The 288,358-nt window shown below is 40.5% G+C and overlaps 5 protein-coding genes, 2 non-coding genes and 2 pseudogenes across 15 annotated transcripts; 3 read left to right on the top strand and 6 right to left on the bottom strand.

Annotated features, from left to right (window-relative positions):
- Positions 1–1,023, bottom strand: part of LOC117066069 — a 1,903-nt pseudogene extending 880 nt beyond the window's left edge.
- A 71,644-nt stretch (positions 1,024–72,667) lies between these two features.
- Positions 72,668–74,440, bottom strand: LOC117065267 (CDK5 and ABL1 enzyme substrate 1-like). Its single transcript, XM_033179879.1, has 2 exons — positions 73,289–74,440; positions 72,668–73,186 (listed from the first exon to the last, which is right to left on the bottom strand). Exon 1 carries the CDS (start codon positions 74,043–74,045, stop codon positions 73,563–73,565), a length of 483 nt encoding a protein of 160 aa, XP_033035770.1. The 5' UTR covers positions 74,046–74,440; the 3' UTR covers positions 72,668–73,186; positions 73,289–73,562.
- FAM169A (family with sequence similarity 169 member A) lies at positions 73,121–162,705 on the top strand. 4 transcript variants are annotated; one of them, XM_033179875.1, is made up of 13 exons: positions 73,121–73,273; positions 100,680–100,814; positions 101,859–101,958; positions 102,971–103,056; positions 107,398–107,569; positions 129,500–129,679; positions 140,259–140,387; positions 140,942–141,054; positions 143,910–143,949; positions 144,500–144,650; positions 149,542–149,698; positions 160,921–161,124; positions 162,067–162,705. In XM_033179875.1, exons 2-13 carry the CDS (start codon positions 100,683–100,685, stop codon positions 162,613–162,615), a joined length of 2,013 nt encoding a protein of 670 aa, XP_033035766.1. In that variant the 5' UTR covers positions 73,121–73,273; positions 100,680–100,682; the 3' UTR covers positions 162,616–162,705. The 4 variants fall into 4 exon arrangements, with proteins under 4 accessions (XP_033035766.1, XP_033035769.1, XP_033035767.1 ...); XM_033179876.1 differs by lacking the exon at positions 73,121–73,273 and adding an exon at positions 73,658–73,779 and having other exon boundaries at positions 140,945–141,054; XM_033179877.1 differs by lacking the exon at positions 73,121–73,273 and adding an exon at positions 73,658–73,779.
- Positions 144,746–146,399, bottom strand: LOC117065266 (annotated as a pseudogene).
- A 2,232-nt stretch (positions 162,706–164,937) lies between the features above and the next one.
- LOC117066149 lies at positions 164,938–165,044 on the bottom strand. Its single transcript, XR_004430150.1, has one exon. It is a non-coding gene; the product is annotated as a U6 spliceosomal RNA (small nuclear RNA).
- Positions 165,045–167,498: 2,454 nt separating this feature from the next.
- On the bottom strand, positions 167,499–177,186 carry NSA2 (NSA2 ribosome biogenesis factor). The gene is made up of 6 exons (XM_033179874.1): positions 177,050–177,186; positions 175,005–175,192; positions 174,759–174,909; positions 173,302–173,481; positions 170,104–170,296; positions 167,499–167,717 (listed from the first exon to the last, which is right to left on the bottom strand). The coding sequence occupies exons 1-6, from the start codon at positions 177,050–177,052 to the stop codon at positions 167,650–167,652; spliced, it is 783 nt and encodes a 260-aa protein (XP_033035765.1). The 5' UTR covers positions 177,053–177,186; the 3' UTR covers positions 167,499–167,649.
- On the top strand, positions 177,042–226,279 carry GFM2 (GTP dependent ribosome recycling factor mitochondrial 2). 6 transcript variants are annotated; one of them, XR_004429867.1, is made up of 21 exons: positions 177,042–177,476; positions 180,637–180,723; positions 183,350–183,434; positions 184,914–184,971; positions 185,394–185,491; positions 194,332–194,457; positions 195,155–195,243; positions 198,102–198,190; positions 199,723–199,783; positions 200,033–200,212; positions 204,907–204,987; positions 206,384–206,532; positions 207,877–208,017; positions 208,102–208,201; positions 210,132–210,321; positions 214,281–214,357; positions 216,958–217,096; positions 221,479–221,658; positions 221,842–221,957; positions 222,074–222,224; positions 224,953–225,063. XR_004429867.1 is itself a non-coding variant. In XM_033179868.1 (21 exons), the coding sequence occupies exons 2-21, from the start codon at positions 180,661–180,663 to the stop codon at positions 225,898–225,900; spliced, it is 2,334 nt and encodes a 777-aa protein (XP_033035759.1). In that variant the 5' UTR covers positions 177,042–177,476; positions 180,637–180,660; the 3' UTR covers positions 225,901–226,279. The 6 variants fall into 6 exon arrangements, 4 of the variants coding, with proteins under 4 accessions (XP_033035759.1, XP_033035761.1, XP_033035760.1 ...); XM_033179868.1 differs by lacking the exon at positions 222,074–222,224 and adding an exon at positions 225,772–226,279 and having other exon boundaries at positions 224,953–225,135; XM_033179870.1 differs by lacking the exon at positions 222,074–222,224 and adding an exon at positions 225,772–226,279 and having other exon boundaries at positions 177,338–177,476; positions 185,394–185,627; positions 224,953–225,135.
- LOC117066159 lies at positions 222,348–222,453 on the top strand. Its single transcript, XR_004430159.1, has one exon. It is a non-coding gene; the product is annotated as a U6 spliceosomal RNA (small nuclear RNA).
- Positions 226,251–255,327, bottom strand: HEXB (hexosaminidase subunit beta). Its single transcript, XM_033179872.1, has 14 exons — positions 254,913–255,327; positions 251,231–251,376; positions 246,511–246,576; positions 243,770–243,816; positions 243,376–243,486; positions 235,870–235,971; positions 233,762–233,891; positions 231,734–231,914; positions 230,774–230,860; positions 229,149–229,221; positions 228,542–228,716; positions 227,003–227,093; positions 226,777–226,881; positions 226,251–226,415 (listed from the first exon to the last, which is right to left on the bottom strand). Exons 1-14 carry the CDS (start codon positions 255,209–255,211, stop codon positions 226,358–226,360), a joined length of 1,671 nt encoding a protein of 556 aa, XP_033035763.1. The 5' UTR covers positions 255,212–255,327; the 3' UTR covers positions 226,251–226,357.
- Positions 255,328–288,358: the final 33,031 nt, after the last annotated feature.

Here is a 288,358-nt window from a genome sequence, read left to right as displayed (position 1 = left end):
AACCTTGCCACATTCATTACACTTGCAAGGTTTCTCTCCAGTATGAATTGCCTTGTGAACTAAGAGGGCTGAATTGTGACCAAAGGTCTTGCCACACTTACTACACTTGTAAGGTTTCTTACCAGTGTGACATCTATGGCATGCAAGGTATTGCTTCTGATTAAAGACCTTGCCACATACATCACATTTATATTGTTTCTCTCCTAAGTGGATTTTCTGATTTTTTTAAAAAGTGAGCTACAATTAAAGGCTTTGCCACTCTCATTACATTGGAAAGATTTTTCTCTCATGTGTACTTCCCATTTTTTTGTGAGTAATGAAGAATGGAGGGAATTATTCCCATACTTATTCAAAATCTGGGTTTGGGGACTACAAGAAATTCTTTGGGATGCTGCAACTGAGAAAGCATCGTTGATAGACTTCTCAACTTGATTACCAATTTTCCCTTTGGGCTGAAATAGGTGCAGTACAGTCAGATGTGAATGAAAGCTTGATCCAAGCTGATCTTTAATAAGCTTGTTTCCAGCATGCCTTTGATCATATCGGTCTGTACTACCATCAACATTTTTATTTCTGTCATGGGTGCTTCATGGCCATTTCTTTTATCTTCTTGCCACTGAAACACAGTCATGAATATCTTTCTCAATTTCCTGAAAGCAAAAATCTCCAATGTGATGACTTGCATGTCTTTGCACTGCGCCTGTGTGGAGCACTTCTGTGTTGCCTTGCCCTGTTGATGACAACTTCTTCATCCTGCATTTGGAAGAGATATCCAGGGAGATCAAGTTCCTATAATTCTCCAACATCACGTCTCTGTATAAAGTCCTCTGAGCAGGGTTCAGGCATTTCCACTCCTCCTGAGAGAATTCTATGGCCACATCCCTGAATGTCAATAGACCCTGAGGAAGAGCCATCCCTGACCCCTTTGCTTTCCTCTTCCTCTTCCGGGTTTCTTCCTCATTTACCAAGAGTCTTTAGAAGTCAGTCCGCTGTGGTGTGACCTTCACTCCATGGAATTCGCTTCCTGGTCCAATTTAACTTTAATCTTTACATGCTTTGTATTTTTAATGAAGAAAGTGAGGAATTATTATTATTATTATTTATTGATATAGAGTCTCACTCTGTCACTCAGGCTGGAGTGCAGTGGTGTGATCTCTACTCACTGCAATTTCTACCTCTCAGGTTCAAGCAATTCCTGTGCCTCGGCCTCTTGAGTAGCTGAGACTACAGGCATGTGCTATCATGCCCAGCTAAGTTTTGCACTTTTAGTAGAGAGATGGGGTTTTGCCATGTTGGCCAGGCTGGTCTTGAACTCCTGACCTCAAGTGATCTGCCCACTTTGGCCTCCCAAAGTGCTGGGATTACAGGTGTGAGCCACCGTGCCCAGCCTGAAAGTGAGGAATTTAGAATAAGCTCTGACTCCTGTAGAACCATAGTACCTTAAATCCTAAAGATGAAAACTCAAAGAGTAGAAATAATAATAAATTATCCTGATTCTTGTGATTTAGGTTTTTGTGTGTCACTTGCTTGGGCAGTTAACCCATCATCTTCAAGAAAACTGATAGCAAATGTCCATATAATGTTGAAGGTCTAAACCCTGAAACAAATGAAAAACAAACAGCAATGACAATGAACCTGGCGTCAAGAAAGATGCTGGGCCCAGTGAGATGGCCCATGCCTGTAATCCCAGCACTTTGGGAGACTGAGACAGGAGGATTGCTTGAGCCCAGGAGTTTGAGATCAGCCTGTGCTACATGGCAAAATCTCAAATCTAAAATGATAATAATAATATATTTTATATAATATTTATATAATAACTATATATAATTATATACATCTATATGGAGAACCCACCCCCAATATTTCAACATAGGTTCTTTCTATTTTTCATAAGTGTTGGCTGGCTGAGAAATAAAGAGAGACAGTATAAAGAGAGGAATTCTACAGCTGGGCCGCCAGGGTGACATCACATATTGGTAGGACTGTGATGCCCACCTGAGTCTCAGACGAGCAAGTTTTTATTAAGGGTTTCAAAAGGGGAGGGGGTGTAAGAACAGAGAGTAGGTACAAAGATCACATGCTTCAAAGAGCAAAAAGCAGAATCACTGATAAGGGTCTAACAAAGATCACATGCTTCTGAGGGAACAGGGCAAAGCAAAAGCACAACCACTGATAAGGGTCCAACAAAGATCACAGGGCAAAGGGCAAAAGCAGAACCACTGATAAGGGTCTATGTTCAGTGGTGCACATATTGTCTTGATAAACATCTTAAACAACAGAAAACAGGGTTCAAGAGCAGAGAACGAGTGTGACCACAAATTTACCAGGGTTGAGTTTTCCCAGCCCTAGTAAGCCTGAGGGTTCTACAGGAGACCAGGGCGTATCTCAGTCCTTATCTCAACAGCACAAGACAGACATTCCCAGAGCAGCTGTTCATAGACCTCCCCCTAGGAACGCATTCTTTTCCCAGGGTACTAATATTAATATTCCTTGCTAGGAAAAGAAGTTAGCGATATGTTTCCTACTTGCACGTCCATTTATAGGCCTTCTGCAAGAAGAAAAATATGGCTCTTTTTGCCCGACCCTGCAGGCAGTCAGACCTTATGGCTGTCTTCCCTTGTTCAATAAAAATCACTATTATTCTGTTCTTTTTCAAGGTGCACTGATTTCATATTGTTCAAACACACGTTTTACAATCAATTTTTACAGTTAACACAATTATCACAGTGATCCTGAGGTGACGTACAACCTCAGCTTATGAAGACAACAGGATTAAGAGATTAAAGACAGGCATAAGAAATTATAAAAGTATTATTTGAGAACTGATAAATGTCCATATTAAGATGAAATCTTCACTATTTATGTTCCTCTGCCATGGCTCCAACCAGTCCCACCATTCAGGGTCCCTTACTTCCCATAACAAAAAAATACAAAAATTAGCCTGGTGTGGTAGCATGCACCTGTAGTCCCAGCTACTGGGGAGGCTGAGGTGGTAGGTTTGCATGAGCCCAGGAGGTCAAGACTGCAGTGAGCCATGATTGCACCACTGCACTGTAGCCTGGGAGACAGAGCTAGACCCTGTCAAGAAAAAAAAAGGGAAGGAAAGGGAAGGGGAAGGGGAAGGGGAAGAGGAAGGGGAAGGGGAAAAGGAAAGGAAAGAAAAGAGAAGGAAAGGAAAGGAGAAAAGAGAAAACAGAAAAAGAAAAAGAAAGAGGGAGGGAGGAAGGAAGGGAGGGAGGGAAGGAGCAGGGGAGGGAGGGAAGGAAAGAAAGAAAAGGAGGAGGAGGAGAAGGAGGAGGAAGAAGAAGAAGGAAGAAGGAGAAGCAGAAGAAGTGAAGCCACAACTGTGAAGGCCTCCTAACATTATAACTGAAGGGACCCTTTGTGAACCAAAGAAATAGGCAAAGACAAAACAGAATATACAGAAAGGAAAGAAAACAAACAAGAGAAAAAGACAGTTAAGAAAATAGCTTCTAACTGATTATATGCTACATGCTAAACAAACATTCCTAACATCATCTTTAGAAACGATCTGACTTCAAGCCAGCCACAAAGTGCCAATGTTGTTTAGTAAGAATGTCATCCATTAGCTCAGATGGGAGGATGAGGTACTAAAGCTTTGATAGCTACAGATGAAGTTTATGTATTACCTTATCACCAACATACCAAGAATGCTGTCAAGCAAACAAAAGTTGATTAGACTAGAAAACATCAACAAATGGCTTAAATACATTTTTTAAATGTTTTTTATTTTATTTATTTATTTATGAGATGGAGTCTCACTCTGTCGCCCAGGCTGGAGTGCGGTGGCAGGATCTCAGCTCACTGCAAGCTCCGCCTCCCAGGTTCATGCCATTCTCCTGCCTCAGCCTCCCAAGTACCTGGGACTACAGACACCCGCCACCACGCCCGGCTGATTTTTTTTTTTTTGTATTTTTTTAGTAGAGACAGGGTTTCACCATCTTCCACATGTTTCTACAAAGAAGGAAGACAATTGCTATAGAACCAATAATAACAACCAATCCTAGATGTCACAAGTCTATCTTTCGAAACTTGAGAAAATTTTGTTGCTTCATATAGAAGCATGCTCTAGCTTCTTTAGCAGAAGCTACACTCTATTTCATCTAATTCCTCCAGGATTTATATGGACAGCAAAGCAACTTGGGTACTGTGGTTCAGGAAGATGCCATCACATTTTGTTTATGAATTCTCAAGCCTCACAATGTTAGGAATGACAGTTGGAGAGGTAATTTCCATGAGTTAGAGCTTCCAGTGCACAAACCATTTCAGTGGATGTGAGTGCAGTGTTTATCTGCCTTTTCTCATAAAGTCATATAAATGTAAATTTCATGGTTTCCTGTATTTCCCCTGCATCAAGTCAAGTAGTGCATATTAACTACTTGATGAGTTCCTCCCTTCACCAGAGAAAAAAACAAAACCTTTGCTCATTTCCCTAGTGAACCCTGGCTCACAGTATTTAGGCCTATAGTCTGGGACTACCCAGAGCAACTCTAATCACATGTAGCGCTTCATAAAAGCAACATGCTGCCACCCTCAGGTCTGTCTGAGTCAGCAGTCTAAAGAGACTTCAGGCCTCTCAGAGCACCTCTGTTAATTAAAAGGATTAACAGAGGTTTCAGCACCTCACTTGGTTACCCAGGGAAGAAAGAATGTTGGAGGAGAAATGCCTTGTAGGACAGGAATCTCCTCCTGGACACATGGTGGTAGTGTAAACACACACCCCCTCAGGAGATGAGACACTTGGGCCCACCTGACTCGTCCAGGTGGTGCAGGGTTCTAGCCTCCTGGAGGGCCCCACCTTTCCCACAGCCCTATGCCCCCTCTTCTGAGGGAGTAGGAGAAAAAGAACAATTTCCTCTCCCTCCCTTTTTCTGTCTCTCTCTGTCTTCCTCCTCTTCTTTTTTTTTTTTTCTCTCTCTATGCGCACACACACACACCAGATTGTGAATTAAGACACTGATGGCCTCCTCCAGGCTATACACATTTTGAGGCTCTGTAAAAGCTGGTTAAGAGGAGACCCAATAGAAATGAATCCAGAGATGTGCGAGTGGGAAATCAATTGACCTGCAAGTAATAAGCTACAATTCACTTACATGTTCACACTGCTGAGCATGGAAAGTGAAGTATCTGGGATAATGAATGCCCCTTATCCTGTCCATATAATTCTGTACCAACACTGGTATCATTTTGGCAACACTCAGTGTTAGATTTTTATTCATGATGGTTTTCATCCCCAGTAATATACACAGCTCTTATTTTATCTTAGAGTTTCAAAAGAAAACATACTGAGACAAGCTTCTTCATGGCTAGTCATCTAACATGCTCTCCTTTATTTCTAAGGGAACAAAGTACATATTTTCTCCAATGCAACTGAAATTTCAACTCCTGCTTTTTTCTTTTAGGGCTTTGGGGAGTCAGTGTTAGTCAAATACTAATGATAGTCAAAAGAGCTAGAATTTGTTATATAATTTTCCATTTACAGAAATGCAAATGATATTTAAAATCAGAATAATTTCAGAACTAGTACATTGCTTTCTTGAAATAATCTGTTCAAAATCTCATAGTTCAAATCATACACAAATGCAAATTTATTGGCATATATGAGTATCTAACATTAAATTTTTTAAATGTTGGAACCTTCAGATTCCAGAGAGAGAAAATATTTTGTAAAATGCTCAACCTCTTGGAATTGTCTTCAGTCAGGTCTGTGGTTCACATATATAAACTCACTCAGTTGGGATGGCATAGATATTATTGTCTTAGTTGGCCCAGACAATATGATCCCAATGTACTTTGAGGGTCTTTAGAGCTTGTCCCCAGAATATTGTTTTTAAGACCTTATTTCAGTTGGCTAACAACTGAAAAATAGAATTTGTGGAATGGCTTGTTGTCAAAATCACATCAATTTCTCCTTAATTTTTGTCCTAGACCAAAGTGTTATACAGATACGAATTTCCTAGGGAAATGCTTATAGTAGGCATTAGTTGGTTAAGATTTCAAACTCTGAGCTATCTCATCATTTTACAACATATGCTCAAAGTGGAAAATATGGCCCATTACTTCTTCACATTTAGAAGTGATACTTTGAATTATGTAGAAGATAAACTGATGGCATTCCATATGCTCTGAGAGAGAGTTCAGGGTCAGTCAGCAGTTACTAAGTTGCCACTGAAGGACAAACATTGCCCTCAGGAAAGCAGAGACAACTCCATGGATGAGAGATACTGGCTGTGTTAGGCCATTCTTGCATTGCTAGAAATGCCTGAGACTGGGCCAGGCGCGGTGGTTCACACCTAAAATCCCAGAACTTTGAGAGGCCAAGGCAGGCGGATCACGAGGTGAGGAGCTCAAGATCAGCCTGACCAACATGGTGAAACCCCGTCTCCAGTGCACAGGTTGCAGTGAGCCAAGATTGCACCACTGCCCTCCAGCCTGGGCGACAGAGACAGACTCCATCTAAAAAAAAAAAAAAACAAAAAAAGTGACAATTAGGAGCATTTAGTAAATTGGTCTTCAATATTTACTAAGACTTCTATAGGTCATAGGTAAGTGTATTCATAAATAAACTAAGTAAACTGTGATAAATAAGGCCAGGAATGCCTTTTATATAGTTACACAGGAAAAGTAAACCTAAAGGTATTAGGAATCATCTCTCATAGCTAAACCCTGACAAACAGAAATTACTTTTAGTGTGCACCATCTAGAGGTGAAAAAAAGAATTCCCAATTTACCCTGCAAAGCTTTCAGATCTTTCATTTTTTTGTTCATGAGGTTGCTAGCTGTCTTACAAATATTTGATTTTTTTTTTAAATCTTAGAAGAGTAGAAATTCAGTATATCACCTTAGCCACTTGATGTCTACTTTTTGTCTGTTAAAAAGGGTTGGGGACAAAGTTGCACTCAATGACAACAAAACACTACCATCAACGTAAATACCTCAAAATGAACTTCGGATTAGAAGGATTTTTTGGCTGGGAGTGGTAGCTCAGGCCTAGAATCCCAGCAGCACTTTGGGAGGCCGAGGTGGGAGGATTGCTGAGGCCAGGAGTTGGAGACTAGCCTGGCTAACAGAGAGAGACCTCACCTGTACAAAAATTACAAAATTAGGCCGGGCGCGGCGGCTCAAGCCTGTAATCCCAGCACTTTGGGAGGCCGAGACGGGCGGATCACGAGGTCAGGAGATCGAGACCATCCTGGCTAACACAGTGAAACCCCGTCTCTACTAAAAATACAAAAAACTGGGGGCCGGGCATGGTGGCTCAAGCCTGTAATCCTAGCACTTTGGGAGGCCGAGACGGGCAGATCACAAGGTCAGGAGATCGAGACCATCCTGGCTAACATGGTGAAACCCCGTCTCTACTAAAAATACAAAAACTAGCCGGGCGAGGTGGAGGGCGCCTGTAGTCCCAGCTACTTGGGAGGCTGAGGCAGGAGAATGGCGTAAACCCGGGAGGCGGAGCTTGCAGTGAGCTGAGATCCGGCCACTGCACTCCAGCCTGGGCGACAGAGCGAGACTCCGCCTCAAAAAAAAAAAAAAAATACAAAAAACTAGCTGGGCGAGGTGGCGGGTGCCTGTAGTCCCAGCTACTCTGGAGGCTGAGGCAGGAGAATGGCATAAACCCGGGAGGCGGAGCTTGCAGTGAGCTGAGATCCGGCCACTGTATTCCAGCCTGGGTGACAGAGCGAGACTCCGTCTCAAAATAAATAATAATAAATAAATAAATAAATAAATAAATAATTAGCTGAGCATAGTGGCACACTCCTGTAATCCTAGCTACTTGGGAGGCTGAGATAGGAGAATTGCCTGTGCCCAGAAGTTCAAAGTTGCAGTGAGCCATGATCACACCACTGCACTCCAGCCTGGGTAACAAAGTGACAGCCTGCCTCAAAAAAAAAAAAAAAAAAAAAAAAAAAAAAAAATTCTAGCATGGTCCTCGTGGTGCTTAGATTGTAGTTGTAATGCTTCTGTCATTATTAGTCATTTTATTATGTAATTTTTAGTTAAAATAATTTTTCCCCTAAATTATTTTGGCTCACTCTGAAAGAATTGAAGCTTATACATTTTGAGCATTCTTGTGTATATGTGTTTGAACATCCTTGTCTAAGCAAGCACTGTTATTGTAGGTTGTGGGGAAAAGAAAGATATCAGACTGTTACCGTGTCTATACAGAAAGAAGTAGACATAAGAGACTCCATTTTGTTCTGTATTTGAGATGCTGTTAATCTGTGACCCTACCCCCAACCCTGTCCTTGCAAGAGACATGTGCTGTGGTGACTCAAGGTTTAATGGATTTTGGGCTGTGCAGGGTGTGCTTTGGTAAACAAGTGTCTGAAGGCAGGATGCTTGTGAAAAGTCATCACCATTCTCTTAATCTCAAGTACCCAGGGACACGTACACTGCCAAAGGTTGCAGGGACCTCTGCCTAGGAAAGCTAGGTATTGTCCAAGGTTTCTCCCCCCATGTGATAGTCTGAAATATGGCCTCGTGGGAAGGGAAAGACCTGATCGTCCCCCAGCCTGACATCCGTGAAGGGTCTGTGCTGAGGAGGATTAGTATAAGAGAAAAGAAGGCCTCTTGGCAGTTGAGATAGAGAAAAGCATCTGTCTCCTACCCGTCCCTGGGCAATGGAACATCTCGGTATAAAATCGGATTGTGTGTTCTGTTTACTGAGAAAGGAGAAAACCGCCTTAGGGCGAAAGGTGGGACATGCTGCTCTTTATGCACTAAAAAGGTTTATGGAGATGTTTACACACGCATATTAAGGCACAGCACTTTTCCTTAAACTTATGTCACAGAGATCTTTATTCATATGTCTTACTGCTGACCTCCCTACAATGATCCTATTATCCTGCCACTTCCCTTTTTCCAAGATGGTAAAGATTATGATCAATAAATACTGAGGGAACTCAGAGACCAGTGCTGGCGTGGGTCCCCTGGGCCCACTTTTTCTTTCTCTATACTTTGTCTCTGTGTCTCATTTCTTTTCTCAAGTCTCTCGCTCCACCTAATGAGAAACGCTCACAGGTGTGGAGGGGCAGGCCATCCCTTCAGTAAGTAAAATTTTCACTATAGTAGTTTTTTTGTTGGTTGGTTGGTTGGATTTTTTGAGATGGAGTCTTGCTCTTGTCACCTAGGCTGGAGTGCAATGGTGTGATCTCGTTCACTGCAACCTCTGCCTCCTGTGTTCAAGTGATTCTCCTGCCTCAGCCTCCCAAGTAGCTGGGATTACAGGGGCCCACCACTATGCCCAGCTAATTTTATTGTATTTTTAGTAGAGATGGGGTTTCACCATGTTGGCCAGGCTGGTCTCAAACTCCTGACCTCAGCTGATCCGCCCACCTCAGCCTCCCAAAGTGCTGGGATTAGAGGTGTGAGCCACCGTGCTCAGGCATTGTAGGGTTTTAATTATAACCTATGTATGCATCCTCCAAGTTATTTTGTACAAGATCTAACTGTGTGCTGTCTACAACAGACTCATTTTGGATCTAAGGGGCACACATAGGCTAAAAGTGAAACGATGAAAAAATGATATTTCATGCAAACAGGAACCTAAAGAGAGTAGGGTGGCCATAATTTTATCAGACTAAATAGACTTTAAAACAAAAACTTGCCTATTTCCGTGGAGTATCTTTATCCACCCTTAAAAAAAAAAAAAATCCATTCAGCCAATCCATGTCTTTTAATAGGAATGTTTAATCTGTTAAAGTAATTACTGAGCCAGGCACAGTGGCTCATACCTATAGTGCCAGCCACTTGGGAGGCTGAGACATGAGGATCACTTAAGCCCAGAAGTTTAAGGATGCAGTGTGCTATGATCTGCACTCCAGCCTGGGCAGCAGAGCAAGACTCGTTTCAAAAATTAAGTAATAACAAAAGTATCCATAGACAGATGAACAGATAAGCAACATGTGGTATATTCACACAATAAAGTATTGTTTAGCCATATCAAGATTGACGTTGTGATATACACTACAACATGAACCTTGAAAACATTATGCTAAGTATAATACGCCAGACAAAATGGCAAGGACTGTATGATTCCACTTCTATAAGGTATCTAGAACAAGTGAATTCATAGAAAAAGAAAATAGAATAGTAGTTTCCAGGGGCGGGGTGGGGACAGGGAGATGGGGATTACTGCTTAATGGTTACAGAGTTTCTGTTTCAGGAAATAAAGTTTCAGAAATAGTGGTGATAGTTACACACATGGTGAATGTACTTAATGCCACTGAATTGGACACTTAAAAATGGTTAAAATGGTAAGCCTTATGTTCTGTATAATTTACCACAAATTTATTTATTTATTTATGTATTTATTTATTTATTCATAGATGGAGTCTCACTCTGTCACCCAGGCTGGAGTGAGTAGCATGATCTCCGCTCACGGCAACCTCCGCCTCCCGGGTTCAAGCAATTCTCCTGCCTCAGCCTCCTGAGTAGCTGGGAATACAGGTGTGTGCCATCACTCCCAGTTAATTTTTGTATTTTTAGTAGAAACGAGGTTTCACCATGTTGGTCAGGCTGGTCTCAAACTCCTGACCTCCTGATCCGCCCACCTTGGCTTCCCAAAGTGCTGGGATTACAGGCGTGAGCCATCGCACCCGACCAATTTACCACAATTTTAACAAGACAGCAGGAACTCAAGATGGCTCAGAGAGGAGCTGATGCCCTCGGGAGAGCTGACATCTTCAGCCCTCACTCCACAGTTCTCTGGGCTCCTACCCTTGTTTCATTTCCCTCACTTTTACCGACTCAGCCACATGTGTTTTTAAAAATTGTATTTTATGTAGCATTTATATTTTTACAGCAGAAATAGTTTTCAAAATATTTATCATATTGCCAGAAATGTAAATATTCCCAACTTTTTTTTTAGTTCTGCTGAAGTCTCATTATGTGTGTGTGTTTTTTTAAAGTCTACTAGATATACTGTTATATTTTGTTAAAATCCCATGGCATTAGAGAGTATGTATATGGTACATTCCCACTTGTGTTTTAGTAAAGGGGGTCAGCGACAGATTTGGACTCACTATTTTTATGCAAAGAATATACTAGTGGAGTATATCAGTAGCTAACAGTTTCTTCTGGAGGGAGAGAAAAGAGACCTAGGGAGCAGTGTTTTTTGGATTGCTTTCATATTTTACTCTGTGTGTGTGTGTGTGTGTGTGTTGTGTGTGTGTGTGTGTGTGTGTGTGTAGTTTTCACTTAAAAAAAAAAAAAAAACTAATTTTGGCCAGGCACAGTGGCTCACCCCTGTAATCCCGGCACTTTGGGAGGCTGAGCTGAACAGATCACCTGAGGTCAGGAGTTCAAGACCAGCCTGACCAACATGGTGAAACCCCAGCTCTACTAAAAATACAAAAATTAGCTGGGCATGGTGGTGAGCCTCTGCTAAGCTACTCAGGAGGCTGAGTCAGGTGAATCACTTGAAACCAGGAGGCAGAGGTTGCAGTAAGCAGAGATCACACCATTACACTCCAGCCTGGGCAACAGAGTGAGACTCCGTCTCAAAAAAAGAAAAAGAAAAAGAAAACTAATCTTTTGAAAAGGACTCCAGGCCGGGCGCAGTGGCTCAAGCCTGTAATCCCAGCACTTTGGGAGGCCGAGGCGGGCGGATCATGAGGTCAGGAGATCGAGACCATCCTGGCTAACATGGTGAAACCCCGTCTCTACTAAAAAAATACAAAAAACTAGCCGGGTGAGGTGGCGGGCACCTATAGTCCCAGCTACTCGGGAGGCTGAGGCAGGAGAATGGCGTAAACCCAGGAGACGGAGCTTGCAGTGAGCTGAGATTCGGCCACTGCACTCCAGCCCGGGCGACAGAGTGAGACTCCGTCTCAAAAAAAAAAAAAAAAGAAAAGAAAAGGACTCCAACTTCCAGTTTTCCACAGAAAATACATTAAATACTGTACATTTTATGTGAGCTTTTGAGATTGCTTTTAAAAAAGAGAAAAAAACGTACATTTTGTTACAAGTTACATTTTGTTATAAGTTACAACAAAAATTTACATTTTGTTACAACCATGTAGTTGTTACAAGTTACAACTAAAATGTACATTTTGTTACAACCATGCTGCTTTAGGTTTATACAACTTTCTCTTTTAAGGAACTCATTAACCTGCTGAATTCTAACCTGCAAGCCTCAGGGAGGTGAGCTTGAACGAGGGTTACTAAATCATGGGCAAAGGTGGCCATGAGCACCCTGCACTGGACGCCTTCATCTCCAATTCTCCCTCAGCAGGGTAGCTTTTTCTAAGAGATAAGCTTGCATCCTCATGAGAGAGGAAATGGCTGACCTCATCACACTTCTCTTATCCTCTTTGGTGGAAATAAGGTATTTCCCCTGAAAGGATATATCTGAAACTAAACTGATAGCAACAAATACATTTTCAGTTTAAAATAATGATCTTTTTTTCTAAATAAAAATTAATACGCCGGGCGAGGTGGCTCACGCCTGTAATCTCAGCACTTTGGGAGGCCAACGCAGGTGGATTGCTTTGAGCTCAGGAGTTGGAGACCAGCCTGGGCAACATGGCAAAACCCAGTCTCTACAGAAAAAATACAAAAGTTAGCCAGGCATTGGTGGCTCAAGTCTGTAGCCCCAGCTACTTGGGAGGCTGAGGGAGGAGGTTTGCTTGAGCCCAGGAGGCCAGAGGTTGCAATGAGCCGAGATTCCGCCACTGCATTCCAGCCTGGACGACAGAGTGAGACTCTCTCAAAACAAAACAAAACAAAACAGAAACAAATGAAAGTTTATCAGAATGAAAAAAATAATAGTATTTATTTGAGTGAGTCTGAACTGTAAAGCCTGAGATAGAACTATCTCCAAAAGATACAATGAGAAAAGCTAGTTTTAGAATAATATCTATATATAGTAGGGCTCTAAGTTTAAAAACATAAAATCCAAACTAATGTTTTATAATAAGACTATGTCTATATTACTTGTTTAATTTTTTGACGGAATATTTATTGTCTAAATTTTGGTAAATGCAGAGAAGTTGAAGGAAGGAAATTGAAAATGGCTCAATACATTTCCCCACAAAAATAATACCTGTTAACATTCTGGTAGATTTCCTTCCAGCTTCTTCTTTCTTTCTTCTTTCATATCTTTCCTCCTTCCTTCCCTTTCTTCCTTCCAACCTTGCTTCCTTATCTTTCTTTCCTTTCTTCCACCTGTCATGTATATATATAAATTACAGTTGTAATTGATCTATGTTCTGCTTTACTCCCTTTGCATATAAGTATTCTGCCATGTCAGGCGGGCATGGTGGCTCACACCTGTAATCCCAGCACTTTGGGAGGCCAAAGAGGGCAGATCACAAGGTCAGGAGTTCGAGACCAGCCTGGCCAACATAGTGAAACCCTGTCTCTACTAAAAATACAAAAAATTAGCTGGGTGAGTTGGCGGGTGCCTGTAATTCCAGCTACTCAGGAGGCTGAGGCAGGAGAATCACTTGAACCTGAGAGGCGGAGGTTGCAGTGAGCCAAGATGCCACTGTTGCACTCCAGCCATGGCAACAAGAATGAAACTCCATCTCAAAAAAAAAAAAAAGTATTTTCCCTGTCAATAAATAATAATTGAAACCATAATTTTAAGTAATATCAGTTTATATGAATATACAATTTACTGAACTATCTTTTTTTTTTTTTGCTTGTTTTTTCTACTATATAACTTGATGAAAATCCTAATATGTGAAACCTATCTGTATTTTCCATCTTTCCTACCGGAAAATTTCCTCGAAGTGGAATTACTGGGTCAGGAAATGTGAACGTTTTAAAGAAAGTGTAAGGCCTAATTTTTTCCCAAAAGTGATTGTAGTAATTGTTGTGTCCATATCGACTCCCATGAAACATACAGGAATGCCTGTTTTCCTCATCTTGACGCTGGGAATAGTCCTTTTTAAAATTCTTTAACACACGCACACCCTTTAATTTAAATTTATTTTTCTTTTCGAGAGAGATGAGGTCTTGCCCTGTTGCCCAGGCTGGAGTGCAGTGGCATGATCATAGCTCACTGCAACCTCAAACTCCTGGGCTTGAGCAATCCTCCTGCCTCATCCTTCAAAGTAGCTGAGACCACAGATGCATACCACCACCACCACACCAGGTTTATTTTGTGTTTTCTTCATTTGTTTGTTTGTACAGACAGGGTCTCACTTTGTTGCCCAGGCTGGTGTTAAATCCCTGGTCTTGGATCTTCCTGCTTTGGCCTCCCTAAGTACTGGGATTAGAGCCATCATGCCCCACCTAAATCTCTTTACAAGAGATATTGAAAAATTTTAGACATTTATCAAATATTTGTATTTTTACATTTTTAACATTTAACATGTTAAAAATATTTCCAAATAGGGCCAGGCGCGATGGCTCAGGCCTGTAATCCCAGCACTTTGGGAGGCCAAGGTGGGCGGATCACAAGGTCAGGAGATCGAGACCATCCTGGCTAACATGGTGAAACCCCGTCTCTACTAAAAATACAACAAATTAGCCTGGTGTGGTGGCGGGCGCCTGTAGTCCCAGCCACTCAGGAGGCTGAGACAGGAGAATGGCGTGAACCTGGGAGGCGGAGTTTGCAGTGAGCTGAGATCGCACCACTGCACTCCAGCCTGGGCGACAGAGCGAGACTCCGTCTCAAAAAAAAAAAAAAAAAATTATATATATATATATATTTAATCTCCAAATAATAATAATTCTTTCACTTTGAAGTGTATGTGTGTGTGTGTGTGTGCGCGTGTGTGTGTGTGTGTGCGCGTGTGTGTGTGCGTGCATGCATGCGTGTGTGTCTATTTCTAGGTGCTGAGAAAATGAAGTATACAGAGTTACCACAAGAGGTCCCTAGCACACAAATTATATTGAAATCTTAAGGCTTCTTGAACTTAATTCCCAACAAGCCAGGATCTCCATAACTGGATAGGTTCATTAATTCTGAATTTTAAGGGCTCCCAACAAGTGCCAACAATGTGCTGAAGAGAACAAGGGACAGTAGCTGAGCAATTCAGAAAGTGAGGTTTAAGCAGTGGTTTATTCCTCTGCACGCCACCTGGCCCTCCTTCATTTCCCCACCACGACCTCCTGTTACTTGATTCTTGTCAGATATACTCACTCTGAAATTTCAAAAGAAATATTATGTCTGGGATACCCTTCAGTCATTCATTTGATTGTTCATCAAATGTTTATTACTCTACATAGTTAATCATTGAATGATGGTTTTTATTTTCTTTTAACTATCAAAAAAAAAAATTAGCTGCTATGTGCCACTGTCTTAGGTACTGAGAATATAATGATAAGCAAAACCAGACACTGTCCCTAGCCTTACAGAGCTCACACCTGTGACATCCATCCTAGCACATATAAGCAGACTTTCAGAAAATTCACTCTAACAGACGGCTTTGCCTTGGTAGGAGACATCATGCGCAGCCCGCAAGGGATGTGTCTGCTGCTCTAAGGTCCAGAACATTGTCTCTGTGACCCATGACTACATCCTACTGTGCTGTGAGTATTAAGCCATCTAGCTATGTATGATATAAGGCTTTTAAAATTGCTTTCTAAAAAACTTTACAGTGTAATATACCTACACTGTAAAGAGTTCAGATCATATGGAAAAGGAAGTAACCAAATGAAAATCACCCACAGTCACAATCTTCAGAGATAGTTATTTTTAACAGAACTCTTTTTTATAAACAAATCATTATATATCTACATATTCGACATGTATTGACTACTCACTATGTAGAAAGCATATCCCAAAGCTATGTCTTATTTTACTTAGGTTGCCAATAACAAAAATCATAGGCTGGGTGGCTAAAACAGTAGCAAGTTATTTTTTCATTGTTCTGCAGGCTAGAAGTCCGAGGTCAAGGTTCTGGTCAATTTGGCTTCTGCTGATGGGTCTTTTCCTGCCACCTTCTCACTATGTCCTCATACGGCCTTTCCTCGGTATGTGAATGGAGAGAGCCAGAGAAAAAGTTCTTCTTAGTGTCTCTTTTTATAAAGACACTAAGCCTATTGAATCAGAGCCCTCCCTTAAGACCTCACTTAACCTAAATTATTTTGTTACTCTAAATCCTGAAAGTTAGGCTTCAGTATATGAATTTGGGGGTAGGGGGACACAAACATTCAGTTCATAACAGGCTGCAAAGTCTCTGCAAATGAACAAGGCACAATCTTTGCCCACTTCTCACTTATGCAAGAGTCCATGGTGCAAACTATATTTCTGCCTCTTTGTGTTTTGTTTACCTTATTATCTTTTGCAATTTCCACCAGTGCTAGATAGACAAGGTTAGGAAAGGAAGGGAGAATCAAGAAAATTTTACTTTTCTCTCAGTTTGGAAAATATTCTCTAGAAAAGGAAGCTGATGCTCTCAGCTACTCCAAAGATTCTTAAAAGGTAACGGTGAAGCATTTGCCATGTCTCCTTCTCCAGTGTCCTGGCTGTCCTCTGGGGCTTCCCACAAGGGTTGGGGTTGTTCAGTACATGTCATGGGCCCCTCTTTACACTGATCTACTCTAGAAAGGAGCAATAATTCCAAATTCCCCTACTTTAGGGCAAGGTCAGGACTTGGAATGAGTTTCCCAGTGGAGCCTGCCACTCACTGGCTCCTTTGTGGGAATCAGCACAATGGAGAAAACTAAGTTTTATGGACTGAATTGTGCCCCTCCCCCCAAAAAATCATGCTGGAGTCCTAACCCACAGTATATCAGGATAGGACTATACTGAAGATATGATGATTAAATTAAAACAAGGTGATTAAATTAGGATGAGGTCATATGGGTGGGCCCTAATCCAAAGTGCATGTGTCCTTATAAAAAGAGGACATCTGGACACATAAGGAGACACCAAGGATGTGTGCATACAGAGGAAAGGTCACACGAGAACACAACAAGAAGGCAGTCATCTGCAAGCCAAGGAGAGAGACAGAAGAAACCAACCCTGCCGACACTTTGACATTGTATTTCCAGTCTCCAGAACTATGAGAAAATGAATTTCTGTTGTTTAAGCCACCCAGTCGGTGGTACTTTGTTATGGCAGCTCTAGAAAACCAACGCCCCAAGCCATAGTGAGGAGTCAAAAACCTTCCTGTCTCATCTATGTAACTTCATGTCTAATTTGCAGTGAGTGAAAGTAAAGGTGAGAAAGATAGATGTGACTAGGTCACTGTCTTAGTCCATTTTTGCTACTATAACAGAATACCACAAACTACATAATTTATAAATGGTAGAACTTTATTTGGTTCATGATTCTAAGGCCTGGGAAGTCCAATATCAAGGGGCTGCATTTGGTGAGGGCCTTCTTACTGCATCATCCCATTAGCAGGAAGTGGAAGGGCAAGAGAGCATGTGCTAGAGACAGCAAGCAAGTAAGATTGCTGAACTCACTTTTATAACAAACCCACTCTTATCATGACTCACCCACTCCTGAGATGGCAACATTAATCCATACATGAGGCCAGAAGGCCTCAAGATCTAATCACCCCTTAGGAAGGCCCCGATACTACTGCATTGGAGCTTATATTTTATGTTCTCAACACATGGACTTTACAGGACACGTTCCAATCACAGAAGCCGCTAATGAAACTGAACATAGGGCGGATTTATTCATTCAGAAAACTTTTACTAATGACTCACACTGCTGTGAGTAACATTGAGTGAAATATAGTCTCTACTCTTGAGCAGCTCGTGACCCAGAAAACCAATTATCAGAATGTGGCATGAGAAGTGCCACCTAAGATAGAGATAAACTGGAGAAACTATAGGAGAAGAGAAGAGGAGACCAGAAAGACTTGTGAGAAGAAATTACACTGCGGTTGAAGTCAAAGAAAACTAGGATCTAGTTTGGAAGGAAAGAGAAACAGCAATCCAGGAAAAAACAAACAAACAAATATGCACAGAGCTGTGTGGACTTGTGACAGCATCATAAATTTAGAGACTTGCAGGTATGTCTGGATCAATGGGCCTGAAGGAGAGAGAAGGGGGATAGTTTTAGAAAGTGTCAGGGGCCAAATCCTGAAGGGCCTTGTGTGCAGATACTATCATTGACCTAGCCCTTATTCATTCTCCCCGTCTTCCTCGTAGTAAAAAACAAAACAACCACTAGAAAAAAATCCACTGCTTAGTATTTATATTTCCTATGTTCCCTTGCTGTTCCTATGTTCCCTTGCTATGTTCCCTATGTTCCTAGGTTCCACAGGTAGCTGTGACAACAGTCCTGGCAAAAGTGCAAGTCTACTGGGAATTTCTAGGAATGTTCTACTTTCCTAATCAGAAACCACCTTCCCTTCTCACCTCATCTTCCTACCTGGAATGCAGTTGCTACTGTGTTTGGGTTTTTCTGTTACCTGCAGCCAAACACAATCCTGATATGACTGGTTTTACAGAAATTCAGGTAAGGAAGCTGTGAGAATGTGATCACCCACTCTGGACAGAGGTGGTGCGATGAAGTCTTCACAGCTAGAAGTCAGGAAACTTCCTGTCTTGTCTGTATAACTTCATGCAGTGAAACTAGAGGTGACAGAGTCAATTCACAAATTATGAAGAAATTCACAGATTATTAAGAAAGCAGAATCAATAGGATTTGGTGATTAATTAGATGTGACCTATTGGGAATTATCATCAAGAGATGACTTTTCTCTCCTTCTAAGTTCCTGAACTACAAATTCCACCATCCTCCTACTTATTTTTTCCAACCCAATGTTTTTTCTTTCTCCCAGCATTTTCCATTCCCCATTTCAAGAAGCTGACCAATTTTTAATGTGTCTTTGTTCACATTACAAAGTTGTGTGATTGGATCTGAAAGAGATGTTGCACAAGACAGCCCCCTCTCCTGGATTTTATTTTGAAAAATCTGTATTTGTTTTGGGAGTGTGCTGGTCATTTTCTAGGGACAGGAGACTGACCTGACCACTCACTGCCTTCAAGCAAGGAAACAAACCCAGTGAGAGAAGCTAGAGGGATTTGCTGAGACTAAAACAGGGAATGAGGGAATATAGCCTCCTCTGGTGTTCCCAGCCTTAGTGAGAGGCCCCACCGGGTGATTCAAGCTGCTAACCTATGACTCACCCCTCTCCAGTATTTCCTCCCACATTTAGCCCATCACCTACTCCTTTCTATTTTATTCTCTGAATATCTCCTGTGTCCCTCCATTTCTTCCAAACTCCACTGCCACAATCACCCAACCATACTCCATAAAATGATCTTTTCAAATTTGGAGTACTTTAAAAAGTATACCAATATTTTAATGGCCTCCTTTTGCTCTTAAAATAGACCAAACTGTGGCTCATGCCTGTAATCCCAGCACTTTGGGAGGCCGAGGTGGGTGGATCACCTATGGTCAGGAGTTTGAGACCAGCCTGGCCAACATGGCAAAACCCCATCTCTACTAAAAATACAAAAATTAGCCAGGCGTGGTGGCGGGCGCCTGTAGTCCCAGCTACTCGGGAGGCTGAGGTGGGAGAATTGCTTGAACCCGGGAGGCGAAGGTTGCAGTGAGCTGAGATTTGCCATTGCACTCCAGCCTGGGAGACAGAGTAAGACTCTGTCTCAAAAAAAAAAAAAAAAAACCACAGTGCTTAACATGTCGTCCGGTGACTGACCTCTGTCTAGTTCTCCAGCCTTGCCTCTCTACTCTCTGCCCGAACTTCAGCCGTGGTGACCTTGCAGCAACCGGAATGCTCTTTCCCTCCTCACAGAATTTCCCCTAGCTGCCCTTCCCCCACCTGGTCAGATCTACTTAACTGCCACACCCCTTCTGTGCATACACCACACACATACACACACCTTGGCCACCTTCATTCGTTCTTCAGGTTCCAGCCCAAACGTCATTTCTTTAGAGAAGCCCTCCCTGACCCCTGACCCTACTCCCCTAAATCAGGGACCCTGCTTTAAGTCATGGGTTTCTTTTCCTTTTTCTTTTTTTCTTTTTTTTTTTTTTTCTGAGACAGGGTGGGTCTCACTTTGTTGCCCAGGATGGAGTACAGTGGCACAATCACTGCTCAATGCAACCTCAACCTCCTGGGCTCAAGCAGTCCTCCCACCTCAGCCTCCTGAGTAGCTGGGACTATAGGCACACACCACCATGCCTGGCTAATTTTTGTATTTTTTGTAGAGGGGTTTTGCCTTGTTGCCTAGGCTGATCTCAAACTCCTGTGCTCAAGCAGTCCGCCCGCCTTGGCCTCCTAATGTGCTAGGATTTACAGGCATGAACCACCAAACCCGACCTATGGGTATCTTTTACAGTATGTTTTCATGATATCTTTGTGTGATTATGTGATTGTTCTATCCCCTACTATCTATCATAAACTCCACATGAGTAGGACTGCATGCATTATTTTCTCTCCAGGGTCTGGTAGTGCAGACCTCACTGCACAGGTTAGGTACCTGGGCAGTAAGTCCCTGATGGAGATTTGTTGAATACGCAAAAATAAGAGAAGGAAAAGAGAGAGTCTAGAATGATTACAGGCTTCTGGTGCAAGCAATCAGGTGAATTATGAAATTAGATCCAGTTCAATTCATTTTAATTCTTTTATGAAATAAAGCACAAGAATATGTGCATGCATGATACAGAGAGTTGAAAGAGGTACATCCCCCTCTGGCTCTCTAAGGATTCCCACTGGCTTCTCTGTGGATGGAAATGGCCATTCTATTATAACATGCAGCACACCCAGGCAGAAATAAACTGCGAAGGCAGAATTCTGAAAGGGCAGGCTGAATTTGCTCATTTGGGGAGCTTAATCTAGACTATATCTAGATAGAATGATTCCTAGAAAGGTTACCTTGAGATTTTATGAAGATGACAAAAAACTTATTAATACTTAAAAACATGATATGGACTTTGGGTAACAATGATGTGTCAGTGTAAGCACATCAATTCTAATAAATTGTAACAAATTGTAAAACTCCGGTGCCAGATGTCAGTAGTGGGGATAGCTGAAGAGGGGTTGCAGGGGGTTATAGGGGCTCTCTGTCTTTTTTGCTCAATTTTGCTGTGAACCTAAAACTGCTCTTTTTTAAAAAAATTAAAAAACAATGTGTTAAAAAATTTACACAAAAAGACAAAAATCATGATTCTTATTCAGAAAAAAAAAAAATGAACATGTTAAAGATTTTGCTTTACTCAGAATTTAGGCATCAGTCTAGTATTAAAACTGGTTCATGCTGGCTGGGCGCGGTGGCTCACGCCTGTAATCCCAGCACTTTGGGAGGCCAAGGCAGGCGGATCATGAGGTCAGGAGTTCAAGACCAGCCTGACCAATACGGTGAAACCCCATCTCTACTAAAAAAAAAAAAATACAAAAATTAGCTGGGCATGGTGGTGCACACCTTTAATCCGAGCTACTCAGGAGGCTGAGGCAGGAGAATCACTTGAACCTGGGAGGCAGAGGTTGCAGTGACCCGAGATCATGCCATTGCACTACAGCCTGGGCAGCAGAGTGAGACTCTGTCTCAAAAAAAAAGAAAAAAGAAAAAACTGGTTCATGTGCTCACTTCGGCAGCACAGAAACTAAAATTAAAATCGGTTCAAAGGAGAAGTCAGGCTGGGTGCTGTGGCTCACACCTGTAGTCCCAGCACTTTAGGATGCAGCAGTAGAAGAATCACTTGAGGCCAGGAGTTTCAGTCCAGCCTGGGCAACATAGTGAGACCCTATCTCTTCTAATAAAAAATAAAAAGGCCAGGTGCAGTGGCTCACACCTGTAATCCCAGCACTTTGGGAGGCTAAGGTGGGCTGATCACAGGGTCAGGAGTTCGAGACTAGTAGAAATTAGATCCAGTTCAATTCATTTTAATTCTTTTATGAAATAAAGCACAAGAATATGTGCATGCATGATACAACATCAACAAAAAGGATGTCCACTCAGAGACCCCATCCGAAGGTCACCAACATCAAAGACCAAAGGTAGATAAATCCACGAAGATGGGGAGAAACCAGTGCAAGAAGGCTGAAAATTCCAAAAGCCAGAACGCCTCTTCTCCTCCAAAGAATCACAACCCCTTTCCAGCAAGGGAACAAAACTGTATGGAGAATGAGTTTGATGAATTGACAGAAGTCGCCTTCAGAAGGTGGGTAATAACAAACTCCTTTGAGCTAAAGGAGCATGTTCTAACCCAATGCAAGAAAGCTAAGAACCTTGAAAAAAGGTTAGATGTATTGCTAACTAGAATACCCAGGTTAGAGAAGAACATAAATGACCTGACAGAGCTGAAAAACACAGCACGAGAACTTCATGAAGCATTCACAAGTATCAAGAGCCAAATCAATCAAGTGGAAGAAAGAATCTCAGACATTGAAGATTAGCTCAATGAAATAAAGTGAGAAGACAAGATTAGAGAAGAAAGAGTGAAAAGAAACACACAAAGCCTCCAAAAATATGGGACTATGTGAAAAGACCAAATCTACATTTGATTGGTGTACCTGAAAGTGACGAGGAGAATGGAAACAAGTTAGAAAACACTCTTGGCCGGGCGCGGTGGCTCAAGCCTGTAATCCCAGCACTTTGGGAGGCCGAGACGGGCGGATCATGAGGTCAGGAGATCGAGACCATCCTGACTAACACGGTGAAACCCCGTCTCTACTAAAAAATACAAAAAACTAGCCGGGCGAGGTGGCGGGCGCCTGTAGTCCCAGCTACTCAGGAGGCTGAGGCAGGAGAATGGCGTGAACCCGGGAGGCGGAGCTTGCAGTGAGCTGAGATCCGGCCACTGCACTCCAGCCTGGGTGACAGAGCGAGACTCCGTCTCAAAAAAAAAAAAAAAAAAAAAAAAAAACACTCTTGAGGATATTATCCAGGAGAACTTCCCCAACCTAGCAAGGCAGGCCAACATTCAAGTTCAGAAAATACAGAGGATACCACAAAGATACTCCTAGAGAAGAGCAACTCCAAGACAAATAATCATCAGATTCACTAAGGTTGAAATGAAGGAAAAAATGTTAAGGGCAGCCAGAGAGTAAAGTCGGGTTACCCACAAAGGGAAGCCCATCGGACTAACAGCGGATCTCTAGACAGAAACCCTGCAAAGCCAGAAGAGAGTGGGGGCCAATATTCAACATCGTTAAAGAAAAGAATTTTCTGGCCGGGCACGGTGGCTCAAGCCTGTAATCCCAGCACTTTGGGAGGCCGAGATGGGCGGATCACGAGGTCAGGAGATCGAGACCATCCTGGCTAACACAGTGAAACCCCGTCTCTACTAAAAAATACAAAAAACTAGCCAGGCGAGGTGGCGGGCACCTGTAGTCCCAGCTACTCCGGAGGCTGAGGCAGGAGAATGGCATAAACCCGGGAGGCGGAGCTTGCAGTGAGCTGAGAGCCGGCCACTGCACTCCAGCCTAGGCGACAGAGCCAGACTCCGTCTCAAAAAAAAAAAAAAAAAAAAAAGAAAAGAATTTTCAACCCAGAATTTCATATCCAGCCAAAATAACCTTCATAAGCAAAGGAGAAATAAAATCCTTTACAGATAAGCAAATGCAGAGAGATTTTGTCACCACCAGGCCTGCCTTACAAGAGCTCCTGAAGGAAGCACTAAACATGGAAAGGAACAACTGGTACTAGCTACTGCAAAAACATGCCAAATTGGAAAGACCATCGATGCTATGAAGAAACTACATCAACTAACGGGGAAAATAACTAGCTAATATCAAAATGATAGGATCAAATTCACACATAACAATATTAACCTTAAATGTAAATGGGTTAATGCCTCAATTAAAAGACACAGACTGGCAAATTGGATAAAGAGTCAAGACCCGCTAGGCGTGGTGGCTCACTTCTGTAATCCCAGCACTTTAGGAGGCCGAGGCAGGTGGATCACCTGAGGTTGAGAGTTCAAGACCAGCCTGATCAACATGGAGAAACCCCGTCTCTACTAAAAATACAAACTTAGCTGGGGTGGTGGCGCATGCCTGTAATCCCAGCTACTTGGGAGGCTGAGGCAGGAGAATCGTTTGAACCTGGGAGGCGGAGGTTGCGGTGAGCCGAGATTGTGCCATTGCACTCCAGCCTGGGCAAAAAGAGCAAAACTCCGTCTCAAAAAAAAAAAAAAAACAGTCAAGACCCATCGGTGTGCTGTATCCAGGAGAACCATCTCACATGCAAAAATACACACTATTCAAAATAAAGGTATGGAGGAATATTTACCAAGCAAATGGGAAGCAAAAAAAAGCAGGGGTTACAATCCTAGTCTCTGATAAAACAGACTTTAAACCAACAAGGATCAAAAGAGACAAAGAAGGGCATTACATAATGGTAAAGGTATCAATGCAACAAGAAGAGCTAACTATCCTAAATATATATTCGCCCAGTACAGGAGCACCCAGATTCATAAAGCAAATTCTGACTTAGACTGCCACACAGTAATAGTGGGAGATTTTAACACACCATTGTCAATATTAGACAGATCAATGAAACAGAAAATGAACAAGGATATCCAGGACTTGAACTCAGCTCTGGACCAAGCGGACCTAATAGATATCTACAGAACTCTCCATTCCAAACCAACAGAATATACATTCTTCTCAGTACCACATCACACTTATTCTAAAATTGACTTTATAACTGGAAGTAAAATGCTCCTCAGCAAATGCAAAAGAAGGGAAATCATAACAAACAGTCTCTCAAACCACAGTGCCATCAAAATAGAACTCAGGATTAAGAAATTCACTCAGGGCTGGGCACAGTGGCTCACGCCTGTAATCCCAGCACTTTGGTTGGCTGAGGCGGGCGGATCACAAGGTCAGGAGATCGAGATCATCCTAGCTAACATGGTGAAACCCTATCTCTACTAAAAATACAAAAATTAGCCGGGCGTGGTGGCGGGCACCTGTAGTCCCAGCTACCTTGGGAGGCTGAGGCAGGAGAATGGCGTGAACCCGGGAGGCAGAGCTTGCAATGAATCGCACCACTGCACTCCAGCCTGGGCCACAGAGGCAGACTCCGTCTCGAAAAAAAAAAAAAGAAATCAATGACATCAAAGACACAATGTACCAGAATCTCTGGAACACATTTAAAGCAGTGTGTAGAAGGAAATTTATAGCACTAAATGCCCACAAGAGAAAGTATGAAAGATCTAAAATCAGCACCATAACATCACAATTAAAAGAACTAGAGAAGCAAGAGCAAACAAATTCAAAAGCTAGCAGAAGACAAGAAATAACTAAGATCAGAGCAGAAATGAAGGAGACAGCGACATGAAAAACCCTTCAAAAAAATCAATGAATCCAGGAGCTGGTTTTTCAAAAAGATCAACAAAATAGATAGATCGTTAGACTATTAAGAAAACAGAGAAGAATCAAATAGACGCAATAAAAAATGATAAAGAGGATGTCACCACTGATTCCACAGAAATACAAACTACCATCAGAGAATACTATAAACACCTCTACGCAAATAAACTAGAAAATCTAGAAAAAATAGACAAATTCCTGGACACATACACCCTCCCAAGTCTAAACCAGGAAGAAATCGAATCCCTGAATAAACTGATAACAAGTTCTAAAATTGAGGCAGTAATTAATAGCCTACCAACAAAAAAAGTCCAGAACCAGACAGATTCACAACATAAATTCTACCAGATACAAAGAGGAGCTGGTACCATTCCTTCTGAAACTATTCCAAACAATACAAAAAGGGGGAGTCCTCCTTAACTCATTTTATGAGGCCAGCATCATACTGATACCAAAACCTGGCAGAGACACAACAAAAAAAGAAAATTTCAGGCCAATATCCCTGATGAACATCGATGCAGACATCCTCAAAAAATTACTAGCAAACCAAATCCAGGAGCACATCAAAAAGCTTATCCACTATGATCAAGTTGGCTTTGTATCTGGGATGCAAGTCTGGTTCAACATACGCAAATCAATAAATGTAATCCATCACATAAACAGAACCAATGACAAAAACCACATGATTATCTCAATAGATTAAGAAAAGGCCTTCAACAAAATTCAACAGCCCTTCATGCTAAAAACTCTCAATAAACTAGGTATTGATGGAAGGTATCTCAAAATAATAAGGGCTATTTGTGACAAACCCACAACCAATATCATGCTGAATGGACAAAAACTGAAAGCATTCCCTTTGAAAACTGGCACAAGACAAGGATGCCCTCTGTCACCACTCCTATTCAACATAATGTTGGAAGTTCTGGCCAGGACAATCAGGCAAGAGAAAGAAATAAAGGGGATTCAATTAGGAAAGAGGAAGTCAAATTATCTCTGTTTGCAGATGACATGATTGTATATTTAGAAAACCCCATCATCTCAGCCCAAATCTCCTTAAGCTGATAAGCAACTTCAGCAAAGTCTCAGGATACAAAATTAATGTGCAAAAATCACAAGAGTTCCTATACACCAATAACAGAGAGCCAAATTATGAGTGAACTCCCATTCACAATTGCTACAAAGAGAATAAAATACCTAGGAATACAACTTACAAGGGATGTAATTCTTCCCTTGTAAGATGTGAAGCAACTCTTCAAGGAGAATTACAAACCACTGCTCAAGGAAATAAGAGAGGACACAAACAAATGGAAAAACCTTCCATGCTCATGGATAGGAAGAATCAATATCATGAAAATGGCCATACTGCCCAACGTAATTTATAGATTAATGCTATCCCCAACAAGCTACCAATGACTTTCTTCACAGAATTAGAGAAAACTACTTTAAACTTCATATGGAACTAAAAAAGAGCCTGCATAGCCAAGATAACTCTAAGCAAAAAGAACAAAGCTAGAGGCATCATGCTACCTGACTTCAAACTATACTACAAGGCTACAGTAACAAAAACAGCATGGTATTGGTACCAAAACAGATATCTAGACCAATGCAATGGAAGAGAGGCCTCAGAAAAAACACCACACATCTACAACCATCTGATCTTTGACAAACCCGACAAAACTAAGCAATAGGGAAAGGATTCCCTATCTAATAAATGGTGTTGGGAAAACAGCCTAGCCATATGCAGAAACCTGAAACTGGATCCCTTCCTTACACCTCATACAAAAATTAACTCAGGACGGATTAGAGACTTAAACGTAAGGCCTAAAACCATAAAAACCCTAGAAGAAAACCTGGGCGATACCATTCAGGACATAGGCATGGGCAAGAACTTCGTGACTAAAACACCAAAAGCAATGGCAACAAAAGCCAAAATTGACAAATGGGTTCTAATTAAAGAACTTCTGCACAGCAAAAGAAACTATCATCAGAGTGAACAGGCAGCCTACAGAATGGGAGAAAATTTTTGCAATCTATCCATCTGATAAAGGGCTAATATCCAGAATCAACAAAGAACTTAAACAAATTTACAAGAAGAAAACAACCCCATCAAAAAGTGAGCGAAGGATATGAACAGACACTTCTCTAAAGAAGACATTTATGCAGCCAACAAATATATGAAAAAAAGCTCATCATCACTGGTCATTAGAGAAATGCAAATCAAAACCACAATGAGATACCATCTCACTTCAGTTAGAATGGTGATCATTAAAAAGTCAGGAAACAACAAATGCTGGAGAGGATGTGGAGAAATAGGAATGCTTTTACACTGTTGGTGGGAGTGTAAATTAGTTCAACCATTGTAGAAGACAGTGTGGTGATTCCTCAAGGATCTAGAACTAGAAATACCACTTCACCCAGCAATCCTATTACTGGGTATATACCCAAAGGATTATAAATTATTCTATAAAGACACATGCACACATATGTTTATTGCGGCACTGTTCATAATAGCAAAGACTTGGAATCAACCCAAATGCCTATCAATGATAGACTGGATAAAGAAAATATGGCACATACACACCATGGAATACTATGCAGCCATAAAAAAGGATCAGTTCATGTCCTTTGCAGGGACACGGATGAAGGTGGAAACCATTATTCTCAGCAAACTGACACAAGAACAGAAAACCAAACACCACATGTTCTCACTCATAAGTGAGAGTTGAGCAGTGAGAACACATGGACACGGGGGCGGGCATAACACACAGAGGACTGCTGAGGATGGGGGGCTAGGGGGTGGATAGTGTTAGGATAAATGCCTAATGTAGATGATGGGTTGATGGGTGCAGCAAACCACCATGGCACGTGTATAGCTATGTAACAAACCTGCACGTTCTGCACAGGTACCCCAGAACTTAAAGTATAATTTTAAAAAAAATTCTAGGCCGGGCGCGGTGGCTCAAGCCTGTAATCCCAGCACTTTGGGAGGCCGAGACGGGTGGATCACGAGGTCAGGAGATCGAGACAATCCTGGTCTACACGGTGAAACCCCGTCTCTACTAAAAAATACAAAAAACTAGCCGGGCGAGATGGCGGGCGCCTGTAGTCCCAGCTACTCGGGAGGCTGAGGCAGGAGAATGGCGGGAACCCGGGAGGCGGAGCTTGCAGTGAGCCGAGATCGCACCACTGCACTCCAGCCTGGGCTACAGAGCGAGACTCCGTCTCAAAAAAAAAAAAAAAAAATTCTAAAAAAAAGAAACTCACGTGTTTTAAGTGTACAATTCAATGATGGTTAACAAACTTACAGACTCTGTTCATCACTGCAATCCAGTTTTAGAATATTTAGGAATATTTGTATAATCCTAAAGAGAACAATCATGCCCATTTGCAGTCAACCCCTGTTCCCACTGCAGCCCCAAGGCCAACACAAATGTACTCTTTTTTCTCCATAGATTTGTCTTTTCTGAACATTTCTGTAAAAGTGATCATACAGGGTGTGGTCTTTTGTGCCTGGTTCCTTTCACTCATAATTATTTTCAGGTTCATCTATGTTTTAGCATTTATAAATAGTTCCGTCCTTTCGTTCCTGAATAAGTGTTCCATTGTGTGGGTAGAACACATTCTGCTTCTCTATTCATCATTGGATGGATATGTAGGCGGTTTCCACTTTGTAGTTATTACGTATAATGCTGCTATGAACATTCATGTACAGATTTTTGTGTAGAAATATGTTTTCATTTCACTGGGGTAAATACCTAAGAATGAAATTGCTGGATCATATGGTAAACATATTGCTTGAAAATGTTGGTTTTATTTTTATCCAGGTATAGGGAGGCTGACAGATCAGGAGATGACTGCTCTTGAAAAGGTAGACTGAAACAGTTCCCAGACAGGAGAGGGTGTGCTCCACCATGCCAGGCCACATGGGGGAGCAGCAGCATCAGTTGGGGCAGCGCGAGCAAGAGCCCTTATTCTGGTTTCCCCAGGAACAGGTGAGGCCAGGTAAGCAGGTTTAGGACTGGCCAGTTTGAACTGAACTCTGGGGCATAGGGAATGTTTGCAATTATCTGGCACCCAGTCCTGAGGTGATTAGGGCAGGGGAATAATGGCAAGATGTGTGAGAGCTCAATTGAGGAGGTAATTAGGAAATAAGCTTAGGATTCATTGGTTTGCACACGGAATGTGAGTTGTTTGCTATTTCCAGGTGTTGGCTAGCCCTGGGAGGTACAGTCTCCACAGGGTCTATAAGGCCCCCAATGTCAAAACATCAGAATAAAAAGCCATGCTTGGTACACATGTTTAACTTTTTGAGAAACTGGCAAACTGTTATCCAAAGTAGCTACAACATTTTACTTTGTCTCAACCATGAAGGAACGGTCCATTTTCTCTACATCTTCACAAACATTAGTTATTGTCTGTCTTTTCAACGAAAGCCATTCTAGTAGGTTTGAAATGGTAGCTCATTGTGGTTTTAATTTGCAAATTTGTATTTCCCTAATAACTGATGATGTTAAGCATCTTTTCTTTTTTTTTTTTGAGATGGAGTCTCACTCTGTTGCCCAGGCTGGCGTGCAGCAGCGCGATCTCAGCTCACTGCAACCTCCATCTTCCGGGTTCAAGCAATTCTGCCTCAGCCTCCTGAGTAGCTGGGATTACAGACATGCACCACTAGGCCTGGCCAAGCATCTTTTCATATGCTTTTTAGCCATTCCTATATCTTCTTCAGTAATGTCTGCTGAAAAATTTGCCCATTTTTTTTTAACCAGGTTGTTTGTCTTCTTGTTATTGAGTTTTAAGAATTCATTATATGGCTGGGTGTGGTGGCTCATGTCTGTAATCCCAACACTTGGGAGGTTGAGGCGGGCAGATTACTTGAGGTCAGGAGTTCAAGACCAGTATGGCCAACATGGTGAAACCCTGCCTCTACTAAAAGCACAAAAATTAGCCGAGCGTCCTGGCATGGGCCTGTAGTTCCAGCTACTCAGGAGGCTGAGCCAGGAGAATCACTTGAACCCAGGAGGCAGAGGTTGCAGTGAGCCAAGATCACACCACTGCACTCCAGCTTGGGTGACAGAGCGAGACTCTGTCTCGAAAAAAAAAAGAGTTCATTATATATCCTGTGATCAGGTATATGATTTATTTTCTCACGGCATAACAGCTAGGTTCCAAGAAAGAGCATTGTAAGAGGCAGAAAGTAGAAGTTATCAGTCCTTGCAGGGCCTGGGTTTAATGACCAGAATGTCCCTTCTGTCACATTCTCTTGATCAGGGCCAGTTACAAGGTCAGCCCAGAGGAGAGAGGAGGAGAAGGAAACTCCTTTTCTTGTTATCAGGAGCAGAATGCACATACAGGAAGAACATGCGTTGATGGTGGCCATGTTTGGATACTGGCTGCTGCTACCCTTTCAAGTACTTAAAAATTCTAATATTTGTAAGACAGTAAACATATAAGTATGATGGATGTTAAGTTGTTTTAAATGGTCCAATATGGCCGGGCGCGGTGGCTCAAGCCTGTAATCCCAGCACTTTGGGAGGCCAAGATGGGCGGATCACGAGGTCAGGAGATCGAGACCATCCTGGCTAACACGGTGAAACTCCGTCTCTACTAAAAACACAAAAACTAGCCGGGTGAGGTGGCGGGCGCCTGTAGTCCCAGCTACTCGGGAGGCTGAGGCAGGAGAATGGCGTAAACCCGGGAGGCGGAGCTTGCAGTGAGCTGAGATCCGGCCACTGCACTCCAGTCCGGGCGACAGAGCGAGACTCCGCCTCAAAAAAAAAAAAAAAAAAAAAAAAGATCCAATATAAGTTTTAAACTTCTTTTTTTTTTTTTTTTTTTTTGAGACAGAGCGTTGCTCTGCCTCCCAGGCTGGAGTGCAATGGTGCAATCTTGGCTGCAACCTCCACCTCCCGGGTTCAAGCGATTCTCCTGCCTCAGCCTCCCATGTAGCTGGATTACAAGTGTGCACTAGCATGCCCAGCTAATTTTTGTATTTTTAGTAGAGACGGGGTTTCACCCTGTTGGTCAGGCTGGTCTTGAACTCCTGACCTAAGGTGATCTGCCTGCCTCGGCCTCCCAAAGTGCTGAGATTACAGGCGCCAGCCACCACGCCCAGCTCCAAACGTATTAAAACTCTCTTACAACTCAACTCAAAATTCCAAATCTAAATCAATTATTCACTCATTCTAAATTGGAACCACAAAGCTGGTCTCTTAGATTCTCCAATTTGCCACATTTTCTTAAACACTACAGGGATTTTAAATACCAAACATATACAGATCATTCTTTATAGCGGACAGACTGTAAGGGAAGTGCCCGTGATTCCTCATCTCTTGGTATTCATGCTTTGCCACACTTCCTGCCCTTGAGTGTTGTCAGGACTGGTGATGGGATGTCACTCCCTTGATCAGGTTGTGTTATATGGAAAAGATGATGGGATGTCACTCCCTTGATCAGGTTGTGTTATATGGAAAAGATAATGGGATGTCACTCCTGTGATTATGTTATGTTATATGAGACTGTTTCAGCAGACAGCAGTGAAATGCTCTTTGCGGACCTGATGGAATAAGCAGGCATGTTGGAGAAGCCTGTGTGGTAAGGAACTGCAGACTCTTCTAGGAACCTGTGGATGCCTCTAGAACCTGATACAGGCCTCCAGCCAACAGCTAGCAAAAAGCCAGGGTCCTCAGCTGCACAACAGCAAGGAATTGATTTCTGCTAACAATCTGGATAAGGTGGGAAGTGGATTTTCCCTCAGTTGAGCATCTAGATCAAAATATAATCGGTACCTCCAGCACAGCTTTATAAGGGCCTGAGCAGAAGACCCGGCCTAGACTCCTCATCCACAGTAACTATGCGATAATACACAGATGCTGTCTTAAGCCACTGGGTTTGTGGTAATTAGTTATACAACAATAAAAAACTAATAATGTATTTTTAATCTTAACATAAGAATATTAATGTTATAGATGTAATATACTTTTTTTTTTTTGAGACGGAGTCTAGCTCTGTCCCAGGCTGGAGTACAGTGGCAGGATCTTGGCTCACTGCAAGCTCCGCCTCCCGGGTTCAAGCTATTCTCCTGCCTCAGTCTCCCAAATAGCTGGGATTACAGGCGTGCGCCACCATGCCTGGCTAATTTTTGTATTTTTAGTAGAGACGGCGTTTCACCATGTTGGCCAGGCTGGTCTCAAACACCTGACCTCGTGATCCACCCACCTCAGCCTCCCAAAGTGCTGGGATTACAGGTATGAGCCACCGTGCCTGGCAATATACTTTATTTTTTGATGCTAAATTATGACTTTTCCAGAGTCAAATGATATCCATAAAACAATTATACCTGGCTGAGAGCAGTGGCTCATGCCTGTAATCCTGGCACTTTGGGAGGCTGAGGTAGGTGGATCCAGTCAGGAGTTCGAGACCAGTCTTACCAATATGGTGAAACCCTGTCTCTACTAAAACTACAAAAATTAGCCAGGCGTGGTGGCATGTGCTGGTAGTCCCAGCTACTCAGGAGGCTGAGACAGGAGAATGGCTTGAATCTGGGAAGCAGAATTTGCAGTGAGCTGAGATCACGCCACTGCACTCCAACCTGGGCGACAGAGTGAGAGTCTATCTCAAATAATAATAATAAAATTTTAAAAAATTAAAAAAATAAACACAGTTATACCTAAGCACACTGAGGTCCTTATCTCAGCCTACTGCAGTTATATATCAACCAGAGAGATTTTTTTTAGCTGAGACTCAGAATTTGATTTTTTCAGAAATCACTACTGAGACATTACGAGCCCTATAAATAGGGCTTTCTACTTTAAAAGGACTAGTCGTGGGCTTACACATTCTCTGGATTAAAGTCACACATTAGCTCTTCTTCTGTGTGATTTGAATCTGCTATTTCATCTTAACTTGACTTCACATAGGTTTTAACTTGTTATTTGCTCCTTGTTTAGATGTTACATTTGTGGCTTCCTTAAGATACTGTAATTGTCTTTCTGCATGACTCAAAAGTTATTTTAATGACATTGCATAGGATTCTTCCCACATGTATATTATTCTTATTACACCTCTTTGAACTTGATCATTCAGTATCTTTTCTTTTTTTTCTTCCTATTTTTTAGGTCACAATTCATATTAACATTTAAATGGCATCTGGATGCTGCATATTGCATATTAGAAACAAAAAAAAATTGATTAAAAAAATCCCAACAATGAAGAAATAGGACAAAACAAGCAGAAAAATTAACTTGATGGAAGCAAATAAGAACAAAAGAAAACAAAACCTACAAGCAAATAATACCATTGAGAAAATAACAGAAGTTTTTGCATCCATAAACGAAGGATATGGTGCCTTATGCCTGTAATCCCAGCACTTTAGGAGGGCAAGGCAGCCAGATCACCTGAAGCCAGGAGTTTGAGAGCAGTCTGGCCATCTTGGTGAAACACCGTCTCTACTAAAAATACAAAAATTAGCCGGGCATAGTGGCAGGTGCTTGTAGTCCCAGCTACTCAGGAGGCTGAGGCAGGAGAATCACTTGAACCCAGGAGGCAGAGGTTGCAGTGAGCCGAGATCACACCACTGCACTCCAGCCTTGGTGACAGAGTGAGACTCGGTCTAAAAAAAAATAAATAAATAAAGCCAAGAAAGAACACTTGGAAATTTAAAATTAGGGAAGCTGAAATTGAACATTTTAGTCAAAGAGCTGGGAAGCCATTTATCTTCCAGTAAATGGGGTAAAAAAATAGAGAAAAAGAAACAGAACAGGGTTGGGCACAGTGGCTCATGCCTGTAATCCTAGCACTTTGGGAGGCCGAGATGGGCAGATTGCTTGAGTTCAGGAGTTCGAGACCAGCCTGGCCAGCATGGTGAAACCCTGTCTCTACTAAAAATACAAAAATTAGCCAGGCATGGTTGCACACATATGTGATCCCAGCTACTCGGTAAGCTGAGGCAGGAGAATCACTTGAACCTGGGAGGCGGAGGTTGTAGTAAGCCAAGATCATGCCACTGCACTCTGGCCTGGGCAACAGAGCGAGACTCTGTATCCAAAGAATAAAAAATAAAAAACAGAACAGAAAGGAGATGGATGGAGAGGATCAATCCAGAAGATCAAGAATTATAGAAAGAGAAAAGAAAAAAGGGAGGCCGGGCACGGTGGCTCAAGCCTGTAATCCTAGCACTTTGGGAGGCCGAGACGGGTGGATCATGAGGTCAGGAGATCAAGACCATCCTGGCTAACACGGTGAAACCCCGTCTCTACTAAAAAATACAAAAAGGTAGCCAGGCGAGGTGGCAGGCACCTGTAGTCCCAGCTACTCGGGAGGCTGAGGCAGGAGAATGGCGTAAACCCGGGAGGCGGAGCTTGCAGTGAGCTGAGATCCGGCCACTGCACTCCAGCCTGGGTGACAGAGAGAGACTCTGTCTCAAAAAAAGAAAAAAAAAAGAAAAAAGAAAAAAGGGAAAGACAGAAATATTTTCAAGGCAAAATGCAAGAAAATTTCCCAGAAGGATGCAGAGTCTTCCATTGAAAGGCCCTTCTAAGTGTCTAACATCGTGAATATTTCAGGACATCAGGGATAAAAAGGCAATTGTAAAACTCTTCAGAGTAACCAATCATATTATCGTTATTTTTTCCCAAAGAACAGGCCTTTTTACAGTGAGATATCATGATAGATTTTATTCAAAACAACAGGATGGGACAGAGCTTGTCTGCAGGAGTTTAAGTGATGCAAGATTGACCATGTATTCATGTTTGAACCTGTGTGATCAGAACATAGGAATTCATTAAACTATTCTATATCTGTATATGTTTGAAATTTGCCATAATAAAAAGTAAAACAAAAGGAAATAAAAAACGCAAGTGCTGTTAGTATTTTAGTCTACATACATAACACTGGAGAACGTTTGGGAATTATGCCTGGAGGACAGAATTTAGAGTCCTGGCTCTGTCCCGTCCTAACCACAACTTTAGACAAGGCGCATCACTTCTCTGGATGTCAGGTACCTTCTTTGTATTACAGGGATATTAAAGTAGGGGACATTGAAGGTCCCTCCCAGCTCCACTCGTCCGTAATACAGTCAATTTGAATACTGTCAACTGAGACTACCATTATTTTCTAAGAAAGTGCTCTCACCTCTAAAATAACAAAATAACACGAAGCAGAGTGCCATAAGACTTCTCAACACTACTGGATAGTGGAAGATAGTGGAATAATGACCTTAAAATTACCCAGCAAAACCATGAATCAAGTATGTGGGTTAACCAAACCAAAGAAAAGAATTCACTGGATCCAGAAAATGGAGCCCCAGCAGAAGAGAAACAGTTTGGTAAAGAAGATCTCAGGGTGACAGCTTGTGCACTAGGGCTTTGTAGCACCCCGTCCAGGCTGCAGCAATGGAGAGGCATGGTGGGAGGGAGGACTCCAAGAAAATATGGAAACAATCAATTACCTAATATGCTTCAGCATGGTGGGGGGGAAAAACCCTCAAAATTTGACAGAGCAGATGGACCACTTCAAGAAACCTTAAAGATAGGTACACGGAATACACAATGTCTTAAATTATTAATTCCAGAAAAAATAAAAATTTGTACAAGATAAAATATACAACGAATAGGATCATCACCAAACCATAGTTACATTGACATTACATATTTATGTATTACACGGACTACTGATTTATCCAGGATTTTTTTAAACTGTGGGAAAAGAGGAGGAGAAGTAGAGGGTATTATTATAATAGACAAAGTGATCCATCCACCTAATAGGAAATTAGTAGTTTCAAGTTGATAAGTCTAGAAATAATATAAGTATACTACTTAGAAATATGAAAGTAAATGTTAGGGTTTTGGGGTTTTTTTTTTTTTTTTTTAAGCCAAGTTAGTTCAAAATAGTTGCCTCCAGGAATAGAGGACAGATATTTTCATTAAGGCCTCTCAGCACTATTTTGAGCACCTAGCATATGCCAGGCATATAACTCCCTTTCCCCAGGACCCCACTCATCAGAGCCAGCCCTCTCCCAAGGAGACATATGGCGATCCTTTTGATCGCTTCCCCCAGGACCCTGCCCCATCCATTAGTGCTTCTTTCAGTTTCATCATCAGTCAATCTCTCCCTCTCTACTGGCTTCTTTCCCTTTGCTTATAACTGTGTCCAAGAACTTCCAGCTTGGCAGCTGACTAGCCAAATTTGGCTTCATTCCCTGGATTCTGATCTCATTTCTTGGCACAGAGTATTGTTGGAATGCTATCTACCGCTAATGAGCCCTCTTTGGGCACAGCTCCAGGACCTCCCACATATGGGTACTTGTTGGGTACTCTGTATACCACAGCTTAGGGCATATAAAGCCAGCCCTACCTGCAGCAATGGGCATTAGGAGTCAGAAGTACAATAACTGTGAAAATAACTTGAAACAATAGAGAAAGAAGAAGGAAGAGTCAAGCGTAACACCAAAGGATGGCAGGGCCATTATTGACATTGGAATCTCAGGAGCAGAGGCATTTGGTGAGGGAGGTAAGTAAGATGATACATTTAGCTTTAAACCAATTGCATGTGAAGCTTATAGAAATGGTAGTAATCAGGACAAAGTGGGCAAATTAATCACAAACCAGGAACAGTGAAATACAATAGGAAAGGGGTTAATGGATACTAGATTCATATTCTGGCTCTGCCAGTTACTAACTGAATGACTACTGGCAAGTTACTTAACTTCTCTGTGCCTCAGTTTTCTCATCTACATAATGGGGATTGTATACTGAATAGAAAGCAGGCATGATAAATTTGAGGTATCACCAGGGAAAAGCCACTTCGATCAGAAAGAACAATCTGACTACAGTGTGAAGAGTACATTAGAGATATCAAAAGTGCAGTTCAGTATCCTGGTTGCAATAGGGCAGAAGACCAAGGATGATGGGCTCAAGGGGTACTTGAGGGAGGGACAACTAGAAAATAGAGAAAAACGGATGATTTAAGAAGTGTATGGGCAATAGAGCTAGTAGGATAATGTGATTTATGGGATTGGGATTTGTGTAACAGAAGTGTATTAGTGTTCCATTTTTGTGCTTTCAGATCTCTTTACCAATTTCATGCCATGTTTTCACTTCTGACAGCCAATATCTGCAAGGAGATCCAGAAATGCCTGGGGTTTACACCTCCCTGGCAAGGGCCCTCACATGACTCCTGGTTCAGAAGTTTAAAGTCTCCAGCTTCCTTGCCCCAGTCCAGACTGCTCTGAGGTCTGACTGTCTCCAGAATTCCTCTGTGGGATTGAGCCTACCTTACCCTCTATGGGACTTTGTTTGCTATTGAACACTTGCTTGGCTTCCTTCCTTCCTTGTATCTCTTCCCTGATTCTTTATCGTTTTTTTTTCCTCGAAACACTTCCTAATAAATTGCTTTCACATGAATCTTCATCTTAGGGTCTGCTTCTGGGGAGTCCATCCTGAGTGTAGTCATCAATAATGCTGCTTATTAATTTTTCTATTGGGCACCTGGTAGTGTTATACTTCCTGACCTCCTGTGGTTGGGTGGTTGAGCCAGTTATTAACAGCTCTATCAGAGGTAATATGTGTCACTTCTAGGCTAAGCATCTAATTGCCAAGATGAAACCCTTTGGGATTCTTTTCTGACTCTTGTGGTAACCCAAAATGTTGCAGATTGTGACTGCTCTGTCATCCTGGATCCTAGAGTTGGTTTGAGAGTGGAGCAGAGCACCTGCTCTAACTCAGTAGTTAGGATGAGAAATAAACTTCTGTTGTGTTAAGCCATTGAGAGTAGGGGCTGTTTGTTACTGCAGCATAACCTGGCAAATCCTGACAGACACAGAGAGTGAGAAAAAGAGAAGGATTAAGGATGACTAAGAATTCTTGGCTGGGTGTCATGGCTCACACCTGTAATCCCAGCATTTTGGGAGGCTGAGGTGGGTGGATCACCTGAGGTCAGGAATTTGAGACCAGCCTGGCCAACATGGTGAAACCCCATCTCTACTAAAAGTACAAAAATTAGCCAGGCATGGTGGCAGGTGCCTGTAATCCCACCTACTCAGGAGGCTGAGGCAGGAGAATCACTTGAATCTGGGAGGCAGAGGTTGCAGTGAGCCGAGATCGCGCCATTGCACTCACTCCAGACTGAGGGACAAGAGCGAGATTTTGTCTCAAAAAAAAAAAAAAAAAAAATTCTGACTTGGACTATCAGATGTATGGTATTAACACTCTCTGGGGTTGGGAAAAGCAGAGGAAGAAGAGAGATGGGTTTTGTTTCTTCATTTGTTTTTAGGTGGGGAATTAGGTGCAGTTTTAGACATTTTGAGTTTGAGATTCTTGTAGACATCCTAATTGAGATGTTGAGAGGATAGTAAGTGATTCTGAATCTCTGAAGAGTGATCAGGTCTGGTGATCACTCAGATCACCCAGACAGACATCTGGGACATAACGTAAGACAGAAAAATAGGGATAGAAAATCAGGACCAAGGGGAAAGTAGAACCCATATGTGCTAATGACAAACATTAACACAGAAGCTCTGATTGAAATTGAAATTGGGAGATGAGCTTCCTGGCCAGGGAAACAGGGTAAGTGCATTCTATTATATGGGTCTCACTATTGGAAGGAAATAAATATATCAGTTACTTTAAAAAACTTTTCAGGGGCCAGGCACCGTGGCTCACGCCTGTAATCCCAGCACTTTGGGAGGCCAAGGCGAGTGGATCATCTGAGGTCAGGAATTCGAGACCGGCCTGGCCAACATGGTGAAACCCTGTCTCTACTAAAAATACAAAAATTAACTGGGCGTGGTGGCATGCGCCTGTAATCCCAGCTACTTGGGAGGCTGAGGCAGGAATAGCTTGAACCCAGGAGGCGGAGGTTGCAGTGAGCTAGGTTTGTACCACTGCACTCCAGCCTGGATGACAGAGCGAGACTCCATCACAAAAAGAAAAAAGAAAAAAATTGTAATCCCCAGTATTTGAGGTGGGCCTGGTGGAAGAGGTGATCCCCAGCGTTGGAGGTAGGGCCTGGTGGGAGGTGATTGGATCATGGGGGGGGAAATTTTGCATGAATGGCTTAGCACCGTTCCCTTGGTACTGTCCTTGCAACAGTGAGTGAGTTCTTGTGAGATGTGGTTGTTTAAAAGTGTGTAGCACCTCCCCCTTTACTCTCTTGGTTCTGCTTCTGCCATGTAAGATGCCTGCTCTTGTTTTGTTTTCTGCCAGGAGTAAAAGTTCCCTGAGGCCTCTTCAGAAGTGGATGTTGCGTCCTTCTTGCACAGCCTGCCGAACCATGAGCCAATTAATCCTCTTTTCTTTATAAATTCCTCAGTCTCAGATTCTCTTTATAGCAATGTGAGAATGGACTAATACAGTAATCTTCCTGGAATATAAATTATTTGGGCTAGATTTCTGATATAAATTTAATGACAGAAAATTCCATATATATTCTCTGAGGAGGGTTTGGCGTGCAAGCATTTTTCTTCGTAAATCCCAAGAAGGTGGCAAAGTAGACAACTAATCATGAAAACTAAAATTCTTAACATTTATGGCTGAGCAGAAACCACTGGAGCACTGGAGACAAATCCCAGGGGTATCTAGGCAAAGCAGGACTTCTCTTCAGGAAGGAGCTTTGGAACTTCCACAGCATTTATTTCAGGTATCAAAGTTGTCCTGTGAAGTTTTGTGGCTTATAGCCCACCTTGATCTCTCTGTGTTTGGACAGGGTTGCTCTGTATCTGCCAACAGTTCCACTGAATAGTGACTGCTATCACTTTGTAGCCATGAAACTTTCCCAACAAGTATTATAATGTCTTCAATAGAGCAGAAGGAAATAATCCACCACTGAGGGTTCTGGAAGTGATTTTCATCACTAAGAGTGACATTGCAAGTTGACTATGATACATAGCTAATGTGATGTGTAAGGTTTTATTTCACAGAACAGCAAATCAACTCAGCTCACTGAACAGACATGGTCTTTGTTAAAGTATTTATATATTTGTTGAAGTCTAGTGAGATTTACAGGAGTAAGAGAAGAATAATTCTGGTATGTATGTAAAATATCAGCATTTGAAAAGATGGGGGCATTTGCAATGCTGGGAAAAAAATGGGGGAAAAAATCACACAAATAAAAAGGTGGGGCATGGTGGCCCAGCTACCCAGGAGGTCAAGGCAGGTGGTATCACGTGAGCCCAGGGATTCAAGCCCAGCCTGGGGAACATAGCAAAACCCTGTCTCTATAAAAACATTTTTTAAAATTAGCCAAGTGTGGTGGTGTGTGCCTGTAGTCCTACCTAAGTAGAAGGCTAAGGCAGGGAGGTCACTTGAGCCAAAGAGTTAGAGGCTGCTATGAGCTATAACTGTACCACTGCACTTCAATCTGGGTGACAGAGCAAGACCCTGTCTCTGAGAGAAAAAGCACATACAGATATAGAAATTTAGAATTTGAATACCATACAAGAACCACCAGTATGTGTTCAACAAGACATCATGATTTTAAAAACCCTTGTTTTAGGGAGTTAAACTCAGTGAACAAAAGCATGGCTTTGGTATTCATGATGATATCTAGAAAAGCAATCATCCTTTAAAACACAGAGGAAATGATTTAGGTATTCTCCATCGTCTCCCAATTATAATAGGTTCTAGAATGTTTTTTTTTTTTTTTTGAGACGGAGTCTCACTCTGTCGCAGGGGCTGGAGTGCAGTGGCCGGATCTCAGCTCACTGCAAGCTCCGCCTCCCGGGTTCACGCCATTCTCCTGCCTCAGCCTCCCGAGTAGCTGGGACTACAGGCGCCCGCCACCTCGCCCAGCTAGTTTTTTGTATTTTTTAGTAGAGACGGGGTTTCACCGTGTTAGCCAGGATGGTCTCGATCTCCTGACCTCGTGATCCGCCTGTCTAGGCCTCCCAAAGTGCTGGGATTACAGGCTTGAGCCACCGCGCCCGGCCGGTTCTAGAATGTTTGATGGGAAAGTTTTCAATTAGTGAAAATACTTCAAGAATGGGCAAAGCATTGGCCGGGCAGTGGCTCACGCATGTAATTCCAGCACTGTAGGAGGTTGAGGCGAGCGGATCACCTGAGGTCAGGAGTTTGAGACCAGCCTGGCCAACATGATGAAACCCCGTCTCTACTAAAACTACAAAAATTAGCCAAGCGTGGTGGCAGGTGCCTGTAATCCCAGCTACTCAGGAGGCTGAGGCAGGAGAATCGCTTGAACCCGGGAGGCAGAGGTTGCAGTGAGCAGAGATCGTGCCATTGCACTCCAGCCTGGGGGAAAAGAGTGAGACTTCATCTCAAAAAAAAAAAAAAAAAAAAAAAGAGAATGGTCAAAGCGTAGAGTAAATAGAAAAAGCCAGAGTTAGCTATAAAAAGCATAAGCTATAGAGGAAAATATTTATAAATGTAGGCATTACAATTTTAATTTTTCTATTTATTAAAAGATACTTTAAAAATAATTAAAACTTTTCATCCAAAGATGCTGATAATAATACAAACAAATATTTATATTGTGTTTTCTAATATGCTAGGTACTGTTATAGGATATTACATATATTAACTTGCTTAATAATGTATATAATTTACATACACACTCATTTACAGATGAGAAAATTGAGGAACAAGAGGTTTTCTTTCTTTTCTTTTTTTTTTGAGACAGAGTCTTGCTCTGTTGCCCAGGCTGGAATGCCGTGGTGCGATCTCGGCTCACTGCCAGCTCCACCTCCCACATTCATGCCATTCTCCTGCCTCAGTCTCCGGAGTAGCTGGGACTACAGGGGCCTGCCACCATGCACGGCTAATTTTTTTTGTATTTTTAGTAGAGATAGGGTTTCACCGTGTTAGCCAGGATGGTCTCGATCTGACCTCGTGATCCTCCTGCCTCAGCCTCCCAAAGTGCTGGGATTATAGGCATGAGCCACCCCACCTGGCCCAGAGAAGATTTTTAAAAATGAATAAACAAGCTATGAACTAGGAGAATAAACCCAACATACACACACACACACACACACACAGACTCTCTCTCTCTCTCACAATACATACATAGACATATGGAATTACCATACAACAATAAATAGAATAAAAATAACCCAAAACAAAAGTGGACAAAGGATATGAAAAGAAGAGGAAATTCAAGTGGCCATAGCCATATAGAAAGATGTGAAATCTCAGTATTAACCAAAGAAATGCAAAGTAGAACAGTAATGAGATAGCATTTCCATTGCATCCAATCATCAAACATTTAAGTCTGACAATACCAAGTATTGGTAAGAATACAGAACAACACTATTACACTGTTGAGCCCAGGAGGTTAAGGCTGCAATGAGCCATGATCACCCCACTGTACTTCAGCCTGGGAGACAGAGCAAGACCCTGTCTTGATTTTAAAGAAGAGAAAAAAAGAAAATATGAGGCTGGGCACAGTGGCTCATGCCTCAAATCCCAGCACTTTACGAGGCCGAGGAAGATGGATCACCTGAGGTCAGAAGTTTGAGACCAACCTGGCCAACATGGTGAAACTCCATCTCTATTAAAAATATAAAACTTAGCTGCGTGTGGTGACACTCCTGTAATCCCAGCTACTTGGGAGGCTGAGATAGTACAGTCACTTGAACCGGGGAGGTAGAAGTTGCAGTGAGCCGAGATCGTGCCATTGCACTCCAGCCTGGGCAACAAGAGTAAAACTCCATCTCAAGAAAGAAAATATGAGCTCATGAGCACAAGGAGACACGAATGAAATGCTCATTGAGCATTGTTTATTATGGCTAACTATTGAAAACCATCTTAATTTCTACCTGTAGAAGATAAATTATAATTGATGTCATATGCTAGGCTAATATATAGCAGTGGAAATTAATGATGTATACCTATCTACCCCCATCCCTAACTCTGTGTTTCCTGGGTTTACTTGTCTTCACATGATCTTGCTGTAATCAAGGCAAATACAATTAATTAATGGTTTTCTGTTTATTACATTGGAGTTCTTTCCATATTCTGTCCTTGAGAGTATACAACACCACTTTCTCCTTTTTTCTTTTTGAAATTAGAGGATTTCTAAATTCTTTACCTATTTATACACAATTGCTTGGTTTTCTCCTCCAGAGGGCTAATCACATTTATGATGTATGTGGTTTGCTTGTGTTATTTTGTGGCAATCTTATTTCTAAACCACTGGGTGGGGAATAGCTCACTGTGGTCTCCATGTGGAAAAAAACAATGTTGCATGAGCTGAGTTTTGAAAGATGATTAGAGTTTGCCTAGCAGACCATGCTAGGTAAGGGCATTCAAGCTTGAGGGAAGAAAATGAGTACAATCACAGAGATGTGAAACAGCTGGGCTTGTTCAAGGATCTAAGGGCAGTTTATAAAGTTCTCAATGTGACTACAGCAGCATCAAAGCCAAGTCCAAACATGGGGAAGTCAGTCTGGGAGGAGGTGACTCTGTCTCTGGGTAGTGGGGGAGGGAGCCCATAAAGCAGGCATTGCCCTTTGGCTCCTTCTCTGCATGGTCACAGTCTTGCTTTCACGCTGCTTCCCCTAAGGTCTTTTGGTTATCCCTGTAACAGTAGTCATGTTGACATATTAATCTTGAAAACAACTGCTGAAAGGACTCCACTTTGGAAGAAAGTGCTCAGGAGGAGCATTCTTTCTTTCGTTCCCCCACTGTAGATCCCTCTGAAAAGTGGCCAGAGTGACTTCAGAGAAGGCTGGAGACAGAGGCAAACAGAGCCCTGACCACATAGGCTTGGCGCAACAGGCAAAGAGCTTGCACTTAACCTGGTAAGTGATGGGAAGTCTGCAAAAGGTTTCAGGCAGGGGAGCACTGCAGTTTTTGAATAAAAACAACACACATTAGAGAGTAAACATGACTGGGTACAGCTCTTGCCTGGAATTTCAGCACTTTGGGAGGCTGAGTTGGAAGGAGATGATCACTTGAGCTCAGGAGTTTGAGAACAGGCTGGGCAACATGGCAAAACCCCATCTCTCTAAAAAAAAAAAAACAGAAGAAGAAGAAGAAACAAAATAGCAAAATCAGCCAGATGTACTGGTTCTCGCCTGTAGTCCCAGCAACTTTGGGAGGCTGAGGCAGAAGGATCACCTGAACCTGGGAAGGCTGAGGCTGCAGTGAGCTGCAATGGTGCCACTGCACTCCAGACAGAGTGAGACTGTCTCAGAAAGGGGGGAAAAAAAGAGTAAACATACCCCACACCTCCCCAACACACAAACATATATGTGAATGTATAAATAAATAGACACAGTATATTACAGACATTAGATAGGTCATCCATAAATATATCAAATATATATGTAATTATACACCCAAACAATTGCTTAGTTTATTCCTATGTGATGTGTATATACATATATATATATACATAACCCATACATATATGTATAAACCAAAAAGTGACTGAGGCAAATAATCCATTTAAAGGTTTATTTTGTCAAGGTTGAGAACACACCCAGGAAGAAGAAACACAAGTCACAGTAAGATCTGTGTCCTGTGCTTTGTCTCACAAAACAATAAATAAAAATAACCCAATAGAAAAATGGGCAAAGGAAGGCTGGGCACGGCGGCTCATGCCTGTAATCCCAGCACTTTGGGAGGCTGAGACGGGCGGATCGCAAGGTCAGGAGATCGAGACCATCCTGGCTAACATGGTGAAACCCTGTCTCTACTAAAAATACAAAAAATTAGCCGGGCAAGGTGGCGTGTGCCTGTCGTCCCAGCTACTCGGGAGGCTGAGCCAGGAGAATGGCGTGAATCCGGGAGGCGGAGCTTGCAGTGAGCCGAGATCGCGCCACTGCACTCCAGCCTGGGCAACAGAGCGAGACTCCGTCTCAAAAAGAAAAGAAAAGGCCGGGCGCGGTGGCTCAAGCCTGTAATCCCAGCACTTTGGGAGGCCGAGACGGGCGGATCACGAGGTCAGGAGATCGAGACCATCCTGGCTAACACAGTGAAACCCCGTCTCTACTAAAAATACAAAAACTAGCCGGGCAAGGTGGCGGGCGTCTGTAGTCCCAGCTACTCGGGAGGCTGAGGCAGGAGAATGGCGTAAAACCCGGGAGGCGGAGCTTGCAGTGAGCTGAGATCCGGCCACTGCACTCCAGTCCCGGCGACAGAGCAAGACTCCGCCTCAAAAAAAGAAAAAAAAAAAGAAAAGAAAAGAAAAGAAAAATGGGCAAATGATATGAAAAGAAGAGGAAACCCTCAAAAGAGGATTTGGAGGACTTCAACATTTAAAAGGGAAATAGCGAGCAGGAAGGGAACGAGGAAAGGGGGAAAAGCGGCAGAGGGTAGGTAATGAGGCAAGCAGTCATATTCTTGTGAGGCTTTTTTTTTTAGCGCCCAGTGAGTCTACATTTTACATGTGAAAGAAAAGGAGTCAGGGAAAAGGCAATTACGCATTTGACTTGTACTCAGATCTACAGTTTACATAAGACAAAGTAAGCATGTGAAATTACAGCTATCTGGGAACTAAAGGAAAGCAGTTTTTGTGTGACTCAGGTCCCAAGCTTAACTTTCCCTTTGGCATGGTGAGCTGGGGGGGGGTCCCAAGATTTTATTTTATGCATACATATATGTAACATGTATTATATACGTATGTATATAATTTACTTACACACTGTATATAGAGAGGAACAGAGAGAGACAGACAGAGACAGCGAGGTGGATAGATTGGATGGATACCTCTCCAAGTATCAACAGTGGCTCCTACTGTTCCCCGGACTGGGACTCTGCCCCCTCCCAAATTTCCACCTTCTGGAATGCTGCTCATTCTTCAAAGCTGCGTTCAAATCCTGGTTTCTCCATGAAGCCTCCCCATTCCCACCCTCCTCGCCAGTGTTAATCTCCTCAGTGTTTCCATACACTTTGTTTCTTCCACTTTGTCATTTCTTTCTGCCCTGTTTTATCTCTAATTCTTTGTATCTCTTAACTAGACTGAAACAACTTTGAGGGTAAGAGCCATTTCCCAGCCATTTAAAAGAAAATCCCAGGCCGGGCGCGGTGGCTCAAGCCTGTAATCCCAGCACTTTGGGAGGCCGAGACGGGCGGATCACGAGGTCAGGAGATCGAGACCATCCTGGCTAACACGGTGAAACCCCGTCTCTACTAAAAAAATACAAAAATCTAGCTGGGCGAGGTGGCGGGCGCCTGTAGTCCCAGCTACTCCGGAGGCTGAGGCAGGAGAATGGCGTAAACCCGGGAGGCGGAGCTTGCAGTGAGCTGAGATCCGGCCACTGCACTCCAGCCCGGGCGACAGAGCGAGACTCCGTCTCAAAAAAAAAAAAAAAAAAAAAAAAATAATAATAATAATAAAATCCCACAGCTCTAGCACAAGGCTTTGCATGTCATTGATTCTCAATAAATAATCACTGAATGAAAGTCATTCAAAAAAACTTTAAGATAGAAACCTTTTTTAAGCTATAATTTCCTTTTACCCTCTGTTGATGTCACCTAACAGAAATCTACAACTTTTTCCTAATTTCATTATACTTAAAATTTTAAAACCTCAGAATAACTGCATGCCAAAAAAAAATTTTTTTTATTTTCCCAAACAGTGTTGTTTGATGTCTTACATATTGGCATCTACATTGTGGAATTTCAACCTTGTCTGCCCATAGTAATCACCTGGACAGTTTTTTTTTTAAATACCCTTCCCAGAGCCACCACTTCCGCAAAATCTCAATTAAGATTTTGGATCACTCCAGGTGTGGTGGCTCATGCCTGTAATCCCAGCTCTTTGGGGAGCCAAGGCATCACCTAAGGTCATGAGTTCGAGACCAGCCTGGCCAACATGGTGAAATCCCATCTCTACTAAAAATACAAAATTAGGGCCGAGTACAGGGGCTCACACCTGTAATCCTAGCACTTTGAGAGGTTGAGGCAGGAGGATCACGAGGTCACGAGTTTGAGACCAGCCTGGCCAACATGGTGAAACTCCATCTCTACTAAAACTACAAAAATTAGCTGAGCGTGGTGGTGGATGCCTGTAATCCCAGCTATCCAGGAGGCTGAGGCGGGAGAATTGCTTGAACCCGGAGGCAGAGGTTGCAGTGAGCTGAGATCTTGCCACTGCACTCCAGCCTTGGGGACAGAGCAAGACTCTGTCTTGGGGGAAAAAAAAATTAGCCAGGCATGGTGGCACACGCCAGTAACCCCAGCTACTCGGGAGACTAAGGAGAATTGCTTCAACTTGAGAGGTGGAGGTTGCAGTGAGCCAAGATTGCACCATTGCACTCCAGCCCGGGCAACAAGAGTGAAACTCCATCTCAAAATAATAATAATAATAATAATGGATCAATTATTCTGAGGTACAGCCTAGGCTTTTTTTCCAAAACAGAGTCTCACTCTTATCGCCCAGGCTGGAGTACAATGGCACGATCTTGGCTCACTGCAACCTGTGCCTACCGGGTTCAAACTATTCTCCTGACTTAGCCTCCTGGGTAGCTGAGATTATAGGCACCTGCCACCAAGCTCAGCCAATTTTTTTTGAGATGGAGTCTCAATCTGTCACCTATGCTAGAGTGCAGTGGTGCAATCTCAGTTCACTGCAACCTCTGCCCTGCCAAACTGGTTTCAAGCAATTTTCCTGCTAAGCTTCCCAAGTAGCTGGGATTATAGGCATCCACCACCATGCTCGGCTACTTTCTGTATTTTTAGTAGAGACAAGGTTTCGCCATGTTGGCCAGGCTGTACTCGAACTCCTGACATAAGGTGATCTACCCGCCTCAGCCTCCCAAAGTGCTAGGGTTACAGGCGTAAGCCACCACACCAGGCCAATCTTCTTTTATTTTTAGTAGAGATGGCTTTCACCATGTTGACCAGGCTGGTCTTGAACTCCCGACCTCAGGTGATATGCCTGCCTCAGCCTCCCAAAGTGCTAGGGTTACAAGAGTGAGCCACCTTGTCCGGCCAAGATATTTATTTGTTTATTTGAGATAGGGTATTCCTCTGTCACCCAAGCTGCAGTGCAGTGGTGCGATCAGAGCTCACTGCAGCCTCAAAGTCTTGGGGTCATGCCATCTTCCTGCCTCAGCCTCCTGAGTGCTGGGACTACAGGCATATGCCACCAAACCTGGCTATTTTTTTTTCTGGTAGAGACGGGGGTCTCACTGTGTTGCCAAGGATGGTCTCAAACTCCTTGGCTCAAACAATCCTTCTGCCTTGGCCTCCCAAAGTGCTGGGGTTACAGGCATGAGGAACTGCACCCTGCCCTACATCCTTACTTTAAAAGTTTCTCAGGTAATATTAGCATGCAGCAGGGTTGAAGTTTTACTGATCTAGTTCATTGACTTATGCTTCATGGGCAATTAATCCTTTACCACAGAGAGATCAAAGACTTTGCAGGAGTTCCCTTGAGATCCAATCTCACTTGGCCATCTGGCTGACTCTCTGGGTCCTACTCATTTCCACCAAAATTCAAGCAATGTAAGCATCTCCCCACACCCACATCAGGAACATTATTCTTACTTTACTTTTGCACCCCCTTTTTTTTTTTTAAAACAACTTACAAGCTTTGTCAGTTTGCTTTTACAGTTTACTACAAATGTCTTTTAATAATTCTTCAACTTTATTGTTTTTTGTTTTTTGGTTTTTTTTTTTTGAGACGGAGTCTCGCTCTGTCGCCCAGGCTGGAGTGCAGTGGCGCGATCTCGGCTCACTGCAAGCTCCGCCTCCCGGGTTCACGCCATTCTCCTGCCTCAGCCTCCCGAGTAGCTGGGACTACAGGCGCCTGCCACCGCGCCCAGCTAATTTTTTGTATTTTTAGTAGAGACGGGGTTTCACTGTGGTCTGGATCTCCTGACCTTGTGATCCGCCCGCCTCGGCCTCCCAAAGTGCTGGGATTACAGGCGTGAGCCACCGCGCCCGGCCAACTTTATTGTTTAATTTAAAAAAATAGTGGGACGGGCACGATGGCTCATTCCTGTAATCCTAGCACTTTGGGAGGCCGAGGCGGGTGGATCACAAGGTCAGGAGTTCAGTACTAGCCTGGCCAAGATGTTGAAACGCCTTCTCTACTAAAAATACAAAAAAATTAGCCGGGCATGGTGGTGGGCACCTGTAATCCCAGCCACTCGGGAGGCTGAGGTAGAGAATTGCTTGAACCTGGGAGGCGGAGGTTGCAGTGAGCCGAGATTGCGCCACTGCACTCCAGCCTGGGCGACAGAGCAAGACTCCTCTCAAAAGAAAAAAAAAAAAAAGTTAATCAATGGAAGGCACCAAATTAACAGAGTAAAAGAAAACAAGAAAATCTTGATTGACACAGAAAAAAAATTTGACAAAAACCAATACCCTTTAATAAAAAAAACACCAAAAAATAAGACAGAAGGGAACTTTCTCAGCCTAATAAAGGGCATCTGTGAAAAACCCACATCCAACATCATACTTAATGATTAAAGACTGAAAGCTTTTCCCCTAAGATCAGGAACAAAACAAGGATGTTTTCTCTCATCATTTCTATTCAACATTGTACTGGATGTTCTAGCCAGGGCAATTAGGCAAGCAAAAGAAATAAAAGCAATCAAGATTGGAAAGGAGAAAGTAAATTTCTATTTGAGGTGTCATGATCTTGTACACAGAAAACTCTAAAGAATCTGCAAACAAATTATGAGAGCTGATAAACAATTTAATCAACGTTTCCTCTCTATGCCATAGACATACTACGTTTTGTTGTCTCAGTTTCTCACCAGCGATAAAGAGTTTTGATAAAGATAGACCTGTATTGCTTATTTTAAAATTCTTTGGTCCCATTTCTGATTTCCTGGATTGGAATCTCATTACCAATTATGATATGCAATATATAAAAATGTTAACACCAAAAGTTGGAAATGGATTAGAATGAGGCAAGACTGGGTAGTGGAATTATTGGATGGGTGGTTTGTATTTTGTTGATTATATTTTTCTCATTTTCCATGCTGAACATGTAGTCCTTTTACACTAAGGAAAATCTTAATAGGTTTTTAGTTAAGAGGCTTATGACACATAACACATAAAATGCAGTGAATACATTTTTGTTTTGATTTGTTTTTTGAGACAGGGTCTTACTCTGTCACCCAGGCTAGAGTGCAGTGGCACAATCACAGCCCACTGCAGCCTTGACCTCCCGGGCTCAAGCTAACCTCCCACCTCAGCCTCCTGAGCAGCTGGGACCACAGGCATGTACCACCATGCCCGACTAATATTTTTAAAATTTTTTTGTAGAGACAGGGTCTCCCTGTGTTGCCCAGGCGTGAGAGAGAAGACCTAAGTCTCTGCATTTTTGATACTGAAGCTTGAGAACCTGGGCAAACTGGAGAGACCAAGGAAGCCTGCCCCACACTGATGGCCTGGTTCCACTCCATCCCTACCCCAGCACTAATCCATTCCACTGTAGCATTTTCAGATCAAGGCCAGGATGAAAAATTGAGAGACATTGTGTATTGTTTCAGCCTTGATATAGAGGAAGCAAAAGAGTCCCTTCTCTAAGCCTTGGCAGAACATGCCTTTCCCAGTGGGTTGTGTCTTTGTTTGAGCTGAAAGTTCATCTTTGTTCCTGTCTCTCATTTTGGCTCCTTTCCAATATAAAAGAATTCAAATGTTTTGTTTGATCTTTTTTTAAGTCATCCTTGTCAAGTTGGAGTATTCAGTTTCACAGGTTTCGTTTTTTTGTTTGATTTTTGTTTTCTGAAGTTGGAGTAGTCTTTGCTTTATATATATTTTTTCTCCAACATCGATTGCTCCCATTGAATGCTTCCATATGCAAATTTTTACTTTGAAAGCATTTTTAGTTCCAGCATTATCTACAGTATAGAATTTAGCTGTTAATCAAATTCCTCATTTGGGCAACTAAACTGACGAAAAGAAAGCCAAGCAGTAATGTTGCTACTTTCTGCTTTGCAATATTTTTCCAAATTAGTAAATGAAGCTGGTGGTAGAGGAGTGGGGGAATGGGAGGGGCAGGAAGATGAATGGCGGTAGGCAGGTGGGATGATAATGGCTCTCTACCTTTAGCAAACACTTACAGGTATAAATACTACATATGTTTTGACTAACTGAGTGTATAACAATGCCACCGAAAAACAAAATAATGTACTGAAATTAATTTTCAATTATAATGAGTTATGTCTTGTTATGGGGCCCTATAAAAGATGATCCCACTTGATCTTGAATCTGCCTGCCAGTGTCAAACCTAATGCAGTTAGGGTCACATTAGCATAGAAAGACACTTTGTTTCGATTGGAAAAGGTACTTCCTCTGGGCAGGCAGATTAGAAAATGGCACCTCTTCCTCCGGGTGATGAAGCCTAAGAGTTAGGGCACTTGGCTTGGCATGCAGAACCTGGGCAGGTTTTCAGCCTTTTCTGGTGCTCTCTCCGGTGTGTGTGTGACCTTGTGTGAGGCCCTGCTGTGTGTGGAGGCCTCAGAACAAGGACAACATGGCATGTGTTCCCAGGATGTCCCTTCATCCATGAACTGACTCTGTGGGGGGCACAGGGCAAGCATTGAAGCCCAGAGACTAATTTATTCCATGATTAACAGGGCAGAGGCCTTTACCCAGCTGGGCAGGAAAAGGACCTACTCTGCCTGTCTTGGATCTGTCCCCACCATTTGATCACGGATACCTTAGCTCTTGAGAACTGCATATTTGGCACAAACATCTCCATCTAAACTCCTGCTCTAAGAGACTTGACCAAATGTTGACATTGTTTTAGCATTCTAAGGCTGTGTGCCTGGGATGACCTGGTCCACCTTGAGTTCCAGTCTGGCAAAGCTCAAGGCTGCCAAAAGAATTTACCATTTGTTCCAGCAACACCTGGTCTTGGGTCCTTCACATCCCTTCCTCAGAGTATTTGAAAAAACTTCCTTTGTCACGGATGTGTATCTTCTACAGCTCAGGAGTGTCTTTGTCAAGGACCTGAAAGCCCATTCCTTTGAATGTTATGAAGAAGGATAAGGCCTCTGTCTCCCAGTCTCTGAGGGAGGGTAGAAACCTAACTTAGGTAAATGCCAGTTGGCAGACCCAGACGGCCTAATTACATGGATATTGACCCTATCTCACTTCCCCACTTTTTGTAACGTTTCACTTCTGTGACGCTACAGGGGCCAGACTCACTCCTCTTCCCTACTCCCGCATTTTCTAAGACACCTCTGTGCAACTCACAGTTGAACTTAGCTGTTTCCCCTTCCACAGTTAATTACTGAAGAAAATGTCTTTGCTGTCTTCAACTAGTATCCAGCTTTATCTTTTTTTTGAGATGAAGTTTTGCTCTTGTTGCCCAGGCTGGAGTGCAATGGTGCAATCTCGGCTCACTGCAACCTCTGCCTCCCAGGTTCAAGCGATTCTCCCGCCTCAGCCTCCTGAGTAGCTGGGATTATAGGCGTGAGCCGCCATGCCCAGCTAATTTTTTATATTTTTAGTAGAAACTGGGTTTCACCATGTTGGCCAGGCTAGTCTTGAACTCCTGACCTCAGGTGATCCACCCACCTTGGCCTGCCAAAGTTCTGGGATTCCAGGCGTGAGCCACTGCAACCGGCCCCAGGTTTATCTTTGACAGTTCTTCTACCAAGTCCTTAGCCTGCATCTTTCTATAAAGTAACATAACCTGCTATAACTTAATGTTATAGCACACATACTGTACCATGTTGGTACCTAGTTTCTCCAAGTATAATATTTGATCACTGGGCTGGGCATGGTGGCTCACACCTGTAATCCCAGCACTTTGGGAGGCTGAAGTGAGAGGATCCCTTGAGCCTAGGAGTTTCAGACTAGCCTGGGCAACACAGGGAGACCCTGTCTCTACAAAAAAAAAAAAAAAAAAATTAGCCGGGCATGGTGGTACATGCCTGTAGTCCCAGCTGCTCAGAGGCTGAGGTGGGAGGATAGCTTGAGCCCAGGAGGTCAAGGTTGTAGTGGGCTGTGATCGTGCCACTGCACTCTAGCCTGGGTGACAGAGTTAGACCCTGTCTCAAAAAAACAAACCAAAACAAAAATTTAATCACTGCATATTATGTGTTATAAATTTCTTAACCAAAAACCTATTAAGATTTTTCTTAGTGTAAAAGGACTGTATGTTCAGCATGGAAAATGAGAAAAATATAATCAACAAAATACAAACCACCCATCCAATAATTCCACTACCCAGTCTTGCCTCTTTCTAATCCATTTCCAACTTTTGGTGTTAACATTTTTATATATTGCATATCATTATGGTCTAAATATTCTGTGAATATATCTGTATGATTAAGCATAATTTTAAAAGCAAAAGTGGGATCATAATTTTTAAACAGATGCTTTTTCTACTTAACATTTTCCCATGTCATTAAATATTCTTCAGAAATGTGATTTAAAGATTATACAACAGGCCGGGCGCGGTGGCTCAAGCCTGTAATCCTAGCACTTTGGGAGGCCGAGACGGGCGGATCACGAGGTCAGGAGATCGAGACCATCCTGACTAACACGGTGAAACCCCGTCTCTACTAAAAACTACAAAAAACTAGCCGGGCGAGGTGGCGGCGCCTGTAGTCCCAGCTACTCGGGAGGCTGAGGCAGGAGAATGGCGTGAACCCGGGAGGCGGAGCTTGCAGTGAGCTGAGATCCGGCCACAGCACTCCAGCCTGGGTGACAGCGCGAGACTCCGTCTCAAAAAAAAAAAAAAAAAAAAAAAAAAAAAAAAAAAAAAAAAAAGATTATACAACATTCCATTGTATGGATTTACCAACATTTATTTAACAACTCTATTACTGTTGGATTCCCCCTTCCTTTCCCCACTAACAATATTTTCCCATTACAGACAGTACAGTACTGAAATAGTCTTGTAAGCAAATCTTTGGACTTATCCTTAGTTATTTATTTGGATGAATTCAGAAGGGAGCATTTAACTCCACTGATGACTCACCTTGGTCTCTTGGCTTCTGTGCTATCACACTCTCCCTTGTCTCTCTGGCCATGCTCTTTCTCCTGCAGGATCTTCTGTGGTCCCTATAAGATTTTGGCTGGACCTGTGTTTTTTTCCCCCCATTCTCTCTAAGCAAGCTCACTCATTCCAAGGCTTCACTTACCATGCCTATGCTGATATCTCCTGATCTATATACCTTAAGTCTACATATTTCCCCTGAAGTCCTGAAGATCTCACTATTTTAGATGTCCCCACTTGGATGTCTTATAAGCACATAAAAACTCAACATAGACAAAATGGAACTCTAATTTTACTCTCCAAATCCTTATCTGCAGTGATTGCTATTTGAGTAAATAACACCATTATTTATCCAGTGGCTCAAGTCAGGAACCTGATAGTCTTGCTTGCCTTCTCCATTATATTGCTTGTTTTGCCAGACCCTGTTGATTCTACTTTCCACCTTTGAGCTCTAGAATCTATTTACTTCTCTTCATCCTCACTGTCACCTCTAGATCAGACTGTCATCTCTTTACTAATGCAAATGTAGTCCTGTCCTCTGAAATTTAAACTCCTTAAATGGTGATATGGTTTGGCTGTGTCCCCACCCAAATCTCATTTGAATTGTAACTCCCACAATTCCCATATGTTGTGGGAGAAACCAGGTGGGAAGTGATTAACTTAGTGATTAGGAAACACCTGCACTGTTCTTGTGATAGTGAATGAGTCTCAGGAGATCTGATGGTTTTAAAAATGAGAGTTTCGGCCGGGCGCGGTGGCTCAAGCCTGTAATCCTAGCACTTTGGGAGGCCGAGACGGGCGGATCGCGAGGTCAGGAGATCGAGACCATTCTGGCTAACACGGTGAAACCCCGTCTCTACTAAAAACTACAAAAAACTAGCCGGGCGAGGTGGCGGCGCCTGTAGTCCCAGCTACCTGGGAGGCTGAGGCAGGAGAATGGCATGAACACGGAGGCGGAGCTTGCAGTGAGCTGAGATCCGGCCACTGCACTCCAGCCTGGGCGATAGAGCTAGACTCCGTCTCAAAAAAAAAAAAAAAAAAAAAAAAAAAAAAAAAAAAAAATGAGAGTTTCTCTGCACAAGCTCTCTCTTTGCCTGCTGCCATCCATGTAAGACATGACTTGCTCCTCCTTGCCTTCCACCATGATTGTGAGGTCTCCCCAGCCACGTGGAAATGTAAGTCCATTAAACCTCTTTCTTTCATAAAATGCCCAGTCCTGGGTATGTTTTTATTAGCAGTGTGAAAACAAACTAATACAAATGGCTTCCCATTACCTTTGGGCCTGGGTCCATACTCCTTATCATGGCTGAACAGGAGTTTTTTTAAGAATAACAGGTCCTGCCTATTTCTGCAGCTTCATTTCTTGATACCCAACACTCTACTATAAGCCATTGTTTCATAGGTCAATTTCTTGTTGGCTCTGCCTGTTCCATTGTTACATGACCACATCACAGGGTATATCTAGTATGGTGTCTGGCATAACAGACATTTCAAAGGATGTGTTAATAAATGCATAAATATTGGGTGAGAGAGTGTTAATATATTTTCTAGAAGCTACATGTATAGTGATTGAAAAACAGTATAGTTAAGTCTAGAGTCTAGTCTCCAAAATCTAGACTACTTCAGAAGAGTCCAATTCCTGTTCCACAGCCTTGGATTAATTTCTTTACTTCTCTAAGCTTCAGTTTCCTCATGTGTTAAATGAGGATCATAGTATCTACATCAAGCAGATATTGTGGACATTAAATAAGATAACTTAAGTATGGTATTTAGTACAATGTCTAGCATATAAATGTTTGATAAATGAAATCCAGCAACAATGGCAATGATGATCATGATACATTACATCCAGACAGGTGTTCCACTTTCTGCCAAACTGTTACAGTGTATACATGTTCCAATATGCTTTGCAAGTGGCTATTAGTAATTTTTATAAAATGTCCCCTGTTGTCTGCAATGATATAGGTGAAAATTTTATATTTCTTTGATGAATAGCTGTGGGGAAAAGAGAGATCAGACTGTTACTGTGTCTATATAGAAAGAAGTAGACATAAGAGACTCCATTTTGTTCTGTATTTGAGATGGTGTTAATCTGTAACCCTACCCCCAACCCTGTCCTTGCAAGAGACATGTGCTGTGGTGACTCAAGGTTTAATGGATTTGGGGCTGTGCAGGGTGTGCTTTGTTAAACAAGTGCCTGAAGGCAGTATGCTTGTGAAAATTCATCACCATTCTCTTAATCTCAAGTACCCAGGGACACATACACTGCGGAAGGTCGGAAGGTCGCAGGGACCTCTGCCTAGGAAAGCTAGGTATTGTCCAAGGTTTCTCCCCATGTGATAGTCTGAAATATGGCCTCGTGGGAAGGGAAAGACCTGATCGTCCCCCAGCCTGACATCCGTGAAGGGTCTGTGCTGAGGAGGATTAGTATAAGAGGAAAGAAGGCCTCTTGGCAGTTGAGACAGAGAAAGGCATCTGTCTCCTGCCCATCCCTGGGCCAGGGAACGTCTAGGTGTAAAACCCGATTGTATGTTTGTTTACTGAGATGAGAGAAAACTGCCTTAGGGCTGAGGGTGGGACTTGCTAGCAGCAATACTGCTCTATGTGCACTAAAAAGGTTTATGGAGATATCAAGGCACAGCACTTTTCCTTAAATTTATGTTACAGAGATCTTTATTCATATGTCTTACTGCTGACCTTCTCCCTACTATGATCCTATTATCCTGCCACTTCCCTTTTTCCAAGATGGTACAGATAATGATCAATAAATACTGAGGGAACTCAGAGACCAGTGCTGGCGCGGGTCCTCTGTATGCTGAGTGCCGGTCCGCTGGGCCCACTTTTTCTTTCTCTATACTTCGTCTCTGTGTCTCATTTCTTTTCTCAAGTCTCTCATTCCACCTAACGAGAAACGCCCACAGGTGTGGACGGGCAGGCCACCCCTTCAAATAGCAATATACCTATTATTAAATATCCTTTTTTTTTGAGAGAGAGAGAGAGAGAGTCTCACTCTGTTGATGAGGCTGGAGTGCAGTGGCATGATCTCAGCTCACTGCAACCTCTGCCTACTGGGCACAAGTGATTCTCCTGCCTCAGCCTCCTGAGTATCTGAGATTACAGGTGCCCACCACCACACCCAGCTAATTTTTGTATTTTTAGCAGAGACGGGGTTTCACCCTGTTGGCCAGGATGGTCTCAAACTCCTGACCTCAAGTGATCTACCCGCCTTGGCCTCCCAAAGTGCTGGATTACAGGTGTGAGTCGCTGCACTGAGCCTAGACATTCTTGTATTTGTACATTTTGGCTTTCTTTTAAAAAAATGTTTCAGTGACATCATTCAGTAACATGCACATAACTTTTTTTTTCTTAAGTATTTCTTTGGATAAGTTTCCAGGAGTGGGCCGGGCGTGGTGGCTCAAGCCTGTAATCCCAGCACTTTGGGAGGCCGAGACGGGCGGATCACGAGGTCAGGAGATCGAGACCATCCTGGCGAACACTGTGAAACCCCGTCTCTACTAAAAAATACAAAAAAAAAACTAGCCGGGCGAGGTGGCGGGCGCCTGTAGTCCCAGCTACTCGGGAGGCTGAGGCAGGAGAATGGCGTGAACCCGGGAGGCGGAGCTTGCAGTGAGCTGAGATCCGGCCACTGCACTCCAGCCCCGGCGACAGAGCAAGACTCCGTCTCAAAAAAAAAAAAAAAAAGTTTCCAGGAGTGGTATTATAGGAATTTATCCATATTTTCATTACTTTTGATACATATGCCAGGTTGCTGCCTATAAAACACGGACTAAATTTTTAATTTTAGAGTCCTCTACATCCTGATTCTTCTACTTGTTTTAAGTAAAAATGCAAAATTTAATTATGTTTTTCTGTGTATTTGTTTTTCTTTTTCAAATTTTATTTTAGATTCAGAGGGTATATGTGCAGGTTCATTACATGGGTAAATTGCATGATACTGAAGTATGGGGTACAAATGATTCTGTCACCCAGGTACTGAGTATTGTACCCAATATTTAGTTTTTCAACCTTTGCTCCCTCTCTCTCTCCCCTCAGAAGTCCCCAGTTTCTATTGTTGCCATTTTTATGTCCATGAGTACCTAATGGTTAGCTTCCACTTATAAGTGAGAATATGTGGTATTCTTTTCTTTTTTCTTTCCTTTTTTTTTTTTTTTTGAGACTGAGTCTCGCTCTATTGCCCAGGCTGGAGTGCAGTGGCATAGTCTCGGCTCACTGCAACCTCCACCTCCCAGATTCAAGCAATTCTCCTGCCTCAGCCTCCCAAGGAGCTGGAATTACAGGAGCCTGCCACCATGCCCAGTTAATTTTTGTATTTTTGGTAGAGACAGGGTTTCACTATATTGGCCAAGCTGGTCTCAAACTCCTGACCTCAAATGATCCGCCCACCTCAGCCTCCCAAAGTGCTGGGATTACAGGCGTGAGCCACCACAGCCGGCCAAAGGATGGCAAATATATATGGTATAGTAAACATACTCTAGAAGTATTCTTTTTTTCTAGCTATATGAAAGTGACAGTGTTTAACTTTAAGAATTAGTTAGGATTGCCTTTGTTGGTAAGTAACAGAGAAGACTGGAGGTGAGGAGCCTGGAATTGGTGTAGCAGCCACATAACATCACCGTTGTCCTAGGTTCCCATCTCTTGGCTCGAGCATATTAATACATGGATTTCATTCTCACGATCAGCTCATGGTTCCAATGTGGCTGCTCTGCTCCCAGACTTAAGTCTTCCTTCCAGACAGGAAGAAGGAAAAAGTACAAATGCTTGACAAAAGATAAAGGTACATGCCAATTGAGTCTGCCCTCTTTTACCAGAAAATAATAGCTTTCTTGGAAGCCATATCTAATAATCTTTTGCTTACATTTTGTTGGTCAAAATGACCATATGGCTATCCCAGCTACTAGAGGAGTCTGAGGGAGGAAAAAAGTTTTAGTGGGGCACATTGCCACCACGAACAAAATTGGGTTTGTTCTAAAGAAAGAAGAGAATGTATATTAATTAAGCAACTTGCAGTACCTACCATGGATGTAAATATGTATGTGATTTTTCATTAATAATATGAAAAATTGCACATTTTATTTCTTTTAAATCCAAACTAAACTTACCAAATTCTCTGCCCTTCTACCACATATTAAAGCAAATCAAGCCGCAAAACAAATGCAACTGAGCTTCTCAAACTTATTTCCCTTTTCTTCAGGTTCTTTTTTCCCCCCAGGGCACAGTATCACTCAGGAATTTGAAATCTGCAGTCATAGCAGTGTTTGACCAATAAAACTCAGTCAAGGCCGGGCGCGGTGGCTCAAGCCTGTAATCCCAGCACTTAGGGAGGCTGAGGCGGGCGGATCACAAGGTCAGGAGATTGAGAACATCCTGGCTAACACGGTGAAACCCCGTCTCTACTAAAAAGTACAAAAAACTAGCCGGGCGAGGTGGCGGGCGCCTGTAGTCCCAGCTACTCGGGAGGCTGAGGCAGGAGAATGGCGTGAACCCAGGAGGCGGAGCTTGCAGTGAGCTGAGATCCCGCCACTGCACTCCAGCTTGGGCCACAGAGCGAGACTCTGTCTCAAAAACAAACAAACAAAAAAAAACTCAGTCAAAACACTGCTGTTAATTCTGAAAGCATTCCTGTGACATGTTTTCTTACATACCAAAGGAAGAAATCAAGCATTCTAGGATAGGTGTCCCTTTTTGTCTTTTAGTGCCTGCAGGGAAGATTGTCTTTCTCCGTTGCCATGGCTGATATTATTAGCTAACTAGTTAACTGATTGGCTAATAGTTTCAATCTAGAAATCCCTGGGCTACTTCAGTTATTAAAATGTTCTCCTATGGCTCACGCTTGTAATCCCAGCACTTTGGGAGGCCGAGGTGGGTGAATCACAAGGTCAGGAGTTTGAGACCAGCCTGACCAACATGGTGAAACCCCATCTCTACTAAAATTACAAAAAATTAGCCGGGCATAGTGGTGCGTGCCTGTAATCCCAGCTACTCAGGAGGCTGAGGCAGGAGAATTGCTTGAACCTAAGAGGCGGAGATTGCAGTGAGCAGAGATCACGCCACTGCACTCCAGCCTGGGTGATAGAGTGGGACTCTGTCTCAAAAAAAAAAAAAAGGTTCTCCCTGTGACTTTACGTATTTAAAACATATGATGCATTCCAAATCTTCCCATTTATGCCGAGACCAGCTCAGTCAGGGAGACCCTAGCCCCAGGGCGCTAGAGGAATTAAAGACACACACACAGAAATATAGAGGTGTACAGTGGTAAATCAGGGGCCTCACAGCCTTCAGAGCTGAGAGCTTCGAACAGAGATTTACCCACACATTTATTGACAGCAAGCCAGTGATAAGCATTGTTTCTATAGATTAACTAAAAGTATTCCTTACGGGAAACAAAGGGATGGGCCGAAATAAAGGGGTAGGCTCTGGTTAGTTATCTGTAGCAGGAGCATGTCCAGGCACAGGTCGCTCATGCTGTCGTTTGTGTTTTAAGAATGCCTTTAAGCAGTTTTCTGCCCTGGGCGGGCCAGGTGTTCCTTGCCCTCATTCCGGTAAACCCACAACCTTCCAGCATGGGCGTCACAGCCATCACAAACATGTCACAGTGCTGCAGAGATTTTGTTTATGGCCAGTTTTGGGGCCAGTTTATGGCCAGATTTTGGCGGGGGGGCCTGTTCCCAACACATTTATGTCTTATTGGAGAATCAAAGATGATGATGAATCTTTCTGAGGAAATGTGTCTTTTCCACGCACTAAATAAACAGAACGAAAACTGGTAATTATGCCCTGGAACCGGGTGGGGGGGGGGAGGACTTGGAGAGCAATTACACTTAAATGATGTAAAAATGAAAAATGTGCTTTTCAAAAACTAACAGATTATAAAATTTTGCTTAGTATATACTAGAGGAAGTTTTTACAAGTTTTATTGCCAACGAAGGGTTTAATTCCTCCTTCCTGTCTGGGAAAATACTAGATGTAAGAAATTATTTAAACGTGAAAGTATAGGATATTTGGTATGTTTTAGGGCTTCAAAAGCAAAATCTATCCATATGGCATAGGATTTTGTGCACATTTAAGGCAGTATGGAATTCTGGTTAAGGGAGTATGCTCTTGAGCCAACATGCTAGGATTACTATCTGTGTGACCATGGGCAAATTGCTTAGCTTCTCTGTGTGCCTCAAGGCTCCTCTTAGGTAAACTGGGGTTAACAGTGTATACCTGGAAGGATGGTAAGAGGACTAAGTGAATTAATTTCCATAAAGAAGTCTGTAGAGTGCCTGGCAATTTGTTAGCTGTCAAAAATATCAGTTATGATTTTAGCTATTAAGAATTCCTCTTCCCCAGTGCAACTAAAGAGCTCTTTTGTGGGTCATGTGTATTAGTAACCTCTAAAATCCAGGGTTGTGGCAAGCTTTTTTTACTTAAGATGGTTCCACTCTTCTTTAAACATAGAGGAAAAATGCAATGAGAACGAACTCTTAACATGTTTCCTTTGCTAATAACAAAGTAATAATTAAAGCAAGCATTGCAACAACAAAAACCAAAGCAATAATCCTTTTACTCTAAAAACCATTCAGGCAAAAGCCTCAAAGTGTATTTCAAAATATTGTGGTCACAATTTTCAGCATATACTAATCTGATAAAAGCTCATTTTTTTAGTTGTTGTTCTTTGCCTGTAACAGGACTAGCCACAGACAAAATCCCTCAGACACCGAGATAGTGAAGGGAGTGGCTTTAATCAGCTGGGAGCATCGGCAGGCTAGTGTCTTAAAATCCGAGCTTCAGATGCTCAACTTCTGTCCCTTTTAAGGGCTCACAACTCTAAGGGGGTCCACGTGAGAGGGTCATGATCGACTGAGCAAGCCAGGGGATATGTGACAGGGACTGTGAGCACCGGTGGTCAGAGTGAAACAGAACAGAACGGGAGGTTTCACAATGTCTTTCCATAGAATGTCTGGAATCTATAGATAACAACAGTTGCTAGGTCAGGGGTCCAATTTTTACTACTAGGCTTAGGTCAGGCAGGCCCAGGCCTGGTTTTGGGTCTGGTTCCTAGGTGCTGGACTACCTGTCTTTAGTTTCACTTCTCTTTCCTTTTCTGAGTATAGAACAATATAAAACAATATGAGAGGGTCTCTCTCTTCCCTCATTTGCCCCCTGTGAGACTCTCACTTTTTATTAGTGGGAGTTCTCACTCTCATTTTTGCTACTTATGTCTTCTTGTGCAATATATTAATAGTGATTCATATAGTACACTTGTGCTGAAGCATTCCGGTGAACGAAGGTAGTGATGAGGCTTTTTATCATTTGAAGAAGTACAGGTAGCAAACAAGGGAGCAGTAAGCAGGTTCCTATTACTATTATAACTCTTATTATAAGAGTTTTAAATCCTCCTAGTGCTGGGAACTGCCTTCTAAACATAGCTTCAGGATCGAATCCATGCTACACTTGTATGGGTACATGTGCCAGTTTTGTCATATTTCTAACTATGTCTTTAACTACTTGCCTTTGATTATCTATGTGAAGACAGTAATTAGTAAGGTTAAATTTCTTATAGACCTCTCTTTCAGCTGCTAGCAAGTAGTCGAGAGCCAATCTATTTTGATAGCTAGCATTTCTTATCTGAGTTTCTTGCTGGGTCAGAATAGTCAAGGCTTGACCGGTTTTATTAGTGATGATTTCTAAAACAGCTTGCAACCATATGATTCGGCTGAGCATGTAAATGGGGGTCTGGTATCCCCATGAGCCGTCTTGTGTCTAAGCGTCAGGCCTATAGTATTGTATAATTTTCTTGGAGGCTATTCATTATTTTTCAGTTTGTTTATAGCTATGCTTTTCTTTTTGTGAGAAGCATAGACAGGGAAGCCAAGGAGTTTACATGTTTTTTATGGGCAGTAGGAAGAAAGATGGTTTAATAGTGCCAATAACACAACTACCTGTCCACTGGTCAGGCAGCTTAGCGTAGGTTCTACGTCCACATATCCAGTATAGCCCAGTGGGGCCGTCTAGTCCCAGTGGGATTCTGGGTGGGCCTAAATGGTCTGCAATTTTGGAAATTTACTGAATGGATTTTTATCTGTATGTTTTGAACTCCACCATGTATTTGTTTTTGTGGTACTATTATACAGTTTTTGTCCTAGGCAACTAAGTCATTCTACAGAATGAGTGAATTCTTCCCTTTTTCTAGCCATGCAATATTGTTCAATAATTGAGACTTTTAGAACCTAGAAATGATCAGGGTGATTCTTTTTTTTTTTTTTTTTTTTTTTTGAGACGGAGTCTCGCTCTGTCACCCAGGCTGGAGTGCAGTGGCTGGATTTCAGCTCACTGCAAGCTCCGCCTCCCGGGTTCCCGCCATTCTCCTGCCTCAGCCTCCCGAGTAGCTGGGAGTACAGGCGCCCGCCACCTCGCCCGGCTAGTTTTTTTTTGTATTTTTTAGTAGAGACGGGGTTTCACCGTGTTAGCCAGGATGGTCTCGATCTCCTGACCTTGTGATCCGCCCGTCTCAGCCTCCCTAAGTGCTGGGATTACAGGCTTGAGCCACCGCACCCGGCCAAGGGTGATTCTTTAGGGCCGGGAATTCATCAGGAACTGGGTCAGGAGGCACTAATTCTTGGGCTTCTTATGACCATTGATCTCCTATTACAGTTCTTTCACAAACATAACATTTAGAGACTGGCATACATACCTTGAATAGAATAGCATTATACAAACAAGTTTCTTTTAGAGTCCTGGTACACTTATAATAACCATAAAATAATAGGACTGTAGCACTCTTTTGTCCTACCTCAGTGACTTGATGTGTATACTGGGAACAGTCCTCAATCTGAGGAAGGTCAGTTGAGGTCCTTACTGTACAAGTCCACATTTTAAGGAAAATGAGTCCTGTGATGAGTTTCCTCATGCTTCGGCCGTGTGTGGACCAGTCACCTTCCGGGTGTGACTGGAGCAGGGCTTGTCATCTTTTTCAGAGTCACTTTGCAGGGGTTCGTGAAGCTGCTCCCATCCATATGTAGCTCCTAGTCTACTGATGTTTAAGGATGGTCTCAGAGGTTGGACCCACTAGAATAAACTGAGTCTAATACCTCTACCCAGTTATGTTTAACTGGGCTCTCTCATACCAGGAGTAAGGTGACAGGGTTTAGGGTGAGGCAAACTTTAATGGTTATGCAGGAATTTTCACAGAGCAAGTTTTGGTATCTAGTTAGTCTAGCATTCATTAGCTAATGATGTCCTTTGGTATTTATTAAAGTCACCACAGCATGGGGGGACTTTATGTTTAGGTTTGGCCTAAGAGTTAGCTTATCTGCTTCTTGTGCTAACAGGGCTGTTGCTGCCAGGGCCCTTAGATATAGGGGCCAGCCTTTGGAAGCCTTGTCTAGTTGTTTTGAGAGATAGGCCACTGGTCTTGGCCAGGGCGCTACAGTCTGGGTTAAAACTCCAACTGCCATTTTTTTTTTGACACATAAGAGTGTAAAAAGTTTTGTCAGGTCAGGTAGCCCCAGGGCTAGGGCCGACCTGAGTTTTTCTTTTAAGTCATGAAAAGCCTGTTGCTATTGGTTGTAATAGATGTAGTTTATCTAATTTATATTTTTATTGACTGTCATCTACCAAAATACTGACTTAAATCCCATAACTATTTGATTTCAAGCTTTAAATTGATCTGGTATTCCTGTGAGACTCCAATTGCATCTAAATAGATGTGAGAGTCAGAAGACCCATAAGGAGCTTCTCTCGCTTTACGCTGTCTTATTTTCTTCTTTCTCTGGTTGATGAAATGCCAGGGTGAAAGGGATAGCCAAATGGACTAAAGCACAAGTGCCACTCTAGTTATTCGGCAGAGTGCCCAGTAAAGGTCCACCACAATACCAGCACACATCTGCGCAGGGATGAACAAGGGCTGACAGATTGATAAGCTCTTAAAAATTCTTAAGTCACTGCATCCCTTCAGGTCTCCAAGGAATGCTAAGTTTCCTCCCTGTTGTGAGAGACATGAAGTGAACTTAGTGTTGGGACACGGAAGCTGGATGGCCCTTGGGGGCTGACCTGCGGGGTGCTGGACTTTGGGATATAGCAGAGATGGAGCTTGGCATGACTTATTACTCCAGGCTGTAGAATCCTGGAGAAGAGCTACCATGGAACCCATGTTTAGTCGATTGGAGGACCGTCTTAGTGCAAAGGGGACAATCTGGGCCTCTGGCCTGCCATGTGCACAAGCATAATAATTGTTTTTCTTTAACGTGCAGATGGAATATTTGATCCATTTCAGCTAGGCATTTGCATCTTGATATGCTGTCTTTTTTTTTTATTATTATACTTTAAGTTCTAGGGTACACATGCACAACGTGCAGGTTTGTTACATATGTATATGATTTGTTTTTTTCTAAAGACCACCAGAGTGGGCACAAAAGAACCAGCGGGCAGGCAAGGCTAGGAGCAAAACTGCAAATTTATTTTTGGTCACCTAGCTTCAGGGGAAGAAGGTGGGTAGGGAGAGGTCTGTCGGCCTCCGGCAAAGGAGGCCAACAGAGTCCCCCGGTGGGGCTTTTGGGCGGGGTTCCTGATACAGTCCCGACATCCCGACAGGAGTGGGGCTGGGAAGTCCGTGCGTGGCGTCCGTCGGGAGCGGCTTTTCTAGGAGTGGGAGGGCAATAGGCGGGACACGGGCATGTCGGAGGGGGGCGTTCTGCAGGTGCGACCAGGTAAATCTTAGTCTCTTCGGATTGACGTCACCTGGCGCATGCCCGGTTGGTCTGCACCTTCCCAGGCGCGGGCTGCATTTTCGCATGCGCGGGAAAAGTTGGTGAAGAAGAACCCGGAAGTGCACCATCTTGCCTCCGTTCGTCCAAACAGTATACATGTGCCATGATGGTGTGCTGTACCCATTAACTCGTCATTTACATTAGGTATATCTCCTAACTCTATCCCTTGCCCCTCCCCTCTCCTCACAATAGGCCCTGGTATGCTGTCTTAATTGCCAAACTTTGTTTTAAGTTTTTAACTTCTATGATCCTCTAGTAAAATGAAAGTTTCCTTTAGCACCTATTTTTATTTTTTTTATTTTTTTTATTTTTTTTATTTTTATTTTTTATTTTATTTTATTTTATTTTTTGAGGCGGAGTCTTGCTCTGTCGCCCGGCTGGAGTGCAGTGGCCAGATCTCAGCTCACTGCAAGCTCGCCTCCCGGGTTTACGCCATTCTTCTGCCTCAGCCTCCTGAGTAGCTGGGACTACAGGCGCCCGCCACCTCGCCCGGCTCATTTTTGTATTTTTAGTAGAGACGGGGTTTCACCGTGTTAGCCAGGATGGTCTCGATCTCCTGACCTCGTGATCCGCCCATCTCGGCCTCCCAAAGTGCTGGGATTACAGGCTTGAGCCACCGCGCCCGGCCTATTTTTTTTATTTTTTATTTTTTTTTTGAGATGGAGTCTGCTCTGTCGCCCAGGCTGGAGTGCAGTGGCCAGATCTCAGCTCACTGCAAGCTCCGCCTCCTGGGTTTACGCCATTCTCCTGCCTCAGCCTCCCGAGTAGCTAGGACTACAGGCGCCCGCCACCTCGCCCGGCTAGCTTTTTGTATTTTTTATAGTAGAGACGGGGTTTCACCATTCTTCTGCCTCAGCCTCCTGAGTAGCTGGGACTACAGGCGCCCGCCACCTCGCCCGGCTCATTTTTGTATTTTTAGTAGAGACGGGGTTTCACCGTGTTAGCCAGGATGGTCTCGATCTCCTGACCTCGTGATCCGCCCATCTCGGCCTCCCAAAGTGCTGGGATTACAGGCTTGAGCCACCGCGCCCGGCCTATTTTTTTTATTTTTTATTTTTTTTTTGAGATGGAGTCTGCTCTGTCGCCCAGGCTGGAGTGCAGTGGCCAGATCTCAGCTCACTGCAAGCTCCGCCTCCTGGGTTTACGCCATTCTCCTGCCTCAGCCTCCCGAGTAGCTAGGACTACAGGCGCCCGCCACCTCGCCCGGCTAGCTTTTTGTATTTTTTATAGTAGAGACGGGGTTTCACCGTGTTAGCCAGGATGGTCTCGATCTCCTGACCTCGTGATCCGCCCGTCTCGGCCTCCCAAAATGCTGGGATTACAGGCTTGAGTCACCGCGCCCGGCATAGCACCTATTTTTATTAGTTTTTAGACCAAAGAAAGCTAAACACCATTTTATATTTAATAACGCTTCTTGTATGATTTTTATACTAGATAAGCTAAATTTTACCTTTATATTAGTGTGTTATTAATGTTAAACTTAATTTTAATAAAGCCTTATAGACATATTTATCTAATTTTTAATGTTTGACCATAAGGTAAGATTTTATAGACTCTTTTTAACCTTTTATAATTTTTGTTAAAGAGCAGGTTGGTGCTTTAAGAAAAATCTGTTGCATTTTTACTTTAATGTCCAGTTCACAGAAAAACTGGATGATACCTTTTTAACTTTAGCTAATATGTTTACACACAGAATTTTCCTTACAATTAACCTTTTAAAACTTGCTGAAACTTTCAAAACAATAATTATTTTTAACCTTTTAGTGTAGGTAAAAATCCATATTCTTATGCCTCCTTATAAACTTTTTACCAAAGGTATATTTTACTTTTCTTATACAGCTTGAACATAAACTGTTTCTTCAATAGTACTCAGGAGACCTTATTACTTTTAAATTATACAACATTTTTTGCATAAATTTCCTTATGACTTTTTTTTTCACAACTTTTGCAGACAATTCTTCAACATGTCTCAACTTTCTGACTTATTACAAACATTTCTTTCTTTATTTTTTATTTATTTATTTTTTGAGGCGGAGTCTCGCTCTGTCGCCCAGGCTGGAGTGCAGTGGCCGGATCTCAGCTCACTGCAAGCTCCGCCTCCTGGGTTCCCGCCATTCTCCTGCCTCAGCCTCCCAAGTAGCAGGGACTACAGGCGCCCGCCACCTCGCCCGGCTAGTTTTTTGTGTTTTTAGTAGAGACGGGGTTTCACCGTGTTAGCCAGGATGGTCTCGATCTCCTGACCTTGTGATCCGCCCGTCTCGGCCTCCCAAAGTGCTGGGATTACAGGCTTGAGCCACCGCGCCCGGCAACATTTCTTTCTTTAAACAACCAGTTAATTTATTTCAGGACAAGAATTTACCATATAACACTCTTATTACATAAGTTCTGCCTCCCCGCTTTTTTTTCCTTTTTTTTTTTTTTTTTTTAAAGAGAACTTTCTTTATGTCTGTGGATTAGATTGTCTAAGGCCACAAGATTAGAAGTTACTGTAATACATGTTACACTGTTAACTTTTAGCAAACTTTGTTGAAAATCTTGTAAGTTTGGTATTTCAATTATCCTTTCTTATTAATAAGACGTTGTTTAGTCTAAATTAACTTAGAATTGGTATAGATGGCTTTTAAAGGAATAGGATAGAGTGTTTTTTTCTTAACTATTTGTATATTTCTCTCTTTCTCTTTTTCTTTCTCTCTTTGACTTTCTGTCTCTCTCTCTCTGACTTTCCTTTTGCCTTTGTCTCTTTCTCTTTCTGCCTCTCTCTTTGTCTCTCTCTTTTCTTGACTCCTTCTTTGTCTCTCTGTCTCTTCCTCTCTGTCTCTTCCTCTCTGTCTTTTCCTCTCTCTCTCTCTGCTGGTCTTTCCTTGCCTCTGCCAGCTGCTTATGCTGCTGTTCTCTTAACTACTGCGGCGGGGAAGGGGGTGTAAAATCAGCTGTAACTGTCTATGTACGGAAACTGGTCTGGGTGCTTTGGCTTACAGGTTACCTTGTGCCATACCTTTGAAACAAGGGACCGGTCTAGGCTTCCTTCTGATGGCCAATCCACCTCTCATGCTGGCCAGTCTATTTCACACAAAGTTCTAAGTTTTCCTGGTGTCATAGTAATACCGTAATCTCCCTTAAATCCTTTCTTGAAATTTTTCAACATAGTTCCTAGTGGGGTGGGCTTACTTTGTGCCTGACCCATGTCTCCTCGAGATAAAACACCCCCCCCCACACACTACAAAACAAAGAATGGGTAAAAAGGGCACACACACTGTTACAGTTTACGTCAAACCAGAATCAAAACCAAAATCAGAGTATCAGGAAATCCAAGCCAGGTCAAAACCAAAACCAAAGTATCAAGCAACCCAAGTCAAGTCAAAAACAAAAACCAAAGTGCCGGTAAAGGCACACCGTGGGTGATCAGGCCATGCTTCCACTCAAATGGAGTAGGCAAGTTCCCAAGACCAGTCCTATCAAGCAATTCAAACCAAGTCAAAACCAAAACCAAAGCGCTGATAAAGGCACGCCATGGGTGATCAGGCCACGCTTCCACTCGAGTGGGCAAGTTCCAAAGACCAGTCCTGTCAAACAATTCAAACCAAGTCAAAACCAAAACCAAAATGCTGATAAAGGCGCGCCATGGTTGATCAGGCCACACTTCCACTCAAATGGAGTGGGTAAGTTCCAAAGACTAGTCTTACCAAGTTTCAGAAGTCCAGACTCCAAGTGCCAGTTCCTTCCCGGTGTTCAGTCACTGCATTTGTTAAGCCCAGACCGTTTATTCCCCGAAGAAGACCACCAGAGTCCAGAGTCAAAGCCAAGCGGCAAGGATCTTTACTGCAAGTTCGAACTTGGTCCCTCTGCTCCACAGCATACAAGAGGGCCCCGAACGATGCATGTGCTCGCTTTTTATAGCCCGATGTAAACAGGATATGTAAGGTTACAGAGAAACAAGGGAATTCTTTTGGTTACAGCATTACAATTGGTTAACATTTTAAGTTATACATTTAGCAGTTTTTTTATTGGTTCTCGCGCTTTCAGTAAAACCACTCCACAAACGGTTGTGACCTTATCGGGGACTCTCCAGGTGGTGTTTTTCTAAAGTTGAGACAAATGGAGGAATGTTTGTACTGGGCCCAGGACTGAGATATATGGAGGAATGCGTTTGTACTGGGCCCAGGACTGAGATATATGAAGCAATGTGTTTGTACTGGGCCCAGGACTGAGATATATGTTTGATTTCTTACACATTGATCCTCCACGGGGACCTGCCATACACTGCTCCGGCGAGGTGTCCCACCGGGGCAAATGCCTACCCAGGAGCACTCTCAGGATCTGCGTCGCTCTGGCTGGTTGGAGTCCCCAGCAGGGATGTTCCACAGGGCAGGCTAAAGCCGCCTAAGGAGCTGCCTTGACCATCCGCTAATCACCTCGATTCCCAGTCAGGGAACCAAGAAATGTAGTGAGATGAGCCGCAGACAAAACCCCTCAGACACCCATAGTGAAGGGAGTGGCTTTAATCAGCTGGGAGCATCGGCAGGCTAGCGTCTTAAAATCCGAGCTTGTCAGGTGCTCAACTTCTGTTCCTTTTAACGGCTCACAACTCTAAGGGGGTCTGTGAGAGAGGGTCGTGATTGATTGAGCAAGCCAGGGGGTACATCACAGGGGATGCGAGCACCAGTGGTCAGAGTGAAACAGAACAGAACGGGAGGTTTCACAATGTCTTTCCATACAGTGTCTGGAATCTATAGGTAACAATAGTTGCTAGGTCAGGGGTCGAATTTTAACTACTAGGCTTAGGTCAGGCAGGCCGAGGCCTGGTTTTGGGTCTGGTTCCTAGGTGCCGGGCTACCTGCCTTTAGTTTCTCTTCTCTTTCCTTTTCTGAGTATAAAACAATATAAAACAATACGAGAGGGTCTCTCTCTTCCCTCATGCCCACTAACATAAGCAAAATTTATCTCAGCCAAAGAGAGAAGTCAATGGTTGAAGGGGTGGCCTGCCCCTCCACACTTGTGGGTGTTTCTCGTTAGGTGGAACGAGAGACTTGAGAAAAGGAATAAGACACAGAGACAAAGTATAGAGAAAGAAAAGCGGGGCCCAGGGGACCGGCGCTCAGCTTACAGAGGACCCACACCGGCACCGGCCTCTGAGTTCCCTTAGTATTTATTGATAATTATCTTTACCATCAAAAAGATAAGGGAGTGGCTGGACAATAGGATCATTGTAGGGAGGAAATCAGCAGTATGACATATGAACAAAAATCCTTGTAACATGAATAAGTTTAAAGGAAAATGCTCTGCCTTGAGAAGCATATGCAAACATCTCCATAAGCCTTTTGGCAATATTGCTCCAGCAAGCCCCACCTTATTCCTAAAGGCGGTTTTCTCCTTGCTCAGTAAACAAAGCACACAATGGGTTCCATTGCCCAGGGACGGGCAGGATTTTTAACCAGCAAGCTGCCTTCAGGTACTTGTTTAACAAAGACACATCCTGCACAGCCCAATATCCATGAAACCTTGAGTCATCACAGCGCATATTTCTTGCAAGGACAAGGTTGGGGGTAGGGTCACAGATTAACAGCATTTCAAATACAGAACTAAATGGAGTCTCTTATGTCTACTTCCTTCTATATAGACACAGTAACAGTCTGATCTCTCTTTTCCCCACAAATGGTGATTTAAAAAGAAAAGAAAACTCTCAAAAATAGTGTCATGTTGCAAGTAGGGAAAAGAATCAGGCTGGGCCTGGTGGCTCACATCTGTAATCCTAGCACTTTGGCAGGCCTAGGCAAGCGGATCACTTGAGCTCAGGAGTTCAGGACCAGCCTGGGCAGCATGGCGAAACTCTTTCTCTACAAAATTTAGTGGGGTGCGTTGGTGTGCACCTGTAGTCCCAGCTACTCCGGAGGCTGACGTGGGAAAATAGCTTGAGCTTGGGAGGCAGAGGTTGCAGAGATCGCAGGTTGTAGAGGTGGAGGTTGTAGAGATCGCGCCATTGCATTCCAGCCTGCCTAGGCTGTGGGAGTGAAACCCTGTCTCAAAAAAAAAAAAAAAAATAAATAAATAAAATAAAATAAAATAAAATAAAATAAAGGGACTTCTATTTTTTTATAGGGCTGGGTGAATGTAGTTCTGTCTCCTACCAGAGTAGCCACACATTTGGGAGCCAGGCCTCCCTAATTCAGGTACAAATACCCGCACACTTCTAAGACAATAGCTAAGAGTTAATCACACCCAGGCATTTCAAATATTATAAACAAGTTGTATTGGTTAGCTTTACAGTAAGGCCTGAGGCTTCAACATCTGTAGGGCATAGTCTGGTAGCCAAAAAAAGCTTCCCCAAATGGCAATTGTTTGCGATTACCCTGGGGAGTCCTACTTACATATAGCTCTAGAAATGTAAATACAAGTCATATAATTTCATTCATCGCTGGCTATAGGTAGAACCCAACTATCCAAAATTTCTGCTCTATTAAATCTAATTCATTACGTTTCATTAAAATGGTAAATGATGTGTAATCGTCAAGATTTTGGCTAATTAAATATTATACAAATGAAACAATATATTCTTACATGGCAGAAAAACCTATTTTTTTTTTTTTAAATCAGGGTCAAATATATCTGTATCAACAAGTATTCTTTGAAGTATTTTTTGATCTTGCTAATATTGCTAATCATTAGGAAATTCGTGAAAGTTGGTATTGTGATTGTTAAATATTTCCCGGGAATGAAAGAAGCAATTTCCAACTTTTCTGGATGAGCTGAACATAAGGCTACGGTTCTTGGATAATGAGTAAAAGAAAGTCTTGACATTAATACATACAATATTGTTTCTCAATACATTTATTAAATACGTTAGACTACAATATGCATTACCTTAAAGACAATGTATCATGTTTTAAACGCAGGAGGGCTAATTTTTTCAGTAGGAACGTGTAATTAGCAAAGGTGCGAGAGGCCATACGACGGTAGAATAGAGCTGGCAGAGGCAGGGGAGGAAAGCCGGATGGAACCCTGCTGTCTTTCTGGGTCAGGGTTAGTCTGTACCGGTTAAACGGTGAAAGAGAAAAGGTCAGCGCAGGAATTTGGTATTTTCCTGACATCTCCAGATGAAAGTCCGGACTCTAGGACTTCTCTAGACTGTGAAAGCAGACCACATTCTTCCTTGCACGCACCTAAGTGGCAGTAGGTTTAGGATGAAGGTGGCGGGGCGGAGGCCGGCGGTCCTCGCCCGTGCCCTCTGCACCCCTGTCCCGAGGTCGGGATGGCCGCGCCCACTCTGGGTAAATTTCAGGAGGGCCTGCGCAGGGCTGGAGAACTCCGCCGGGATATGCGAACAGAATCCTGCGAAGGTTGGCATTAAAGGAATACGCAGAATCAGCGTTGTAGCCCCCGCGGCTTAACTGCATCTATTTTTATATCTAAGCCAAGGTGACTCTTTAATACCAGGCCATCGCCCTGAGCTGGGCGTCGCGCTGCCGGGTGACGGCGGCCGGGGCGGAGAGAGGGGGCGCGGGTGGCTAGGCTGGGGCCGCGTGGCACGCCCGGGCTGGCCAAGGCCGCACCTGCCGGCCAGCGCCTGAGAGCCTGGGCTGGAGGGAGGCAGGGCGGCGTCGCCGGCTCCGAGGAGGGGCCGCTCTGCGCGGGCGGGTGGGGGGATTCGCGGTGGGCGCGGGCGCGGAGCGGAAGCGAAGGCTGGAGGCGCTGCGGCGCTAGTGCGTCACGTCGTCGGAGGGCACGGTGGGCCGCGGCCGACCCGCGACGAGGAGCCGGGCGTCTGGGGCGAGCGGGAGGCGGCCGCACCAGCCCTGGCAGCCGCGAGTGGTGCGGCCCGGGACCGGCCGGAGGTCGCCAGCGAACAGCCGCCGGCTCCATTCATTCGTGCGGCTCCGCCTCCTTTCCCGTGCCCTTCCAGCGGCTCCCGGGGCGCGTCTGAGGTGAGTGCGCTCCCTATCCCCGGCGCGGACTGGGGGTGAGGCCGAGGCGGTCGCGCCAGGCCCTCGCCCCCGCCGGCATCAGTCCCGCGGACACCAAGCGGCGACGCGGGCCACCGGCTGTGAATGGCCTCTTCGGGCTGGGCCTGGCGCAGACCGGTGCGGGCCGCCTGGACCCGGGGCTCGCGTCCAGCTGGCGGCGGTCTGCGGGAATCCCGTAGGGCGTGTGGCGCCCCCAGGTGCGCCGGCCTCCGCCTTGGCGCCACCATTTTGTGTGAGGGAATGCTGGTCTTCTCTCCTCGCCTCCGCCGCGGGCCGGTTCGCAGCTGCGGCTGGCCGCCCCCTCCCCTCGTCCTCTCCCCACCTGGATGCTTGGCGTGCGCGCTGATTGCTTTGGCTTGGGGAGACGCGGACTCGGGGAGGTGTGGAACTTCAGCGTTTAGACTCGGTTCACGGGACCAGGTGGCCTCCAGAGATGCTCTGACCGCCTTCCCTTACCTGTAACTACTTTTGGAATAGATACTGTATGATTCTCTCTCCTCTAGAATGCAGGTCGTTGCAGTTTTGTCGTAATTGTGTTCTCAGTTCTCCATTATGCCATTTTTTCCAAGAGGCCTATGCCTCGGGAGGTGAAACCTTGAACCCTGGGTGGTTTATGGCTCGGGGGTCTGGATTACACCGACTCCCATGACTGTCCTTGGGGAGAAAGCATGAAGCATCTCGCTGGCTTTTCAGCGTCTGGGAAGCGGCGTGGGTATCGTATCGGGGTGGATTCGAAAATAACCACCTGATGCAGGTCACCTTTCCCCTCTGGGAGAGCAGTTCCTAACGTAAATTAAAACGGTGTGTACGGATTTTTTGGGGGGTTGGAACCGGAGGGACATATTTCTAAAAAATTTCCAGAAGGGAAAGTTTTCATTGTGATTCTCACAGAACTGTGACACAATTTGTCATTTTCAAGGTTCCTGAGAATTTGGGAAATATTTTAATTCGTTGGCTCCTCGCGAATTACTCTACTTATGAACTGAGCAGATTATACCCAAGCCATTTGTATTTTGTCATTGCATCACAGACAGGGATTACAATCGGGAATGCTGGCTGTTGCATAATGAACACATTTGGGCCCTGGAGGGAATTCACCGAAGTGGATCTGGGTTTGGTGTGCCATGCTATTTTATTTTTTACACGGGATGTACAGATAATCTTTGCAAACTACGTCCCTTATGCTACTATGAAGTGTTGACAAGAGGAAAGATTTTTAGTGACTAGTATGGACCAGACTAAAATTTTTAGTATTTTAGTTTTGCTTGTTTTGGAGGAAAGGCAAGGCATGAGATGGCGAGAGGCACCTGGGAAAAGTCCTTTTTTTTTTTTTTGAGACGGAGTCTCGCTCTGTCGCCCAGGCTGGAGTGCAGTGGCCAGATCTCAGCTCACTGCAAGCTCCGCCTCCCGGGTTTACGCCATTCTCCTGCCTCAGCCTCCCGAGTAGCTGGGACTACAGGCGCCCGCCACCTCGCCCGGCTAATTTTTTGTATTTTTTAGTAGAGACGGGGTTTCACCGTGTTAGTCAGGATGGTCTCGATCTCCTGACCTCGTGATCAGCCCATCTCGGCCTCCCAAAGTGCTGGGATTACAGGCTTGAGCCACCGCGCCCGGCCGGAAAAGTCCGTTTGTACTAACACTCGAAGCGCAAACAAAGATAAAACATGATCGTCATAGTGGACTTTTCTCCTTAAATTAATGATGAGGATCTGTTTGGGGAACTTAGAATTAGCTTATGTGAATAGCAACGTTGACCTTCCACGTGAGTGACCGTAAATTAAGATGTTTTACCTGTGGATTTTAGGTTCTACAAGGCTTCAAATTAGTCTGACCTTTGAGATAGTATTCAAGTCATTACAAATGCTATCATTTATTTAATAAAGATGGAATGTATATCCAACAAAGGATTTTGATTTGGAGAAAACAAATTAATTAAGTGTTTTTGAGGAAAGATTTCCATGTCACCCTCCTTATTAAATTAAACTTTTCATTTTCTGTTTTGTTGAAAACTCCCACTAATTTTGTCTTCAAACAAGTGATTCCATATCGTGTGCCACCCCTGGCAGAAATACCATGCTTCCCATTAAAGATATGTTCGTTCTATAGGGAGAATTATGGAGGCGAAAAGAACCTTAGACATTTAGAGATGAGTCTTGGTTTAGGGAATTGAAGCAAAGCTTGCCTGCTAGGGATTGCGGGTGACCTGTCTGGACCTATCCTAGGCCTATGGGGGATGAGATTTTTCTTTTTTCTAGCAAGTAACAGCGCTGAGTTAAACACAACTCTTACACTTTTACATTGATTCTGTTATTATACAAGTCAGAGAAGTTCACTGAATTGGTAAGATTGTATTTAATTGACTCCAGTTTGGAAGTGATCTTGGTGTGCTTTTGTCTTTGAGGTTGCTTGAGATTTTGAACATTATTTTACCAATGGTTGAGAAATTGAAAGCAAAAACCTAATATTTTTCTCTATTAGCTCCTGCCTGAATACTCCGTTTTAAGTCTTAAGCATATTATGTTCAGTCGTCTGCCTAAAAATTCAGTAAGATTTACTTTTTAAAGGTAAGTACAACATAAGAGAGTTGAGTATTCATGTAGAGGTTCCAGCAGTATCTGTCTGGCTCACGCCTGTAATCCCAGCACTTTGGGAGGCCCAGGCGGGCGGATCACGAGGTCAGGAGATCGAGACCATCCTGGCTGACAGGGTGAAACCCCGTCTCTACTAAAAATACAAAAAATTAGGCGGGCGTGGTGGTGCGCGCCTGTAGTTCCAGCTACTCGGAGGCTGAGGCAGGATAATGGCGTGAACCCGGGAGGCGGAGCTTGCGGTCAGCTGAGATCAGGCCACTGCACTCCAGCCTGGGCCACAAAGCGAGACTCCGTCTCAAAACAAACAAACAAACAAAACAAAACAAAACAGTATCTGTCAAGGATTCTGTATAAAGGATTGTTGGTTGGGTAGGAAGTTAAACAAAACTTGTATGTTCCTTCCACTGAGATTTTGTGATTCTAAGTGGAAAAAAGAAATTGTGTGATTATCGTATTTAGGATGATAGTCTCCTCCCATGCCATTATTTTTTGTATATTTAGCCCTGAAATTTAAGTTCTAAATTTGGTATGCCTCAGTGGTGGTAGGAATATTTCACAATTGTTTCAATGATAACAATAAAATCACTCAAGGTAGAATTATTAAGGAAAAGGTGTGATGATTTAAAGATAGTGAAGGAAAAACAAATAATTTATCAGATATCCTAGAATACTTATTAGACTCTTGGAGTTTTAGAGTTGGTATATGATACCTTAACATTTACGTGCTCTGTATAGGGGACTACTCATCTGTGCTAACCTGTTTTTTAGGCTAGAATTGTGACTTGCCTGGATTCCTTCCACCCCCACCTGTGTTTTTTTTTTTTGTTTGTTTTAAGAATACAGGTTTGGTTACTAACTGTTCCAATAAAATGCTAGTTTAGGCTAAACAAAGATAGCTTTCTTTTTTTCCACAAACATTGAGTATCTGTTGTGTGTTGTAGGGCACAAACAGGCCCTACTGTCATGGGGGCTATAGTTCAGTGAAGTATTGTGAATTACAATGTTAACAATTCCTGGCCGGGCGCGGTGGCTCAAGCCTGTAATCCCAGCACTTTGGGAGGCCGAGACGGGCGGATCACGAGGTCAGGAGATCGAGACCATCCTGGCTAACATGGTGAAACCCCGTCTCTACTAAAAAAATACAAAAAACTAGCCGGGCGACATGGCGGGCGCCTGTAGTCCCAGCTGCTTGGAGGCTGAGGCAGGAGAATGGCGTAAACCCAGGAGGCGGAGCTTGCAGTGAGCTGAGACCCGGCCACTGCACTCCAGCCTGGGCGGCAGAGCGAGACTCCGTCTCAAAAAAAAAAAAAACAAAAAAAAAAAAAACAATTCCTTAAGGTCTAACTACAAAGATTTTTGAAAATACAAGTTGGGGACAAATTTAGCAAATTGCATATTTCAAAAAGTGCCAAGTTGCATGTTGTCACACTTTATTTGTAACTTCTCAGGTATAGGATTAATTTGGAAAATTCATTCCAGTAGTCCTTGTAATGTGTACTGTTAGGCTGGGTACAAAAACATGAATGTACAAAGTAATCTAGAAATTCAGTCTTAAAGATGAGACAGACATTAAGCAGATAATCCTGTGAGTGAACTGAACAAAGTAATATGGGGCTTGCAGAGGAGGGCTGCATTAATTCTGTCTGAATGACTCTGGAAGGGCTTTACAGAGGCGGTGACAGTTGAACTTGGTCTTGAACAATGGATAAGTGAGAACTTGTCAGAAGTTTTTGGGGATGTGGGATACGATGAGAGACAGTCCCAGCAAATGCTAAAGCGTAGAGTTATAACCGGTCCTGTTCTGAAAACAGGGAAGTCAGTTGATCTGGCCCAGGTCCCATGGTGGATTGGGACCTGATTGTGAATGGATGTGTATGAGTTTTGCTCCATGGTGATGGGGAACCAATAATGGGTTTTTGAAGAAAGGAATGAACAGAATGGGGTTCTCTCTCTCTCTTTTTAGGAAGATCATTCCAATAGCAGTTTAAACACTGGATTGGAGAAAAGATATGAGCCTTTATGATAATCTTGGCAAAGCCTTGAAGCAAAGCTGTGGCTGTGGAGGTGACAGAGGAGGGGCTAGAGTTGAGACACATCTGCTGAAGTAGAAAGGCAGTATTTGAGGTGGAAGGAGATGTGCTTTGGTGTCACACAGACTGGATTTAAGTCAGGGCACCAGGACTCTGCTGCCATGGTTGTGTAAATGAGGGATAGTTACTTAGGCTTGGCTTCTTTAGCTGTAAAATGAGTATGAGACATACTTTGCAAGCTTATTGAAATGACCAGAAGTAGCGTATAAAGCTTACTGACGTGTGATATGTGCATAATGATAGTATCACCCAATTTTGTTAATGATGACAATGAAGAGTTGTGTTAAGGGAAAGGAATGACTGAGTGGAGGATGACTTCAACAGGTTGTAGCATACAACTGGGTAGGTGGTTGCTTTGTTAATATAGAATGTGAGGAGAGGAAGAAGAGGATTGTAGAGGGAGAGAAGTTAACATTTTTTTTTTTGTGGAAGATGGAGTCCCGTTTTTTTGTTTTTTTGTTTTTTTTTTTCTTTTTTTTGGAAGATGGAGTCTCGCTCTATTGCCCAGGTTAGAGTGCAGTGGTGCGATCTTGGTTCACTGCAACTTCTGCCTCCTAGGTTCAAGTGATTCTCCTTCCTCAGCCTCCTAAGTAGCTGGGATTACAGGTGTCCACCACCACGCCTGGCTGAGTTTTGTATTTTTAGTAGAAACAGGGTTTTACCATGTTGTCCAGGCTGGTCTTGAACTCCTGACCTCAAGTGATCTGCCTGCCTTGGCCTCCCAAAATGCTGGGAGCCACCATGCCTGGTTAACTTTGGATATACTTTATTTAGGTTTGGGTTTCCTGAGGGAGAATCCAGGTAGAGGTATTGCGTGAACTGTTGCAAATATGAACCAGAAATCTAGGCAGATAATAGATAGTAGGGAGCTACCAGTGTATATATTTGGTAAATGGAGCCTCTAGATGGGATAAGGTTTCTAAGTAAGAGCAAGTGGAATAACCGAGGCTTATAGTTAGGTGAAATATTTGGGAGGCCGAGACGGGTGGATCACGAGGTCAGGAGATCGAGACCATCCTGGCTAACACGGTGAAACCCCGTCTCTACTAAAAAAATACAAAAAAATTAGCCGGGCGAGGTGGCGGGCGCCTGTAGTCCCAGCTACTCGGGAGGCTGAGGCAGGAGAATGGCGTGAACCCGGGAGGCGGAGCTTGCAGTGAGCTGAGATCTGGCCACAGCACTCCAGCCTGGGCGGCAGAGCGAGACTCCGTCTCAAAAAAAAAAAAAAAAAAAAAATGTGAAAAGGTTCCTTAAGTCCAAATGCACACAATTTTTGAAAATATGAATTGGCAACAAATCCATTTATTAGACTGTTTTTATTTTTGAAACGGAGCCTCACTCTGTCACCTAGGATGGAGTGAGTGGTGCAATCTCAGCTCACCACAGCCTCTGCCTCTGGGTTCAAGTGATTTTTAGTAGAGACGGGGTTTCACCCTGTTAGCCAGGATGGTCTCAATCTCCTGACTTTGTGATCCGCCCGCCTCGGCCTCCCAAAGTGCTGGGATTACAGGTGTGAGCCACTGGCCCCCGGCCTTATTTAGAAATCTTATCCTGTCTAGTGGTTCCATTTACCAAATATATACACTGGTAGCTCCCATATCTGTATTATCTGCCTAGATCCCTCTCCAGAAAGTCGGATTGTCTTGAGTGTCAAGGAAAGACAGAAACTTTTAAGTGACAGAAGGTGGTCAGTTTGGTGTAGTCTGTCATAAGGTCAAGAGGAATAAGAATGAAAATAATCAGTTGAATTTGGAACTTGGAGGGTTATTATAGATCTTATGAGTAGTAGCATTAATATAGTGATGAGGACAGAAGCCAATTTAGTAATTTATAGAAGTGGAGAGAAAGTCAGTGAGTTTGACTTACTGTTATACAATGAAAGATAAAGTACTAAACCATACTAATAAAGAATTTTGTAGTCTGAAAGCTTTTATACATGTATACCCGTGCTTTCAAGTTTGGATTGGCTTGTGATATACCTGATTAATTTATTCTGATACTTCCATCAACAGTAGTTGCTACTCAGTGCAGTTCTACAGTTTAAGCCTATAGGCATAGGTTTGAATCCTGACTTTGCTGTTTCTGGCTGCCTGACTTTTATTAAGATACTGAATCTCTCCTGGCCTCAGTTTCCTCATCTGTAAGAGTGGTTATTACAGAATTTATCTCAAAATGTTGTTGACGGAATTACCTAAATGTGCTAATGTATTAATGGTGAGCTACTAATATTATCAGCGGAATTAGGATAGCTTTTAGTATCTAGTTCAGTGATCCTCATCTTCTTATCTTTTCTCCCTTTTATTATCTCTCTACACCCACCCCATGTACCATGTATGACACTTCGTTGAGGTTCTTTTCTTTTCTTTTCTAATAGTGATGGGGTCTTGCTTTGTTGCCCAGGCTGGTCTTGAGCTCCTGGCCTTAAGCAGTCCTTTCACCTCAGCTTCCGCAAGTGCTGGGATTATAGGCATGAGCTACCATGCTCAGTTGAGGTACATTTCAAAGCAGTAATTTATTTCCTTATTTTAAAAAAATCGTGATGTATCTATCAATCAGAGCTTTTGATTTATGTGAGACAGAACCACAAGTTGAGTTGATAGAAATGTTAAAAATTAAGAAAACCATCATTTTTTGTTAGTTTGTGTATTAATGTGAAGGAAATGTATGTTTTTTGGTTTTTGTTTTTTTGAGATGGAGTCTTGCTCTGTCACCCAGGCTGGAGTGCAATGGCGCGATAGCTCACTGTACTCTCCGTCTCCCAGGTTCAAGCAATTCTCCTGCCTCAGCCTCTTGAGTAGCTGAGACTACAGGCGTGTACTACCATGCCTGGCTAATTTTTTATGTTTTTAGTAGAGACGGGTTTCGCCATGTTGGCCAGGCCGATCTCGAACTCCTGTTCTCAGATGATCCACATGCCTCGGCCTCCCAAAGTGTTGGGATTACAGGTGTGAGCCACCATGTCCAGCCTTGTTTTGTTTTTAAAAACTGAAAATAGGCCGGGCGCAGTGGCTCAAGCCTGTAATCCCAGCACTTTGGGAGGCTGAGATGGGCGGATCACGAGGTCAGGAGATTGAGACCATCCTGGCTAACATGGTGAAACCCCGTCTCTACTAAAAAATACAAAAAAACTAGCCGGGCGAGGTGGCAGGCGCCTGTAGTCCCAGCTACTCGGGAGGCTGAGGCAGGAGAATGGCATAAACCTGGGAGGCAGAGCTTGCAGTGAGCTGAGATCCGGCCACTGCACTCCAGCCCGGGCGACAGAGCAAGACTCCGTCTCAAAAAAAAAAAAAAAAAAAAAAAAACTGAAAATAATTCATGTTAGCCACCCCCTATAGTTTTTATGGGTCCCAAACTAAGAGGCTGTCTTCTAATTTTAGATATGGTGTTGTTCTCTATTAATTATTTATACTCATGAGTGGAAAATATAGCTAAATTTAGCAAAAAAGTACCCCAATTTTTTTTTACTTTTAAATTTTTCAACTTTTATTTTAGGCTCAGGAGTACATGTGTAGATTTGTTAAATGGGTGAATTGCATGTTGCTGGGGTTTGGTGTACAAAATGATTAGTCACTGAGGTAGTGTGCATAGTACCTGATAGGTAGCTTTTTGGCCCTTACACTCCTCCCACCCTCTACCCTCAAGTAAGCCCTGGTGTCTGTCGTTCCCTTCGTCGTGTCCATGTGTACTCAGCGTTTAGCTCCCATTTATAAGTGAGAATATGTGGTGTTTGGTTTCTCTTCCTTTGTTAATTCCTTTAGGATAATAGCCTCCATCTGCATGCATCCATGTTGCAGCAAAGGACATGATGTTTTTGTTTAGTTGTTTGTTTGTATTTTTGAGACAGAGTCTCGCACTGTCACCCAGGCTGTAGTGTAGTGGCGCGATCTGGGCTCACTGCAACCTCTGCCTCCCAGCTTCAAGCGATTCTCCTACCTCAGCCTCCCAAGTAGCTGAGATTACAGGTGCCTGCCACCAAGCCCCCCTAATTTTTTTGTATTTTTGATAGAGATGGGGTTTCATTATGTTGGTCAGGCTGGTCTCAAACTCCTGATCTCATGATCTGCCCTCCTTGGCCTCCCAAAGTACTGGGATTACAGGCATGAACTGCCTGGCCTTGTTCTCTTTTTTTTTTGGACTATGTAGTATTCCATGAAATACCCAAATTGTAGACATCTTGTTATTTGGCTTTGGAATATAATACATATCTAAAAATACTTGAAATTAATTTCAAACCATGAAAGAAGAAATAGAAGTGATTCAGAATAAATTTTGTTCGGAGAATACTAATTTTTTTGTATCTGAGTAGTGTCCATGGATGGAAAAAAATGGCATACTGGCTTGGATAGACTCAAGGGAAGTTCTTGTGCCTGTGACAGTACTTACAATGGGCAGAGAGAAGTTTCTCCTGTCTCTAGCTGGAAACATACCAACTGTAACTAACAGTATTCTTTGACTAGTTTGTTGGCTGGTCATGTTTTCATGCACTATAATTAATTCATTTTTTGGGTAGAATTCATTGTTGGAAAGTCCCAGTTCTTTTACCCTTTAAAGATATGCAGAATAAGTCTAAACTTCTAAACTTTTCATCAGCATACTGATTCTTCAAATATTTTAAGGGTAGATTTTTTTTTTTTCTTTTTTTGAGACAAGGTCTGGCTCTATCACCCAGGCTGGAGTGCAGTGGTGCAGTCTAGTCTTGACTCACTGCAGCCTCTACCTCCCTGCAACCTCTGCCTCCCGGACTCAAGCCATTCTCTCTCAGCCCCCTGAGTAACTGGGACTACAGGTGCATGCCACCACAGCCGGTAATTTTTTGTAGAGACGGGGTTTTGCCATGTTGCCCAGGCTGGTCTTGAACTTGTGAGCTCATTGGCTCTGCCCACCTTGGCTTCCCAAACTGTTAGGATTACAGGTGTGAGCCACCATGCTCAGCCAAGGGTAGCTTTCTTGCCTCCCTTCCCCAGTGGGAATTTTTTTCTCCCAATTTCAGTTCCTTATCTGGTATACCATGGTTTCGAGATCTTTTGCCCTCTTGGCTTTCTCCGTTGGAGGCATTCCAGTTTTGCACTGTGATTTTTTTTTTTTTTTTTTTTTTGAGGTAGAGTCTTACTCTGTTGCCCAGGTTGGAGTTCTGTGGACGCCATCTCGGCTCACTGCAACCCTCGCCTCCAGGGTTCAAGCGATTCTCCTGCCTCAGTTTCCCAAGTAGCTGGGATTACAGGCACGTGCCACCATGCCAGGCTAATTTTTTTTTTTTTTTTGAGACGGAATTTCGCTCTGTCACTGAGACTGAAGTGCAGTGGTGCAATCTCAGCTCACTGCACACTCCGCCTCCCGGGTTCATGCCATTCTCCTGCCTCAGCCTCCCAAGTATCTGGGATTACAGGTGTCTGTCATCACACTCGGCTAATTTTTTTTTTTATTTTTTATTTTTAGTAGAGACGGGGTTTTACCATGTTAGCCAGGATGGTCTCGATCTCCTGACCTCGTGATCCGCCTGCCTCGGCCTCCCAGAGTGCTGGGATTACAGGCGTGAGCCACCGCGCCTGGCCCTTTTTTCCTTAAGATGTGCCCCTTGGAAGGGAATAAAACACTGCAGATACTGTCTGATCCATGAAAAATGGGATATTTTTCCATCCCTGGATGGAAAATTTATTTCACCTTAAAAAAAACCTTGGTTATGGTTCATATTTAATCTAGTATCATCTGAATCTCAAGGTCTTCTTATTTGTCTCTGTCCTGCAATGAATAATTAAAAAACTATAGTGCAATGTAGTGAATTTTATTTTTCCCCTAGCTCTACTTTGGAGTAACTCATTAAAGAAATATTTGGACAAATAAAATAAAATACCTAGGAATAAACTTAACCAAGGAAGTAAAAGATCTCTACAATGAAAACTGTAAAACATTGATGTAAGAAATTGAAGAGGACATAAAAAATGGAAAGATATTTCATGTCCATATATTGGAAGAATCAATATTGTTGAAATGTTCATATTACCCAAAGCAATCTACAAATTCAATGCAATTTCTATCAAAATACCAATGACATTCTTCACAGAAATAGAAAAAAAAAAAATCCTAAAATGTATATGGAACCACAAAAGACCCAGAATAGCCAAAGCTATCCTGAGTAAAAAGAACACAACTGGGGAAATCATATTATCTGACCTCAAATAATACTACAGAGCTGTAGTAATCAAAACAGCATGGTACCAGCGTAAAAACAGACATGTAGATCAATGGAACAGAATAGAGAACCCAGAAATAAATCTATACATCTACAGTGAACTCATTTTTGACAAAGGTAACAAGAACATATATTGGGGAAAGGAAAACCTCTTCAATAAATGGTGCTGGGAATACTGGATATCCATATGCAGAAGAATGAAACTAGACCTGTATCTCTTGCCATATAAAAAAACCAAATCAAGAAGGACTAAAAACTGAATCTAAGACCTCAAACTATGAAACTATTAACATAAAACATTGGGAAAACTCTCCAGGGCATAGGAGTGGGCAAAGATTGCATGAGCAGTACTCCACAAGACAGGCAACCAAAGCAGAAATGGATAAGTGGGATCTTGTGAAGTTAAAAAGCTTCTGCATAGCAAAGGAAAGCAACAAGGTGAAGGGACAACCCACAGAATGGGAGAAAATATTTGCAAACTGTCTATCTGACAGAGAATTAATAACCAGAATATATAAGGAACTCAGACAACTCAGTAGTTGAAAACGCATAATATTCTGATTAAAAAATGAGCCAAAGATCTGAGTAGATATTTCCTAAAAAAAGACATACAAATGGCAAACTGGTATATGAAAAGGTACTCAAAATCATTGATCATCAGCAGAATGGAAATCAAAACTACAATGAGGCCAGGCACCGTGGCTCATGCCTACAGGATGGCTGAGGTGGACAGATTGCTTGAGCTCAGGAATTCGAGACCAGCCTGGGCAACATGGTGAAACCTCATCCCTACAAAAAATTAGCTGAACATGGTGGTGCATACCTGTGGTGTGGTGGTGCAGTCACTGCAACCCCCACCTCCCAGGTTCAAGCAGTTCTTCTGCCTCAGCCTCTTGAGTAGTTAAGACTACAGGCATCCGCCACCATACCTGGCTAATTTTTTGTATTTTTAGTAGAGATGAGGTTTCACCATGTTAGCCAAGCTGGTCTTGAACTCCTAACCTCAGGTGATCTGCCCATCGTGGCCTTCCAAAGTGCTGGGATTAAAGGTGTGAGCCACTGCGCCTGACCTTATGTGATTATTTACCCTGATGTGATTATTATGCATTGTATACTGGATCGAAATATCTCATGTACCCCGTAAATATATACACTGTTATGTACCCACAAAAATTAAAAATAAAGGATATACTGGGTAGGCATTTTACTTCGTCAGTGTGGGGAAAAGAAAGAGAGATCAATCAGCCTGTTACCGTGTCTATATAGAAAGAAGTAGACATAAGAGACTCCGTTTTGTTCTGTATTTGAGATGCTGTTAATCTGTGACCCTACCCCCAACCTTTTCCTTCAAGAGACATGTGCTGTGGTGACTCAAGGTTTAATGGATTTTGGGCTGTGCAGGATGTGTCTTTGTTAAACAAGTACCTGAAGGCAGCTTGCTGGTTAAAAATCCTGCCCGCGGGCCGGGCGCGGTGGCTCAAGCCTGTAATCCCAGCACTTTGGGAGGCCAAGATGGGCGGATCACGAGGTCAGGAGATCGAGACCATCCTGGCTAACATGGTGAAACCCTGTCTCTACTAAAAAAAAAAACAAAAAACTAGCCGGGCGAGGTGGCGGGCGCCTGTAGTCCCAGCTACTCTGGAGGCTGAGGCAGGAGAATGGCGTAAACCCGGGAGGCGGAGCTTGCAGTGAGCTGAGATCCGGCCACTGTACTCTAGCCTGGGTGACAGAGCAAGACTCCGTCTCCAAAAAAAAAAAAAAAAAAAAAAATCCTGCCCGTCCCTGGGCAATGGAACATCTCGGTGTGAGACCTGGTTGTATGCTCTGTTTACTGAGATAGGAGAAAACCACCTTACGGCATAAGGTGGGACTTGCTGGCGGGACTTGCCGCAATGCTGCTAAAAGGTTTATGGAGATGTTTGCATATGCGTATCAAGGCACAGCATTTTCCTTTGAACTTGTTCATGTCACAGAGATCTTTGTTCATATGTCTTATTGTTAATTTTCTCCCTAAAATGATCCTGTTGTCCTGCCACTCCCTTATCTTTAAGATGGTAAAGATAATTATCAATAAATACTAAGGGAACTCAGAGACCAGTGCTGGCGCCGGTCCCCTGGGCCCACTTTTTCTTTCTCTATACTTTGTCTCTGTGTCTCATTTCTTTTCTCAAGTCTCTCGTTCCACCTAAGGAGAAACGCCCACAGGTGTGGAGGGGCAGGCCACCCCTTCAGTCAGTTGTTATATTTCCTATTTTTTTTTAACTTTAGCTTTAAAACACTTGACTTCATTTTTATTGTGTAGTAACCATTTAAAAATTCTGAAGAAGAGGGGTCATGGCGTTTAGATATAGAAAAGTCTGAAGAAACTTTATTGCAAGGTTTAAAAACATTTAACTCCTAAGGAGTGACTGAATAATATGGTTGTTATATTCTATAATTGTATTACACTTAGAAACATCATGGATTACGTTGGCCTTTTGTCTTGACCTTTAAAGCTGGCCACCAGGTTAAACCCCTCTGGAGACAGATCGTGTAGGCTCATAGCTGAACTCGGCCACATCCTAGCTGTGTGAACTTGGACAGCTTACTTAACCTCTCCACATCTGAGGCTCCTCATTGAGAAAGTGTGTATAGGAATACCTGATTCATAGGATCATTTCGAGAAATGAGATGTGTAGAGTGTTTCAACACAATGCAAGGTGCAAGATAAGCAATCAGTAAATTTGGTGGTTCTCTTGTTATCATCAGAAAATACATTCTGAGTTTAAAAAAAATGATTGTGAATGGCATTTTGAGGTTATCCTTTTGTAAATGAAGACCTTTCTTCCTAGCTTCCATCTCCAGGTGAGCTGTAAGTGCTTGGAAGGAAGGTAATCAATTGTAGACCTGTGTCACAGTAATCAAGTGTAGACCTGTAGATCGCTGATAGCTGATCATTTGGCTCGTCCTCACTTTTTACCTGTGCTGAAAAAGTAGATTATTTCTCTCTGGAGTGTTTTTTTTTTTTGAGATGGAGTCTTGCTCTGTCACCCAGGCTGGAGTGCAGTGGCCAGATCTCAGCTCACTGCAAGCTCCGCCTCCTGGGTTCCCACCATTCTCCTGCCTCAGCCTCTGGAGTAGCTGGGACTACAGGCGCCGCCACCTCGCCCGGCTAGTTGTTTGTATTTTTAGTAGAGACGGAGTTTCACCATGTTAGCCAGGATGGTCTCGATCTCCTGACCTCGTGATCCTCCCGTCTTGGCCTCCCAAAGTGCTGGGATTACAGGCTTGAGCCACCGCGCCTGGCCCTCTCTGGAGTTCTGAGCCTGGTAGGAGAGAAAGATGAAGAGAAATGAACATTATTATATATTATGTATTGTTATGTGATAAGTATATTAAAAGATTTATGCACAAGGTACTTACCATAACAGTCCCTCAACTTATCTCCCTTCATTTCTTCCCACCAATCCAATCTATATGTATCTGTCAGATAATTTGTCTTAAAGAATAGCGTTGAATGTCTCTTCCATGCCCGAAGTCCCTTAATGGCCTGCTGCTTGTATACCAAGTGAAGTCTAAACTCTTTAATCTAGGATTCTTGGCCTGCTATGTTCTGTCCTTAATCTATTTTCCTAGTACTTCCACCACCATTTGTCTTTATATACCTTAATTCTCTTGGTAAATCCAACTGCTTGCCATTCTCGGTGTACTTTCAGTCATCCATTCAGCATATTCTTTTTTTTTTTTTTTTTTGTGAGGCGAAGTCTCACAGAAAAAAAAGAGGGCGCGATCTCGGCTCACTGCACCCTCTGTCTCCCGGGTTCACGCCATTCCTCTGCCTCAGCTTCCCGAGTAGCTGGGACTACCGGTGCCCGCCACCACGCCCGGCCAATTTTTTGTATTTTTAGTAGAGATGGGGTTTCATCGTATTAGCCATGATGGTCTCGATCTCCTGACCTCATAATCTGCCCGCCTCAGCCTCTGAAAGTGCTGGAATTACAGGCGTGAGCCACCGTGCCTGGCCTCAGCATATATTTTTTTTAAGGGTCTTCCCCGCTATCTGCCTGTTGAAAGGCCATCTGTTACTTTTTGTCTAGCAGATGAACTCTTGTTCATCTGTGGCAGCTCTTCCTCCTAGCACCAGTGTGTGGTTTATTTATACAAATTTTTATTCAGTCATTCATTTATTTAGTAAATATGCTTTGAAGTTAAATAAGACTACTGTCTCTTGTCCTTTCTTTCCATGGGCCTGCTACCAATGAGAGGTAAGAATTGTACTGAATCTGGGTAAATAAGCCCACCTGAGTTTGCAAGAGAGTAGCATGAGCAGGTTAATGAGGCCATGGCTCCAAGTGCAGAGTTGGAGAGGCCCAAAAGGACAGAATTAGAGAATCTGTGGTTCAGAGGCTGACGTTTTTCCAAATTGCTGAGATACTCTGCTACATAGTGGCAGCCCATGGTTATATTTCTTAGTTGTCTAGTGAAAATACTAGGGAGTTTGGTCCAGTAGTGGTGGGGATTGTGACTCAGCAGAATATTTTGCAAATGGTATGCCAAAATTAAGTGCCAAGTTTTGTTTTGTTTTTGCTTTTGATGTGAGTTAGACATGTTTCCTTTAAAATGAAAACATCAGTCTTCATTGTTCTAAATGAGACAAATCTCTGTGCTATTTTATGTTAAAAATATCTACAACAGTGAACATATAGTTTAGACTCCTGTTTTTAAAAATTGGTTGTATTCTGAAGTTTTACCATGTCCGACCCCTTTTAACTTCAATAAAGTCCGTGTATAGTCAGTTACGTGGTAGAGAAGCTAGGATAATGTAAGGAACTTTATATTGTCAATGTTGAAATGGACACAATTTTATGGTTTATTAATTTAAGTACTTATTTTATCCTTCCTGATCTTTGTACACTGCTGATTATAGAGTATTTAGTAGTCTGGGTTGTGAAGTACCAGCGTTGCTGACACATTCCACAGGCAAATGTATTACTTTACTGTACTATGGTATGTAGTAGGGTCATGTGGAAGCTTCAATTACAAGCCCATTTCTGTTTCTTTCTCTCTTAAATATCTATTAATTTATTGCTAGACTTCTGCAAATGTTTTGAGGCATGTAAGTAGCATTCTCTATATCCTGCTCATAGAATATAGATAGTAAGATAATGATTTATTATCTGTTCCGGGTGTGGTAATTCAGTATGTATTTTGTGTTCCAGCGTTGAGCACCTTTGAAATAATCTTTTTTTTTTTTTTTTTTTTTGAGACAGAGTCTCGCCCTGTCGCCCAGGCTGGAGTGCAATGGTGTGATCTCAGCTCCCTGCAACCTCCGCCTCCCGGGTTCAAGCGATTCTCCTGCCTCGGCTTCCCCAGTAGCTGGGACTACGGGTGCCTGCTACCACGCCCGGCTAATTTTTGTATTTTTAGTAGAGAAGGGGTTTTGCAGGCCGGGCGCGGTGGCTCAAGCCTGTAATCCCAGCACTTTGGGAGGCCGAGACGGGCGGATCACGAGGTCAGGAGATCGAGACCATCCTGGCTAACACGGTGAAACCCCGTCTCTACTAAAAAATACAAAAAACTAGCCGGGCGAGGTGGCGGGCGCCTGTAGTCCCAGCTACTCGGGAGGCTGAGGCAGGAGAATGGCGTAAACCCAGGAGGCGGACCTTGCAGTGAGCTGAGATCCGGCCACCGCACTCCAGCCCGGGCGACAGAGCGAGACTCCGTCTCAAAAAAAAAAAAAAAAAAAAAAAAAAGAGAAGGGGTTTTGCCATGTTGGCCAGGCTGCTCTCAAACTCATGACCTCAGGTGATCCACCCGCCTCGATCTCCCGAAATGCCGGGATTACAGGCGTGAGCCACTGCTCCCGGCCTCTTTATGAGTTTCGTTTTAGCCTTATGAGTCCTGCTTTGCCTCCCCAGGGTAGAACACTAAAAGTTCATATTCTGTCTCCCTTGGAATTAGGATGGAGGCGTGTAAACCAAATTTTGCCTATCACATGTATCCAAGAGAGACTGCCCTGCAAAGTGAGCTACTGGAGGAAGGAGGCCCTAAGGGGATTTGACTTTCCTCTCTTGTGTTTCCTCCCTTGGGGCCCTCTTGTCTTCCTTCACCTTACCAGGAGTAATTACTGTTAACAGTATAATGTATCCTTCCAGACTTTGCTATACAAACATATTAATTTTTTAAAAAACTTAGCTGGGTGTGGTGGCATGTGCCTGTAGTCTTAGCCATTCAGGAGGCTAATGTAGGAGGATTTTTGAGTCCAGAAGTTTGAGGCTATAGTGAGCTGTGGTCGTGCCACTGCACTGCAGCCTGGGTGACAGAGTGAGAGTCTGTCTCTAACAACAAACAAAAACAAAGCAAAAAACGAATGTAACTAGGCATTTTTTCAAAAAAAGAGGTTGAGTGTTTTTGATGTTTGTTTCCCTGTTTTATGAATTTTCTATTCATGCCCTTTGTCTATTTATTTACATCTTAGCTTAAAAAAAAAAACTGCATTGTTCGTCTGTATTAAGGTATTAGATTGTATAAGTCATATTGGTTACAATTTCCTCTGAGTTTTTTCTTTTTAGATGCAAAAGTTTTGGGCAGGGTGCGGTGGCTCACACCTGTAATCCCAGCACTTTGGGAGGCCGAGGCGAGCAGATCACCTGAGGTCAGGAGTTCGAGACCAGCCTGACCAACATGGGGAAACCCCATCTCCACTAAAAATACAAAAAATATTAGCTGGGCATGGTGGCATGTGCCTATAATACCAGCTACTTGGGAGGCTGAGATGGGAGAGTTGCTTGAACTGGGGGACGAAGGCTGCAGCTAGCTGAGATCCCACTACTACACTCCAGCCTGGGCGATGGAGTCAGACTCCATCTCAAAAAAAAATTTTTTTTTGATTGATTTTTTAGTTATTAGTTGCAGCAGTTTATTCCTTTCTCAACCAGAAGGAATTTTCCTCTATGTGTTCTGTATGTTCAGGTAATTTGCCCATGGTTACACAGCTAGTAATCCAGTTTGGCTCAAGAACACGCTCCCTTAACCAGTATTTTATACCACCTTTCACACACTCTCAAAATCCTTTGCAATATAGCTGGATTTTGCTTTTGAAGGCCTAAAACATGCCAAATACACAGTACTTTCATGCTTAAATGATATCTAGGAGCATTTTCCTGTACAGGAAGAGAGAATTAAACCTTGAGTTGGAAAGAATACTTGGAAAACTTCCTCTGACATATATTAAGCAATCTTTAACCATATTAGGGCTGCCTAAGGTGCTATGCTTTCAGACATACCAATGTGATGGAAAAAAAACGGACATCGGAGTTGGACTGCCGGGTTCAAATACTAGCTCTGCTGCTTACTAGTGTGCCTTTGAACAAGTTACTCAGCCACTTTGTGTCTTTGTTTCCTTTTTCACCAAGTGAAGAGAATTAAAACACCCACCTCATGGGTTTTTGATAAAAGTTACATCAGGTAATACACATGAAGTGTTCAGATTAGAACCCGGCACGTAGTCCACTATCGGATTAGTGGTTATAACTTCAAAAGACGGTTTTGCTTCCTACTTGAAATAAGACGAGCCAACAGGTATGAATCCCATTCAGCTTCCTGCTCCATTACCTAATTTATAGACATTCGTAACCCATCCATAATTAAATGTTTTTACTTTCCCAGAAAACAGAAAAGGATTGCTGAACAGTGTTGAGGCCCATCTGAGATTTTGATAGTTGTAGCAGTTATTTTTGTCATATTCAAAAACTCGGCTCTCATAGTAGAAAAAGGTGAGTGGTTAGAGGAATCTAGCATTTAGGACCTTGGGGCAGGAGCGATAGAAGAAAAAGTAAGTAAGGTAGAGATGATGAACTGATACAGTACAGGGCCCAGGTTAATTAGAGAAGGAAATGATGTTAGAAAACAGAAAGGCCGGGTGCAGTGGCTCAAGCCTGTAATCCCAGCACTTTGGGAGGCCGAGACCGGTGGATCACGAGGTCAGGAGATCGAGACCATCCTGGCTAACATGGTGAAACCCCGTCTCTACTAAAAAAATACAGAAAACTAGCTGGGCGAGGTGGCGGGCGCCTGTAGTCCCAGCTACTCAGGAGGCCGAGGCAGGAGAATGGCGTAAACCTGGGAGGTGGAGCTTGCAGGCCACTGCACTCCAGCCTGGGCGACAGAGCAAGACTCCGTCTCAAAAAAAAAAAAAAAAAAAAAAAAGGAAACAGAAAAGGGAGGAAGCGAGAGGAATCATAATAAGGTTCAGAAATAAGGTTGAGAGCGTTGCTGGTTATGTTGCCTAGATACCTAACCTATTCTCAGTGTTGGAGAGACAATTGTGAGAGGTAGGATCATGACTTGGATTGGTTGAGATAATTATTTTTTTTTGCTTGAGAATTCTTTCAGCTCTGTAGTGTACATATTTTTTTTTGGATCTGCCTCTCCCCACAAAGCCCCCAAATAATAACAGTAACCTGTAAGAATCATGAAATAATTTAGGAGCTGAACATGTAGAATACGTTCCCCTCTTTTAAGAATATAGTTGGCATCCAGTAATGAACAATAAGTAGGGAAAAAAATCACAATAATTTAATTTGTTTTCTAACTCTTTTCATTCTTAAGGGCATTCATTCTGTCAAATACATATTTTTTTTGGATCTGCCTCTCCCCACAAAGCCCCCAAATAATAACAGTAACCTGTAAGAATCATGAAATAATTTAGGAGCTGAACATGTAGAATACGTTCCCCTCTTTTAAGAATATAGTTGGCATCCAGTAATGAACAATAAGTAGGGAAAAAAATCACAATAATTTAAATTTGTTTTCTAACTCTTTTCATTCTTAAGGGCATTCATTCTGTCAAATACATAATTTTTTTGGGAAAAAGGAATTATTAAAAGGTAGATACAATATAGCAGATGCTGATGATCTTAGATCTCTTATATAAGAGGTCTTGGTATTATGTCTTTATACAGCTTACCCTGGATTAATGAGCATACCATTTGCTTAATTTGTAAATTAGTTTGGACACTTTTTACACTTCGCTGTCCATTCTGTGTCAGTTTTTTGATGAGTTCACTTAAGGCTACATTAAGCTTTCTCATTCATGTAGAATCTAGTTAGGCCTTTTGGTTATCTCATGGACAGAGCATAAAGTACTTGACAGAATTTGATCTGACAGCTTTACAGTTACGTAACATAGAACAGAAGCTTAAAAACAACAAAAAAGAGAAGCAAGGGATTTATCATAGCAACCTATATTTCTCTCTTGAACTTTACCGCCCTTCCACTGCCTTTCTAAACTAGTAGCAGAACCACTGTTAGGCTAGCAGTTTACATAGTCTTAAATTAACCAAGACTCCAAAACAAACAAAAAAAAAATTCCAAGCATTTAGAGGTGAGAAGGTCTTTAGGATTATCCTGTCCAGTTGCATCACGTTACCAATGAGAGTACAGAAGCCTAAAGAGGGTAAGTAACTTGCCTGTGGTCATAAAGCTGGTTAGTGGCAGAGCCGACCCCACAGCCTAGGTCACAGAATTCCAATTCTGCTGGTCTTTCTGGTGTAATATGTGAATAGAATATTTAATAGTATCATTATATTTTACAAAAGAAAATGTTATGTAACCATGACAAATACTATATTTGATTTTGCATATTTAATAAAAATAATTATATTTAAAAGTATATCTGATTGCCTGGGTTCATATTTCTTCAGCCTTACTAGTGGTATGATGTTAGTCAAGTCTCTTGAATTCCAAAACTGTTTCTTCATTTATCAAATGCGGCAGATAGGAGTTCTTTGTTATATAGTAAATGTGACAGTCTCTCTAAAGTCTGATAAAGGGATATTTCTCAGTAAATGTTACCTGCTGCTGTTACTGATTTATAATAATAGTTTCTAATTCTTTCATCTTCCTTTAAATTCACATAAAATTTAGCACTGAGAATGGAAACAAAAGTAATGGATTTAAGAACAGATTTACAAACATAAAAATATTTTAGAAGAGAGATATAGGTGTGTGTGTGTGTGTCTGGGTCTTTGGAATTAGGGAAGTGTTTTCCAGTTTTTTTAATATTAAAAGCTATGATGGATACAGTTGTTTTTAAACAGTGTTCAGAAATCACAATATCTAACTAAGGGGTTTCTCCCCTGGTGGTCTTCTGTATGCAAATTTGAGGGTATCTAAATTGTCAGACTCCAGGACACAGGGTTGTTGTATTTAAATAACATTTTGTATATTAAAAAGTAATCTTTGACGATAATAAAAATAAGCCCAGAAGTTATTTTTTCTGTTAAAAAACTTTACTTGAAAAAGAGAATGAAGAATCACTAATTTCTGTTTTCATACTTTAGTGATGTTCTACTTGCCTTTGATCTGTAGTAGTGTCTTTTTGTGTAGTACTGTGTTTTCTAATGTGCTGACATACTACTGGCAATTTGGTAGGTATCTTAAGATTATATTCAGGTGAACACTTGTAGGAAATTTAATGCTGATTAGGAAAATGTATAATCTAATATATCAAATTGGTGGTTTCATAGGTCTTAGTATTTTTCACTTTATTGTTGGACGCAAGTCTTAATAGTTTAGGGTTAAAATATTTCTAAAAAAGTGAGTTGAGATTCTGATACATGCTACAACGTGGACGAACCTTGTGACCATTATGCACAGTGACATAAATGCGACACAAAAGGACAGTTATCCTATAATTTCACTTAAATGTTCTTAGAATAATCCATTTCATAAACAGGAAGTAAAATAGAGGTTACCAGGGGCTGGTGGGAGGAAGGAATGGACAATTATTGTTTAATGGGTACAGACCATGTTTAGGGTGATGAAAAAGTTCTGGAAATGGATAGTGGTGCTGGTTGCACAACATTGTGAGTATACTGAACTGTATACTTAAAAATGGTTAAAATGGTAAATTTTGTTATGTATATTTTATCACAATTATAAAAGGGGAGCAGGGATGGGATGAGAGGAGTGCATTTTTTTTTTTAAGTGAATTGAGGAAAACATAGATAGTGATATAGGCACTTGACACTCAGAAAAATGTTGATGGTGGTATGCAAATTATTGAAGTTGGGACAACACTGAGATAGAGGAAAGATCAGTGGACTTAGGGGTACCTGTCCTGTGTTCCAGTCTCACCCCTGCCATGACCTAATAGGGTGGGCCTGTACACCACTCTTATCTAAGGCCTGTTAGGGCCTCACACAGTGGCTCACACCTGTAATCACACTGGAGGCTGAGGCAGAAGAATCACTTGAACCCAGGAGTTTGAGACCAGCCTGGGCAACATAGGGAGACCTCATCTCTATAGAAAAATACAAACCAGTTGGGTGTGATAGTGTGTGCTTGTGGTATTAGCTACTTGGGAGGCTGAGGCCAAGACTTCTAAGACTATTTGCTACCCTAAAGTTCTCTGATTGTATGTTATGACTTTGGGTCCTTTATTTAGATGACCTAGTTTGCTTATTTAATAGAATTTTATCCTTTTCAATGATCAAACTAAAATAAAATGCATATTTAGAATTTTAAATATGAAATTAGCATTTAAAATCTTCTAAGAACCATAGTATCATAGTAACAGTAGGTGAAAAAGAAATCACTTGTGAACTTGAACTTGCTGTTCTATCAAACTCTTACGTCCATTTTGTGTTCTTTATGCTGTCATATTATTTTTATATGGTTGTGATTAACCATGCTTTTATAGATAAAGTTTCTGGAAGCAGTCTTCAAATACAACTTTCCATTTCATGCTTTAATTACAATTGCTCTTAGTAAATGAAAAATTTAAATGTGTTTCATCCATACTTTGTTTTGGTAGCTAATATTCAGGTGAATCTTTTGAATCGATTTAAGTGGAATACGTGACATTAATCCTCTTGAGCCTCATCTAGTCAATGATATGGTATAATAAATGTCTCAGTGCTTTACTTGGATATTTGAGTCTTTGATACAATTATTTGAATATTATATATTTGGGGTCTTCTCTGTAAGAGAAGAAAAAGTTATTACGTTCTATTTTCCTAGTCATCCTTCTTTTATCCACTATTGACCATTTGTTTTGTGTTTATAATTTCATCTACAGTTTTAATCTTCATTGGAATTGTTAGATCTGACTGTAGAATGTAATATTATATTTCCGTAGTTTACTTTTACATATTGAATTTGATAGAAATACAAATATTTGCCCAAGCTAACAAAGAAGCTTCCTTCACAATAGAGCTACTGTTTTATTTTGTGGTCCTTTTCTAACTATAACATCTTACTTGCATAAGCTCCTGGTTGATCTCTCTTGAAATTCATAGGCTATTTAAAAGTTGACTGGAAATCTTGTGGTATTACTTCCAAATCATTTCACAAATTTTTCTTACCTTCTCTTTAATTTAGACATTTACGTTTACTAACAGTTGAAATGAATTTGTACTTTCTGTTTTTAAGTTTTGATTTTTAAAAATCAATTTGATTTAGAAATGTACATATTTATATAAAATTAGGCTCCCAACCATATGTACATCAAGTTTTAAAGTCCTTAGGACCTAAATTTCAGATTAGGGTAAAAATAGTTCCTCTTATCATCATCATATCTTCAAAATTCAGGAAAACATACTCAATTATTAACTGTTATGGTATATGTCAATCCTGTCTCTTTTTTTGGTGTTTCTCTCATATTTCCATTAGATTTTCAGTTTCTTGCCTTCTAATACTTTTGTGATAAAATAAGTTTGAAGGTCATTTCAAAGAGGAAAGTAACTTTTAGTTGATCTTCTGCCTTCCCCTTTGTAAAACTGTTTTAAATAAAAATTGAAGAGGTTATTGGGTAAATGCAAACTAGGTAACTTTTAAAACAAGATATTCTATACTAGCTTTATACTTCCTTTAAGAACTAATAGCTTAGTATTTGATGTCTCATAAGTTTATTTTTTTATTTTTTATTTTTTTGAGACAGAGTCTTGCTCTGTCACCCAGGCTGAATTGCAGTGGCGAGATCTTGGCTCACTGTATACTATCTCCTGGGTTCAGGCGATTCTCCTGCCTCAGCGTCCTGAGTAGCTGGGACTACAAGCATGCACCACGACGGCCAGCTAACTTTTTGTGTTTTTAGTAGAGATGGGGTTTCACTGTGTTAGCCAGGATGGTCTCCATCTCCTGACCTCGTGATCCGCCTGCCTCAGCCTCCCAAAGGGCTGGGATTACAGGTGTGAGCCACCGCGCCCGGCCCATATGTTTATTTTTTATTTAACTTTTTATCATGGAAATTTTTCTTTTCTTTTCTTTTCTTTTTTTTTTTGAGACAAGGTCCCACTCTGTCACCCAGGCTGGCACGATCATACCTCACTGCATCATCGAACTCCTGGGCTCAGGTAATTATCTCACCTCAGCCTTCTGAGTAGCTGGGACTGCAGGCACGTACCACCATACCCAGCTAATTTTCATATTTTTTATAGAGCCAAGGTCTCACTATGTTGCCCATGCAACATAGTGAGCTTCTGAGCTCAAGTGATCCATCCTCCTTGGCCTCCCAAAGTGCTGGGATTACAGGCATGAGCCGCTGTGCCTGGCCTTGTCATGGAAATTTTCAAGAGTAAGCAAATCAGGATACCCTCTGCAATGCATTGACATGTCTTATAAGTTACTTTTAATTGATATTTTCTTTCCATCTTACTTTTTTTCTGTAAACTCCATGTCATATATATTTGGAAGAAACTGAGTTATTCTAAACTTGGTTGACTGCATACTTAAGGCATCATTTAACACATTTTTCTAATGGCTTGGTTAGATTTCTAATGGCTTAGGTCCGATTTTCTTGTAGGGTTGTCTCACTTTCGGTAACATTGGTTAGCCTGGGTATATAGACCTAACAACAATGACCACATATGTCTACCAGAAAACTCATGCGTGAGTGCTTATAGCAGCTTTATTTATAATTGCCAAATATTGGAAATAGCCAAATGTTCATCAACAGTAGAATGGGTAAATAAATTAACTGATAGATGCATCAGCGTTCATGTTTCTCACGGAAGTAATGTTGAGTGAAGAAAGTTAACACATTAAAGAGCTGAATGATTTCAAATATAAGAAGTTCAAAATTAATGAGCAAAATTAATGTCTCATTTAAAAATAAGATAGACGGATGAAATAATACTATCTATTAAAGAAGTCTTTTCCCCGCCAAGTGAAATGTCTCTATTATTACATACTCAATTTCCATAGGTATGTGTATTTCTGTATCTTGTTCCATTTATTTATTCACGTGCCTGTATCACATTGTTTTAATTATAGAAGTTTTATAAGATGTTTTAATCTCTGACAGGGTGCATTCTTCTAGCTATTTTTGCTTGTCTGTTCTTTCAAATTAATTTTGTAATCAACTTTTCTTGCTTCAGGAAACAATAAAACCTTAAAGGTATTTCATTAGGATTGCATTAAATTCGTAGATTATGTTAGGGAGATCCGGTACCTTTATGATGCTGAAGCTTCCAAGAACATGGTTTTTCTTTCCTCTTGTTCACTTTCAGGAATGCTTTGTAGTTTTCCTCATACAGATTTTGTACTGTTTCTGTTGTTGATTTTAAGCCTATTTTGATTTTTGCTGTTGTAAATGAGGTCTTCTTCTCTATTTATACTTTTTTTTTCTATTTTTACTTTGCCTCCCCCCTGCCTCTTATTTCTTCTTACTGTTATGTTGTGTGTATGAAGACCCGGTTTCTGTATGCTAATTTTATGTCCTATTTTACTGAATTTTCTTGTTGTTTGGAATAGTTTTTTCATGGATTTAAAAAAATTTTTCAGTTAAGTATATTATTTGCAAATAATAGATATGGCAGTAGCTTCGCTTCTACCCTACTCTCACCCCGGTTATTATGCCTCTAATTGCTTTCTCTTGTCTAATTGCATTGATCATTGCTTACATAATGTTATATAGTAGTGGAGTCCTTGTGTTTCTAATCTTTAGTGTTAAAACTTTAGTGTTTCCCCATTAAAGATCTGGCTTAAAAAACAAATAACAACAACAACAAAAACCCAGCTATATAGGCCTGGCATAGTGGCTCAGTGTCTGTAATCCCAGCACTTTGGGAGGCCAAGGCAGAAGGATCTCTTGAGCCCAAGAGTTCAAGTTTGCATAGAACAACGATTGCACCAATGCACTTAAGCCTGGGCCACAGAGCGAAACCCTATCTCAAAAAAAAAAAAAAAAAAAAAAAAAAGCTATATATATGAGAAATATAACTTATATACCATAACATTCATCTATTGCAACCATACAATTCAGTGATTTTTTTTTTTTTTTTTGAGACACTCACTCTTTCATCCAGGCTGGAGTGCAGTGGTGCGATCTTGGCTCACGCAACCTCCAACTCCCGGGTTCAAGCGATTCTCTTGCCTCAGCTTCCCCAGTAGCTGGGATTACAGGCACCTGCCACCATGCCTGACTAATTTTTGTATTTTTAGTAGAGACGAGGTTTCACTGTCTTGGCCAGGCTGATCTTGAACTCCTGACCCCATGATCCACCTGCCTCAGCCCCCCAAAGTGCTGGGATTACAGACGTGAGCCACTGTGCCTGTGGTGATTTTTTAGATTTTTTGTTTGAAATTTATAGGGTTGTGCAGCTATCATCACAATCTGGAACATTTTCATTATTCCAAAAAGTTCCCTTGTGTACTTTTACAGTGGCTTTTATGTTGAGTGGTTTATGAGAGTATATTTTATACGTGTATTTTTGTGTGTATGTACATATAAATATGTCCTATGCCTGTGTGACCATATTTATTATTTAAGGAAGTATCTGTTTATTTCATTGCCTGTTTTTAATACAAATGAATAATGTTTGAAAGTTTTCTTTTTGACATCCATGGTTAAATCAGCAGGTTCAAGTTGTAGTCTGTGGGCATAGTGAAACAGAAAGATCTTGTTACAACAAAATATGGCAACATTGTAGTAAAATTTATTTTCTGTGAGTAAAGGAAGATGGCATTTCATATTCTGAATTGTTTGTTCCATATTGTTTGTTAAAGAGGATGGCATTCCCTGTGGATATGCTGGAAAATTGCAGCCATGAGGAATTGGAAAATTCTGCTGAAGATTACATGTCAGATTTAAGGTGTGGGGACCCTGAAAATCCAGAGTGTTTTTCTCTTCTCAATATTACGGTAAGGTGTTCTGCAGTGGTTGTTTGTCATCAATCTTTTCAGTCCAGTTTATACATGAAATAAATATCCTTTTAAAAAAATCCATTTTAAGTGTTAATCATTAATTTTTGAAATCTTTACAGAAATCTGTTCAGTAAAATGGATAAATATTGATTGATCAGTTTTTAAAAAGACAAACTCCACAGGTTATTGCTACTTGACTTTATGTCTTTAAAATTATATGTGAGAAGTTCACCAGTTTTGCTAAGACTGCTTACTATATTTGAGCTACTTCAGATTTACTTTAGATTTGGAATTTGTGAGTTTAGAAAATTTTTTAATTAAAAAATCAGCAAAATACTAAACTACGCATTTTTTGTGCCATGAATCTTTTCTTCCTTTTTCTAAAAAAGTAAAATAAAATTTTCTAGTCAGTAAATTATGATATTTTGTGATAGAAAGATCATTAGACTTGGAATCATTAGAGTTTCACTGTGAACTGTGGTGGACAAATTCCTTAACCTCTCTAGGCCTCGGATTTTTCTTCTGGAAATACTTAATTCTTGAGTCTTCCCCAGCACCAGTATTTTTATAATTCTCTAAATTGTAATGTTATCTCTAAATAGGGAATAAGTGTTGAATTAAGTGAAGACAAAAAAAAATTAAAGCATATTAATAGCACGTGTCTTCCCAGAAAAATTAATTTACTTGACTGCTTTTTTTTTTTTTAACTAGAAAATGGGATGTCTTTCTCAAGTAGTCTAAATAACAGATAATAAATTATAGTTGTTTTTTAATGACTTTGTGGGCCATATTATAGCTTTGGTTTTTATTCAGATATGTGACTAGAACATAATATTTGTTGAAACAACTTTTCATATTTTCCCTAAGACAATAAAATTATTCCAAAAGCGAAGTCTATCTGATTTACTCTTTTTTTTAGAGACTAGAAAATAAAGTTAATTAAAATTAACATAGGAAAAGTTTACTACCTTGATAAAATATTTTTTTAAATGTATTTTCTTAACAGACTGTTCACTAATTTTTATCAATTCATCATTTCAGATTCCTATTAGCCTGTCAAATGTAGGCTTTGTACCTCTTTACGGTGGAGATCAGACCCAGAAAATTCTTGCTCTCTTTGCACCTGAAGATTCACTGACAGGTCTCTTTTTGCTTAATTTTTATAAATTAAGAAATTTTTCTCCAAACTGTTAGAAACGTATTTAAAAGGTAGCTACATGAAGGAATTTGTTTTTTTAGAAAAAGTGTTTCAAATTGTAATTTTAGGAAAATGTAATTCTTAATTGCTTATAGCTAAATTTTCTCATACTGCTATAAAGAACTTCTTGAGACTGGGTAATTTATAACAAAAAGAGATTTAATTGACTCTCAGAGCCAGGCGCGATGGCTCATGCCTGTAATCCTGGTACTTTGGGAGGTTGAATCACCTGAGGTCAGAAGTTCGAGACCAGCCTGACCGCCATGGTGAAACCCCATCTCTACTAAAAATACAAAATTAGCTGGGTGTGGTAGTGTATGCCTGTAATCCCAGCTACTTTGGAGGCTGAGGCAGGAGAATCGCTTGAACCCAAGAGGCAGAGGTTGCAGTGAGCCGAGATCATACCATTGCACTCTAGCCTGGGCAACAAGAGTGAAACTCCATCTCCAAAAAAAAAAATTAAAAATTGACTCACAGTTCCGCATGGCTGGGGAGGCCACAGGAAACTTGCAATCATGGCAGAAGGGGAAGCAGGCACATCTTACATGGTGGCAGGCAAGATAGTGTGTGTGTGCGCATGTGAAGGAAGAACAGTCAAACATTATAAAACCATCAGATCTCGTGATAATGGGGACCCCCACGCCGCCATGATCCAATCACCTCCCACTGGGTCCCTCCCACTACATGTAGGAATTGTGGGGATTACAGTTCAAGATGAGATTTGGGTGGGGATGCAGCCAAACCATATCAATGAAATAAAATAAAAATGGTGTAAATGAGGCTATAAAGTACAATATTAGTATTTGGTAAGTTTTTATATAGATATTCAAATATAAAGTATATGGATACTTTATAGTACAATGTGGCCTTATTAAGTCTAAAAGTGTACTTTAAAACTCAGGTGTTAATGATTATTTAAAACTCAGGTGTTAATGATTATTTATTCTCTTTTTAGCTGTGGCACTTTACCTTGCTGATCAGTGGTGGGCTATTGATGATATTGTGAAAACATCTGTTCCTTCAAGAGAGGGGCTTAAGCAGGTAACAAGATCCTCTAATTTTGAGTGTTTCTTTTGAGGCCATTTCACAGTGTTTCCTGTAAACAGTGATAGTTTTTGAGCTCTTCCCTATTTAAAAATAATCAGGTTCTGGTAAACTCTAGAATTTCATTCTTATGAAGAAGCCAGCATTCAGGTTGGGCTTCCTCTATTTTTATGTGATTCTATAAGTATCTGAGATTGGGTGAGGAAGAATGAATATCTACGGGTCAGTTGAGCTTTGGCTCCCTTAAACCAGTTTAGCTTCTGATTTTCTTATTTGTTAGAGGAAAAGCTAGTTCTCTTTATGTAATTGTTTAGCTTCTGTCTGTCTCTAGGAGAGACTGACCAGGAAGCTTGTTTATTAGTAGGGCCTCCTCAGGTGGTCTATACAGTGTTCCTAACAGTGGAATGACCAGGTTCAGGAGAGAACAAGCTTCTAGCCTCTGCAGGGTTATAGTAGAAGCCAGCCAGCTGAAGAGTGTTGCAGGAAGGAAGCTGGTTTTCATGCCAGAGATGAAAGGGTTTAAGAGACATCTCTGGTGCTCTAGTTATTGGAGGATAAATAGGACAGGATGTGGAAAATCCATAGAAACCAAGATGTAACATATTTGAGGAGGCAGAGCATAATAAAAAAATGATGAAATCTTTGGTGGCTGGAAGAGTGAGATTTATAATATTGGAGAAATAGGAAACTGACTTGGTAGAAGTGCATTAGACTTTGCTTACTTAACAAGAATACTGACTTTTTGGAGAAGCAGTACTATTCATTAATTAAGTATAGAGTTTCTTGTTAATTAATCCCTAAAGAGACCCTTGATGAGGATCATGAATTTTTTTTTTTTTTTTTTTTGGAGTGGAGTTTCGCTCTCGTTTCACAGGCTGGAGTGCAATGGTGCGATCTCGGCTCACCACAAACCTCCACCTCCTGGGTTCAAGTGATTCTCCTGCCTCAGTCTCCCGAGAAACTGGGATTACAGGCATGCGCCACCATGCTGGGCTAATTTTGTATTTTTAGTAGAGACGGGGTTTCTCCATGTTGGTCAGGCTGGTCTTGAACTCCCTGCTTCAAGTGATCCACCCGCCTCGGCCTCCCAAAGTGCTGGGATTACAGGCATGAGCCACCATGCCCGGCCAACAGGAGGATGAATTCAACAGAAATATTTATGTGTCTTGATATTCTTCCTTTAGAATACTTCTAGGATAAGCCAAGTCTGTAAAAACTTGTCACATTCACAGGGTGCCAGCTACTGTTCATTTTTTTGTTGAACCAATCAGAAGAAACAAGAAAAGCATATCAAGAAACTTTGATCCTGTTGCTCCAATTCACAATAAAGCAAAACTTGATGTTTGCTTAAAGGGGCAGCGGCAGCAGGAAAAAAAGAAACTGAAGAAACTTGCAGGTTACTAGGGTGTTTTTATTTTCTTCCCTTTGAGTTGGGAAACTTGAAAGAGATGGGAGAATAAGAGAATAACACACTTACTATTATTAAGTATTAGTAACTTTTGAATATTGTATTAATTCTTCAGTGGGCCTTAAGATTCCCAAAGTGGTAGGCCCATCTGCTGAAGGCTAGGAGAATGTGTATACCTGGTTATCTGCCAGTCTGATAAGGAACGTTGAACAAAAACTGAAGGGGAGGAGGGAATTAAATCCCTGCATAAAGCTGTAAAATTGGAGGAGTAGATAGCAATAAAGGAGTATAATTTGTTCTCAGAAACAGTTCTGATAGTGAAAGGAAGTATGTATGTCAAGAAAGTAAACATTTTGACGTGTTTTAACATGACCGAGGTTTGGCACATTACAGATATGAAGGCTAAAGGATGGAGAAGGAGAAGGGAAAATCTTAATATTGATTGTATATTGTAGCTTTTCCTATTCAAGTGGAGAAACTATGAAACCTCCAGATATGGATTGGGAAAAGAGGAGGAGTCAAAACCAAAAATAAGACTACAGCTGTTAGGACTTCTTCAGCCTTAGTTACCTTAGGGACAACATTCCCTTTCTTTTTTTTTGACACAGACTGTTGCCCAGGCTGGAGTGCAGTGGTGTGATCTCGGCTCACTGTAACCTCCACCTCCTGGGTTCGAGCAGTTCTCTTGCCTTAGCCTCCCGAGTAGCTGGGACTACAGGCATGTGCCACCTTGCCCAGCTAATTTTTGTATTTTTAGTAGAGATGTGGTTTCGCTATGTTGGCCAGGCTGGTTTCGAACTTCTGACCTCAAGTGATCACCTGCCTTGGCCTCCCACAGTGCTGGGATTACAGGTGTAAGCCACCACTCCTGGCCTCCATTCCCTCTTAAATAGAGAAATCAGTGAAGGGGGACTGCTATTCCAGTCAAATCCTGGCCAGTAAGGAAAAATTGGTTGGTAAAGTTACAGGAGGGTGTAACTATTTTTGTACTTAACAAACACTTGACTTGGAGCAAGTGGCTTTATTTTTATAAACCTCTGTGTACCTGGAACCTGATGCTCAATTATATGGAAGGGAGGTCCTCACTAGCATGCTGCAAAACGTTGTCCATTGTGTTCTTCATTTTGTCAGTGACTTAGAGGCATGCTTATCAATTCTGCATGTCACAGTGCTGAATGGAGGAGTTAATCTGTGAAGGGCAGATTGAAGAAACAAAGAGAAAGATCTAACATAATAAAATTAAATAAGGAGAAATGTAATACCTATAGGTTCAAAAAGTTAACTGCACACCATGAACACCAAACTGAAACAATAGTACATATGAAAAAGTATTGGGCTTTAGTTAATTAGCAGTAAAATCCAGATAAGCAAAAAAGCTAATGAAAACTTTGTTTATATAGAAAAGCCCCATTGTCTCAGCAGCACCTTCAAAATATCTTTATGAAATCCACGTCCCAAACATGAAGAGAGATGTTGCGGATCTGGAGCAATTTCAAGAGAGAGGACTGAAATGGCAGGAGTATCCCAAATTGTGTTAGATTAGCCTTTTCCTTCATTTTTAACCATGTTTAACGTTGGTGTGAAATTTAGGGAAACATCTTGGCTCTATCTTCAAATATTTATAGGCTGTGTGGCTGCACAATATCAAAATTAGTCTTTGAGAAATAGATTTCAGCTCTGAATAAGGAAGAATTGTTGTTGGTCAGAACTGTGGGTTCAGGGAAGGAATGGGTTGCCTTGGAAGCTTTTGCTAGTCAGCTGCTATTTCCTGTGTTTGGTATGTGAGATCCCCTGCCTGGGGTATTTTTGAGAGTAGTATATGTATGTGGTCAATCTTTTCTCTATTCACTAAACTAATTAGAGGCTGAACTTGTTTTCTTTTAAGAGACCTGGGGGAAAATAGGCTTATGTACAGACTTTTTTTTTTTTTTTTTTGAGACACGGTCTCACTCTGTTGCCCAGGCTGGAGTGCTGTGGTGCAATCACAGGTCACTGCAACCTCAATCTCTGCGCTCAAGTGATCCTCCCACTTTAGCCTCCTGAGTAGCTGGGACTACAGGTGTGCACAGCCACACCTGGCTAATGTTTATAATTTTTTGTAGAGACCGGTGGGTTTTGCCATGTTGCCCAGGCTGGTCTCAAACTCCTGAGCTGAAGTGATCCATCCACCTCAGCTTCCCAAAGTGCTGGGGTTACAGGCATGAGCCACCCCACTGGCCTGTGTATGAGGAATACCTCACTATTTGATATTGGAAAGTCCTGAGTGTTGGTGGGGTCCCTGTGACCATGTAGCCCTGTGTGTAGGAAGTGAGGCTCTGTTTCTGTTCTATTACTGCCCTAAGTATGTTTTTATTAGACTTTGGTGTCCCTGTCTTTGTTGACAGCAAAGATAGGGCTATTAAATGAACATTTTACCAGGAAAAGATGAGACACCTTTCTTTCCCAAGAGCATAATTGTGGCTTCCCTCAGCAAATAATGTAATTGTTCTTAAAGTGTTCAGGGGATAACACTAAGCTGCCCTTTTTTTTTAAAATGGGAGACTGAAAAGCAGTTGAAGTAGTTTACTATAGTGAGGGCTGTGATTAGGGTTGGTAAGACCCTGGATCTGGGCAGCTGAAAGCGGAAAGAAGATGGCGAGTGCTGAAAGAGATGCTAGGAATTGGTACATTGGGGACCTGTTTTGCCTGATTTAGAATTTTGTTGAAAGGGAGTATTCTATGCATAATACGTGTCTGTGGAAATGGATTGTAATCTGAGTGAATGATTAGTCTCATCTCTGTGGTAATAAAATGTTTTGCAAATTGTTTTGAATGCATTTGAAGTGCTTTGAATGCCAGTATGAGGTATGGGAGCAGGGAGCAAAGTAAATAGCATCTTGTGATTGATGCATATTATAACTGCTGTGCCTGGTGTTTGACTCTCTTTGTAGGTGAGCACTCTTGGGGAGAGAGTGGTTCTGTATGTTCTGAATCGAATTATTTATAGAAAACAGGAAATGGAGAGAAATGAGATCCCATTCCTGTGTCATAGCAGTACTGATTATGCTAAGATTCTGTGGAAGAAAGGAGAGGCCATTGGGTTTTATTCAGTTAAGCCTACAGGTGAGTCTTTAAAAGTTACTTAAACTGTGTATTATGGAAATCTCCATTTTAGACCCCTCCAACTGTATCAATATCTCTGTTAAATTAATCTCTGGCATGCAAATTGAGGTGATTTTACTTAGTATTTCCTGGGAGTACTTTGATTCTACCATCCTATGACCGTGAGGATTGTTGGGAAAGTGTTTTGAAAAAACAAAATGAAAATAAACATTTGATCCTGAAGAAGATTTCTTCACATATATGGAGACACAGTTGTACGTTGAGACTCATATTTGTCTATCTTCTTGTGCTCACATTTCCAAAAGTTGTTGTTTACTTTGATTCCCGTTGCTGTTGCTGTTACTGTTACAGGCTCCTTCTAAAACCCCAGTCTACCCCAGATGCATAGCCTGTTTCTGCATAGCACACCTCATTCAGCCTGACATATGAAAGAGCAACTTGGCTAATTACCAAGAAAAACAAAATGCTTTAATATATTTAGTAAATACAAACAGTTTTGAAATTGTTACTCTAAAGTTTGGGTTTCTGATTGTAAGAGCCAACTATACCCTATCCTTAAAAAATAGTGCAACCTCATGCCTGCTTTACCTGTCCTCCCATTCATTCAGCTCCCTAGAGCAGCTGGAGCTGGGAAGCTCTAACCTACTTACTCTGTGTGCACATACAACCCACACCTTGTTACCATCAAAGAACAAAGTCTGCCTTGTTCTGTGCCTTGACCAAAAGACCTTTCGCAGAAAATACACTTAGTTTCTTCTTATTTCCATTTTAGATTTTCCAAACTTAGCTCTTCTGGTCACATCCAGTCTAAAGATCCTACCAGATTAACTGCTGATCTGATGAACAGTTGTTTTTGATACCTTGATCCCATAATTAATACACATTTGTGATGAGAATTAGTGCATATAGTCAGTTAAACAAAGGTCATTTTTTCCCCAAGAGTGAAAAACTAATGTGCAGTTTAAAATGGTTTTTCTTTAGGTAAATGCTTTGGGTGCCCTTTATTGTCTTTGTTCTTGTATAAATTTGAAATAGAACCAGTAATTTTTGTAACTTCAGAAAAATACTGATTATACGTGAGGAAAAAGAGTGTTCAATGGAAATTTAGTGTGCATTGCAGAAAAGACATCACTTTGTCTCACTTTGTTGTTTTTAAATGTTTTAATTTTTGGAGTTGGGGTGTGAATTAATTGTTTTAAGCTTTATTTTATAAAAGGCAATTCCTGTGGGAATTGGAGGCTTTTTGTTCCTAATACTGGCTCCAGGGGAATTTCCTACCTGAAACTACCTCGTAGACATTTGGAGCACAACTAGTTTATACTTTTTTATTGAGGGCTTCTTTCTGTGAAAGACACACAAGTAAAAGGCACAGCCTTTCTATTTAGTATTTCCGATCAGTATTTAACTGCAGGAGTGTGCTCTTCATAAGCATGTTGAGGCTCCTTCTCCTCTGGCATCTGGCCTCTATTTCTGCTTGTTCTAGTAGTTAACTATTTTATAGCCTCGAGTTTCCAGGTGCTACTGTATATGCCACTTTTAGTACCTTCCATACTTCTCTAATTGTCTTACATCTTTACTATTTATTTTCGTTCTTTCCCCATTGTACCAGATAACAATGGAGTTAGGTGTGCTTATACTAGCCTTTGAATCAGTAGCCATTTAATTCAGGCTGGAAATGTTTTTTCTACAAAGGAAACCTAAACATAATTTAAATATTTTAGAGAAATTGTCCAGAACAAATACTAAACACCTTGTGATGGAAGTATTTCTGATACATATATAAAGGGATATATATACACAAGGGATATTATATATATGGGATATATATTATATATATAAAGGGATATATATATATTTAAAGGGATATATAAAGGATATATATCCCATTTATATATATATAAAGGTATATTTATATAAAGTATATAAACATAAAGTATGTATTATATAAACATCTATTTCATATATACTGATATATGTATAATACTTTTTTCTACACTGGTAGCAAAATGATAAAATCTTTTTTTTTTTTTTTTTGAGACGGAGTCTCGCTCTGTCGCCCAGGATGGAGTGCAGTGGCCGGATCTCAGCTCACTGCAAGCTCCGCCTCCCGGGTTTACGCCATTCTCCTGCCTCAGCCTCTGGAGTAGCTGGGACTACAGGCGCCCGCCACCTCGCCTGGCTAGTTTTTTGTATTTTTTTAGTAGAGACGGGGTTTCACCATGTTAGCCAGAATGGTCTCGATCTCCTGACCTCGTGATCCGCCCGTCTCGGCCTCCTAAAGTGCTGGGATTACAGGCTTGAGATAGATAAAATCTTTATTAAGAAGATTTGTAGTTGAATGAAAGTCTTGTGAAATAATTTATTATTTATGATTTTTAAAATTAAATAACAAACAAGTTTATGGCGCTATTAGGACATAGAATAGCCTTGATAGAAAAAGGAGACTTTGTTTATGAGGTCAAATTCTATTACAGTACAATGAAATTCAAGAAACTATATAAATTCTTCTTTGCCTGAAATAAAGAGATCACTGTGAGACTGTTTTTTGGATTAGGTAGATAGTTTTCTTGTAAAGATATTTGCGTTTTTTTGTTGTTTTTTTTCCACTGTTATTTTAATGTAATGAGCTCATTATTCTTTTAAGGTATATTTCATTTTTTCTCATTATTTATATGATTTTTTATATTTTCAAACAGTTCTCCAAAGCACCAAATGTTTCAAACTAGTTTTTCAAATGAAGTAAAAAAAATTTTTTGAAATAAATTATGTTTATTTTGCAGTTGAAGGAAAGCTTCAGAAAATAGTTGCTTGGGATTCCTGAATTTATCTTAATTTATTGGTAAAATAAGTTTTTATTTCTTTGACCAACAGTTGTTCACTTAATGTAATTGATTCTTTCATCAGATATTTTTGAAAAAGAACGTAGAGTGAGATTGAAGGTATTGTCACAGCTTTCAAGTCATGGTTAATTCTTGAGATCTGTCCATATCTCATGTTTTTGGTTATGATGGCTGGTTCAAATCTGTGCTTAAGCTCTAGGGAGGATGCGGAACAAAGAGAAGCAAAATGATTTATGTCTTAACATATACGACACTCCTCACAAGTCCAGGAAAGTGAAAGGATTTATAAGAAATTTGAAAATACACAGATTGAATATTTCTAATCTGAAAATTTGAAATCCAGAACGCTCCAGAATTTGAAACATTTTGAGCGCCAACAAGACCCTCACAGGAAATGGTTGTTGGGACATTTCAGATTTTGGATGTTTGGATTAGGGTTGCCCAACCAGTAAGGAAAATGCAAATATTCTGAAATTCCCCCCAAAATCTGAAGTCCTGTCTGGTTCTCAGCATTTTGGGTAAGGGTTATTCAGTCTGTACCTTAGTTACTCTCTATTCTTTTTCATTTGCATACCTCAAGACTGCTGATGAGTTTGAGTTTGAAGAAATTATTAAACAATTGGAACAGCTTTTTCAGGCAAGTCAATCTGTTCTTTGGAAACTTCCCTATTTAGTCTACTGTATAACTCAGAAATTATCTTAAGACAAAATCAAATATTAGTATCAGAGATTTTGGGTTTTGTTATAGTATTGCCATTAACTTATAAGTTGTGTAACAGTCTTTTTTGGCTTTTACTTTTCTCCTTTCAATAAGGGAATTAGTCTTGACCACAGATGATCATTGAGACTTTTTTTGGCTCTAAAGTTTTCTGAATTCTGTAGTTAGAAGTGGGGACTATCTGGGGGCAGAAATCCTTGGTCTCAGGGCTGGTTTTCAAAAAAAAGTTGAATTTGAGAGAAAGGTAGGTAAGTTGAAAGACTATGATAGATAGTAAAGGAAGATTTATTTCTTGCAGTCTTGAGAAGATTAAGGGTAAATGCATGTAGTGTTTTTTTAAAATTTTTTTAATTTATTTTTTATTATTATTTTTTATTTTTATTTTTATTTTTTTGAGATGGAGTCTCGCTCTGTCACCCAGGCTGGACGCAGTGGCCAGATCTCAGCTCACTGCAAGCTCCGCCTCCCGGGTTTACACCATTCTTCTGCCTCAGCCTCCGGAGTAGCTGGGACTACAGGCGCCCGCCACCGCGCCCGGCTAGTTTTTTGTAGTTTTTAGTAGAGACGGGGTTTCACCGTGTTAGCCAGGATGGTCTCGATCTCCTGACCTCGTGATCCACCCGTCTCGGCCTCCCAAAGTGCTGGGATTACAGGCTTGAGCCACCGCGCCCGGCCCGCATGTAGTGTTTTGTCATCAAAGCCCCAGTGTATGACCCTGAGACATGATGCTATATAGGAATAAAGATTATTTCTCAATAGGCAAAATTAAGAAAATTCAAAACTCTTCAGCTACTCATTTATATATTAATATTTTGGGTCAAATGCTTTTATGATTTATTCTTAGTAGGTTAATTTTCAGACTCTATAGTTTCAAGTTTGGGCATTATCTTATTGTTATTCCTTACATACAGACTGTAAAAATTATGTATTCCCTGACTGTTAAAAAAGTAGATATGTGATAGATAATCATGATGACAGATACATGGTCTATAGTGAACTGGGATATATGCAGTTTTTTTTTGAATAACATTTCTAAGGCTAGGAATTATTTAATGATAGTTCCTAATAATAAACACCCATTGCATTGTATTTCTCATAATCTTCTGTGTCTATTGGCACCTTCCCCACAATCCACTTGGATAGTTAGTATTGTTATCTGTAGTTGTCATTATTGCTAAGTGGGATTAGACCACATTTTCACAGGATGCATAGTTAACAGTCCCTCTACTTAGCAAGTTTGGTTTTCGTTATCCTTATCAGTTTTTTAGACTTCTAGCAACAGATCATGACTAGTAATAAAAGGTATTTGTTGAGCACATCATGCTAGACATTGGAGTTATAGTTTACTTCTGTCTTTTCCTATATTATAGGTAGTTTTATAGTGATCTGTAATCTAAAGTCAAGTTGCAAGTTCCCCATCATCAAGGACTTCTCTTTCCTCTCTTTTTATGTTGTTCTGTGAGGGGGATTATTATCTAGGTAAATGGAATTATTTAGTTTTTCTAATATTGTGCTGTTTACTTCTTCCTAATGACCATTCGATGAACAGAGTTGATACAGTAATTCTGGTAGAACACTCAAAATGCTGCCACCTTAGGGAATAAATCATTAAGTGATCTTTATTCTCCATATTTCTTTTTTTTTTGAGACGGAGTCTCACTCTGTCACCAGGCTGGCTGGAGTACAGTGGCGCGATCTTGGCTCCCTGCAACCTCTGCCTTGTAGGTTCAAGAGATTCTCTTGCCTCAGCCTCCTGAGTAGCTGGGGTTACAGGCATGTGCCATCACGTCCGGCTAATTTTGTATTTTGCATAGAGACGGGGTTTCACCATGTTGGTCAGGCTCGTCTCCATCTCCTGACCTCAGATGATCTGTCTGCTTCGGGCTTCCAAAGTGCTGGGATTATAGGCGTGAGTCACCGCGCCTGGCCGGGCTTCTTTTAGAGGGTTGTTTAATTATTTTTTTGAGCCAGGGTCTTGCTCTGTTGCCCAGGCTGGAGTGCAGTTGCGCAATCATGGCTCACTGTAACCTCAACCTCCTGGGCTCAATTGATTCACTTCCCTCAGCCTCTCAAGTATTTTAGTTTTCTATTTAAGGAAGGAAATCTTGCTATTACTTTTCTTTGTACCTGTATTTGTATAACTTAATTCATAAAACATGGGCTTAGCAACAAATAGAGAATAGATCTGTGTCATGGGAAAATGGCAAATTATTGCCTATCTTGGATCTGCGTGCTGCCTTGCATTCACAAGAAACCATAGATGCTAAATCCACAAATACCTTTGTTTTATGGCATGGCACTAAAGACGAAAAGGAAAGCACTGATGAAAGATAATAGATAATGTTCATGGTTGCAAAGTCAGGTATTTTATAGTCTTTCCGTATGAGTACTTCATGTGTAACAAAAACTTACCTGCAAAAATAGTTTATAAAAGGACGAAAACTGCAGAGAGAGCCTTTTTTTTTTTTTTTTTTTTTTGAGACGGAGTCTTGCGCTGTCGCCCGGGCTGGAGTGCAGTGGCCGGATCTCAGCTCACTGCAAGCTCCGCCTCCCGGGTTTATGCCATTCTCCTGCCTCAGCCTCCCGAGTAGCTGGGACTACAGGCGCCCACCACCTCGCCCGGCTAGTTTTTTGTATTTTTAGTAGAGACGAGGTTTCACCGTGTTAGCCAGAATGGTCTCGATCTCCTGACCTCGTGATCCGCCCGTCTCGGCCTCCCAAAGTGCTGGGATTACAGGCTTGAGCCACCGCGCCCGGCCTGAGAAAGCCTTTTTATGACGTAGAGAGCGTAAAAGAAAAAATTGTTCTATACTGAGTTTTACAATAATTGCTATACTAAGTATTATGTAGTATTTTTAGTTTATTCAGGACACTATTCAGAATTCATTGACCTCAGGCATAGAATTTTGTATTCAAAGTCTGTATAAGTCATACATGTATTCTTGCAAACTTTTCTTATAATTTTACAGTGAAAATTTGGATGGCATGTTGTTTACATTGCTAGTGGTAGGCAGGGTATGGCTATAGTGCTAATGCTTTGGTTAAAGAGGGTCGGTTCAACACGTGCATCAGCCTCTACTCTCTCTTGCAACAAACACCACCAGAATGACAACAAAGACATTTTTAAGCAGCATAAATCCCACAGGACAAAGTGAGTAAGAGGGAAGTGTAACAGCAACAAAACTTTATAATCTTGGAAAAGGGTAGATTATGTAGTAACTGAATCCTAAGATGCCATTGCCAAAAGCAGAAAGCACCACATTTATATTGTAGAACCTTCAAAAGATTCAGTGATTATAACACTAGGTACTTCTGGGAGGTGGAGCTTTAGAAAAGGATTGGCCGAAAGTTCCTTCCCTAATGCAGCACAGCTGGGCAGTTGCCCCAGCCTTGCTCTGGGAAAAGACATGATCCTGGGGCACATGAAGACTTGCAGGTATGGTGGCAACATTTGTGTTAGGGAATAAATTATCTTCCTTCTCCCATTGTATAAAATGAAGGTATATCTTTCATCGAACCTTTATCTTACTAATCTGGAGTTGTAAAAAGGTCTGAAAGTCCAACTTTAATAAAAGAAAAAAGAAGGCAGGGAGAGGGCTCTAAATAGTTTTGTAGTAGTGTAAAAGTGACTGGATATAATTAGATGATATTCTTTTGTAAGTCAGGTGGCTTCTATTTCTTTGTTTTCAACAAAAATGAAAGAGGATTTAATTGAGTTGTGTTTAATAATGCCAGATTATTAAAGATAATTTTTTATAATAGATCACTGTGTGGTATGTGGCACATAACTGAGGACACTTACATTGCTATAACGTGGCGTTTTCTGGTTCCTTCTTATTTGAACAAGGTTCTTAAGCACTTACATCTATAAAAATAAAAAAATAGGAGTAGGATTAATGCTGAACCCTGTCTCATTCTGGTAGTAAGTAATTCATGAACTCATAAAGCAATTAAAAAATGATAAACTCCAGGCCAGGCGTGGTGGCTCACATCTGTAATTCCAGCACTTTGGGAGGCTAAGGCGGGCAGATCACCTGAGGTCAGGAGTTCAAGATGAGCCTGGACAACATGGTGAAACTCCATCTATGCAAAAAAAATACAAAAATTAGCCGGGCATGGTGGCGTGTACCTGTAATTCCCGCTACTCAGGAGGCTGAGGTGGGAGAATCACTTGAACCCAGGAGACGGAGGTTGCAGTGAGCCGAGATTGCACCATTGCATTCCAGCCTGGGTGACAAAGTGAGACTCCATCTCAAAAAGAAATAAAAAGATAAGCTCCATCTATTTCATTAACAGGTGTATTTAAAATAGTATTTTTTTTTTTTGCTTAGTAATTAGTTTTCCTGATATATATTTGGTTTTGATTTGTTGTATACTAATATAATAATTATAATAATTCCAAATTTCTTTTGGATCAGTACTTAGAACATTAGGATCACAAGATATTTTTAAAATTTATATTTATATACAGATATATTCTTGCAGAGAAAAATGACTGGATAATCAGTAAACTTCCATGTGTAAAAATATTACATCAGGATAACATTCTGTGGAATAAATATCATAGAAATATTAGTGCAAGGAGACGAAGGAACAGTGTAAAACCGTGTTAAGGAGTAGTTTGTTCAATGGATGGTAGCAGTTATCACATTGATTGTAGTTTCTAGAGTCCGTTTGATACATATAAAAGAAGGATGTAATAGTTTTGTTTTCTTTAAGTCAATATTATTTATTAACTGCAAAGGGAAAAATGGTAAATTTACAGAGAGAAACCTGGCAGGTACCATGTTAACCAACAGATTATGATTAACATCAGTAGTAATAAGACATATCAACATCATGTACCCCATGATATATGATGTACTGAGAAGGACACAGTGTCATTCTCTAGCATTTTTGCCCAAAATTTATGATCTCAGTTCATTCATGAGAAAACATTAGACAAAGCCAAATTAGTAGAGTTATTCTATAAAGTAACTGACAATCTCCCATAGTATCAAGGTTATGAGTGACAAGGGGAGATGGAGGAGCTATCAAAGACCAGAGTTTAGGGAGTTATTAAACTAAATGCAAGAAGGAATTATGGATTGGATTCTGAAACAGAAAAGAACATTAGTGGAATAATGTGTGAAATTTGAATAAGGTCTGTAGTTTAGCTGACAGTATTATAGCAGTGTTAATTTCCTGGTTTGGATAATAGAATTTTGGCTATATAGGATGTTAACATTAGGGTGAAGGGTATATGGGAACTCTTTGTAATACTTTTGCAACTTTTCTGTAAGTCTACAGTTATTTTTAAAATAAATAGTTTTTTAAAGTCAACAATATGTCAGAAATCACATTTTTTGTAATTATTGATTGAAACTTAGATGAAAATTTTAGATATCACAAGGATGTGTGAATATATGGCATTTCAAAATTATTCTAATGGCTACATGAGCAAAAATGTCTCCTTTGAGGAGTTTGACTAGGCCGAAAGGAAAAAACTAAAAATACCAGTATAAATGGTTCCCCTAGGAAAGGCTCCAGCCAGATCATCCTGCTGTGAAGTCCATTGCCAGCAAACCCCACCATACACACGGAGCTTCTAATTAGCTTTTTAATATCTCATTCTTTTTTTTTTTTTTTTTTTTTGAGACGGAGTCTGGCTCTGTTTCCCAGGCTGGAGTGCAGTGGCCGGATCTCAGCTCACTGCAAGCTCCGCCTCCCGGGTTTACACCATTCTCCTGCCTCAGCCTCCGGAGTAGCTGGGACTACAGGCGCCCGCCACCTCGCCCGGCTAGTTTTTTGTATTTTTAGTAGAGACGGGGTTTCACTGTGTTAGCCAGGATGGTCTCGATCTCCTGACCTCGTGATCCGCCCGTCTCGGCCTCCCAAAGTGCTGGGATTACAGGCTTGAGCCACCGCGCCCGGCCTAATATCTCATTCTTAATTGTGAAGAGATAGTCATAGGTAAGGAAGGTCACTGATGTGAAAAATGGCAATTAAAGCAAAAGAGAATAAAAGAGATTTGGAGGAGAAGACAATGCAAAAAATGTTCTTAACATTTTTGGAAAAATTAGTCATTGCATTTATGAAATAAGAACAAGAATGTTCATAGAGCTCTTAGAAACTAAAAAAATCCAATACAAGGAACAAAGAGTTGAGGAGATTGATCAGAAAGGAACGCAGAAACAACAAAAAACAAACCCTAAATGATGGTAAATAGGAAGAAATGATAAAATTAGAGGGATTATTTAAATAATACATGTTTCAGGAGGAGAGAACAAATTGGAGGAGAAAAAATCAATGAAATAATTCGTGAACATTTCTCGAACTGTAGAACACAGTTCTACAGTTCTACAGGAAATCCAGATTAAAAGGGCCCATTGAGCATCCATCACAATGAATTAAGATCCACCCATACCAAGATTATTGTGAAATTTCAGAGCATCTGGAATAGAGAAAAGATTTTGGAAACCTCCATAAAGTAAGAGAATGATTTAGACAAAAGATCAAGAATCAAAATGTTACTTGAGTTCTCAACAGCAACATAAATACTAAAAGTGGAATACTGCCTTTAAGATACCAAGGGTAAAATGATTTCCAATGTATTCTGCGCCCAGTCAGATTATCAATAAAGAGTGAGAGTAAAAGAAGGAAATTTCTAGATTGTCAGTCATAAAACAATTTACCTCTCATATACCCCTTTTCCAGAAGTGAGTAGAGTTTGTGCTCTACTAAGATAAAGTAAATCAAGAAGGAAAGATGGGATCAGGAAACTAAGAGAGAAAAGAGAGGAGATCCCAACATCACAGCTATGTCAGTTGTGGAGCTGTTCTCTGTTAAAACCACTAGCTTTATGTGGCTGTTTAAGTTAAATTTTAAAGTTCAGTTTCTCAGTCATGCTAGCCACATTTTAAGAGCTCAGTGGCCACATGGGACTAGTGGCTGCTGCAGTGGACAGAGTAGATAGAGAACTTCTCCATCATTGCAGAACGATCTTTTGGACGCTCCTTTTTCTAAAGATTGACTGATCTAGATTGGAGCACATCACAAAGCTTTAGGACGTTGATTTAAGAAGATAGAGCAGATAGAATACCTGATGTGTTTGAACTTATTGGGGTAAGATTTACATAGTTATTTGAGACTTTGGAGGATAAGAGAGATAAGTAATAAATAGTATTAAAGGAAATCAAAAAGTGCAAGAATAAAGAAACATTGATGGTACCCTATATGGCTCTGTCAAAAGCATTTATGTAGTCATAATGTAAATACTGAAAATTGATCTTACAAATTACTATTTAGGGGTGTTGGGGTTTTTTGTAGGAGAAGTGTTTATGTTGGAGTTGAGATTGGGGTGTGTGAATGTAACTAAGAGCTAAATTCTCACCTTCCAAGTTCTAGCTGTCTATGCGTAAAATGGAAAAATCAAGAAATAGAAATCAAGAAGTATAGTAAGTTACTTAGATAAGTAGAAGTAAATACAAAAATATCAGCTAAATGACTTCAAAGTAGTTGCTTTTGGGTTGTAGAAAGTGTGTGCGTGTGTGTGTGTATGTGTATCAGTAATGTGGTCACAGAGCTGCTTTTTTTTTCCCTGAAGTCTTATATGACTATTATATTCTAAACAATGTTATGGATAACTTTGATTAAAAACAAAAAGTATACATTTTAAAAAATGAGGCCATGTCTAGAGTGTAATCACTATCTGCCACAAAACTGGCTGAACCTTATAAATCCTTCTTGACCTGGAATGATCAGGACTATCTGTTAAAGGGCTATGCTAACTAGAAAATTAATGGAAAATCTCATACAGTTATTAAAATAATACAAAACAAATCACTGGTTAATTCAGTGGAAGTTTTGTGACTTTTGGCCTGTATCAAGAAGTATATGAAGTTGCAAATTTCTATAAATCACATACCATATTTTAGTGTAGGTAATCTCAGAGAAAAAACACAATTGAGGTGGCTATCATTAGCTGTTATTTTTGAAGTACTCATTGTTATTTGGCTTCAGCTGTCAATTGCCTTGATCCGATTTGAAGACTTAATATTTTGGGGAAGAACAATCTAGTCAACAACTATTATAAGTCAGTTTAGCTCACTACTGAAGGGATTTATGACCAGTACCAGAAAGTGTATTTCTGGTTTTTGTAATCTTCATTTGAGATAATTTGTAATGGAAGCATTTTTTCTTGTCCACATTTACTAGTCAGCTTTCCTTTTGGCTTCCAGACCTTTTACTAGGGGCTATATCCATGATCTTCCCTACCTTTTTGGACAGATTACTCACTTCCTGTTCACTAAAATTCAGATTTCTGGGCCTTTTAAGGTTATTTTAAGGAGTAACAAACATTGTGATGTAAAGCAGTGAGGACTGATAGCATAACTAAAAGTGATACCCAGCTGAATTTTTTGTTGGGAGAGTGAGGTTATATTTTAAGGACTTGAGTCTGTCTAGGTGTGATCCTTGTCTTTGGGAAATGTGCAAAGGCATGTGAGAGTCCCATACTACTCTGTGGCTACCTGAAATGTATCATTGGGAAACGAGATGGCTGCTTTGTTTAGGTGAAGTTCTAGCTGTCTAAAAAACCACATGCTTGCCAATAAGGGTTCTGTTTGTTCGAGAGAGAGAGTTGACTTTAGTGGAAACACAAAGATGATTCGTTGTGGGTTCAGCGCTCAAAGCACCAAAAATCTAGTGGATGAGACAAAAAAATCACAGCATCATAGTTGATAAGCTCTATTATTAATCATAATTCAGTTTCATAAGTAATATATTTGAGGTATCAACAATACCAGTCATTGAAGAGTGAGTAGTTAATTTTGCCTGGAGGAAGGTGTAACTGGGAAAGTGATATTTAAAAGTAGTTTTGAAGGGTAAGTAGGTTGTCAGTAAGAGAAGCGGGAAGGGAAAGAATATTCTTGGTAAACATATGAATGGAATATAAATATATGGAGAAGGCACAGAGTCATGAAAGTTTTGGGCGTATTTGGAACTGCATCCTAAATAAGGTGGTGGGACTAACAAGTAGAAGAAGTGAAGATGGAGGTCCCACTGCAAAGGATCTTAAGTGTCCTACTAAGAAGTGTGGCACTTTATTGACCAGGAAGCTATCAAATAACTTTATGTAGAAGTAACATGATTAAATATTTTTGGAGCACTTGGAAAATTGTATTTTAAAGTCAGGGAAGTCAATTAAAAGAGCTGTTATAGTAGTTCAGGTGAGTGAAGGACCAGAACTAGGAAAGCACCAGTAGGCATGGAGCAGGGAACATCTGAGGGAGAGTTTCAGGTGAACAGAGTGTGGTAACTCCATAGTGTGTAGGGAGGGAGAGGAGGAACTAGTGATGAATCTGAGTGGCTTTGGCTTGGGTATTGGTGGGAGGCTGTTAATTAAGATTGGGAATATAAAACGAGGAGTAGTTTGTAATTCACTTTTGACATGGGCATATGTGTCCCTAAGGCATAGATAAGTAGACATAACATAGTTAGAAATGTAAGTTGGAGCACATGGAAGAGGTATAGATATTTATGTGGGCCCCGGAATACTTAAAGTAATTTTACAGCGTGGGTGAGATCACTCAAAACTGTTGTATAAAGTGAGTGTATTTGTGAATATTGGTATGAGGAAATTACACTGAAAACAGCCTAAAGTAACCAAACATAACTGGAGGGGGTATCCTGGCTAAAGGTAGTCTCTCCTGAGATGTGACCACTGATGACCTGAGAGTTAACAAGGAAATGTCTGTCTCCTGAGAGAAAAGAGGAAAGTTAGCTGAGGCTGTTAGCTGTCCATAAAATATTTGTGGCTCATTTTCTGTATTCTAGTCATTGGCCAGAGCTGCCCAGTCAGGGATTCTATTTTCCAGTCACTATTACAACTACATGGCGCTGTGGGACTACTTCTCTACAAAATAATGAAAAAGATGATGCATGTGACTTTGCGTCAGAGTGGTTAAGATGCATTCCTTTTCCTCATCTATACAGAGGAATTTGAAGATGTAAGGGATGAGGAAGCCATAGGATAAAAGGAACTTGGTGGCCCTGGTGAATGAACCACACTTCCCAGTATTTACATCCTTTATAGCCTGTTTGAATCTGGGCTGGCCCTATAACTTGCTTTAACCAGGAGAATGTATGTGAGGCTTAAGAAGGCTGGCAGGTTCCACTTTGGCACTCTTAGAAGCTAGTCACCATGTAAGAAATACAACGACCTGGAGACCACTCTGAGGTGAGGAGACCTCCGCAGCTCCGTTGAAGAGAACTGAGGTTCTGGCTGGCAAGTCCAACTCTTCCTCAAGCCGCAGCCAGCACAGACTGTCCCACTGTGAGAGTGAGGCTGTTGGGTCTTCTGCCATCCCAGTGCCCTAGCTGATGCCATATGAGAGTTGTGATAAACAGGAAATAAATTTTAGTTCTAAGCCAGTATGTTTTGGGTTGGTTTTTAGTTCCTGTGTGATTGTGAGGAGGAAACCATCCACTTCCCAGGAACGTGGAACTTTTATTATGTTAAACATTCCAGGTTTGGTTTCTTATGGCAGCTAGCTTTGCCTTAACTAGTGTATAGAGCATGAAGACTGTAATGAGAATACCTAGTGGTGTATGACAGGGTCGCTCATCTGAGGATAATCCTGTTGTCTGAAATTCACTTTATGTATGTCTTCAACGGAGACAGTCACACACTGATGGCTTTGTGAGGTGTGAAGTTTTAAGGGAAGAGGAGAGAAGGCATATTCCTGGGTGTACAAAGAATGAACGGTGATTCTATGAGAAGAAGCAGCTACTCAGTTGTGGCAGAATATCTGTTCTTGAATTCAATACATAGACCCTGAATGGTGTCACTGAAATTTATTCAGTTATTAAAAAGTTGATCATAAGTGCCATATAGATAGGGAAAGGGAGGTGGGGGAAGTGTGAGAAAGAGCAAGAAGAAGAAATTGAGAGATAGTCACAGATATTTTGTAAGCTCTGCCCTCTTAGAACTTATATTTTAGAAGAAGACATAGCAATGAATGGACAAGTAGATGATATGCTGTCAGATGCTGTGAAGACAACCGAAGTAAATTAAAAGAATGGAATGTGTGGGATGGCAAGTACTCTTTTAAATAGGTTAGGGGAAGTCTCTCTGAATGAAGTGGTGGAATAATGAGATCAGGAGAAGAAGTTTTCAGGCAAAGAACTGAAAATGCAGAAGCCCTGAGGCAGAAACAAGTTTGGGATATTTCAGAAATAGTAAGAGCAGTGTGGCCAGAGTATAGTGATTGATACGGGTTAGGAGAGAGGCAGGGACTGTATCCTGAAAGGTTTTTTAGGCCAAAGAAATAATTTGAATTTTATTCTGGAGGTGATGGGAAACTTGAAGGGTTTTGGGTATATGAGTAACATCTGGTTTGTCTTTTAAAAAGGCAACTCTGGCTGCTCTGTGGGAAACTGGGTGCAGGGGTTCTGGGTGCTGGAGAGATGGCAGGGTTAAGAGTTCGGCTAGCTAAGAGGCTATTGTAGAAGCCCTTGTGAGAGGTGATGGTAGCTTAGACAAGGGAGATGGGGTAAAGGTGGTAAGAAGTGATCATGTTTGAAATTAGTTATGAAGTTATTGCTGCAGGATTTCTGATGGATTGTACGTGGAAGGAAGAGTCAAAGATTAGTTCCTAGAGTGGGTGAGTGGGGGTGAGATTTACTAAAAAATTGGTAAATTAGATGGAGTAGGTGTTGGGGCTGTCTATGCAAAATCTGATTATAAATGGTTTATTGGGCCAGGCACAGTGGCTCACGCCTGTAATCCCAGCACTCTGGGAAGCGGAGGCGGGTGGATCCCCTGAGGTCAGGAGTTTGAGACTACCCTGACAAACATGGTGAAACCCCACGTCTACTAAAAATACGAAAAATTAGCTGGGTGTGGTGACGCACACCTGTAATCACAGATATTAGGGAGGCTGAGGCATGAGAACTGCTTGAACCCAGGAGAGGGAGTTTGCATTGAGGCAAGATGGCACCAGTGCACTCCAGCCTGGGCAACAGAGTGAGACTCTGCCTCAAAAAAAAAAAAAGATACATTTCAGTTTTTAAAAATACATTCACAGAATTATACAACTGTTACCACAGCTAGTTTTAGATAATTTTCATCCCTCCACTAAAGAAACTCTACTCATTAACAGTCTTTCCCCATTTCCTCCCCACTTCTAGGCCCCAACCCTCAACAACCACTAATCTATTTTACATAAATGGAATCGTGTAATATGTGAATTTTTGTGTCTGGCGTCTTTTGCTTAGCATAACGTTTTTAAGTTTTATTCATATTGTAGCGTGTATCAGCACTTTATTACTTTTTATGACCAAATATTACCTTGTATAGATACACCAATTTTGTTTTTCATCAGTTGATGAATAACAGTTTGGGGTTGTTTCTGTTTTTTGTCTTGTTGCTATTTTGATAATGCTGATATGAACATTTGTATACAAGTTGTTGTTTGGACATGTCTTCACACCTCCTAGAGTGTGTATGTAGATGTGGAATTGCTGGGTCATATGGTAACTAACTCTGTTTCCCCTTTTGAGAAACTGCTAAGCTGTTCTTTCATAGCGACTGTACCTTGTTACATTCCCACTAGCAATGTATGAGTTTGCAGTTTCTCCACATCTTAGCCAGCACTTGCTGTTTGTCATGTTGATTATAGTTTACCTAGCAGGTGTGAAGTGCCATTGTAATTTTGATTTGCGTTTTCCTAGCGGCTAAGAATGTTGAGCAGCTTTTCGCATACTTATTGGCCATTTGTATATCTTCTTTGAATAGAAATATTTCAAATGATTTGCCTTCTTTTTACTTTGAGACTAGTCTTGCTCTGTCACCTAGGCTGGAGTGCAGTGGTGTAATCTCAGCTCACTGCAACCTGTGCCTCCTGGGTTCAAGTGATTCTCCTGCCTCAGCCTCTTGAGTAGCTGGGGTTATAGGTGTGTGCCACCACGCCCAGCTAATTATTGTATTTTTAGTAGAGACGGGTTTTTTCCATGTTGGCCAGGCTGGTCTTGAACTCCTGACCACAGGTGATACACCTGTCTTGGCCTCCCAAAGTGTTGAGATCACAGGTGTGGGCCACTGTGCCTAGCCATCGTTTGCCATTTTTAATTGGGTTGTTTTAAAAACATTTTCCCCAGCTTTATTGTGGTATAACTGACATACAGAAACCTGCCCATATTTAAAGTTTAAAATTGTGCTTTGACATACATATATATAACTGTGAAACCATCACCACAATCAAGATAATAAACATATCTGTAATCTTAAGTTTATATATGCCCTTTTGTAATCTCTTCCTCCCTCCCGTTTGTTCCCGAGGAAACACTTTGCTGCCTGTTAGTGTACATGAGCTTGCTTTTTCTAGGATTTTATATAAATAAGGACATACAGTATATACTTTTTCTGGCAGTTGGGTGGCGGGGGTGGGGTCTGGGTTCTTTCAGCACAATTTGAGATTCATCCAGTTATAATTCATAGACCATATAATTAACTTTTTTAGAGTGTGGAATTCAGTCACTTTTAGTATATTCATATATTTACACAGCTATCACCACTATCTAATTCCTGAACATTTTCATCACCTCAGAAAGAAGTCCTGTACTAACTGGCAGTCACTTCCCATTTCCCTTACCCCCCACAGTCCCTTGAAACCACTAATCTAGTTTCAGTCTGGGTTGTCTTTTTCTTTTTGAGTTGTAAGAGCCCTTTATACATGTTAGATACAAGACCCTTGTTAGATATATACTTTGGAAATGTTTTCTCCCATTCTGTGAGTTGTCTTACTTTCTTGATGGTGTTCTTGGAAGCCCAGAAGTTCTTAATTTTGATAAGGTCTAATGTATCTACTTTTTCTTTTGTCACTTGTGCTTTTGGTTTTATATCTAAGAAGGCTCTGCCTAACCCAAGGTGACAAAGGCTTGCACCTGTGTTTTCTTCTAAGAATTTTAATAGTTTTAGATCTTATATTTAGGTTTAGAATCCATTTGCAGTTAAAATTTGTATGCGATTCAAGGAACCTCCGCCTCCCGGGTTCAAGTAATTCTGCTGCCTTAGCCTCCCAAGTAGCTGGGATTACAGGCACTTGCCACCACACCCAGCTAATTTTTGTATTTTTTAGTAGAGGTGGGGTTTCACCATGCTTGTCAGGGTGGTCTCAAACTCCTGATGTCAGGGGATCCACTCGCCTCAGCCTCCCAGAGTGCTGGGATTACAGGCGTGAGCCACTGCGCCTGGCCCAATAAGCCATTTATAATCAGATTTTGCATAGACAGCCCCAAAACCTACTCCACCTAGTTCTTTGTCAAGATTGGTTTGGCTATTTGGGCTCCTTATTTTCATATGTGCTTGGGATGAATTTGACAATTTTTGCAAAACAGTTCGGTAGGATTTTGAGTCTGTAGGTTGTTTTGGGAAATATTGACATCTTAGCAATATTAAGTTTTTAGATCCATGAACATGAGATGTCTTTCCATTTATTTTAGGTGTTCTCTAATTTCTTTTAACAGTGTTTGTAATCTCTTTTTTACAAGTTTTGCATGTCTTTTGTTAAATTTATTTTTTGATGCTATTATGAATTGTTTTCTTATTTCCATTTTTTGGATTGTTCATTGCTAATGTATAGAAATACAAATTATTTTTATATATTGATCTTGTATCCTGCAACCTTGCTGAACTTATTAGTTTTAATGGTTTCTTTTTTTTTTTTAAAGTGGATTCCTTAGAATTTTCTATATATAAGATCATGTAACCTGCAGATAAAGACTGTTTTGCATTTAGCTTCCTGATATTGAATGCCCTTTCTTTCTTTTTCTTGCCTAATTATTCTGACTAGATCCTCTAGTACAATGTCAAAATGCAAGTGGTGAGAGTAAATATCCTTGTCTTTTTCCTGATCGTAGGAGGAAATACCTGGTGGTTCACCATTATCATGCTAACTGTGTGTTTTTTTTTTTTGTAGATGCCCTGTATTTGAGGAAGTTGAGTATTTTTTATCATGAAAGGTTGGGTTTTGTCAAATGCTTTTTCTGAGCTATTGAGATGATCAAGTAGCTTTTGTTTTATTTACATTCAGATAAGCTCTTTCATTCTTGATTTTGAAGTCTCATGCTTTACAGAGGTTAAAGATAGGCATTAGTCATCAGCATTTGGATAAATGGCAGAAGGGTTGGGGGTGAATAACAATACTCAGAGCACATAGAAAAGAGAAGGCTAAATATGGAATTTTGAGGAATATAATCAATCTAACATGTGCAATGCTAAATTAAATGTAATCTGAGCTAGTAAATTTTTTTTTTTTTTTTTTTTTTTTTTTTTTTTTTTTGAGACGGAGTCTCGCTCTGTCGCCCAGGCTGGAGTGCAGTGGCCGGATCTCAGCTCACTGCAAGCTCCGCCTCCCGGGTTTACGCCATTCTCCTGCCTCAGCCTCCCGAGTAGCTGGGACTACAGGCGCCCGCCACCTCGCCCAGCTAGTTTTTTTTTGTATTTTTTAGTAGAGACGGGGTTTCACCATGTTAGCCAGGATGGTCTCGATCTCCTGACCTCGTGATCCGCCCGTCTCGGCCTCCCAAAGTGCTGGGATTACAGGCTTGAGCCACCGCGCCCGGCTGAGCTAGTAAATTTAATGAAAACTTTACCTAAGACAACAGGTTATAGTTTTTGCTTTACTAGGTAAATCCACAGCTTTTGGTGGATCTTAAAAGTCCCTGATAATATGGAAAGTTTTTCTGCTCTTTATTTGATTGCATTTGTATGAGTCAGACCCTGGAGAGCAGAAGTATTAATATGCACAGTGTAGGAGAAGGAAGAGAACCGCATGATTTTCTGATTTTCTGAAAGGAACATGTACGTGGCAAGTAAATAGTAGAAGACATTTAAACTTTGTGAACACATTGCTTGTTCCATAAACTGGCCGTTTTAACACTAGTCTGAGATGCTGGAATTTCCCTTTTCTCTACTAGAAGGAATGTTTCTGTGAAAATAGAAAAAAAAAAATCAATTTATGAGAAACTTACTGCATATAAGTAGTATTCTTTTGTAAGCAGCCTGAAACATGCAGAGTAATGAACAACCGTAGATCCTCAGACTTTGTGTTGAGAACTAGAACTAGACAGTGCTTTCTCTTCTCATTCATTTTTGCTTTGTACTTCAAACTTGACTACTACTACTTATAAAGTAATGTCTCTTAATTTTGTGATGACTACTGTTGTTACTATGAAAACCCCTCAATTTCAAGGTATTAAAAACATAATGGTTGCGTTAGCTTGTTGATGAGACTGTTACCAGAAAGGGGTCCAAGAGAGGGTTTTTGGGTCTTGCACAAGAAAGAATTCAGGGTGAGTCCATAGAGTAAAGTGAAAGCAAGTTTATTAGGAAAGTAAAGGAATAAAAGAATGGCTACTTTACAAACAGAGCAGCCCCAAGGGCTGCTGGTTGCCCATTTTTATGATTATTTCTTGATGATATGCTAAACAAGGGGTGGATTAGTCATGCCTCCCCTTTTCAGACCATATTGGGTAACTTCCTGATGTTGCCATGGCATTTGTAAACTGTCATGGTGCTAATGGGAGTGTAGCAGTGAGGACGACCAGAGGTCACTCTCATTGCCATCTTGATTTTGGTGGATTTTAGCCAGCTTCTTTACTGCAACCTGTTTTATCAGCAAGGTGTATATGACCTGCATCTTGTGCCAACCTCCTGTCTCATCCTTTGACTTTGAATGCCTTAACTGTCTGGGAATGCAACCCAGTAGGTCTCAGCCTCATTTTACCCAGCTCCTATTTAAGATGGAGTTGTGCTGGTTCAGACACCTCTGACAAGATTACTTGTTAGATTCGTACAAGAAATCTAGACCCTTAGATATAGCCTAACTGTCAGCAGTTAAAATCTAAGTATATTGGCTGGGTGCAGTGGCTCATGCTAGCACTTTGGGAGGCCAAGGCGGGGCTGATCACCTGAGGTCAGGAGTTCAAGACCAGCCTTGTCAACATGGTGAAATCTGTCTCTACTAAAAATACAAAAATCAGCTGGGTGTAGTGGCGGGAGCCTGTAATCCCAGGTGCTTGGGAGGCTGAGGCAGGAGAATTGCTTGAATTCAGGAGGTGGAGGTTGCAGTGAGACAAAAATCACACCATGGCACTCCAGCCTGGGCAACAAGAGTGAAATTTCATCTCAAAAAAAAAAAAAAGAAAAAAAAGAAAAAAAAAAGATGTAAGTATATTACCATATGCATTACCTATTCTAAATTTAAATTAGTTGGTAGTCTCGGAGATTGTTCCAGAAGGTTATGTAAGTAATCCAATTCAGTCATAAATAATTCAGATCACTTGGCTGAACTGAAGAAAAGTTGTTATATTGATCGACTCATTAAATGATATGATTGGTAAGACAATTTGTGAGGTGTTTGACATTTTGTTTCTTGCTTGAACTACATTATTGGAGTTAACCAAAATCGTATGAATAATGTGAGAATAATAGATTATTTTATTTGAGGCAAAAATGATAGAATAATGACTGATAACTATGAATTCTAATATTAACAGGAAGTGTGACACACCACCACGTTCCCTCAACTTGTAAACTACCTTGATATATTAAAGGAGTTAATACATGTATTGGAATGATCAAAACCCAGATATAGAGCAGGGTTCTTAAAAGACACATCAGCATGGCTGTATAATAAGGAGAGAGATATATAGACACTACAAATTATTTCTCCTGTTTAACTTTAAACATACAAAATGTATTTAGCATTGTATCTACAGGAAATTATATCCATGTCTAAGACAAATGTTTCCAATTCGTCCCTATCTACAGTCCTTAAAAAACTGGAGAACTAATTCACTTCTTTACTATCATCAAGTACATAAAAATGAATTGGTACTCATTAGGAACAATGTAGAGGGAAAATATGAATGTTTAAAAAAATAAAATGCAGATCAGAGACATCCTCAAAGAAAAAAAAAAGGATATCCAGGTACTAAGGTTGGAATGATAGGCTTGAAATACTCTTCAAATTTGAAATTTCAATAGTTGATGAGTTTTAAAGTTGCTTAAGTCTATAGACAGTGATGGTATATATAATACATATAATGAAGTATGTACTTTAGAATATGGTACTGAGCTGTTTGTCCTATGTTTGATGATACTACTAGCAAACATAAAATACATCACTCCTTTCATTATTACATGTATACATTATAATGTCTAATAGTAGCTGAAAAACACTTTATATTATAACATTTATTATTTAACATTGTTTGATATGGGAAAAAAATTAAACATTTTTAGAAAGACTGTTAACTCATGTCACTAAATGTATATATATATTTTTAATGTGAAAAATTATTGGGTTTCTGTTCTTATTACTGCAGGAAGCATATGTGCCTCTTTTCTTACCCAAAGTTATCAACTGCCAGTTCTTGATACAATGTTTCTAAGAAAGAAATGCAGAGGTAAAGATTTTGGGCTTCACATGCTGGAGGACTTTGTTGATTCCTTTACAGAAGATGCACTTGGCTTGCGGTATCCGCTGTCTTCTCTCATGTACACAGGTAAATGGACTAAGTTAAAAAATGGTAATCTTGTCTTTGTGTCACTTCTGACTTGTTTCTCCAGAATACTGTAAATGTGTATGTATCAGTATCACATAAATTTGGAACCTTTGGCTCTCTAGAACTTAATTTTGCAAATATGCCCTTATGTATTTGTTCTCTGGGGTTTTTAGTCTTAAAAAACTTTAAATGTAATTCGTATACCATAAAATTGCTGGACACAGTGGCTAACACTTGTAATCTCAGCACTTTGGGAGGCTGAGGCGGGTGGATCACCTGAGGTCAGGAGTTTGAGACTAGCCTGGCCAACATGATGAAACTCTGTCTTTACTAAAAATAAACAGTTAGCCAGGCATGGGGCGTGTGCCTGTCATCCCAGCTACTTGGGAGGCTGAGGCAGGAGAATCGCTTGAATCCAGGAGGCAGAGATTGCAGTGAGCTGAGATCATGCCACTGCATTTCAGCCTGGGTAACGGAGCAGGACTCCATCTAAAAAAAAAAAAAAAAAAAAAAAACCAAATCAAAACAAAAAATACCATAATATTTGTCCTGTTAAAAGTGTACAATTCAGTGGTTTTTAGTATATTCATAGTTGTTCAATCATAGCCAGCAGTTCCAGAACATTCTTATCACCCCAAAAAGAAACCCTGTACCAATTAGCAGTCACTGTCCATTTCCCCTTCATCCTGTAGCAACCACTAATCTGTTTTCTGTCTCTGGATTTACTTATTCTGGACATTTTTCATATAAATGGAATCATACAGCGTGTGACTTTTTGTGTCTGGCTGCTTTCACTTAGCATGTTTTTCAGGTTCATTCATGTTGTAGCATAAATTATTATTTAATTTCTTTTTATGACTGAATAATATTCCATTGTATGGCTGTACCACAGCTTGTTCTAAAGTGATTGCTCCATTTTACATTCCCATAAGCAATGTTATATGAGGGTTACCATTTCTCCACATCTTCGTCCTCATCAATGTTTGTTTTTATCTGTGTGTTATAGTCCTCCACATCCTCACCAACATTTGTTATTATCTGTATATGTTATTACAGGCATCCTAGTGGATGTGCAGGGACATCTTATAGTTTTGCTTTGCTTTGATGTTGAACATCTTTTCATGTGCTTAATGGTCATTTGTATATCTTCTTTGGAGAAATCTGTTCAGATCCTTTGACCATTTTGGTCGGCGGGGGGGAGGGGGTGTTATTTGTTTATGGTAGCTTTTAAAATTAACAAAAACAAATTTCAGACATACAAAAAGGAATAAAACTGGGAATGGTGGTGTATGCCTGTTATCTCAGTTACTCCAAAAGATGAGGTGGGAGGATTGCTTGAATCCAGGAGTTTGAGACCAGTCTGGGCAACATAGTGAGACCTCACCTCAATTGAAAAAAAAAGTTTAAAGAGTAAGGCATTGGCTGGGCATGGTGGCTCATGCCTGTAATCCTAGCACTTTAGGAGCCCGAGGTGGGTGGTTCGTTGAGCTTAGGAATTCGAGACCAGCCTGGACAACATGGTGTAAAACCCCATCGCTATAAAAAATTAGCTGGGTGTGGTGGCTTGTGCCTGTAGTCCTGGTGACTTGAGGGACTGCAGTCCTGGTGACTTGAGGGGCTGGAGAAGTGCTTGAGCCCAGGAGGTTGAAGCTGCAGGGAGCCGAGATTGTACCACTGCACTCCAGTCTGGGTGACAAATTGAGAGGTTGTCTCAAAAAACTAAAGAGATATAAAAATAAGATATCAAATACTCATGTACTATGTCAGCATGTACTATCCATGAGAAATGGCTTGTTGCCAATATGGTTGAAGCCTTCTGTGTACTTCTACCCAATTAGACTCATTTCCCTTCCCTGGGATGAGTGCTGTACCTAGCTTGGCTTTATTTTTCTCATACATTTCTTAGACTTGTAATACATATGTGTGTATTCTCAAACAGTATATCAGGTTACTTTATATATTTAAAAACTATAAATATGTACTGTATGAATTCTGCAGTTTGCTTTCTTTACTCATCTTTGTATTTGTGAGATTCATCCATATAGATTCATATAGTTCCATTTATTTTCAATGCCATATTCCATTTTATGGACATATCACTTGGTGGTGATTTAAAACCATTAGTGGGTTTGGTTTTGCATTTGTGTAAAGGTATACAACTACTCAATGAGGTAAGATTTAATGCTGGATAGTAATTAACCTAGAAACTCTTTTAAAGTATTATTTACTATTGATTTCAGTCTAACAGTAGACATTTATTTCCACTGAATATATTTTTATTCCAAATTTTCCGCACCTTCTTTAATATCAAAAGCAATCCAGAAAACAGGAACCAAGTACTGAATTGGATGCCCATCTTGAATCATATTTTCTGTCTAAATCCATACATGAGAGTGGGATGGGCATTGTGTGCCGTTGGATAATCCTAAAATGCATTACCCCCTAATTAGTGCTTTACTGAATTTGAGGAGAGATGTGGAGACATCAACTGCAGGCAGAATCCCTTAGTACTTACTCTCTTCTGTGATTTTAATGATAAATCAGTTGAATACCAAATGATTTACAGATGATTATCAGCTAATTTCTATCTTCCCATAAAGTCTTAGCACTTTGGGAGGCTGAGGCCGGCAGATCATTTGAGGCCAGGAGTTTAAGACCAGCCTGGCCCACATGACGAAATTCCATCTCCATTAAAAATGTGAAAATTAGCTGGGCATGGTGGCACATGTCTGTAATCCCAGCTACTCAGAAGGCTGAGTCACCAGATTTTGCTTGAGCCTGGGAGGCAGAATTTGTGGTGAGCCGAGATTGTGCCACTGCACTCCAACCTGGGTGACTGAGTGAGACTCTGTCTCAAGACAAAAAAAAAAAAACCAGGCCTAGTGGTGTGCGCCTGTAGTCCCAGTTACTGAGGCAGGAGGATCACTTGAGTACAGGAGTTCAAGGCTGCAGTGAGCCACTGCACACCAGACTCAGGAAAAGATTCAGATCCTGTTTCAAAAAAAAAAAAAGGCAAATATCTATTAAGTTATAATTTATATACAATAACATGTACCAATTTTTAAGGGTACTTTTTTTTTTTTTTTTTTTTGAGACGGAGTCTCGCTCTGTCGCCCAGGCTGGAGTGCAGTGGCCGGATCTCAGCTCACTGCAAGCTCCGCCTCCTGGGTTTACGCCATTCTCCTGCCTCAGCCTCCCGAGCAGCTGGGACTACAGGCGCCCGCCACCTCGCCCGGCTAGTTTTTTGTATTTTTTAGTAGAGACGGGGTTTCACCGTGTTAGCCAGGATGGTCTCGATCGCCTGACCTCATGATCCGCCCGTCTCGGCCTCCCAAAGCGCTGGGATTACAGGCTTGAGCCACCGCGCCCGGCCTTTAAGGGTACATTTTTGATGACTTCTGACAAACATATGGACCCCTAGCTACTGTAGACACAATCTAGATAGATAATAACTTTGTTTCCAAAAGTTCCGTTTGTGCACCAGTCCTCCAGCTTCCTTCCCTTCCAAACTCTCACTCCAGGCAAGCACTGATACGCTTTCTGTCAGTACCACTTAGATTTTTCTAGAGTTTCATGAAAAATGGAAATATGCGGTATCTAAACTTCTGTATCTGGCATCTTATTTTTGAGGCTCATTGATGTTACATGTCTCAGTACTTCATTCCTTTTTTAATTTTTTATTATTTTGCTGCGTATTGCTCACTTTGATTATACCACAATTTATTTGCCTGTTGATAGACATTTGGTTTTTTTCCTTTCTTGACTATTACGAATAAAGCTGCATGAAAATGTCTTTGTATGATGGACATTTGTTTTCATTTGTTTGGAGCGAATACCTAAGGGTGTCATTACTGGGTTTTATGATTGTGTTTAACTTTGAGAAGTTGCAAACATTTTCTAAAGTAGTTATGTCATTTTGCATTCCCTTTAGTATAAGTATGTGGAAGTTCTGGTTGCTCTACATACTCACCAACACTTGATTTTGTTAATCTCTTTAATTTTAGTCATTCCTAGTAGTAAGTAGATAATGATATCTCACTCATTATGTGGTTTCAAGTTGCATTTTTCTGAAGACTAAAGATTTTTGAGTATCTCTTCATGTAATTATTGGATAATCATCTACCCTAAAAAAGAGTAGAACAAGTGAGGTGTGTGTTCACATCTTTTGCTTATGTTGTATTGAATTGCTTGTCTTCTTATTGAGTTATGAGTTTTTTATTTTTATTTTTATTTTTATTTTTTATTTGCGATGGAGTCTCGCTCTGTTGCCCAGTGTGGAGTGCAGTGGCACGATCTTGGCTCACTGCAAGCTCCGCCTCCCGGGTTCATGCCATTCTCCCGTCTCAGCCTCCTGGGTAGCTGGGACTACAGGCGCCTGCCACCACGCTCGGCTAAATTTTTGTATTTTTTAGTAGAGACGGGGTTTCACTGTGTTAGCCAGGATGGTCTCGATCGCCTGACCTCATGATCCGCCCGTCTCGGCCTCCCAAAGCGCTGGGATTACAGGCTTGAGCCACCGCGCCCGGCCTTTAAGGGTACATTTTTGATGACTTCTGACAAACATATGGACCCCTAGCTACTGTAGACACAATCTAGATAGATAATAACTTTGTTTCCAAAAGTTCCGTTTGTGCACCAGTCCTCCAGCTTCCTTCCCTTCCAAACTCTCACTCCAGGCAAGCACTGATACGCTTTCTGTCAGTACCACTTAGATTTTTCTAGAGTTTCATGAAAAATGGAAATATGCGGTATCTAAACTTCTGTATCTGGCATCTTATTTTTGAGGCTCATTGATGTTACATGTCTCAGTACTTCATTCCTTTTTTAATTTTTTATTATTTTGCTGCGTATTGCTCACTTTGATTATACCACAATTTATTTGCCTGTTGATAGACATTTGGTTTTTTTCCTTTCTTGACTATTACGAATAAAGCTGCATGAAAATGTCTTTGTATGATGGACATTTGTTTTCATTTGTTTGGAGCGAATACCTAAGGGTGTCATTACTGGGTTTTATGATTGTGTTTAACTTTGAGAAGTTGCAAACATTTTCTAAAGTAGTTATGTCATTTTGCATTCCCTTTAGTATAAGTATGTGGAAGTTCTGGTTGCTCTACATACTCACCAACACTTGATTTTGTTAATCTCTTTAATTTTAGTCATTCCTAGTAGTAAGTAGATAATGATATCTCACTCATTATGTGGTTTCAAGTTGCATTTTTCTGAAGACTAAAGATTTTTGAGTATCTCTTCATGTAATTATTGGATAATCATCTACCCTAAAAAAGAGTAGAACAAGTGAGGTGTGTGTTCACATCTTTTGCTTATGTTGTATTGAATTGCTTGTCTTCTTATTGAGTTATGAGTTTTTTATTTTTTATTTTTTATTTTTATTTTTTATTTGCGATGGAGTCTCGCTCTGTTGCCCAGTGTGGAGTGCAGTGGCACGATCTTGGCTCACTGCAAGCTCCGCCTCCCGGGTTCATGCCATTCTCCCGTCTCAGCCTCCTGGGTAGCTGGGACTACAGGCGCCTGCCACCACGCTCGGCTAAATTTTTGTATTTTTTAGTAGAGATGGGGTTTCACCGTGTTAGCCAGGATGGTCTCTATCTCCTGACCCCGTGATCTGCCCGCATCGGCCTCCCAAAGTGCTGGTATTATAGGCGTGAACCACCGCGCCCAGCCAAGTTATGAGTTCTTAATGTATCCTGGATATGAGTTGTTATATGTGTGTATTGTTAGTTGTTTCCCATGTCCTTTTCATTTTCTTAATGTTTTCTTTAGTCCATGTGCATTTTTTGCAAGTAAGTTTTGATATTTAAATGTTTAAATCTCCCATCCTACTATTTATTCTTTATTTGTCCCATTTGTTCTTTCTCCTTTTTTCTTTCCTTTTGGAAGTATTTATCAGTGTTCTATTTTATCTCAACAGTTGGTTTATTAGCCATGCCTTTTTGTTTTGTTTTGTGGCCTTGGTTTTCTCCAGCTTCTTCCTTCCTTTTAGTTTTGGAAACTAAACCCAGAACGTATGAGAAATATTTTCAAATATACAGGGAAAAAAATGATAGACTAGTGTCCTAATTTCCATACCAAGTCTAGATTGAACAAATGTGAAGATTTTGCTGTATTTGTTTTAGTTTAAGAGAGAACTAAATACAGTGTTTATTGATTGTAATAAAAGAAGCAATTGATGTTCTCTTCGAACTCTTCCCTAAGACCATTCTCCTTTCTCCTTTCCTCCCCAGAGATAATTGCACTCCTGAAGTTAGTGTTTATTTTCCTGCTTATTGTTTCATATTTATGTCTGTAAACATAATAAAATATTATTTAGTGTGCTTTCTTGTTTTTTAAACCACTTTTTGTTGTAAAAAATTATATATAATACCTTATTTGTAGGTGAACAGTTCAGTGGCTCTTATGCACTGTGTTTTGTACCCATCACCACTGTCTATATCCAAAACTTTTCAATCATCCGCAACATCAGCTTTCTCCCATTAAACAATTAACTCCCCTTTTCCCCTATCCCCATCTTCTGGTAGGTAACCTCTTTTCTGCTTTCTGTCCCTATGAATTTGCCTATGCTAGCTACCTCATCTAAATGGAATTATATACAATATTTGTTTTTCTGTGTCTGGCTTACTTCACTAAACATAATGTTTTTGAGGTCCATCATGTTGTAGCATATACAGTATCAAAATTCCATTACTTTTAATGGCTGGATAGTATTCCTTTGTTTGAATATACCGTATTTTGTCTGGCCATTCATCTATTGATGGACACTTAGGTTGTTTCTACCTTTTGGCTATTGTGAATAATGCTTCAATGAATGTTGGTGTACAGACACCTGTTTGAGTCTCTGCTTTCGTTTCTTTTGATGTATACCTGAGGGTGAAATTGGTGGGTCATATAGTAATTCTGTGTTTCACTTTTTGAGGAACTGCCAAATTGTTTTCACTGTGACTGTACCTTCTCCTCCTAGGTTCAAGTGATTCTCCTGCCTCAGCCTCCTGAGTAGCCACCACACCCAGCTAATTTTCTGTATTTTTAGTAGAAATGGCGTTTCACCATGTTGGTCAGGCTGGTCTTGAACTCCTAACCTCGTGGTCTGCCAACCTTGGCCTCCCAAAATGCTGGGATTACAGAAGTGAGCCACCACGCCCAAGTCTTGTTTAGTGTTTTTTTAAACTTCTTATATGTGGCATCATTTTGTTCATTTACTGGCCCAGGTTTTTACTGAGCATTTTTAAAAGAGTTATCAATATTGATTTAAGTAGCCATAATTCATTTGTTTTAAATAGTATATAGTATTTTTATTACATACACATTACAGTTTATTCATATATTTCCCTACTGTTTGACACTTAGGTTACGTCTGGTCATCCTAGGTTAAAATTAGTCCTGTAATGAATATTATAAGTGTTTTTTGCATATGTACAGATGGCCCTCGACTTCTGATGGTTTGGCTTTTGATTTTATGATGGTACAAAAGTGATACTCATTCAGTAGAAACAGTCATTTGAATTTTGATCTTTTCCTGTGCTAATTATATGTGGTATGATACTGTCTTAGGAAGCTGGGCAGTGGCTGCCAATCACAACTCCCAGTCAGCCAGGGTATCACAAGGGCAACCAACCAATACTCTACAGAGTACTGTATTCAATAAAGTATATGAAATATTCAATAATTTATCATGAAATAGGCTTTGTGTTAGAAGATTTTGCCAGGCTGTAGGCTGTAGGCTGTGTTCTGAACTGTAAGTGTTTACGTAAGTGAGGCTAAGCTATGATGTTTGGTAGGTTAGGTGTAGTGAATGCATTTTTGACTTAGTGGTATTTTCAATTTATGATGGGTTTATCAGAATGTAATCCCAGTGTAAGTCAGGGAGCATCTGTATAAGGAATTAGGGTTTTTACCTAGAAGTAGAATTGGATCATAAAGGTCTCTTCTACTTTACTGTTGCAAAATTATTATCCCACCAGCAGAGTGTGTGTTTCCATTTCCCTTATTCTTGGTGCTTGTCATCCCGCAGGTGTAAAAATCATATCTTGGCCGGGCGCGGTGGCTCAAGCCTGTAATCCCAGCACTTTGGGAGGCCGAGACGGGCGGATCACGAGGTCAGGAGATCGAGACCATCCTGGCTAACACGGTGAAACCCAGTCTCTACTAAAAATACAAAAAAAACTAGCCGGGCGAGGTGGTGGGCGCCTGTAGTCCCAGCTACTCGGGAGGCTGAGGCAAGAGAATGGCGTAAACCCGGGAGGCGGAGCTTGCAGTGAGCTGAGATCGGGCCACTGCACTCCAGTCCGGGCGACAGAGCGAGACTCCGCCTCAAAAAAAAAAAAAAAAAATCATATCTTACCTTTCCTTGGCAGCTAGTGAGGTTTATCATCTTTATCTTTGTTTATTGACCACTCAGATTTCATTAGGTGTGAAATTCCTGTTCATAGTCTCTGTCAGTTTTTTTTTGGGATAACTGTCTTTTGAATTCAATTTCAGAAATTCTTTATATTTTCTGTGTACTAATCCTTTGTTTTACTCTAAATATCTCCTAATCTGTGTCTTCCTGGTATCATTTTCATGTAGAATGGTGCAGTTCAATACAGTAGTCACTAATTTAAATATAAGTTTAAGTTCAGTTCCTCAGTAGCCACATGTGGCTAGTGGCTACTGTATTGGACAGTGCTGATAGTAGGACATGTCTGTCATCACAGAAAGTCCTGTTGTACAGTCCTGATACATTAGGTTTTAAATCTTAATAGATCATAATTTTTCATCATGGACTGTGATTTCTGTGTCTTTTGTAAGGAATCCATCTGGACCCTAATGTCTTAGAGGTATTCTCCTATGTTTTCTTTTAAACATTTTGTTTTTCACATTAGGTCTTAGAATTTGTTTAGAATTTATGTTGATGTGAGGTCAGGATCTGACCTTATTGCTTTTTTACATGGATTTTTATTTCAGCACAATTATTTTAATAGTTTATCCATTCTTTGCTGAAATATAATGCCCTTTCTGTCATTTGGCAAGTTGTAGTGTATGTATGGTTCTTTCCTAGTGGAGTTTCTTTGTTACTTATTTGTGGGTTTTTTGTTTGTTTTTTGGTATCTTTCTTCTCCTTCTCCCTCCCATCCCCAGTCCCTTTATATATCCTTATGTCAATACTAGGTTGTTTCCATTACTATGGTTTTAAATACTTGGTTTCAAATACTTGGTACTTGTTTCAAATACTTGGTATCTACTTGGACAAGTCTCTGTCCTTATTTTTCTTCTTCAGAATTGACCTGAATGTTATTTCTTTTTTTTTTTTTTTTGTAGTTTTTAAATTGATGTATGCTAGTTGTACACACTGAATCTTTTCTTACCCTTTGTTCTTTCATTTTTGAATTTGGGATCAAGTTTTGTCAAGTTTCATTAAAAAATAAGTTGTGTTGGGATTTGTTTGGAATTGCATGGAATTTATAGATCAATTTGGTGAGAACTGGTATTTTTATACTATTGAGTCTGACAGTCTTTTTATTCAGTTCTTCTGTGTCCCTCAATAACATTTAATCATTTTTTTCTTTAAAAGCAAAGCACATTTTTAACAAAAATTAGCCAGGCATGGTGGTGGGCACCTGTAATCCCAGCTACTCGGGAGGCTGAGGCAGGAGAATTGCTTGAACCCAGGAGGTGGAGGTTGCAGTGAGCCCAGATTGCGCCAGTGCACTCCAGCCTGGGCAACACAGCAAGACTCCATCTCCAAAAAAAAAAGGGAAGCACATTTTTAAAGGATTTTTATTGAGACTGAGTCTCACTCTGTCGCCCAGGCCGTAGTGCAGTGGCTGGATCTCAGCTCACTGCAAGCTCCGCCTCCCGGGTTTATGCCATTCTCCTGCCTCAGCCTCCCGAGTAACCGGGACTACAGGCGCCCACCACCTTGCCCGGCTAGTTTTTTTGTATTTTTTTAGTAGAGATGGGGTTTCACCGTGTTAGCCAGGATGGTCTTGATCTCCTGACCTCGTGATCCACCCGTCTCGGCCTCCCAAAGTGCTGGGATTACAGGCTTGAGCCACCGCGCCCAGCCCATGTTAAAACTTTTATTTGGGATTTTTATTTAGAATTTTTTTTTTTTTTTTTTTTGGGAGACGGAGTCTTGCTCTGTCGCCCGGGCTGGAGTGCAGTGGCCGGATCTCAGGTCACTGCAAGCTCCGCCTCCCGGGTTTATGCCATTCTCTTGCCCCAGCCTCCCGAGTAGCTGGGACTACAGGCGCCCGCCACCTCGCCCGGCTAGTTTTTTGTACTTTTTTTAGTAGAGACTGGGTTTCACCGTGTTCGCCAGGATGGTCTCGATCTCCTGACCTCGTGATCCGCCCGTCTCGGCCTCCCAAAGTGTTGGGATTACAGGCTTGAGCCACCGCGCCCGACCCTAGAATTTTTATTTATAAATGAAACTACTGTATACTTGAGTTGTGTTGGTGGTGTTTTGGTATCAAGGTTATGCTAGCTCCATGAAGTGAGTTGGGAAGCTTACTTTTCATCTTCTGTTTTTCAAAACAGTGGATATTTGGGATTTCTAGAAAATTCTAAATGTGTTTTTCAGCTTGCAAGCAATACTTTGAGAAGTACCCAGGAGACCATGAACTCCTTTGGGAAGTTGAAGGTGTTGGACACTGGTACCAGCGAATACCAGTCACCAGAGCATTACAAAGAGAAACACTTAAAATTCCAGGTAAGAGTGTTTTCAGTTTGAGTTCAGTTTATGTATTTATTTTTGGTAACTTGTCCTTGCTGGCATGTAAGTCCAGTTTAAAAAGCAGTGGCTAGTAATGATTGTGTCTTAGAGTCCAGAGTAGTGGTGTATTATAATAATGTGATTGTTCTGGTAACAGACTCTCTTGTCTAAAGTTTGAATATTTGTGATGTATTAACTTTTGAAAGTCCCTAGTAACAAGAAGACCTAGAACAGCCCAGTAGGAATTGGTGGGTAAGAAATAAACATAGATTACTGAAATGGCATAGAATAGTCACCAGGGGGTCCAGAGTACCCCCTAATCTCATGCACTTCTCCCCAAAGCTACTAAGTACTTAAAACAACTATTTAACATTGTATATAACGGCAATGTTGCATTATAAGGTATTGGTGAAGAGAACATCTCACACCTAGATTTTTGTGACCCTTTCTGTCCAGGCTGCTCTTCAGAGCTGTTAGGAAAATCAGTACAATGTTACACTTAAAACCAAATACTGATTGGGTTACAGTTTTTAAAATTCCTCTATACACAGCAGTTTCTCAAAATGAACCTAAAAGACCTATGTCTGGAGAATATGGTCCTGCATATGTTCCAGAATATGAAGCAAGAACTGAAGACAATCAGTCTAGTGAGATGCAGCTAACTGTAGGTACACTGTCTGTATGTTTATTGTTGTAAATAATTTTTGTGTTTTTAAAAAATAGATTCAGTTTATATTTGAGTTTTAAATGTCATAGTTCATTCAACAAAGCTATGTAATTTCTACTGTGTTAGTTTTCCTGGCATCTTCTGTTAATATTACTAAAGACTTTGAAAAATAATTTTAATTTTCTTTGAAAAATAATTTTAATGATGTTAAAAGTATTATGAACTAATTAAAGGTAATTTAGGACAAGCATAAAATAATATAGAAGAAAATAAAAATCTATAATCCCACTATTCAGATATAGCCACTGTTAAAATTTTTGCATATATATTTAATATTGCATATTATAAAGCATATATCTGTACATATTGTATTTTTGTTTTTATTCTCTTGGATTACTTAACTGCTATTCTCCATTGTAATATTGGAAGCATTTTCTGTGGCATTAAATCATTAAAACTGATTGTTAAATAGCAGCACACTATTCTATTATCTGTTTCATGTAACTATCATTATTTGTTTCCTTAACATAGGATCCTTAAATTTTTAACATTTTTAAATGACCCAGGAGCAAACACATTTATATATGAATCCTTGTGCATATGTAATTACTTCTCTTAACATACAAATTTCCAGAAGTGGAATTAGTAGGTGAAAGACTATGAAGTTGTTATGTAAAGTTTGAGGCTGTATATGCTAGGTCTTTGTAGAATGTAATGCACTTTGCAAATATTAGGTGTCCTGAAAGTAGAAGGACAGGTCCCATTACCAAACTCCACAGGACTTACCAGGTCCTTTTCTAGAAGTGATGTTTTGTGGTACTTGATACTGCTTAAAATACAGGCCCGTTGATGGGACTCTAGCAGTCTAGGGTTTTGGGGGATGTCATTTATTGCAGTCATATTTTTGTGCCTGTGTATCTAAGTCTATTTTTGGTGAGTGTTGAATATGTCTATGTAAATGCATAGGCATATTTTAGAAACAACTACTTTAGGGAATTATTTGTGCTTATTTTCTGTCTTAATTAACATGAGAGTTGACTATGAGTGGAAAATTTGTTAACATTTTAAAGAATAACTATATATATAAGGAGTTAGATTTTTGGCAATTTTTTTCCTACTTTTGGAAATTCAAACTTGAGAATAAGCTCCTGTTCTATTGCAGTCCAAATTCCTCAGATATACACAGATTCATTTAGTACTGGCCAGTTATAAAATCAAGGAAAGTAGAAAATCTACTCTTCGTATAAATGTAATGAGAGCAATGATTTACTTTAATACTAAGCCAAATAATTTTAGATGTGTCATTTGAGTGAGAATATATTACAGTGGTACTATATCATACAGTTGACAGCATCAGTTAGATTTTAGAATCTAACCTATTTAAGATTTTAGAAATTCATATTCTTCATATTACTTTAATGTTTTAAATAGTTGAAGGAAAATGTTTATCGTTTTAAACTATTTATGTTATATCTCTTTTTGTTAGTAACCACAAATAGTTTAGTTTATTTCAACTAGATGATTTATTCTTTAGGCGATGATGGTATTGTTATGTGCTTTTTCCTATTTTTATACATAAAACATTACATATATTTCTCTTATACTTTTTGCACCTTTTATTTATTCATCTTAATCTACATTTTAACCTTGTTGAACTACAAGTTTCTTGAAGCAAGATTTTTGTCATATGATTTATCACAATTGCTCCCTTGCTTTTGTTCTATAAATTGAAGGCTGTGTGCCCACTATATTGTGGAGTTTTAGTAAGCATGTAATGGATGAATGAATTAGTTACTGTGGCAGGCATTGGACATACAAAGATATGGTTCTTAGACATGGGAGAACTGGATGGTCCATTGTTGGAAATATATAATATACTATAGCATAATAATTGCCTTATTATAGCAAGTAATTGGAGGTACATAGGAGAGGATGACTTTTAAAGGGTGGGTGGGAATTTTGTTAGGACATTCCAGAGGATAGCATGTGAAAAAGTTGCAGAAGTGTAAAGGAAATGGCATGTTTGATATGAAAGAAGTATTTGGTATTGAATAGGTTGAGAGTTTGTATTCTAAGCAGTGGTTGGCCATTATAAGTTTTTTCTTATTTTTTTTCAGCAAAAACATGGTATAGTTTGTGATTTGAAAGTATCACTTTGTCATCAGGGTGGAGGGGTGTAGACTGGATGTGATTAGAGCAAGGGATATGAGTGAGGAGGCTGTTGGAATAGTTCAAGTTCAAGAGAGTAAAGGCATAAACTAAAGCAATGGTAATACAAAGGACAGGGCAGTTTTGAGAGATTCTTCAGTTAAAATTGAAAGGCTTTGTGATTGATTAAATGTGGGTTAGGAAGAGGTCATTACTGACTCACTGTTTTCTGGCTAGAATGACTGACTGAATTGTCATTAAGCAAGATAGGGAATAATGTTGGGGAAAGATAAAGTTCATTTTGGAAATGATTTGGATGGGACATCCACTGGGAGATATTTCGTTGGAAATAGAGCTTTGGAAATCAGGAAGAAAGTTTGGAGGCTTAAGTTGCATATTTGAATTCATCAATAAGCAGATACTGAAGTAAGCATAGTGAAGGGAGAGCATGTGGACTGAGCAGAGAGGGTGGCTGAGGACAGAACTAGGAGACACTAGTGGACACACTGTGACATATTAGATGACTTGCATATGTTCTCAGTCTTTTAAACTGAAGCTGAACTATAATCTTTTTATTTTTAAATGTTCTTAACAAAAAGTGCTATTTGAAAAACATTTTACAAGTTTTTCTTTGAAACTATAAATAGATCCATAGGGAGAAAAAATAGTCTAAAACTTTGGTTTTGAATCTATCTCTTTTTTAGATTGATTCTCTAAAAGATGCCTTTGCAAGCACTTCTGAAGGTAAGAAATTCAACTGATATATCAGTAAGTATTTGAGACACTTCAAATTAGGGCAGTGTGTGTGTATATGCATGCATGTTGTGTGTCACCCTGAGTAAGTGGATACTTAACCAGCTCTAAAATCTAGATCTAGGTTCTCACGCTACCACTGCCACTGATTTTGCTATGTGAACACTGAGTAAGCTATTGTACCTCTCTCTTCCTTATTTCCTTAGCTATAAAATAGGGATGGTAATGTCTACATTGTTTGTTTTTCAAGATTATTGGGAGAGAATGCAAGTGAAATACAAAAACACTTTGCAAAGCCCAAGGTAACATGGAAATGTGAGAAATTAATTACACAGTTCATATAACTTGACAAAATTATTATATAATTTAGATTATATAATAATCTAAATAATTTTCTTAGCCTAATGTGAGAGGAGGGTGAATCTGTGTAATGTGGAGAATATGTGTAAACCAGTGTAGTTCTTGCATTTCTGTGTATTTTAGTAGATAGTCCTTTTAATATATAATCAACTAAGTGCAGTTTTACTGTTTTTCTCCTCAGGTCATGATAAAACATCAGTTTCCACTCGTACTCGAAGTAGTAATCTAAAGCGGCCAAAGATTGGAAAGCGGTTTCAGGATTCTGAATTTAGCAGTTCTCAAGGCGAAGATGAAAAGACCTCCCAGACTTCACCTACAGCTTCATTAAACAAGTAAATAGTTGTTTATTTTACTCTCATTTTTTGTTTATTTGTACTTTCATATTAGTATTTAGCATTTAAGGTAGAGGCTATTTATTACATTGTGTAGCAGATGACTTTGGTTTAGGAGTTTATATTTGAATTATCCATATTTAAATTCTTGTACAAGATTATTAGTTGTTTATCAATGCTAAGTGTTACTTTGGCAATGCTATTGGGAGAAGTTGCTAATAAGAGACTGGCATAAACTCACTTCATGTGTGAAAATCTAGGAGAATATCTAGCGATTATATTATCCCTAATTAGTCATTATCACCAATGCTCAATTTGATGGTATGGTTTTAAGTAATGCTGAGATTTAGTCAGTTTTTTCCCCCCACATTCAGTTCTTTTATTTAATTTTCTAGTGGACAGTTTACATATCTCCCTCATGCTGTCTTTTAAGTTAGTGTGACAGTTTTCCATAATAAACTACTTAAAGAGAAGCTTTGGTCAAGAATGGAATGAAATTGCAAAAAAACCAAAACAAAAAACCATTGCTTTTAAAATACCAACTGTTTCACCAATTTTATATTCAAACAAAACCACACGGTATTGGCGTGCTATGTGTTTTTGTGTTCCCTTGGGGCTGGCTTCCTCGCCATGGTGCCACGGCACAGCTGCGGTCAGCCACAGTTTGTCTGTCATGCTGGATGGTGGAGGCTCACTCAGCTTGACATTATCCAGAGGGCCTTGAAATCCCATACTGTCATGGCTCCATCGATGCCAGTAGTGCAATATGTGTGACAATCTTTCTTGTCCACCTTATAAATAGAGACTTGAGCGATGCTGTTCTGGTGCAGCATCTCCAAAGCCATGTTGCAGCCCTCAGTCATGGCCCTCTTGTCCATATTGCAGAAGCATTCCATGGCAGACATGTTGCGTTGGATGCTCTGTTTTGGAATCTCTAACTTGGAGACAAAGGTCAGGCAGCCACAGTCATCGTAGTTAAAGAGCATTGGTCAGCAGTCATAGCCAGCAGCCACGACACTGTTCTCTGAGACGAATGACACACTCAGGAGCAGCTGGAACTCCGTCTTCAGATTGAGACCTGCACACTTTTTGAGGCATCAGCAACAGACACGGTGCTGTCATGGCTGGCCCAGGCCAGGTGGCTCCCACAGGCAGAGAAGCTGACCCCGTGGACCCAGCCACCAGTGCCACTGCCACCAAACTCTGACATTAGCTGCCCAAAAGGCATCTTACTGTCCCAGGTCATGCTGGCTGGCTTTTCATCCACTTCTTTAATGTGGGAAGAAAACACACTGTGTTTGAAGTCACATGATCCTGCTGCCAGCAAAACTTTGTTGGGATGCCAATCCAAGCTGAGGACTGTGGAGCAAATCAGCTTTTTAATGTGCTTGCTCACCCACCAGTCATTTTCAGACTCAAAGTAACAAACAGAAATGAGTTGTGCTTCACTTCCCACAGCAAATTTGTTCTCTGGAGGGGACCACTTCACAAAAGTAGCTGTGTGATTAATTCTTAGGATCATCAGGGTTGGCTTCCAGACACCATCTTGCTGACTCCAGACATAGGCATTGTGGTCTGCCCCACAAGTGACCACACAGTCGCTCTTGGGAGCCCAGTCAGTACCTGTGATGTGTCCACTGTGCTCCTTGAGTTTGTGAGCTTTCACCCACTGGTGTTCTTTCTTATAGATGTGCACTTCGTGATTATTGAGACTGAGGGCAATCTGAGTACGATCCCTGTTTCAGGCATGACAGTTGATTGGCTCTAGTAAAAACTGATGCAGTGACATTATTCTTAGTGTTTTCAAAGGAGAGAAAGCTGGGGTTGAGGCAGTCTGGACGGTCTCAGAGCAGAGGATTCGCAGACTGGGCGGTTGACGTGAACAGGCTCTAGTCAGTTTTAAAATACCCTCAGTTTTACTTTATTGATTCATTTTACTGGGCTGTTGGATATAATTTGTAAATTAGTGATAACCATAAATAGTACAGTCAGTTCCTTCAGGAATTTAGTTGCCAGCTGAATCAACAGAACACTTGAGTCTCAACTTTATCCTGTCTTTGAATCTTAAAGCAAGACTCTAACTTTTATAATAAAATTAGATTTCTGCCCTAACAGTTCTGCCAGCTGTTCCTGAGTCAACCATTTAGTTAATTCAAAACTTCGCCATTTTAACTCTCAAATTATTGTAGTCAAGTAGAGAATTCTGTAGCTGTGCTTATCCTATTACGCAAATACTTTTAAATTTAGGTAATTAGGTTTGTAAATGTTTGTTTTGGTGAAAAATTTGTAATGTTAAAAATAGATACAAGGAAATATTTAAATCTAGTAATTAAAAAATGAGTTTAGAAAACTGGTTTTCTCACTGAGCCATATTTTGACGTAGTACCCTTTTTAGAAGGGTAACAATGTATTTTAAATTTAGCCTCCCAGAATTATTGTGGAATGTTGTTTGCTTTTCATAAGCAGAACAGTAGGAGTTTACGCTTGACTGTGCTCAAACATATGAACAACAAAACATCGTCTTAGTCCTCAAAGGATTGACTGCCTAGGGATAAAGAGAGATACGTACACAGTTTAAGAGCACCGTAAGGTGGATTGCAATAGTACAATAATGGAAAGTGCAGAATGCTGTGGATACTGAGGAAAGAGTGTTAGATTCTAATTGAGGGAATGGAGAGATTTGGCATTTGGGCCTGGGCATCAAAGGTAAATAGAAACCCAACAAGTGGAGCTGAGACAGAAGACTTTCTAGTGTAAAGGTCCACCGACTATGGCCTGTAGGCCAAATCTGACCTGCCACCTGTTTTTGTAAATAAAATTTTATTGTAAGACATCCATGCTCATTAAGCTTATATATTTTAAATTATTGTTTATTAAGCATACATATATTTTTATATATTATTAAGCTTATATATTTTTAGTTATGTTTGCATTAGAACGGCAGAGTTGAATGGTTGGAACAGAGACCTTATGGCCCACGATGCCTAAAGGAAAGGTTTGCTGATCCCTTTTCTACACCAAGGCTGAGAAGTAGAACTTTCTGCAGTGATGGAAATGTTTTGTATTTACACTGCCCGGTATAATAGCCATTAGCCAGTGTGCCCATTGAAGTATGGCTAGTGCAACTAAAGAAATGGATTGTTTCATTTAATTTTAATTTAAATGTAAAATAGTGAAGTGTGTCTCGTGGCTATTGTATCAGTACAGATTTCAACTAAAGCACTGACATGAGCAAAGGCACAAAGCTAGGAGGAATGTTACTAAGGATAATTGATGAATAAGGTAAATATAAGGGTCTAGGCTGGGCAAGGTGGCTCATGCTTGTAATCCCAGCACTTTGGGAGGCCGAGGCGAGTGGATCACCTGAGGTCAAGAGTTCGAAACCAGCCTGGCCAACATGGCAAAACCCTGTCACTACTAAAAACACAAAAATTAGCCCGGCATGGTGGCACACTTCTGTAATCCCAGCTACTCAGTAGGCTGAGGCAGGAGAATCGTTTGAACCCAGGAGGAGGAGGTTGCAGTGAGCCGAGATCACACCATTGCACTCCAGCCTAGATGACAGAGGGAGACCCTGCCTTAAAAACAAAAACAAACAAATATGTTAGGCTTTCAAAGAAGGTACACTTTATTCACTGAGCTTATAGAGAACCACCAGAAGTTTCTGAGCTGGGCTATCACAGGTATAGATAATGTGCATTAGAAAGACAGCTCTGAAAGCCTTGATGAAGATGTACTGCAAGTCTGAAGATGAATTGGGAAGAAGTACAGTGCTCCAGAGAGAACTGGGACCTGAAGCAGACCTGTGAAAATGGGCGTAGAAAGTCAGGAATATATTTGAAGGGCAATTTTGGAGTTAGAACTAAACCATATAGTGTGTTGTCCAAGGTGACATTTTTGAGAATGAAAGGAGCATTATTAATAATTATGCCAGTATCCATAATTATGGACAAAAGTCTGTAAACTGGGACTGCTCCAGGTAAACCGGGATATATGCTGATTCTAATAGAGTAAGATCCATGGTCTTTCAGTATAAATGAGGTTAAAAAAAAAAAACGGTGGCTGGGCGCGGTGGCTCAAGCCTGTAATCCCAGCACTTTGGGTGGCCGAGACGGGCAGATCACGAGGTCAGGAGATCGAGACCATCCTGGCTAACACGGTGAAACCCCGTCTCTACTAAAAAATACAAAAAACTAGCCGGGCGATGTGGCGGGCGCCTGTAGTCCCAGCTACTCGGGAGGCTGAGGCAGGAGAATGGCATAAGCCCGGGAGGCGGAGCTTGCAGTGAGCTGAGATCCGGCCACTGCACTCCAGCCTGGGCGACAGAGCAAGACTCCGTCTCCAAAAAAAAAAGGTAAGATACAGGCTGGGTGCGGTGACTTACGCCTGTAATTCCAGCACTTTAGGAGGCCGAGATGGATGGATCACGAGGTCAGGAGATGGAGACCATCCTGGCTAACATGGTGAAACCCTGTCTGTACTAAAAATACAAAAAATTAGCTGAGTGTGGTGGCACGCACCTGTAGTCTCAGCTATTGGAGAGGCTGAGGCAGGAGAATTGCTTGATCCTGGGAGGTGGAGGTTGCAGTGAGCCGAGATCGCGCCACTGCACTCCAGCCTGGGCAACAGAGCGAGACTTTGTCTCAAAAAAAAAAAAAAAAAAAAAAAATCCGATAAGATATGGATAGAATAAAAGAAGAAGGGTCTAGTTTACATAATTGAGAAGACGGTAATATTATAAGAGGATGAAGAGATTGGTTTTAGACTTGTAAAATCTGAAGTTGTTGACAAAATAGTTGATTCTCTAAAATGTTACTTTAAGAAAAGACTTCTGAGATTTTATATTTATCCTTAATAAAACAAGTGAGAATGGTTTTCTTTTGTTTTTTAGATTGGAGTCCACTGCACGCCCATCAGAGAGCTCAGAAGAATTCCTGGAAGAAGAATCCGAACAGAGAGGGATTGAATTTGAGGATGAAAGCAGTGATAAAGATGCACGGCCAGCACTGGAAATCCCACCACAGCAAGAGAAGCAAGATGGTGAAAAGGTATGAGATCACTTCCTCAGTAAAATGAAAATAAGTAAACTAGGCCGGGCGTGGTGGCTCAAGCCTGTAATCCCAGCACTTTGGGAGGCCGAGACGGGCGGATCACGAGGTCAGGAGATCGAGACCATCCTGGCTAACACAGTGAAACCTCATCTCTACTAAAAATACAAAAAACTAGCCAGGCGAGGTGGAGGGTGCCTGTAGTCCCAGCTACTCGGGAGGCTGAGGCAGGAGAATGGCGTGAACCCGGGAGGCAGAGCTTGCAGTGAGCTGAGATCCGGCCACTGTACTCCAGCCCGGGCGACAGAGTGAGACTCCGTCTCAAAAAAAAAGAAAAAGAAAATAAGTAAACTAAATTTTACCTTTCATAATCATATATTGTTAGAAAAGTATACTGATATATTTTAGAGTCTTAGAAATTGTGTTTAGTGTTAAAAAGCATGGGATTACAGGCGTGAGCAACTGTGCCCCACTAGTTTTGTTTTCTTAAGTTACTGTGATTTAGCTCCTGCTTCCTCTATTTCATGATGAAATGACATGCTGTGTCAGCTCACTGCAGCCTCCACCTCCTGGGTTTAAGCAATTCTCCTGCCTCTGCCTCCCAAGTAGCTAGGATTACAGGTGCACCAACACGCCCGGCTACTTTGTGTGTGTGTGTGTGTGTGTGTGTGTGTGTGTGTGTGTGTTTGAGACAGGGTCTTGCTTTGTCACCCGGGCTGGAGTGCAGTGGTGCCATCTTGGCTCACTGCAAGCTCCACCTCCCAGGTTCACGCCATTCTCCTGCCTCAGCCTCCTGAGTAGGTGGGACTACAGGCGCCCACCACCACGCCTGGCTAATTTTTTGTGTTTTTAATAGAGATGCGATTTCACCGTGTTAGCCAGGATGGTCTTGATGATCTGACCTCGTGATCTGCCGAGACAGGGTTTCAACCATGTTTGCCAAGCTGGTCTTGAACTCCTGATCCACTCGTCTCAGCCTCCCAAAGTGCTGAGATTACAGGCATGAGCCATCGTACCTGGCCTCATGAAATGATATTTTTATGTTTATTTTTGTAATATTTCTTTTTCTTTTCTTTTCTTTTTTTTTTTTTTGAGACAGAGTCTCGCTCTGTTGCCCAGGCTGGAGTGCAGTGGCACAATCTTGGCTCACTGCAGCTGTGACTGCAGGTGCCCGCCACCATGTCCCGCTAATTTTTTGTGTTTTTAGTAGAGATGGGGTTTCACTGTGTTAGCCAAAATGGTCTTAGCCAGGCGTGAGCCATTGCGCCCGGCCTATTTTCGTAATTTTGGGGAGCAGATGGGTGTTTGGTTACATCGATAAATTCATTAGTGGTGATTTCTGAGATTTTCGTGTGCCCATCACCCAAGCAGTGTATACTATACCCAATGCGTAGTCTTTTATCCTCACCCCCCCACCACCTTTTCCCACAAGTCCCCAGAGTCCATTATATCGCTCTTATGCCTTTGCATCCTCATAGCTTAGCTCCCACTTATGAGTGAGAACATACGCTGTTGGGTTTTCCATTCCTGAGTTACTTCACTTAGAATAATGGTCTCCAACTCCATGCAGGTTGCTGTGAATGCCATTATTTCATTCATTTTTTATGACTGAGTAGTATTCCATGGTCTATATATACCACTTTTTTTTTTTTTTTTTGGAGATGGACTCTTGCTCTGTTGCTGGGCTGGAGTGCAGTGGCACGCTCTCAGCTCACTGTAACCTCCAACCCCCTGGTTCAAGTGATTCTCCTGTCTCAGCCTCCCGGATAGCTGGGATTACAGGCACACGCCACCACACCCAGTTAATGTTTGTATTTGTAGTAGAGACGGGGTTTCACCATGTTGACCAGGATGGTCTCGATCTCCTGACCTCCTGATTTGCCCACTTTGGCATCCCAAAGTGCTGGGATTACAGGCCACCGTGCCCGGCCTATATATACACATTTTCTTGATCCACTCATTGGTTGGTGGGCATTTAGCCTGTTTCCATAGTTTTTGCAGTTGCAAATTGTGCTGCTATAAACATGCACGTGCAAGTGTCTTTTTCATGTAATGACTTATTTTTTTCTGGGTAGATAGCCAGTAGTGGGCTTGCTGGATCAAATGGTAGTTCTACTTTTAGTTCCTTAAGGAATCTCCACACTGTTTTCCATAGTGGTTGTACTAGTTTACGTTCCAACCAGTAGTGTAAAAGTGTTCCCTTTTCACTATATCCACTCCAGCATCTATTTTTTTTATTGTGGCCATGCTTACAGGAGTAAGGTGGTATCAAATTGTGGTTTTGATTTGCATTTCCTTGATAATTAGTATATTAGGGTTCTCTAGAGTGACAGAACTAATAGGATAGATGTATATAAAGGGGAGTTTATTAAGGAGTATCAACTTACATGATCACAGAGTCCCACAGTAGGCCATCTGCAAGGTGAGGAACAAGGAAGCAAGGAAGCCAGTCCAAGTCCCAAAGCTAAAGAACTTGGAGTCTGATGTTTGAGGGCAGGAAGCATCCAGCTCTGGAGAAAGATGTAGGCTGGGAGCCTAAGCCAGTCTAATCTCTCCATGTTCTTCTGCCTGCTTTTTATTCTGGCCATGCTGGCAGCTGATTAGATGGTGCCCACCTGGATTGAGGGTGGGTTTGCCTCTCCAGTCCACTGACTCAAATGTTAATTTCTTTTGGTAACACCACCCTTATAGCCACACCCAGGATCAGTACTTTGCATCCTTCAATCCAGTGAAGTTGACTCTCTACCCCTTGTCAGCTTGAACCCGTACACACTTCCTGAGATCATACATAGTCTTTAAATAAAGACAATAATGTAATAATTATGCGTAACACAATACAACTGTCATTTGTACAACTGGAAACCCCCAACCCAAATAATATTATGCAAAGTTAACACTTAATTGCTCATATGAAGTCAATACATCTTATGTCACATGATGAAAGAAAAGGGAAATAAAATGAAGGTATTTTCTTATTACAAGTGTATACATGCGCAAACAAAATAAGAAAGAAATACTCATGACAATTACAGTCATCATTTCTGCAGCTGGTCACGTGGTTGAAGCTGGTGTTGATGACTACCTTCTTCTGCTACCCATTCTGTATTCCCTTTGCCTTCAGCAAGCACTTTAGCAGGTTGTATTTTTTTTTTTCCTTGTGGAGTAACCCAAACCTTCATTCCTGAAGAGTCTGGGCCATTTGTAGTCTTGCCTGGATTGGGCTGTTGTAGTTTCCCATTGACCTTAATCACAGGGCATCGTAATACTAAGAGACACCCCAAGGGATCTCCTATATTCCATGCATACTCTTCCTTAACTCCATTATGGAGTAGTAGACTGATTTCATCTTGATAGCCTGGGTCAGTCACCCCAGCCAACACTGTAGCTCCCTCAGCCTGTTGACTTAAAGGTAGGAGGAGCCCAAAGTGTCCAGGTGGCAATCTTAACTTCCAGTTTAATGGAATCATTGTTGTGTCTCCTGGTGCCAGCATTCCTCTCTCTGGAACTAATACCTCTAAGCCAGCAGAATGTAATGTTATGGGGACAGGAAGCAAAAATTTTGCTAGTGGATCACTAGGGGTGAAGGTGAGTGATGCCATTTCCACTTTTACCCCTGGATTCCTGGACCTGTGAATCCTGTCTATAAGAGAAACAGTACCATATACTGAAATGCTAATTCAGAGCATACACAGCCTGCTAGAGACCTTTGCCTCAGCCCTGCATAGTATTATCACCTAGTTGGCATTGTAATTGTGACTTCAAAAGGACATTCCACCGTTCTGTCAATCCAACTGCTTCAGGATGATGGGGAACATGGTAAGAACAGTGAATTCCCTGAGCATGAGCCCGCTGCCACACTTCTTTAGCCATAAAGTGAGTGCCTTCTTCAGAGGCAATGCTGTGTGGAGTACCATGACGGATAAGGCATTCCGTGAGTCCATGGATGGTAGTCTTGGCAGAAGCATTGCATACAGGATAGGCAAACTCATATCTACAGTAGGTGTCTGTTCCAGTGAGGGCAAACCTCTGCTCTTTCCATGATGGAAGAGGTCCAGTATAATCAACCTGCCACCAATTAGCTGTCTGATCACCCTGAGGACTGGTGTCATAGTAAGGGCTTAGTGTTGGTCTGTGCTGCTGGCAAATTGGGCACTCAGCAGTGGCCGTAGCCAGGTCAGCCTTGGTGAGTAGAAGTCCATGTTGCTGAGCCCATGTGTAACCTCCATCCCTGCCGCCACGGCCACTTTGTTCATGGACCCATTGGGCGATGACAGGGGCAGCTGGGGAAGGAGGCTGAGTAGTGTCCACAGAACAAGTCATCCTATCCACTTGATTATTAAAATCCTCCTCCGCTGAGGTCACCGTTTAGTGAGCACTCACATGGGATACAAATATCTTCAGTTTTTTACCACTCAGAGAGGTCCATCCACATACCTCTTCCCTACATTTCTTTGTCACCAATTTTCCAATCATGCTTCTTTCAAATCCCTGACCATCATCCAAACCATTGGCTATAGCCTATGAATCAGTATATTGTCACACATCTGGCCATTTCTCCTTCCTTGTAAACTGCACAACCAGGTGCACTGCTTGAAGTTCTGCCCACTGGGAAAATTTTCCTTCAACAGTGTCCTTCAGGGATGTCCTAGAAAGGGGCTGTAGTGCTGCAGCTGTCCACTTTTGGGTGGTGCCTGCATATCATGTGGAACCATCTGTGAAACAGGCCCTAGTCTTCTCTTACTCTGTCAACTGATTATAAGGAACTCCCCATGAGGCCATCGGTGCAGGCTGGGGAAAAGGAGGCAGAGTGGCAGGAGTAGAGACCATGGGCGTTTGAGCCACTTCCTCATGTAACTTACTTGTGTCTTCAGGACCTGCTCAAGCCCGATCACATATATACCACTTCAATTTGATGATAGAATGCTGCAGTGCATGACCCACTTTATGATTAGATGGGTCAGAAAGTACCCAGTTCATGATAGGCAGTTCAGGTCGCATGGTGACTTGATGACCCGTAGTCAAACATTCAGTTTCTACCAAAGCCCCGTAACAGGCCAAGAACTGTCTCTCAAAAAGAGAGCAGTTATCTGCAGAAGATGGCAGGGCTTTGCTCCAAATTCTTAGAGGCTTCCACTGTGATTCACCTATGGGGGCCTGCCAAAGGCTCCAAACAGTACTTGTCCCTCAAAAGGAGAGTAGTTATCTGCAGAACATGGCAGGACCTTGCTTCAAAATCCTAGAGACCCCTTCTGTGATTCACCTATGGAGGCCTGCCAAAGGCTTCTAACAGCATCCCTATCTGCCACTGACACCTCAGGCACCATTGGATCTGCTGGATCATACAGCCCAAGTGGCAGAGCAGCTTGCACAGCAGCCTGGACCTGTCGCAGAGCCTTATCCTGTTCTGGAGCCTACTCAAAACTGGCAGCCTTTCGGGTCACTTGATAAATGGGTTGGAGTAACACAACCAAATGAGGAATTTGTTGCCTCCAAAATCCAAATAGGCCAACTATGTGTTGTGCCTCTTTCTTGGCTGTAGTAGGGGCCAAATGCAGCATCTTACTCTTTACCTTAGAAGGAATATCTCCACAGGCCCCACAACACTGGACCCCTAGAAATTTTACTGAGGTAGAAGGTCCCTGAATTGTAGTCGGTTTTATTTCCCATCCTTTGGCATGCAAATGTCCCACCAGTAAGTCAGTGTGCTTGCTACTTCTTGCTCACTGGATCCCATCAGCATAATGTCATCAATGTTATGGACCAGTGTGATAACTTGTGGAAGCAAAAAGCGATCAAGGTCTCTTTGAACAAGGTTATGTCACAAATCTGGAGAGTCGATATACTCCTGAGGTGGGACAGTAAAAGTATATTGCTGGCCTTGCCAGTGGAACACAAATTGCTTCTGGTGGGCCTTATGGACAGGAATAGAGAAAAAGGCATTTGGCAAATCAGAGGCTGCATACCAGGTACCAGGAGATGTGTTAATTTGCTCAAGCAATGAAACCACATCTGGTGCAGCAGCTACAACTGGAGTCACCACTTGGTTAAGCTTATGATAATCCACTGTCATTCTCCAAGATCCATCTGTCTTCTGCACAGACCAAATGAGAGAGTTGAATGGGGATGTGGTGGGAATCACCACCCCTGCACTGTCCTTGATGTTAGCACTAATCTCTGCAGTGCCTCCAGGGATGCGATACTGTGTTTGTTTGACTATTTTTCTAGGTAGAGGCAACTCTAATGGTTTCCATTTGGCCTTTCCCACCATAATAGCCCTCACCCCACCAGTCAGGAAGCCAATGTGGGGGTCTGCGAGCTGCTAAGTATGTCTATACCAATTATGCATTCTGGCACTGGGGAAATGACCACAGGATGAGTCCGGGGACCCACTGGACCCTCTGTAAGTCAGAGCTGAGCTAAAACTCCATTAGATTACCTGATCTTCATAAGCCCCTACTTTAACCACAATGACGTTTTGGTTCCCCCGGAATCAACGTCAGCTCAGAGCCAGTGTCCAGTAATCCTTGAAATGTCTGATCATTTCCCTTTCCCCAGTGCACAGTTACCTGGTCAAAGGCCAGAGGTCCCCTTGGGGAAGGATGGGAGAAAGATTCACAGCATAAATTGTCGGTATTGTAGTGGAGTCCTTCCTCAAGGGGCTTCATTCAAGGGGTTCTGGGTCTATAAAGTGGCTCAAGTCTGGAAATTGAGGGGCTGTGATTCTCTTTTTTTCTGTAATTCAAATTAGTCTTTTGTCCACTTGACCTGGAAGTTTTCCATTTATATGAATTAAGTAGGAATTCAGTAGGCTTCCTATCAATTCTACTTCTGGGAACACTGATTAATTAGCCAGTGCAAAAGCTCTATACAAGTCAGATTATTCTGATTGCTGCTTTGCCTCTGTGGTTCATTATGGTAGCTCGCCCACCTTGCATTTGATGGTTGAGTGCTCCCACTTGGCCCCTGCCACCTCTGGATCCAATTATTCCCATTGTATTTAAATTTTGTAGTTGAGTGACTGTGGTTCCCACTGTTAGATCTGGCATATAGAGAAGAGCAATCATAGGGCTCTTCAAAGATTCACGTGCTGCCCTCACAAATCTCTTTCACAAAGCATTGGTCAAGGGTGTATCTTCTGGACCCTCTCAGCTGGGATGAGTAGGTCTAAAGTGACTAATCCACTCCACCATCCCAATCTCCCTAAGCCTTTGGATCCCTTCCTCTACATTAAACCAAGGGAGATCAGGCATTTCCAGCTCGCTCAGAGTGAGCCATCTTTTAATCTATATTTCAGCTAACCAAGCAATCAATCTATTAGAACCTTTTTAAACTCCCTGAGCAGCAAGATTAAATGCAGAGTCCCTGCTTAGTGGGCCCAAATCAATAAATTTAGCCTGATGCAACTCTGTGTTCCTTCCACCATCATCCCACACCCTTAACATCCATTCCCACACCTGTTCTCCAGATTCCTGCCTATATAAATTAGAAAACTCAGTTTTTTTCAAGTGTAGCACACCTCCTTGTGGGTCACACTCTGAACTTCACCTCTAGGGGGCCGCTGGGACTTTAGTCCAGTTATAGGTCTAGAAGCAAACAGGGCTGATTCTTCTCTCCTGAGGTAATGTTACCACTACTTGGGATGGTGAAGCTGTTTCTTCTGGCAAAAAGGCTCATCTTCTGGCAAAAAGGCTCATCAGAGTTTATAAGCTCTGTGTCCCCAGCATCATCAGAGTCCTCCTACATGTCCCCATTCCAAGTTGCAAGTTCCCATTCTTTTCCAATCAGGGCTCTCACTTTAACAGTAAACACCTGGTGAGGCTGTGCATGTGCCTTTTGTTGCAGGTCAGCCACTCACAAGATAAGAGGTTGTGTCTGATTTTCCACAATTTCAGCTTTGTCTACAGGAGACAAGACTCTCACTCAGGGCTTTTGAACTATCTGCTTTTGAAGCCTGGAGTTAGAATCCCTGAGTTCATCATTGTTTTTCATCACTTTGTCCAGTGAACTTAGGAGCAGCCAGCCAACTTCATTGTGTTCCTTGGTTCTCCACATATGGTCCAAGTTATTATGTGGAGAGTCACCAAACTTCTTCCCTCTCAGAAGTGGTGAATCAGGAGTGTCAAATGCATTTATTTTGCATCACTCTAAACAGTTCATGCCAAGGACTATCAGTGTTCTCCGTACTATTAGAAGTAGAGTCCTTAGCATTTTGGGGTCTGATCATATTAAGGAGCCATCTCCAGAAACCCACCGACAAAAGAACTCCATCCTTAATATTCTATTCCTCTAGAACCACTCCTGGTACCAAAGTCTGTTAGGGTTCTCTAGAGGGACAGAACTAATAGGATAGGTGTATATATAAAGGGGAGTTTTTAAGGAATGTTAACTTGCACGATCACAAGGTCCCACAATAGGCTGTCTGCAAGCTGAGGAGCAAGGAAGCCAGTCTGAATCCTGAAGCTGAAGAACCTGGAGTCCTATGTTTGAGGGCAGGAAGCATCCAGCACGGGAGAAAGATGTAGGCTGGGAGACTAAGCTAGTTTAATCTCTTCATGTTCTTCTGCCTGCTTTTTATTCTGGCCATGCTGGCAGCTGATTAGATGGTGCCCACCTGGACTGAGGGTGGGTTTGCCTCTTCCAGTCCACTGACTCAAATGTTAATTTCTTTTGGTAACACCACCTTTACAGCCACACCCAGGATCAATACTTTGCATCCTTCAGTCCAATCAAGTTGACAGTATTAACCATCACAATTAGTGATGTTGAGCATTTTTCCATGTTTGTTGGCCATTTGTGTATCTTCTTTTGAGAATTGTCTATTCGTGTCCTTATCCCACTTTTTGATAGGAAACTATATATATGCATATGTGTGTGTGTGTGTGTGTGTGTGTGTGTTGAGACAGATTCTTACTCTGTCACACAGGCTGGAGTACAGTGGCATGATCTCAGCTCACTGCAACCTCCATCTCCTGAGTTTAAGCGATTCTCATGCCATAGCCTCCTGAGTAGCTTGAATTACAGGCATGTGCCACCATGCCGGGCTAATTTTTGTATTTTCAGTAGAGATGGGGTTTTTGCCAATGTTGGCCAGTCTGGTCTTGAACTCTGGACCTCAAGTGATCCGCTGCCCTTGGCCTCCCAAAGTGCTGGGATTACAGGCGTAAACCACTGTGCCTGGCTGGAAACTATATTTTTAAATGATATTTTTATTGTTGAAAATTGAGAAAATGAAAAAAAGCACATATGGGAAGTTAAACCTCAAATTTTTTAAAAACAGGATTTGTATGCATCTAGACGTTTATGGAAATATGTATTTGTGGGAGGTTTTTTTTCACTTTTTTTTTTGAGACAGAGTCTCGTTCTGTCACCCAAGCTGGAATGTGGTGGCATAATCTCGGCTTAACTACAGCCTCTGCCTCCCAGGTTCAAGCAGTTCTCTGCCTCAGCCTCCCCAGTACCTGGGACTACAGGCGCCCGCCATCACACCCAGCTAATTTTTGTATTTTTAGTAGAGATGGGGTTTCACCATCTTGGCCAGGCTGGTCTTGAACTCCTGACCTCATGATCCACCTGCCTTGGCTTCCAAAGTGCCGGGATTACAGGCGTGAGCCACCACACCTGTCCTTTTTTTCACTTTTAAAAAGTTAAGATTATATTGTACATACTTCATGGAACCTGTTTCATCCAATAAGATATATAGCAGTGCCAGTGACAACTTCCATTTTAATTTTTTTTTTTTAACCTAGGTTGATTATCCTCTCTTCCTGAGGTTCTCTGGTCACCTACTTCATAACACTACTGCACTTTGGTTTCTTGGTTTTTTTTTTGTTTTTTTTTGAGACGAAGTCTTGCTCTGTCTCCCCTGGCTGGAGTGCAGTGGCACGATCTCTCTGGCTCACTGCTACCTCTGCATCCTGGGTTCAAGCTATTCTTCTGCCTCAGCCTCCCGAATAGCTGGGACTACAGGCGAGTGCCGCCACACCCGGCTAATTTTTATATTTTTAGTAGAGATGGGGTTCCACCATATTGGCCAGGCTGGTTTCTTGGTTTTTCTATCTCTGAAGTATTATTTTTATTTTTTGACTCTTCTCATACTTGCTTTTTCCCCCTTATTGTGGACACTCTGGAAAAAGTCCTTGATTTTCTGAACTTTGGTTCATGTTTTCTTTTTTTGAAAATATATCCAATCTCATGACTTCAACTGTTTTATCTATGTGAATGACCAGTAACTCTAGACTTATATCTCTCTCCCACTCTGGTCATTTTTATGAGCTTTATATTACCTTCTGTGTGCACTCTATTCTGTGTATCATCTGGTATAATAAAATAGATATTATTTTATAGATGATTTTTATTTTAGAACAATTTGCTTTCTTACTATAGAAAAATTAAAATCTCTGATTTCTCTTTTGGAAAAATTTCCTTGATATGCTTTTAGGGGTCCTACACAATGCAGTCACATCTATTTGTGACCACTTGAGTACATCAGTTTTATAATTTTAATAATGGTAATAAAGTTCCCCTTAATTATTAGAATGTCAGGATTAGAAATACTTGACATTAAATATAAGTTAATCGATAAACATTGGAAGAATTTTAGAAATTGGAGAGTTCATGTTATCAAATAGCATCTCCATACTTTAATGATATGCAAGGAGCAGGACTGTTCAGAAATGACTCTGGCATTGACTGAGACTGGGGCTCTCTCCTCCCAGCAAGAAGCAGCATCTAAACTGAACTTCCCATTAGACTGTTAGTGCTTCCTACCTCTGGCACAATACACTGTAATTTCCCATAGGCCCCAGATTCCAGATGCTGAACAGCTGGTGTTATGTAAAGAACTGGCATCAAGTCTATACTCTGGTGCCTTTTTCCTGAAAAGGTTCTTCCCATGATTGCCCTATAAGAAGGAAGAACTAGCAGTGGGTAGGGTCTTCTCATTGAATCTCCGACCCATACTGTGTATCCACAGAACATCCTGGTCCTGCCCTATCTTTCCTTAAGAGCAGTGGGAGTATGGGGTACTCAGGATTATTTTATTTTGCTGATACTGCCTTATGAGTTTCCCTCTTCCCTCAGTAAGACTGTTCTTTAACCCATGTTCTATAATATAAACCTGAGTCTTGGTATAGGATAGGTAGGCACCGAGAAGGGACCCGTCATGCATGACAAATAAGTTAGTTTGTAATCATGTCCTTTTTTCCCCTCTCTTCATGGTGTAGGAATCTGAATTAGAGCCTATGAATGGTGAGATAATGGATGATTCTCTTAAGACCTCACTTATAACAGAAGAGGAAGACTCCACTAGTGAAGTTTTAGATGAAGAATTAAAATTGCAGCCTTTTAATTCCAGTGAAGACTCTACAAATCTTGTTCCACTGGTGGTAGAATCTTCAAAACTCTCTGAGGCAGATGCAACAGATAAGGTAAGGGGGCGATGAGCTATTTTTTAATAAAGTATACCAATGTTGGTGACATTAGGGGGGAGGGTGCATGGTATATAGATTTGCTTCCACCTTAACATGTACAGTGCTTTAGGAAGATTAACTTTTATACTAGATTTGATATTATAAGAAAATGTAATCAGTATATTCTATAAATTCAAATAATTATAAACATTCATATCTGATATGTGGTAACAAAATGAGTTTTATTACTTTTAATACTTTGTACTTAGGAAATGCTTAGAAAAATAGATAAAGCATTATTTACCAAATATTTGAGTACCTATATTGGTTATATAGTCTATGACTAAAACAGTAATTTATATTTGTTTTAATTAGGCAGACAGATTAGGTGAGTGGGGGAAAAAATCCCGGAGTATTTTAAAAGAAATTTAATTTTGTTACTTTTGAGTATTACAGTTTATGGCTAAAAAACTGTTGTATGGGATTATTTATTAGTGTCTCACCTAAGTAAAAGAATAAAATGTGCATTTTGCCCTAACTTACCTAATGAAATCGTAGTCAAACTTAAGTGTGGTGGCACAGTGAAGTCCCAAGGTATTTTTGGTTCTGGCTCCAGTAACACCAGGAAACTAAAAAAACTGAGTTGATTCATGATTTTGAAGAATCTTGATATGAAGTTTAATGTGTCTTAATTACAAAATAATTATTTCATTATATCCTCAAAGAACTTAAGTGTATTAAAATTACCATGTGACACAATTTTGAAGAAATTGAGTTGTATTCAGAATATATACACATTTAGCAGAACAGAAAGAAATTCAAAAAAATACACGATTTTGAGTAATGAATACCGAATTGTTTAAATTGTAGTTCAGTGTCATTGCATATTAGAGCCTGAGACGAATTTATTTTTAGAACTGTATTACAAGTTTATTTGTTGACTAGGTTTTTAATTTTCAGACCCCACGTATACCTGACTCAGAAATGTTGATGGATGAAGGCACATCTGATGTAAAGGGGCACATGGAAGAGAAACTGTCCCTACTTCCAAGAAAGAAAGCACACCTTGGGAGTTCAGATAATGTTGCTACTATGTCACATGAAGAACGATCTGATGGTGGTTTTCCAAACTCTGTGATAGCCGAATTTTCTGAAGAACCAGTCTCTGAGAACTTATCTCCCAATACTACTTCCTCATTGGAAGACCAGGGTGAGGAGGGGGTAGCTGAGCCCCAGGAAACATCTACTGCTCTTCCTCAGAGTTCCTTGATAGAGGTTGAACTTGAAGATGTGCCATTTTCACAGAATGCAGGACAGAAGAACCAGTCAGAGGAGCAGTCTGAAGCATCTTCTGAGCAACTGGATCAGTTTACACAATCGGCAGAAAAAGCTGTTGATAGCAGCTCAGAGGAAATAGAAGTGGAAGTGCCTGTGGTAGACAGGCGGAATTTAAGAAGAAAGGCCAAAGGGCATAAAGGACCTGCTAAGAAGAAAGCTAAGCTGACCTGAAGGAAGAAGAAAAGTGGATGATAAACCCTCTTCTTTGTAACATAATTGTTTTTAAAATATGGTAATTAATAAACAGCATGGGGCACAGGACAAAAATTTCCAAAATTTCAATTTGAACTTACTATGCAGTTTTTCGCTTCCCTTTAGAACGTAGAATTCACCATTCTTTTTAATTATTCAGGCTATTTTTGGTAAATGCAATTTTTTATTTTTATTAACCATGTTTCAATTTTGGGAAACCAGATCATATTATATTTTCTTTATCAGGTGGTACATCTGACCATTATTTCAAAAATATAATTAAAAAACTGAAAGTAGGCCGGGCGCGGTGGCTCAAGCCTGTAATCCCAGCACTTTGGGAGGCCGAGGTGGGCGGATCACGAGGTCAGGAGATCGAGACCATCCTGGCTAACATGGTGAAACCCCATCTCTACTAAAAAATACAAAAAACTAGCTGGGCGAGGTGGCGGGCGCCTGTAGTCCCAGCTACTCGGGAGGCTGAGGCAGGAGAATGGTGTGAACCCGGGAGGCGGAGCTTGCAGTGAGCTGCGATCCGGCCACTGCACTCAAGCCCGGGCCACAGAGCGAGACTCCGTCTCAAAAAAAAAAAAAAAAAAAAAAAACTGAAAGTAGTAGAATTTCCATTACTTACAAGGATCACAGAAATCTTTTATACTAAGGGTTTTAATAGTAAAACTTGGTGAGGGTTCTAGAAGTTTTAAATTTCAAAACTAATCACCAATTTTTTAAAACGTAGGCATGCCTAAACAAAAGTGTCAATAAATTAGAATAAATATAACTTCAAGTAAACGAGAGCACAAAACAGGAACAAACTTATGAAACTTATGGTCACATGTTCATGAAGATATTTTGGTTTTGGCCTCTTAATCCTAGATATAGATGCGTTTTTTTCCTTTGACTTCACTATGGAAAGGTACACATAAAATCTGTTTCTGATTCATTCTATCATCTGATGTTAACAGTACTGTCAGGGATTTAACTGTGGCATGTGGGGACTAATTATTTAAAATTTCATTTGAAGTATTTGCTATAATTTTTTGTCTGCATATGTGCAGATGCCTAGAAGTTTAGACTTCACTTTCACCTTTAATCAGGTAAAAATCACAACTATAATTTAGAGACATAGTTTAATTTGGACTTCTGGTCCTGATCAGACAGATAAATTAAGCTGGAGATTTTACTTTTATCCCAACCCAGTTGACATCTATATTTCAGAAGTATGAGGCTCCTTCCTAAGGCATCTCCTTAAATCTTGCCACCTCCCTAATTCTACTACAGTCTTATTTCTATTCCCCCACAGCTCTCATCACTTCTCTAACTCATGGAGTGATTCTCCAATCAACAGATCTTCCTGCCTGCTGGCTTATGCCCTTGATGTCCATTTTTGGGTAGGTTCGGAGGTGCACTCCACAATGTTAGATCTACATGGCAGGGGTAAAACTGCCTTGGGGAGCTATGGTTACAAGGGCTTCAATCAAATTGGAAGAGGCTTCAGTCATCCTTTGATTTGTACTGTGAGTACTGGTTGCAAGCTGGCCTGTTAAGTGTTATGTTGTGTTGCCATAGCAAAGGCCTAGGAAAATTTGAAGAAAAAACCCCTGAACTGTTAATTTTTGTAATTTATTTAAAAATGAACAAAATGGTTATTAGAATCCAAAGATAATCTAAAAACAGTTCTACTCTTGGGAAATATTATGTGTACTCAAGTTTGCACTTAAGCTGGAGAATGTTTTGAGACCATTTAGTTTTAAAAATAGCTTGATCTTGATCCTTATGCAAAAGAAACATTACGACTTTGTGTCATTATTTGAGATAGCTAAGGATTGATGTTGAAAGTTTATTCAGTCTATAGTAAGCTGATGTCATGTCAATAAATTTTGTTTGGGGATGTTGGTATTTTCGATCTAATTAGTTAAAATCTTTAAGCAGACAAAATAGTAAACCCTCTTATTTGTGTTAGATTTTGAACACCTGTATTCTATATTTTCTTTAATTATTAGTCAGAGGTAAGCCAGATTATTTCATACTAAATAAAAATTAAAGCACTTTGGCCATTTATTTTCTCAACAGATCTAATACTAAGTTAAAAAAAAAAGTATGACTACTATTAGTTAATCTACCATTTATGCTGTTTTATACATTTTATGAGAAACTTCTGTCAGTATCACAAAGGGAAATATTCTGTTAAGATTCAGTAAATTCTTAACCTTTACATTTTTCATTTCTTAGATTTGAAAACAACACTTTTAGATATTTTATTTTTACTTGGGTTTGTTTAAACTACTTTCTTTTTAAATTATTTTAAACATGGAACGCTTCACGAATTTGTGTGTCATCCTTGCACAGGGGCCATGCTAATTTTCCCTGTATTGTTCCAATTTTAGTATATGTGCTGCTGAAGTGAGCACTAAAAGAGTTTCTTTAGGCAAGTGTAGTTTTTTAAAGATTGAGCTCACTGGCTCAACTCTTGATGTGTGAATATAGTTGAGTTTACAAAAAATGTTTAATCATATATGACCACTGGGGGCTAACAGTATAAACTTATTCTTGTTAAACTTGTTTGGGTTAAATAGTAAGTGAATTCTAAGCAATTTCTAAGGTTTTTGTTTAGCACACAAGAACACTTCTGTTACAGATGATCTCTGACAGAAAATGTTATTTTGGGATTTATAGATTATAAAAGGAAAAGTTAGATCACTTGGAAAAACCTAACTCATGTTCAGTAACTTGAGTATAGAATTTATACCAGTTTATCTTCAATAAGGAACCTACATGAACTTAATCAGTTATCTGTAGTTTTTGCAAGGCATTAGAAAAAATTTCACAATTACAGGGGACTGAAAATGTGATTTCAACCAGCTAGTCTAGTTGTTGAATGTCCAGGCACATTATACATAGTCCTTTGTGAACTTATTTGTTTGTGAAGGAAGTTCACTTTTTGTGTACATACATGTATATTTCCTTGTGTAATATAAAGCAGATGGTTATTAGCAGTATTTTAGTTCTTTCAAGTTATAAATTATTCAATTGCTAGACATCACAGAAATTAGTATATTTAAGAATTTATTATAAAGCTCCTCTACAACTTTTAAAGGTGAGAGGGTCTATTATGATTTTTTATAAAATCAAACAGCATGATTTAGAACGTCGGTCTTCTACTTAAAATGTGTCTATATTCATGGTATTTCCATTCAGTGTAGATGGTAAGGAAAACATCTAGTCATTAAAGATTTACTTTTAGCAGACTCCAGAACACTACTTACAATGGGGTTTCAGTGACTAGAAATCTTGAAGGTTTATGATTGCATCAAATTGAGCCTGTACTAATATCTAAATATCTGCTCTTACGTTCTGCTTTATCCCTTGGGATTACCTTCTAAGGTTTGGTCACACCAGCAAACTGAAACAGATCTTAATGTAAATAAAGAATTTATAGTAGTATTACTCATCTGTGTTACAGTATTTTGGAAAATGTTTCAGGTGTCATCTAGTCTTTCATGGGTGTGTTTAGTTACAAGTGTTATGCTTATGTTTTCATACTTAATATCAAGCTTTCTTTGTACCTTACAAGATAGTAATTTTGGTTCTAAAAAAACAAGCAAACTTCATTTTTGTAGTATCCAGAAATTACCTGGAGTCAATATTTTTATTCGCCTTGTAGAACTTGTGATCCACACATCACCCATTTATATTAGTGGCAAAATTATCTGCTAAAATCTAACTGTAAGAAAGGCTTACCTTCTGTCATCAAGTGATTGTATCATCCTGGATCGCCATTTCCAAGGAACTAGCCTTTCTTAAGTGTCTGTATGTGTTCTAAAACTTCTAGTATATTTATAGAACTTAGAAAAAATGTTACATTATTCAGAGTAGCAAGTCTTACTGCAGTACTTATATTTATTTTCCTTTTTTTTTTTTTTAAGTTTAAAAGTAGTAATTAAACCTATATTTTGTGATTGTTTCCTGGTCTGTGTTTTGAAATTCTTTTCCTTCTGTTTTCCTCATGAAGATGTTTCAGATACTGAACTTGTTTAGACATTGAATGACTTTGTTAAAGGCACAATTAATCACATTGGTTGTACTCTGAAGACAGACTTCTTAAAAAAAATAAACAATTTAAAACAATGTGGTGATTATAGATTAATGTAATATACTACCACCCTTATAAGCCACAACATATAACATCACAAAAGTGCTTTCACCAAGTTACAACCCTAAAACCTTACCTTCTTACATCATCTAAGTAACTGCAAATAAATTTCTCCTCAGGGAATCAGTGCAGTCTTCTTTTTCCTTTTAAAACTTAGCTGGAGTTACTTAAGCTAATTCTTAATACCATTCTGAAAGTATAAATCTACTGTTTAGAATACAGAAAATGCTAAGAAAGTACAAAGACTTTAGTATATTTTTTTCATTTTCATGATTCAAGTAGAAAATAGTGCCAAGTACGTATTATTACACATGGTAAATGAAATGAAAATGTTTAGAATGTAATTCACTAGACCTTTTGCTGTACTGGATTTCACAGGTGAAAAGATTTCTCTAAGAGTTTTGAACTTTTTAGTGTCTTCTCACATACTTTAGTGTAAACACTATAAACTTAACATCTGTATTAATGCTACCTTTTTTAGGATTAATGATTAATGAGGTAGAAGATACTTCAGTTAAATTCTCAGACACATAATTGTGTATTAACCTTTTTGAAAGGCATTTTCAACGAACACTGGTGGTGTTTTCAGGAAATTACCGAATACCCACACACAAATGCAGATTTGATGAAGTAGGGTATTTGTATATTTGCTTTTTTTCAATCATTCAATTTTATGAACATGGAATCTAGGCAGATTTCAAAATAAAGACCATTTATAGAACAGGACCATTTTATTGTTTACAATTTAATAAATCTCTTCATTGCAAACATGTATGGCTGTTCGGTAGTATTCAGAAACATGACAGTAATGGCAGTTTTCTCAATTGGTGTGTAGTCCTCGATAATTATATATGAAATTGCTGTCAAACCAGTAAGACTGCATTTATACATCCATCATTTTCAGGATTGTTGGTAACCTGGGCATATTTTCCTAAGGAAAACAAAACCAAAAGAGGGAAAAGGGAGGGTTGTTAGCTAATAAAAATTGATTTTAAAGAATATAACTTTTGCCCCCCCCTTTTTTTGTCTTAATACAGGGTTTCACTCTTATTCCCCAGGTTGCAGTGCAGTGGTGTGATCTCGGCTCACTGTAACCTTTGCCTCCTGGGCTCAAGCGATTCTCCTGACTCAGCCTTCTGAGTAGCTGGGACCACAGGCACACGCCACTGCCTGGCTAATTTTTTTGTTTTTGTATTTTGTAGAGATGGGGTTTTACCATGTTACCCAGGCTGGTCTCGAACTCCTGAGCTCAAATGATCTGCCTGCCTTGGCCTCCCAAAGTGCTGTGATTATAGGCGTGAGCCACTGCGTCCAACCATGCCTAGTGAGCATTGTCACTTTTTCACATAATTATTCCCTGAAAATGTATCAAGTTTTAAATGAGTTTCAAGTCAAGGTAACAACGTATCTTAAAACTGAGGTCAGCTGACGTGAAGTATAAGCCAATCACGGAAGAAGTTGTAGTGTGTATTCTTCCCTTTCAAAGAAGTTGGATCTGGTAGTTGGATCTGGTACTAAAGGTAGAAAACTAAGCAAATGAGGGCGTTTAAAATTAGTGCATGACATGTTTCTGTTTTATTACTGATCTATTGTGATTACACGTTTGTTGTATGCCTCCCTTCCTCTGCTCATGGTTAATTTATTCTATTTACAATTTTTTTTTTTTTTAGTTATAACTTCGAAGGCACCTGCTTCCCTTGTAATAAACAATTTTTATTAAAAAGGATCAGAATATCTTAATTTTACTTATTTTTGAGACTGAGGCTTGCTCTGTCTCCCAGGCCAGAGTGCAGTGGCATGGTCTCAGCTCACTGCAAGCTCCAGGTTCAAGCGATTCTCCCGCCTCAGCCTCCCGAGTAGCCGGATTACAGGCACTCACAACCATGCCTGGCTAATTTTTTTGTATTTTTAGTAGAGACGGGGTTTTGTCATGTTGACCAGGCTGGTCTCCAAATCCAGTCTCAAGTGAACTGCCTGCCTTGGAATCCCCAAGTGCTGGGATTACAGGTGTCAGCCACTGCGCCCGGATAGCAAGGGGGCTTTTTAAAGCCTGGAAGCTTCTACGTGATTTCTGGGAGGTCAGGAGAATCCCATTAACAGAATGAACTAAACTGTGTTAAATCAGTTTCAATTATTATTATTATTACTTTTTGAGACAGAGTCTCGCTCTGCCATCCAGGCTGGAGTGCAATGGCACGATTGCAGCTCACTGCAACCTCCGCCTCCCAGGTTCAAGCGATTCTCCTGCCTCAGCCACCCAAGCAGCTGGAATTACAGACGTGGGCCACCACACCTGGCTAATTTTTGTATTTTTAGTAGAGATGGGGTTTCACCATGTTGGCCAGGCTGGTCTTGAACTCCTGGCCGCAGATGATCTGTCTGCCTCAGCCTCCCAAAGTGCTGAAATTACAGGCTGAACCACCACTCCTGGCAGTTTCAATTAGTTATCAGTTTACCTGCGTGGGACAGATAGTTCTATTTCTTTAAATTTAATAGGTATTTTCTCTTAATGTTAGCATGTAAATATAAGAAATATTTACATAATATTTGTAAACTTATGGCAAAAGAAATTTTTTCATACAGAAAACATCTTAAGTCATTGGCTAATACTTCATGTTAGCTGACCTCGCTTTTAAAATATGTTTGATACATGCCTCCCTTCCTCTGCTCATGGTTATTCTATTTTCTTACAATATTTCTTAGTTATAACTTTGCCTCTGCTTCCCTTATAATAAATAATTTTTATTACAAAGGTTAAAAAAAATTTTTTTTTTGAGATGGAGTCTTGCTCTATCTCCCAGTCTGGAGTGCAGTGGCACAATCTCAGCTCATTGCAAACTTCACCTCCCGAGTTCTAGTGATTCTCCTGCCTCAGCCTCCCAATGGCAGAGATTACTGGTGCTTGCCATCACACCCGGCCAATTTTTTTGTATTTTTAGTAGAGACGGGTTTTGCCATGTTGTCCAGGCTGGTCTCAAACTCCTGACCTTAGGTGATCCACCCCCTTCAGCCTCCCAAAGTGCTGGGATTACAGGCGTGAGCTGCTGCGCTTGGCCAAAAAGGATCAAAATAAATCTAACAGAATATATTACACCTTATGTAACTAAAACTAGTAAGCTAAATTTTAAAACAATTGTATTTATAACTACTTTTTCTATAAGGTATTTTTTACTAAAGATTTACATCTGATTTACATTGTTTTAACTTAGCTCTACTGCATTAAAAAAATTTGCTGTGTATTTTAATACATCAACTTGAAGAGTATTTCTGTTAGTACTGCAGAACAGCAACAGCCCTGTATTCAAAAATTCACTTACCCCAAATAACTTTGCCTCCTTGCGTCACAAGGCCCAATTCGCTCACATTTACCTCAATGACAGTACCTTTGGTAATAACACCCAAAGTTGTATACAGTGGGGATGAGGGATTCTTCTTTACACCAAGTATCGGCAGGCAAAAGGTGGCTTTCAGTTCAGGATGTGTTACATGGGCTTTCTTGAAACGCAAGCCCTAGTAAGTCAAACACAACATAAGAATGTTCACGTCCAAAATGTTAACAGTGATGAGTAGTGGTCGTTTTTGCTTATCTTTTTCAACCATCTCCAAAAAACTATGGTTGCATAATGTCATCTTAAAGCAGCTAATAAAATATGTTCTACAAAGTAAAAACCTGATGGTTACAGTATAAATATGTGGGGCAAACACCCACACATATACCTAAGAATTTTTTTTTTTTTTTTTGAGACAGGGTCTTGCCCAGTTGCCCAGGCCAGAGTGCAGTGGCATGACTTGACTTGCTGCATCCTGGGCTTCTTGGGCTCAAGACATCCTCCCACCTCAGGCTCCTGAGTAGCTGGGACTACAGGCACACACCACCATGCCTAGCTAATTTTTGTGTTTTTTTTGTAGAGGTGGGGTTTCGCCATGTTGCCTGCTGGTCTTGAACTCCTGGGCTCTCAACCTATCCACCCACCTCAGCCTCCCGAAGTGTTGGGATTACAGGCCACCACAGCTAGCCTCCGAAGAGTTTTTTTTTTTTGCCCTGTAACAGCTACCTAGCAACATACTCAGATTTTTACTGTCTAGTCATCTACACTTAGACTTACTAAGGACTTTACATATACCAGGCCACTATGCTAGCTCACAACTGGCTCACGTAAACACAATAACCTCACAACAAACACATCTCTCTCTCTCCTGTTTTTGAACGATGTAACAAGGATCAGCAGGTTAAATGACTTGTTTCCAGATTAAACGGTGAGTGGTAAACAGAATCAAACTTAAATATCCTGATTCCAAGTCTTTATATACCTCAGCTACCTTCCATGATGAAAAAAGGGAATGGATTGTTAGCTTTCTTTAGGTTGATGGTAATATGAGACTGGAGAAGGCCCAGAGAGGTCTTTGTTACAGAAACTGGTTATGGAATCACCCAGTCACCTAATAGGGTCTTTTAGGGTGTAGTACTTCAAACATCACAACATTTTGCAGTCTTGATTTTTGTGTGTATGGGGATGGGGAGAAAACAACACTAAATCAGTTTCTTAGTAACAGATTCATTAATGAAGCTCGTAAGAAACTGACACCATTCAGGATGCCATCTGATTAATTCATAATGACAAATCTGTGAAACTACAGAAAACCTAGAGTAGCCTGACTTGTATATTCTCTCCCTGTAGAACTGGTAAGGTTACAAAAATATATTCAGAATATGAATATGAAACCAAAACAAGTCGATTCCATGATATAATCCAGAGGTGGGCAAACACTTTGTGTAAAGAACCCAAAAGGTAAACATTTTAGGCTTTGCCAGGCCATATGGCCTCTGTTACAACTGTTCAATTCTGGGGGTGGGGGGTTATACAATATGTAAATGAACAGGCATGGCTGTGTTCCATTAAAACTTTATTTACAGAAACAGGCTGTTTGCCAGTATTTTAATCTATTAGAAATTACTCAGGTTGGCCAGGCGCGGTGGCTCATGCCTGTAATCCCAGCACTTTGGGAGGCTGAGGCGGGCGGATCACAGAGATCAAGACCATCCTGGCTAACATAGTGAAACCCCATCTCTACTAAAAATACAAAAAAATTAGCCAGGCATGGTGGCGGGCGCCTGTAGTCAGTCCCAGCTACTGCGGAGGCGGAGCTTGCAGTGAGCTGAGATAGCACCACTGCACTCCAGCCTGGGCAACAGAGGGAGACTCCGTCTCAAAAACAAAAAAAAAAATTAGGTTGAACACTAGGATTTGGGCATGTTGCAACTTTCTTCTGATACTTTGTTTTCTTGAGGCTGTGCATCTAACTGAGAGAATAGTTCAGTCTCTTTGAAGGGATTTTTGCAAAAATACATTTTCAATTATGTTTCTCCCCAGGGGTGGGGAAGTTTGGGGTCATATTACTATTGCTGCCTTCAACAGAAATTAAGCTATATTAAATTACCTTCCTTTTTTCAAAGATTTTCTTTTCCTTTTTTTTTTTTTTTTTTTGAGAGTCTTGCTGTGTCCCCCAGGCTGGAGTGCAGTGGCGTGATCTCTGCTCACTGCAAGCTCTGCCTCCCAGGTTCATGCCATTCTCCTGCCTCAGCCTCCCAGGTAGCTGGGACTACAGGCGCCCACCACTATGCCCGGCTAATTTTTTGTATTTTTTTTTCATTAGAGATGGGATTTCAGCGTTAGCCAGGATGGTCTCGATCTCCTGACCTCGTGATCCGCCCGTCTCAGCCTCCCAAAGTGCTGGGATTACAGGCTCGTGCCTGGCTTTTCAATGATTTTCAAGAGCATTTGGATACTTTCCTTACCAAACTGAAACTGACTCTTACAAAACAGTCCTAGTCAAGTTTTCGAACTGTTGTCAAAGAAGTGTTTTGAGACCTAGACAATATTAGGCATATAGCAGATCACTAGTTGAATGAGGAAAATATGAAGAAAATGAAGATTCTAATATGTCAGGTTTAAAAGTCAGAATTTACTGACAATGTCTTATGACACTACTTTTTCAAATCTCTTATGAAGCTGAAAATATATATATATATATATTTTTTTTGAGATGGATTTTTGCTCTTCTTGCCCAGGCTGGAGTGCAATGGTGTGATCTCGGCTCACTGCAACCTCTGCCTCCCAGGTTCAAGTGATTCTCCTGCCTTAGCCTCCCTAGTAACTGGGATTACAGGCGCCCGCCACCACACCCAGCTTACTTTTTGTATTTTTTGGTAGAGATAGGGTTTCACTACGTTGGCCAGGCTGGTCTTGAACTCCTAACCTCAGGTGATTCACCCACCTCAGCCTCCCAAAGTGCTGGGATTCCAGGTGTGAGCCACTGCACCCGGCTGAAGATTCTTAACTAGTGGAAAAAGTACTAAATAACTTCTATCACTAACTTAAAATAACAAAAATAGCGTAAAAATCTTCCAATCTGTTCCACATCAATTTAAAGAATTTCAGGAAATTATAACGTTCTTTATCCGATTTAACAAAGTGAACTAATATTTCAGTCATTACACTCTTCCAAGGACTTACCATTGGCCTGATAAATCTTTCATATTTAGGTGGTTTTCTTGTAAAGCCATCTCCAACAAAGCACACTTTAGTAACCATCCTCTTCCATGCTTTCTTCTTTCTCTTTCCTGTTCGAATAACTTTTAATACTTCTGTTTCTCCCTGGGCACGTACTTTAGGCAGAGGGACTTCCCATTTTCCCTAAAAATATGCCACAGTTAAAAGTTTATATTGTTATTAAAGGACAATGAGAATAAGTCAAGTATGTTTTAGTTGTACAAAGCAGTAGATCTATTTTTTTTGCTTAACCATCTTTGGCTCAACTGTTATTCTAGAGTTCTGTATTGTCTCCTCATAAGCTGCAAATTAAACAGAACAAGTTTATATATCATGGGTACATTAAATAAATGGTTGACTTAAGCTAAAAATCTTATTGCTGTGTTATGGGTTAGAAAATACCACCTGTAATGTGGTGATTTTTTATTTTTTTTATTTTTTATTTTTTGAGATGGAGTCTCGCTCTGTTGCTCAGGCTGGAGTGCAGTGGTGCGATCTTGGCTCACTGCAACCTCTGCCTCCTGGGTACGAGCAATTCTCCTGTCTTACCCTCCCAAGTAGCTGGGACTACAGATACACAGCACCACACCCAGCTAATTTTTGTATTTTTAGTAGAGGTGGGGTTTCACCATATGGTCAGGCTGGTGGTCTTGAACTCCTGACCTCAGGTGATCCACCTGCCTCGGCTTCCCAAAGTGCTGGGATTACAGGCGTGAGCCACTGTGCCCAGTCAATGGTGACTTCTATAAGCAGTGTATGTGTTTACTAATGTTTAATAGCATAACATTGGACGAGTGTTTCCACCTCTTAATATGTCTCTGTATTTCTTCCTGAAATGGATTTGTAGATTACATTAATAGTAAGACAAAGTCCTCACCAGATGTTTTATGCCTCCCTTGAGTGCAAATTCTATGAAAAAAACTGAAGTAGTGTAAGGCAGTAGAAAGAATTCTTTAAATATAGATACTGCATATTCTTTTATCTGGATTTCTGCTAATCTATTCACAGGTGTTTTAAAAAGCCACATTTTTTGTGATAACTCAGGGAGTTTTCCACCATTCTGCTTTTGAACCAATTTTGGCACTACAGGACAGCACAAAGAAGCATTTGTATTTTTCTTTATGACTGCACAGCATTGTGGGTTTTCAAACAGGAAGACAAATATTGAATTTGAAATTCACTCCTTATCAGCTTTTTAATTTCATATGTCATTCTAATAATTTTTTTAAAACTTAAATTTTAAAACCTTATGATGAGAAAGCAAGTTTTTTTATTACTAAATTTACAAAGACTTCAACATCTAAATAGTGGGAATAATAGCTGTACTTCATGTTTGAAATTAAACCAGGAAACAAGAACCTCAAATTTGAATTTAAGTAATTCTCCTAAACAAAACAAAGACTTCAATTGTTACTGCTTACCGCCTTCTCTTTTCGTTTCTGTTTAATCATATTGGAAAGTACTTTAGCTCGAGACTGTCCCTCTCTGTCCAGCAGATAGGCAGGTACTGCTCCCTGTGGAGTCTTTTCATCATTCTTTTGTTTGGTGTTTCTCTTTTCATGCATCTTGATACTACCAAGAAGGAAAAAAGATTCAAAATTATCTGTTTTAATAATGATGACTCAAAAGATGTTAACTTGTTATGACAAATAAATGAGACCACTTACGTCTTTTTCATTTGTATTTTTTCAGCATGGCGCTGTTTATGGTAAAGCTTAGCCTTCAGACCAATCATTTTCTTTGCCTTCTTTGAACGTTCATGAGCCTCTCGACTTTCCTTCTTTCTCTTTTTCTCATGGTAATCCAAACGGTATCCATAGCGTTTACGGTGTAATTCAATATATTCGTTCTGTGGCTATAATGATGCAAGAAATGTTATTTTAGTTTTTAAAAGTACTGACAATTATTCTAAAATGCTTGCTTTTACACAGCATAAAGATCCTGTTTCATCCAAATGTTCACTTACTTGAATGATTATTGCACCATTAAGTCTATTCACATGATGTAAGCTAAATTTTGATCTTGAATGATATGAGGCATCAGGGCTTACATTTCTAATAATCTCAGTAGGGAGTGTTCCAAAATCTACTGGACCACAAAAGGGATGAACTGATTAGAGTATCTTTTTTCCTTGACATAATTTGCTTTTTAAATAACATCTTCATTTCACATTAAAAAAATTTAAGTCAGTTTTATTGAAGCATAATTTACACACAGTAAAACCTGTCCTTTTTAGGCATACAGTTCTAAGTTTTTTTTTTTTTCCCCTTTTTTGAGACAGAGTCTCGCTCTGTCACCCAAGCTGGAGCGCAGTGGTGCGATCTCTGCTCACTGCAAGCCCCCCGCCTCTCGGGTTTAAGCCATTCTCCAGCCTCAGCCTCCGGAGCAGCTGGGACTACAGGCGCGCCTGCCACCGCGCCCAGCTAATTTTTTGTATTTTTAGTGGAGATGGGGTTTCACCGTGGTCTCGATCTCCTGACCTCGTAATCCGCTCGCCTCAGCCTCCCAAAGTGCTGGGATTACAGGCGTGAGCCACCGCGAAGTTCTACGTTTTTACTAACTACACAGTTCTGTAACCACCACAATCAAAATAGAGAATTTCCATTTCCCCCTAAAATTCCCTATGTCACTTTGAAGTCAATCCTCTTTTCCAACCCTCAATTTGATACATATCCCTAGTTTTGCCTTTCCCAGAAAGAAACAGGGATCAACAGCAGTACATAGCCTTTTGAATCTGGTTTGGGATTCACCCAATTTGTTGCAGGTATAGGTACTTCAATTCTGTTTATTGTTGAGTAGTAGGCTATTGTATGGATATACCACTGTTTCACTGACCAGTTGATAGGTATCTGGGTTGTTCCCAGTTTTGGGTGATTACGAATAAATCTGCAATAAACTGCATGCAGGTCTTCATGTGGACATGTGTTTACTGCCAGACCGTTTTCCAAAGTGCATTATTTTTCATTTCACCAGCAATGTATGGGCTGCTTTTTGCATTTTAGACACGTTTTATTTTAAACACGAGGCCAGGGGTGTCTATTCGTATTTTAAGGCTGCAAAAATAAAAATGATACAAAGCCAAGTCCCGCACAGAGAACAGTGTTAAGCAACAAATAGCAAGGCATGCTGCTACCAACTGCTATCACATAAACTTTGCAGCAATCACATGAAGGGTGTATGGAATGCCACTTCGCAAAGAAACGCAAGATAGAGACGTAACAGAAAGAGCAAGGATCTGGCTGTTAGATCTGGGCCGTTAAGTCCGGCTTCGCAATTCATTAGCTGTCTGGTCTTTGGCAAGGACCCCTTCATTTTGACGCCTTCAGTTTCCTCAACAGTAAAATGAAAGGGGTGGGATTAACATCTAAGATTGTACAAGGCACAACCATATTCCCATTAGGCTCCGGTGCTGATAACCACGCTTGTGGTGAAATCAGTAATTTTTAGGACTCTTAGCGGTGGATCAAAAAGAAAAAAAAAAAGACAGGGTAAAATCTTGCTCCAAAGCTTGTGTTCTGGCAAATACCCTCTGTGTCTCGAATGTGAAGTTGTTTTCACTCCTCAGAGCCCACCCCATGGAGTCCACCATCCTTTTCCCTTAGCAGTTCTCATTTCCGCCTACCACCGCTCACCCCCTGCCCCAGCGCCCCAGAGCCCTCAGGTCCCACTAACTCAAACGGTATGTCGCGGGCGTCCGACGCATCCTCCTTACCATGGTGACGGCCGCAGGGCCGCCAGGAGCAGCCCCTGGGGTGCGAAAACGCTCTCAATTTTCGGGTCTCAAAGACCCACAAGCCCACGCCACGCAGGCCGGGACAGGAAAGGGTCAACCTTTAAAACGGCCGAGTGAAGCGCAAGAACCACGCAGCGGTTCCGAGCCTCCGTTTTCTGCTTTTAGGCTAGGAGGACGGAAGTTGCTGCAGGCGGCATTTGGCCGGTACACCGCCGGAAGTGTGGAGGTGTGGCTGCTTGAGGCGGCAGAGCGGAAAAATCCTAGCTTCATTTCGTTTAGGTACAAGGCCGTTTGTCTAGGCTGGTGTCGAGACTTGAGGCCTTTGCAGACTTTGGCGCGGCTCGCGCCTCCTGCTTCAACAGCCCAGCGGTGACGAGCTGGCCTGCGGCACGCGGCCTAATGCCAGGTGAGTACTGCTCTGAGCTGTGAGACATTGCACGCCTGTGACCCTGTCCCGCGCTGGGTATTGCTGACCTTCCAGGCTGCGACAGACACAGCCAGCCACGGAGGAGGACAACAAGGCCTCCGGACTCCCTTCGGTGTTCGCTCAATATGGAAGTTTTTCTCTGTCATTCGGCGAGGGCGACTCATCTTTTTTCCGGTCACTCTGTGTAATGTGTGCACGATTTTGAAGGATGCTGAGGAATGAAAACTTAGTGTACAGAAAAATAGAACTACTGGGCCTTTGCAACTGTTAGAAAAGACGAAGATAACATTCTGTTTTTTTGGAGGTACAGGACTGAATCCAGAAATTTCTGAGGCATTTTGGTGCACCGAATCAAATGCTGAGTGGGTTTGTATTTAGTGGCCCCCTAGAGGCCAAGAAGTAATTCACTACAAGAAAAAGTACGTCTACTTGAATACACTGCCAGTTTTACCCTTTTACTGCACAGTTGCAGTAAAGTTCCCTTAATTCACAGCTTGCAACGTGATTCAGTTGATGAACAAAAAGAACTGTATCAAAAGAATACTTTCATTAATTCTTAGTGCTTGGATTTGAGGCAGTATTTTGTTTTTGTTTTTGTGGGTTTTTTTGAGACCGCATCTCGCGCAGTTGCCCAGGCTGGAGTGCAGGGACGCGAGCGCTGCTCACCGCAGCCTCGACCTCCCGGGATCAAGCGATCCTCCGAGTTCAGCCTCAAAAGTAGCGAGCTATAGGCTCGCGCCACCACGCCTGGCTAATTTTTGTAGTTTTTGTAGAGACGAGGCTTCACCATGTTGCCCAGGCTGGTCTCGAACTCCTGGGTACAAGCGATCCACCCGCCTCGGCCTCCGAAAGAGTTGGGATTACAGGCGCGAGCCACAGCGCCCGGCTTTGAGGCAGTTTTTGTTTTGTTTTGTTTTGTTTTGAGACGGAGTTCGCTCTTGTCGCCCAGGCGGGAGTGCAATGGCGCCATGTCATCTCACTGCAACGTCTGCCTCCCGGGTTCAAGCGATTCTCCTGGTTCAGCCTCCCAAGTAGCTGGGATTATAGACGCCCGCCACCACACCCGGCTAATTTTTTTGTATTTTTAGTAGAGACGGGGTTTCACCATATTGGCCGGGCTGGTTTCAAACTCCTGACCTCAGGTGATCCACCAGCCTCGGCCTCCCAAAGTGGTGGAATTACAGGCATGAGCCACTGAGCCCGGCCTTTGAAGCAGTTTTTAAGTCTCCGTTTTCTAAGGTGATATCATCATTCTCTTTAAAACCAGAAATAATAACTAGCATTTGTATATTTTAGGTACAGTACGTTATATAATCTCTTTGCCTGTAATGCACCCCTCCCCGCCGCCCCCCCCCAACCCCCGAATTTCTTCCCTCATCTACTTCAGGTCTTTGCTTAAATGTCACTATTTGAATGAGGCCTTCCTTGATCTCTTTACTTCAGTTCTAACTGTCCCAATTCTTTCCTGCTTAATTCTTCTCCACAGCACTTATCATCATAGGAGAGACTGTGTATTCTATTTGTTACTTTTGTTTGTTGTCTCTATCCCCTGACTAGGATAGAGGCAGTATGAGGGCAGAGATTGTTGTCTTTTGTTCACTGCAGTAACGCCAATATCTAGAAAGCAGTGGGTAGACAGACACGTAGTAAATTCTTTTTGAATAAATGGGAAGGAATAGGCTTGGGTGGGGGAGGGCTGGGTTGTGCAAATTATCTTTGTATTTGACAACCACTGAGTTAAAGTAAGAAGAGGAAAATGTCTATTAAATGTCTATTACAGTCGTAACTGTAGAGAGACTATGAGGCCCTGAACTTTGGCATTACCCATGAAGAGGGAATGGATTCAAGGCCGGGCATAGTGGCTCACACCTGTAATCCCAGCACTTTGGGAGGCTGAGGTGGGCAGCTCGCTTGAGGTCAGGAGTGCATGACCACTCTGGTCAATATGGCGAAATCCTGTCTCTACTAAAAATACAAAACTTAGCCAGGTGTGGTGGCACATGCCTGTAGTTCCAGCTACTCGGGAGGCTGAGGCAGGAGAATCGCTTGAACCCAGGAGGCAGAGGTTGCAGGGAGCTGAGATCGAGCCACTGCATTCCAGCCTGGGTGACCCTGTCTCAAAAAAAAAAAAAAAAAAAAGGAAACAGATTCAAATATGTTTAGGAAATCAAATGGAAAGTATTAGATGACTTTCTAAATAAGAGTAGTGAATGTGTCTTAGCTAAAATCCAGAAAAGAACAGACTTAGGAATAGTAATGAGTTTTGACATATCTTCTTAATAACGTGGATCACAATGGTTTAACACAAGCGTGTCTAATCTTTTGGTTTCCCTAGGCCACACTGGAAGAAGAATCGTCTTGGGCTACACATAAAATACACTAATGGTAACCAACAATAGCTGATGAGCTAAAAAAACATCGCAAGAAAAAAAATCTCACAATATTTTAAGAAAGTTTACGAATTTGTGTTGGGCTGCATATAAAGCTATCGTGGGCTGCATGTGGCCTGCAGGCCACGGGTTGGACAAACTTGGTTTAACGTGATCTGTTTGTCTCCCCGGCACCCCCAGTCTCAGCTGCGTCCTTAGATTTCTAATAGCTTTGATATTGTACTTGAAACATAGTGAATATTTAGCAAATGTTTTTAAATTAAAGATGCTTAGTTTCTATAATCAGAGAGGAAGAGGACTTTTATATATTTTTTACATGATTTAGTTTTTACATGGTATGGTAGGAAAATCAGAATATACAAATGAACCAGTAAATTTTACTGCCAATTAGAAATTACCAAGTGTGGATTCTTAGTTTTTATACTTAATTCTATTCATTTACACAATAATGCATTTTGGTTGATACAGTGTTTTGTAATTTCAATAAGTTGATTTCTAATATATCTCCATGCCTTTCTTTAAACATTACATTAACAAAAAGGGACATTTTAAGCCTAAGAACCATATTTCTCATATTTAATCAGAATTTTCATTTTCTGAATGATGCATTGAATTTTTGGTAGCTAAAAATATCGTTCCAACTTTTTAAAAGTAATAGATTTTACCTTACCTATGTCTAACTTACATATGCCTTGCTGACATGTAATACATAACTTTAGTTTTATAATTTTGTATATTTATTTTTTCAGACAATAACTGTTTGGAGGATCAAAATGTTGAGCAACTTGAGGATATTTGCAGTGAGTCATCAGACAATACCCAGTGTGCATATTAATGTAAGCATTTCTTATAAAATTAAATGTCCTTTAACAGCCTCAGCTACTTTACTGCCTAAAATGCCCAGTATATCTCATCAGCTGTTGATTCCAGACTTAGTTGAGTCATAACCTTTGGAAATCTTCAAGCCAAACTAATTTGAAAGTAATTACCTTAATTTATTAAGAAATATGAGAGGAAATTACCTTAATTTAAAAGTAAAAGAACAGCGGTAGCTAAATGCTGGTCTCATGGAGTACTAAAATGCCAATTGTTTTTGAAGGAAGGGTACAGTTTTATATCTAAGAATGTCATCACTTAATGTACATCTTTAACAAAAAATGTGCTAAGTATCCATAGATTAAGACTTATGAAATAAAGTTTCTCTTAATATCAAAGTGTAACATAATTGTACAGTGGTTGATAAAACTACTTTTGGCTGACTTCTGCAGAGCTGTTGGAAGCCAACTTCTTGGGTAGTCTGATCTTTGTCTCAGGAACTTTGTTTTAGTCTTTAAGCTCTGGTCTGACTCCTGAATCCTCTCCGAAACACTATAAATTCTTTTATGAACTATCGCGTCTTCAGTATACTTCAGAGATATTAAACCTCAAACGTAATAATACCCCTTTTATCTAGAGCTAAGTGAGAGATTACTTTAAAGCTTGCTTGGTTTATTTCTTTTTATCTTCAGTGACTTAACAGGGAGTACAATAGTTTCCCCTTATTCATGGTTTTGCTATTAGCTGTTTCAGTTGCTCAAAGTCAACTGTGGTCTGAAAATTAAATGGAAAATTCCAGAAATAATTCATAAGTTTTAAATTGTGTGCCATTCTGAGTATTGTGATGAAATCTCATGACATCTCACTTAATCCCACCTGGGAGGTGAGTCATCCCTTTGCCCAGCATATCCACACTGTATACACTCCCCACCCATGAGTCAGTAGCCATCTGGGTTATCAGATTGTGATATTGCTGTGCTAGTGTTCAAGTAGCCTTTATTTTACTTAATCATGGTCCCAGAGCACAAGAGTAGTGATGCTGGAAATTTGGATATGCCAAAGAGAAGCCATAAAGGGTTCCCTTTAAGTGAAAAGGTGAAAATTCTTTGCTTTATAAGGAAAAAAAAAAGTCATATGCTGAGGCTGCTAAGATCTATGATAGGAATTAATCTTCTATCCGTGAAATTGTGAAGAAAAAGACATTTTTGCTAGTTTTACTGTTATACTTCAAACTGCAAAAGTTATGGTCACATAACATGATAAGAGGTTAGTTAAGATGGAAAAGCTATTCAATTTGTGGGCAGAAGATATGAACAAACATGTTCTGATGGACAGTAATTAGGTTCAGTACTATCTGAGGTTTCAGGCATCCACTGGGGGTCTTGGAATATACCCCCTGTGGATAGGGTATGACTGCTGTAGTGGAGAACCTGTAACCCTAAGAAGCCTTACCATTTGTCTACAGTTTTTTTTTTTTTTTTGCTACTTTAAAATCACCTGAGCAGCCTTTTGAAGAAGATATATTTCTATATTCCATTTGTGATCTCATTAAGTGGCACAAGGAGTTACCCAGTTTTTCTTCAGTGCTTTGATTGCTGACACTTTCAGACTATGCACTCTGTGACAGACAGTGGGTCTTATCGTAGTCATTATGCAGTGGAAATATTTTCTAAGGATAGTAGCATATTATTGCCAGAAACTTGGTAACTAACCTAGAAATAATATAGATAGCACAGATATGCAGTTCATGAAACAAAAAGCAGATTGTGGTGGCCCTAAATCATTACATACACTAACAATTCCAACTATATTGGCAGCTATTAAATGTGTATCTAGTGGTCTGGGCATAAACTGAGGTGGAGAATATTCAGCCTCTACGTGAGAACACGAGAAGGTTAGGTAAGCAGCTAAGGTGGGGGAGGTAGGCTTGGCCTTAAGCAGACCTGATCTAACTTAGTAATTCTCAGTTGAATGCTACATTGGAGACAACCTGGGAATTTTTTAAAATGCCGCTGCCCAGCTGCTCCAGTTCTCCTCTTCTCTCCCCACCGCTGTGTCTTCAAGAAGCTTTCCAGATGATTCTAATGTGTAACTACTATAATAAATCCTGAAAACATCTAATGGTTTTAGAGCTCATTGCCCTGCACAGACCTTTCAGCAGATGCAGAGGAAAACCAAGGTGTATCCTGGGTGAGATACCTTATTTAACCTTTCTGACTCTCTCAGCTTCTGACTTTTGGAACTTTAGGGTTGTGGTTCTCAAACTATAGTTATCAGAATCACCTGGACAGCTGGTTTAAACAGATTGTTTGGCTCCATCCCCAAGAGTTTCTGATTCTCTTGTCTGGAGTGGAGCCTAAGCATGTGTTTCAAACAAGCCCTCAGCCCATGCTAATGCTGCAGGTTGAGGAGAACCATTGTTTTAAGGTCAGCCCAAAATAGCAAATCAGTATTAATTTTATCCTTATTCTTTCCCCTAGGATATATTTGGGTTGTCACTTTTTAAAAGAATTGGAGTTAATAAATTAGGACTACTTTAAAGCTATACAAAATAGTTTGTCTTCTGACAAAGCATAATTACAATGTTAAAACTGTAATAAGTGATGCTAAAATAAAATTAATGTTGTTTCTTTTTCTCTTTACTAGAATATATGCTGCTATAAAGTAAGAGCAAGTTTAAAAAGGTTAAAGCCACATGTGCCGCTTGGAAGAAATTACAGTTCCCTACCAGGTACAAATGTTAGATTCTTCTAATTTTATCTAAGTTGTTCGCTTTATCTCTTTTCTCTCTCTTGTTTGCAAGAATCTCTCTTATTAGGGTCTGTAACCATTTTTTACTTCTTGGCTATTTCCAAGAGAGTATTAGGGGTGGGAGTATTCGGATAGGTGCCAGAAGGAAATACTAGTAGAGTTGTGCTCCTCATCTGAGGAACATGCGAATGAGCTGAGCAAAGGAAAGGATGGTGGCTTTAGTAGCTAGTTTGGAAGTTTTAACATGTGAATGTAATTGTAGAGTGGTCTTGTGAAATATTTTTTTCTAGTTTATTTCTTTTTTTTATGCAAGTGTTTTCTGTCAAGAGAGATTTACTAGAATAATTTATTTTGAGGATTGTTATAAGTAGTTTGGTTAAGTATTTGGGATTGTTTAGGTTAGATACATGGCATCAAAAGCTGGAAGATGGAGGAGCTGACTTACTTTTGAATGTCCTTTCTGTGTTTGAAACAAGCAAGTGTATGGTAGACTCTGTGAAATTAGTTTAATTCTGTTGCTGTTCTCATCACTGTCTTTGTCAAGTGAGAATAATAGAACAAAAATACTGATTGGCTGTTGACTTACAAGGAAGATTAATTTAATGAGCTACATTGTTGGTGTGTATCTAGGTCTCTGTATTTTGCTCATGTGAATTTGACTGTAGTAGTATAGATTATCTTTTGATCTTCAAACCACCATGAAGTTTCAAAAATAATATAAAATTCTCCTTTTTGTATCATAGAAACATGGGAGAAATGGTTTAAATAACAGGAGGGTTTTAATTAAATTTACCAATATAACTGCCTTGTTTCTTTAGAATTACTTCTTAATATTAGTAAACTATATGTTAAGCATAGAATAAACCATATGGACTTTTTAATTTAAGAAATACTGCTTGGCCTTTCAAAAGTATTAAATTGTTACAGCTTCTATTCAGTGAAACCTCCCAGGCAGTCTTTAAAGGTATTGTGTCCTGGGATTGCTGAGAAAGGCAAGTTCCACATTGTATAATAATTCATTATCAACTGACATGAAGATCACTCTTAGCTCTTCGAACCCTGGAAAAGGCAGGTTTATAGGACTATGCATTTAAAAATTTTTCTTTGATTCAGGATCAGTGCCTTAAGATTATTATTGTGAGCATTCTAATTCTACAGTTTTGTAAATGGAAGTGTAGTAGGTGGCAGAGATTGGGGTGAATCGGTATTATTCTAAGGATATGATCTAAAACTTGATGTTTAAAACTTTTACCTTGTTGTATTGTCATCCATAGCTTTCCTTATACATTGCAAGGAAATAAATTTCAGTTTATTTTAGATTTATTTAGCTGGAATTTTACTTTATTTACTTTATTTGGAATTACAGTATTTGCTTAAAGTTATTTTAAAGTCTTTCATTTATAAATTAAAGGAAAATTTCATAAATGTAACAGTTCAATTTTACCTTTCTTTTCCTTAGGCTTAATAGGGAATGATATCAAATCCCTTCATTCCATCATCAATCCTCCCATAGCTAAGTAAGTACTATCATTGATATCACACTTTTCCATAGACTGTCACGAAAATTTGCAGTTTTTCTCTGATGGACAAGAGTGAATGCTGTAATTTTTATGACTTTCTGCCCTAGCCAATTTTAAATAGATGTTGATAATGTATTTTAGCTATTTTTCTCAATTTAATGCTAAAATTTTTTAATGTAACAACAGCACACTTTTCATAGAATGAATATAAGATAGTCTCAGAATTGTAGGTTGTAGTTAGCCCTTTTGTTACTTAGCTATGTTATCAGAGTAATGTGGATATACTCTAAATGTTTTCCATTTTTCTAGTTTTTACAGTTTTATAAATTATAGAAATACCAGCTTTGAAATTTGGACAGCATATATACTTTGGTTTTACAATTTTAGTAATGTCTACCTTATTTTTTCCTTTTAAACAGAATCCGTAATATTGGAATTATGGCTCATATTGATGCAGGCAAAACTACCACCACAGAAAGAATACTGTACTATTCTGGATATACAAGATCACTGGGAGGTTAGAATGGATTCCTCCTCTTCCCACTCCCCATTAGCAAAAGCATCATTGGAAAATATTTTGATTAAGAAGTCAACCTACACACCTTGAATATGGCATAGAGCTACTGATGTCTAAACCACAACTTAAAGATAAGGTAGTTGCAATATCCGCCAAAGGGTCTCTTAGATTCAACTAAATATTCAGACTTATAAGACTATCATAGGCCCCATTTGACACTCATCTACTCAGAATGCAACAGGACAGGAACCATAGCTTGCCAACAGAGCAGCATTAGGTGTTTCTTTCTAGAAGAGTCCTTATAGCAGTCCCCGTAGCTATCTGGGAGCTATCTTCTTTGGCTGCCCCAGAGTAACAGATTAGGTGCAAGGTGACAAGATTCACAGGAGCCACCGTAGCTTAGAAGATTCATGCCCTATAGGAATGAATATCTCTTGTTATAACTTCATAGGCATAGCTTCCAGGTGCCACATAAGGTACATGCCATAGCCAGGGAAGCTCAGAGTTTTGTATCTCCATAAGGTACTTATATATATAATTCATTTATAGTTCTTTGCAGTTCAGATTTAGTTTACCAATCAGAAGTTATTTTTCCCATAAGATATATTGCCTAGGAATGTAGTTGACATACCTGTGTTATGTGGTTTCTAGAAGAAAACCAAAAAAAGGTAGCAGAAGTTAAATTCTCATGTCAAAGAGGAGAGGATTTTGTTAATCCTTAACCTAGTCATCTTTTGTTTTTTTAATTGTGGTTAAAAAAACACAAAATTTACCATCTTAACTATTTCTAAGTGTACAGTTCAGTAGTGTTAAGTATATTCACATTATTGTGCAACCAGTCTTCAAAATGTTTTCATGTTACAAAATTGAAATTCTATACCTGTTAAACAACTCCCATTTTCCCCTCTCCCAGTCCCTTGCAACCACCCTTCTACTTTTTCTTCCTGACTTTGACTACTCTAGGTACCTCACATAAGTGGAATCGTAAGTATTTGTCTTTCTATGACGGGTTTATTTCACATAGCACAATGTCCTCAGGGTTCATCCATGTTGTAGCATGTGTCAAGATTCCTTTTTAATGTTTTAATTTTTTTTTTTTAGAGACAGGATCTTGCTCTGTTGCCCAGGCTGGAGTGCAGTGGCTCAGTCACAGCTCACTGCAGCCTTGAACTCCTGGGCACAAGAGATCCTCCTGCCTCAGCCTCCTGAGTAGCTGGGACTAGAGGCAGGTGCTTCCACATTTGGCTAATTTTTGTATCTTTGGTAGAGACAGGGCCTCAGTATGTTGCTCAGGCTGGTCTCAAACTGGGCTCAAGTGAAGATTCCTTTTATAAGGCTGAATAATATTCCATGTGTTTTTATTTATTTACTTCAAACTATTGCAGTTTACTATAACAAGAAGGAAATCAAGCTTTAAAGTAATTATAGTCACTAAGCTGAAAAATCACCTACAAAAGTCATGGCAATAACTTATTTACAGTTAAAAAGGAGAATATCAAGACCTTGCTCTCATAGTAAGATAAACTAGACATGTACACGGTCTTATGATGTCAAGAAACTGAATATATAAAAATAGAACCCACATAGAATGTTCTCTCTCTTTTTTATATACACACATTTTCTCTGTGATTGCCCTTAAGTTTATGTCCTTATCATAACTGGTTTATTTATAATTAAAGATAAAGAATCTTAGACTTTATATTCTAAAAAGCAACAAGGTTAACGATTTTCTCCCCTAAGGCTTATTTTATTTTATTTTTTATTTCAATTGGCTTCTGGAGAACAGGTGGTTGGTTACATGAATAAGTTCTTTAGTGGCGGTTTCTGAGATTTTGGTGCACCCGTTACCCAAGTAGTGTACACTGTACCCAATGTGTAGTCTTTTATCCCTCACTCCCCTCCCGCCCTTTCCCCTGAGTCCCCAAAGTTCATTGTATCATTCTAATGCCTTTACATCCTCATAGCTTAGCTCCCACTTAGGAGTGAGAACAAATGATGTTGGTTTTCCATTCCTGAGTTACTAAGAATAGTGGCCTCCATTTCCATCCAGGTAACATATACATATTTCTTTTGCTGTGTGGAAGCTTTTTAGTTTAGTTAAGTCCTGTCTACTTACCTTCATTTTTGTTGCATTTGCTTTTGGGTTCTTGGTCATGAAGTCTTTGCCTAAACCAATGTCTAGAAGGGTTTTTCCAATGATCTTTTCTAGAATTTTTATGGTTTCAGGTCTTAGATTTAAGTATTTGATCCATCTTGAGTTGATTTTTGTATAAGGTCAGAGATGAGGATCCAGTTTCATTCTTCTACGTGTGGCTTGCCAGTTATCCGAGCACAATTTGTTGAATAGGGTGTCCTTTCCCCACTTTATGTTTTTGCTTGCTTTGTTGAAGATCAATTGGCTGTAAGTATTTGGCTTTATTTCTGGATTCTCTATTCTATTTTATTGGACTGTGTGCCATTTTTACTTTTTTAGACTGAGTCTCGCTCTGTTGCCCAGGGTGGAGGGCAGTGGTGCAGTCTCAGTTCACTGTAGCCTTTGCCTCCTGGGCTCAAGCAATTCTCCTGCCTCAGTCTCCCAAGTAGCTGGGACTATGGGTGCCCACCACCATGCCCAGCTATTTTTTTGAATTTTATTTTTAGTAGAGATGGGGTTTCACCATGTTGGCCAGACTGGTCTCAAACTCCTGACCTCAAGTGATCTGCCCGCCTCGGCCTCCCAAAGTGCTGGGATTATAGGCGTGAGCTACCATGCCTGGCCCTATGTGCCTGTTTTTATGCCAGTACCATGCTGTTTTGGTGACTATGGCCTTGTAGTATAGTTTGAAGTTTGGTAATGTGATGCCTCCAGATTTGTTCTTTTTGCTTAGTCTTGCATTAGCTATGCAGACTCTTTTTTGGTTCCATATGAATTTTAGGATTTTTTTTTCTACTTCTGTGAAAAACGGTGGTATTTCGATGGGAATTGCATTGAATTTGTAGATTTCTTTTGGTAGTATGGTCATTTTCACAGTATTGATTGTACCCATCCATGAGCATGGGATGTGTTTCTATTTGTGTGTGTCATCTATGATTTCTTGCAACAGTATTTTGTAGTTTTCCTTGTAGAGGACTTTTATCTCCTTTGTTAGGTATATTCCTAAGTATTTTATTTTTGTTTTTTTGCAGCTATTGTAAAAGGGGTTAAGTTGTTGATTTGACTCTCAGCTTGGTTGCTGTTGGTATATAGCAAGGCTACTGATTTGTGTACGTTAATTTTGTATCCTGAAACTTTGCTGAATTTATGTACCAGTCCTAGGAGCTTTTGGATGCGTCTTTAGGGTTTTCTAGGTATCTGTTCATATCATCAGCAAACAGTGACAGTTTCACTTCCTGTTTACCTATTTGCATGCCCTTTATTTCTTTCTCTTGTATGATTGCTCTGGCTAGGTCTTCCAGTACTATGTTGAATAGAAATGGTGAAAGTGGGCCTTCTTGCCTTGTTCCAGTTCTCAGGGGGAATGCTTTCAACTTTTCCCTGTTCAGTGTAATGTTGGCTGTGGGTTTGTCGTAGATGGCTTTCATTACCTTAAAGTATGATGTCCCTTCTGTGTCAATTTTGCGGAGAGTTTTAATCAGAGGGATGCCGGATTTTGTCAAATGCTTTTTCTGAGTCTATTGAGATGATCGTGTGATTTTTGTTTTTAATTCTGTTTATATGGTGTATCACATTTATTGACTTGCAGATGTTAAACTATCCCTGCATTCCTGGTATGAAACCTACTTGATTATGGTGGATTATCTTTTTGATATGCTGTTGGATTCAGTTAGCTAGCATTTTGTTGAGTATGTTTGCTTCTATGTTCATCGGGGATATTGGTCTGTAGTTTTCCTTTTTTCGTTGTGTCTTTTCCTGCTTTTGGTATTAGGGTGATACTAGCTTCTTAGAATGATTTAGGGAGGATTCCCTCTTTATCTGTGGAATAGCATCAATAGAATTGGTGCCAATTCTTTGAATGTCTGATAGAATTCAGCTGCAAATCCATCTGGTCCTAGACTTTTTTTGTTGGCGACTTGTTAATTACCATTTCTTTCTGACCGTTACTGGTCTGTTCAGAGTTTCTATTTCTTCCTGGTTTAATCTGGGAGGATTGTATATTTCCAGGAATTTATCCATCTCCTCTAGGTTTTCTAGTTTATGTGTGTAAAGGTGTTCATAGTAGCTTTGAATGATCTTTTGTATTTCTGTGGTATCAGTTGTAATATCCCCTGTTTCGTTTCTAATTGAACTTATTTGGATATTTTCTGTTCTTGATTAATCTCACTGTCTATCAATTTTATTTATCTTTTCAAATAACCAGCTTTTTGTTTCACTTTTGTATTTTTTGTTTGTTTTAATTTCATTTAGTTCTGTGCTGATCTTGGTTATTTCAATTCTGCTGGGTTTGGGTTTGGTTGGTTATTGTTTCTCTAGTTCCTTGAAGTTTGACCTTAGAATGTCTGTCTGTGCTCTTTCAGACTTTTTGATGTAGGCATTTAATGCAATGAACTTTTCTCTTAGCTCCACTTTTGCTGTACCCCAGAGGTTTTGATAGGTTGCATCACTATTATTGTTTAGTTCAAATAATTTTTTAATTTCCATTTTGATTTCATTGTTGACCCAGTGATCATTTGGGAGCAGGTTATTTAATTTCCATGTATTTCTATGGTTTTGAGGGTTCTTTTTGGAGTTGATTTCCAGTTTTATTCCACTATGATCTGAGGGAGTACTTGATATAATTTTGATTTTCTTAAATTTATTGAGACTTCTTTTGTAGCCCGTCACGTGGTCTATCTTGGAGAACGTTCTACATGCTGATGAATAGAATATATATTCTTCAGTTGTTGGGAAGAATGTTCTATAAATATTTGTTAAGTCTGTTTGTTCTAGGATATAGTTTAAGTCCATTGTTTCTTTTTTGTTTTTGAGATGGAGTCTGGCTGTGTCGTCCAGCCTGGAGTGAAATGGTGCGATCTTGGCTCACTGCAACCTCCACCTCCCGAGTTCAAGTGATTCCCCTACCTCAGCCTCCCAAGTATCTGGGATTATAGGCACCCACCAACATGCCTGGCTAATTTTTGTATGTTTTAGTAGACACAGGGTTTCACTGTGTTGGCCAGGCTGGTCTTGAACTCCTGACCCGGGTAATCCACGTGCCTCAGCCTCCCAAAGTGCTGAGATGACATGCATGAGCCACTGCTCCTGGCCAGTCCATTGTTTGTTTGTTGACTTTTTGTCTTGATGACCTGTCTAGTGCTGTTAGTAGAGTATTAAAGTCCCCCACTATTACTGTGTTGCTGTCTGTCTCATTTCTTAGGTCTAGTAGTAATTATTTTATAAATTTGGGAACTGCAATGTTATGTGCATATGTATTTAGGATTGTGGTATTTTCCTGTTGGACTAGTCTTTTTATCATTGTATAATATTGCTCTTTGTCTTTTTTAACTGCTGCTGCTTTCAGGTTTGTTTTGTCTGATATAAGAACAGTTATTCCTGCTCACTTTTGGTGTCCATTAGCATGGAATATCTTTTTCCCCCCTTTACCTTAAGTTTATGTGAGTCTTTATGTGTTAGGTGAGTCTCTTGAAGACAGCATATACTTGGTGAACTCTTATCCCTTCTGCCATTCTTTGTCTTTTAAGTGGAAAGTTTAGGTCATTTACATTCAATGTTAGTATTGAGATGTGAGGTTACTATTGTCACTATTTGTTGCCTGAATACCTTCTTTTTTTTTTTTTTATAGGTCCTGTGAGATTTATGCTTTAAGGAGGTTCTATTTTGGTGTATTTCAAGGATTTGTTTCAGGATTTAGAGCTCCTCTTAGTAGTTCTTGTAGTGCTGGCTTGCTAGTGGTGAATTCTCTCAGCATTTGGTTGTCTGAAAAAGACTATATCTTTCCTTCATTTATGAAGCTTAGTTTCTCTGGATACAAAATTCTTGGCTGGTAATTGTTTTGTTTAAGGAGACTAAGATAGGACCCCAATTCCTACTAGCTGGTAGGGTTTTTGCTAAGAAATCTGCTGTTAATCTGATAGGTTTTCCTTTATAGGTTACCTGATGCTTTTTCCCTACAGCTCTTAAAATTGTTTCCTGTCTTGACTTTAGATAAGCTGATGACTGTGTGCCTAAACGATGGTCTTTTTGTGATGAATTTCCTAAGTGTTCTTTGAGCTTCTGGTATTCGGATATCTAGATCTCTAGCAAGGCCAGGGAAGTTTGCCTTGATTATTTCCTCAAATACATTTTCCAAACTTTTAGATTTCTTTCTTGGAAGTAGCAGTTATTCTTAGGTTTGGTCATTTCACATAATCCCAAACTTCTTAGAGGCTTTGTTCATTTTTTAAAAATTCTTTTTTCTTTGTCTTTGTCAGGTTGGGTTAATTCAAAAGCCTTGTCTTTGAACTCTGAAATTGTTTCTTCTTTTTTTGAGATAGAGTCTTGCTCTGTCACACAGGCTAAAGTGTAGTGGTGTAATCTTGGCTCACTGCAACCTCAGCCTTCCGGGTTCAAGCAATTCTCCTGCCTCAGCCTCTCGAGTAGCTGGGATTATAGGCACCCACCATCATGCTTGACTAATTTTTGTATTTTTGTAGAGACAGGGTTTCACCATGTTGGCCAGGCTGGTCTTGAACTCCTGACCCTGATCTGCCTGCCTTGGCCTCCCAAAGTGCTGGCATTACAGGCGTAAGCCACCGCACCTGGCCTTTGAAGTTGTTTCTTCTACTTTCTTAATTCTGTTGCTGAGACTTTCCAGTGTGTTTTGCATTTGTCTAAGTGTATCCTTCATTTCCAGAAGTTGTGATTGTTTATTTATGCTGGCTATTTCTCTGGAGATTTTTCCGTTCATATCCTGTAATATTTAAACAATTTTTTTAAGTTGGTATTCACCTTTCTCTGGTGCCTCCTTGAGTAGCTTAGTAATTGACCTTCTGAACTCTTTTCTGGCAGTTTAGATTTTGTCTTGGTTTGGATTCATTGCTGGTGAGCTAGTGTGATTTTTTTGGGGGGCATTAAAGAACCTTGTTTTGTTATGTTACGAGGATTGTTTTTCTGATTCCTTCTCATTTGGATAGACTATGTCAGAGTGAAGCTCTGGCACTTAAGGGCTACTATTCAGATTCTTTTGTTTCACGGGGTGCTCCTTTGATGTGGGGCTCTCCCACTTCCCCTAAGGATGGGGCTTCCTGAGAGCCAAACTGCAGTGATGTCCATGTGTTTTTGTATGGCTATCTTTTGAAGTTCTTTTCTAGTTCAGATCATAGCCTAAAAACTATCCAGGCTGTTGTAGAACTTGCTGATCCAAGGTTGACTTCATTAGTCATATGAATAATCATAAAGATAATGTGAAATAAAGATCTTTATAATTGTGAAAAATCTTAGTACTGTGTAAGTGTTTTTAAAACTTACTGTCTCGGCCGGGCGCGGTGGCTCAAGCCTGTAATCCCAGCACTTTGGGAGGCCAAGACGGGCGGATCACGAGGTCAGGAGATCGAGACCATCCTGGCTAACACGGTGAAACCCCGTCTCTACTAAAAAAATACAAAAAAATTAGCCGGGCGAGGTGGCGGGCACCTGTAGTCCCAGCTACTCGGGAGGCTGAGGCAGGAGAATGGCGTGAACCTGGGAGGCGGAGCTTGCAGTGAGCTGAGATCTGGCCACAGCACTCCAGCCTGGGTGGCAGAGCGAGACTCTGTCTCAAAAAAAAAAAAAAAAAAAAAAAAAACTTTCTCATTTAGAACTTAGAGTTAGTTCTTTGGTCTTTGTATCCTTAATGATATTATTTTCTTTGGCAGTGATGTTGGGAATAACTGACAGTAATATAATTATAGATATTAACATAGAGTTATATTTGAGTTACTGTCAAATACATTTTTCTTGCTATTTCCTCCTCTGGTGTTTAGATTATGTGTGTGTATACATATTAATACATATATGCACACACACACATACACATACATGGGGCAACTAGCTACCATTTTAGGGGTTTAATGCTGAAATAAATGATAGTATAAGGCCATGATAATGGTAAAGAACAACTTTTTTATTTCTTTTACTGTCTATAAATTTAATTAGAATAATATACATAATTCAACTACAGAATTTTACTGCAGAATAATTTCAGTGAACTTTTTGGATAAAGTTCAGGATAGTTTTTTTGTGACTTTATACTGTAGAAGTTGTATGAGACTACTTGCACTTGTACAAATAAATCCCTTCTCTTTGGAAAATTTAGTAATGAGATGGGTTTGTAAAGGATAATTTAATATTGGATGAATTTTTTTCTCTATCTCATTCCATGTGGCTATCATTTATCATCTACTAGACTAGGTACTTTATATATATTGTCTCATTTCATCCTTGTAACAACCCAGCAAGGATGACTTTATTGGCCTTATTTTACAAACTAGATTAAGTAGTTTCTCAAGATCATAGAGTGCTAAGTGGTAAAGTTGGGATTTAAAGCTATGACTGTGCTCTTTCACTGTACCACTCTGCCTTCTATCAAGGGATCAGGAGGGAGGGACATCAGATAAAGAGGGGGTAATGATAGTGAAGCTATGTAAGAAATAAATGAAGTATATGGTTCAGTAAACTTAAAAGATTTTCATCTTGGTGAAAAATTACTTTTATGGCAAAAATACTAATCTAGCTGAAAAACTTTTTCTACCATGAGGATTTACTTAGTGAAAGAGTAAAGGCTCTATTAAACCAAATATTTTAGGAAAAATCTTTCTTAAGGCAGATTAAACTGTGTCAGGTAGATATTGAGCACCAATAAAATACACTTGCCATTAAGACTAAATTTTATCATTTTCCTGGATAGATGTTGATGATGGAGACACTGTGACAGATTTCATGGCCCAAGAGCGAGAAAGAGGCATTACTATTCAATCAGCTGCTGTTACGTTTGATTGGAAGGGGTATAGAGTCAATCTAATTGATACACCAGGTATGGTACTATTGCAGTAATACAGAGATGCTGCATCATTTGGAGTTTTTTGTTGTATGGGGTTTTTGTTTTGCTTTTTATTGTGGTAAAAAACATGTTACAAAATTTACCATCTTAACCATTTTTAAGTGTACAGTTTAGTAGTGTTAAGTATGATCACATTGCTGTGAAACAGGTGTCCAGAACTTTTTTATCTTGCAGAAATGAAACTATATTCATTGGACAACAGTTCCCTTTTGCCCCCTCTCTTCACCCCTGCTAACCACCATCTACTTTGTATACCTGTGAATTTGACTAGCTTAGATGCCTCATGTAAGTGGAGTCATACAGTATTTGTCCTCTTGTGATTGGCTTATCTCACTTAACATAACGCTTTCAAATTTTCCCGTATTGTAGCATGTGACAATGTGCTACAATAGCTTCTTTTTTATTATGTATAGTATTCCATAGTATGTATATATCACATTTTGTTCATTCATACATCAGTGGACATTGGGTTGTTTCCACCTTTTGTCTCCCAGTGCTGCTATACATATGGGTGTGCAAATAGCTCTTTGAGACGATGCTTTCAATACCTTTGGATATACACACGTACACCCCCCACTAGGAGTGAGATGTGAGATTGCTGGATCATATGATGGTTTTGTTTGTTTTGTTAAAAAGATTTTAGGCATTATACGTCTTATCTTTTTCTTAGGTCATGTGGACTTTACCTTGGAGGTTGAGCGCTGCCTAAGAGTGTTGGATGGTGCAGTGGCTATATTTGATGCTTCTGCTGGTGTAGAGGTAAATAATATTGCCAGAATAAAGGGAAATAGAACAGCATGAGTTTTTAAAAAATAGAATATATCAAATTTAGTAACCGTAACCATCTATTTGGTAAGTTCATGTAAATAAAATAATGGTAAAAGGAAATCAGAATTTAATATTGAGATGTAATCTATATGTGATCTGAGATACTTCATGGTAAAAGGAGAAATATGAAAGGTAGTCTCAAGAACTTTGAAGGATCAGAGATTCTACCTTACTTTCAAGCTATCAAATTAGCCTGCCTTAGTTTCATGCATTCTGGCAGAAGACGCTATGGTGTGAGATTGATTATACACTGTTATTTCTGTCACTTTATTTCCTAATACTTCCACCTTTCTGTTGTTATAACTTTAGATAAATGTGACACTTAATCATTCAAACAGATTGCATTACTTACAAGATTGAAATGTGCTTGAATAGGAAGTTTCTGAATTCATGAAGGAGAAGGCACTTGTTTTAAACAATGGATGGGCTTTTAGCTGGCAAGTGGGATGGTGGGAGTTTTTTGTTTGTTTTGATTTGCAATATGTTTTTGTTCTTTGAAAATTTATGATATTCACCCCCTACCCCTTACATACATACCTCATCATACACAAAAATTAATTTGGAGTGTATCACAGTGTTGTTATGTATACATAGCTTCTAGAAGAAAAATTTCTTTACAGCCTTGGGGTAGGTAAAAATTTCCTAGAGGACATAAGAAGCACGAAACATAAATAACAAAAGTTGATTCCTGGAACTTTATCAAAATTACAGCTGTTCACTAAAACAAAATTAAAAACACAAGGCATAGACTATGAGAAAATACTTGTAATGTTAGATAAACGTATTATACAAATATTAAATTTCCTGAATGCAATAATAGTATTGATTATATAAGAGAATATGATCATCTTGGAAAATAAATGCTGAAGTATTTACAGTACATATCTATAACCATGGATTTGTATCCAGGCTATATGAAGAACTATAAATCAGTAATAACCCAGAAAAAAATGGACAAAAATCCTGAATGGACACTTCACAAAAGAACACATGTGAATGACTAGTAAGCACATGAAAAGATGCATAATCTCATTAGTCATCAGGAAAATGCAGATTAAAATCACAGATTCAATTTCACACCCAAAAGAATGCCTATAATTAAAAAGAATGATAGCAAATGTTGGTGAGAATATGGAGCAACTAGAAAATTTACACATTGTTGATAAGACTGCAAAAGAGGGGCCAGGCATGGTGGCTCACACCTATAATCCCAGCACTTTGGGAGGCTGAGGCAGGTGGGTTTGTTTGAGCCCAGGAGTTGGAGACCAGCCTGGGCAACATGGCAAAACCCCATCTCTACAAAATACAAAAAAAATATTAGCTGGGTGTGGTGGCATGCACCTGTAGTCCCAACTACTCAGGAGGCTGAGATGGAAGAACTGCTTGAGCCCGGGGAGTTTGGGGCTGCAGTGAGCCTTGATCGCACCACTGCACTCCAGCCTGGGCAACAGAGTGAGACCCTGTCTCAAAAAAAAAGACTGCAAAATAATGCAACTACTTTGGAAGACTATTTGGAAGTTTCTTTATTTTATTTTATTTATTTTGAGACAGGAGTCTCACTCTTTGTCACCCAGGCTGGAATGCAGTGGTGCAATCTTGGCTCACTGTAACCTCTCTCTCCCAGGTTCAAGCAATTCTTGTGCCTCAGCTTCCCGAGTATCTGGGACTACAGGCGTGCACCACCACGCCTAGTTAATTTTTGTATTTTTAGTGGAGACAGAGTGGCCAGGCTGGTCTTGAACTCCTGACCTCAAGTGATCCACCTGCCTCAGCCTCCCACAGTGTTGGGATCACCAGGCGTAAGCCACTGCACCCGGCATAATTTTCTTGTAAAGTTTAAATATACTTAAGCAGTTCTCCTCCTATATCTTTATCCAACAGAATGAAGACATTTGTCCAGCAAAGACACATTCAGAATGTTTATAGCAGCTAAATTCACAAGAGCTCCAAACTAGAAACAATCCAAGTGCATATCCACAGGTGGATAGGAAAACCAACTGGTACATTTATATAATTAAAAAGAACTGATACACCTAACAATGTGGATGAATGTTAAAAACATGTTGAACCAAAGAAGCCTTGTTATTTTATATGAGGTTCAAGAATAAGACACTGAAGCTGTGGTGACAGAAATCAGAACAGGTTGCTTATAGGAGACAGGGAGGAGAAAAATTTCAGGAATAATAGAGTGTTCTGTGTACTAATTGGGGTAATAGTTACACAAACATACTTTTATCAAAACGCATTGAGCCATATATACACTTAATATCTGTATTTTATTGTATATAAATTTTACCTAAAAAATAAACTGGTTTCTTTATAGTACACTGCTACATTTCTTTTACCTCCAAACAAGTATCTGAAATAATTAAGGCAAAATTCCTATTTCATAGATCAGAGACCTGACATTAAATGAGTTAAGTGTCATATGACATTTACTAGGAAAAGTGAAGCCAAACAAAAAGTAGGTCTCCTGATTCTTAGTTCAGTTCACTTTCTGTGATTCTCAGTACCTCCTAGGTGTTAATTCTCTTTGTGTGGCCACATAGTTCACCCAGAGTATTCTCAAGTAGTTTGAAGCACACTCCTCTTCACACGTCATCACGTTCCCGGCTGTGTTAACTTGATAGCTGAAGAGTGACCCTAGAAATATAAGTACAGTTGCACGAATTCTCTGCTAGAATAGGGCCCAATTTATCTGACAGTAGATTTTTGGATCTCTTCATTCCAGGTCTAGTAACATCGTTACTTTTGTTCAGTATGTATTTTTTTCCTCATCTTTGCTTTAGGCCCAGACTCTCACAGTATGGAGGCAAGCTGATAAACACAATATACCTCGAATCTGTTTTTTAAACAAGATGGACAAAACTGGAGCAAGGTATTTAAAATGTGTTTCATTGGCTTATCAGAGTGAAACTACAATTTGAACTTTTAATGAACTGTAGCTTAAATTTAGAAATAGCTGTTTTTTTCTTATTGTATTATAGGATATAAATATTCCATGAAATCCCAGTTTATTCCCATAAAAAAAATTCAAAGCAGCTAATCCATAGGTTATGTAACAATTTGGGACTAATAGCTGATAGATGATCATGAATCCTGTTTCTAGTATAGAGAGACCGAATCATATTTCTAGGATCAAAGTGGCATCTTGATGATTCCATTGACTCTCTTTAGAACTGTATAGTATAGTCCCTATATTGCTGAAGGTATGGCACTTCCCATCATTGCCAAAGATAGAGAATAGAGAATTGTTTCCTGCAGTTGAAGGTGTTCTTCCTTATTCTCTGATTTTCTTAGCTACTGGGTAAGATACTCTCAATAAAGAACTGGAAGAGGAGAATGTAGATGCTGTAAGACCTGCATGTAGGGCAGAAGAGAGTTAATGCTGAAATGTAGTGGCCATAGTCAGAGACTATAGAGTGGTGGATACGTTGTTCTGAGAACATAATTCAGAGAATCAAGAATATTTGAAAGATTTGAAGAAAACATGAAAGGGAGAAAATCAAGAGTATTAAAAATTTTACAACAAATGTGATAGGGAGAGATTGTGACCTGTGGTGGGAGAATGGCAAAAATGAAACATAAACTATACCTCCCCTACAACTACACAGTAATTAATATGCATTGTGTTTTTCTCCCTCTCTATAGTAATTCTGAGGCTGTTGGTTTAAAGGACTTTGTCTTGATTAATAATAGCCCAGCAACCTTTAAAATGTATTTGCCTCAAGTTCTGACCCTTTTCTGCTTGGAGTTCCTTGTGGTAGATGGAAGTACTTATTTATTGCCAGACAGTACCTTTGGCAATGGGGAGGGAGATGACTGGATAATAGGCTGGTTCTGAAAAAAACACTGGGACCGGAATGACCTGCATGTATGTATAAATCAGCCCATGTGCCAGAGATGGCATGTGTTCTAGAGGTAGCCAGCTGCAGTGTTAGCATAGAAATGAATAGCATAGCGTAGGATATGAAGAATGCCAAAGACTAGGCAGGCTCTTGGAAGAAAGCTGGTAGCCTTGTATGATAGCAAACCTAGTAGTGGAAGAAAGAATCCTTTAGCTTATCACAAATCTTGCATTGGAATCCCAACTACAATTTATTATCCATGTTACCTTGATCAATTCATTTAATCTTAATTGCAAAGTATAGTTATGTGAAGCTCACAATAATAATATCCTAAACAGCTCTGTGGCTGGATTAGGGTAATTTCTGATATCTGAAATTGACATAAAAGTTTATTCCAGACATTTTCCTATGGAAAACTGTTAAATAGCGTTAAGGAGAATAAAGTGGGTTAAAATTTTAGAAAACATTCTTAAAACCTGTAAGAGTTTTCTTTCCTCTTTTGATACCTTTGGTAAATAATTTTTAACCATGTTTTTAACTATAATTATTTTGCTTTCTACAGCTTTAAGTATGCAGTTGAAAGCATCAGAGAGAAGTTAAAGGCAAAGCCTTTGCTTTTACAGGTAAATTGGTTAATAGCATCAGCTTCTTCTCAGTTTCCTCATTAATTTATTTTGTGACAATGTATACATTTCCAAAGCCATCTCAAATCATTTTTTAAGAAGCTAGAGTATAAATAAAAATAGCCACAGATTATAGTAATGGTGATAATAGACATTTTGGGGAAAATGGTACAATTAGAAAAGACTTGTCATCAATGTAGTTTTCAGTGAGTGATCATTTAATAATGTTAATCTCACTCTGACTTACAGTTACCAATTGGTGAAGCCAAAACTTTCAAAGGAGTGGTGGATGTAGTAACGAAAGAAAAACTTCTTTGGAATAGCAATTCAAATGATGGAAAAGACTTTGAGAGAAAGCCCCTCTTGGAAATGAGTGATCCTGAATTGCTGAAGGAAACAACTGAAGCAAGGAATGCCTTAATTGAACAAGTAAAGTATAATGAATGATAAAATGAACACCAATGTGTGCACCACTCATCTTAAATAGAATATAGTCATACTTTAGCATCTCTGGGGGATTGGTTACAGGACCTCCTGTGGATACCAAAATCTGCAGATGCTCAAGTCCCTGATATAAAATGTTGTAGTATTTGTATATAACCTATTCATGTCTTCCTCTATACTTTCTTTTTTTGAGACGGAGTCTCGCTCTGCCACCCAGGCTGGAGTGCAGTGGCCGGATCTCAGCTCACTGCAAGCTCCACCTCCCGGGTTTACGCCATTCTCCTGCCTCAGCCTCCCGAGTAGCTGGGACTACAGGCGCCCGCCTCGTCGCCCGGCTAGTTTTTTGTATTTTTAAGTAGAGACAGGGTTTCACCGTATTAGCCAGGATGGTCTCGATCTCCTGACCTTGTGATCCACCCGTCTCAGCCTCCCAAAGTGCTGGGATTACAGGCTTGAGCCACCGCGCCCGGCCCTCCTCTATACTTTCAATCATTTCTAAATTACTTATAATACCTAATACAATGTAAATGCTGTGTGCCATTTTGTGTTCATTTCTCTCTCCCACTAATCATCTACCTGTGCCCCAAACTATTATTTCAGTATTTCTCTTTCATGTGCTTTTTTGCTGTTGTTGTTGTTGTTGAGACGGAGTCTAGCCCTGTGGCCTAGGCTGGAGTGCAGTGGCACGATCTCAGCTCACTGCCACGATATCAGTTCACTGCAGCCTCTACCTCCCAGGTTCCAGCGATTCTCCCGCCTCAGCCTCCTGGGTAGCTGGGATTACAGGCATGTACCACCGCACCAAGCTAATTTTTTTTTATTTTTTATTTTTTAGTAGAGATGAGGTTTCATCATGTTGACCAGGCTGGTCTCGAACTCCTGACCTCAGGTGATCTGCCTGCCTCAGCCTCCCAAAGTGCTAGGATTACCAGCATGAGCCACTGCACCGGGCCTCGTTTGCTTTTCCTTGTAGTTTACCATAAATCCTTAAAGAACTTAGGTTTACATGTTTTGAACTTTACATAACTGAAATGATACTGTTTGTATTTTATGACGTTGCTCAACATTGTTGGAACTTTATCCATGTTGCTATGTATGTAGTCTATTCATTTCAATCTTGTATATTGTTCTTTTTTTTTTTTTTTTTTTTTGTTGAGACGGAGTCTTGCTCTGTCGCCCAGGCTGGAGTGCAGTGGCCGGATCTCAGCTCACTGCAAGCTCCGCCTCCCGGGTTTACGCCATTCTCCTGCCTCAGCCTCCCGAGTAGCTGGGACTACAGGCGCCCGCCACCTCACCCGGCTAGTTTTTTTTTTGTATTTTTAGTAGAGACGGGGTTTCACCGTGTTAGCCAGGATGGTCTCGATCTCCTGACCTCGTGATCCGCCCGTCTCGGCCTCCCAAAGTGCTGGGATTACAGGCTTGAGCCACCGCGCCAGGCTTATATTTTTCTAATATATGATTTTACCACACTTTATTGGGTGTTCTCCTGTGGATGGGCTTTGAGGTTGTGCTGTTACAAACAATGTGGCTATGAACATTTTTGTATCTATCTCCTTGTGCACATGGGCAATGGTTTCTTTAGGATTAAACTAAGGAGTAGCATTGCTATGTCAAAGGATATGCATGTCTTTTACTTTTCACCAGATGTGAAATTATTTAGAAAATTTTAAAACCGTCAATTTTATAGTTGGTATATAGCTCTGGACCTCATCCACCTTTAAAATTATAATGGAAAATAGCAAGATTGTTAATATTTGTAATATTTATATTATATTGTTAGTATATATGGCAATAAGTAAACCTTAAATAAATTTCTTGAATATTATGGTAGAGAAAAATGTTGGAATCTGAGCCCTTGATTTTTCACTTCTAAATTGAATTGGTCCAAATAAATTCTGTCAGCATTAATTTTTTTTCACTCATCTTTTGTATGTAGTTTTTTTTTTTTGAAGTATATAGTCATGTACTTCATGATGACATTTTAGTCAAGAACAGACCACATGAATGTTGACAGTGCTATAAGATTGTAATACTATATTTCCCTGTACATTTTCTATGTTGAGATACACAAATACTTACCATTGTGTTACAATTGCCTACAGTATTCAGTGCAGTAACATGCTGTACGGATTTGTAGCCTAGGAGCAATAGACTATAGCCTTGGTGTAAAAGCAGACGATACTGTCTAGGTTTCTAAGTACACCTCTATGATGTTGGTAGAATGACGAAATTGCCTAACACCACATTTCTCCGAGCTTACACCTGTCACTAACTGATGCCTGACTGTAGTAATCATTGCAACTTTATCATTAACATAATAATTATTATTTTTGTTATTGAGTCAGTGAGGGCCTACTATATGCTAGGTTAAGTGCTTTATGTATACTTTTTAATTTAACCTTCACAAGAACCTTATATTGTCTGCATTTTACAGGTGGGGAAACAGCAGCTCAAATGCTTAAATAAGTTGTCACACAGCTAATAAAGTGGCTGACCTAGAATCTGAACCCAGGTTAATCTCAGTTTAGAGCTAAAGCTCTTACCTGCTTTGTTATACTGCTTTTTTAATTTGGGGAGCATAGAAAATATAAAAGTGTAACCGACGTTTATTAATAATTCATTCCTCTTTGAGTTTTTTTGTGTTGTTTTAATACAGAAGAACTATAAGAATAAACTTAAGAAGGATCTTGTAATCTAGTTGAGGAGCCAACACACACTTGCCCATATCTCATGGTCTTCTAGGATGTGACAGTTTGTGACAGAAATCTCAGAAAATCTGAGACTGTCAGTAGCTAATCATATGCTGATTATAAGAAACACATATGTATAAAATTTACAGAATAAGACTACTTCACACCCATTAGGATGCCTACTGTCAAAAACAGAAAATAGGTGTTGGCAAAGATGTGGAGAATTATAACCTTGTGCACTGTTGGTAGGAATGTAAATGTTGCACCCACTATGGAAAACCGTGTGGTGATTCTCAAAAAATTAAATATGGAGTTACTATATTACCCAACATTTCTGCTTTTTGGGTATGTACTCAAAAGAACTGAAAACAGAGTCTCAAAGAGATATTTGCACATGCATGTTCCTAGCAGCATTCTTCAAAATAGCCAAAAGGTAGAAGCAACCCAAATCCATGGATCCAGAGTAATCAGATTCAGAGACAGAAAGTAGAATGGTAGTTGCTATGGGCTGGGGAAGGGCAGAGAGAATACAATGTTGTTTAGTTAATGTGTATGGAGTTTGTTTTGAAAGTTGAAAAGAGTTCTGGAGATTTATTGTGCAGTAATGTGAAAATACTTAACACTACTGAACTGTACAAAAGTACAATGGGCCGGGCGCAGTGGCTCACGCCTGTAATCCCAGCACTTTGGGAGGCTGAGGGAGGTGAATCACGAGCTCAGGAGTTCGAGACCAGCCTGACCAACATGGTGAAACTCTGTCTCTACTAAAAATACAAAAAAGCCATGCGTGGTGGTGCGTGCCTGTAATCCTAGCTACTCAGGAGGCTGAAGCAGGAGAATTGCTTGAGCCCAGGAGGCAGAGGTTGCAGTGAGCCGAGATTGCACCATTGTACTCCAGCCTAGGTGACAGAACCAGCCTCCATATCAAAAAAAAAAAAAAGCACAATGGCAATTTTTATGTTCTATATATTTTGTCACAATTTAAAATTTTCCTTTAAATTAGTGAATAAGATTAATGTGGAATAGAATCAACTTCCAATATTGAAGGTACGCAGTAATAATAGCTAATACTTATTATACACTATTATATATTCTTAAAGCATAATTTGAATTGGTTATTTAATCCTTATAACAGCCTCAAGAAGTAGATACTACTCTGTGAGTTACTGAGGCAGAGAGGTGAAGTAACTTGACCAAAATTTGAACACGCTAGTAAGTGGTGGAACCATTTCTAGATAGTCTGATTCCAGAAGTTGAGCTTAAACATCACATATAATGCTCTCCAGAAGGATGGTTAGGTACATTTTCTGCTATACTTAATCCTGTTAACAGTGTGGTTTTTTACCAAGTTTGAATGTTTTGCTCCCTTGTACTGTTAACACGCTTTTGAAGCTGTTTTATTAATTTGTCAGCTGAATGATCCCATTTCGTATAGGCGGATGGTTATGAAAAGAATGTGAAATAGACTATTGCATTTTTATTATTGAAATATTGCCTATGCCTCCCTTCCCTAATATAAATGTATTTCTTCAGTGCAGAATTACAGCAACATTAATTGTTTTAGTTTCACCGACTTGGGAGATCTGGTGAACATTCAGATATTAGAGGAAAACCAGATGAAACTTTTTTATAATCTAAAACCTCCAAATTTATCTTAAAAAGGCCAATCCATTGTATGTACTATCATTGTAAGTTGCACATTTTCTTTGATTTCTTTTGAGCACACTGATAGCACTTAATTAAGATGCTTTATCAGGCTCTGACTTTCTATGAATTAGGAAACTCCTAATAGTATCTTTAGTTTTCCATTTCCTTTCCTTTCAAAGAAAAACATTTTTCTTTATCTCATTAGAAGAAGTGAAGCGTTGCTTGGTCTGGTTAAGGTAGCTGTCTTGAAATATTTGAATATTGTCTGTTTATGGGGTTTGGACAAGTTAATAGTTATGAAGATAAATGCAAGTTATAGAACTCTAGAACCTTTCTTTATAGGTTGCAGATTTGGATGATGAATTTGCTGACGTGGTTTTAGAAGAATTTAGTGAAAATTTTGATTTGTTACCAGCTGAAAAGGTAAATTTTATTATTCAATAGCTTTGGCAAAATGTTACTAATTGGATGTAGTTTGATTTCTCTGCCTTTGATGTGTGTGCATTTTTTTTTAAACTTTGCATGTTGTTAGAAAGCCGTAAGTTTAAAGTTAGGAGAACATTAAGTTAAAGTCACTACTAATACAATACTTAATGGCAGTGATTTATCACTTTCAAACATACTTTACAAAATTAAAAATTGAATCTGTTTAACTTCTATTGAGTCAGCATTAGTTAACTACTCATTCTCTGTAGTCTTTTCATCATGACAATTCCTCTAAGGATGTTTAGGGAGATCACAGAAAATTTGTATTAAAATTTACTGTTGTTTTAGGCTACTACAATGATCATTTTTCTCAGAGCATTGTTTTCTGAATCTTTTTAAATTTTTTATTGAAACTCATTACAGTTCTTTGTTTTTTGTCTTTTGACATACAGTAAGCCAGAGAAGAGGCAATTAAAATATTGATAGTAATTGAATTATGACAGATTTCTTGAAGGAAACGCTATTTTGGTCTGCCAAGGACATTCCCCATGAATTTGGCAAATTTACTCTTTATTTTTCTTTATGAAACATAAGAATTGCCAAGCAAAGTGTTTCTAAGTAATAATCTGTAAAATGAGCCAAAGATGAGCCTAGCAAATTCACTTAGTATTCATTAGAATAATTAAAAACACAAGAGCTGAAACATATTTTTGAGCCACTCAAAAGTTAGAATGAAAGTGATTTTTTCTTTTGAATGAAATGTCAGTTTTGAAACTGTTTATTTTTGGATGTTTAAATGTGATATTTATGGTACCCTATCTTCACATAGCATGATTTCTGTTTTCAGAGAGCTCACAATCTAAAGTAGGATTGACCCACCAATAATAGCCTGCAACACACTCAAGCTTTTCTGGTTTTTTGAAATCTTTCTAAAAATTTTCCTACTTGGATTTCTCTTTTTTCCCTTGGATTTTGTTTAATATGGATTTAATTTAATTGAAGAAATGATAACTCAGATGTATATATTTTATTTATGACCAGTTTCTCTGTTAGACTATCAAGGTTAAATTATAAGTATGTTAATTTATTTAGTCAAGAAATATTTTTGAGCACCTATTTTAACCACTTTTCTCGTTTCTGGGGATTTAGCAGTATTTCCAGGGGTAATGCTCATATGGATTTTACATTCTAGCGAATGGGAGATAGATAAACTAATAAATATCTAACATGCCAGGTACTGATTAGTGTTAAAAAGAAAAACTAGGCCAACAAAGTGATGGAGGTGTGGTGAGGAGGGCTGTGTACATGGCTGGTTAGAGAAAACCTTTAATTTTGAGCTTCTGGCCAAGACCAGAACACAAAATAAATGCTCATTTGTCTCTCTGCTTTGTAGCTACAGACTGCAATACATAGAGTGACACTAGCTCAGACAGCAGTGCCTGTGCTTTGTGGAAGTGCCCTGAAAAACAAAGGGATACAGCCCTTGTTAGATGCTGTTACTATGTACTTGCCTTCACCTGAAGAGCGTAACTATGAATTTCTGTAAGTATGCAATCACATATATTAAAATTCTTACCTTTGAAGAAACAAGTAGGCAAATACTTCTATGAAAAGTAATTAAATCACCATTTTTGAATAATAACGGTGAGTGTTATTGCAAATGATATAAGGAGCCATAGTAATTTTTGCTTGAAGGGAACATTGTTCATCTCTTGTAAAAAGAGAATATCTTACAGATAGAGCTAAGAGGTATGTCTTTCCACTGTGTAAAAGTTTAAGTGTTGACCCTGCCATCTTAGTCTTAGAAAAGTGATATCCTGGGGATGTTTGTTAAATATTCTGTAGTTATATTTATATTCATCTAGATTTCAGGATTTTTCATAAGCTCAGAATATTTTGTGGCTATAAAGAAAGGTCATTGTTTTACCCCTATTGTCACTAAAAGCTTTGTACTTAAGTAGTAAGTCCTTTAAAATCTCAGTAAGCAATGTGTAAAATGGCAGAGAAATGGACTTTAATTATCTTAATTCTGACATTAATAACTTTTCATACCTCTAAATTGGAGAGGCATGATGGTGAAGAACACAGGCTTTGTACTATTGGATTTAAATCCTAGCTCTTCCAAGTTGCTTAATGTCTCATCTATAAAATGCAAAGAATAGGACCTATCTCATGGTGTTCTTGTAAGAATTAAATGATTTGTAAAGCACAAAGAACAGTGCCTGGTATAGTAAGCTCTATATTAGTATTATTAAAGTTAAAAATTGGAGGAAATGGGAATAAGATTGGAGAAATTCTATCACAGAAGTGTTTAAACTACTTTAAGTTAGGAACTCCTTTGAAACTAATGAAAATATGGAGCTCTCCTTAGATGCACAAAATTTGGCAATTGCAGGAGAACTCAATTCTAAAACTTATCAGTGATCACCAGTTTAAGAACATCATTCTATTGTGAGTGTTGGTTATGTGAACAATTTCAAGTTTATAGTATAGATTTTTATGGTTATGTAAGAACAGAAAGTGGAAGGAGAGCATAAAAGCAATAATTGGAAAGTACCTGTTTATTTACCCTGTGCTGATTTCTTGATAAGTGGTGTGATATTCCCAGGTGTAGTCTTCATGGACAGAGCTCTTGGCAATGAAATTATTCACAAATAGAGGTGATATTTGGAAGATAATCCATTATTTTTAGTTTTGAGGAATTAATGGTAAGATCTCTATTGAGTAATTTAGTCAATGGAAAAAGAGAGTTATGTAACAAAGACATTTAGTGGCTCTAAGTAGCTCTACTAGAAGATAAAAGAGCTCTTTGGGGACATGAAGGATACGTTTCTGCAGTTATGGGAAGTATGTTTTATAGGCCTTTTTGGAATGTTTATTTTATAGGCAGTGGTATAAGGATGACTTATGTGCATTGGCATTTAAAGTTCTCCATGACAAGCAGCGAGGACCATTGGTTTTTATGCGCATTTACTCAGGCACAATAAAACCCCAGTTGGCCATTCATAATGTTAATGGAAACTGCACGTAAGTAGAAGCTTAGTTTATTTTATAAAACTGTACTCATTTCTTTAAAAATACTTTTACTAATATAAAATCATGATTTTACAGGGAGAGAATAAGTCGTCTGCTTTTGCCGTTTGCTGACCAACATGTAGAAATCCCTTCACTGACTGCTGGTAACATTGCTTTGACTGTTGGGCTTAAACATGTAAGTGACCAAATGATTTCTCTAGGAAATAACAGCTTAAATGTTTAATTACAAGTAAGCAACTTGTAATATCAAAAACCCATAAACAATCCAAATGTCCCTCAATAGTAGAATAAAGAATATTGTGGCATATTTATCAACATGGCTGAATCTCATACATTTACTAGGAAGAAAAGTAAATTACAGAAGACCACAGACAGGATGGATTGTGTTCATATAAAGTTGAAATCCAAGTAAAATAGCATACTGTTTATAGGTATTTATGTATATACATATATGTGTGTTTTAAGTTTATATGAAATATTGTTTTGTTCCCATTGGGTTTATTCCTATCTTGAGCATTGCAGAAAATTTCACCTAGACTTACAACTGATCAGGTAATAACAAGATGTTTTGTTAGTGAAGGCTCCATGAGAGCAAGGATTTTTGTCTTTTTTGTTCATGGCTCTACAGTCCATAGATCAGTGCTTGCATATAGTAGACATTCCATAGATAACTGTAGGATGAATAAATGAAAATACTTGATGCTGTATTTATTTTTGATAGGTTAAAACTAAGGATTGTTCATTTATATGGATTAAATAAAATATAATTTTCTCATTAACCTTTATGTAGTAAACATTGTTATTTTAAACATTTTACCTCTTCATGATTAGTTTCAAGTTTGAAAATCCTTCAGTAGCGCGGTGGCTTACGCCTGTAATCCCAGCACTTTGGGAGGCCGAGAGGGGCGGCTCACATGGTCGGGAGATCGAGACCATCCTGGCTAACACGGTGAAACCCCATCTCTACTAAAAATACAAAAAAAAAAAAAAAATTAGCCGGGTGTAGTGGCGGGCGCCTGTAGTCCCAGCTACTTGGGAGGCTGAGGCAGGAGAATGGTGTGAACCCGGGAAGCAGAGCTTGCAGTGAGCCGAGGTCGTGCCACCGCACTCCAGCCTGGGTGACTGAGCAAGACTCCGTCTCAAAAAAAAAAAAGAAAATCCTTCAGTAGAAAATTGCTATTTGACTGGTTACTGGACTTTGGAATGTCCCCTCTATCTCCCTGAAGGCAGGAGCTCCTTGTATGTATTTGAAGGAGCTCTACAAATACGTTGGGACTATTGCTCTAGTAGGATTGTTTTTACAGAGAAGGAAACTGGCACAGAATTTCACAATATAAAAGTTTAAAAGTGAAATTACAGTTTTTAAAAGATAACTGGCTCTACATGGAAGCCAGCAATCTGCACAGTTAAGGGTATTCTGGTTAATTATTTTAGTTAATAGGAGATTTTCTGTAAATTCTTATGGGTGGTAGAACACTCTAATGGACTTCTCCCTAACCTGTCTTGTTATGATTGAAAATTTAGGAAGGTACATTTGTTTTGCCAAATAATTTTGGATGTGTATGTGTGTGTGTTTTATTGTTTGTTAGAATTTATTACAATAATATTTTGGATAGAATTCTTATGCAAGTTAAATTAGCTTTACTTACGCAGTTATTAATGAGCTTTTTGAATTTTATTTCTCTTTTAAGTTCTGATGAAAAGAAAGTGCCACAAAAAAAATTCTTGGCCGGGTGCGGTGGCTCAAGCCTGTAATCCCAGCACTTTGGGAGGCCGAGACGGGCGGATCACGAGATCAGGAGATCGAGACCATCCTGGCTAACACAGTGAAACCCCGTCTCTACTAAAAATACAAAAACTAGACGGGAGAGGTGGCGGGCGCCTGTAGTCCCAGCTACTCGGGAGGCTGAGGCAGGAGAATGGCCTAAATCCGGAAGGCGGAGCTTGCAGTGAGCTGAGATCCGGCCACTGCACTCCAGCCCCGGCGACAGAGTGAGACTCTGCCTCAAAAAAAAAAAAAAAAAATTCTTATATTGTGATTCTTGGTGGAAGATGAGCACTTGCTAAATGCCACTTTTGTTCCATGTCATCTTGTTTGCTTGCAGACTGCCACTGGAGACACCATTGTCTCATCCAAGTCCAGCGCTTTAGCTGCAGCTCGTAGAGCCGAAAGGGAGGGAGAAAAGAAGCACGGACAAAACGGTGAAGCAGAGAGAGTTTTATTGGCTGGAGTGGAGATTCCAGAACCTGTTTTCTTCTGTACCATAGAACCCCCGTCAGTGTCTAAGCAGCCAGGTATAAATGGTCCTAGTGTGTCAACTAATTAGTGCTCTGATAATTTATATAAAATAGTTACAATATACCCTCAAGAGATTTCTTATGTGATTGAAGTAAATTTTATCTGAATATATTGGTAAACATTTCCTGTGGTTGGTCTTGTTTTTTAAGATGTTTCGATTTTTACAAATGCCTTCATTTTTTTCTCTTCTTATTTCTTGGCCATTCTTCTCATATTCTTCCTTACTCTTGTAGTGCTATCTATGGGATTCTAAGTAACTGGTCTTAGAACTGCCCTTCTAGTATATTAGATTAGACAGTAACTGATTCATAACCCACTCAGTTTCTCATCATCATGTATAAAAATGCTGTTTTACCTTGTTTTCTACCTCAACCTCTAGAACTCAATGAAGAAATTTGTATACTGTGGATAACCTCGTTTGAACTTTTGTTTGTTACTTTGTTCTTTAGCATTTTAGCTCAGATTTTTTCAGTGGCTTCTCATTACTTCTAGCACACACCCAAACTCTTCAGTGTGGTATGTAAAGCCCATGATTCCAATTATAATTTCCAATTAGATTGGGTTACATATAGCAGAAAACCTCCAAATAACAATTGCTTTAATAAGACAAAAATTTTTTTCTCTCTATCTCATAACAGAAGCCTTGAATTGGTAGCCAGGGATTAGAGTGGCTCCACAGTGTTGTCAGGGATCCAGGCTTTAATCTTTTTGTCTTATCTGAGTGCATAATTCCTGCAGCCTCGGGTATCACCTTGGAGTTGCTGACAACAGAAAGGAGTAAGGGAAAGGAAGAAGATATACCCCTTTTCTCTTAAGATTTCTTCTATGTCATTGGCCAGCACTGAGACATATGGCCACCTGTTGCAAGGAAGTCTGGTAAAAGCCTTTTAAGTAGGCGGCAGCAGAGTAGAGTGGAAGGCTGCTAGTAGCCTCTGCCACAGCCTTCTTGTCTGGCTTCATTTATTGAAACTTCCGCCTTCCTTTTGACTCTCTTCTTTAACCCAAAGAAAAATAAAACTATAGTACCTAGCCACACATTATTCTCCCACAGTAAAGTAATTGTGATTCCCTGAAGATATTGTACTCTTTTTTGCGTCGCTATTTCTTTTCTTCTGTTCTCTCTTGCACTATAATAGTAGCCCATGAACTTACCTGCCTGGAAAACGTTTACCCTTTCTTTTTTTTTTTTTTTTTTGAGACAGAGTCTCGCTCTTGTTACCCAGGCTGGAGTGCAATGGCATGATCTCGGCTCACCACAACCTCCGCCTCCCAAGTTCAGGCAATTCTCCTGCCTCAGCCTTCTGAGTAGCTGGGATTACAGGCATGCGCCACCACTCCTGGCTAATTTTGTATTTTTAATAGAGACAGGGTTTCTCCATGTTGGTCAGACTGGTCTCAAACTCCCGGCCTCAGGTGATCCGCCCACCTCAGCCTCCCAAAGTGCTGGGATTATAGGCATGAGCCACCGCACCCGACCCTGTTTACCCTTTCTTTAGGTCTCATCTCAAGCATCACACTTTATGAGGCTCTCACTGAATTCCTATATTAGACTGTTTAAGGACAAACCTTCTGGTTCTAGAGGTGGCATTAGAAGCTCTTTTTCCTTTGAAAACAAGTTGGACTCACAGATTATAGGAGAAAAAAAGCAATCTCTGTTGCCTCCCTTTGTCTTCCTGAGGACCCTGTGTGGAGAAAGGAAGATCCCTAGCCCAGTAGAGGTTACAGTTGCTCACCTCCCCAGATGGAGTCCACATGAAAGAAATCTGAGTATAGATGTAAGACAGCCCCCCCAGTACTGAAGGAAACCGAAACTGAGTCTTTTTGTGTCCACTTTGGTGAAGGAACAGCATTTAAATTAAAAAGGGCCTAACAACAGTTTTTCTGTTACTTTAAATGCTCTGAGGCCAGTCAGGTATAGTTTTTACTCTAGTGGAAAAGGATCAGGTGGTGATGAATCTGGCTGCCTGATTATCAAAGTTAACCAAGCTGGTTATATCAGGAGTGACCAGGCACTTAAGAGCAGGGGCTGCCCAAGCAAAGTAACCCATGGATTCTTTGAAATATATTTGAGAGTCATTTTATATTTCAGATGCAGCATGAGCACCTAAATTCAAATTGTGGGCTTGCAGTTAAATTGCACCAGCCAGTTTTGCACCTAAGAATTCAAGCCTTTAACTACTTTAGGAGAAAAAGTTTGGTATCCAAAGTCTCATTAATGGGCATTAGTTTAGGGGTCCTGAGCCCCCAAGAGGAAGGGATTTACCAAAGCTCCCTTACTTAGACTTCTTTCAGGCAGATCTACATGTTTCTTTTTCTGTGCTTTTATTGTACTTACCCCATAGTCCAGTTATAACCCTTGATACCTGTTACAATGCTAACATTGTAAATATTTTTAAATGAATTTATTTTACAGTAGTTACCTTTATTCCGAAAGTCACTTAGTGTCATACGCATGTACTGTCTTTGAGTATCTGTATGTGCTTAAAATATTATCTACAATAATGCCTCTTAACCTTGAACATGCATACGCATCTCTTGGGATTCTTGTTAAAATGTAGACTCTGACTCAGTAGGTCCAGAACCTAAGATTCTGCATTTCCGTCAGACTCCAGGTGTTACCAGTGTTGCTGGTCCTTGGTGCCCACTTTGGGATGTCGGGGGTCTAGAACAGTATTGTCCAGTAGAAATATAATGTGATCTACATATATAATGTAAAATTTTTTTTATAGCCACAGCAAACAAACTGGTGAAATAAGTTTTCATAGTATATCAAAATATTATTTTAGCATATAATCAATATTAAAATGTATTGCTGAGATATTTTACATTCTTTTTTTCATGGTAAGTCTTGGAAGCCTGGTGTTTATTTTACATTTACAGCACTTGGCAGTTAATAACATTAATACCTCCAAATGGCTAGTGGTTACCATTTGGATAGTGTGGGTCTAAAATGTCTGATTTGTATACCTAAGATACTTTGAATGTGTGACTGATAAGGTTAGCTCATTAATCCAGTGCTCAGCTCTTTTTTTAGCTACACTTTGTCTGTGGAACGTCTAACATTTCTTTTATAAAAAGAGGTAGAGTATACTTGAGTGTATTAAAATATCACTTTAGATGGCATACTTAATACCATCTAAAATATACATTATTTTTTCTGTGGTTGTGATAATTCATCATCATAGAGTTATACTAATACCTGTTTATTCATGATGTAATTTTAGCCTCCTTTTGGCACTTCATTATTGCCAGTTTTTCTGAAAGCATTTTACTTTTTTGTCAGCTCCTAAATTGATCTTTGGAAAATATAATCAGATGATGTTACTGTTCCTTTTAAAACCTTTCAGTGGCTTTGCAGTGCAAACTGAAACTTTTCACCATGGCCTACAAGACCTCACATGATATGATCCCTGCCACACATCTCCTTCCTCATCTGATGCTATTCTTACTTTTGTCCACTGATCTCTAGCTGCTAGTTTTCTTGCTCTTTTTCCCAACAGCACATTGTTCCTTGTATAGCCATTCCCTCTATCTGGGATTCCTTTTCTTCAGGATTTTGCTTATAGTTTGTTTATTCATTTCTGTCTTTACTTAAATCACCCCAGAGAGGCCTTCCTAGACCACTCAATCTCAAGTAGCCTCCCATCATTATTATGTCAGCTTATTTTTGTCTCTGCAGTATGTATGACTGTTTGAAGTTTTCTTTTTTCTTTTTTTTTTTTTTTTTTGTAAAGACGTGGTTTCGCTATGTTGCCCAGGCTGGTTGCAAACTCCTGGGCTCAAGTAATTCTTCTGCCTCAGCTTCCCAAAGTGCTGGGATTACAGGCGTGAGACACCATGCCTGGTTGAAATTTCTTTTTCAAAATTTGTTTGCTTATCCATCTATTTTACCCACTAGAACATATAATTATTTTAAAAAAATGAAATGTAAATATAACAGTTGTTTATCCCATAGATTTGGAACATGCATTGAAATGTCTTCAGCGTGAAGATCCAAGTTTGAAAGTGAGGCTAGATCCTGACTCTGGACAAGTAGGTATATTATTGCTTCACTCCAGAAGCCTTTCTATAAGAGTGTGTGTGGGGGGGGGTGTGTGTGTGTGTGTGTCTGTGTCTGTCTGTCTAAAGCACTGATTAAGTCTGTGCCCCGAAAGAAAAGCCTTTTTAAAATTCTCTCATAATACTAATTTCTGCTTTTATGTTGACTATCAAGCTAAATAAGCACATTTGCCTTAATTCTCTATGTAGTTAATTACACTTCGCATATATAAACTATTCTCCAACATTTTTTACCCCTCCTGAAGACAGCTTTTTGTGAAATTTTGAAATAAGGTTTAATCAAGACAAAGCCTTGAGCCTTTTATGCTAAGGTTTATAAAAGAAGCATACTAGGAGGAGGATTGGAAGGTGCTTTTGAAGACAGTAAAACACCTAAATTGGGAGAGAAGTGATAGACTACAGTGTAACAATGTGAGAGGAAGTAGAGTGTTAAAGTAGGTGCAGAACTGCGCTGTATAATATAGCACAGTAGAACAGATGTTTTGATTCATCAAGAAAAGATTAAATTACATTCTGCATCCTCTTTTTAGGAGGATAGGGTGATGTTTATATAAGATTTTAGAAGCAGTTTCTTAAAAAGTTTATAAATTTGTCTTTAAAAAGGATAAACTGACATAGTTAACCTGGAAAGCATGGAGTACTTTATTTTCCCAAAATGCCAGCCAAATGAGGTAGTAATTTAGTTTAATTGATACTGAAGAGTATGATAATCGTAATTAAAACAGAAATGTTTTATTTTAAAAAATCGATTATTTAAATAATCGAAATGTAATCCCAGCACTTTGGGAGCATCGCTTGAGCCCAGGAGTTCAAGACCAGCCTGGGCAACATAAGGAAACCCTGTCTCTACAAAAATAAAAATAAAAATAAAAATTAGCCAGGTGTGATGGCATGCAGCTGTGGTCCCAGCGACTCAGGATGCTGAGGTGGGAAGGTTGCTTAAGCCTGGGAGGTCAGGGAGGTCAAGGCCACAGTGAGCTCTGATCATACCACTGCACTCTAGTCTAGGTGACAGAGCGAGACCCTGTCTTGAAAAAAGTAAGTAAAAATAAATGAAATAAAAACTGGCACTACATTTAAAAATAACAGCAAATAATACACAAATCTACCAAGTAAATAATTAAGTCCGTTTTTCAGTTCCTCCATCTCATTCTGCAGGGTAGCCACTGAAAACTTGGTGAATAGCCTTTCACAGTTTTATTTATTCTTTTGAGACAGAGTCTCGCTTTGTCACCCAGGCTGGAATGTAGTGGCGCGATCTTGGCTCACTGCAAGCTCTGCCTCCCAGGTTCAAACAATTCTGCCTCAGCCTCCCGAGTAGCTGGGATTACAGACATGCGCCACCACGCCCAGCTAATTTTGTATTTTTAGTACAGACAGGGTTTCTCCATGTTGGTCAGGCTTGTCTCGAACTCCCAACCTCAGGTGATCTGCCCGCCTTGGCCTCCCAAAGTGCTGGGATTACAGGCATGAGCCACAGCGCCTGTGCCTTTCACACTTTTTACCCAAACATGTGTTCTGCTGTGCTGTGTTATGCAGCATAATATGTTTTTGTAAGTATATATGTACAGATATCTATAAGCAAGTCATTTTATTTGTATTATTTTACAACTATTTTCCCCAAATAGTTCACTTTGTAACTTAAAGTATAGCAGTCCTATACCAAGTGATTTTTTTAAATTTGTGATTACAGTTTTATTACAGCAAAAGTATTTAAATTAGGATCAGCCAAAGAGACACATAGAGCAAAGTCTGGGAGGGTTTTAAGCCTTTGCAATGCTTCCTTTATCCTCAGGGACATGTTACCCTCCTGGCAGAGTATTGCCAACCAGGGAAGCTCACCCAAGCCTTTGGTGGCCAGAATTATTATTGGGGCTTGATCACATACTGTCCATGTCGTTGACCTTTAGTCTCCAGTCCCTTCCACAGATCCAAGCTAATACACTAATACCTTTAGTCCTCATTGGTTCAAAAAAGATAAAAGTCAGTTTCTCCCTCATATGAAGGTTCAAGCTAGTCTGAAGGTTTTGACTGCTTACAAAGCTGTAAAGTGCCCTGGATGGTTGGGAAATGCCCATGATGTTGGGAAAGGTTTTGGAGAAAGGTTATTCCGCCCATTTACAAGGTATAGCCCTCATTCTCATGTGTCATGACAGTTGCCTACATTTTCGTTAAGAAAAGGGCTTTACTCTCCTCTTACAGGCACCACCCAGAAGCTGTCCACATCAATTATATTCATCTTCCACTGGCCAGAAATTTGGCTTTATGGTTGGGAAATGTTGGTATCTAGCTAAGTGTTGGCATCATTAGTCTTAGCCAGATGCTACTTGCCCAGCAGATAATTTAACTATCAAAGAAGGAGGAGAGAATGGCTAAGTAATTCACTTTTTATTGATTCATTATTCCAGTCAGAAAAGTCAAAAGCAATGTTTTGATGTAAGAGCCCCTGGCCAAAAAGAATTACAAAGGAAACTAATGAAAAATAAATATATATTAACATCATACTTTTATATAGTGTTCTGCAATAAATATAATTTACCCATAATCTTTTATTTCCTTCCTCTGGTAACCAGACTGTTCTGTGTGGTATGGGGGAGTTACATATAGAGATTATTCATGATCGAATCAAGAGGGAATATGGACTGGAGACCTATCTTGGGCCACTCCAGGTGGCATATCGAGAGACCATCCTAAACTCAGTTTGTGCCACAGGTAAAAAGTAAAACATTTAGGATTTGCTTTTTCTCTCTGTCTTTCTCTATTTAGTTGCTTAAAGCAGTGTTCACAGTCACTAATGTCTTCTATCAGAGGAGATGGTTTTTATGTATGTGGGTTTTTTTTTTGTTTTTTAAGATTTTGTTTTGAATACAGAAAACCCTATTTCATTATCACCCATAACATCTCCTGGATGACCACTCATCAACCAAATGTGCTTTGCGGAATAGAGTAAGCCATTGAAGTCGATGGCTTGTCCCAGTCCTCACTATCAGAACTAGTCTAAGAATTTGCAGTCAATGTGTTATTTTTACTCTATAAAGTAAAAGTAGAAAGTGTTTCAGTACTTAATAAATAGGATTATTCTATGCTGATAGTAATCTTGAGAAAGTATAGTTTTTATACTTCAGTTCCCAAATGTAAAAATTCATAATTTTTCTACATATGATTTTAATTTGGTTCCCTTAAGCCAAAAAACATGACAACAATTATTGCTACTCGCCCCCAAGAAGAAAATGTGAACAGGTTTGTGGGAAATTGTTAAAAAAAAAAAAAAAAGACGTTTAGGATAACCAGGTACTTTCAAGCTGCTCATTAGTTTGTGAGAAGTCCTGATGGTTACATTTCACTGAAACTTGAAAAATTAAGCAGAATACAGGAGCAAATAGCATGAGGAGTGCTCTTTCTGGACTGTTTATCTGGAAAAACTAAAAATGCTAGAGAACTGTAAGTAACAACTTTTAATATCTGAGCTGACTAGAATGTAATAGAATTTTCCAGAGGTCAAAAAGGAAGCAGGAATAGTAATCTGGGAAAAGTCAGCAATATAGGCTATAGTTATTCTAGAAGAATCTGTAATCATCTCTGACTAGTGCTTGAGAGCCATATCCTCATGGAAAGAATTAACTAGGGAAAGTCCTTTCTGCAAAAGCAGAGGGCAAGGAAACTTGCTTGTCTGGCTCTATGGTAAGGGGACAAGGTTTCTGAGAATTTGTAATCATAGGCTTCTGATACAGGTCTTTAGCCTAAGTTCATAGAACCAGTGTGCCCTGAAAAACTCCAGACCAAGGAGAACTTAGTTCTTTAGTGTAAAGTGCTCATGGCTTGGTAGTATCCCAAGGAACCTGGAGAAAAGGGCTTCTCCAAAGACATCAATCAACCCAGGCCTCAAAGAAATGCCACACATGGCCAGGCATGGTGTCTCACGCCTATAATCCCAGCACTTTGGGAAGCTGAGGCGGGCAGATCACGAGGTCAGGAGTTCAAGACCAGCCTGGCCAACACGGTGACCCCATTTCTACTAAAAAAACAAAAACTAGCTGGGCATAGTGACAAGTGCCTATAATCCCAGCTACTCAGGAGGCTGAGGCAGGAGAATTGCTTGAATCCCAGAGGTGAAGTTGCAGTGAGCCGAGATCGCACCATTGCACTCCAGCCCAGGCAACAGAGCGAGACTCCATCTTAAAAAAAAAAAAAAAAAAAAAAATCCCACACATAAAAGAATATTACTCACAATAAAATTCTCTTTAAATCACAAAACCATGAGAAAAAGCACAATGAGCAAAAAGGCAATAGAAACAATAGATAGTCACACCAGCAAAGGCTTCAGTTATTGGAGTTATGAGATGTAGAATATACAAATACTATCTTTGACGAAATAAAAGAGGGGATGGAAAGTACAGTTGACCCTTGAACAACATGGGATTGAAGTATGGGTGCAGGTCCAGTTGTACATGGATTATTGTCCTGCCTCTGCCATCCCTGAGACAGCAAGCCAAACCCCTTTTTCTTACTCCTCAGGCTACTTAATGCAAAGATGACAAGGATAAAGACCTTTATGATGTTCTACTTTTACTTAGTAAATATATTTTCTCTTAGATTTTCTTGGTACATTTTCTTTTTTTCTAGTTTATTGTAAAAATACAATATAAAATACATATAACGTGTTAATTGACTATTTATTGGTTAAGACTGACTTCCTGTTAACAGTATTCTATAGTAGTTAAGTTTTAGGGGATTCAAAATTTACACATGGATTTTTGACTGCATAGGGGTTTGGCACCCCTAGCCACCACATTGTTCAAGGGCCACTTGTGTTAGTAATGAACAAGAAACTATCAAAACTAGGTGCAACGGGCATGATCTCTCACATATGTGGAATTTCTAAAAGTCGAACTTGCAGAACAGTAGAATGATGGCTACCAGAGGCTGAGGGTTGGAAAGCTGGGGAAAGGAGAGATGTTGATGAAGTGGGGTACGGAGTTTCAATTGGACAGAAGAAATAGGTTCTCATGATCTATTACACAGCATAGTGACTGTAGTTAATAATGTATATTTTAAATCTTCTTAGTACAAAGAAATGTTTTTTGACATGATAGATGTGTAAATTTGCCTGCTTTTTATCATTCCACGATGTATGCATGTATTGAAAGATCACAAACCCCATAAATATATACAATTATTTGTTAATTAAAAATGAAATAGGCTGGGCGCGGTGGCTCAAGCCTGTAATCCCAGCACTTTGGGAGGCCGAGACGGGCGGATCACGAGGTCAGGAGATCGAGACCATCCTGGCTAACACTGTGAAACCCCGTCTCTACTAAAAAAAATACAAAAAACTAGCCGGGCGAGGTGGCGGGTGCCTGTAGTCCCAGCTACTCGGGAGGCTGAGGCAGGAGAATGGCGGGAACCCGGGAGGCGGAGCTTGCAGTGAGCTGAGATCCGGCCACTGCACTCCAGCCTGGGCGACAGAGCGAGACTCCGTCTCAAAAAAAAAAAAAAAAAAAAAAAATGAAATAAAACATTAAAAAGGATAATGGAATATCATGCTATGTGTGAGAGAGGAAATGGTCAAAAAATGATGGTGAGGGGGGTATATAAGGACACAGGAACCAGCTTGAAGAGACTCTGCTGGCCAAATCTGGATTAATTTGAATACCAAGATAAGTATAGACCATTGTGAAAAAATAATTTCTAAGTTCATACTTAGAATAATACATAGATAAATAGGGAAGAAGAGGGAGGGTTATTCCTTATAGTGGAATGCCAAGTGCTGACTGTTAGATGTTGGGGATTAGGGCTGGAATCGGAAAACAGTCCAGACAACTCTCACAAACGTGGAACAAAAAAATTGCCATATACATATAGCATAACAAATTCAAAATGAAGCAGAAGTAAACTGTTGCTTAGGGATACATGCATATGTGATATAACACTAAAGAAAATAATGAGGATAATATATGATAGTGGTTGCTTCAGAAGGCATCTAGATATTGGTAATACTCTGTTTCTTTAGTAGTTTTAGGTTTCATGAATGCTCATTTTTAGCTTGTACATATATAAACATGTATATTTATATATAAACACGTATATATTGAGACAATGTCTTGTTCTGTTGAGCAGGCTGGCATACAATGGCAAGATCTTAGCTCACTGTAGCCATGAACTCCTGGGCTCCAGCAATCCTCCCGCCTCAGCCTCCCAAGTAGCTAGGGCTACAGGTGTGCAGTACCACACCCAGCTAATTTTTATTTTTTTACAGAGACAGAGTCTTGCTACATTTGCCCAGTCTAGTCTCAAATTCCTGGCCTCAAGTAATCCTCCCACTTTGGCTTCCCAAAGTGCTGGGTGGGATTACAGGTGTGAGCCACCACACCTAAGCCTGTATAATTTTAAATAGAAAATGTTTCACAGTATAAACATGAGCTTGAAGAGGAATTATGAAGAATTATAGACTATAATTAATTCTTAGTTTTGATTTGGGCCATGAGTCAGTGCATTACATGGCCCCTCACATAAATACGGCATACTTCTGTTTTAGTAAAATATTGGAGATTGTTGGTTGTTGGCAAATAAGAGATACTGTTTTCAGTCTTACCAAAAACATTTTACTAGTTTTTTGGGAAAGAAATAGTAAACAGTAAGTGCATAAAGTATTGCTGGAAAAATACGCAATGTAAAACTTTTGTGGGTTGTCAGGATTTAGAGTTAATTTTCATTAGCTTACCTTTTGTACTTTTAAAGGTTTTATCATTTAATTTTTATTTAAAAGTTTGTAACTAAAAGGATTTCAATCACCTACAAGACGTTTTGAAAAGTTTAAAAGTATAATCTTCGTAACATGTGCCTCAGCATACCTTAATGTTAAAACAAGAGGTGATACAGAGCAGGTTTTTAACATTGATCAACATAGAAGCGGATGCTTTGTTGGTAGAGCTCTTTACTCTGATTTTTACACTGTATTTAGTGCCATTGTTAATATTCTCTCCCACTTTATCTTGTATGAGACCCTGAGCTTGTTGATGATAATTTTGCTGTTTATAGCACCTTGATACCTTTCCAGAATTAATTCTGAGGTACCATATTCAATTTGTTTATAGATACCTTAGATAGAACTTTAGGAGATAAAAGGCATCTGGTGACCGTAGAAGTGGAAGCAAGGCCAATTGAAACATCGTCTGTTACGCCAGTGATTGAGTATGCCGAAAGTATCAGTGAAGGCCTCTTGAAGGTCTCCCAAGAGGCCATTGAAAGTGGAATTCACAGCGCATGCCTCCAAGGTAAGGCACTCAGATGAGAGTAAGCATTAGTATCACACTCAGCCATTTAATCATCCTTATAGTATAGATTATTTCAGTCTTTTTCCTAACTTTGTTAGTGTTTTCTCCCTATTCCTTTGCACTTCTCATTACTTCTCACTACACATCAAGCATAGTATGATACAATTTTTTTCCCTTGTCTAGGACCATTGCTTGGATCCCCAGTTCAAGATGTAGCAATTACTTTACAGTCCCTGACAATTCATCCTGGTACCTCCACAACTATGATTTCTGCCTGTGTCTCAAGATGCGTGCAAAAGGTATAGAACTATCCTAATCTTTATGGCTTTCAGGTGACAGTTTTCTGAGTATAGTACCACTGATCTTGCAGACAGCTGTGTTTACAGAGCCTTATCTTGTGTCTTTGCCTTCTCAGCCTTGTGGTCAACAAGAGTTCTTATCATGGAGAATCTTTTGATTTCTTAATCACCAGGCTTTTATTTCAAAGAGGATCTTATACTCTGATAAAGAGGCAAGCTTCCTTAAGTGGCATTTCTGCTTTCCCATCCCTGACAGAGGCAAGAATGGTAGGTTTGACTGGAAGACAGATCTGAGGCTAGCTTGGCCCAAGATGGACTGTAATCTAAAGAACATTAAAGATCCAATATGGTTCCAATTTTGGAGATTGTTATTCAAATAAGATTGCTTTAGTGCTTGCCTCAGCAGCACATATACTAAAATTGGAATGATACAGGGAAGATTAGCATGGCCCTGCACAAGGATGACATGCAAAGTCGTGCAGAGTTCCATATTATTTCTCTACTTATATTAAATTATAAGATTGCTTTAATCAAGGACCATTGAAACCAGTTAAGTCCCACTGAATAACAGATTCAGGCTAAGCCCCTTCTCTTCTCAAAGCATCAAGCAATGTGGTCTTCTTGGTATGGTTATCTGGGGAGTTTGTCCTTAAGTGTCATGGACTCTCCACTTCCTGCCTCATTAACCTACCAGAACTGGATTAACTCCCAGGAGTGTGGTATGCTGAATGCTGATTCCATGCATTCCTCTCAGCATTGAACTACCCTAATTTTTTAAGTGATTGATTTTGCATTATTTATACTTGCTTTTATAGCCATTTTCTAATACTTGGACTGTGTTTGAGACCCAGTTTTCTATAATTGTACTTGAATCTATAATTACAAAGTTAATTTAAGTATCCCAAGCCCCTGACTTAAGAAAGCCAAACTTAATATCTCTTTCACATGAGTTTAAATTTATACTTCTTAAATAGCTTTTTGATTAAAAACAAAGCTTTGAAAAAAGTTTAAATATTGTTCACTTAATAGTTAGAAATGTTACCTGCAAAGTAGTTATGACTATATTATTGAGAAAATTCACCCTCAATTTTTTTTTTTTTTTTTTTTTAAAAGAGACAAGGCCTCACTATCTTGCCCGTGCTGGTCTTGAACTCCTGGGCTCAAGCAATCCGCCCACCTCAGCCTCCCAAACCCAAAGTGGTAGGATTACAGGTTGTGAGCCACCATCATTGCCTGTCCCCAAGTAATTTTTAAAGTTTATGGGAATCTGAAAAATGTTTCTAAATTGACCCCAAGCCCCCAAAATATTGGCCTGTCCTTCAAAGTGTAACATGTCTTCTAAAAATAAAGTCTGTATTTCTGTGTTCATTCACCTTTTTAATAAGATTATGCCAGAGAACAAGAATTAACTTTATGGGGGCTTACATTTAGTCTTTAGTTTTAATTCATTACTTCAAACAAAATACTCTTAATGGAAGTACTGCTACCCTTGTTAAGCTTCTTGTAATGGGGAATCTCCTTCTATCTGCTTGTAAGTGCTTCCTGTATTTATTGAGTCATCTGTGTTGTGCTTAAGTTCACCAGGCACTGAGAAGGACACAAATAGGATTAGATTTTATTCTACCTAAAGGAGCTTGTGATTTCGTAAGGGAATTAAATATAACCAAAGTATTAGATAAAATGGGCAAATGCCATGAAAGTAGGAAGCAGGGAATTGGGGAAGATTCTTGGAAAGATTTATATTTGAGCTGAGATGATTTTGGAGGACTTGGGCACGGTGGGGGACCTTCCAGACAGAGATAAGAGTCCTTTTAACTGTATTATCAGATGAAGGCAGGGGAGTCGTGTGTTGAAAAAGTAAAATAGTGTCAGACTGTAGAGAAACCTTTAAAAACTACATTAAAGAGTTTGAACTTTGTTCTGAGAATGGTGGAGCATAATGTAAAGGTTTTGAAGGGAGAAGTATCAAAGTACAGAAGGAATTTGAATAGGGAAGAGATAGTTGAGGACAGGAAATGGACTAAGTTTGACCTAGGATACCAGCAATAGGAACAGCGGAAAAAAAAATCTTACAGCTTACTTGGGGAAAAGGAAGTCAAAGGTGAACTGAAGACTACTGATGTCATCATAAGAAAAAGGGATGTGTGTAGAAGTGTTTGGAAAAGAAAATGATGAGCTCAGTGTGGGACATGTTGGAGAGCTGTAGATATTCAGACACTATCCCAAAGCAGGCCAATGGAGTACAAGACTGGAGTACTCAGAAACTATGGGCTGCATAGGATTTAAAGTTTTTGAGGAAGCCATGTTGAAGGTGTTTTTGAAGCTCTCCAGATAGGTAATACTGCCAGGGAAAAATTATGAAAAGAGGACTAAGAACAGTTTTGTGAGCATGGTATGCCCTAGATACACAGAATTCAATCCTTTTCTTTATTGTAGCAGTTTTTTTCTCTTAGTTTTTATATCTTTTTCAATTCCATTATTTTATTCTGAAAAGCATTTTCAGTTTCCAGTCTTTATATGCGTATTCTTCTTGGCCTTTGAAATCTAAGATTCTAAATAAGAAAAGATTTCACATAATGTTTCTATTACCTTATTGCATTACATTTTTCCAAGCTCTCCCCTTTATTGCTATCTATGGCATGTGGCATGGCATGGATTGTAATTATAGACATCAGGAACAGCAACATGAGTTTTAAATATGAACAAATGCATCTTTGAAAGGGGAGGACTTCTGTGACTCTGACCACATGTTCACAGTCATTTTTTTATAATCAGACTTCGCTAAACACCCCTCCTTGCATCATACCATACCAAAGATCTATAAATTGTTATCATGATTATACCGGCAAATATTGTAGTTGTTGATGTCTTATAAAATGTTACCTTTAAAGAGAGAGTTAAAGCAAGCTTATGTCTTTTTGTATGAGCTCTAGGCTTAAGAGTATGGGCAGTATTTATTTATGAAAGATAAGTTAACGTTCTTTAATTTCTTTAGGCTCTGAAGAAAGCTGATAAGCAAGTTTTGGAGCCTCTGATGAGTCTTGAGGTTACAGTAGCTAGAGATTATCTCAGCCCTGTCCTGGCAGATCTGGCACAAAGAAGAGGAAACATTCAGGAAATTCAGACTCGCCAGGACAACAAAGTTGTTATTGGATTTGTTCCCTTAGCAGATATTATGGTAAGTACTTTGTAACGGAAAAGTACATATTCTTCTTAATTCAGGGGATATAATATGCCAGTGAATAGACAATCAATAACCTAAAAGAAACATTAAGGCTTTGATTTAGGGAATAAATGTTAAGTTTCAACCAGCAGGAATGGTTAGGACTTTGAATTTAAATTGTTGGGAAATCCAGGGATTCTGCCATTACAAGGGGGTATTTGTAGTCCTACAAAGCTTGAGATGTGCTGTACCAAAATGTGGTGCCAGTCTATATGATCATTTTTTCCCTGCCAAGCATTTATCTTACTTCTACCATTGTCAGTTTTAAGGCAAGTTATCATTCTTCTCCCCTATCAATCAGCCTTTTCTGCTCCAGGACAGGCACCTGGGTTGCCAGCAGAGTAGTAGGAAGGGCACAGCCATCTAACAAATACGTCTGTAGCATACTTGCACTACTCTGCTTTCTGTCCTCGATATTTTTATATCTAACTTACCCTGAAAAAAGTTAAATGATCTGTTTGAAGGAAGTGATATAGCTAAGCCACATGAGTGGCAACATCACTTTTCCCTAATAGTCAAAAGATAATCAGCAGGAAGAGAAACTTGAGGCTTAAATTTGATAATATAAATGACCTAAATTATTTTGCTTAGGGTTATTCAACTGTGCTTCGAACGCTAACATCAGGCTCAGCTACTTTTGCCTTAGAACTATCTACTTATCAAGCCATGAATTCTCAAGATCAAAATACACTGCTCAACCGGAGAAGTGGTTTGACCTAAATGTTTTAGTTTTTGGAGAGAAATTCAGGAGCACCTAGCTACTTCATTTTCAGTAAGAACAATTTTTATTGCACAAAGAAAGTACTGTTTCAGTACATTCAGAGAACTAGATAAAAGATATAACTTAAGCTTTGATAGTGGCACTGGAGCCACCCGTTTTAATTTAATGAGAAATATGCTTTGATGTTTAAAGCCACTGTACCTGAATCATGCTGTTCATCTATGAAGTTATTACTATTAGTAGCAAACACTCAACTCTTCGGAAGAGTGCTATCACGAAGGTGTCTTTAAGCTTATCTCAAGAAAGATGCCAGGTCTCTATATGTAATAAGAAATAAGAGGGTCAAAGGTTCAATCAATAAAAATATTTTATTCAAAAGTCTAATATCTTATTTTACGTGATTTCAAAATAAAGTTGACTGTAGTACAGATTGCTGTGCCTTTTTCCCCTCCATTTTTACACGTTCTCATGGTTACAATATCCAGCATAAAGAGGTTGTGCAGCTATTCCACGTCTGTAGATAGATAGCATGAATAAAGATATTTTAGGTATCATTTATGTCATCTTAGAAATTTACATTAGAATCACTAAATCACAGCATTACTGAAAATAAGGGAAGAAAATTAAAGCAACTCAAGATGGAGTTCGAAGTTACACCAAAATTTTTTGTATCTATAAAACAGTCGTAAGTCTGAATATATCTTCTTTACAGGTATTATTACCTACAAAAAAATAATTCCTGGTTTCTTCTAATTATTTCTTAGGTAACACACATTTCTATTTATAGCAAAAGAAACTAGCTAACACTGAATAGGAAGGCTAAAAATCACACTGGACTTAATAGTATCCTAGCTTGAGAAACAAATATTTCTTACTCGACCATCCTGCAACGGTGCCTTATCAGTCTGTCATAGGCGCCATCCATATCTCTGACATCTTTGGAGCTCCAGAGTCTCTCACCAACAGCACTTGCCCGAGGCCTAAAATTTAAACCACACGTCCCCCCAAGCAGTTTAGGTTTAGTACTTTTGTGTTTAGATGGAGAAAGAAAGCTAAGGCACCTTAATTCTTAACTCAAATGTTACCATGTAAATCCCATACCATAATCTTGGAGTGAGGTTAGTTGCATCCACATATTCTCCCCATAGACAAGCTTCTCCACCAATGAAAAGTTGTTTCTGTTCCCGAGTACCTAAATTAAAATCATTGAATTGATATAAGTTCAGAAGCTCAAAGCTTGTGCACAGAGGCAATATTAATTTCTTCATCAAGATTTGTTTCCTCTGTCTTTATCCTAGGGCAACATTTCTCTACTGTGGTCAGCAGGACCTTGGGAGATGTTAATGGTTGTGGCACAAAAAAGGTGGCCCCTCTTCCCCCCTCCCAAAAAATAATGGTTGCAAACTTTATTCCCAGCCCTGACCCATGGTTCACAGTGTGTGTTAGCCCCATAGATTAACGTAGTGGGCCAGTATTAAACAGTTTTATTTTGGTTGTATGCAAACTTATCTGGACACCAGAAACCATTTTTCAAATCCCTGGTTATCTATTTAGTAGTGTGCCAGGGAACATAAGTTGGAATACTAGTTTTTTAGTGGACTGTGACCATTCCTGCCTTTAATTTCTACCTCTTGACATTTAAAACAAAAATTGAATACTTAATTTTTTTTTTTTTTTTTTGAGATGGAGTCTCGCTTGGTCACCCAGGCTGGAGTGTGGTGGCGCAATCTTGGCTCACTGCAACCTCCTGGGTTCAAGAAATTCTCTGCCTAAGCCTCCCGAGTAGCAGGGATTACAGGTACCCACCCCCATGCCCGGCTAATTTTTGTATTTTTAGTAGAGATGGGGTTTCACCATCTTGGCCAGGCTGGTCTTGAACTCCTGGCCTCATGATCCACCTGCCTCAGCCTCCCAAAGTGCTGGGATTACAGGCGTAAGCCACTGCACCCAGCCACTTAATGCTTTTTAAAAATCAGTAATTATCACTTTTTGATCCTCATAAAATTCATTGTATATAAAATTACCAATTAATAAGACCTATGGTTCTGAAACTTTTTTAAATACTAAAATCCTTTTTCAAGGATTTTGTACTAAAGGCTGATGTACAAAATTGGACAAAGTAGAATGTTCTTTATGAAGGGGATCTGACAGCCTGAAGCTCCACCCTTCGGATGTCCCCTCCTGTCCCATCCACCAAGGATTCTACTCCTCCGAATCCTAAGACAACACAGCCTGAAATCCACTGAACTAAAACTGTAGCTTTGGTTATGTGTCTTACATTGGAGAAGCAGTTCAGAAGAGGGCATATAAGGTTAATGCAATCAAATAGCTTTAGAATGTAGAGAGTGAGGAGTCATCATTGAAAATGGAGATAAAATCTAGGGGGATCTATAATACTTTCGAAGTTCTTGAATTTAGACAACTATATGGTTTCTTGAGAGTTTGATACTGAGCTTAAAAAAGTACATAAAATCAAGGATCAAACATAAAAGATAGGTAGGTGGTAGGTGATATCTAGGTAAGGATTTCTGGGGTGGGAGGTTAGGGAAGAAAACTCATAAAACAAAGGTAACAATGGTTGCTTCACTTACCATCAGCTTCACAGTAACCCACAACACGCGGACCAACTGCTTCACTTACCAGCAAAATCAAGAGGTTCCACTTTATAGTATTTCCTCCAATCTTGTCCATAACTAATCAAATCTAAGTACCAAGGAGCAGAAAGGATTACAGGCAAGCCAGATGCTGTGACTTTGCTGAGTTCCTCAGGATACGCGTTGTCTTTCCATACTTCAACTATTGTGCCCGGCACAAGCTATTAACGTTACAAATTGCAATACATATTATTAAGCGTAGAACATAGTAGATGAAATTGAAAGTTTAAGGCATTATTACTAGCAACATAATTTTCTAAGATCCTTAAAAAAAATCTGCACTTCCTTTTTCCCCTTCAGAGTTAGTGCCATGTGATATTCATTTTAGAGACTTAAAATGAAAAGTTTCATCAACCTTAAGTTTGGATATTTAACTTTTGCTTATATATGGATACCACTTAGGTTCAGTTAACTAAGGCTGAGACTTGCATTTTAGTCTCATTTCTACCAAACTTACCTTGGAACTATGAGGTCCAAAATGGTCACTAACCACACTGGAAAGGTAATACTAGTAGTTAGACTTGCAAATTCCCAGTTGCCCCAAGAAAAATAATTCTCTTACATTGATCAGATGCAGTCTTCACAATGCTCACCTTCACTTTATCATCAAAAACCTCCTGCCAGACAATGGATCCCTTGTTTATGGTTGCAATAATATCCAAAACCCTAGTATTACAAAAAAATTATAGTTATTTTAGATCACAAGCTTAACAATCTATTTAAAACGTACATTTTCTATCAAGGATTTCTTGCATTTTGAGAGTATAGTACAGCTTTATAGCAGAAGCAGCTAAAGTTGGGAAGTGTCACAAGTACTTCCTCCTTTTTAGCACATGATATAGAACCTCACATAGTTTGGGGGTTTAATAATCATTTGCTGAATGAATGAGTTAAACATACCCCTAAGATAGGGAGAAGTGGCCTCAAATTGAGTTGGTAGGCAACTCAGGAAATTGTACAAGCAGCAATCTGTTAAAATTTTATGGCTGTCTTAAAATGATAGGGACCATGATCTAGCCTGTCATATCACATAAATTACATGTAAAAGTTGCTGACAATCAGTCCACAAATATTTACAGATATTTAGACAATGCCAGGTGCTCTGCAGATAAATTAAACGCATTACACAAAAAGCTGAATAGGCAAAGGCTGGAACCTGGGCTTGCCAAATAAATGGTACGGCATACAGCTTGCAGACTGTTTTTGTATCTCTCATGGGCTAAGAATGGTTTTTATATTTGTAAAGCATTTTTTTTTTAAGTTTAAAAATTTGAGTTTTTGGTTTATTTTTTTAACTTAAAAGAAAATTGTATGTGGCCCATGAAGCCTAAAATCTTTACTCTCTGGCCCTTTACAGAAAAAGTTTGCCAATCCCTGTAGAGAACAGCATGGTCTAGTAGAACTTCCTGGGATGGAAATGTATATATATGCACTTTTCAGTATGGCAGTCACTAGCCTCAGCTGGCTACTGAACACTTGACATGTGGCTAATGCAACTGAGTAGCTGAATTTTTAACTTTCATTAATTTTAATTAATTTATATATGGACAGACACCTGTGGCTATGGCTACTGTATTGGGTAGCACAGCTATATAGTAAAATAAATGCTCCTGAAATTGACAAAATGGAATGAATTCCAGGTGAAGACTTCACAGGGTAGCCAGGGCTTCAAGCTGAGTTTTATTGATTGATTGATTGATTGAAACAGAGTCTCACTCTGTTGTCCAGGCTGGAGTACAGAGTGCAGTGGTGTGATCTTGGCTCACTGCAACCTCCACCTCCCAGGAGATTCTCTCTCAGCCTCCCAAGTAGCTGGGATTACAGGCACCCACCACCACGCCTGGCTAATTTTTATATTTTTAGTAGAGATGGGGTTTCACCGTGTCAGCCAGGCTGGTCTCACACTCCTGGCCTCCGGTGATCTGCCTGCCTTGGCCTCCCAAAGTGCTGGGATTACAGGCATGAGTCACCATGCCCAGCCCAAGCTGAATTTTTAGAACAGATGACTGCCTTCCTATATTTCAACAGCTATTGGAAAATACTTGGAGTCACCATGTTACTGATTTAAAGCAAGCAGTGGGTATTGCTTCTTTTAGTGATTTTTCACATCTACACTTAGGCAAAGGATGTAGAGAAAATGTAAAAATAAAGCACATTACTAAATAAACTTTTACAAAAAGCATTAATAAAAACAGAAATAGGCTTTCAAACAACTTACTTTTGAATGTAGAAAGATTCTAGTTTTTTAAAATCTTTGCCAAAGCCTTTTTGCTTCATGAAATCTTGAATTTTTGGATTTGATTCCCTACAGCAAAGAGTGATTAAAATTTCATTAGAAGTTTGATATGCTCACTTTATTATTTAAAGCAGTATATATCCTTAATATCTGTTGTGCAGACTTAAAACTATTAAAGTTTGTAGGTAGTAAAAAGAAGCCTAAAAACTTAATTACAAGTTATCTTAATTATCCATTGCAAACAGTTTTTTCAAGAAGCTGACTTCCTATAAAAATGGCTTTCTTTACCTTACCACCTTTCTCCTCCATCTAAAGCTATTTGCAGAGAGAATTTTTATTTGAAAAATCTTTCCTATTTAATCATCGATTGCCCTCTCACTAAAGTTGTTCTCATTTCACAGTAGTCTTTTTTTGAATTTCTTCTGCATCTTGTTTTCCCTTAAGCTTTACACTTTGCCATACCACCCAAATGCACATTCTACAAAAATCTACCATCTCAGGAGTCATGTTGCCCAGTTTAACCCTTACAAGCAGGCATGTTACTCTTAAGTCTTCCTTATGGTATGGAGCCCTCTACAGCTACTTCAGTGCAACAGGTTTTTCATTTTTTTTTTTTTTTTTTGAGATGGAGTCTCATTCTGTCACCCAGTCTAGAGTATAGTGGCATGATCTCAGCTCACTGCAGTATCTTCCTCCTGGGTTCGAGATATTCTGCCTCAGCCTCCTGAGTAGCTGGGATTACAGGCACCTGCCACCAAGCCCAGCTAATTTTTGTATTTTTAGTAGAGACTGGGTTTCACTGTGTTGGCCAGGCTGGTCTTGAACTCCTGACCTCATGATCCTCCCACCTCGGCCTCCCAAAGTGCTGGGATTACATGCTTGAGCCACCGCACCCAGCCTCTTTTTTTTTTTTTTTAAAGAGGTTTTAAGGAATCATCTTACCAACATTTAAATTCCACTTCATCTCCTCCCAAATGAATGAATTGATCTGGAAACACCTCACTAATTTCTTTGAAAAATGTAGTAAGGAAGCTGTATGTTGTATTCAGAGTAGGGTTTATAGGTCCAAAAGAGTTCAACTTGTTTTGTCTACTGTAACACGGAGTCAGGAGGTCTTTCTGACCTAGAAGAAAATATAATTAAGATTCTTTTTAAAAGAAGTGAACTCATTATAAAGATCTGGTTTTCCACGTGATTTTATTATGTCATTTTATTGAAGCTACAAGATTATATACACAAAAGATGAGCGTGTTTACTAAGAGCTAGTAATTTCTTCCAAATAAGAAGGAAATGTTTCCTGAATCCTGTTTCTTTGCCTCTTTGTTTCCCATTATATCTGAGATTTTATCTATGTCAAATGTTAACTACCAAATCTTCAGTTTGCCTCAACCCTTTTTCTTGAGCTTCAATTCATATTTCAAATTCCTTGCTGGATACAACTGGAAATCCTAACTGTATTTCAAATACAAGATAACAAAACACACCATCTGCAATCCCTAAGCTCCCTTTCTCTAGCTTCTGATTTTCGTATTCTAGCAAGGGTACCATCATCATCCTAGAGTATATACCTCTTCTCTCTCCTGGAGTCCATCAGTTGCCAAGTTCCATGGATAGTTCCAGAATGTCTCTCAGTTCTGTCCATTATTTTCCATTCCCACTATGACCCTCCTGGTCCAGAACTCCAATCTGTCACTTTCCCAAAGGTTTTCCAAAAGTGTGGTTCCCATCATGTTACTCCTCTGCTCAGAAATGTTCACTGGTTTCCAGTGTGTCCTGATGAAGTTCACATTCCTCACCAAAGACCCTCTAATGTACTCTTCCAGATTTACCTCTCACTATTCCCCATGTCTACTCTAATAATATTGAGCAATTAAAAATGTTGGTACTGTACTATGTGCTTTTACATTATTTAAGTCTCAAAAAAATTACATGATAGCTACTACTAATTCTCATTTTAGAGCTGGAGGAACTAAAGATGAGATATTGTAACTTGCCCAATGTCACCTAGTTTATAACGGCAGAAGCAAGATTCAAACCCAAGCTGTCTGGCTCCAAAGCCAAAGTTCTAATCATCGCCCTATAATGCCTCCTACTCTGCTACACTCTACTCCAGCTACATACCTGTCAAGCATATCTTACACTTTTTGCACGCCTTTCCTTATGCCATTTCCTCTGCCAGAAACATGAATATATTCTCTGATCACTCAAAAGCATTTTAAGTGTCACCTCATCTGTGAAACCATTTCTTGAATTTACTTATGTTCTACTTTTTGTAATCACTTTTTGTTTTCTTTTATTCCCTTTTTTATACTTCAGGCAGTACCTAATCACAATGACTTGCTCACAGTAGACACATAGTAGTTACTGAATTGTATCTGTCAATAGCGTTACTGATAGACCCATCACAATTAAGAACAAAATGAGCAAACACTAGGTCATAAAATAAATGCAGTACCTCAAATATTTACTTTTGCAATTTATAAAATACAACTCCTGGCCAGGCGCAGTGGCTCACGCCTATAATCCCAACACTTTGGTAGGCCCAGGTGGGCCGATCATGAAGTCAGGAGATCAAGACCATCCTGGCTAAAATGGTCTCTACTAAAAATACAAAAAATTAGCGTGGTGGCAGGTGCCTGTAGTCCCAGCTACTCAGGAGGCTGCGGCAGGAGAATCGCTTGAACCTGGGAGGCAGAGGTTGCAGTGAGCCAAGATCACGCCACTGGACTCCAGCCTGGGCAATGTAGCGAGACTCCATCTCAAAAAACAAAACAAAAAAATTAGCTGGGCATGGTGGTGCACGCCTGTAGTCCCAGGTACTCAGGAGGCTGAGGCAGGAAAATTGCTTGATCCTGGGAGGTGGAGGTTGCAATAAGCCAAGATTGTACCACTGCACTCCAGCCTGGGTGACAGAGCAAGACTCCATCTCAACAGATAAAAAATAAGATAAAATAAAATACAAGTCCTTACCTTTTCCCCAAGATAGTGTATGCCCAGGGGTATCAAATTCTGGCAGGACTCGAATTCCTCGTAATCTGGCATATTCAATCACCATACGGACATCATTTGGTGTATAAACATGAGACAACGAATAGCTTCCCTGTAAAAGTCATATTTATTCAAGTTAAAATGTACAATGTAGATTTGATCCTGGAAATTAACAATTGTGCTTGCATTTGATATCTGACAGCAAATTTTTTCATTATGACAATGTATTAGTTTCATGTGGTATTAGAGGACTCATTTAAAAATAATATAGGGCCATAGTTTCAGGAGTAGGACATTTCAGAAAGCAAATTTCTACTAAGTCACACATACTCAAAGGATGACAGCCGTTTTGGGGCTTTTGTCAAATCATTTGTTTACCATATTTTAGCAATAAATTCTCAGTATACTTTGGGCTAATCCCAGATTTACTGGTAGAAATATCTGTCTCCATCAGTGCCTCCTGTTTCAAGAGTGTCTACTATCATGCTGTTTCAACTTCCATGTAAGCATACAACAAAACAAATGTCTCCAAAGTGAGACTTCTGAAAACACTGCTCTTGTCAATTTTAGAGTCAAAATGTACACCTTATTACAAAGCATAGCTATTGTCCTGCAAAGGACTATCAGCTTCAATTACTATCAACTTGAAAAATTCCCATATAGACTCTGTAATAAGTGACTTGGTTTATTAATGATTACCTCAGTCCCTTTATAGGTCACTTGAAAAATTAGAACTCAATATTGTTTGTAACTAAAGTTATATCAAAGCTATTCCTTAGCACATTTCTCAAACTATGGGCTATAAATGCTCAATGGCAGAAAAGTAGTCTTGTCTCCCAGCACCGCAAATCAAATTTCTATCAAGACTAGATTTAACTACCAGTTTATAGTAAATACCGGGACATGTTAATTGACACTATGGGGTGCTATCAGCAAAACCCAGACTGTAGGAAACTGTAGGACACATGACTCAGTTTCTTCAACAACAACAAATTACAGGAGAAAAAGGTGGGGAGAGGGGACCCATAGATCAAAAGAGAATTACTAGACATATTAACTCACCACAATTATGGAGCTTATTTGTATCCCACTGCACGTTTTTTAAAATAATTTAAATATTGACTGGCTGTCTAGATTACTGTTAATTTTTTAGCTGCAATCATGTATTATGGTTATTTTTTCTTAAAGAACAGGCCTTTTTACAGTGAGATATGATGATAGATTTTATTCAAAACAACAGGATGGGGTAGGGCTTGTGCAGGAGTTTAAGTGATACAAGATTGACCATGTATTCATGTTTGAACCTGTGTGATCAGAACATGGGAATTCATTAAACTATTCTATATCTGTATATGTTTGAAATTTGCCATAATAAAAAGTAAAACAAAAGGAAACAAAAACATAAGTGCTGTTAGCACATTTTAGCCTACATACATAACACTGGAGAAAGTTTTGGAGTTATGGCCAGAGGACAGAATTTAGACTCCTGGCTCTGTCCCGTCCTAACCACAACTTTAGACAAGGTGCATCATTTCTCTGGATGTCAGGTACCTTCTTTGTATTACAGGGATATTAAACTAGGGGACACTGAGGGTCCCTCCCAGCTCCACTGGTCCATAATACAGTCAATTTGAACACTGTTAACTGAGACTACCATTATTTTCTAAGAAAACACTCTCACCTCTAAAATTCCCTACTTCATGTAGTTTCTCAGAGAAAAATAGTCATTTATGGATTTCCAAACAATTATGTTTAAAACAAATACACTGTTGGACAACTTGATAAATATATTATCTTAACCATATGTAATTTGAGAATTATTCAGGGCTTCTACCTTAAGATGTTAAATTTCAATTTATACTTCCCCAGATTGTTTATATTCACAATAACAATTACAGTAACAGTTATAACAGTAAAAAAAATAGTTTTATGGATGTAAAATGCTAAGTCACAGCCAAAAAAAATTAAAAACCATAAACATCTGATTTTTACACTTTGATTCTATCCATAAGAACAAACATTTAAGTTACAAACTTGTAATGAAACTATACCCAGCGTTTTTGTAGAAGAGTACAATACAATTTACTCACTTTATTGCTTAACTCAGGAAACGCGATGCTCTGATATGGGAAAGACTGGTCATCGACTATGTGCCAGTGAAGAACATTAAACTTATTAAAAGCCATGGCATCCTGCAAGCAAACATATTTAAAAATTATATCCTGCAGGTATCATATACAATCCATATTACCTATCTACATTTGGAATTGCTTCCAAAATGTCTGCTTCCTTTAAAAAAATTTTTTTTTTTTTTTTTTTTTTTTTGAGACAGGGTCTCACTCTGTTATCCAGGCTGGAGTACAGTGGCACGATCTTGGCTCACTGCAGCCTTGACCTCCCAGTCTCAAGTGATCCTCCCACTTCAGCCTCTTGAGTAGCAGGGACTACAGGCGCCCACCACCATGCCCAGCTAATTTTTGTATTTTTTGTAGAAACAGGGTTTTGCCATGTTGCCCAGGCTGGTCTGGAACTCCTGGGCTCAAGCCATCCAAAGTGCTGGGATTTGGCTAAAATTTATCTTCCAGCGAAGAAAGAATGAGAAGAAATAGAAATTCTTCATCATACATCACATGACACGTCAGTATACAAAAAGCCTCTGGAGATGTCGTATTTATTCTAGACGGTGAGTTGTAACTGCTCTGTAGGAGGAGAGCAAGCTTATAAATTCCAAGTATGTAGGGGACTGCCAAGAATGCAAAATGGTTCCTGGCTGCCACTGTGTTTGGGAATAGAGCAAAGGAAAAATGGAGCATTCATTTAAGTACCAGGACTTATAATTCCCACAGTTCTGAAATTTGAGTCCCAACCAAGAATTTCATTGCAAACTCAATACAATTCTCCCAGAGAAATTTTTGGGTGAATTGAGTTATTAATTTTATGTATACTCTAGAGGAATAACCAATATAATATTTATATAAAACATAAACACTACTTTTAAAAGATGAAAAATAATAAGGGAGAAGATTTGTCCAACAAGATCATCAAAACTTAAAGACTCCCTCTTCATCAAGGCTGAAGGGATTCGGCTGATGGAGTTAGGAAATCTTTTACATAAAAGGGGATTGTGCAGATAAATATATTGAGGATAAAAGGAGGATCTTCACTCTCAGAGAAGGGAGCTAGAAATATAGGTGTTAACTGGAATTGAGGTTATTAATACAAACTCATGGTTTTTAACATAGACCAGGGGTTGGCAAACATTTTACATAAAGGGCTAGACAGTAAATATTTTGGCTTTGCAAGCCATAGAGTTTGTTACACCTACTCCACTCTGCAACTGTAGAGTGAGACAATATGTAAACAAATGTATGTGGCTATATTCCTGTAAACTTTATTTGTGAGGCCAGACATGGTGGCTCACACCTGTAATCCCAGTACTTTGGGAGGCTGAGGCAGGAAGATTGCTTGGACCCAGGAGTTTGAGACCAGACTGCATGACAGTGAGACCTCATCTCTACTAAAAAATTTTTAAGAAATTAGTCGGGCATGGTGACACATGCCTGTAGTCCCACCCATTCTGGAGGCTGAGGTGGGAGGATTGCTTGAGCCTGGGAGGTTGAGACTGCAGTAAGCTGAGCTCATACCTCTGCACTCCAGCCTGGAGGTGACAGCGAGACCAAAACCCCATGTTTGTGAAAACAGATAGTGAACTGGATTTGACCCTTGGGTTACAGTGTGCCAACTCCTGATATAAACAGATAAAAAAATCAGGAAAGATGTGTGCGTATTCATATAAATATATACATACATAGGTACACACATTTTCTAGCTCTCTCTGCTCAGAGGGTCTACAATGACACCCTAGTAGCAATGAGCGCACCTAGAGCCTAGACATTGGTTTCAAAATGTTGTTCACCACTAAAAGAGTTCCCTGAAGAAAAGTCTGAGGACACAGAAAAGACTGGGACAGGGAAGACAGGCCTGGAACATCATGTGCCAAAAAGAAAGAAAGTGCTCCAAGATTAAAGGGAACCTGCAAGGGATATAAGAGGCAACTTGAAGGACTTCCAGTGACCAAAGCTGAGATAATTTGACTATTAAACAGGGAAAGTGGCCGGGCATGGTGGCTCACGCCTGTAATTCCAGCACTTTGGGAGGTCAAGGCAGGTGGATCACCTGAGGTCAGGAGCTTGAGACCAGCCTGGCCAATATGGTGAAACCCCGTGTCTACTAAAAATACAAAAATTAGCAGGGCGTGGTGGTGTGATGCCTGTAACCCCAACTACTCAGGAGGCTGAGGCAGGAGAATCGCTTGAACCTGGGAGGCGGTGGTTGCAGTGAGCTGAGCCCTCACCATTGCACTCCAGCCTGGGCAGCAAGAGCGAAACTCCATCTCAAAAAAACAAAAAACCAACAAACAACAACAAAAAAAAAAAAACAGGGAAAGTAACAGATTACAATCCCGAATAACATAGTAACCCATGAGTCAACACTGATAAAAATAATGAATACTTAAATAAAAGAGAAGGGATTGCTCTACCTTACACTTAAATGCCAAGTAATAAATGATAGAAGGAACGATGGAATTAGAAGCATCACCACTGGGTAGCTACCTTAGTAATAACTGATTTAGGCAAGAACTATCTGTGGATGCTAAAACTAGTGAGTGAATGCTGGCTGAAGAATGGGATTTTACACGGTCTCAAGATTTCTTCCCACAAGATACTTAATTACTTGTTAAGTATGAAACACTTTTTAATTGACATCACAGTGGAAAAACCTGGCAGATGACATCTTAGGCAAGTTATAAGTGAACAATACCAGATACGAAATAAATAAGACATTGTGTCACCTGATATACACTGAGAAGAACATAGCATCCTTTCTGCTTTATTCCTGCCAAAAAGGCATAACTGAATCTTATCTTCTGCAAAATGGACAAGCTAAGGCATACTTTACAAAATAACTGGCCTATACTCTTCAAAAATGTCATGGTCTTAAAAGACAAGGAAAGTAGTCAGTTGCAGATGAATGGTGGCCAAAGAGACATACAAGTAAATGCAACATCAGATTTTGGATGGGACTTGGAACCTATAAAAGACATTGTTGGAACAATCGAAATTTGAATGGGGTCTGCGTATTGGATGCAGTATTGTGTCAATTTCCTGATTTTGATGGTTGTACTGAAGTTATTAAATGTCCTTTTTTTAAGAAATTCATCCTGAAATATTAAGGGGGTATTGATTGATGCATCATATGTGCCCATATGGTTTAGAAAATGTGTTTTTAGAGAGGGAGAATAAAGCAAATACAAAGCTTAAATTTAATATTTAATAAATACAATAAAAATGCACACTATTTACAACTTTTCCCTAAGTTTAAGACTTCAAAATACAAACAAAATCAAAAATAAAAACTGCTAAAGCTATAGAAATTAAAACCACATGTACTGGCCCAAGAAGACAAACTAGTAAAGATTATGACTTCAGAAAGTAACTTCTGTATTTATCGGAATTTAGTATCTAATAATTGTAATTGAATTTAGTATTTAGTAATTGTCATTGAAAGCAATAGGGAATTGTAGATTGCTCAGAAATGAGGGGATTACTGGCTAACCATTTGGAAAGTAAAATTAAAATGCCTACTAGGTTTGACACACTAAAGTAAATTCTAATGGAATCAAGAATTTAGTAACAAAAAGTATAATAATACTAAAAAAAATTTAAGAGGTTATTTTTATATTTATATCCTTATTGTAGAGAAGGATTCTCAGCATACTTCCCAAAGCCAAAAATGATAGAAAGGATAACACTGAACTACACTACTCCTTTAAAAACCGTGTGGCTGGGGATAGTAGCTCATGCCTGTAATCCTAGCACTTTGAGAGGGCAAGGCAGGTGGATCGCCTGAGCTCAGGAGTTTAAGACCAGCCTGGAAAATATGGCAAAATCCCATCTCTTTAAAAAAAAAAAAAAAAAAAAAAAAAAAAAGTTAGCAGGGTTCTTTGCTAAAAAATAAAAATAAAAAAAGTTTGCCAGGCATGGGGGCTCACACCTGTAATCCCAGCACTTTGGGAGGCTGAGGCAGGTAGATCACCTGAGGTCAGGAGTTCAAGATCAGCCTGGCCAACATGGTAAAACTCTGTCTCTACTAAATATACAAAAATTAGCTAGGCATGATGGCAGGCGCCTGTAATCCCAGCTACTTGGAGGCTGAGGCAGGAGAATCACTTGAATCCAAGAGGCGGAGGTTGCAGTGAGCTGAGACCGCACCATTGCACTCCAGCCTAGGTGACAGAGCAAGACTCCATCTCAAAAAAAAAAAAAAAAAAAGGAAAACTCTGTCTCAAAAAATAAATAAAAAAGTCTACAGGCATTATAGACATAGTTATTAAAACAAATTTAGAAAAAATTCACAATATATGATAGGTAAGTATATAATGTAAATATAAGGTGGAGTGTGGTGGCTCATGCCTATAATCCCAACACTTTGGGAGGCCAAGGTGGAAGGATCACTTGATACCAAGAGTTTGAGACTAGCCTGGGCTATATGATAAGACCCTATCTCTACAAAATTTTTTTTAAAATATAAAAAATTTAAATTAATTAAATTTAAAAAACAATATATATATAAGCAAATATAAAAGTATCAGTGGCACAATCCATAGACAAATATAACATTAAAACATTAAACCAATAAAGAAGGTATTCACATTCTAGATGACAAAGTAAACATAGAAAATAAACATACAGCTGGGTACAGTGGCTCATGCCTGTAATCCTAGCACTTCGAGAGGCCGAGGTGGGCAGACTGCCTGAGCTCAGGAGTTTGAGACCAGCCTCGGCAACATGGCGAAACCCTGTCTCTACTAAAAATACAAAAAATTAGCCGGGTGTGGTGGTGCATGCCTGTAATCCCAGCTACTCAGGAGGCTGAGGTTCGAGAATCATTTGAACCCAGGAGGCAGATTACAGTGAGCCAAGATCGCACCACTGCACTCCAGTCTGGGTCACAGAGCGAGACTGTCTCAAAAAAAAGAAAAAAAAAGAAAAAGAAACTTACAGTTTATAATATAAAATATACAAATAGCTAATCTGTAAAAAAAAAAAAAAAAAAAAAAGGCTTATATTCACTAAAAAGCAAGGAAGTGCACATTAAAACAAGGAGATATATGTTATCATTAGATCAGCAACAAACATGGCAAAGATGTACCACACTGTTGGCCAAGCATATGTGGCTATGACCGACCTGTCTAGAAGGCAGCCTGACAGTATATACCAAAAGTTAAAATGTACCAAAAATTAAAATATATACATCTTAAGCCCGGAAATCCACTTCTAAGAATTTATCCTCAAGAAATAATCTTGACAAGTGTACAAATATGTATGTGTAAAAACACTCTGCAGTAGCATTTATAATAAATTAACTTAGATGTCCATCAGCATGAGACTAGTTAAATAAAGTGAAATATTCAACTGTTAAAAGGGTAGCAAAGGCCAGGTGCGGTGGCTCACATCTGTAATCCCATCACTTTGCAAGGCCAAGGCAGGCAGATCACTTGAGGTCAGGAGTTCAAGATCAGCCTGACCAACATGATGAAATCCCATCTCTACTAAAAACACAAAAATTAGCCAGGTGTGGTGGCGGGCGCCTGTAATCCCAGCTACTTGGGAGGCAGAGGTAAGAGAATCACTTGAACTCGGGAGGCAGAGGTTGCAGTGAGCCAAGATTGTGCTACTGCACTCCAGCCTGGGTAACAGAGCAAGACTCCGTCTCACAAAAAAAAAAAAAAAGGGGGCAGGGGGTAGCAAAAGTACGGTCTAAGTTTTTAAAAAAGTCACATTGTATATGTTAATATATTCATTTTGTTTGTTTTGAGATGGAGTCTCGTTCTGTCGCCCAGGCTGGAGTGCAGTGGTGTAATCTTGGCTCACCCCAACCTCCCTCTCCCAGGTTCAAGTGATTTTTGTGCCTCAGTCTCCCAAGTAGCTGGAATTACAGTCGTGCACCACCACGCCTGGCTAATTTTTTGTATTTTTAGTAGAGACAGGTTTCACCATGGTGCTCAGGCTGGTCTTGAACTCTTGACCTCAAATGATCCGCCTGCCTCCACCTCCCAAAGTGCTGAGATTACAGGCGGGACCACTGTACCCTGCCTAATATATTCATTTTTTAAGTCTAAAATGAGATAAGTAGGACATAAAAATGTATGTCGAACTTTGGCAAATGAAATTATGGGATGCCTGCCTATTTTTGCATATTTATATTGTTTAAACCTTTTACACTAAGCATTTATTTCTTAAAAGTGACAAGAGTGTCTTTTGGAGAAAAATTGCAGAGTATAATGTAAATGTAAAAATAATTTTTAGGCCGGGCATGGTGGCTCACGCCTGTAATCCCAGCACTTTGGGAGACTGAGGCAGGCGGATCACAAGGTCAAGAGATCGAGACCATCCTGGCCAACATGGTGAAACCCCCATCTCTACTGAAAACACAAAAATTAGCGGGTGCGCCACCACACCTGTAATCCTAACTACTTGGGAGGCCGAGGCAGGAGAATTGCTTGAATCTGGGAGGCGGAGGTTGCGGTGAGCCAAGATTGCGCCACTGCACTCCAACCTGACGAGAGAGTGAGACCTCAACTAAAAAAAAATAACAATTTTAAAATAGCATATAGCATAGTGTCATCATAAATGATCAGGTGAAGGTGCAAAAAAACATGTGAGGAAACCTCCCCACCCCTACAAATTGGCAGGTGATGGTGGGGATTAACCAATAAAAAAAAAGCCCATAGGAGAAAACAGTTATTGTCAACCTTCTTCCTAACCCATACCACCCTGGAGGTTCTGTATTCCTTTGGAATTGTTCCCTAGGTATAAAGGAGCACCTGGACTCCTTTCTAATGCCACTTACAAAAAAAGTAAGAGTAGGTCACAAAATTTAAAGGGCACTAACTAGAAGTATGGTGGCCATGTTTTTTTTTTTTTTTTGAGATGGAGTCTTGCTCTGTCGCCCAGGCTGGAGCACAGTGGTGCGATCTCGGCTCACTGCAAGCTCCACCCTGGGAGGGTTCAAGCAGTTCTCCTGTCTCAGCCTCCCTTGTAGCTGGGATTACAGGCGCACACTACCATGCCTAATTTTTGTATTTTTAGTAGAGATGGGTTTTGCCATGTTGGCCAGGCTGGTCTCGAACTCCTGACCTCAGGTGATCCACCTGCCTCGGCCTCTCAAAGTGCTGGGATTACAAGTGTGAGCCACCACACCTGGGTGGCCATGTATTCCTAACCAAAAGTCTAGATACATGATTTGACAAAAGGGAGTATATGTAAAGGGCCAACGGGCAGTGTTTAAACTTTCTCTTTACAGTCTTGGCTAAATACATGTTATACATGGCTCTCGCACTGAAAACAGGAGGGTGACTCTCAAGGGGACCTCCACATCACAGCTGAGGAAACACACTAGGGACTGAGGAAAGAATGTCCAGTGCTTATACAAATTCCCCCATTCCAACCTACCAATAGTAACCAACGTAAAGTTACAACACAAAGGAGACACCTTCAGAATAGACGATGGATTAGAATGAAGTACTTACTTACCAGAGTTTTAAGAATAATCTTAACTGGCAGATAGTGTCTGGATGTATCAATCAAAATTCCTCTGTGAGGAAACCTTGGAGAATCAATAATGGTGGATTCACTGATGGTGAACTATAAGACAAAATAAAATTTTGGTTTAGTTTTAGAATTTTCTGTTGTCTTGAACTCAGCTACTTATACTACATGACTACTTATACTACTTGACTACAGCTACTTATACAAGCATTTCATAAAATATTAATTTAGAACAATAAAAAGTATGAAATTTACATTTACCAGCTAAGATAAATATCTGGGGAAAAGAAACCTTCAGGAAACAACAGCTAAACAGGTTACATTTTTTTCTATTAGTAATTTGTCTAACAATTTTTAGTAACATAATAATCATACTTACAGTCCCACAAGAATCTCGATAAACTAACTGGCTAAAGGTCTCTAAACCTGAGGAAAGTAAAATTTATTGCATTAATTTATAAACAAACAAATTGAGATGATAAAAGCTATATTATTCAACCAGACTCATAACCAAGTAAGGCAAATATAATTAAATATAGTGTTATACCTGTATCCTCCAAAATATATTGTTATACCTACACCTACACTCTCTACCATAATTTCCAAAATCAAAGCCAAATTAAAAAAAAAATCCATTGCACTTCTCTACTCATCTAATAAAAGTGCTTTACTTCATTGTACCCATACCCTGGGGTTTCAATATACACAAAAGAAGAATAGTAATTTAATAAAATACCAGTTTCTTAATAAATTTATAGCATTATGAGAGAATTTTTATAATCAAATATAGTCACTTTTAGAAGGTACCTAAATGTAACAGGGAAAAATGGCTGGAAAAACCATGAAACTATAAATAAAGGCCAATTTACAATATACAGTGTTTTACTTATAGCTGTAAAGACTAACTTCTGAACATTTTTTACTCAAGTGGATTATTCCCTGAATATACCAGTTGACAGGCTAAGTCTTCTAAACGGCCTTGACTTTATTCAGATTCCTCATTCTAGCTGACAGCTATATAGCCAGGGAATTTTTATCCTAAGAACAGTACAGTCATCTTTCCTACGCCTTCCTCTCTCCCCAACCTCGTCAAGTACAGGTTCATGCTGGGAAGAATAACTTTGAAAGTTTCTATTAAGTGACACTACAATAATGATGAGTTCAGAGTACATTACTCTCAAAGTCTGATGGTAAACAGAAAATACGGACTTCTTGGACTAGAAATCTAGTCACTGCATACTCGCAAGACTGGTTTTTGTTGTTGTTGTTGTTGTTGTTTTGGTTTTTTTTTTTTTTTGAGACGGAGTCTCGCTCTGTCACCCAGGACGGAGTGCAGCGGTGTGATCTCGGCTTATTGCAACCTCCGCCTCCTGGGTTCAAGTACTTCTCCTGCCTCAGCCTCCTAAGTAGCTGGGACTACAAGCATGCACCACCATGCCTGGCTAATTTTTGTATTTTTAGTAGAGATGGGGTTTCACTGTGTTCACTAGGCTGGTCTCCAACTCCTGACCTCAAGTGATCCACCCACCTCAGCCTCCAAAACTGTTGGGACTAGAGGCATGAGCCACCGTGCCCAGTCTTGCTAGAGTTCTTTATTTTGGTATGGATCAGAACAAACATCAATAAGTGTCTCTTCTCTTTAGCAGACGCAGACAAGACGGGCAGATCGGACTAAAAAAACTTAAAAAGCTTAAAATCACTAACATTATACATAAATAAAATTACATTTGTGGTAAATCTCTAGATATTTTCGTATTCTATTTTGAATAAAATTATAATCTTATGGTATAAAAATATATAGCATAACAATGATTATTTTAGGTAACACTCTGAGTCAAATTCCAAATGTTTATTTATTTTGTTTTTTTTTGAGACGGAGTCTCGCTCTGTCGCCCAGGCTGGAATGCAGTGGTGCCAACTCAGCTCACTGCAAGCTCCCTCTCCCTGGTTCAAGCAATTCTCCTGCCTCACCCTCCCACGTAGTTGGGATTATAGTCATGTGCCACCATGCCAGGCTAATTTTTTTTGTATTTTTAGTAGAGATGGGGTTTCACCATCTCTAGTCTGGTCTCGAACTCCTGACCTCAAGTGATCTGCCTGCCTGGACCTCCCAAAGTGGTGGGATTACAGGTGTGAATGACTACGACCGGCCCCAAGCCTTTATTTTAATGACTATAAATTTGGTTGGTTCATATTTTTTTAAACTCCCTTTCTAAAAACTCTATTTGGAAGTCAGTACAGTATCTTATCTGCCTAGAAAGGTAAAAGAAACTTTTGAACAGCAAATGTCCTGATGTCAAACTTTGAAGTTCAGACCCTGAAATTCTCAGGAAAAGCTTTTCAAGTTACATCCTGCCCACTGCCTCTAACCAACTCAATAGCATATTTACCTTTTTATACTGTTCCTTATACAAACTTAGTTATGCTTCTAAATCCACAGGAATTTGAAATTAGGGAAGAGAGATGCTTCTGAAGTCAACAGAAGCGATAGCTGAAACAAAATTCCCTCATCAGAACAGGTTGGGGCCATGTGTAGTGCTATAAACATTACAGTCCCAAGAGCATCAGTGAATTACAGCACTGTGGGAATGTAATAACCTTCAAACAGTTTTTGAGAGGTCAAATGAGTTTTCTCCCATGCTATATTTATTTACTTGTATTTTTTTGAGACAGGGGTCTTGCTCTCTTGCCCAGGCTGGAATGCAGTGGTGTGATCTAGGCTCACTGCAGCCTCAACGTCCTGGGCTCAAGCAATCCTCCCATCTCAGCGTCCAGAGTAGCTGGGACTACAGGTCCACGCCACTATGCCTGGCTAATTTGTGTACTTTGTAGTGATGGGGTTGCGACATGTTGCCCAAGCTGGTCTCAGACTCCTGAGCTCAGGCAATTATCACCCACCTCAGCCTCTCAAAGTGCTGACTCAAAGTGGTGTGAGCCACTGTGCCGACCTCTCCCATGCTTTACGTAGTATATGTTCAATGGAAATAATTTTGGAACTATGTAATCAAGCATTCTGTAAAGGATCCAAGGCAGCAAAGGTTTGCTATGCTTGATCTCACAAAGCACCAATTGAAATTTTTCCTTTACTGGAAAGTAACAGTGAAACTGCACGGAACTTACCTCGTAATGCTCCCCAAACTCTGTTGGCCTTAAGGACAGCCACTGGTTCTTTCACAAGTAAAGTGTCTGTATTGGGGATTTAAAATCACACACATACTTTTGTTAATCCCTCAATGACACACAATAAGTTTCCTAAACATGTCACTGATATTTCTGGACTATTATTTTCTCCCAAGCACATGACCTATTTCTCTAACTGCCTCCTGTACATCTCCATTTGGATGTCCTGTGGATTCCTTCAACTCCACATGCCCCAACAGAACTCTTCCCTCCCTCCTCCGCACACTTCAACCTGCTGGTCTTCTGTGTTCCTCATTTCAGTGAGTCACAGCACCACCATCCAGTCACTTGAGTCACTCAAGACAGGAATTTGGGTGTCATCTCCATGTTTCTTCATCTTCCCAAGAGAGTTAGTCTCTCCAACTTCTCAACAGAGTAGGGTCCTAGTTAAGCTAAGAGTTTTGTTGAAAATGCAAAAATTCCTCAGTTCCTACTAATCCTTGGTAACGCCCTAGGTGTCACTCAAATCTATTCCCTTTAAGACCAGAGAGCTATCCCTACTCTTGCCTTCAGAATTGTCTACTTGCCCTGCACGCACCTTCCCTCAGTATCATCCAAACCTGCCTTAAGACTTACTCTCCAAATCCCTTCAGCTTAGTTTAGCTTTGTCCCACTCAATTAAAAGTTCACATCATCCAGAATGGAACTCCAGTTAGCTGCTTCTGGTGAGAGGCTAATCTTTCTTTTTTATTTTATTTTATTTTATTTATTTATTTATTTTATTTTTTATTTTTTATTATACTTTAAGTTCTAGGGTACATGTGCATAACGTTTATATCATGTGTAACTCCCCAATGCAATCCCTCCCTCCTCCCCCCTCCCCATGATAGGCCCCAGTGTGTGATGTTCCCCTTCCCGAGTCCAAGTGATCTCATTGTTCAGTTCCCACCTATGAGTGAGAACACGCGGTGTTTGGTTTTCTTTGAAACACATTCTAAGGTTGGCCCAATAGTCACTTAGTCTTTTAAAGAGGTCTGGAGTGGAATCAACCAGACATAGTAAACCCACAGATGGTAAAGAGATTGAAAGCTAAAGGGTGTAACAGCTGTAGACTTTGCCACAGCAAAGATGCTTAAGGGCTGGAGGTTAATGATTTAATACTATGTCCTCTATGCTGGTTTATCACCTTCTACCACCACCACCATTCAGATGCTCACAGAATAGTTAGCTGCAGGTAGGCAAAAGTGCTCTATCAATAGTGTGAGCATCTCAGGTGACAGTCTTCTGACAAGATAGCCTTTTCCATTAGATAACCACATTCCATTAGATGAGTCAGCCAGTGCCAGGCTAAGAACTATATTGCTATTTATGAGCATAGTCTAATTATGTTTCCTCTACATCTATAGCAAATTCTTGTGTTGTTGTTGAGACAGTCTCACTGTGCTGCCCAGGCAGGTGTGGAGTGGCATGATCACGGTTCACTGCAGCCTTGACCTCCCAAGTAGCTGGGACTGTAGGCATGTGTCACCATGCCTAATTTTTCTTTTTTCTTGTAGAGACGAGGTTTTGCCATGTTGCCAGGCTGGTCTTGAACTCCTGGGCTCAAGCCATCTACCGGCCCCAGCCTCCCAAAGTATTGGGATTACAGGTGTCAGCCACCTGTATCAGATTCTTCATCAGCTACCTATTGGGATTACAGGTGTCAGCCACCTGTATCAGATTCTTCATCAGCTACCTAGAGCTCACTGCTCCATTGGTCACTGTTTAAAAACTTTTTTTTTTTTTTTTGCCACATTCTAGTTTTGAGATCTTCCAGAAATAGCCAAAGAGTCACCTCAAAAACATTAATATATTACATATACTTAATACCAATTATTTTCTAATAGCTGACAACTGGCTGATATTAAAAGGACTAATTCAACTCAGTGGAAAATACATATAACAATTAGAAATTTGGTTTTCTAAATATATGGACACATAGCTACAGAATTTCCATTTTTACTTCACAACCAAGTTATTAGTGTTAACAATGATCACTTCCCTGAAGTGTGAAAGGAATGATATCATTGACTTTTCAGTTAGCCCATTCTGTATCTTTTTGCACCATCAATACATTTGTTTTGGAGGGTGAATATACAAATAACATATCTATATATTCTACTTAAAAATAATACATTATAGACAAGGCTAAAATCTCCTTTGAGATACTCACCCAACTCCTTCTACCTTCCTCAGAGGAAATACTTATCGGGCCTTTCTTAGGCTTGACATAGATGTACATGGAAGGAGAATAGTATTGCTTTACGTGTGTGTTGATATATAAATGAGGTCCACCTCTACACATAATTATACAGCTTCCTTTGTTCAACTCAGCAGTTTAACTTGGCAGTTCTCCATGTGTGTTCTCTGTAACACTGCTTCTTTATTCTTAACTGTTGTGATCATACTATTGAGTACAGATTGACAAGATGCATTCAGCCATTCCTCTATTGATGGATACTGAGTTTTGTTGACAATTCTTCACATTACAGGCAAACAGAATCAAACATCCTTGATTTATGTATCCATTTATCTGCAGTAAAAACTAGTCCACTTCTCAAGGCATGCATATTTTTAACAAATAGTGGTGCTTTAACATGTGTCACCTCCTCCAACATGTCCTCCCACTCTGGACATTTGATATCTTATTTCCATTCATATGTGTTACTTGTATTATCATCATCAACTAGTTTAAAGACTAAAAACTAGTTTATTCTTCAGCCAAAAATTTCACAATCACCTTGTCTCAAGAAACTTCCCTTTCAGAATAAAGAGGGTTTGTAGAACTGACTGAAAGATAAGCTATGATTCTCCAGTCTCGATACTTCATTTTGTGGAATTTACAATCTGTTATCTGTATTGCCAAAGGACAGCAAAGATTCCTTGGCAACATAATGACCATTTTCATCTCAATTCAGGTTGCAAAACCTACTTCACGTGGTGTCAGTGCTGAGTATCAACTGAAATGATACCTGACGTTGGTGAATTTTCCTATTTCTCTTCTGAGAATAGCTACGGAATTGAAGAGAAAGCAAGCTGTTTTTCAAAGAGATGTATTATTGGGAAATCTCATCTAAACCAGCAGGATGAAGACATGTACTTAACTGTGAGGCAGTCTGGGGGTAACGGAGTTGCTCTTTGCTCTAAATTTGTGGCATCCTATCTTTTTTTTTTTTTTTGAGACAGTCTCACTTTGTCCCCCAGGCTGGAGTACAGCGGCATGATCTCGGCTCACTGCAACCTCTGCCTCCTGGGTTCAAGTGATTCTCCTGCCTCAGCCTCCCGAGTAGCTGGGACTACAGGTGTGCACCAACACACTTGACTTTTTGTATTTTTTAGTAGAGATGCGGTTTCACCACCAATACTACTGGTCTTGAACTCCTGGCCTCAAGTGATCCACTCACCTCGGCCTCCCAAAGTGCTGGGATTACAGGTGTGAGCTACAGCGCCCGGCCTCTATCTTTACACTCAGTTCCCCTGTCTGCTGTCTCTTGCACGAATCTTATATTACACATGTCCTTACACTGCTCTTCTTTGATGCCTTGGTGCAATTCCACATTATTCTCAGGCAGTATACCCTATAGAAAAGGCACGTCCACTTGTTTGTTCTAAAACAATTTGGGAGGCCGGGCGCGGTGGCTCAAGCCTGTAATCCCAGCACTTTGGGAGGCCGAGACAGGCGGATCACGAGGTCAGGAGATCGAGACCATCCTGACTAATATGGTGAAACCCCGTCTCTACTAAAAATACAAAAAACTAGCCGAGCGAGGTAGTGGGCGCCTGTAGTCCCAGCTACTCGGGAGGCTGAGGCAGGAGAATGGCGTAAACCCGGAAGGCGGAGCTTGCAGTGAGCTGAGATCCGGCCACTGCACTCCAGCCTGGGCGACAGAGCGAGACTCCGTCTCAATAAAAAAAAAAAAAAAAAAAAAACAATTTGGGAAAAGCCCTAGAGAATAATGTTTTAGGTAACAACGAGGACAAAATCATACAGCTAAATGTCGATTATATTGTCAATCAAATGAAACTGCTGTACCCACCCTCTCCCCCAAGCTCTGCATTATCTTTTGTAAAATTATAGATTATAAATAGAGATCATGGATACAAACAGATGTTTTCAAAGACAAAAGTTAAGAAATTACCTAGATGTTCAAAAGAGATTAGCCAATTCAGCTTATCCATACAGTGACAGAACATTATTCAGCCATTGAAAATGATATCACAGAAAACTAGTGAAATTCATGTTTATAATGTATTTTGCAAAAAAGCATGATACAAAAATATAACAAAAATACAACAAGCACATGTACAGAATTACTGCCATGTTCATCTCAATGCTTATCATGTTTGTATTTATGTCTACGTAAAATGTTTAAATGTTTTACTCTGCAAAAAAAAAAAAAAAAAAAAAAAACACCTAAAATGACAGTGATGAATTCTGTCTGTCTGCTGGGATTATGAGTGATTTATTTCTTCTTCTTCTGCACTTACTGTACTTACAAATTTTCCACAAAGGCTATGTACTACTTTTATAACCAGACTTTAAAGGTTATTTTTAAAATAGGAATCATAAACTCACTGGTTGAGAACTCACAGTGGTTCCTACCATGGAGCCAGTTTTTGGCACTTAAGTCCATCAGTGAGCACCTGGGCTATAATACACACACATTGCAGAGGTACTTACAAGACTCATCTGAAGATATGTTGGGGAAAGCATCACACTCTGACTGCAGGGTGATTGAGACAAGAAGTTGCTGAAGCTGGGCTGTAGCCTGGGATTCAGCAGGTTCATGATCCCACTTGTAGAAACCAAAAATATAGCCATGATATCTGTTTGAGAAATAAATGTAAACACATTTTAAAAGGATTTTAGCCAAATTTTAAAAATGGATGTGCTAGTAACATTGCAGTTAACGCCTCAAATCCATGCTGCCCATTATAAGTCCAACTAGAGATTCTCACCCCAAGTTGTACATTAGAATCACTTGGGAAGTTTTTCGAAAATGTCAATGTCCACGCCTTCCGAATCAGAATCTATGAGAATGGGATTCAGGCATGGGAGTTTTAAAAGCTTCCCCACACTCCAAAGTGACATATGAAGCCCCTGTTAATAACCAATAATGAAACCATCATGGTAATCCATCACTCTTGGGAATGAAAAGCCAGTTCTGCCCAGTGATAGGATGTGGGGTTAGGGGGAGTTCTTCTGAGCAAATCACAAGACAACTTTGTTTCTCTGTATGGGAGAACTGGACCAGTTGCTGCTACACTAAAGTGGACAGAGCAGAGATGGAAAGAATATGGATCCCTGGTAACACTGTTGAGTCACTTAGTCAACTTGCCCTAAATACATTCCTACTTTTGGACATCCTAATGTGTGAAATAAGTTTTCTTATTGTTTAAGCCAGATTGAGTCAGGGTTCCTGTTACCTTCCTACAAAAGTATCCTAGCTTATATATAAGGCCCCAAAAGAAGGTCCAGAATTCTCACCAGAGCCTTTAAAATTAACTTTTTGTTGGCCAGGCATGGTGGCTCACGCCTGTAATCCCAGCACTTTGGGAGGCCAAGGTGGGAGGATCATGAGGTCAGGAGTTCAAGACCAGCCTGGCCAACACAGTGAAACCCCGTCTCTACTAAAAATACAAAAAATCAGCGGATATGGTGGCGGGCGCCTGTAATCGCAGCTACTTGGGAGGCTTAGGCAGGAGAATCACTTGAACCCGGGAGGTGGAGGTGCAGTGAGCTGAGATTACACCACCGCACTCCAGCCTGGGTGACAGAGTGAGACTCTGTCTCCAAGAAGAAAAAAAAAAAAAAGGTACCTTTTGTTGGTATCCAAAAATCAGGGAATATTAAATAAAAAAGATCAGATAGGCTTCAGAGCAATTGTTTTTGGTATCCAAAAATCAGAATATTAAATAAAAATGTAAAGGCACTAAATAAAAAAGATCAGATAGGCTTCAGGACAATTGTTTAAATATTTTACAGATTTTGGCAAGCCAGAAAGTTATATATGCTACTTACGTGTAAGAACATCTTAAGCTTTTTCGCAGAAGACGAGGTTGGAAAATTGTGACATGTTTGGGAGTGTATGGAAGTTAACCAATGAGAGAATGGAATGGATGAAGGTGTTGACAGAAAACCTTGACAGATTAAAAAGCAAATTAAGACCACTGAAATACATACTTACAAAAGGTTAAGATGGTAAATTTTATGTTGTATTTTTTCCATAGTTAAAATTTTTTAACAAAGGAAATTAAAGCTGCCAGCAGCTTTGAGATCAGAGTTGGAAACTGGCTTAGAACCTTGACCCTAGGTAGTAAAATTCTAACAGAAAACTCAAAGGGCTGTGAAGCAGTATGTCAAAGGTATGTGGGTTAGTTTAGCCTTCCAGGAAATGAAGGAGTGAAGCTATTTATTTTTTAAAGTGAGTGACTAGCACGTGATGGACGCTGTCCTAGAAGCTAAAGAAGCAGCTATGCATCTAACAGCCAAGCTCTCTGCCTGCAAAAAACATACTGTTTCAAAGCAGGGTTTCTGATACAACTTGGGCTCTTCAGAGACAGGGGCTATGTGATTCTGAACAATCTGGGGCCCAGGCTGTGTGTTCCCGACCACGTCACACTTTCTGAACACCCATATTTCCGAATCTTTCCAACTCCACTGTGCTTTTACCCTGAGATAGCTACCGCCCGTGCTGAGCTCCCAGAATGCTCACATGCATGCCTTCATGTCTTAGCCATAAGGGCTAATACATTTTATGACCTGCTTCCTAATAACGCCAGGCATAATTAATGGCTGCTCCACTCAGAGGCCATGAATTAGGCAAACTCTTCAGGTAATCACCCGCACCTGCCTTGAAATGCCAACCCTTGCCTTGAAATCATCTCAGCTGATTCAAGTCCTGGTTATCTACCTATTGTTAACTTACATCACCCATGCTTTCTTGTCATCGTCAGTTCAGCGTATTACCAAGTCCTTGTTTTACTTAGCAGTATGATACAGAAGGAAAATCCAATTCTACAAGCTGAACTCCAAGGCAAACATAATAAGGGTGTTTGTTTTTAAAAGATTTCCAACCCTAGTCGTGATCTTCTGAGACAACCTTCATGTACTTTCCACGCAATCTTTCTGAATATCCCAATGCAACCAAACACTTTGATTCTACATCTTAACCCCACTCTGGCCTTAGCAGATTGGATACCAAAGGCTCATTAGTGTGTGTGCCTAAAATAGGGACTGATAATACCCATTTAGTTGTACAAAACAGAAGGAAACTGTGAGCCTTCTGATTGTAGAGAATGAACCATCTCTGCCATCAGCATCTCGGGCCTCTTCAGCTTGAGCCTAGGCACCTGTCCTATCTGGGGTCAGAACACGTTATTCAGTTAGTTTTGCATTTCCTCCCCACCTGTTCAGTGTCCTGAAAGCACACTTAAGCTCTATAGTATCTACTGGGCACAGCGACAGGCTTGGGGAATGCCAGGAGGCAGTACAGTTAGCACCAAATTACAGTTCTGCAGGGCACGATACGCCTTCAGGACAGTCCCACCTACACAGGTCTCACACTGAAGGGACAGTGTGTGGCTTCTTCAAACATCTCCCCAGGGGAAACTGCCTTGTCTATGGTGTGATTGGCTGACTCCCATGACAAAATTCACCCTGTCTGCAGCCAAAGGGTGAGAGAGACACAGGTGCTATCTAGGGGTCTGTAAAAGAGGAAGCAGGGAGAGCAGGCACCTGATTGGTGTTGAGAAAGTTGGATACTGTCTAACACTGGCCGCAGAAACGTAGTTAGATGCAAACATCTCACATTTTATGTGGAAGAGATTTTAGGTGAGAGGGGAGTTTTAGGCAGTGCTCGAAACTGAGGACTTCTGCCATTTGAGTTGTTACCAGGAGATTTGAGGAGAGGCAAGGGGGTGAAATTGGCCTATAAATGACAGTCAGCTTTGGGGAATTCCTGGTCCCTCAAGAGAGCTTGTCTAAGCCCTTCGGGTAACGTATCCCTTTGAACGTCCTTCAAATAAGGAGCTGTCACTTTCCTCCCCAGCTCTGGAGCTGGGGAACCGGTGTCCCCTCCATCCATGTCATTTGCCCAACAAGGCCTCAGAGCAAACTCCCTCTTCCACTTAGTATCCTGCTCTCAAACCAGGGTTCCTGAGCACCCAAGGTGTCCCTTAAGAAGCAGTAGGAGGGTGGGGGCAAGAGCGTGGGTTCAGTCTGTGTGGCGCTGGGCAGATCCCCTGCACGCTCCGGGGGCCGTTTCCTCGTCTGCGCAGTGGGGTGGTGAGGGTCTCCAGAGCGCCCCGGGGTGGTCCACCTCTCCCCTCCCCCAGGGCACCTCCCGGCCGGGAGCGCTTACCGCCGAAACGCTTCCTCCAGCAGGGTGCAGGAGGGGCCCGCCGTGGAATTGGGGCTGTGGCTGATGTAGAAGTTCTCCGGGGCAAGATGCAGCAGGTTCGGGGTCATCTTCACCGAGAGCGGCAGGGGCCACAGTGCCGGCCCCCGCGCGGCCGAGACGCCCGGGGCCCGAGTCGCCTCCGCCACCTGCACCACGAGCGCCACCTGAGTCAGCAGCGCCAACATCGCCGCCAGCAGCGTCGCCAACAACAGCGCCAGCAGCATGGGCGGCCGGGACAGCCCCAGCCCACACAGTTCCATGGCCGCTCGGCTGCTTTCCTCCGGGTCTGCCGAGCCGGAGCCTCGGGACCCGACTTTCCGCCCCGCCAGGTCAGAGGAAGCGCGGCCGCGGGTGAGTCACCGAGTCAGATGACGGCGCGCCCCGCCCCCGACTCCGCCTCCAGGCCCCCGGCGCGCCCTCGCCCAGCCCGCCCTGCCCAGGCCACCTCGAGAATTTCCTCCGGGGTGCCCTCGGGTAGGAGCAGAGCCCAGACAGCAACCTCAAACACGGGATGGCTAAAGTAAAAAAAATGCCCGGTGCTGGCCGGACGCGGCGGCTCACGCCTGTAGTCCCAGCACTTTGGGAGACCGAGGCGGGCGGATCACCTGAGGTCAGGAGTTCAAGACCAGCCTGGCCAACATGGTGAAACCTCCTCTCTACAAAAATACAAAAATTAGCCGAGCATGATGGCGGGTGCCTGTAGTCCAGCTACTCGGGAGGCTGAGGCAGGAAAATCTCTTGAACCCGGGAGGCGGAGATTGCAGTGAGCCGAGATCGCGCCACTGCACTCCAGCCTGGGTGACAGAGCAAGACTCCGTCTCAAAAAAATAAAAAATAAAAAATAAAAGAAAGAAAAAGAAAAGGGTCCAGTGCACAGGCTCGGGACGCCAGCCCCGCACCAGGTCGCCGCTCACGCTGGCAACACTGGCGCTCTCCTTTAGGTCCCTGGCTTTGGTGAAGCCAGAGAAGCCAAGCTTGGGGAGCACTTCTCTCCTCTCAGCCCAGCCACCAGATAACTGATGAGAGCTGAGTTTATTTGCTCCTAAGTTGAGGCTTTTCTGTAACGGCACTTCAGCTGTAGTCAATAAAACCTTCCCATCAGAACTCCTTGGGGGCAGAGCATGCCCAAGAAATCCTGAGAGAGAACGTCTTGGCTCATCTGTGTCGGTCCCGATAAAGGATCCCAACTGACTAGTTTGATTTCATAACCCATCCTTAAGAAAGAGCCAGTGAAGTCACATGACCAACACGGACTGGCGATGCCAAAGGGAGAAGAGGTGTTCTCTTACTAGAAGGAAAAAAAGGTAGGCTGACCAAAGCTACAGATCTGCTATAGTAAGTATTCTGAAAATGAGGGTAGAAGAGCTTTAAGGAAAGACTTCAAAAAAATATAATGATTAAGCCGGGTGCGGCGGCTCACACCTGAAATACCAGCACTTTGGGAGGTGAAGGCGGGTGGATCACAAGTTCAGGAGTTCGAGACCAGCCTGGCCAACATGGTGAAACCCCGTCTCTATTAAAAATACAAAAATTAGCTGGGCATGGTGGCGGGCGCCTATAATCTCAGCTACTCAGGAGCCTGAGGCAGGAGAATCGCTTGAAACCGGAAGGTGGAGGTTTCAGTGAGCTGAGATCAAGCCACTGCACTCCAGCCTGTGCAACAAGAGCAAGACTCCATCTCAGAAAAAAAAAAAAGAAAAGAATATAATGATTATTGGGCCTCAGAAAATGAGACCCCAAAGTGTGGCACTCTGGCATGTTGAATACTTGGAACTGAAGAAAAGAGGGTCAGAACATCTTTCTGACCTCCTGCCTTTCTTTCTCCTGCTCCCCTTTCTTCCCCAAAGCAAGCCATAGAAACTAGAATTCCTGTTTTTCAAAATGGGTCAGAGAAACTGGAGCCACTGCTGGGCACGGTGGCTCACACCTGTAATCCCAGCACTTTGGGAGGCCAAGGCAGGTGGATCACTTAAGGCCAGGAGTTTGAGACCAGTCTGGCCAACATGGCAAAACCTCATCTACACCAAAAATACAAAAATTAGTTGGATGTGGTGGCACACACCGGTAATCCCAGCTACTTGGGTGGCTGAGGCACAAGAATCATTTGAACCTGGGAGGCAGAGGTTGCGGTGAGCCAAGATGCACCATTGCACTCCAGCCTGGGTGACAGAGCAAGACTCTGTCTCAGAAAGAAAAAAGAAACTAGAGCCCCTTTGCCCTCAAAGCCAGTCATAAAATCTAGAAATATTACTCTAATCTTGCCGTACCTTTCTGTAGGAGCCGGCCACAAATAGGTTCTCGGACCTACCTTGTCTGATAGTGGCTCTCAAGACTTTTGTTCTAGAGTGGCCCTGCACCATATCCTGGAGGAAGGAATACCGCACACAGAGGCCAAGAAGAATTTGAACAGACACGTCTTGCCAGGTTTCTCCTCTCTATTACTGTTGGGTTGGTCATATCCTTTTTGCCCAATTGCATTTCTGCCTGACTGTCTGCTCTGCATCAAACCTAAACATCAAAATAGGCAACTTTTCCTGGGTCTTTGAGTTTTCGTTTCTGAAGTCTCCCATGTCATGTAAAACTGATTAAATAAATCTGTTATGCTTTCCTTGTGTTAATCTGCTCTTTTGTTATACAAGTGTCAGCCATGACTCATGATGGATGAGGAAAGGTATCACATCTTTCCACCCTACATGATGCGTGTTTAAAATTTTTCCATAAAAGCAAACGTCAGTGGCACACTATTCTCCCCTCTTCTAATAATTAAGACAAATCTAATTTGCAGTATCCATCATCATTGCCACTTTTTACTGTCAATGGAGGCACGGCATAATGTTTCCAAGATTCAGTCTTCAATTTACGTTGTTGCAATTACTACATACTTAATTACAACTTCACATTACATACTAGCTATCTATTGCTGTGTCACAAATTACTCCAAGATTTAGGAGCTTAAAACAATAACAGATAAGTAATAAGATAAATATCTCACAGTTCTTGTGGTTCAGGAATTTAGGAGTCTTAGCTGGGTGATTCTGGATTAGATTATCTCATGAAGTTGCAGTTGTCTTAAGGTTTTTTCTCTAGGCTTGGCTGGTGCCGAAGTATCTACTTCTAAGTTAACTTACATGGCTGTTGGCAACAGATCTCAGTTTCTTGCTGGCTACTGGCTGAAAGCCTGAGTTACTTGCTTTACCCACAATATAGCAGCTGGTTTCTCCCAACCAAATGATCTGAGAAAGAGAGACAGCAAAGAGGAAGCCACAATGCCTTTATATAGCTTAATCTTGTAAGTGACATGCATCACTGCTACCACATTATAGTCCTTAGAAGTAAGGCAATGAAGAGTTTAAGAGCAGATCTCAGATGCAAGGAAATTGAAGGCTAGAAGCCTAGGAAGAGATAAATTATTGGTGGGAATGACTGTGGGCATTTAGGAATTAGGGTGATGGAGGGTGGTTTCAGGAAGATTTGGAGTTATATTCATCAAGCCCTGAAATCTTGTGAAAGTATCAGATCTCTTTTTTATTGCACCCCATTATTAACTCTGACTCATTATTTAAAAGGGTGCTGTAACACCCTTTTAAATAATATGGAATAATATTAACATACTCATGGTTGGGTTCTATTTTATTTTTTAGAAATGGGGTCTCACTATGTTACTCAGGGTGGACTTGAACTTGGGCTCAAGCAATCATGTCTCAGTCTCTCGAACGGTTAGGACTACAGGCCTACACCACTACACCTGGCTTGGGTTATATTTTAAAACAGGGTTTCTCAACCTCAGCACTAGTGACATTTTTGGCCAGATAGTTTTTTGTTTTGGGGAACTGTCCTGTGCATTATATGATGTTTAGTAGCATCTGGGCTCTACTCACTAGTCATCAGTAGCATCACCCCAATCCCTGAGCCTCAGTGGTAAAAAACATAAATGTCTCCAGATATTGCCAAATATTGTTGAGCACCATTGGTCTAAGCAATAATCACTGCAACTTATCCACCAACAAGGTGCCAGGCATATTATTATCATTCTCTTATTTTATCCTCAAACAACTTAAGAGGTAGGTTTTATCGTCCCCGTTTTAGAAGACTATGTTGAGGCTCCAGGGCCCCGAAGAACTTAATGATTTGCTCAAGATACCACAGCTAATTAAAGCTAGTGCATGGAATTGAAACAACATGGAGCTGAAACGAAGTTTCCCCAGACGACTGAAATACAAAAAAGTGGACCGCTATGGATTTATGGCAAATGTGTTACCATTGAATTCATCAGTATGGTATCTGGTTTCCCTGAAGACCTTTCTAAATACGTAACACCATTGCTTATAATGTATCACTGGAGTTTTACTTTCTATAGGGTAAAATCAAACCTTAATTAAAGACCATCAACCTACTAGTCTAATCAGAATCTGAATCAAGTTTCTCCACCTGGGTGCACTGTGTGCTAAATACCCCCAAAATGGAATCCTAATCCTAACATGTGTACCTGCTGTTATTTTTCCCTTGCTTTTATTTTTCCCACATTCAAGGGGAGGGGAATTAAATTCCACCTTTTGAAGGGAGGAGTATACTTTCTGACCACAAATTATTTCTATTTATTCCATGCAAAACGCATTCCCTTTCTCCTAAGAACCCCAAAAGTCTCATCCCTTTAGAAAAGCAGCTTGAAATCTAGAACGTTAGCATATAAATTACATCCAGGGGTGGATGAGATTCCTTGGATGCAGTTCCTTAAAGTTCTTCAAGTACAGTTCCTCTCAGTCTGAAGACCTGTGAACTAAAGGCAAGTTATCTGCCTCCCACTCCTCCCCCACACAAAAATACGGTGGTGGACAGGCATAAAATAACCGCTGTAAACATTCCTGTTCAAAAAGGGAAAAATGAGAGGCAACAACGAGTCTGTAGCAATTCCAAAATCCAGCCAGGCAAATGTTGAAGTTCCTTGATTCAGATTCAGACTGAAAATAATTCCCTATGGCTCTTGATGCCACCTTGTGGGCAGTTCTGACTTTCGAGTCATCCTTCCTTTTTCTTTTTCTTTTCTTTTTTTTTTTTTTTTGAGACGGAGTCTTGCTCTGTCGCCCGGCGCCCGGGCTGGAGTGCAGTGGCCGGATCTCAGCTCACTGCAAGCTCCGCCTCCCGGGTTTTACGCCATTCTCCTGCCTCAGCCTCCGGAGTAGCTGGGACTACAGGCGCCCGCCACCTCGCCCGGCTAGTTTTTTTTTTTTTTTGTATTTTTAGTAGAGACGGGGTTTCACCGTGTTAGCCAGGATGGTCTCGATCTCCTGACCTCGTGATCCGCCCGTGTCGGCCTCCTAAAGTGCTGGGATTACAGGCTTGAGCCACCGCGCCCGGCCCATCCTTCCTTTTTCATGAAAGATAGTATCCCTTTCAGTTCATGCTGGCAGTGTTTCTGCTGTTAAAGACTATGTTGGTTCCCTGGGAATCTCACTGAAGTTCATGCCATTAGACAAAAGCCACATCCACACATCTCTTCAATATATGCTCTATTGTTTGAGAGGGTTTGTCAGTCATACTGTTAAAATATTTAGAGGACCTTCTGTCTGATTGAAAGACACTCTAAGACACCACAGTAGATCTTTCTGAGGTCTTAAGGGATTTTCTAATTACAACTTGGGTTTCCTATTTAGACCATGTTTTCCTAAGGGTGCCTGGACTTGATTTCTGCCTGCAAGTCATGCTCGCTTTCTTACTCTCTCTCTCTCTCTTTTCTTTTCTTTCTTCTTTCTTTTTGAGACAGAGTCTGCTCTGTCACCCAGGCTGGAGTGCAGTGGCACGATCTTGGCTCACTGCAACTTCCGCCTCCTGGGTTCAAGCGATTCTCCTGCCTCAGCCTCCTGAGTAGCTGGGACTACAGGTGCACACCATCACGCCCAGCTAATTTTTGTCATTTTTAGTAGAGACAGGGTTTCACCATATTGACCAGGATGGTCTCAATCTCTTGACCTCGTGATCTGCCTGATTACAGGCGTAAGCCACTGCGCCGGGCCAGCCATATTTTCATTCTAGTGTTGTTGGCTGTCTAAAGAGTCTGGACGTTAAGAAAAACAAAACAAAACAAAACATCAAGTTTGGCTCCTTTATGTTCAACAGTACTCCTTTTAATTTAATTTAATTTTATTTTTTGAGATGGAGTTTTGCTCTGTCATCCAGGCTGGATTGCAGCGGCAGGATCTTGACTCACTGCAACCTCCGCCTCCCAGGTTCAAGCGATTCTCCTGCCTCAGCCTCCCAACTAGCTAGGATTACAGGTGTTGGCCACCACACCTGGCTAATTTTTGTACTTTTAGTAGAGACAGGGCTTCCCCATTGTTGGCCAGGCTGGTCTCAAACTCCTGACCTCAAGTGATCTGCCCACCTCGGCCTCCCAAAGTGCTGGAATTACAGGCATGAGCCACCGCGCCCGGCCAACAGTCCTCCCTTTGGCTTACCTTGCACGGCTCACATGCTAGAAGTCACCCTGAACACTAGCTGGCAATCTCCTTAGTTAGACGACAAATTCGCTTAGGTGGACACATCTACTTTCCACATTACTGCTGGCTACTGTGTTGCTAGTCTTTCTGCCACGGCATAACAAGGAACTATTTCTTCCAGTTTCCAATAATATTGTCCTCTCTGTTTTAAACTGAGTTTCTTCAAGTATATACCTCTACTAAAAGTCTTTTCAAGGTACCTCATGCTTTCAGTAACCCTATCTTCAATGTCATTCCAGTTTCTGTCCACTGCCTGATTCCAAAATGACTCTCATATTTTAGGTATTTGTTATGACTGCATCCTACTTCCAAGTATCAGTTTATGTATCCCAAGTATTATTTATCTGTTGCTGTGTAGCAAATTACCAAGGCTTAAGATATGTACAATTCAGTGTTGGTAGATAGTGCCCAATTTCCCTCCAAAAATGGTAACAGTGTATGAGTATCCATTTCTCTACAACCTCATTCCACATTATTAATCTTTTTGAATTTTATAAGTTGTTTTAATTTGCACTTCTTTGATTACTTGTGAAATTGAATAAAATAACCATTTTATAACTTCTACTAGAACCTTTTTATGCCCTTTGGGTTGTTTTCTTTTCTCTAGTGATCTGTATGGGTGATTTTTAAATAGAGTATCAATCTGTGCTGTATATTATACATATTTCCACCCTGTTAATTTTCTTTTACCTTTATTTATGTGATATGTTGTCTTATGGTAGCTTTTAACTATTTTTTAGATCAACTTTGTTACTCTTCCTTTTATGGTTTTGGGATTTGTCCTGATTAGGATTCATGATTATTCAACGATGATAAAAATTCCCTTTTTTTCCCCAAGGCTTTTGTAGTTTTGTTTTTGAATTGTATGCTTTACTCCAGCTGATGTTTACTTTTGTACATAATTAAGGTAAGACTGTAACTTTTTTTTTCCCAAATGGCAAGCCAATCATGAAAATGCCATATATTGAATAGGCTATTCCTCACTGATTTAAAACATGTTGTATAGTTTATTCTAAATTTTCATAAGGCTGTATAGTTCTGATGAGGCTCTTTATTCTGTTCTGTTGGTCTGCATATTTCTTTCCGAGCCACTTGCTATGCAGTTAATGTTGCATGGTATTTATTTATTTATTTATTTATGAGATGGAGTTTTGCTCTTGTCGCCCAAGTTGGAGTGCAGGGACGCGATCTCAGCTCACTGCAACCTCTGCCTCCCAGGTTCAAGCGATTCTCCTGCCTCAGCCTCCCAAGAAGCTGAGATTACAGGTGCCTGCCACCATGCCCAGCTAATTGTTTGTATTTTTAGTAGAGACAGGGTTTCAATATGTTGGCCAGGCTGGTCTCGAACTCCTGACCTCAGGTGATCCACCCACCTTGGCCTCCCAAAGTGCTGGGATTACAGGTGTGAGCCACTGCTCCTGGCTGCACTATTTAAATCATTATAATTTTGAGTTATGCTTTGATATCTTGAAGAACATGCACACACATTGTTTTATTTCTAAAATTTCTTCCTATTTTAAATAATTTTTCCTTCCATATACAGAGCGATATAACGGACTATAGAGACTCAGAAGGGGAGAGTGGGAAAGGAGCTAAAAAAACTACACATTAGGTACATAAGTATATAGCAGGTGACCGGTGCACTAAAATCTCAGAATTCACTGCTGTATAATTAATCCTTTTAACAAAAAACCACTTGTACCCCAGAAGCTACTGGAATAAAGCATGAAACAAAAAAGACTTAATTTGGGGTAGTTTCTTTGGAAAATAATTCCAAAAAGAAGCAGTGACAGTGGGGAGAGAGACAGGAAAGGAAGAAGATGAAATAAAACCTGTTGTGAAAGTACACTGTTGAATTGCTGCTGTTGGCAAAGAGAGCTAAACTTGGCAAGGACCTCTGAGAGTAGTACCAAAAAACAAAACAAAACAAACACACACACACACACAAAAAAAAACCAAAAAAAAAAACCCAACGCAAACCATTTAATAGAATGCAGTACAGCTGTCCTGCCCCAATAGAATCTGAGAGTAAAATTGATATTTACCATATCTCTCCTTTACCACCAGAGAAAATGAAAATAACCCAGAGCAGTCTGAGCTATATGAAATCTACAGGACCAGAGAGACAACAGTTTGGAACTTAGTCATGCAAATGTGTAACAGGCCTCCCTTTATGCTTGGGGGCAATTGTTTATTTTGTTTTTTTTTTTTTCTAGCTGCTCCATTCATTATCTTCATGTTTCTGGAATTTGTGATGCAAAAAACAACATATGCCAGGTGTGGTGGCTCATGCCTGTAAACCTAGCACTTTGGGAGGCTGAGGCGGGTGGATCATGAGGTCAGGAGATCGAGATCATCCTGGCCAACATGGTAAAACCCCGTCTCTACTAAAAATACAAAAATTAACCGGGCATGGTGGCGGGCGCCTGTAATCCCAGCTACTCGGGAGGCTGAGGCAGGAGAATGGTGTGGTTGAGTTCATTGAGAATGAACTCAAGCCTGGGCAACAGAGCGAGACTCCGTCTCCAACAAAACAAAACAAAACAAACAAAAATCCAGAGAACAACATATAGCCAATCAATAAGTTACGTTATTTTAATGTAAATTCTGGGTAAACAACTAGGAACTGCCCTTTCTTCCCCCTCTCCCCAGTGCTCCCTTTTTTTTTTTTTTGAGAGAATCTCATCTGTCATGAAGGCTAGAGTGCAGTGGTGCAATCTCGGCTCACTGCAACCTCCACCTCCCAGGTTCAGGTACTACCTCTGCCTCAGCCTCCCGAGTAGCTGGAATTACAGGCGTGTGCCACCACACCCAGCTAATTTTTATATTTTTACTACAGTCAGGGTTTCACAATGTTGACCAGGCTGGTCTCGAACTCCTGGCTGAAGTGATCCGCCCACCTTGGTCTCCCAAAGTGCTGGGATTACAGGAGTGAGCCACTGCACCCAGCCCCTTCTTGCCCTTTAAAAATTCACATGTGGGCATGGTGGCTCGTGCCTAAAGTCCCAGCACTTTGGACTGGGACTTCAGTCCAGAGGCTGAGGTGGGAAGATCAACTGCTTGAGGCCAGGAGTTTGGGACCAGCCTGGGCAACATAGCAAGACACGGTCTTTACAAAAAATAAAGTAAAGTGCACTTTTAACTGATGGTAATCAGAGTGTATATTCAGAGCAATTTGAATCTATGCTCCTGGGTTGCACTCCTCAAGTTTGGCCCAAATAAACTCCTCTACTTGTACTACTACTACTACTAATAACAATAATAATTTTTCCTTACATATGAAATTAAAGACTTGATTGACAAGGTCCAAAACAAAAAAAACTGCTGTTGGTAGGAATTGCATTCACATTATAGATCAATTCAGAGAACACTGACATCTTTGTCATATTGGGGCTTTCCACTTAGAAATACTTTCTTTGAATTTATAAAGTTATTTTATGCTTGTCACCAAAGTCTTCTAGTCTACTTAACACAGGTCTTTCACATTTCCGGTTAGGCATGCTTCATTCTTTTTGTTGCTGCTATTAATAAGATTCCCTCCCCACTCAATTTCCTCCCAGAGATTATACAAGAATGAAGTACAATTTTAGGTGTTGGCCTGGAGAGATCTGTCCACTTGCTGCTTATACCACCACCTCAGGCCCCCCACCCCAGTCAGCTGTGGAAACACAGCTAACAAAGTCATTTTTGTAAAATGTAAAGTCAGTCATATCACTTCCTTGCTTAAAACATTTCAAGGGCTTGTTCCCCATTGTCCTTAGAAAACATACAGGATCCTTAATATGGCCTGCACAGTGTGGCAGAATCTGGCATCTGCCCACCTCTCTGACCACATCACTTGCACCCTCAATTGTGTGCTCCAGGGGCAGTGACCTTCATTTACTTAAATCTACTGAGCTTTCTCCTCCCTCACAGCCTGGCCTTACGTGAGGAGGAGGAATGAGAACTATGAGGAGCAAAATGAGGAGGAAAAAGAGAACTAGTGGAGCCTCTTGTTGCTCTGTGCTGAGCACTTTTTTATATGTCAACTGACGAAGACTCTCTCTTGACCAAACTTTAGTCAGGCTCTGATCCCTGACTAAGCCTCTTCTGGACTAGATTTTGACTTTGGCCCCCATTCTCCCTGGGCCTACATAGCCCAGTTCTAGCAAGAATCCAGATAATTCAATGTAGTAAGAATCCCCCACCCTTGATATTTAATTGCTCTCAATACCTGATTAAATTTCTCATCTCCATCCTTGATGTCTGATCACACTGGCCTGCCTTCAGCAAGAATCCTCTTACCCTTGATGGCTCCTTTTAATAAGTTTCCATCCACTGACCCCCTCACTCTGCTGGTTGCTTATAAATCTCCAGCTGTCTTTGCAATATTCAGAGTACAGCCTGATCTGACTCCCCTATTGCAATAGTCTTGACACCTATTAGAATAGTCCTGAATAAAGGCTTCCTTATCGTTTTAACAAGTGTCCAAATAATTTTTTCTTTAACACAAATTATTTAGATAACATCTTCACAATATCTGTGGATCAGTTAGCTTTGGGAAATGAGGGAAAGAGGAATTTAGGAAATTTATCGGATTTCTAGCTCAGACTTACAGGTAGATAATCTATCAGTCATTCAATGCTTAGTTACAGAGAACTGAGAAAATAAAATTTAGAAGCTGTTGGAACCTCCAAAATTGCCTTAAGCCTTGACAGAGATGTGACTGTGATCTGCAACACATGTGCTTACAACTTCTGTTCTCAGATTATAGATTAGCTTGCTTTCTTATTTTTCTCATTCTGTATAATGACTAGAGATAAATAAATGGCATCTGGGATAAAAACCTCCTTTCTTCTTAATTGATGACCCTTGGACTCTTACAGATTTAACTCCCCTTTTGTTCTAGTTTGTTTAGACCAAACGACAAACAACCAATGATTATTACACCCTCTGTTAAAAAATGTTAAATGTACCCTTCTCAAAAAGAAACGTGGCCTAAAGCCAATTAAATTGCTAGAAGAATGTGCCAGCCTTATTTGAATAATAATGTTGAAATCCTGCTAAAAAGTCCTCTGTTCTCGCCTATACAAATGAAATCTTTACTTCCCTACTTCTGAATGCCAACTCCATTCCTTTGGAGTTGGTGTTTCTTGGTGGTTCATCCTCGCACTTTGAATACAACTCAATTCTGACCCTTTTGATTATTTTAGATTGACAGAATGGAATCCACTCCAGCTAGCTTTAGAAGGAATTAACTAACTACAGAGTATCAAGTGGCTTACAGAATCCTTGTGAGAGCTGAAGAACTTGGTTCTTGGCTGAAATTCCTCGAACAACTGCTCTTGTCATGACCAGGAAGCTGCATGCTGGATGGAGAAGCCACTCCTATAGCTGCTAACTCTAGAATTACACCATTTCAGCTCCAGTCTACACAGCAAAGGGATACCTCATGCCCTGTCTCAGTCTCCACCTAACTCACTGCTGAATTCAAGGCTCATGCAATCACATCTAATGAGCAGAGACTAAAGAACATGGAACCCCAGCAGCAAGGGAGTCCGGGAAGTGTAGTTGCCAGCCTCTGTTCTACAGGAGGACACAGTAGGAGGAGGGGAGATGGATGGATGCCTAGTGAGCCAATTTAGCATCTCCATGGACAGTGATGCAATTTGTTGAGGTGGGTGGACAGCCTAGGACTTGGGCAGATAAGCAAGCAAAACTGCCTAACTCCTGAAGAAGTGGGAACATTCTGTGGCAGGGATGGAGCTCCTGAAATTAGATGATCACATTTCTCTACTCTCATGACATATCCATAAGCAACCCTGAAATATTGGTGAATTCTGTCACTGCAATTATGAAAACTGAGGTTGAGTGCCATTTGGCAAGGGGAGGCTAAATTGGCCTGTAAGGAAGGGCAAGAAAAGGGCTTGGAGTTAAATCTGCTCTGGCAACTGGCAAGCATTTCTCCCTGCTTTGCTAAAATTAGCCACAAAAACAACTTTCTCTTCCTTATCTATTAAACAGTGCTATCTGGTGGGAATCCACACTCTATCTTGTTCCCCAGTTCTCTACCTTCTGATCTGTTAATGCAGACCAAGTACCACGATGCTAAGAAAAAACAATCTGAATCCATCTGGAAACATTTTGGTGACCAAAGGCTGCTCTGATGCCACGGGAAGTGAACCTTCTAAGGTTTCTAAATCCAAAGTCTCCAGATTGGGGGCAAAGTTCATGTTTGCAACTGCATGTCTCCTACCCCTCTTAAAAATATTCCTTCTTAACCTTTCTTCCACCCTCCACGATTTGTCTTATATATAAGATGATGGAAGAAGCTGAACCAGGATGGGACTGGGAAATGTAATAGACAAGGGACTTAATTTGATGTGTGGATATGAACAAGGAGGTGTGACAGGATGTCTCTCAGGGGAGCAGAAATGGCACTAGCTACCCAGTGCAGGGTTTGCTAAGAGGGCATTGCTATTGGATGGCATGTCAGCCTGCCCTCTCCTCCCTTTTAAAGAAGTCTAGGGAGAGGTGGGGAGTTTGTCTTCTTGAGAGAGAAAGTTCTTGGGGGCTAGGGATTGGAATTTGGTTCTGCTCTCTATCAGAGGCATTCAGTGTGGTCTGTAGCTTCAGAGGCTGTGAGCCTGACCCTGGGGCATGGAGTGAGGGCTCACTTCTCACCAGGACTTATAGGCAGGCAGCTGGCACTGGTGGAAGTGCTCTGGGCAACATTGGCACGAAGAGCTGTGTGATGTGCAAAGGACCAGAAAGCTCAGCTGGAAGCCTCCAGAAGCAAGTGGAAAAATAACTGCTTCTTTTTTGTTGAAGATGTGCTGGTTAGCAGAGGGGACAGTGGGCTTCCCTGGAGAGCTGCCCTATGGGAGCAAGGAGTCCATTCCCTGAAGGGCTTGCAGTGTGTACCACAGGCAGGGAGATGGATAAGGGGCACATGGTGACCACTTTGACAGTTCACCACGTTATGATGCTAGAGAGGGGTCAGGGTGGGGAATGTTGCCTGAGAAGAAGCGTCACATATATTGGGACAGCAGAAGCCTGGATCAGACAGCAAGCTTTGCGGGAACAAACTACACAGACCTGATCAGCCCAAATCCCAGTGTGAGGCACAGAAGCAGGAATAACCAACAGCAAAGGAGTGGCCGCCGCCTATTCTCACCGAGGCGCCGGTCTCTACTTGAGGAGAATACTTTCCTAGCATTCACCAAGGAGTCCTCCCATTGCAGACAGACAGAATCGGACATCCAGGAAGCATCTCAGGTATCATGGGACCCGAGATTTTTAACTTCACTGTGCATCAGGCTCACCTTGAGAGCTTTGAAAAAATATCAGTGCTTGAGTTCTGGCCCAGATCTATTTAAAAGTATCAGCAAGTATAAGATAAAATGTATTTTTACAGTTTTATTGAGTATGTTTGACATACAATAAATTGCATATATTTAAAGTATACAGTTGGTTAAGGTTTAAATACATGGCGGTGGAACCATTGCCACAGTCAGATATTGGACATACTCATCACCTCCATTGTTTCTTCAGGCCCTTTTGCAATCTCTCCCTTCCACCCTCTCTCCCCTCCCTGCCTCCAGCCCTACCTTCCATCCAGACAAGTACTGATCTGCTTTCTGTCACTACAGGTTAGTTTGCATTTTCTAGAATTGTATACAAATGCATTATATGACTTTTTTGGGGGGGAGCGTGTCTAGTTTCTTTTACTCAGCATAATTATTTTGAGATTCATCCAGGTTGTAGTGTGTATCCATAGTTTATTTCTATTATTGCTGAGTAGTGCTCAGTGTGTGGAATTTGTTTATCTATTTACTAGTTGATGGGCGTTGGGGTTGTTTCCAGCACTCCAGGGTTCAGTGGACGTAAGGTCTGATGAATAGATAAGATTAATGAGGAGACGATTATTATTTTTATGGGTCTTAGCACACCTTGTTGCTAGCACTCTTGTGGTATTGTTGTCCCTTACTGTAGTTGTTTTTTTTACAGTCAGTCTTTCTGTGTACCACCCTATCCCTTGAGGACAACAATAATATTGATATAGGACTTTTCTCAGTCACTTTTACTGGCTGGAGACTTCCTGCCCAGCCTTGCTGGGACCTGGGATTGCTGCAGGAGATGCTCTGTCCACTTGGCCCGCTGGGCTGCACCTGGCCAGCACTCTGGTGCAGATCCTGCGGCCACCATGACTACGCGCTTGGCCCCTGGTGGGAGGGGGTGTGTGAGGAAGCAAGTGCAGAGTCCTGCCGATTGTTCCAAGCACCAGCACAGGAGCAGGATCTGTGCGAGGCTTGTGGCTGGACCAGGTGTGTTGCAAGCCCCTCCCACAGTGGACTACAACATCTAAACAAGACCCAAAGTCCCAGAGAGGGTGTTACAGAATGCTAGTTAGCTCTTTTAGTCTTGCCATCCACAGCCTGACTGACAGCGGCATGTTGACAGCTCTGTTAGCATCTTGCCCCACCCTGGCTGGCAGCTCTGGGACTGGATTGGCCCTGCTGCTGCTTCCTGTTGCATGGGGCAGCTGCCCTTCACTGGCAGAGGGCAGAGGGTCACAGTATTACAGCCTTCTGTGTACTCCCATTCCGTGGGTCTTGAGTTCTTGTCCCGTCTCTGAGAAGAATAAAGTTGGGCTGACAATTGAAGGGTGAGGAGGGCAGAGAATAATTTTATTGAGCAATGAAACAGCTTTCAGTGGAGAGGGGATGTGAGGGTGGTCTCCTACCTGAAGTTGACGGTTTCTCTCTCAGCATGGCTGAGTCCGGGGCTTTTATGGGCTCAGAATGAGGAGTGTGTGCTGACTGGTGTAAGTAGGCCAAAAAAAAAAAAAAAAAAAAAAAAGGCTAAAACAAAGGCACCACTCACAGGTGGGCATTGACAGTGTAAAAAAAAAAAAAACCAATTAGGGAAGGGTAGGTATATGTAAAATAGGTGAAGATTGGGGATAAATCAGAGGAAAGTGCATCAAACAGGAAGAGAGGTTCTCAATCAGTCCATGGATTTATCCAAGACTAGTAGCTTGGCTTTCAGGCTTCAAACTCTCTTTGGTTTGAAGGTCAGGTTTCACTGGGGACTTGCCCCTGTCTGCCGAGGATTGGTCTGCCTCTATCAACATGTCTTCCACAGTTTTATATCACTTACGGTGTTGCACACGGGAAGTTCTTGTTAACCTGAGGCTCCTGGCCTGTCTCTGCATCACCTACTACCTTCCAGTTCTTTTTCTCCCAGTCTCTTACTTATTTCCTCCAGTGTTCAGCCAAATTGAGATATATACTTTTCATTGTCTTATGAGGCCCTGAACTTCCCCTTTGCCCTCTTTATGCTAAGACCACACTGTCTTCCCTGGAAATCCTCCCTCTCTCCTCTGCCAGCCACTTGGCACCCTGATTCCCCAGCTCTGCTTATCAACATTCTACAGTCAGCATGGTGCTGGTTTAAGAAAAGGCAAACAGATTGATGATGTAGGATTGATATCCTGATATAGATCCCATTCAGTGTAAAAATTTAATTTATGCTGGAGGAGACATGACAGATCAGGGAGAAAGAGAAGGATTTTCAATAAATAGCACAGTTAGAATTGATGAGTTCCTTAGGGAAAAATCAATTTAGATAATTATCTCAGTCCTTCCAAAATTAAGTCTAGATTTATTGATGAGGTAAGTTATTTAAAACCTAGAAGAAATTGAAAGTGCATATTTATCAAACCTTTGATAGAAGGAGGACTGTCTCCCTTTTAGCTTAGATTTGAATAATGTTCATAACAGAAAAAGAATCAATAGTTAAACAAATTAAATTTTGTATGTCAAAAAGTAACCTAAATTTAAAGGTACTCTTTGAACTTTAAAAAATACCGTGGCAAACACAGCTAGTGATGGCATAGTATATTTACTATATAAAGTGCTTACACTTCACGACCAGCCTGGCTAACATGGTGAAATCCTGTTTCTACTAAAAATACAAAAAATTAATAGGACGTGGTGGTGCGTGCCTGTAATTCCAGCTACTGGGGAGGAGAATCGCTTGAACCCGAGAGGCAGAGATTGTGGTGAACCAAGATTGCGCCATTGCACTCCAGCCTGGGCAATAAGAGCAAAACTGTCAAAAAAAAAAAAAAAAAAAGTGCCCACACAAACCAATACAGATTATGTAGAAAAATGGACAGAGGACTTGCATCCAAATAAGGAAATGCAATTGTTTGATGAACATAGAGATGAATGTTTAGTCTCAGTTTCTGCACTTGAATATGCATACAGTTTAAAAAAGGAGATACAATCCTTCATTGACTAAATTACTCAAGATTGGAGACCATCCGAACATTTAATGAATTACAGTATAGTTACCTATTCTTGATCATGACTTGTGTTTCTTTGTGTCTTGATGGGTCCTCTGCTTACAGCAGGAGGTCCCTGGGGGCTAATACAAGCCACTATTTTTAAAGCCTTTCTATAGATCAGATTATTTACACACAGTATCTCAAATCCTTATAACAACCCTGCCAGGTACATAGGACTGGTCTTGTTTCACACATGAGGAACATGAGCCTCAGAGAGGCACTACTAGGAAGTTTGAGAGTCAGGATTTGAACTCCACTTGGCCTAACTACACATCCTATTCTCTTGCCGTGGGGGCCAGTCTACCTCTCTGAAATTCTCTTATACAGCAAAGAAAAAGCTAGCTTCTGCTGTTGCAGCCTGAATCTGCACTGCTCTTTCCTCTTCTGCCTTCAGTCCTGAAGATATATGAACAAGTTATAAAAAAAAGGAACTGAGAAGAGAAAAGCAGAATTCAAAATCAAAGAACGAAGAGTGCTGAGAAACACACATACACACAAACACACAAAACAAAACAAAACAAAACAGAAACAAAGAAACAAAACAAATAAAACAAAAAACCTAGCTGCTGGAAGAGGCGTATGGCTGCAACTCTCCTGATGCCCTCTCCCAGGTAAATGTTACTTGTCCCCATCAGGTAATCCAGCCTCCAAATTGACTACAATTAAGGCATTTTATGGCTGGATATTGAAGAGCCAGGCTCTATCACTTCGTGGAGCAACAGGACAGGTTGTCTGTCCCCTGAGAACCATTTATCTCTTCCCAGTCTTACTCCTTGTGGACAGTGGATGTTATATAACCTGTGTGGTAATTTATGTTAATATAATCTATTATAGACAGTGTGATGGGGTGATGGTGGCTAGCATTTGAGGGTCCCTTAATCAGGAATCCACACTTAGGGATGATTAGTGACTCTGAAGTGCCCTAATCAAGAAGACACACTCCAGAAGTACGGATCTGAATACTGTTGTTGAAATCTAACAACACAGTGTTAGGGAATGATTGGATCCATTAGTGAAATGCAAGTTGAAATCTGTGGCTGTACCAGCCCTGCTGCCCTCACACAAGCAAACCCAGCAAGCCCAGCCCGAGTCTTCGCAGCAGCACTTGATCTCTGGACATTCACTTGACCCTGTCTTCTCCTACTTCCCTGTGAACTCTGTCTTCTGACTGAACTTGAAAACTGACTAATTCTGTGGTTAGAATATTTTGTTCCTCCTTGGAGTGAAGCTCTCAGGCAAAGAAGTGTTGTAATGCCTGAAGAGAGAAGAGACCTTTCCCAAACTCACAAGAATGGACTGTATGGTAATTTTTTTTTTCTCAGACAGAGTTTCGCTCTTGTTGTCCAGGCTGGAGTGCAGTGGTGTGATCTCAGCTCACCACAACCTCTGCCTCCCGGGTTCACGTGATTCTCCTGCCTCAGCCTCCTGAATAGGTGGGGTTACAGGCATGCACCACCATGCCTGGATAGTTTTTTTTTGTAATTTTAGTAGATCAGGGTTTTTCCATGTTGGTCAGCTGGTCTTGAACTCCCGACCTCTGGTGATCTGCCCGCCTCGGCCTCCCAAAGTGCTGGGATTACAGACGTGAGCCACCGTGCCAGGCTGATAATTTTTAAATTAATACCTGCTTGTTAATAAATATTGGCAGAATGTGGTGTCAGATTCGCTTTCACTGTAATATATACAACCTGGTAGCAAGGTTGTCAGGGAGAGGATATATAGACTCTACTGTCTCTAATGCCGGAGGCTACCAGCATTTACAAAAATAACAACATAGAAAAATGAAATTCCCCAGCACTTGCTGCTACACACATTGACTTAGATGAGTTTTCAGTGTGGCCTAAGAACACATCTCCATTATGTCCTGAGAGCTTTTCCCTATATATATATGTGTGTGAAGCAAAGACGGAGATGCTAACTTCAGACCAGTGAAGCTAAAAAAGATTCTGCTCCCTTTTCTAGTCCCCATTTCTGCTCTGAGCAGGTTGATTGACAGAGGGAGAGAATTTATCATGGTGAGGTACCTTCTAATTAGCAGCAATGTCTGGCTGCCAGGGCCAGCTCTGCCAATGCCCCAAGGCTGCTGCTCTGCAGTGCAGGCAGGGCCCCTTAGGGCTGTGACTTTGGGGGCGGCAGGGAGTGGGGTAGTTGGGGAAGGGGTGGGGAAGCGGCACCTGCTCCTGCTGAACCTGATCCTGTTGTCTTTACAAGGACAAGACCTTCAACTGGCCCAAGTGAGAATTCTGCCAGCTTGTAGACAATGAGAACCAGGCCTCCAATCAGAGCCAACCTGGGCCATTTTCAATGTCACTGCCAACTTGACCTACTATTATGAAAATTGCTCCAATTACGTGCATACACATTTGCATGTGAAATGACAACTAAGTGCTTGCCTAAGAGGCGATTTTTGTAAATGAAGCCTGGGGTTTCTAAAATAGGGTGTTTTGTCCTTTGTTGGTATTATTTGTGACCCGATGAGATGACAGCCTTCCTCAAGCATTGCCTTGTGGCCTGTCATAAATTACTTGTCCCTCAAATGCTTTCTATGGTTTGCAGTCGAGCCCCTTGAAATAAATGGGCTTCAATCATCAGTTTCAACAATTCTCCTGTCTCCAAGTAATAAAACATCTGGAAAACTGGGCTAAATGGATAAAACAGTTCTCTGTAATAAGTATCTGGCATCCATACAACTCTGTATAATGCATTTTTTTAATGACCAGATGTGGTACTTCTGTGTTATAAAGAACAGAGGCATGTTTAGTCATGCTTTTTATTGCATTTAAAATGCAAGGTATATTTTCATAGCTCTCCAGAGAAATGCTCTTCCATTGACTGAGAATTGTTGATGTGTTGGTTTATAAACTTGAAAAGTAAGGGAACCACTCAGAAAATTGCAGGCCTAATTTAAACGGTCATTAAACTGGACACTCACAGGGAACTGGCTTAAAAAAAAGAATTCGGTATATAAATTTTCTTTCTCTCCTAGTGAATTTGTTCCACAGAGTCTTTGATCTTGCAGTTGTTTATGTTCTTATCTGTCTTCTGTAATATTTATAGCTTTCTGAAGATATGATTTCATCAAACTTGCTATTACTTCTTCCCAGTTTCTCATTAAGAAAGCTTAGCTGGTAACCCACCTGTGTAGTCTCTATTTTTATAGTCCTTTGTAGGTTTCCAACAAGATGTTTTTAACATGTGTGTGTAGGAAAGCAGGGGCATGGCAGATGCCTAGAACACTGTCCATGGGGCTACTTTTGCACAACTCTCCTCCTTCTACACACACATACACAGAAAAGCGTGCGTGGGCATGAGGACGTGTATAGATATCCATATATATTTTTAGAAAGTTAGGGGAAAAAGTACAAGAAAGAAAAATTTAAAAATCCTATGGAATTCTATTCAGTTATAACCGCTGTTTACTCATACACTTTTCATTTTGTATAATTTCAGTTATGCTTCCTATATTGCTTTGTCACTTGCTTTTGTCACTTCAAATACTGAAACCTTTTTCCTTTTATAAAATATTCCCTTAAGGTATGAGTCTGGATGGATTAATTTTTATTGAACCACTTTCTTATTTGGGGACATTTTAAATTTTCAGACATTTTCACTACCGTAGTCAGTGATAAATACCTTTATGTGAAAATCTTTTTGTAGACCTCTGATTCGTTCTTAAAAGTAGAGTTACTGGATCAAAGGGCGTGAGCTCTTATTTTTGAGTCTGTTTTAGTATGCGCTGTCCCAAATGTGCTTCTCTGAGAGTGTAATGGGATATGTCGTACCCTCCCACGAGAGTGTGAGCATCCTGTTTTCCTGCAGTTGCTAGGTCCTCTCATTAGGAACAGTTCCATAGTAAAGATATTCATCCTCTGCCTGCCCTATTAATTGCCATTGTCTCCTTAGCTTGATACTTGCCTCTTAACTTGGACGATGAGCTGGAGAATTTTATTTGTTTTGCCAGATTTTTTCCCCTCTCTCCCTCCTTCTGACCCTCTTTAGAAGTCTTAACCTTTTCTTCTGTAACCCTTTCTTTTATGCAGTCCTCTTCAGTTTTTAAGCCTTCCCAGCTTGAAATCAGATTATTGATTTTCACTTTTCTTAAATTTGTTTTTTTATAGTTCATTTTTATATTTAACGTAAATCTATCCAGAACTGATTTTGGCATACTACATGAAATGGGAGAATGTAATTTATTCTTTTCTAAATGGTTAACAGCCCCATTTATTCAGTATTCTCTCTCTCTCTCTCTCTCTCTCTTTTTAGAGATAGAGTCTTGCTCTATTGCCCAGGCTGGAGTGCAGTGGCATGATCATAGCTACTTCGACCTTCATCTCCTGGGTTCAAGTGATCCTCCCACCTCAGTCAGTGTACTGAGTAGCTGGGATTACAAGGGTGCACCACCACACCTGGCTAGTTTTTAAAATTTTTTTTTTGAGACGGAGTTTCACTCTTGTTGTCCAGGCTGAAATGCAATGGCACGATCTCAGCTCACTGCAACCTCCACCTCCCAGGTACAAGCCATTCTCTTGTCTCAGCCTCCCAAGTAGCTCGGATTACAGACATGCACCACCAACCTGGCTAATTTTTTTTTTATTTAGTAGAGACGAGGGTTTCACCATGTTAGTCAGGCTGGTCACAAACTCCTGACCTCAGGTGATCCACCCGCCTTGGCCTCCCAAAGTGCTGGGATTAGAGGCGTGTGCCACCACGTCTGGCCTAAATTTTTTTTGTAGATACAGGATCTCACTATGTTGCCCAGGCTGGTCTTGAAATCCTGGGCTCAAGCAATCCTCCTGTCTCAGCCTCCCAAGATGTTGGGATTACAGGCATGAGCTCCCACACCCGGCTCCAATATTCCATTTTTAAGTAATCCATCTTTTAAACGTTAAAAGTGTAGGTTATTTCTCCCTCTGGGTCTTTCTTAAATGTGTTTGTTTTCACGGATAATTCACTAATTTCTTTCCCCTTGATCTATATGTAATGGATAGGATTGATCTATTTTTGCTGATTGCAAATCATAATTCTGCCTGACCTTGAAACCCTTGACTCCCAACAGTTCTGTTTAGAAACTAATTATTTTCCATTTTGTTCTTAGCTTGCCTGTTGTATTTCTACATGGTATGAATCTCCATTGTGCAAGCATCTAAAGTCTTATGCCTAAGAGCAGTCAGGCAGCACATGATTAGAAAGAGGTCATCTTTTGCCAGGCATGGTGACTCATGCCTGTAATCCCAACACTTGGGGAGGCGTAGGCGGGCGGATCACTTGAGGTTAGGACATTGAGATCAGCCTGACCAACATGGCAAAACCCTGTCTCTACTAAAAATACAAAAATTAGCCAGGTGTGGTGGCGGGCGCCTGTACTCCTAGCTACTCAGGAGGCTGAGGCAGGAGAATCATTTGAGCTTGGGAGGCAGAGGTTGCAGTGAGCCGAGATTGCATCATTGCACTCCAGCCTGGGCAACAAGAGTGAAACTCTGGCCCCCCGCCCCAGACCCCCCCCTACTCCCCAAAAAAAAAGAAAAAGAAAGAGGTCATCTTTGTAATCAGACACTGACTCTAGGTCTGTAGCAGATGCCCATGTGGGTTCTTGGGTCTTCGTTTACTCAGTTCTAAACTGGCAGAGAAGCTATGACTTGGAAGTATTTTAAAAAGTACTTATTTTGTCAAATCTTGCAGATAGATAGGTTTGAAGAATTAAAAAATCCGTATGATGGTGGTGGGGAGGGGAAATTACTTAGGTCAGCTTCAAAAAGCCTGAGTTGGATTCCTCACTTAGCCAGTTTAGTAATTGTGTAGCCTTGGGGAAATGGTTTAAATTCCTCCAGGTTTTGTTTACTCAGCAGTAAAATGAGGTTTATTTCTGTTCTAGGACCACATCCTTTACCTAAAACAAAATTATAGCTGGTTAATACATTTCTGGAAAAGTGTTCAAGCTCAGTGATAAAGCTATGCACATTGATATGATAATAAAATATGATTTTTACCTACAAATAAGCAAATGTTTCTTAAAATGCTTACTCCATGCTGGTGAGTGTGTGGTCAAAGGGATATTTTGAGAATGTAGGTTTTTACAGTCATTTTGGGAAGCACTTTTGCAAACAGCACTTTAAAACATCTGTTCCTTTTGGACCAGTAGCTCCATCTCCAGTAATTTATTATAAAAAAATTCACCTTAGATATAGAAGAAGAGTCATACATAAAGATGTTTATCAGAGAATAATTGGTAGGAAGCAAACCTCAACAATAGGGAGAATGATTAGCTTGTTACATTTTGTAGCAGCATAATTCATTTACATTTTTGCTTGAATGACACTGACAGAATAACTCAAAACAAAATGGGCAAAGAAGCATTTCAATTATTAGGAATAATTATGGAAATTATACTGTGCAATCATGAAAAATGACACTTAGTAAGAGTAGCTTAATATCCTGAGAAAATCTTCATGTTACAATGTTAGGCAAAAAAAAATCTGAAAATAAAATTGTCTAATGAGTATTATGTCTGTGCACAGCATGAAGACTGAAAAAAAGCTTAAAATCATGGTGGTTTTCTTTGGGATATGCAGGATTTCTTTTTTTCATTCTACTTTTCTACAGTGAACACATTAATTTAATGCTCAGCTAAAAGTAAGCCTGTTTTTTAAATGAATGTTTGTTCTTTGAACAAAAAACATTCTGGAAAGAGTATCTATTCCTCTCGTAATCGTAGGGTTGTTACAAAGATCAAATGAGGTGGTCATGAGGACAAACAGGTTATTTTGTGGACCAAGAAGCACTTGTTATTGTGGGTACATGTGGCCAGGCTGCTCAAGACTCCTGCTTAATTCAGATCTTGGAGTAAATGTACTAGGAAAGCTCATTTTATGAAGAAACCCTGCAGTATGAAAAAATGAACTATCCACTTAAAAAGTTATTGATCTTTCAATTTGTTTTGTAGGTTTGGAATTTTATGTATTTGATTTCCTTTAAGTAGAACTCAGTTTCAAATATAAGTCATGCAGACCAGATGTTCTGACTTGCACCCTTAACCCCAGCACTTTGGGAGACCGAGGCGGGAGGATCCCTTAAGGCCAGGAATTTGAGATTAGTCTACGCAACATTGGCAAGATGAAAGACACACACACACACACACACACACACACACACAGAGAGAGAGAGAGAGAGAGGAGAGAGAAAATGAATTCATGACTTCTTCTTTATGACACCACTGTCTTTAATCAAAAGGTCTTAAAACAATAGAAAATATTGTTTTTTGAAAAATGTGAGTCATGCTGTTCAGGACTAAAGGAGTAAAGATTTCTGAAGCTAGAGGAAGACATGGTCCCCAGCTGGCTTTCCTCCTCCTTTTCCTGATTTTCCTTTCCATTTTTGTTGATTTCACCCCATTCTCGTTCTCAGTCAGAGGATAACTCTTGAGTTCAAGGACTGTGGATTTCGATGTATGTTCAGCTTCTGGAAGGCTAGAGGGATCTAATGAATGCTTATTACAGAAGCAACTGGCCTCTGCTACAGCTCTGGGCTTGTCATCCCAAAAGCCAGAGAGGCGACTTCTTAGCAGCCCCCGACACCCACAGACATGTGGCTCACTGTGGCTCCAGCTGATGCTGTCTGGAGTGAAGGGTGAAGGCCTCTCTCTCTCTCTGTCACTGGCCCATGGATTTCTTGTTGCCATGTTCCCTCTACCAGTGAGATGCTGCTATACCCAGTGCCTTTTTCCTATATTTTTGCTTTCTTGAGTTGATCTTTTTCTTCCAGTCAATGCCTTGTCTTTCTTACTTGTCTGTAGTTGCTTCTCTGGCCTAGTTTGGTTCTTCTCCAACTGCAATTCATGGATCCCCAGGGACCAGAGGCTTCTTTGATGAGATCAATGAGCACTAGAACATTTTTTATGGGTCTTTTTTTTTCCAGTGGTAATCCAAAATATGATTTTACCAGTCATAAAGGCAATATTTTCTTAGAATATGAGTTTTGATTGGGGTTGCATTCAGTTTTGATTGGGGTTGTATCTGCTGCTAGGAAGAGCAGATACAACCAAGGGTAACTTAGGCAAACAAGTTCTAATTTTTCTCATTGACTGGGAGTGGGAGCATCTGGAGTGGGAGCTGGTGGCTCCATTTAGTGGCTTGATGATATTATGACTGGTGTCCCTGTGACTGTCTTGTTTTGTCCCTTATAGCTACAAGCTGGCTGCCACAGCTTCAGACATCATGACCTGTGTTTGAAGCAGGAAGAGAGAAAGAGGTGGCATCAGCCATATCAGCCTCTTTTAACAGAAAAGCAAAAATTTTCCCAGACAATTCCTAGCAGGCTTCCTTTTACATTTCATTGGCACAAGCTGAGTCACACAGCTACTCTTCATTAAAAGGGAGGCTGGGAAATCAACTGCCTGGTAACAGGAACAGGATTGCAATCATTGGCTTAGATCAGTCACAAGTCCATTATTTAGGGCTGAACATATCGTTTGGGATACAATTAGAGTTTGGCTATTAGGGAGGAATGGCTGTTGAGCATGAGATGCATGGGGACAGCTAAGTTGAGGGTCCGTGCACCCCTCACTGCCCTCCTCTTTCTTCCTGTTCCAAATGTTCCTTTATTTATTTATTTATTGTTTTACAAAGATTAGGGTCTCTCCTCTCCCTTTGCTTCTTGCTGAATAAACGTGGTGATGTCCTTTCTGTCTTTGGCTCCTCATCCTCTCCATTCCATCAGTTATAGACAGAGCATTTCCCCTCACCCTCCCCTTCTGCCCTTCATCCTCAAGGTGGGAAAGAACATTATTTCTATGCTAAAAGCTTGCTTTGACTTCAGAAGTACGATACTAAATTTCAGATATTATCAAACTTTTAAGGTTTGAATTTCATTTATTCTCATCAAAATTCAAACTCCTGGGTTGAAGAAGAGCGCTTCATGTTCAGCTGACACTAAGGTAATATTAGTTTTTGCTAAAGTTAAGTGTTGGCTGATTGAAAAGATAAGGGAGAAAGAATTTAGCTAAATCCTTGGTTTTTTCCCAGAGCAGGAATGAGCTGGGCTTATTCTCCAGCTCTCATGCTTACCCTTCTTCTATTGGAGACCCACTCCACTTTTCCTCCATGTTCACATCTTCTAAGAACCTTCCCATCCTTCTTTACATCTTTTATTTTTTCTTTCTACTTTCATGTCTGCGGCTGACTGGAACTTCATATTTCACTACCCTGTGATCACTTTGAGTTTAGAATCACCTGCAGCTTTCCCTCTATCACTTTTGTAATTTCTCCGAGGCAGACAAGTGGCCTTGTCTCCTCCAGGATCAGCCCTCCACCTGCCCCGCCCTGGGGATCGTGTGCTGTCCAGCATGTTCCAAGCTTAATGTGCTCCTGGCCCTAACCGTGGTCTGTAGGGCAGACTAGGAAATCAGGCACTGCATATTCTGTTCTTGGTTTTGCCATGAACGCTGTGAGGTCTTAGGCAGGTGACTTGTGCTGAAAAATTTATACTTCTTTGGGAAATAATTTCAAAATTCAATATTCTCGAAGTATGTTGGGATTACTGATGCAAATATCATATAAGTACCAAAGACAAGGTTTTTTTTTTTCCAGTTTTTAAAGTCTCTTTCTCCCACAAAGCCTTTAAATGTGATATAAATATATATTAAAATGAAAGTTAAGTTCAAGGAGAAAGCTACATATTGTACTGAATTGAAACACCTTGGAGCAGAAGCCCCAGTCTTCTCAGTGTGTGGGAATATACCCACAGCTAGCCAAACTTCGAGGCTCAAGGACATGGTACCCAAGATTGTCCTTACTTCTGACACCAACTGCAAGTTTAGGGGGTGGGTTCCCTAAATCATTCTCAGATTTGAGAATTCACTAGAAGGACGTCAGAACCCACCAAAAGCTATTATGCTCCTAGTTAGGCTGTATCGCAGGAAAAGGATACAGATTAGGATACAGATTAAAGTCAGCCAAAGGAAGAGATGCAGAGGGCAGAGTTTCGGAAGATTCCAAAAGTGAATCTTCTGTCACCCCCAGGACACATTATTTCCCTGGTACCCAAGTGTGACAGTACGTAAGGAGTATTACCACCCAGAGAAGCCTACCTGAGCCTTAGGGTTCAGGAGTTTTATTGGGGCCCTGAGACATATGCATGACCGACTGACTGATTGATTGCCCTCCTACCTGATCTTAGCCTCTAGGTCAACTGATACCAGGTAACCCAAAGCCTCTACTCTAAATTACATAAATGGCCTCTCTGGTGTGGCTGGCTCCACCCTAAGATCTGGTGGGCCTAGGCCCTGCCCTAAACAAAGAAAGCAGCTCAGGGCAAAGGCTGACCTGTCTTTGGGCAAGGCCAAATTCTTTACCTTGCAGGATGCTTTGCTTTTTAGTTATTATTGACATCAGTGGTGGGGTGCTTCTGGGAGAGTGCTCAGTGAGAGAGGCCATCAGGGACATTCTGGAGGCAGAAATGTGTTCATGGGTGCCAGCCTTCAGATGCAGTCACTTTGAGGCCCATTTTCCTTCTTGCCAGGAATGCCCTCCTAATGCTGGGAGGCACATGTGCTGAAGCCCCCAGCGCTGCTAGTTCGCAAAGCTCACAGACACCAGACATGCTGGCAAGGCAAGGGCTCTGGGGCCTTCAGTATTTCAAGATGGCAGGACCCTAGGGATTCACAGGCAATTGACATTTCTGGAAGCTGATGACCTGCCATCAACTAGGTCACAGTCTGTGAACACTTGCACTGGAGATTCTTGGGAGCAAAGGCTTAGGGGATTCAAAGAGACCAAGTAGCTTGAATTGGAAACTGGACTGAAAAACCTGGACTTTATATAAAACAGAAGGGTGACACAGGCTGAGATCAGAAGACGCCACATGACATGTGAGGCACAGAGGCCACAACAGCAGCAAAGGGAGCATCTAGGACACAGAGATCATTAGAAACCATGTGACTACACAAATAACTAGCGTCAAGTGTTCAAAGGAAAACACATTCTTACTTAAGGGTTTTTTTTAGCTTTCTAATAAAATTTTGATGAATAGCTAACTATCCATTCATTTTATTTAACAAATTTTTTTTTTGTGCATGAGGAATCAGCTGAGAGCAAAGTAGACGAAGTTCTTCCCCTTGTGGAGCTTGCTTCCTCGTGGGAGTTGTAAATAATAAATAAACAGACATTGTGAAGTGGTGATAAGTGCTCCGAAGGAAAATCCAGCAGGGTGAAGGGAAGGAGAGCGAGGAGGTTGCTATTTTAGACCAGGAGCTCAGAAACAGGCTTGCTAATAGGAGATATCTGAGCAGAGAGTTGAATGAAAGGAAAGACCTGGTCATGTGGTTATTTATGGTAAAACGTTCCAGGCAGAACAGTAAGTGCAAGGGTCCTGAGGCTGGACAATGGGGGGTATCTGGGGACAAACAGGGCAGCCAGTGTGGCTGGAACAGAGATGAGACCGGATAAGTAGGGCCTTGTGGCTCATGGAAAGGAGATGGAAGCCACTGGAGGGTATAAAGTGTACATTTATCAGGGACAACAAAAATTCACACACACCGCCCCTCCCCACCCACAGTCTGGGACGTTCTATGTTGCCTCCTGTTCTTGTCACTGTGTTGACCGGGGGTGACTGTGGAAGAGCCTTAGAGGGAGTTGAGAGGCTAAAGCGGTTCCTATCAGAAAGGTTATGGAAGGACTGTGGAACAAAATGGAATCCGGAGGGCACAGCCAGCGAAGCAGCAGCAAGGGGGCTGCTACTGAGATGAGAGAGACCTTGGAAAAAAGTTTTAGAGGCTGGACGTGGTGGCTCACTCCTATAATCCCAGCATTTTGGAAGGCCAAGGCGGGTGGATCACCTGAGGCCAGGAGTTCAAGACTAGCCCTGGCAACATGGCGAAACCCCGTCTCCACTAAAAATAAAAAAATTAGCTGGGCGTGGTGGTGTGCGCCTGTAATCCCAGCTCCTTGGGAGGCTGAGGCAGGAGAATTGCTTGAACCTTGAACCCGGGAGGTGGAGGTTGCAGTGAGCCAAGATCATTCCACTGCACTACAGCCTGGCAAAAGAGGGAGACTCCATCTCAAAACAAAAAGATTTTAGAATGTTCCACTGTGTGTCATGCAATGTGTGCGATGTGGTTCCTCATCTGCTTCTCCTAAGACTTTTTTTTTGAGACAGAGTCTCACTCTGTCATCCAGGCTCGAGTGCAGTGGCGTGATCTCACCTCACTGCAACCTGCACCTCCTGGGTTCAAGTGATTCCCATGCCTCAGCCTCCCGAGTTGCTGGGGTTACAGGTGCCCGCCACCATACCCAGCTAATTTCTGTATTTTTAGTAGAGACGGAGTTTCACCATGTTGGCCAGGCTGGTCTCGAACTGCTGACCTCAAGGGATCCACCCAGCTTGGCCTCCCAAAGTGCTGGGGTTCCAGGTGTGAGCCATCTCACCCAGCCTCCAAGAGACTTCTTATATTAAGTTGCAAGGCTTTTTTTGGAATGGGAGTCATGATTCTTTTGGACATAGTGCTCTGCTGAGACCAACCCCAAGGTGGCCCAGCTTTATTCAGGATTCATTTCTGTTTACAAAGTCCATGAAATGATGAATGAACTAGCTACTTAATAGCCTTTTCTAGTCAATTCTAAATATTTTCCTTTTCCTTGAAGAATTGTGTCACTTCAGAATATTTATGCAACTGTCATCACGCAACAGGTAATCTCAGCAGGAATCTCAAATTTGCTACTGACAGCTGTATTATCTCAGGCATGTCACTTGATCATTCCAAGTGCCAGTATTCTTACCTATAAATGGAGATAATTTTTTCTAAAATTCTAGACAGAATTTTTGAGGATAAAAAGATATTGCTTATGTAAAAAGTACTGCAGATGACAATCATTATTTTAACTGATTTCTTTTAATCAGCAATTTGGAGAGTAACATGCTCACTAACTATATGTGGAGAAAATTTAAGAAATAATTAAAATGAATGATTCTGAGGCCAGGCATGGTGGCTCATGGCTATAATCCCAGCACTTTGGGAGGCTGAGGCAGGCAGATTACTTGAGGTCAGGAGTTTGAGACCAGCCTGGCCAACATGGAGAAAACTTGTCTCTACTAAAATACATTTAATGAAAAGCAAACAAAAATACAAACTTAGCCGGACATTGTGGTACAGGCCTGTAATCTCAGCTACTCAGGAGGCTGAGGCAGAAGAATCCCTTGAATCTGGTAAATGGAGGTTGCAGTGGCAGAGATCGCGCCACTGCTCTCCATCCTGGGTGACAGAGCAAGATACTGTCTCAAAAAAAAAAAAAAAAAAGTTTAATGTTTGAAGGGTTATTAGCTCCATGTTTGTCCAGGTATTGGTTAGAACATTCTTGAAAGCTTGGTGTTCTTATTGCAGCCCTTTTTAGTGCCTGGTATGAACAACCATGTCATTTTCTATCCCTTTCTTAACAGATACTTGGTGCAGTTGCTAATGAGAAGGGGCACCCAGAACCATAGAGCAACTAGTGTGGCTTTCCCAGTGCTGCACTCACCTCCACCCTCTCTGGGAGCCTCTCTGTGGGGGCTCACCTGCTCCCATGCCCGGGCCCCTGCTCCTGTGCCTGTGGGGTCCAGATCCGCCTGCAGGTCAAACACCAGCTTCAGGTCCCTGGACATTTCACCTCCCAGATTCAGCGGGTCCTAAGCTCACCATCTCTCCACTCCCCCGCTGTCCCAGTCAGTGGTGTCATCTGCACATTGTGTGTGTCCTGCCTCCCAACCTCTCTCAGTGTAGCCCCTCATCATCGCCTGCATTCGATTCACAGCTGCCCTGGGCTGGCCTAGCTCCCCTCTAGTGCACTCCCCACGCAGCAGCCAGAGTGTTGCACTAAAATACTCGATTATGTCTGTCCAGTTTAATCTTTCAGAGGCTCCCTGTGGCTTTAGGCCCCATGTGCCTTGTGAGGCTCATTCCTCATTCCCTGTTTCCCCCTCTAGATCCACTAAACTATCATACCCACTCAGAAATCACCTCTTCCTGAAAGCCTTCCCTCATCTGCCCAGAAAGTCTCTCATTCTCCTACATTGTATGCAATGTATTTATTTATATATTGGACCCTCTTAACCAATGAGGGTTTGCCTCACTTCCAAGGAGGCATTGCTCCAGGAAATTGGGGAGCTGTTAGTACATCTCATGGGAATGTCCTTGTGTGATTCTGTGGTCACAGCCATCTTCTGCAATGCTGCGTCTTGTCAGGCTTCTGGATTTGTGTGTTTTGCAGACCAGTAGCATTGGCATCACCTGGGAGCTTGTTAGAAATGCAAAATTTCTGCCCCTATCCCAGACCTCCTGAATCAGAATCTGCAGTTTAACAAGTTCCCCAAGTGATTCGTGTGCACATCAAGATTTGAGAAGCACTGGTGTAAATAAATACCTGCTGTCTTGGAGACAGATGTTTTCAGTGAGTCGCATTCCAGATATGCACTGGCTCCTCACACTCATGAGCACCTAGTGTGAGCTGGCTACACCTGGGCCCATAAGCATGATCTTGGGCAGGGCAAAGGGAGTGAGGGCAGCTTCACCAGGATAGAGCTGGGAGGACTCACTGTCTACACCATGGAGCCCCTCAAGCTGGTGTCTATAGGATAAGCAACATCTTGATCTTTTTTTTTTTTTTTTGCATAGGAAATTGAAATGTTTGGCATGGGCATGGCCTTACCACTGATTTAGAAGCCTTCAACTAGATCACACCCCTACTAGTCTCTGAGCTCTTTGAAGATGTGACCTATCGACCTCTATAACCAGACACATAGTAGGCATTCATTAAATTTTTTTTGTTGAATTTTGGCTTATGTGCTATCTTTCCATTGTGCCTCTCATAACTCTCTGGTCAGCAGAGTGTACAGTCCACTAATTTTAACAGAAGGATTTCAGTCATGCCAGGTTTACAATTCCAGGAACTTTATCAGAGCTTGGCAGGATCACTTTTGGCCAAAAGTAACTATGACGTCAACATCACAACTCCTATGGAAGCATCCCTTAGCAAACTGTAAATCTATATTGTACATTCAAGCAAAGAGAGAGGATGTATATAATGGTTTAAAGTTGAGATCCTGCCGGAATTGATCACAGCAGCCCTGAAACCATGGCCTGAAAGGTTGACTTTTGGAGCTTGCTGACCCAATGGTTTCACACACTTTGCTGGCTTCTGTTGTTTCAGGTGGGAGCGGAAAGTGGTTCCCTGTTACTTCATCTTGGCCAGAGGGGAAAGTTGCCCACCTATATTTTTTTTACATAGTATTTTTATAGTGTTTTAATATTCACTGAATTATCCAGGAGTGGGATTACTGTGTAAATTGAGGGACAGCTACTTTTTTTAAACTTTAGCAAGAATCGATCATTTTGTAAAAATTACTTTAAAAAATTACTGATGTAATGTGAGTCATGGTACTTGAAGGGCTAATAGAGTACCCAGTTTCAGTCTGCATTTGCACACGCGTATTCACAATGATCCTGTATGTGTGTGTAACCACCTGACTCCTTTTATAATGCCTCCTACTGTAGTCAGGCTAGAGCATTCACATATTTGAGTACATATGATTTTATTATAATTTTCTATTGGGTCCTCCTCTACATAACAGTTAAGAAATGTTAAAGCTTCTTGAAGTTATAGTCAATAGAGTATATTATCTATACATTTCATTTCAGTAAAGCAAAGAGGGCATTAAAAATGACTGGTATATAAAGGGATATGTGTCACTAGTGTAGACGTATATAGTCACCCGAGAGGGAGGCTTTTCCCCCTTGTTCCTTATGGGATGGGCCTGGGATTGCAGTGAGACAAGACTGAGTAGCCACTATATTGGAGTTCAGAGAAGGTGATGGTTATCTCAGAGCTGGTGCTGTGGGCAGATGTGGGAGGACCAGATGAGCCTCCATTCCTGATCTTTGGCTCCTCAGTAACAATTTGGAACTTGGACACAATCCTGGGGGTAGTGGGGGCAAGGGAGGGAATCCTTTACATGACTCAGATGAAGTTTCCACCAAACTAGCAGATTAGGGCCTTATAGTAAAAAGTTCTGTTCTAGAAAAATTAAGTTACATTTTCTTATGGTCTGTTTGTCCTAACTATACCCAACTATAAGGACTCTTTTGAGTGTAAAACATTTTGCAAAACATCCCAACACATGGGAGCTGTTGCAATTTTCATACCATTGATTGAGAAAATATATGGAGGCAAAAGGCTACTGTGTATTCAGGAGTAACTTGCTTGCTGGATACATGGGCCAGGAGGCCCATGCACTAGGAGAGCACAGTTCTGAAAAAGAAAGCAAGGGGTCTGGATTCTGCCATTTAATTACTGGATTCTTGGACAAGTTCAAATGCATCATTGTCCCTGTTTCCTCATGAGCAAAATGGAGATAACGATAGTATCTACCTCCCGGGATTGTTGAGAGGTAAACCGCTGTGACTCTAAATGGACATTAATTATTATTTATGGGTGATCCATGCATATGTATTACCTACTTACATAAAAGAGTTCATCATTTTAATTTCCATGTTCATGCCAGAGTTGAGTATTAGACCAAGCAAAAGAATGCAGAGTCTGACTTTTTAGACACGTCCT

Source organism: Trachypithecus francoisi, unplaced genomic scaffold (genome assembly GCF_009764315.1).
Source record: "Trachypithecus francoisi isolate TF-2019V2 unplaced genomic scaffold, Tfra_2.0 Lachesis_group2, whole genome shotgun sequence".
NCBI lineage: Eukaryota > Metazoa > Chordata > Mammalia > Primates > Cercopithecidae > Trachypithecus > Trachypithecus francoisi.
Note: the sequence above shows the minus strand (reverse complement) of the source record. Positions and strands in the feature narration are given on the sequence as shown.

Coding starts and splice junctions, on each gene's coding strand:
- NSA2 (XM_033179874.1), bottom strand. Junction 170,297..173,301: donor AAAGATTTATCAGGCCAATG/GTAAGTCCTTGG, acceptor TTGACTTACTAG/GGCTTGCGTTTCAAGAAAGC. Junction 167,718..170,103: donor AGGAGGCAAAGTTATTTGGG/GTAAGTGAATTT, acceptor TGTTTTCCTTAG/GAAAATATGCCCAGGTTACC.
- LOC117065267 (XM_033179879.1), bottom strand. CDS start 74,045: ATGGTGGCGCCAAGGCGGAGGCCGGCGCACCTGGGGGCGCCACACGCC.
- HEXB (XM_033179872.1), bottom strand. CDS start 255,211: ATGGAACTGTGTGGGCTGGGGCTGTCCCGGCCGCCCATGCTGCTGGCG. Junction 235,972..243,375: donor AGATTATTCTTAAAACTCTG/GTAAGTAAGTAC, acceptor GTTTGCTTGCAG/GATGCCATGGCTTTTAATAA. Junction 231,915..233,761: donor TACACTATCTTGGGGAAAAG/GTAAGGACTTGT, acceptor ATTTTCTTCTAG/GTCAGAAAGACCTCCTGACT.
- GFM2 (XM_033179868.1), top strand. CDS start 180,661: ATGTTGAGCAACTTGAGGATATTTGCAGTGAGTCATCAGACAATACCC. Junction 195,244..198,101: donor ATGCTTCTGCTGGTGTAGAG/GTAAATAATATT, acceptor TCTTTGCTTTAG/GCCCAGACTCTCACAGTATG. Junction 206,533..207,876: donor GAGCGTAACTATGAATTTCT/GTAAGTATGCAA, acceptor TTTATTTTATAG/GCAGTGGTATAAGGATGACT.
- FAM169A (XM_033179875.1), top strand. CDS start 100,683: ATGGCATTCCCTGTGGATATGCTGGAAAATTGCAGCCATGAGGAATTG. Junction 101,959..102,970: donor ACCTGAAGATTCACTGACAG/GTCTCTTTTTGC, acceptor TTCTCTTTTTAG/CTGTGGCACTTTACCTTGCT. Junction 144,651..149,541: donor CCTACAGCTTCATTAAACAA/GTAAATAGTTGT, acceptor TTTGTTTTTTAG/ATTGGAGTCCACTGCACGCC.